The sequence below is a fragment of the Rhinopithecus roxellana genome, chromosome 15, assembly GCF_007565055.1.
Source record: "Rhinopithecus roxellana isolate Shanxi Qingling chromosome 15, ASM756505v1, whole genome shotgun sequence".
Lineage (NCBI taxonomy): Eukaryota > Metazoa > Chordata > Mammalia > Primates > Cercopithecidae > Rhinopithecus > Rhinopithecus roxellana.
The window spans coordinates 14,255,602-14,543,959 of record NC_044563.1 but is presented as its reverse complement, the minus strand read 5'-3'; the positions used below and the strand labels follow the sequence as shown (position 1 = coordinate 14,543,959).

The window sequence follows — 288,358 nt, the reverse complement described above, 5'->3', positions numbered from 1 at the left end:
TTACTGCAAACACTGCAAGAACTTGGGGGGAAAGTTGCCATATTTGTTCTTTGGCACCCTGGAATCGACGTGCGGGCGGGCGCGCGCGCGCACACATACTCCCACCCTTGCCCAGCACGCCCGGAGAAAACATCTCTAGACGGCGGAGGCACTGTCTTCAAGTCCCTGTCGACCCACCCCCTTCGCCCAACCATCACCCTCCTGCAGCTCCGCGACCCACTCACCCTCCCACGGCATCCCCTAGGCTCCGCGACGGACAGACGCAAGCACACACCCTCCGAGCGTCTGCGCGCCCGCCGCGCCGGAGGGGGCTCCTCCGTCTGCGCTGGCCGCTGCCGCGGCGCGGGGCAATTGGGAAAAAAAAGTTCTGCTCAGACTACCAGTGAGCCGACCGACCACCAGCCGACCCGGGCGCCGAGCCCCTGCTCCTTACCTCGGTCTGGGGGCCACGGGAGCGCGCCGGTCCCGTCCGCACTGCAGCCAGCTGGAAGGAGCGCCTCTCCTGCCGGCCAGCTCCCTCCGGCCCCTCCCCGCCCCCCACGGGTGTTTGTCCGGCGGCAAAGCGGGCTCTTCCAGGTAAGTATATAAGTTACTGTACTGTGTGGGAGGGTCACGATCTTGGTAATTGCGGCTTTCCGAGCTTAACCCCTGCGTTCCTGCCTTCCTCCAACTTGTTGAGGACTCGTCGGGTAGCGGGAGAGCGAGCAGGCGCGCCACTGCGAGCGCCGGCCGGGAGGGGGGAGCGAGGTGCGCGGGGCAGAGAGGGGACAGCGAGACAGCAAGCGGCGGAGTTCAAATGCCCCCCTGGCAGCGGTTTTCATTGGATAGGTCTTCCCCCCACCCCCGTCCCCACTGATTTGGTGGCCCCCCCGCCCCCCATCTCCCATGTAGGGGACGTCTCCAGGCGAAGTCACGATTCCTTCTCAGTTCGGAATGAACTGTGACTAGAGCCATGACGCAGCCAGCGCGCATTACTCACTTTTTGCAGTCACGACTTGGGAATCCGTGCTGGTTCCAACCAAAATTACACCGCTACCATTGAATTATTTAATAGGATCCAGTTCGGGGGGTAAACTTGTGCCTTGTGCCAAGCAATGGGAAGGGGTGGGGAAGAACGGGGGGGGGGAGAAATGAGGACAAGGGGTGTCCCTCCGCCCCCTTCTTGACTCTTGGACACCTCCCCCCAACCACCGCTCCACGTGTTGCAAGTGTTTTATTGCACTACCACCACTCCCGCCCCGACCGCTCCCCCAACCCCTATTTCCTTTGCAATTGTGGCAGAATTTGTAAACACAACCACGCAAACTTGCAGGGCTGAGAGGGGCGAGGCTTGGGAAAGGGAAGGAATAGGTCCCAGTGAATGACGAGGAGGCCGAGGGGTGGGCTGAGAGGCTGTGAGCAGCTTTGGTTTGAACTGAATTGTCAAGACAAAGTGTGGGTTGCAGCGTTATTTGTGTTATTCTGCACATCGGTAACAGCCCTTGTTACTATTACGAGTTGAATACTCAGTCTCAGCCAGGGAACCTTCCGAGAGAGGGACGGTTTCTGAGCTAAACATAACTCACCCACCCTCTCATCCCCCGACCCAGGCTGCACCCCGGTTACCCTGTGTGGAGGTCAGGTCACTAAAGCCAGAGGCTGTTGACAGAGGGGAAGGGGTGAATGAAGCAGACAGACCTGGTCTCCTCTCTCCTGAAGGCTAGCCACCACAAATACTTACCTCACCGTCCCAAGTTTATATTTTTAAATAAACATATAAAATATTCCTGCATGCTCACAAAGCTTACTGCAGACCTGCAAGAGTGCTTCATTTCTCCCACCGTCTACAGCCCATTCTCATGGGCCAGCTTGAGGATGTACTTTTATTCTCCCTCTCCTGGAGTTAATCAGCATGAATGTCTTTGTGTGCGCGTGATATTCATTCCCCCTCTGCCTCTGATAACCTTCCTCCCTCCTCACCTGTCTGGCCACAGATTCGGCCAAAGTGTCTGGAGCTGATTGCAGTGAACCTCAGTCTGGGTCCAGCCCACAACCCCAGAGAGTTGATGGTATTCCCAATAACATTTGGCAACTTAGAGAACACCTCCTCCCCAATTTCCCTTAAGGCTGATTTAGACTCCTTTGGCTTTTGACTTTAAGGCGCCCCGCGATGTTCCCTAGCTTGGATTCTCTGCGCATCGCACCAACAACTCCTGTGCTTTGGCTTCTAATTCACTCATTCCACCAACTCACTTGGGGCTTCTATGACTAGCATGCGAAAAGGGGGAATAATTAAGAAAAATGTCACACCACACTACCTTACACACCTCCCGGGAATTACAGAATACGGGGATATGGGGGGCATGAAGTGGGAGGGGACGAGGGTCCGAATAACGCAACCTATTAGCCTGTTATTTTGAGAGTCACCATCACCGAGGAGAAATCTTTCAAACCCACTGGCGGGAAGGTGCGGTATCCTGGGAATGGAGACCCGGATAGTGCCTGGCCTCTGCAGGGAAAGCCGGTGAGCCATTGGCCTTCCATTCCTGAAACGCCCGGCCTAGGCTCATCCTCGAGTCTAACACTTCGCTCCCCCTCCTTTAAATTTTTTTCCTTTCCTTCCCACTCACCCCTCCTTTCCCCCAAAGCTCTCACCGAAGTCACGACTATCCCCTTTGAACATCCTTAACCCCCTCGTCCCCGTATCCCTCTACTGCATCCAGGGCGGGGCTAACCGCAGCTGGCGCCAACCCCGCCCCCTGGCGCTCGGAACTGAACTCGCTGAGGACCAAGGCATTTTCAGCACCTATCTTCCGTGGACAGCAACCGAGTCTTGGGCCAGCCCGAACCAGGGTCGCGGTCCTCAGTTCCCGGACCGGAGCCAGTGGGGAGGTTTGTCAAAGAAGTAGAGATTTTTCCCTCTCTTTACCCAACCCTATCCATGCAATTTTGATCTATGCTGCACAGTCTCCATTGATCTCTCAGAGATATGGCCCATTAAGTCGTGTCTGGCCACCCTTTAAGACAGCGAAAATGGGGAGGTGAGGGGGCCATCGAGAAAACCAAGCTCAACAGCGCCGACCCATAACGAGAGAGAGAGTTGCAGCTGCTATTGATTCAGAGATTCATGAGGGTGATTCCCGGCTCTGCAAGAATTCCCTCTCTCGGTTTCTTTGCATGCAGCCCCAAATTCATTATATACATATACACGCACACAGCTACACCCCTTACCCCCTACTCAGTCCCACTATCCTCTTTAGAAGGGGCGAAAAAGGCAGCCAAAAAAGAACCCCGGAGCATGCACAAAGTAAGCGTCAGCTCATACTCACAGTCTGCGGCATGCACATGACATAATATTACTTACCCAAACGGGAACTCCTTAAGAGAGAGAAAGAGAAACATAGGGGGAGAAAAGAGAAAGTGGATGGAAAGAGGAGAGAGGAGAGGAAAAATCCAACAATTAATTTGCAGACATAGTTGTGGGGGGAGGAATGCGGTGATGTCCAGGTTTTCTTCCACCCGAGCTGGCTTTTTATCCCAGTACAGCCCTCGGTTTATTTCTGGAACAAGATCAAACCCTGATGCTATTTTTAGCAAGTACTGAAAAAACCTCCACACACAAAGGCATTTCGCTGGAACCTTACGTCCAAAACATTAAATGTGCATTAAGCACCCCCTCCTCACTTTTTTTCCCTGCACCACCAGACTCACTTGCATAACTGCAGAAAATGTTTTTCAAATCAGAAAAATACCCAAATATTTCTTATATTCTCCCTCCCTCGCGTTAACTCCCATCTGTCTCTGCCTGTTGCAAGCTCCTCGCAGTCTCCCCGAGCAGAAGGCGTCGGAGTGGTTGTATTCTTAGAGCTGCATGTCTCCATTGATCAGATTCCCTACATGCTGAGGAAAGTAGGGGGTGGGGGCCATAGCCCCTTCCCCAGAGGAGCTTCCCAGGAGAGCTCTAGAAGCTATTGCTATCCACGATGGAAATTCCCAGATGAGAAAAAAAAAAAAAACATCCATACCCTTCCCACGTTTCCCTCCCACGCTTTGCAAAATCGCGTTGTGTTTGCAACACACCGCCTTTGGAAATGTATATTTTGAAAGCTGCATATGTGTGTCTGTGTGTGTGTTTTGCGTTCTAGTAATTCACTACGAGGGGGCTGGAGAAAATAGACTCATGAAGGCAGCGCGGAGCAGCCGCCTTGAGTCTCCTTTGCCAGCCTGCGTCAGTCATCAGCTACTGACGTCACGTGCAGATTCTCCTCTTTGGTGGGTCTGGTTCAGCTGAGAAGACGCTTCTGCTCGGAGACAGCGCTTTGTGTTCGGCGCAGCCACTGAGCAGGCGAGGCGGCCGAGGCGGGCGCCACCCCAGGCTTGGGCTGGGCAGCTGCAGAGCAGGCTGCAGCCTAGTCTGCACGGGGCGAGCGGGGCCCCGAGGGGCGTGCCCAGCAGGACAGCCCCCTCCCCAAACTCTCCCAAGACGCCCAATGCAAACTCGACCGTGCACAGACTCCGGCGCGCGTCCTTTCCCCGCCCTTTCTCGTCTGGTCACTGTAGCATAGACAGCTATAGCTATAACTCGGATTAATTCCGTGTGTTTGTCGGGCAGATAGCCCCGGCTCTTCGAGTGACGCAAATAACAGATTCTAAGGCTCCCGCTCTCTCTCTCCTGCTCTCTTTTTCTCCCTCCTTTTCCCTCTTCTGTTTCCTGCGCCCACGCATCCTGCCTGGTCTCCCACGGAATCAGCCAGCTATACAGCTTCCCAGAGAGCAATGATCCGAGTTACAGAGAGACGGACAGACTCCCAGAGCAGAAACAAATAAGCCTGCAACTAAATACACACATGCACACAACCCTTTGCAAATGGCCAGCAGCCATTTAGGGGCTCCCCTGTGTGGGGGAAGGGGGAACTGATTCACAAATCCACCGCCCTCGAAGGCGTCAGTTCTGGCGGTGGGGAGCGTCCAGAGGGGAGTGTCCGGCTTGCTACTGCGGCTTTCCCTTCTGCTCTCCACCCGAAGAGGAAACTCACCTCTATAAATACCCAGATGGCACGGTATTCGGGAATAAACAAGTTTTGTTGAATGGTAGGAGGAGGAGAAAATTCAACAAAGACTGCAAATGCTTAGTCTCCAGCGACATTATCAGGACTTTTTAAGGCGAGATGACGTTTACCCTTTCTCCCTCTCAAAGACCAGGATATCTTTTTTCTACTTAAAATAACGTCCCTGAAAAATGAGCTCAATGGATTAGTGCTATTTTTAAACCAATTTGAATGGAGCTTGCTTCCCAAGGGTGAGGAAGGGTGTGCATGTGTGTGTGGATGTGTGTGTCTCAGGGTGTGTGGGGTGTGTCTGAATCTGAGGTTTTCAGCAGAAGAAATGCCACACCTCAGCATGACAAAGGGTTTCTTGATTGATGAGTGATGGAGGTAGGGAGAATTCTTACAGAGTGGAAGATGTGAAGAAAACCACATGCACAAAAATCATCCTCCTTAAATGCACACATATTCTAGATCCACTTGTATAACTTCTGCCCTGAAAGAGAGGAAACCAAAAGCAGAGAGCTATTTACAATCATGGATGGAGGAATGGCTGATCTTGTTTCTTAACCCTAATTATCAACCTTCCCTGCAACGGTTTCCTTTAATGCCAGTAAACACTTTTCCAGAGGTTATCCCTTGGATTTGGGGCACAAGGCCTGGGAGAGAATGATCATGGGCCTCAGCTGTCATCTCCCTTTTCAAGCTCTCCTACTCTTTGTAACTTGCCTGAGAGATTTGGGGTTAAGCTTATCCTGTCCAGTACCTTCAATTCCTGTCTGTGGCTTGAGCTGTGCCTACTAAAGGGAGACAGAGGACATCTGCTGTGTACGGAGGACACCCTCTGGCAGCCCATCAGCAGCTGTTTATTTTTAGCTCACTATTGCATGCATGTATGCATGTGAGAATGTTGCTGCAGTGGGGAGGTGTGCAGTCAGGAGAAATATCAATGAGAGGGAGGCGGCCCTGGTTCTTGCACTGAAGATGACTTATCACATGGGGTCATCAAATGTGGCCAGACGGACAGGAGACACTGGCAGTATTTCAATGAAGTCTCCTTGGATTAATGAAAATGTCAGGCTTAAACATGTTTTTAAAGGCACAGAGTAGGTATGTTTTTAGATATGAGATTAGGTATGTGTAAGCATAAATTCTTGTGTGTGGGCACATTCACAGAAGTCACATGGTTTCTGTATGGACTACCTAAACTACACAAAGCAGGGCACTTTAGAATGTAACCTGCTTTCTATGCTGTATATAGTGGCTGAGTGTTATTGTGTCTGATGTTGAGATCAAGACAGATTCATTTAAAATCACTAACAGCTTTTAAGCAAACCCAGAATCTAGTCCTAACAAATAAGGTAGCATTGGAAATGGAAGAAATGCACATCAGAACTTTAAGGGCAGCAGCCAAAATTATGCTAGTGTAACGCGGGCTTCCTGGTGGATTCAATGTCTCTGCTCCTCCCTCCCAGAAGAGGGCGCCTCTCTGCCTTGTTTCTGTCTCGATCCAGTAATCAAGACACAGTGAGAGAGGCTTGGAAGCTCCGCAGAAGCATCTGCAGAAAGTTAGACCTCCATAGCTAGCATCTCCATTTCCCCTACTCCTCAGTCAGGTCCTTTGGAGGATGTCTGTGCTAGAGCTGGTGACCTTGGCTTCCTGAGCTGTCTCATCATCCTATGCTAAGGGCTGTGGTGCCCAATTCCTGTCTGAGCAGTCAAGCTAAAGACCCTGCGAATGAATAGACTGATGTGGAACCTGTCCAAGGTGAAAACCGCCTTCTGCATTGCCAACTCATTACGGGGCATCCCAAGCATGAAGAGGACTCGTTCCCCCTAATGCTCCCCCAGAGGGCTTGTGGGAGTAGGCTGCTTGTCACGAAGCCCTTGAAAAGAACTGAGTCTCCTCTCTTTCAGGGTGAGCGAAGCCCAGAAACGTCCTGCCTGCATCGACTGTCTCCTCCCCAAGCACCACGAAAAATGCCAGTAGGTAAAGTACTGGATTTGGAGAAGGAAAAACAGTCCAGCTTCCAGGATATCAACCAAGGGAAGTCCCTCAGGGAGGAAGTCTAGGAAAGGGATTCCTCTTTTCCTAAAGGTATCTTCATCAGGGAGCAGAACTATTTTGGCCTAAGGAAAAGAGGGAGAGAGAAGAAACCAATAGTTTTTCAGCTTCAACTATATGCCAGACACTGTGCCGGACACTTTTACATAAGAAGGTTTATTTAATCCTTAAGGCAATTCTCTAGGTGTCATTATGATAATGGTACCTACCCCTTAGGCTTGTTGAGCATAGGAATCACTCCCAAAACAGTTGTTACTTTTCCATTTGAAAGCTAAGGAAATTGAGACCATAACATTTAAGCCACTTTTCCAAGTCTTAGAGCTTGAAATTACAAAACTAAGGATCAGATCAAATTCATATCTGTATGGCTTCAACACGCATGCCACACCACTCCATCATGTTGCCTCGATTCCAATCTCTGGTCTTTAATATTCCAGGTCTATCCCCCATCATGTGGAGTTGGAGGTGTCTGGGACTTTCTCAGACATTTTCTGAATAACGAGACTGATCTATTCCTCCTAAGGAGCCTGTTAGCCAATAGATGCCCCCTGAACAAGGCTATCTGTCTCTGAGAAGAGACCCCTCCATCCTATTTCAAGGAAAGCCCTAGCTGGTTCAGTCCCATCCAAAACTCAAGGAATTTGTCTGAAACCAACCAGTTTGTGGTGGAGATGCAGTGAACTTGAGATTCATTCAGGCTGCTGCATCCAAGCATGTTTCCACTCACACCAAGGATGCCCCTGAGATGGTGCTAGGGAAGAATTAGGAACTCCCTGGTCCAGTCTTCCAAGAAAGCTGTCCTAAAGTAAGAACAGCAGAAGGTCTACATGCACCTTGAGTTAGCTAGTTATCCTAGTCCTCCAACGCTCCTTTAGAAACTAGCATCTCTGATCATTTTTCTAATTCTGAAAACTTTATAGGCTGAGCCATTATCACAGTGGGGGTAGATAGGCCACAGCATGCATAATTCAGGCTATTTCAAGATTCCCTCCCCCTGTTAAATACACATTTTCATCACTTACCCTGATCAAGAGGTATATTCGGTCTTGGGAAGCACTTCTTAGAAGCCAGCATATTTGGAGATTTGAGGGTGAAAGTTTTAAGGGCCACTGGTTGCTGGAGGAAAGTGGCTGGAATTCCACCCCTTCCCCCACTTTTTTTTGGTTGCCATCAACAACTCAAAATAGTCTCAACAGTCTATTCACCTGAAAGTAGTTACATTGTTCAACTTCAGAACAGTTGAGACAACATCTGCTTTTCGCACAACCCCATTATCCATGGGCAAACTCAAATGCCCTTGTTCTCTCAGCCACTCTAACTGCTGGACACCTTGGAGAACCAGATGATAGATTTTTCCCATGCCTTGCTGATAAAAGGCACATTTGGGAAAGTGAGAACCTAGAGAGTCACTCAGGGATATCTAGAGTTGGTTTCATGGTGAGGATCTCAGCAAAGACAGGGGAGCCAAAGCAAGCACATGATAGGGGGCTGAGGCTGGGGCAGGTATCAGGATTCCAGTACACTTGAGCTTAACAGAGGCTAAATAGAAAGGTGTCAGGCGTTGGAAAGCATGGCCACAGAGAAAAAAAGAACAATCTGAAGCATGCTTAGAGATACCTGCATGCGTTCAGCCTTAACCTTGTGGTTGAAGGACAGTTGTTTATCTTCCTGAATTCAGCAGGTCGAGAGATAGCTCAATCACAAATTCATGGGTATTGGGTAGGTCTGAATTAGCAGAACTTTTTATTCATTTACTATTAAAGCAGCCTTGCAATTAGCTGCTGCTCTACTAAGCTTGGATCACTGTATCTGGTAGGCCAAGAGTAAAGAATGGGGATTATATTTCTTTAATTCCTAGTCCAATAAGTATAGGCTGTGAGACATAAAGAAATAATGGACTAACATATCTGCTGGATAGGCAAGTTTTTTTGTACTTATTGGAAAGGTTATTAGTTAAATAATGAATTGGATCTGAATCTTGTCATGAGAAGAGAGACCTTCAGCTCACATTTGAAAACCTGGTATCTTCCATCAGTGCTAGCTTACCTATAAAAGTAGAAAGAAAAGGGGAGGGGAGAAAATACACCTTCTACATATGGTGAGTTTTCAGAGAGCTATACTTTTTGTAGTAGTGATTGTCTTTGAGAAAGAGATTACTATGACGTCAACAAATTCTGGTTTGGTCAATCCTCAGGATCTGTTTTGGTTTTATAGAGGTCTAAATTAACATTGTGAGGCTGGACTAACATCTACGTCTGGGCTGGGATCCCTGATGAGCATTCGGGTAAAGAGGGACCAATAGAGGACAAATCTTAGGGCCTAACAGGGTGGATCTGACTCATCAGCACAGGGTTTATCAAAGCACTACAAATCACCTTAGACAGTGCAGGCAAATGCCACTTACCTCACCATCCAGGAACCTGTGGCTCAGGACCCATGAAGAAAAGCCTTGGGTCTCAAATGAAAATGCCCAGTATGAAGCCATTGCAATGTGGTTGAATGAAATGCAAATTTAATTGGAGAAAAAAATCTAGATGATTTCATCCTGTATTCAGAGACAATCCACTTCTGAGGATCTTTCTCTTTCTCCTCCCTAGATCCACTACATTCTAAATCTTAGTCCAGTCTTGAGTAAGCTCTTTCACTGTATCTGACTGGGAGCAAGGTATTTCTAGTCTTTCCATGTGGTTTCAATTACATCACACTCAGATATACCCTGGGTCCCTTCATTGAGTGTGACTGCTCTGGAAAAGTGTCTTGTAACTTCATTTTGGCAGAAAGTAGGATTTGCTATCATTTTCCTGACAGGGGGCTGAGTGTTGGACTAAGTCTAGCATGAGGGAGGAATAGGAGAAAGAGAAATTAATGTTAACCACCTGGACATAATTTGCCAAATAGAGGTCAAAGTCGCTGCCCATTAGAGGGCACCTCAGAGAAGGAGCTGAGTGGGTGGTGGATGGAGGAATGATGGTGGTCAATAAGGGGTTATTATGGCAAATGTTAATAGGAAGATGAACATGAACAGCAACATTGCAGAAAGCACGAGGCAAAGGATGAGGTGTGTCCTGGGTGTATGAGGACTGCTTTGAAAACTCATCTGGTCTCCTCTTGGTCGTTGACGCTCCTACAACAAGCAAGAGGAAAGGGACATGGTGTCAGCAATCCACATTCCATCACTCATAATTCCCTGTGAGTGTTCAATTCCAGGCTCTCCCCTCCCCTTCTTCGGTGGGACCATTTTGGCTTTCCTAGGGGTGAGGGCAACATGGGCGCAGATGCTCAAAGCTACAGTTGGACCAGGGGATGATCAGTCTTACCAGCAGGTGGCGAAATATGAATACACTCCAAAATGGCTGGTCTGAACAGACTATTCATTCAGAAGTCACTTTTCTGGCAAAGTGGAGTTTGTGGTATTAGGAGGTCAAACCAGAAAGTGTTGCTTCCACCCATAGCTGAGGTCCAGGAGGTTACATTATGGATAAATCTTTCTAACCTAGCTGTTCTGTTTAGGACAATGACAACCAATTGCTCACGAGGCACTGCAGAAAGTCTGCTCTTGTAATCTCTGTGTTGTTATCAGCAGGTGCCATTCTGATACCATTATAACATCACTCTTGAAGGGGCAGCTAGTGGAAGATCTTGAGTCGGGGTGGGGAGCTGAGTAATGTCTGGTGTAGCCACTGTCCCACTGTGTAGATTTAGAGACACACTGACAGTGAAATTGGAGACCCGAACCCCAGGCAAAGCAGGAACGGGACTCCTATTACTTACCCATATCTCAACTCCCCAGTAAGAACCAATGTGAAAATGCTTTGATTCTCCTGGGTGAGGTGAAATATTTACGGCTTCATGAGCTACTGGAGAACTGAAATAATATTTGGGATTCTCTCAGGGACCTAGATATCTCTAAAATGTGGACCTGGTGAGAGACCAACAGTAATAAGATGAGTGGCTTATGTCATTCCCAATTCCCAAATGGCTCAATATCAAGGAAGCTCAATTATGAACCAACCCAAAACAGAGAGACTCAGGAAAGGATCTGGATGTAAAACAGGAAGGTAGCTTCACAGTCTTTATTTTATGTAATTAAAAACCCCATGCTAGGCTCTGAGTTCCAACCAACACCAACCAAAAAGTCAGAACTTAAGCTGAGAGTGACAATTCTGGCCTTGATTCTGCCATATGTCCCTAAACAAAACCTGGAACTAGGCACTCAGTATCTTAAATTCCCAACCTGTAAAATGTATGGGCTACTATCTGCCCTACTCATCTCGTGGAATTTTATTTTAAAAGTAGGCGTGAACATGTTCCACAAATTTTAAAAGGCCTCACTTCTGTCATGGAAACTCTTCTCAGTCACTATGGTAGTTCCCTGCTTTCTTCAACCTGGGCCTCACAGTGATAGTGCAGATTGGACAAAGCTTTGCCATGTAATTAATCGCCTTGAGGGATGAATTAAAAAACAAAACAAAACAGGAGGCTGGGTGCAGTGGCTCATGCCTGTAATCCTAGCACCACTTTGGGAGGCTGAGGCGGGTGGATCACTTGAGGTCAGGAGATCAAGACCAGCCTGGCCAACATGGTGAAACCCGTTCTCTACTAAAAATACAGAAAAAATTAACCAGGTGTGATGGTGCACGCCTGTAATCCTAACTACTCGGGAGGCTGAAGTGGGAAGATTGCTTGAAACCAGGAGGCAGAGTTTGCAGTGAGCCAAGATCGCACCACTGCACACTCCAGCCTGGGCAACAGAGTGAGACTCCATCTTAAATAAATAAATAAAATAAAATAAAATAAAAGAATAAAAAAAAAACACGGCTGAAATTCTGTAGGACCTAGGAAGTTTATGGTGCAATCTCAGAGCCTCTTTATATTAGGTGACGAGAGCAAGTGCCACTTCCAACCTCACATTGTCCGTTGACTCTTGCTTCTCTTGAGTTGTCACTCAGGAGAGTAATAAGAATGATGAGGGTCACTAAGGAGGTCTACTAGTCTATGGTGATGCCAGGACCTTATTTAATCTCTTCAGGTCTCAGCCGCCTCATTTGTAAAATGCAGGTTTATGGTGAGTATTAAATGAAATAATGCACACAAAATGCTTAGCACTATCTTGGCACCCCCAAAACATTAGATGAAGTTGTAAAGGAGGCAGAAGAAGCCAGTATCTGCAGTTTCATCTTCCTTGGCACCTCAGGATACCTTTTCTCCTTGCTTCAAGGTGCCAGGATGCTCGGATGCTTTAAATTAATACCCAGAGGGCAGGGCAGAAAAACTGCGATGGATCTCTGTCAAAGAGCCAGAAGAGGGAGCTCCAGAGCAAAACTTCTCTATTGCACATTTCCTTCGTTTCTCTGTAGAACAAATCTCTGCCCAGAGGCCACAGGCTTTTTCTCCACTAGAAACCTTTTACTTAGAGAAAACTGGAGACCTCAGGACAGGACCTGGACCCAGTTCCGCTTTCAGATAATCCAGGTGTTTTTGAACTTTAGAGACATCTTGAGTCCCATGCCGAGGTTCAACTCTTGGGCTCCATTTGCAAGTTGGGCTAGAACGGATGGTTCTTATGGGACTGGTCCCCTGAGATCTGAGGCTGAAGCTGGAGCTTGAAATTTTTCTAGCCCTTGGATTTTGAATGTGTTCTAGCTTTCCAGTCATTCTCTTCCCACAAATATCTAGAGTCACAGCCATTAAATGACCTAAACTTTTTATAGAAGAGTCATGGAGCCTGGATAACCTTCCTCTCCCAAAAAAGATTTGCCTCAGAATGGTTGTATATCCCACTTAACAGCAACAGGATGAGGGAAATCGTTCTTGCCTGCTCTCAGGAGCCTTTAAAACCACATTCTCTGATAAACTAAGTGATGGACACGGAATCTTTCTCAGACAAAAGACCTAACATGACTGTCAAAAAGGGAGCAAAATGGATTCTACTGAAGCTCTGAACCAAGTTTTTCTGCAGCCCTTTCCCTGCTGAAATTTCTCAGGTTAACTGGTTGGCTGACGTGTCGGGGCACAGATATTATTATTTTAAATGTTCTGGGGGCTGGGCACTGTGGCTCACGCCTGTAATCCCAGCACTTTGGGAGGCCAAGGCAGGTGGATCATGAGGTCAGGAGTTCAAGACCAGCCTGACCAATATGGCGAAACCCCGTCTCTAATAAAAATACAAAAATTAGCCGGGTGTGGCGGTGTGCACCTGTAGTCACAGCTATTTGGGAGGCTGAGGCAGGAGAATGTCTTGAACCCGGAAGGAGGAGGTTGCAGTGAGCCAAGATTGCACCACTGCACTGCACTCCAGCCTGGGCGACAGAGTGAGAGTCCATCTCAAAAAAAAAAAAAAAAAAAAATGTCTGGCTCACAGTTAATCAGTGCAATAGTAAAAGCCCCAAGAGATGACGGGAGATCTTCCTGGTCTTTCTTACAATTAACATTTGCTCACTGCCTGATTTTGATTAGCAGTGGCCTGGCTTCTTGTTAGGTACCCAAGAGGCTCTGTGTTCACCTACTTACAGGATGATACATAGCTCAGAAGGAACCCAGAAAAAGACAAAGACTTGCCATTCAGGAAGTTTAAAAATATTTGATGAGAGCTCCTCACCCCTTTTCTGCTGGCAAGATATCAAGAGTAACAATAGCTAATATTTAATGAACCCTATATTTATTAATCTCAGGTACTGTGCAAAGACGTATGTATACATCATCCCACTCAACCCTAATGACAACTCAATGAAACAGTCCCTATTACAATTTCCACATTCAAGTTGAAAAACTGAGGCTTAGAGAGGTTAAATAACTTGTCCAAAGTCAAACATAGCTGTTAAGTGTAGAAGCTGGTATTCAGAAATTCAGGCTCTGGCTGGGTTCTCCAGAACAGACAGAAGTGGAGTTCCATTCAACATTGAGAGAAGTTTCAAAGGGTCAGGGAAACCTAAGCAGTGGGGCACACCTTGTTAAGTCCCAATCAGGACCGATGGAAGAAGCATCTGGTGTTCCTTCTCATTCATTGTCTCATTTCCACAGGGCAAGTGCAACCTGTCTGAGGAGGAAAAAATTACCTCTAGGATGAAGCATTTTACCTTTTTTCATTTTCTAAGATGATCTCAGATACCTTGTGAAGCCACGTAGAACAAAATGGAGTCATTACATATGTGGAAAATGCATTGGACTCTCATAATTTGGGAATTAGCTATAAGACTGACAGCTGGGACACCTAATTTAAGAGTAGAATTCTTTAGGTCCTATATCTTAAATGAAAAGAGAGTTTTCAGGAACTGCCATTAAGAATAATCTGAGGGTAAGTAATGGATTTTCTCAGTAGCTATAAGCCATCACTCCATCTACCCTTATTGTAACTGTGCTAGGTTTTGTTCACCTACCTCTGGTTAAGGGTCAGTGTTGACTCACTGGAGTTTGGACCAGCTAGGGGAGGCAGAGGCTGTATAGCTCACATCACAGGACTCACCTCTTCTTAATCACAGATGACAGAGACCCTGCCTTCAATCCCCTAATTAGCTTGGCTGCTCCTATTCATCTTCCACTTCCTGAGGTCAGTGGAGGGAAGCTGTTCAGTGAGAAGGTGGACTTCTGATTACATGTAGGAGAAAACATGAAGGTGCCACTTCCTCGAAGGGCCTTATGACCACTGACTATAAGAAGAAAGACTCGTCGGGTGCGGTGGCTCACGCCTGTAATCCCAGCACTTTGGGAGGCCAAGGCGGGCAGATCATCTGAGGTCAAGAGTTCAAGACCAGCCTGGCTAACATGGTCAAACCCCGTCCTCTACTAAAAATATAAAAACTAGCCATGCGTGGTGATGGGTGCCTGTAATCCCAGCTACTCAGGAGGCTAAGGCAGGAGAATTGCTTGAACCCAGGAGACAGAGGTTGCAGTGACCGACACAGTGCCACTGCACTGTAGCCTTGGTGACAGAGTAAGACTCTGTCTCAAAAAAAAAGGAAAAAAAAAAGAAGAAAGACAACCCATTCTGGCCTGTCCTCTGGCCTGTCCTCTCATCCTCATCCCTCATCTCTAGAGCTATTACCAAATGTTTTCATTCATGGAATAACTTGCTGCTCTGGGCCACCAGTATTAGCAAATATATGGGTTCCAACTGGTTTAAGATAGTATGTTAAATTACAAGTCAAACACAACTTTGATCTGGATTGTAACTCAAGAATTGTTAAGTTTTGATAGGATCTGGGGCTCATGCATATGAAAGGTTCATTCTGGTTAGGGATTTGGGGTCCAATTTGCTTCCAAGCCCTGGTGGGAATGCATCAACCCCTCAGCAGTGATCAGCCTTCATCATGCTGCAACTTGCACGATATAGATGATTAAGCTTTTAAAAATCTGAGAGCTTAGAAACTAGCAAGTTAATGTAGAGTAGGAAAAACTCTCTAGCTTTGGAGAAGTGGCTAAAGTAGGAGTTTCCAGGGAAGGAAGTGGCTATTTTGATCTTCCCTTGTCCCTTGTGTCATCTCCCCAAACTACTGTTGTTTTCTAAGTCTATGCAAATATAGAGAAGTATGTAGAAGCAAATAACCTTGTAGTGAATTGGGATCCTCACTCCTGCCCCAGACCTGAGGCTAGGATGAGGCTACTCCCTGCAGAGCAGGTCTTCTCTGGCTTTCTGGTTCTTAATACTCAAGATGTGGTGGTCAGGGTAAGTCCTATAGTTCTAGGGCCCATGCATTCTAACATAATCAGCCCATGGACTCCTAATGGAATGAATTGGGCCAGCCACAGTGGTGCACATTTGTAATCCCAGCACTTTGGGAGGCCAACGCAGGAGGATCACTTCAGTCTAGGAGCTTGAGAATAGCCTCGACAACATAGCAAAAAATAAAAATAGCCAGGCCTGGTGATGCTCACCTATCTTTCGAGGTTGTAGTGAGCGATGATTGTACCATTGCACGCTAGCCTGGGTGACAGAGCAAGACCCCGTCTCTAAAAAAAAAAAAAAAGAACAAATTGCAGTAAAACATAAAAGAAGGCTGTTCTTCTCACTAAATATTACTAATGACCACTGGGACGAAAACTCTGGATCTGTTTTTTTTTTTAAAGACAGGGTCTTGCTCTGTCACCCATGTTGGAGACCAGTGGCACGATCATAGCTCACTGCAAGCTTGAATTCCCAGGCTCAAGCCATCCTCCTGCCTCAACCTCCAGAGTAGTTGGGTCTACAGGCATGCACCACCACGCCTGGCTAATTAAAAAAAAAAAAATTAGTAGAGATGAGTTCTTGCCTTGTTGACCAGGCTGGTCTCGAACTCCTGGACTCAAGTGATCCTCCCACCTTGGCCTCCCAAGGTGCTAGGATTACAGTGATGAGCCACTGTGCCTGGCCAAAATCTGGATCTTAATAGACAGAAGTTGTTCTTTCCCAACTGGTACTTCCACACCAATTAACACACTCACATCAACTCATGGATGAAAGGATTCTTAACAGAATGGGACATCGGGCAGGTAAGTTTGGAACAGGAAACAGAAGCCTATGTTGGCTTATTGTTCAGGCAAGGGCTTTATCATTGCATAATAGCCCAGGATTGGTAAGGGTCCTACCAAAAGGAGAATGTGGACTGTTAAAAGCCTCTCTCACCTCTGGAGTGCGAGTGCTACAATGGCAAGCAGCATCCGTGTTTTAGTTATTGCTGGATCCTGAGAATCTAGTGTATGACCTTCCATAATGGGCCATACAGAAGTTTGTATTGAGTTCCCAATTTTAGTAAGTCCATAGGGACTAGGTAAGGGGTTACTTTCTTCTGTCTTCCACTATGAGATGAGGTCACTGCAACACAAGACCTGGGTGAGGAGTAGATAGTGATACCTGCCTCCAGAGAATCACTGAGGGGCTTTCACAGCATTCAAGGAAGACTTGGAACATCTACTTCAGCTGAGGGAACACTCGAGTCTTGCCTCTAGGCTTCTGTGAGTCAAATGCAGATGATCTTCTCCCACACACACTTGAGGTCCAGACCTGTGCTAAGCATTGACTGAGTCCCTTTCTCCTTACCTGAATGCCCTCTCTTTCAGGGTTGGGAACTTCTGGGACAAAAGAGTTGAGTTCCTAGTTGAAGTGAAAGCTCCAGGGAAGTTGCCTAGCCTGTCCCTTGCTTGGTAGGGCCAATGGCTTTCAGTAGAGTATAGGGAAGATAGACTTTACCCAGATCTCCCAAGGGAAGTCCTTGTGTATGTGGAAGAGTCTAAGAGGTCTCTGCTAACTTCAGAAAAGGAAGAACCTACCCAAGCAAGAAAAAGCATATGGTAGAAATGCCATCCCACACCATGCCTCATAAGAAGATGTTGCCAAGTCATTTTTCTGATGCTTCCCTGGGCCAAAGGTATAATAGCTAAAATAATAATAAAAAATAAAAGTGATAGACATTTGGTGTGTGCCAGGCACTGAGCCAAGCCTTGCAAATATCAACTCAATCACCACAATAACTTTTTGAGGTAGGTACCCATTTTAAGTGTCAAGAAACTGAGGCTAAGAGAGTTTAAATAACTTATCAAAAGTCACATAACCAACCAAATATAGGAGCTAAGATTTGAATGCAGGCCTTCTTGGATGCAAAGCCTGAACTATCCACAGTTATGCTGTACTCAGGATGCCATCCAGCCTATCGGAGACCTATGCCTACTTCTATTGCTGAGTGAGATGGGAAAGAGAGGAAGGCAGGATTTAAAAATAAATTTAATATCTGCCTTTGTGCACCCACATATACACAAACACATGTATCACTTACGTATCTAGAGTGCTTTAAAATGAGCCAACTCACTTCTGATTTCATTCTCAAAGTAACTGTGTGAGGTAGCTATTATAATGTGAATACTCCCATTGTTTAGGTATGATAAGCAGATTACAAAGAAGGTAAATAATTTGCCCAAGAGCATACAGCCACATGGTTGCTTGAACCTATGTGGTTTGATGCCAAATTCATAGCTCTTTCACTATCACATAGTGCCACGATAATGAGACACACTCTGAGTCAGCTAACATTTATTAAACACCCACCATGGGTCAAACACCATGCTAGGCTCATTTGTAAACAGTCAATAATTATTCATTGATTGGTCTTCCAGTCCACTAACTGGACTGTCACTGCAGCAGACTCCAAGTCTAGTAAAGGTTTTATAAAATAATAAACAAGAATAATAATTCTTCTTTTTCTTTTTTTTCCTAGGTACTCTCAGTAGCCTAGACCAAGCTAAATATTTCTCAAAAGGGTGTTGGTGTCACCTGAAGGACCAGGCTAGAAAGGAAAGCTATATTAAGCCTGAAAAACACAACTCTCAAAAACTCTCAAAGTCCCTGAACCAACGATGGAAGGTCAATAGTCTTCATTCTCTAGGTTGGATGTGTTTTTAATGCTATTTTATTTACAAACTAGTCCATCTCACATCTCTAAGATGCCCTCTAGCTTTGCTCCCTAGTAGGTGAGGAGCAAAAGGCAGTTGATGAAGGAAGGAAAAATATTCTTTTTATTGGGTCCATCAGGAATGTAGGCCCGTCTTCCCCTTGACCCTTTAAGCACCAAGCCCTGCTTCTTCCACAACATTAATTGAATTTATTGCCAAAGTAATTTCTGAGAACTTGTCTTCCTGGGCCAAGAGACCCCTGGGCAGACCTCAGAGCAGTTTTGAGATAAACAAGAAGAAGCACTAAATAATTAGCACAATTATTCATAAATCAAGACAAATATATTTTATTACGTTTAGGTGGTGAAACCTAAGTACAGATCAGTCAGGGTATCTGCTGGATGGAACCAAGCTTGAAAGTGGTGGGTGCAGATTGGAACCAATACTTCATCTGCAAGGCTTGGGCTCTAAGCCAAGGCTTCGACGAAGAGATCTGCAGATCATACATGCTCATTTTGTGCCGGGCCCCATGAATTTTATAACCGGCTCTGCCCCTGCCCCTAGGTTTCTTTTGAGAAACAGGGCGAGCGCCAGGGCTCATCCAAGGTGATGAAGATAAAAGTTGGACTTCATTCTTGCCATAAATGAGTAGACACCTGCTTGCTGAAACGCTCTCCAACGTCGCGTGAAGGGGCAACTGACACTCCTGAATGAATATGAGGAAACCCAAGGCAAATTCAGGTTCACCACATACACTCAGGGACATCAGGTCCACCCCTAAACTGGATGAGGCATGTCTCAACTGGCATCTTCAGACTTGACAGACAGGAAGAAGGTCTGTTTCCTTGTGTTTGTGGCTCATGAGCCGACATGGGCTCTCATGGGCTCCTATGTGGAGAGAACCCTGGGAATCCACATACATATTGTTGTGGTCTTTGCACGTATGTGTGCATGTACACTGCACATACATTTGTCTGGATGTGACAGGTGCCTGGGCACCTGCTAGAACCTGAGGGAGGTGGTCTTTCCATGGATCTCCGGGGGGAAGGCTGATGGACATGAAATACTTTTTAGGTGCTATCCTTCTGGAACTTGGTTCCCAGAAAACCACAGCTCAGAATAAAGAGAGATACTGACGGTCTTGGAGGACTATGGAGAGCAGATGGCTATAATTCCAGGACCAGATTTTTTTTTCTTGTAACCACTTCCCCACAACCTTTACATCAAAGGGAGACAAACACTTGTTGACTTAAGTGAAAAACAGAAACAATTTCCCTCTGAGAAGTGCAACACAAAGAAACCTGATGCCTTTTGGGCTGTGGAAGACTCTCCATCCCCCTTCTTGGAGCAGGACCTTCAGTGATGTGGACAGTGGGTGTCAGGCCAGCTGGCCTGGTTTTACTTCACACCAGCAGATCCAGGGAATGAGCCACCATCCTCTCTGCTTCATTTAGTGAGACAGCACTTCATACCAACAGTAGGCTTAACCACAGTCTATATACCCACATTTCACTTCCCATTTCTATGCCTACTCCTTGCCTTTTGGTTATTTGGGGTGGGGGGTGGCAATGGCATGCTGATTCTATCTTCCAAGCACCCTCCCCAAATCTCCTACTTCCCTGCTGGAAAGGATTCCCTTCTCATGTTAATTTGATGACCCAGCCAGCTGCACCCCCCCCCCTCCCCCCGCTCCACACCCCCAGCACAAAAGAAAAAGCCGCTACCTTACTCCTTCAGAATTACATTCCTGCTCAGGTGGTCTTCTTAACTACCAGCCCAGTCCAAAGAACCCTCGTATTTCCGGTTTCATCTGAACCAGACATTCAAGTAGTGCCCCCACATGGATATTTAAGGACCATGGAGGAGGGGGTATTCCCTCCTCCTCCTGTGTTCCACCTCCCAGAAGTGGCTGCTTTTCAGAGTGGAGGTGATTCAGCTTTCCTAGAAGATCATTTGCAGGGGAAAAAAATTTACAGTACTACAGCTGAGAGTGCTGCCTGCTTCCCTCGATGAAAAAAAATCCTGCTCTCAGACACATGGAATTCCCATTGATGAGGTTTGGCCAACACCAGGCACTGGATTTTCCCCATTAAACATAAAGCTCAGGGTGAAAGATGCAGGGGTGGGAGAAGGGATAACGATACCTTTTCAAGCTTTTCAGCCCTCTGGGGGATTTGAACTCTGGTCCCCAAGGTCTAATGGCTGATGTTCAAAAGCCCCCTCTCTCCATCCCTCCACCTCTCTTCCCCAAGCTCCTTCCTAACAAAGAATGATTCTCTTTGCTACACACAATAAAGCCCTGGTGGATTTACCCAGATTAAAAAACCCCTTGAAGTCCCTGTCAAAACTAATCTTCTCAGGAGAAACACTTGTTGATAACCACCTCGCTTTGTGCAGCAGCAGGGAGGAGCTGGGAGGACCAGAACCCAAAAGAAAAACTGGCTTGTGACCTCCCTATCGTCACATGGCCCCAGGCACGATACAATCCCTGACTTCATAGAACGCCCCTCCTCCCACGACACACAAATATTCTGCAAGCCCCCGCCCCATTTAGCTTCTCCACCTCAAGCTCCCTCTGTTACAACACCAGCCCCTCAAAGCAGGAAGGCCAACCCTGTAGGTCCCCAGACCGACAGACCCTGGCTGAGCTCCAGCCATTCCCTCCTTCTCTCCCTGAGCTTTAACTCTTCACCCTGCAGGGCCCAGCCTCTCTTGTTTTTCCTGCTGCAAACTTTGTCAGGAGCCTTTTCAGGCGGTTTTCCTCTATACAACCAGCCCTTAAGATATCATGCATAAAGATTTCCCTCTACAGGTGGTTGTGAGCTGTAGCAGTTTTTGCTCTTGCAATGGAAACATTTATTTTAAATTTCATTTTACCCACAAATAAGGTTTTAAACAAAAATTATTTTACTTACACCCACTAAAGACTTAGCATTTTCTCCAAATAGTGGGGAGAAGATTAAGTTCTCTATGCAAGACATGTTACCACTCCCATCACCACCACCATACCCTGATTCTTTATCTCCCCGACTCTCCCCACTTTGCTCTGACTTCATAAAGCCTTTTTGGAACTAAATTTTCATGTGCAAAATAATTACAAGAATTAAGACACTCAGTGAATGAGAATCAACCCAAGATACGGCCAAGTGGCAGACGCACATGCCCACTACAGAATACCCCTCCACCCTCCACCCCCAAACCACAGAACACTAGGGTGGGGGAAGCCAAGACAGCATCTCCTCCCCAGCTTAACAACAGAGGACTGTCTTCCAGCTGGCTTGCCTCCTGCAAAAACCACACACACAAGACCCCAGGAAAGCCTGCCCAAGAAGTCTAGGCAATTTGTACAAAGATAATTGTTCAATGAAAAAGACAGTAATCATGGTCAGTCATACAAATCTACTCCTCCAAACATTCACCAACTGACATCATAAACTTTGCAAAAGCCAAACACAAGACAGTGCATGGTATAACCTACCTTGGCGAGCTCCTTCACTTTTTGTGCAAATGTTTTCCCCTCCGCATGCTTTACATAGATTTCTAGGGAAATTTGGAAGGACTGGTGAGGGGGTGGGGGGTGGTGAGGGAATGAGGGTAATATAAATAAGGAAGCATTTTAAATGCACCACGCAAAAAGCTCGGGATTTCACGTTATGTGTCTGCACTCTTCCCGGAGCAAAGCAAAACAGTTCGCGTTCAGTGCCAGACTTGGAGGGAGAGAGAGAAGGGAGAGGGTGGGGGAGAGAGGGAGGGGGTGAGAAGGAGGAAAGAGAGGGAGGGGGAGAGAGAAAAAGAGGGTGGGGGGATGCTGAAGGAGAGAGGGAGAAGAAGAGAAAGAGGAAATGAGAGAGGAATAGAGGGAGAGGAGAGGGGAGGTGAGGGGAGAGGGAGGGAGGGAGAAGAAAGGAGGGGGAGAGCCAAAAGGAAGGAGGAGAAAGAGGAGGCAGCCCCCTCCCACGCTCCCACCCCCACACATTCAGGCACCTTCTGAGTAACTGATCAGAGCAAAGAACTCATCTCCCACGTTTAAAAACCCCGTTTGGGACTAAGTCCCGATGCACACGCGCTCGGGTCTATTTATAGACAGACCCTAATGATATGTATTGCATTCTGAACGTAAATGTGAAATGTGTGTGTGTGCGGATTACATACGGTTCCTTTGACAGGTATTTTTTTTTTTTTTTTTTTTTTTTTTTTTTTTTTTTTTTTTTTGCACTGCAGTGCGTCTGATTATATCTGTTTGGATTTTCTTCTTTCTTTTTCTGCATCTAAAAAGCATGCATCAAATTTGAAGGTGTTCAGGAAAAATGGTGGGGGTCTCAATGCTTACAAAACCCTGGCTTTTTTCCCCTGCAAAGCTGGGATATTTGCAGAGTTGGGGCTGTTTGAAAAGGCTCCAGCCCTGGCTCAGTGTAGCACGCCCAGTTCCAGCAGTGTGTGCTATTGACCTGCATTGACGTCAGTGCGTCATTAGGTCTCCCTTAGAAACACTGACTTTCAAAAATAGTATCAAATTAATTCAGTTGGAGCCTGGTGAAGAAAGGATACTAGCTGGAATCAGCCATAAAACTCCAGAATTTTCAGCCCTAGATCTCTTCTTCTTTTTCTAGGAGCCAAATAGAAATCAGATTGGAAAATGCCATTGATGGGATTTTTTTTTTTTTTCCCTTAAGAAAAGGGACCAAATTAGATTGCAAAACCCAGAACTGCCTCTGTTTTTTTTTCTTTCCCTTCTTTTTTTCTGATCTAAAAATAACCCCCTGCTTGAGCTGACTGCGGTATCTTTTGTGTTGCAGCTCTCTGTTTTTAGCAGTCCGGTCCCAGTGAAGGGTGGAACACAAGTACAGATATTGATCTATTGATATTTGCAAAACCAGGAATTAATTCTAATGAAACAGGTGGGCCCTATTGTGGTGGTGGTTAATAAAAAAGAGAAGGTGCTGTGGGCTCCATTTATGCCATTCACACATTCCCTTTCATTTTTTCCAATTCATTTTTTTAAAGACATAATTCCCCCACCCCCCATGTGTCTCACATGGCTTCTGACCAGCACATGCAACCCCATTCATACAAACATGAAGCACTGGTACATTCAAACTCAGCGGAGACAGGGCATTCATAAGCAAGGGTTCTGGGATGTTCCTTCCTTCTTGTAGCTGCTTGGCAGGAAAGGCACAGCAGCCCACCAAAACAGGCTTAGGTTTCATCTGGGGGACCTCAGTATGAAATCTGATAATGATATTGTATTATTAAAATCTGCATTTATTTAAACATCTGCCTTTTATGGGGGGGGGTAACTGCCCTCTTCACTTAGCTAACAATACAGTTTTCACTGGTCCATTTCACAATTATACATTTTTGTAAATGCCTATGGATTATATATGTGAATACAGAGTGCCTCCCCACGGAAGCAAAGCAGGTGAGATTTGCCACTTTCAAAGTATTTGTTGGAGAGGGGGTGGTTGGGGAATGTTGGAGTTTTCTATTTTCAGAGGAGGCAGTTTACAATAGTTTTGCAAAGTCTTCATTTCCCACATTTCTTGCTTCTCAGCCCTCCCTCCCTCACTTGCCCTCCTCAGATAGGTTCACTTGGGCCTCAGGATGATAGAAGAATTTGGTTTCTCTGACCTATTCAGTCTTTGGTCTCTGCTGAGACTGTTAATGAGCGGACTAATTGGGGCCATCGGGTATAGGGGCCCTCACAGAGGCCACTTGGATGGCAAAAGCTATGGGAGACCTTCAGTGGGGGAGAAGCAGAGCCCAAAATGGATTTAAATCATATGATTTCAAATTAAGTGGCCCTTAATTTTTTTTTTTTTTTTTTGATATGCTCATGAAATCAGGTTTTCAACTGGTAACTACCCAATCATTTTTGCTTATCACCACTTCCTAAACGAATGCGGCGCCTCCTTTCATTCCCTCAAATCTGGTTGGGAGACAGAAGGGAAGATGGTCTTATTAATCTCAACATTTCAGATAAGCACAGAATATGAATAATTCTGCCTGACCAGGCTAGTAGGTCAGGGGAGTAGAGGTCAGAGAAAATCTAACCTGAGCTACCACTCATCTGCCCCTTGTTCAGCCCCATGGGCTAGTCAGGAGGCTCTGTGACTAGAGTTTATCTAAGGACAATTCCTGGTGCCTGGAGGAGCCTTCAACTGACGACAGACTGACCACATGTTTTCGCTTGTCTTTCCCCCGACTTTCTTCTCTGGGGCTTCAGGGAGGACAAGGCAATTGCCAATGGTTCATGCTGCTACGCAGCAGTGGCAGCAGCAAAAGGGAGGTGCTGTGAGAAAACAGAGTATTCCCCTCCTCCCCCCTCAACCCAACACTCATAGACTTTGGTAAAGATACTGATCAGTAGATGCTTCCAGCCAGCCAGCCAGCCAGGCACCTGCAAACCACTACCCCAGCTTGCAAGGGCTCCCATGCACTCTTCATCACAAATACATTCATTCACAGAAACTTACAGTCATTCATGCACCTGCACACCACCACATTCATTCATATTTTAGCCACAACTGCAGTCACACATTCGCCTGTAAAGGCTGGGTAAGTATGAAGAGCAGGAACATGCCTTCAGAACATGCCTTCATTCTGCCCCCTCCCCTGACACACACACAAACGCGCGCGCGCGCGCACACACACACACACACACACACACACTCTGCCCTGCTTCCTTGCTCCAGGAGGTTTCAGCTTGGAAGCATGCAAAATCCTGGCAGGAAGAAATTTCTGCCATTCACAGTCAAATCCCTAGACTGTATAAAAACCCCCTGACCTCATCTATGATTAGATCACGGACAAGATGCCCAAGTGTTGGCAGAGCTGCAAATGCCTAGGTGGATGAGGGGGGCTGGTTTTTTCTGGCCTGGTTTTCCTCACTTGGCAGCCCAGTGAATAAAGACAGGGCCAAAGGAGGGGCTTGCAGTGTGGCCCAAGCCTGCACAATGCCCCACCTGGCCCGTTCAGATGTCCTCAAGGGAGAGGTGAGAGCTGTCGTGAGCTGTGAGGTACTGCGGCAGCCAAGGCTTGGCATTCAAAGGCCTTGGGAATTGGTGTTAATCTGCACTGGTGCTGAGGATGGTAAGCAGGGGCTGTGCATTTACCCTCGAGATCCACTCTGCACTCACTCCACTCTGTTCTGAGAGGTTGACCTCTAGGGACTGCATTAAGACTCTCCTGATCCCTGGTTCAGCCAATGGGGGCCCTGAGAGGGAAATCCAAAGATGGGAGGAAGGCATGGCGGGGTATTTATTCCCCACCTTCCTCCCTGCCAAGCAATGGGCTGTCTATGGCTGTGTCCTTCTGTGAAAACCACAGCTCCTGTCAGGTGGCCCCTGAGCAGCTGCAGTTCCAGGTCTCTCCAAGTGCTGGACTAGTGTGAATACATCGAGACCAGTGATTCCCAAACTCTCTAGGTCTGTGGAACTCTTAACAGGACAGTCACTTGCCTCAGTGTTGCCTACTGACAACCGAAACCAAAAACAAACAAACAAAACACTCCCATCAGAATGCTGGGTAAGTAGTGTTTATTGACATAAAACAAGGCTGGGGGGGGCTTTTTCAGTTCAGAACATGAAATTAAAGAATAGATGCTGCTGGAGAGATTGCTGACTAGCAGGTAAAGAAAGTGGGCCTTCCGCTTAGTTGTTTACCAGCTTTGTGATCATGGGCAAATTACTTAATTTCTCTAAGCCTCAGTTTCCTCCTCTGTAAAATGAAAATAAGAATTATAATAAGACCCTCCTCTTGGAACTGTAATGAGGACTGTATGAGATAATGTATGTGAAACAGTGTAACACAGGTACCCAGCACAAAAATAACCTGCAATAAGTGCTAGCTATTTAAATATTAACATTAAGAGTATTAGTATGTATTCTATAAAATGACTGTTTATGGGACATCTAGAACTTTCGAAGTTTTTAGACAATGGCCAAGATGTTCATTTTATTTTTTATTTTTATTATTATATTTTTTGAGAGGGAGTTTCTCTCTTGTCACCCAGGCTGGAGTGCAGTGGTGCGATCTTGGCTCACTGCAACCTCTGCCTCCCGGGTTCAAGTGGTTCTCCTGCCTCAGCCTACCAAGTAGCTGGGATTACAGGTACTTGCCACGATGCCTGGCTACTTTTTGTATTTTTAGTAGAGATGGGGTTTTGCCACGTTGGCCAGGCTGGTCTTGAACTCCTGACCTCAGGTGATCCACCCGCCTCAGCCTCGAAAAGCGCTGGGATTACAAGCGTGAGCCACCGCGCCTGGCCAGATGTTCATTTTATATCATGACCTGATGATACCCACAGTGGAAAAAAGTAACAGTTACCCTTAAAACCTGCAATGGGCCGGGCGCGGTGGCTCACGCCTGTAATCCCAGCTCTCAGGGAGGCAGAGGCGGGAGGATAGCTTGAGCCCAGGAGTTCGAGACCTGCCTGGGTAATACAGCGAGACCCCGTTCTCCACAAAAAGGAAAAAAAAAAAAAAAAAAAAAAAAAACAAAAAAAAAACCTGCAATGGATTCTGCTATTTCCTCATTTGTTCTGTGTCATCAAAAAATGTAGGTCACAACGCCTTAATGGCTTGAGATCCACAACTGGAGAAGCTGTGATCTGGTAGACTTGCCAGGGATCAATGTGTTGAAGACTGAGTCGTCTCTGGAGGTGACAGGATAGGTAAAGACTATTTCCTGATGTCTTTTAAACAGGTATAGTTACATTAATGGAGGAAAAGCAACTGGGGGTGTTCGCTGAAGAATCTGAAATTCAGACAAGCATTTGAGTGGACTTATGTGTAAGAAACTAGGACTTGGAGAAGGGGACTCAAATGTAAAAAACATGGTGCTTGCCCTCAAAGAACGTATAGTTTAGTAGCAGAGCTTAGATTCATTCACTCCTTTATAAAACTGAGTACCTACTATGTGTAAGGAAGGTTCTACATCAGTGAACAAGACAGGAGTTCCTGACATCACAAAGCTTAACTTCTTATGGTAGTGACAGGCAACCAAATTAGCATAATATGGTTCAGACAGTGGTAATGGCTCTAAAGAAAAAGGGAGTGGAGAGTGTCTGGTAGAAGACATATTGTAGATAAGGTAGTCAGGGAATGCTTCTCTGAGAAAATATTTGACCCGAGACAGGAAGAAAGTGAGGGAGTGAGCCGTGTAAATTCTAAAAGAAATGCACTCCAGCAAGTGCATAGACTCTGAGGAAGAAATAAGCTTGGAATAGTGGAAATAAGCAGAAACAGGAAGGACAGAGTGACTACAGCTTAGTGAGCAAAGCAGAGGGTGGTAGGTGTCTGAGCGGTAGACAGGGCCAGATAACGTAGGTCTTGACATTCGTACTAAGTCTTGAATAACATCTGAATGTGATGAGAAACCATTGTAGGGTTTTGAGCAGGAGAGTGACATGGTCTATATTTTAAAAGGGTCACTCTGCTGCTCTGGAGAGAAGTGACTAAAGAGGGTGAGAAGGAAGCAATGGGACTGATCAGGAGGCCATCCCAGCAGTCCAGACAAGAGATGATGGCGGCTTGGAACAGGCTGACAGCGATGGAGGTGGTGAGAAGTGGTCCAATTAGCAGTATCTACTTTGAAGGATGATGTCTCTGCATATCCATAATACAACGTGGAACGTGAGGTGCCAAGATAGAGTACACGATGTTGTGGAAACTCAGATGAAAATTACATCTGGCTGGGGGATGAGCTGGCACTTGAGCTGTGTTTTCAAGGATGAGTGGGCAGAAATGGTGAGGGAGGAGAGAACTTTCCAAAGAAAGGAAAAAGCATGCAATTGAAGGCAAAAAAAGAGGGAAAGTAGAGGGCACATTCAGGGCCCAGAGGTAATTCTGTGGATATGGTGGGCCTGAAAGCGTAGAACAGGAATAAAGCTGACCACCCACGTAGGTTTAGGATACATCATTATGGGCCTCGTGTGCCATGATAGCATTTGGGCAACAGAGAGCCACTGCATGTTTCTGAGGATGGTTTCACGTGATCAGCACTGAGCTTTACAAAGTTCTGGGCAAGTGGGGCTGAATGGGAACCTCAAAGCCTCTGCTTTGGGCCTCAGTAGACTCATTCGTCAAGCAGATCTTTGGCCTTCTCTGATCCTGCACCCTTTGTTCCAGCCAAACCAGCTTTCTTCCTGACCAGCAGGTTGGCCAGAAACACTCCCTCCTGCCTTTGCTCACGCAGTTCTCGGCACCCAAAGCTCCTCTCCATTTATCCAGATCTTCCCCCTTCTTTGGCTCCTTGGCCTCTATCGCTCTCTCCTTTCTATCAAAGCACTTGTCTACACTGCTCATGTCGGCCCTTAACCTCACAGACCCACTGACATTTTGTTAAGTATTTCCAGAACATAGGCCTTCTCCCATGAGACAGAAATTCCTGTCAGTCAGGCACATCACCTGGCACTCCCTTTGTTCTCTCCACAGTGTCAGGCACTCAATAGCCATTAAACTGACCATTCTCATTCCTCGTGAGTTTGGAAAGCCAAGGGTAGAAAGGCAGTTGTCCAGATACACTGAAATCCAGACACAAAGCCAAAGGGACCCACTTCCTGCCTCCAGCTCTCTTCCTATTACTCCACTTCCTGGCCATCCCAGCACTGAACACACTTAGGTTTTGCCTTCTTTAGAACTATTCTAAGGGCAAAAACCCTTGCCTTGGGAATACAATCCCTGTAAAAGCACCAACCCTCTGATTCCCCTCAGGGAGACAGGGAATGGCCTGGGTCAGATTCCATGGGATTCCACATCCTCCCCAGTCTGCCTCACACCTTGACCCTCCCCCCAGTGGTTGGCGGGTGGCTCCCCCAGCTCCCTGATCCAGGCTGTCTGCCACACCATATATGGCTTTTCATGGAGAGGGTTTACTTCAGGGGCTTCTACTCTGGAGTGCTTGTCCCAGGCAGCCCCCCACCCCCATTTTGTAACTGCCCAATAGGTTCATTTTACCCACTTCCCAGATAGAACAGATTTATCAACAGAGGAATTGCAATAGAGAAAGTTTAATTCCCACAGAGCTGGCTGATCGGGAGACTAGAGTTTTATTATTCCTCAAATCAGTCTCCCTGAAAATTCCAGACTAGGGTTTTTAAAGGATAATTTGATGGGTAGAGGGCCAGGGAGTGGGGAGTGCTGATTGGTTTGGTCAGAGACAAAAATCACAGGGCCTCGAAGTTGTCCTCTTGTGCTAAGCAGGTTCCTTGGTAAGGGCCACAGGACCAGACAGCCAGTTTATCAATCTGGGTGACGCCAGCTGATCCATCAACTGCAGGGTCTGAAAAATATCTTCAGCACCAATCTCAGATTTTCTAATAGTGATGTTATCCCCACGAGCAATTGGGGAGACTTAGAATCTTGTGACCTCCAGCTACATGACTCCTAAACCTTAATTTCTAATCCTATGGCTAATTTGTTATTACTACAAAGGCAGTCTGGTCCCCAGGCAAGATGGGGGTTTGCATGGTGAAAGGACTGTTATTATCTTTGTTACAAAGTGAAACTATAAATTCCTCCCAAAGTTAGTTCAGCCTACGCCCAGGAATGAACAAAGGGCAGCTTGGAGGTTACAAGCAAGATAAGAGTTGGTTAGGGTCAGATGCCCTTCACTGTAATAATTTTATTATAATTTCTGCAAAGGCGGTTTCAATTTCGCCAGCTATTGGAAATAACAACTAGCAGAGACACAGGTTTGCAGACAGCAACAGGCTTTGTGGACTACCTCACCACCTGACACCTTGCAGGCAAATGGGTCACTTAAGGACACATTGCACAGGCACAAATAATGGGTTTCCTTCTATTCTGTTGCTGGGGACACCCACTTTGGTGCTTGGCCTGTCTCGTGGTCTCCACCCCTCACTGCTGCTTTCCGAATGCTCTGCCTGCCATTTCTAGAAGGGGAAATGGGAGGCTGAGGGAATCAGTAAGGCACCCACCAAGGAACCATAAAAGACGCTGGATTCTTGCTCATGCCCTCAGCTGGGTGGTGGGCTGGGCCCAGGTTGCAGTAAAACAGGGCTCCTGATCCAAAGGTCACAGACATACTAATGGAGGCTGAACGGACGGCTGTGGGGACTCCACCCCCCAATTTCAAAAGCTCTTCCGCACCTCCTTCCCAAGCTTAGGGTTAAATTTGAACAAACTCATACCTTGGGGAAGAGCCCCCTTACCCTGCCTCCTCCTCCCATGCGTGGAATGCAGGGGCAGATGGGGTAGGGAAGGGAGACCTCCTTTTCTCAAATCCAGGCGGGCACAGAGCTCTGCACCCCCGCAACCCCGCTCAGCACCCCCAAGTCCCGAGCGGAGAAGGGCCAGGGTACCAAGGCCTAGGACAGGAACGCAGCCGCTGAGGAAGACTTTCCCGCAGCCTCCACAAGCCAGCCGCCCCCGGCGCCACGGCCTCCCTCCCACGGGTGGAAGTCGAGCAGAGGCGCAGGCGGCGGCAGCGACAGCGACGGACCCGCAGGTCACGCGGGCGGCACGAGGCCCTGCGCCCTAGGCACGTGAGGGGGCAGGGCCTGCGCCCAGGATCCCCTCTCGCGGCGGCTTACGTAGCAGCGCGGCCCCGCCCCACCCGCTCCTTCCCCGTGCCGCCCAGCCCCGCTCGGCGAGTCCACTGCCCCCGCGCTGCTGCGCGCCGCCTCCGCTGCGAGAGCTCCTGCGCGGGGGCGGAGCCTTGGAGCCTAGGGACCCGGAGCTGGGGAAAGAGAAGGGCGCGGGGGCGGGGGACAAGAAGGAAGGTGGGGAGGAAGCCGCCTTAGGCCGGAGTGGCGGGCGCCCGGGGCTGCGCAATGCCCCCTGCCCGGGGAAGCGCCCTCCCTAGTCTCTCCAGAGGCTGTCCCGGACGCCCCGGGTTTTTGTTCCCCTAGATTTAGGTTAAGGAGAAGCCAGGATGCGGGATGAAGGTTGGAGGTGGGGGGTGGGTGAGGCTGGCTGTGAGGACCCTCCCGCTATCCACCCACGCGCGCGTGTTCTCCCGGCGCTGGCGGTGTCCTGCCCGCTCGACTGCTCCGGCTGCGCTCGTGACTGTGCTTCGTGCTGGCAGAATTCCGCGGCGTGTGCTCGGGGGTGGGGCGGGGGTGGGGGGCGGGTGGCACCTGGCTGCCCCTTGAGCTCGTCCACCCGCGGGTCTGCCGGGTTGCTAGGCAACACACTTACCTGCCCCCCTCCCCCACCCTGCCCGGCTTCCCAGAGGCAGGTCGCTCCCGGCCCAGTCTCTGTGCCCTGCGATGCCCCTCTCCGCTCCGCGATTCAGTCCTGTGTCTCCATCCTGCACCTGGTTGTTCTGGAGGTGTGGAAAGCGCCCATGTCTTCCCCTGGGCCTCGACAGCTGCGCCTCCCGAGTCCACCTGGGTGCTGACATGGAGGGCCATAGTGGGGTTGCAGACAGACTGTCCACACAACCCCATCCTGTACCCCTTCTTGGAACAGGGCAGTGGAAAAACAAACAGGAACTGTGCAGGAGAAGATGGAGTCCAAACACCAGCTCATTTCCACCCTTTCCGTGTAGATCACCCAGCACGTGCCCGCCCCCGGGGTAAATATTGTGGTTTGGTTCCACTTAGCACCCAGAAGACGCACTTGCTGTCCCTGGTAACTGGGCAGCAAGGCTTGGCCTTGGGGCTCCCTCCCCTGGGATGTAGTGCTCCTGATGTAGGGTCCGAGATAAGGCAGGACACACGGAGAGAGAGGTAGGGTGAGAAAATAAACATTATGAAAAGCAAGACTACTCAGCCGCGTGCCCCGCGGTGATTCCACACTGCCCTAGAGGGTATCTGCTCACTCCTCTGATAGAGGGACTGTGTGAGAGGCGCTTCATCCCTCCTCCAGCCTGGGGTTGGGAGACAGACCTGTGGCCCTCTTCCAGGCAGCAGTCGCCTGGGCTGAGGTCTCACCAGGAGAGAGGCTGCAGGGCTGGACTCCTAAGCTCTGTGCTGAGAACTCTAGGCTCGGGCAGAACACGCTATGTAGGTGCATGACCTGGAGAAGCTTCAAAACTGCCTTGCAGACAAGATCCATCCGCCTCTAAGGAGAAGTCTGGGCAGATAGCTCAGTTGCCCAGGTCCCTCCTAATGGATATGTTGAATCTGGTTGCCTGCAACATTAGAAATTGCAGGACATCCTTCAGAAAGCCATGTAGTACCCTCCATGCCACACTGTCATCTCAGAATTCCTGTTAGGATAGCTGTTTCACACAAATTAACAACTTGTTTTTTGACTTGAGTTGATTTTGTAACCTAATGTCACCTTGAAGACAGGGATTTATGTGCAAAGAGCCTCAGGAGAGGGCTACACTCCTTGGGGAGGAAAGGACAGGGCAGAGTTTTAGGATTCTCTGGCTATTTATTCATTCCAGTTTTTGAGGGCCTGCTGTGTTCCATGCCTTGTGCAAAGCACTGGGGGAACATAGCAGAGATGACATGGATTCTGATATGGGGGAGAAAACAGTAAATGATTATATCACAGTGAGGTAATTGGTATAACTGGATTGCACATAAGGTGGAATGAGAACATAAGGGAAGAAGCTGCTGAAATCCACCCAGGTGAGTCTGTCAGTCAGCATGGGCTACAGGATGCTGCAGTAACAAATGACTGTAACATCTCAGTGACTAAAAACCAATAAAACTTTTATCTTTCTCACATTCATGTCCACCAGAGGTCTCCTGAGGTTCTACCTTAAACTCTCTTCATTCTGGAACTGAGGGGAAAGGTGTAGTTCCTCCATGATCTCTTGGCAGGGGGAAAATGAAAATGGCAGAGCCAAGCAATGGCTTCTGCTACAAAGTGGCATGTGTCACTCCTCTCAGGTTACATTGGCCAAGCAAGTCATGTGATTAGGTCTGCTGTAAATGGAGCAGGAAGTATAATCCTTCCACAGGGTCAGGCCAGTGGGGAGGGGTGGCAAATATCTTGGCCCATAATACAGCCTGCCACAGCATCCCAGAGGAAGTGATGCTTGGACTGATTGCAAAAGCGGATTAGAACTGGAGCAGAAAAGCAGACGAAGCAGGGAGGATATTCCTGCAGAGGGAACCTTTACATTCAAGACAAGTCAGTCATCCCCTGTAAGTCCATATAGTGTCGGGAAACGTTCTTTATCCACCCTCCCCTGCCATGTTTGAATCCCTTTTTAAGAACTTGCCCTTGGCCCTGTTTCGAGGGTTGTCACAGGGAGAGGATGCTGGTTGTTGTACTTCTTCCCAGAGAAAATGGACCCAAGTTACCCCAAAAGGCTTGTCCTCCATGAATACTGGAATATCTGTGGTGGAGATAATTTTTTTTTTTTTTTTTTTGAGACGGAGTCTCGCTCTGTGGCCCAGGCTGCAGTGCAGTGGCCGGATCTCAGCTCACTGCAAGCTCCGCCTCCCGGGTTTACACCATTCTCCTGCCTCAGCCTCCCGAGTAGCTGGGACTACAGGCGCCAGCCACCTCGCCCGGCTAGCTTTTTGTATTTTTTAGTAGAAACGGGGTCTCACCGTGTTAGCCAGGATGGTCTCGAACTCCTGACCTCGTGATCCGCCCGTCTCGGCCTCCCAAAGTGCTGGGATTACAGGCTTGAGCCACCACGCCCAGCCTGAGATAATTTTTTAAAGGACAAAATAAGTAACAGGTTCCCTTGATATTCTAATCCTTGAGGCCTTAGAGACTTGCCAGTGTTGGGTTTGGATGGCTACGTATGGGGACTGGGGAATATGGGAGTGACTGCAGCAGGTGTCAAGTGTTCTAAGATGTCAGCCCATCTTCATGGAGATCTTTGAGGGGATGTCTCCAGACGGTTCTGATGGCTGCCTGGGTCTCAGCAACCCAACCTGTCTTTCCCGGTGAGCCTTGTCAAGAAAGACCTAATTCCTACCCTCTTTCTTCACTTTTTGTCCTGCTTTAGGTATCAAAAGAGGGGCACCTCTTGGCCAAGATGTTGTATGAGTCCATTCTCATGCTGCTATGAAGAAATACCCAAGACTGGGTAATTTACAAAGAAAAGAGGTTAATTTGACTCACAGTTCTGCAGGGCCAGGGAGGATTCAAGAAGTTTACAACCATGGCCGAAGGGGAAGTAAACATGTCCTGCTTCGCATGGCAGCAACAAGAAGCTCAGAGCAAAGGCGGTAAAAGCCCCTTATAAAGCCATCAGATCTCGTGAGAACTCACTCACTGTCATGAGAACAACCTGGAGGTAATCACCCCCTTGATTCAATTACCTCGCATTGAGTCCCTCCCAAGACCATGGGGATTATGGGAACTACAATTCAAGATGAGATTTGGGTGGGGATACAGCCAAACCATATCAGAACCACGGTGGCAGACCATCCCCTCAAGTGCTACTAAGTGAGAACAGCTACGTGTTATTGATTCCTGGACTGTTAGTTAAGCCTTTTTATAGTTGTTAGGCTTTTCCTTTATTATATTTTAAGGGCCAGGCTCTGTATACCCTGGTTCTCTGAGTACCATAGTTGCGCCAGAAAGATTTCTTAATGGGTTGGTTAGTTGAAAGGCAAGCATTTTAAGAAAGTCGGGGATCTTTCAGCCTCAGGTGACTAAAAGTCCAGTCTAACTGGCTTAAGTTAAGGTAAGTTTTTTTTTCTTTAGGTCACACAACTGTGAAATTCATCGGGCAGAGTTAGCTTCAGGCATGGCTTCATATAGGGACTTAAAATCGGCACCTGGCTTTTCTCTTTCTCTCTATATCTAGGTTCTGCTTTCTTCTTGGCAGGCTCCCTTCCCAGGTAGATGCTTTCTGTCCGGTTGTAAGATAGTTGCAGAACTTCCAATCTTACACCCTCCTGGATTCAAGTCCACTAGGAGAGTCTATGCCTCTTCCAGCATCCCTGGCAACAATTTCGTTGGACATGGGTCTCTCCTGAACCAGCTGTGTTGGTCAGGGGACTGTGGTGCTCCATAAACTTAGTTCTAAGGCCTTGAGCCTGGAGTGAAGCCCTACCCAAAGTAAGGGACTGAGAGCTTGAGAGGAGGTGGTTTCCAGAGGGCATCCAGGGGTGGCAAAGAGAGGCAAGGTGCATGAAAGATGAGGGACAAAAACAGCAGATGTCCAATTCACGGACAAGTCTGTGCTAGTCAGCTGTTGCCACAGTAACGCTACATAACAAATTGCCCCAAGGCTCCGTGGCTTGCAATAATAAGCATCAATTATTTTCTCACTCATGTGTTTGTGGGGGTGGTTTGGGCATCTCTGCTTCAGGAGGCATGTTAGCTAAACTTGGTCCCAGGATGTGGGCTGGGTTCAGGTCTAGTCCATTTTCTCTCATCCTCTTTAAAAATGAGGCCACCTGGGGATGGCATGAATGGCAGGAGAACACAGGAGGGAGCGGAAACACACCAGATGTCTGAAAGCGTAGACTCAGAACTGTTGCACAGTTAGCTCTGGCCACATTCCTTTGGCCCAAACAAGTTACATGGGCAAGCCCGACACCCGTGGGGCTGAGAAATATACTGAAAAATAATCCAGTTTATCACAGGGTCACTAAAAGTGAGATCAGCAAATGATTGGAATGGGCTGATACAAATTTCTCAAACTCCACCTGCCTTTGGCTTTATTCACAGTTGTCCATGTAGACATGCATAAAAAGGCTCTGCTGAGTAAATCGCGTATCAACTTCTTTTGTCCGCCCTAATTTCCCCTTACACTGACCCCAGCCTTCAGGCTTCCTCCCTGTACCAGCTCTCTGTGATTCACTTCTCTTTGAAGCTGTGCAGGCTGGTTCAAGAGCTGTGGTTGGTGGGTGTTGGTAAGAAGTGAACATCTCCCTGTCTAGAATGTATTGGAAGGCATTCTTCCTGTATATGGGAGACTGGATGAGATGAGATTACTTCTTGAGCTCCTTCCCACTCTAAGATACTCTATGTCAAATTCTGACCATATGTAGGGTTTTTTTGTTTGTTTGTTTGTTTGTTTGGGTTTTTTTTGATACGGACTCTTTCTTTGTCATCCAGACTGCAGTGCAGTGGCATGATCACAGCTCACTGCAGCCTTCAACTCCTGGCCTCAAGCAATCCTCCCGCCTTGGTCTCCCAAAGTGCTGGGATTACAGACATGAGCCGGCATGCCCAGCCAATATGTAGTTATATTTTAGAATACAGGGTTTTACCTGTGAATCTAGTCTCTTTGCCCCCAATTACCTTGATCTGTGATACAACACAGCATGAGACCAGCAAGTCATATGCTCAGAAGACCGCTGTTCTAGGCTCCCTGGGGGAACCCATGAGGAGTAGGAATTAGGCGGCCAGCTTCTCAGCAGTCGCATTGCTTTCTTTTTCTTTTTTTCTTGGAGACAGGGTCTTGCTCTGTCACCCAGGCTGGAATGCAGTGATGTGATCATAGCTCGTTGTAGCCATGAACTCCTGGGCTGAAGCCATCCTCCCACCTCAGCCTTCTGAGTAGCTAGGCCTACAGGCGTGTGCCACCACAGCTGGCTAATTTTTATTTTTATTTTTATTTATTTATTTATTTTTTGTAGAGACAGGGGTCTTGCTATGTTACCTAGGCTGTTTTTGAACTTCTGGCCTCAAGTGATTTTCCTGTCTCTGCCATCCAAAGCTCTGGGATTACAAGTGGGAGCCACCATACCTGGCCCCACATTTCTTTGTAATGCGTGCCTCTGGACAGCTTCAGGTAAATGGATCTCCAAAGCAAGAAAGAACAACTTTATATTCTCTATTCCAGTGGCTCAAAGCCGTCAACATCAGGACACTCTCGTTAGTGTCTAACTTAATGCTTCATGACTACTGTTAAAGGCCATCCTTTCTCCTTTCTCATTTTTACATGTTTTTGTATGGTGGAATCCATCTCTAATGTTGGTGTTGTGAAAACCTGTTCATTTTGTGGTTCCAGAAGAAAGAACTGGTATTGTTTCCCTTAATTTTACGTCAACAGACAATGATTGAATGAGTGTGACAGTCCCCATAAGTACCACAGTGTTGTGAGCATCACCTTTGAGCCAGAGTGTCTGTGTTCCAATTCTGGCTCTGCTGCTTACTAGGTGTGTGACCTTGAACAATCTATTTAGCATCTCTTGTCCATTGTCCTCTTGTCTATGAAATAGGTTGTAATAGGACCTCTCTCATAGGGCTCTCATAAGGGGTAAATGAGTTAATGCTTGTAAAGTGCTTAGAATAGTGTCTGGCACATAGGTGCTCAATAAATGTTGGCTATTATTATCCTTACTTTGAGATGAAAGACTAACCACTGTCCTCAAATAACTCAGACTCCAGGGAGGAAAATGGCACTTACCACACAGGGATGTAACTGCTGTCTTGTTTAGGATGACAAGTGGATGTTGGGGGGTATAGGAACACAGTGAGAGGAAGTTGCAAGAAGATAGTTTTTTATTTATGACAAGATCTTCCTAAGAATTAATGTTTATTGGCCAGGTGTGGTGGCTAATGCCTGTAATCTCAGCCCTTTGGGAGGCTGAAGCCGGCAGATCATTTGAGCTCAGGAGTTTGAGACCAGCGTGGGCAACATGGTGAAACCTTGTCTCTACAAAAAACACAAAAATTAGCTGGGTGTGGTGTCACCTGCCTGTGGTCCCAGCTGTTTGGGAGGCTGAGGTGAGAGGATCGCTTGAGCCCAGCAGGAGGTCAAGGCTGCAGTGAGCTGTGATCACACCACTGCACTCCAGCCTGGGCGACAGAGTAAGACCCTATAAGACTTTGTCTCAAAAAAAAAAAAAAAGAATTAGCATTTATCAAAATATTAGTAATGAGCTCCTCTGTCATCAGAAGCATTCAGGCAAACCCTGGACATTCATATTACCTAGAAGAACAGAGTTTATAAAGAGGCAGTCTGTGTGTTGGTTCTCACCTGCAAAGGTGTTTGGTTTGGACTGCAATATATATATATACATTTTTTTTTTTTTTTTTTGAGACGGAGTCTTGTTCTGTTGCCCAGGCTGGAGTGCAGTGGCCCGATCTTAACTCACTGCAACCTCCACCTCCTGGGTTCAAATGATTCTCCTGCTTCAGCCTCCTGAGTAGCTGGGACTACAGGCACGTGCCACCATGTCCGGCTATTTTTTTTTTTTTTTTTGTATTTTTAGTAGAGATGGGGTTTCACCATGTTAGCCAGGATGGTCTCGATCTCCTGACCTCGTGATCCGCTCGCCTCGGCCTCCCAAAGTGCTGGGATTACAGGCGTGAGCCACTGCACCCGGCCGGTTGGACTGCAATGTATTTTTAAAAAGATTTTAATGAGTCGCCAACAGATTAGATTTTTTGCTTTAAAATTCTAGATTTTGGATTTGTTTGTTTTTGCAGAATTTGAAGATCTGGCAACACTGAACCTACATTATATCAATAATGGAGCTGAGCTGTGGCCACTCTTTGAACATAGAACTCATTTTTCATGTAGCTGTGTCTTATGCCCTCTTCTAGGGTCTCTTCTCTCTCTTATAGGACGCACCTGGCACCTCTGTGTTCTTAAATTTGTAGCACTGCCTAAGATTTGAACAGTGGCTGGGAGACTTGGTCAAATGACATCATTTCTAGGGTAATCTGATCCAATCTGATCCTTCCTTATTCTGAGAACCTGGACTTGTGTTCTGGGATAGAGATCTGACCCCTGGCACAGAGCCATTCACTAAACAGTCCCTGTACACCTACTCCTTGCTAAGCCTTGTTATTCATACTAGAAACTCTAGAATAGTAAGCTGGGCTTTAAGTGGTTATATATATGTATAGATGCATGCACGTAAATACAATGTGTGTGTAAAATATACATAACAGTATCATTTTAAAATGTACAATCCAGTGGTATTAAGCACATTCACAATATTGTACAGCCGTCACCACTATCATTTCCAGAACTCTTCATCCCAAACAAACTCTACCCATTAAACAATAACTCTCCATTTCCCCTTCCTCTCTGCTCCTGGTAACCCCCATTCTATTTTTTGTTTCTATGAATTTGCCTGTTCTAGGAACCTCATCTAGGAAGAATCATACAATATTTGTCCTTTCGTGTCTGACTTATTTTTATTTAGCATGATTTCTTCAAGATTCATCCATGTCCTAGTATATGTCAGAATTTCCTTCCTGTTTAATGATGACTAATATTTCATTGAATGGATATACCATATTTTAGCTTATCCATCCATTTCTCCATGAGCGCTTGAGTTGTTTCCACCATTTAGCTATTGTGAAAGATGCTGCTATGAGCATGAGTATACAAATATTTATTTGAGTCCTGCCTTCAATTATTTGGGGGTATATATCTCCTGTTATATTTTAATTCAAATTAAGCAATAAATTTCCATCTTTTTTTTTTCTTCTCAAAGCTCTAAAAGGCAATAAAGAGCACCTGTCACTTCCATTTTATAGATGTAGAAACTGAGTAGCAGCTCTGTGAAGGAAACTAGAGCTGAAAGCCTGGTCCTTGGTGCCTGGTCTTTCACACCGGGCTGTAACCTCCCTAAGGACAAGAGTTGTGTCTGTTGCTGTCATTGATGCATCTCCGAGAACAAGTGACTAGAATGCAGTTGATATGTTTTGAAAGCATAATGAATGTTGTTTGTGCTTTATGTTCTACCAGAGCCTTCTGAAGAAACTACTGGTGTCTGTATTCCTCTCCTTTTCCACATCTCCTTTCTCTATTTATGAGACACCCCCACCCATGGGACTTGGGCAGACAAGCTGATCCTGAACCATGTCTTCAGTGATAACAACTTCAGGCCTGAGAAAAGTCTCTTTTCAAAGTGCTTCTGTTCACAGTCCCAGGAGTAATGTCTTATTCCCCATCTAGTGTACGGTTTCATTCAGGCTTCACTCCAGAATTCACAGCAATTCAGGGATCACCTGGCTCCTGGCTGGTGTAAGAGATCTGTTGGGGGTGCCTCTGGCATGGGGGAGATTGGAGTGTCTTTAACCAGATTTTGTCCAGAAATGTCTAGTGTACTGCTTGATTGCTGCCCCCTTATCCCACGGTGCTGTGGTGTGGGGGAGTGGGAGCCTCAACCCAAATTCCCTTTTGTTTCAAATGGAGACAAATGGAATTTTAATGGAGTGGGGAAAATGCTGCCCTTGGTAAGCTGCACTCCTGCCTTAGCATCTGGTTTAGAAAATGGGGGCTCTAAAAGGAGTCCCTGTCCTCTTTTCCTTGGAGGAGCCTCGCTTCGGCTCTCAGAGGAGGTAAGGGGTGTGGCTTACATCATCTGGGGTCCTTTGTCCACTGCTTTGTGTCTACATAACAACAAAAGCTGTCAATAATGGCACAAAGATGGAACGCAGAAGACACTGTGACTGTCTCATGGGGAGAGTCTGTGTAAGAAAGAAGGCAAGTGGTGGTGAGAAACACACCCAAGGCATCCATCTCATTCTGCCCCCAGAGCAGTCTGGCTTGTGGTTCAGCTTCACCAGGGAAATGTCTTTGACTCTGGTTTAGGAAGGAAGCGCTGAGACAAAAGGTTTGAGGGTGGTGAGGTGGGGTGGAGGTGAGTGTATGCAGGTCTGGCAAAAATAGAGAACTAAATCCATCTATCTATAGCCCGATTGAAGGCAAACAACCATCCCTCTCTCCTCTGAAAGTGAGCAGGGGAAGAGGACGAGAGAGGCAGAGCGCAGGAGGTAGCTTCCCGCGGGCAGCAGAGGGTTAACCCCTCAGGCACCCAAGGACGTCAGAGCTGGTTCTTGTCTGTGGCTTGGATTGAGAGCTTTTATCCCTTGTTATTTTTCCTGATGTCTTTGCTTTTTATTGTGTTTGGATTTCAGGATTTAGCTTGTTATTTTTACTGTTTAATATATTTAGAGGGGAGAAAAAAAAATCCATCCTAGTGAAAGCACAGGAAACCAAGCAGGCCTGAAGGTAGCGTGTTGGGAAGGGGCCCTGGGCGTCCCTTGTTCAACTGAAGAGCAGGGCAGCCACACTTACCTGGCCCCCTCCCATCCTACATTCTCCTGAGCCCTGAACACTGCAGCCTGGGCAATGGGACTTCTTGCTTTGGAGACCTGTTCTCACCCACTAGTCTGTGATGGGGACCATCACCCATGGGTGCTCCTCTAAGATACACAGTTCTCCTGTACAGTAGTCTGAGCATCTGCTGGGCTGGGAAGCAAGGAGATTCCAGTCCCTGCATCCCTCCCTCCACTGCTGACCCACTGGGGCAGGGTATGAAGGAGGAGGACACAGTCTCTCTGAAAGTGAGAAAAAGGACGTGGAGCTGCTGCTGAGGAAGGCAGAGGAGATCGGGTTTGAGAAATGAGGGAAGAAATAGTATGGGGTATTCAGCAACAATTTAGAACTTCTTAGCTGTGTATAAGATATTTATAACAGGAAATTGTATATATTAGAACGTAGAGAGAGAGGGCACATTCAGCCTATGGCCATATGGGTCAGAATGTTCCATAGCCAGTAGGCTCCACATCAGAGTGGTTGGTTTGAAGCAAAAAGCACTGAGCACTAAGGTCATGTGAGAGAAAGGTGAGGTGGTGCCTGCATATGGTATCAGGGGGCCAGGTAAATGAGATGGAGATGAGGAGACAGAGCTAATTGAACCCCAGAATCCCAGAGATGGAGAAATGCATGAGGGTGTCTATTCCTGCATGAGGGGGCCTGCTCCTCAGAGCAGGAGCAAGAATTGTGTGAGCCTACTTCCCTGAGAGGCAGGATCCCGTGGGATTGCATAGTATGGGCCCTAGGGAGATGCCTGGGGAATGGAGAGTATTTACCTCCCAATGGAACCTTGTAACTAGGAAGCCCTGGGAAACTGCAGGAATTGCAGGGGGTGAGTTGGGGCTCGAAGGCAAGACCAAATAGCATTCGCTTCCTACTCTTGTGTGGAGTAACTATGACAGAGAAAGCAAACCACTGGGAATGGTCAGCTAGTGTTAAAGGTCAGAGCCAGTACACTTAGAAAAACCTGAAGACTCACCAAAAAATTGTTAGAACAAATAAATTCAGTAAAGTTACAAGATACAAAATCAACCTACAAAAATCAGTGGCATTTCTATATGCCAACAGTGAACAATCTGAAAAAGATATAAGGTAATTCCATTTACAACAGCTACAAATAAAATAAAATATCTAGGAATAAACTTAACCAGAGAAGTGAAAGATCTCTACAATGAAAACTATAAAACATTGATGAAATAAATTGAATAGGACACACAAAAAATGAAAGATATTCCATATTCATGGACTGGAAGAATCAATATTTTAAAAATATATATATTACCCAAAGCAACCTAAAGGTTCATTGCAATCCTATCAAAATATCAATGAAATTCTTCAAATAAATAGAAAAAATAATCCTAAAATGTGTATGGAACAACAAAAGACCCGAAATAGCCAAAGCCATCTTGAGCAAAAAGAACAAAACTAGAGGAATCACGTTACCTGACTTCAAAGTATACTACAAAGCTAAAGTAATCAAAACAGCATGATACTGGCATAAAAACAGGCACATAGGGCTGGATGTGGTAGCGCACACCTGTAATCCCAGCATTTTGGGAGACCAATGCAGGCAGATCACTGCCAGCCAGAATTTCAAGACCAGCCTGGCCAACATGGTGAAACTCTGTCTGTACTAAAAATCCAAAAAAATTACCTGGATGTGGTGGTACATGCCTGTAATCCTAGTTACTTGGGAGGTTGAGGCAGGAGAATGGCTTGAACCTGGGAGGGGGAGACTACAGTGAGCCGAGATTGTGCCACTGCACTCCAGCCTGAGCAACAGAGCAAGACTCTGTCTCAACAAAACAAAACAAAAACAACCAGACACATAGAACAATGGAACAGAATAGATAACCCAAAAATAATTCTGTACATTTACTATCAACTCATTTTTGACAAAGGTGCCAAGAACATACATTGAGGGAAAGACAGTCTCCTTAATAAATAGTGCTGGGAAAACTAGAGATCCACATTCAGAAGAAAGAAACTAGACCCCTAGCTTCCACTATAACAATCACATCAAAATGGATTAAAGACTTAAATATAAGACCTGAAACTGTGAAACTACTAGAAGAAAACATTGGGGAAACACTCCAGAACACTGGTCTTGGCAAATATTTCTTGAGTAGGAAAGCACAGGTAAGTGAAACAAAGATGGACAAATGAGATAACATCAAGCTAAAAAGCTTCTGCACAGCAATGGAAACAACAGCAACAATCAACAATCAGCAAAGGAGACAAACCACAGAGTGGGAGAAAATATTTGCAAAATACCCATCTGATAAGGGATTAATAACCAGAATATATAAGGAGCTCAAACAACTCAGTAGGAAAAAAACAAATAATCCAATTTTAAAAATGGACAAAAGTTTTGAATCGATATTTCTCAAAAAAAAGACATACAGATGGCCAACATACATGAAAAAAATACTCAAAATCACTAATTATTAGGGAATTACAAACCAAAACTACAATGATATATATATCATTTCACCCCAGTTAAAATGGCTTTTAACCAAAAGACAGGCAATAATGAATGTCAGTGAGGATGTAGAGGGAGGGAAATCCTTGTACACTGTTGGTTGGAATATAAATTGGTACAGCCACTATGGAGAACAGTATGGAGTTTCCTCAAAAAGCTAAAAATAGAGCTACCATATGAACCAGCAATTCAATTGCTGGGCACATATCCAAAAGATAGGGAGTCAGTATATGGAAGAGATATCTGCATTCCTGTGTTTATTGCAGCCACTATTCACAATAGCTATTGTGACATGGAAGCAACCTAAGTGTCCGTCAACAGATGAATGAAGAAAACAGGGAACATATAAACACTGAAATAGTACTCAGCCATAAAAGGAATGAAATCCTGTCATTTGCAACAATAGGGATGGAACTGGAACACGCTAAGTGAGAAGCCAGGAACAGAAAAACAAATATCACATGTTCTCACTCATATGTGGGAGATAAAAAAAAAAAAAATTGAACTCATGGAGATGGAGAGTGGAATGATGGCTGCCCAGAGGCTGCGAAGGGTAGTAGGGAATAGATGATAAAGTGGAGATGGCTTATGGGTACAAAAATACAGTTAGATAGAATGAATACGATCTAGTATTTGGAAGCACCATAGGGTAATTAAAGTCAACAATAATTTATTATATTTTAAAAATTATCTAACAGAGTGGAATTGGAATGTTCCTAACACAAAGAAGTAATACGGGCTTGGGGTGATGAATACCCTATTTACCCTAGTTTCATCATTAAATATTGTATGCCTGTATCACATATACCCCATAAATATATACAACTATTTTGTACTCACAATAATTTTTTAAAAATCAGAGCTGGGTCTTCTGAACAAAGACTTCCATGATAACAAATGAACTTTCTACCAGGAAAAGAGTACATCCTGAGGGTGAGGTAGGGATAGTTCATGGCTAACAAAAAAACTAGAAAGAATGAATAAGACTTACTATTTGATAGCACAATAGGGTGACTGCAGTCAATAATAACTTAATTGTGTATTTTAAAATAACTCAAAGAATGTAATTGGATTGTTTGTAACTCAAAGGAAAAATGTTTGAGGGGATGGATACCCCATTATCCATGACATGCTTATTTCACATTGCATCCCTGTATCAAAACATCTCATGAACCCTATTAATAAATACACCTACTATGTAACCAGAAAATAAAAATAAAAAGAATAATAATAAATATTTTTAAAAAGAGTACATCTGAAGGGGAACATGACGATGATGTTTGGCAGGAAAATCTTTCACCTGATCAGCATAACTAAAAACTGAAATTTGAGAGAAAGCGGAAAGGATGAATACCTGTCTTCCGTGATAATTGGATATTGTTGAAAACAAGCCCGGCATCCCAGAAAATTAGAAACAACAACGTTCCCAATTAATAACAATATTTCTGCTGGTCTTAGTGTGGGGCTGGACACCTTTACTTTCTCCTCTGGATCTTCGGGCCATCTACTCACTGGGTCTGCCCCAGACCCTGGAGGCTGATTTTTATGGATCCATCAAAGGGCTCTCAGGCCTTCTGGCTTCAATGGGGTTCAACCAATCAGAGTCAACCAGCAGGAGACTGAAAAGTGGGAGGAGAGTGAAGTCAGAATATTTATTTTCTGGCTCCCTCCCAGCTGGGTCTCCTTATGCTGGCTGCATCCCTCTTCTGAGACCACAGCTCCTGTCATGCTGAGCTCTGCTGTGGCAACCCTTCTCAGTCTGGTGTCTACCCCTCTTCTTCCACCTTCGGGTGTTGGCATAGTAACAGATACCACTGTTGCTAGCTCCATCCCTTGCTGATTTCCCTTAACCCTGACCACACAACTTAACCAGTTCCTTTATTAAACTCTCTGCAATTACCCATCTGAGAGTGCCATCTGCTTCCCCCCAGACCCTGACCAATACAATAATCTAGTAAATGATATAAAGTTGAAATTGTAACATAAGGCTGGTAGGAGTGCAAAGTCTTCACCAAGACTTGGTTGGATGAGACTTTTGACAAGAATTCTATGGCGGTAGGAATTCCCTTCATGCAAATAAATTGGTGTCATTGCAGTGGGTCAAAGAGTAAAACTCAGTTCATTCATTTTTTAAAATAAATATTTATTGAGTCTCTGCTATATGCCATGCACACTACAGTAGGGACTGGGGAGTCACTGGGAGGGCAAAACGGAAAAGGCTTCAACCCTTATGGTATTTTCAGGCTGGTGAGAGAGAAAAGCATTAATCACATGATCACGAATATAAATATATAGGTAGAAATTATGACAAATCCTTGGTGAGATAACAAGTTTCTCTGAGAGCATCTAATAAGAGGCTAACAAAGGGTCAGAGAAAGCTGCTTTGACAAACTGTCAGTTGAGCTTAGCCAGGCAGAGGGCAGGGGAGGCAGAGCAAAGATCTTGTAAGCAGAGGGATGAGCACATGCAAATTCTGAGGCTGGGAGGGTCTTACAGGCATCCAGTGAATCTAAGAGAGGCTTCTACAAGTTGAAATTTGGTTTTAAGTGCAATAGGGAGGCATTACTGAGTTTTGAGCAGGAGAGTAGCATGATTTAATGTAACAAAAGTTGGTGGAGGCACCATGGGGTATACTGGTGGGGAAGAAAAGAGAAACAAGGGATGTTGCTCTGGGAGGTCCCAACTCCTGGCCTGGCTTCCAGTGTTGTGCTGCTATCCTTTCCAGAAAATCCTGAATCTAGCTGAGGGGCAAGAGGCCAGCTGGGCTCATTGGCACAGCCATTGGGAGCCCAGGGAGAAACTGGTGAAGTGGAAATATCTGGAGGAAAAGGGGAAGTTCTAGGGAGAAAGGGACTTATGAGCTTGTGGTGCATTTGTGCATGCGTATTTGTGCATGTGTGCATGTGGTGTGTGTGTGTGTGAGAGAGAGAGAAAGAAAAGTAGAGAGAGACAGATGCAGAGAGAGAAACAGAGAGATATGCTAGAAAAGCAAAGCTTGTAGACTTCAAAAAGAAAATAGGAGTTACTAGCTTCTGGCTAGTGATTCAAAGAAAGAAAGTGACTTCCAGGCACAGGAATCATTACTGTATGAGTTTGCTAGGGCTGCCATAACAAGGTGCCATAAACTGAGTGTCTTAAACAATATACAGTTATTGACTCACAGTTCTGGAACCTACAAGTCTGAAATCAAGCTGTAGGCAGGGTTGGCTCTTTCTGAGGGCTAGCAGGGCAGGGTCTGTTGAACTCATCTCTCCTTGGTGTATAGGTGGCTGCCTTCTTGCCTTCTCACTGCCTTCTCGCTGTGTCTCCCTGTTGTCTTGCCTCTGTGCATGGGCTTGTGGGCACATGCATATCTGTCTCTGTGTCTACATTTTCCTTTTTTTAAAAAACTAAGGACACTAATCGTATTGGATTAGGGCCCATCCTAATGGTTTCACTTTAACTTGATTACCTCTGTAAAAATCCTATTTCCAAATAAGGTCACATTCTGAGTGAGGTCCTGGGGGCTAGGACTTGAACTTCTCTGTTTTTAGGAGGCACAGTCTCACCCATAACAGCTAGCAAATGAAATCCAAGTAGAACTTAACCTATTCCTCCGTCAGATGCGCACCAAGTGCCTATTCTGTACCAGGCACACTGTAAGTGTGGTTTTGGCCCTGAAGGAACACTGGACTTGTGGTAGAATACTGATATGCAAAAGCACATAATGCAGGTTAACAAGTGCTATGATAAGTCTTTCTACCTCTATGACACAGTAATATATGAAAGCTTAATGTAAAATTAGAGCTAAGTTCAAGTATACAAAACAGTGGTGGCACAAAGAAAGGGTGGTCAGCTCTACTCAAGGGAGTCATGTGCTGAATCTCCAAGATGACAAAGGAGCAACCCAGGCAAAGAAGTGGAAGAGAGTTCCATGAGGAGGAATATCCATGGGGTAGGCGAATGCATCATGTTCTTGTGAGTAAAGGTAGAACTTCAGGGTCAGTGCAGAGAGATGAGGTAAGAGAAGCCAGATCACGAAGCACCTTGTGTTTGGGACTAGGAATGTGAACTTCATCCTGGAAGCCTTGCCAGATGTGTATGGGGGTGGGTAGTGTAGATCATCTAGGTAGCAGGATTTAAGGAAGGGAGTGATGTGATCAGATTTGACTTCTGTGTGGAGAATGGATTGAGGGGGTTGTGAAGGGACTCAGAGAAGCTAGTGAGTGGGCAGAAGCAGAGTACAGAGAGAGAACAGAGGGCTGGACCAGGACAGTAGGGATAGAGAATAGAGAATCTATTGGAGAGTATTAGTGATATAACTGAAATCTGTTAGTGACAATGCAGTTATGAAGGACAAGGAAACGGGAAACTTAGGATGACTACTGGTTATCTGGTTTGAGGGCCTGTGTGGACAGTGGTGCCATTCACAAGAAAAGTGCTTATGGAGGAAGAGTAGATATTGGGGGAAGAGGAATTCTGATGTGGACATGTTGAGATTGAGATGTCTGTGGGACATCTAGGTAGAAACACATGTCAAAAGTTATTGGGCTTAGAGTTGTTAGATATACAGTCTGGAAGTCAGGGCAGAGATGTGTACCTGGGAGTTGTCAGTAGTTGAAGTCATGGAGTTGGATGAGGTTGCCTAGGGTGAACCATTAGAGTGGAAAAACCATGTAGGGCTCAGGAAGAAAGCCTTGAGGAAAAGTGCATTCCTTGAGGAAAAGTTCAAGTGGGATAAGGAGCCTCCAAAGGATATAGAGTCGGGTGTCCCATCTTTTGACTTCGTGGGCCATATTGGAAGAAGAATAATTGTCTCAGTTCACACATAAAATACACTAACACTAGTGACAGCTGATGACCTAAAAAAAAAAAAAAAAAAAAAAAAAAAACCCAAAATCTCATAATGTTTTAAGAAATGTTTTGGGACGCATTCAAAGCCATCCTGGGCTGCATGCAACCCATAGGCTATGGCCTGGACAGAGACCAACCAGATGATTCTGGAGAATGGCCTGGGGAATGTGTTGTCATGATGGTTATGGAGGAGAGAGGCAATGCTGTCCAGCGATCCAGAGAGATCAGGTAAGGAAAGAGATGAAAAGAATCCTTTGGATTTGGCCATAAGGTGGTCATTGGTTACTTCACTGAGGTCAATTTCAGTGGAAGGAGGGCAACAAAGATTAAATTGCAAGGACAGAGGAGTGAATGGAAGGGGAGGAAGTGGAGATGAATAGCATAGATGATTCTTGTAGAAAGGTTGGCAGTGACCCTAGCTAGAGGGAAACAAAAGATTTAGAGTTTTTTTGCTTTTGTTTTTGTTTTTCATGAGAAAGGCTTGGTGGTGTTCTATAAATCGATGAACAGAATAACTAGAGTGAGAAGTTCAAGAAATGGGAAAAGGGGAAGATTTGTGGCGTTGGAAAAAGATGGGATCCACAGCAGAGATGGATGGGTTACTCTTGTAAGAAACAGTTGGATGGGTTACTCTTGTAGGAAAGATATAGAAGAGGAGCTGGGAGTGAGTCCAGAGACCTTACTGGATAGGCAGAAAGTTGAGAAGTTTCTAAATAATCCTCTATGTTTTTGCCCATAAAATGCAAGTAGTGAGTTCATCTCTGGGAAGTAAGATGAGAAATGGTTGGATAGTAGAGAAGAAAATTGATGGAGAGAAAAAAAACTTGAAAGGGGGATATATTAGAGTTCAGTTGCAAATAAGAGTCCATTCTAGCTATTATATGCAGAAGAGGACTTAATACAGTGAATTGGGTGCTTACAAAATCATTGGAAGAGCTAGAGGGCCAAACTCTAAACTGAGACTCTAGGAATGAATCCAGGACATCTCATCCCTGACCTCCCGGAGGAGCTGCTGCCTCTACCACAGTCAAGACACTGAAGAGTCTGGAAGTCACTACTGCAACTGATGAATCTGGGAACATTCTCATTAGCTGTGTTATGGGAATCAGGAAGCTGTGACTGCAACTTTTGGGTACAGAGGGAGGGTTTCAAATTCAAGTCTCTCTAGGTGTTTCTCATTGGCAGACCTAAGTAACAATTTAAACTCTATCTGCAAAGAACTCTGGGAAGTTTTTAGATTTTTTAAATCTCTACAGTATAAGAATACACAGTTTTATTTCCATACTTAAATTCTAATAAAGCAACAACACCAGTAGCAACATGCTCCCACCTAATGTAACTATCCTTTGTTACAAACATCTTCCCTTCCATGCAAGTATGTGTTCATCCATTCATTAATAGTAGGTGCCAGAAGTGGTGTTTATATGGATAGTAAATAGACAAGATCTGGAATAGCAGCAAACATTGAAATTACAATCGAATTACTCTTACATAATCTTCCATCATTCTCCAAGTTCAAGATACATCTGGACAAGCCAAAGAGGTAAGTTAAATAAGAATATGATAGCTATCACTAGGGATTTTCTGGTAAACTGGCTCTTAGAAAAGGAAAAAAATATACCCTGACGTGTAGTACTGTTTGCCAATTGCCATGGTATAAATACTCCCACCATGGCTGATGCCAAACTACCAACATGACATCACTGAAAATGAAGTTGTGAGGCAGTGTTAAAAATCTCTTGGTAACTATTCTCATGAATAAGTGATAACAACGACAAAAATTCTCATGAGCCTGTACTAGCTGATTCCAGCCCACTGATGGGTCACCAACCTTGCATTTTTCAAGTCTTCTGTGGTGGCACTAATCTCTGTTATTCTCCTAGAAATGTGACATTGGTTTTGATTTACTGCTTTGTTGGGAAGAAGATTCACTAGGAGTTTTCGCTTGGTCCTTCCTATCTTGACAGTCTTTAATCAATAGGTCAGGAAGTCAGTATGGAGAACCTGCCTATTGCTGAGTATATATATTCCAACTCTACATTCAGGACCTGGAGAGATAACCACAGATGGGTAGAATCTATTTGGCCCACTGTGAAATGGTTTGGGCCAAAATGCCATTTGTTTCCTGACTCCCATTAATTCCCGCTCATCCCATGACCAGGGACTAGCATCAGCTCAAAGCCAGTAATAAGCCCTGAAAAGTGTAGTATTTCTCTTTTCTCAGTGCAAAGTCACTCTACTCAATGACCACAGTTCCCTTGGGGGAAAATTGGGAGGAAGATTTACAATATAAATTTGCACTGTCATATGCTACAGAGTACACAGTATTTCTAGTCACCTGATTTTAGTGTGAGAATTTAGTGAAAAGTTATGACCCCCTGATTCTACAATCAAATAGGACCTTAATGCCTACCCTGTATATTTTAGTCCTTGGTCTCCACAGTCAATTAGCCACCAGCACAGTTCTCTGTGTGTCAGGCTATTCTGACTACTGCTCTGGCCCTGCTGCCTTGAATGTCCACTTCACTTGTGGTCTCTGTGTGTTACTACACAGTCAATGCCGGGATCTCATTATCCCCACTAAGCTTCAGGAACACATGCAATGGCAGTATTTCCATCATCATCCCCAGCATACATGCTATTTTGCAACTTAGCACCTTTGAAGGAGGCTGGTACTCTCCTCATCAAAGTACTTGTCTCTGTCTAGATAAAGGGGGAGTCCTCTGGTCCCTCCCAGGAAATATACAGATGTAACTTGCTTTATTGTGCTTTGCTTTATTTCACTTTGCAGACACTGTGCTTTTACAAATGGAATGTTTGTGTCTACCCTGTGTCGAGTAAGTCTGTCAGCAACATTTTTCCAACAGCGTGTGCTCACTTCATGTCTCTGTGAGACATTTTGGTAATTCTCCCAATATTTCAAACTTTTCATTATTATTATGTCTGTTATGGTGATCTGTGATCAGTGAGCTTTCATAGTACTCTTGTCATTGTTTTGGGGCACCGTGAACTGTGCCCATATAAGATGAAGAACTTATTCAATAAGTGTTGTGTGTGTGCTGATTGCTTCATCAATTGGCCATATCTCTCCCTCTCTTCTGGTCTCCCTATTCCCTATTCCCTGAGACACAACACAATTGAAATTTGGCCAGGTAATAAACCTGCAATGGCCTCTAAGTATTCAAGTGAAGAACACTTGCATATCTCTTCCTTTAAATCAAAAGCTAGAAATAATTAAGCTTAGTGAGGAAGGCATGTTGAAGCCAAGATAGGCCAAAAACCAGGCTTCTTGTGCCAGTTAGCTGAGTTGTGAATGTAAAGGAAAAACTTTTGAAGGAAATTTAAAGTTCTACTCCAGTTAACACACAAACGATGGGAAAGTGAAACAGCCTTATTGCTGACATGGAGAAAGTTCTAGTGGCCTGCATAGACGATCAACCCAGCCACACAATTCCCTTAAGGCAAAACCTAATCCAGAGCAAGGCTGTCACTCTGTTCAACTGTCTGAAGGCAGAGAGAGGTGAGGAAGTTGCAGAAGAAATGTTGGAAGCTAGCAGTGGTTGGTTCATGAGGTTTAAGGAAAAAAGCTGTCTTCATAACATAAAAGTGAGGGGTTCGACAGCGAGTGGTGATGCCGAACCGCAGAAGCTCTGAAGCTCTGAAGCCAGGCATTGACTCCTTCTCTCTAGCTGTGAAACCCTGACATGGTTTGGATTTGTGTCCCTGCCCAAATCTCATGTCAAATTTTAATCCCCATTGTTGGAGGACGGACCTGGTGGAAGGTGATTGGATCATGGGGATGGTTTAGAAACTGTAGCAGGCTATCCAGAAGATCTAGCTAAGATCATGCATGAAAGTGGCTACACTAAACAACAGATTTTCAATGGGGATGAAGCAGCCTTCTATTGGAAGAAGATGCTATCTAGGGGCTCGTGTTAATCCAGTCTGGCACTGCTATAAAGACATATCTAAAACTGGATAATTCGTGAAGAAAATAAATTTGACTCATCGTCCCACAGACTGTGCAGGAAGCATGACTGAGGAAGCTTCAGGAAACTTACAATCATGGCGGAAGGCAAAGAGGAAGCAGGCACAACTTAAATGGTGGGAGCAGGAGGAAGAGAGAAAAGGGGGAGGTGCTACACACTTCTAAACAAGCAGATCTCTGGAGAATTCTGTCATGAGACAGCACTAGGGGGACGGTGCTAAACCATCAGAAACCATCCTGGACTATTACAGAGTCCAGGTTTCAGTTCATCTACTAAAGTAACAATAGAACTTGTATTAAATTATTGAGTGTGTACGTCAGCTCCAGCATCTCTGGTAAGCAAACCATACTGATAAATTTAGCCAGAATTAAAATTATGCTCTTCTCTCCCTACCCAAGCATGGTTAGGACATATTCCTATTCCTATTCTCCAGGTTTTTAATTGGGATATAAATTTGCATGTTTTGTCATGTAAGCATTGCCTGGGTACAACTTTACAATTGTCTCCCTGTGCACAGAGATTGTTTCTAGTCATGGGTCTGGAGGATGTGTGAAACAGTGGGTGTGGAGAATAGTCACAGAGTCTTCCACCAGGAAGCAGGACCATCCTCATCAGGTAGGATAAGAGGAATTGTTTCTACTGGTAAGAGAGCTTGGTAGAGTTAAGGGTTAAAGGTCTTCAAAATTAACTGAGTTCCCCTAAATGTCACCATTCTCATCTTTTGGAATGGTTTTTCCTAATCATTGCTCTAATTTTCACCTATGAAATCTGGTGAGACTATGAATTCAATCTATGTTGTAAATCAGCAACCTATAAGATAAGAATCTGTGTCTAATTTTCAGCTACATCAATTTACTAGCTCTAAGAGATAAGATTTTTTTTGGGACAATCATAAAATGTTCTTTTAGGACAATTATAGGAAACTCCTGCATCTCTGGCTGTATTTTGAGCCATGAATTTAGAACCCTGAGCTTTTTATTATATTACTTTAAACTCTCCTGGATGGTTAGAAGTAGCTAGGCTACCTCATAGACCTCATATTCTTCATGACTATTGAACTCTGCTATGGCCTTTGCCATTTGATCTGCCAAAGCCATTTCTCTCTTTTTTTAATTTTAATTACTTTTTATTGAAAACTGCACTGAACACTAAATGTCTGCCTTTACAGTAAAGAAATACAGTAATGGTAACTCACACTAAAGCAAAACATACTCCTGTTAGCCATTATTTTTCTGTTTGGGACAATTTTAAAGTTTTTCTTTTGTCACAAAAACAGAATTGTACCTGCACAAAGGCTCCAAATAGGCCATCTTTTTTTTTTTTTTTTTTGAGGCGGAGTCTCGCTCTGTCGCCCAGACTGGAGTGCAGTGGCGCAATCTCGGCTCACTGCAAGCTCCGCCTCCCTGGTTCACGCCATTCTCCTGAATAGGCCATCTTTTTAAACAGGCAATGATTCACAAAAGATTGTGAGTAGAACATATAACTAGTTGAAACAAATCTAATAGGATTTGTTAAAATAAGTCACATCTAATACATCTGAAGTGTTCTTGTATAACATATCACATGAAGAAAAGAATACTTTATCAAAGTTGAAAAAAGTGGGTTTGTTCATTATTATTCTTGAACTCTTTTAGTTCAAGACTTTCCACTCAATAAAATAGCAGAGGATCTGAAAATGAGAAAATACAAATGAGTACAAATAGCTTGTGAAACTTAATATTTTCTTTTCATCATCAGAGGGTTTTACTAAACTTACAACCAACTTGCCTGCTCAGTATGCAGTTCAGATGTGAGAGACTCTTCTCTGTACAGGAGCCTGTACTGTCTTCAGTCCTACGCATGCAGGAGTGTACCCCAGGCAAAGAGTTTTCTCCCCACTTTGTAGTAATGTGATCTTCCTATTAGCAAGAAGAGGTAACCAGCCCCTGTAGAATGAAAGAACTAGAGTCACAGAATGAGGATTTCCTCTTAATATTTTTTATTTTTTATTTTGATGTTTGAACTCCTGATGCAACATTCTAGAGCAGGGTATTCAGGACCTGCTCTACCCAAGGGACTGATAAAGGAAAACGCTCTACTTATTCTTTGTGATTTGATGCATAGATAAAAAACTTAACACACAATAACAGAAGTTGATCATTAATAAATCACATCCTCATCTTTCAGCGCTTCTGTAAGCAGAAGACGTCTTCAGCTTTCTAGCTCTTACAGTTTTAACACTGCAGCATCAACGATGCATATGTCCAGAATCAGTTAAAAAGACCATCAGATTCTTTTTCTCTTAGTTCATCTATGTTTCACTGTCTCTTGGTCGCATATGCATCTGAATGATTACTTTTCAGCATTGTCTGCTATTTCTCCTTGGGATGCTCTCGATTGTCCCCATGTTTTGTGGGCTGGTTGGGAGAGGGCGCTTGGGAAGGATGTGCCACTGTTGGGAAGTTGTGAGTCACTGGGATGCCTCCAGGGATGATCCCTTCCATGGCTGCAGGAAGTCCGCCTGGAGCCACACTCAGGATGCCTGGCGGATATCTGTATGTGGCACCATTTAGCTCAGGGTGAATTGTTTGCTGGTCTACTGACCAAGGAGCTGATGTGACAAATAATTCCTTGTTCACACAGTTTCTTAAGCTTTCTGGGATGCGAACTTTGATGGCTTGGTGGATCTCAGAGGCAGCCGCCTCCTTCATCTCCAGCGACGCCTGCTCGTTATACCAGGCAGTGTGAGGAATGCAGATGAGATTTAGGGTATCTTTCAATGGACCCTGAGCAAAGTTGTCCCTCGTATCTTGCCCTCCTTGAGGGTCTGTGCTAAGGCTTTCTCACCCACCAGGCCACCACGGGCTGCGTTCACAAGGAATGCTCCCTGCCTCATCTGCTTTATAGTAAAGTCGTTGATGAGGTGGTGGTTATATTCATTGAGATTGCAGTGCAAGGAGACGCAGTCACTCTGACACAGCAATTCCTGCAGGGTGTAGACCTTCTGAATGCCCAGGGACCATTCTATCTCATCCTGCAAGTAGGGGTCATAAAATATGACTCTGAATCCAAAGGCCTTGGCTTGAACTGCAACCGCCTGCCCCGTGCGACCAAAGCTCATGAGACCCACAGTGCCTACCCAGGGATGCGGACCGCTCCTGAGGCCACGTCGTGGATCTGCTCCATGCTTTGAACTCACGTGCCTTCCTGCAGTGCCTGGCACACCCACGTGTTCCTCCAGTACAGACTGAGGATGTGGCAGACGGTGGAGTCGGCCTTCTCTTCCACGGCTCCGGACGGGATGTTGCACACAGCAATTCCAAACTCGCAGCAGTCTTGATGTCCACATTGTCTTTGCCACTGCCTATCTGCACAATGACTCTCAGGGCCTTGAACTTTTCCAGGTTCTCCCTGGTGAGGGTGATGGTGTGGTACATCATGGTACCCACAGCTTCATTTAAAACTGTCTCGTGGATTTCCTGTAAGGACTGCACGTCACAGAAGACCATGGTTGTCAGGTTCTTAGGCCGCGGTGCAATGTCCGCCATGCAGCAGCACCACCAGGGGTGGGAGTGCCGGGGTCCATTCATGATACCTTCGCAAATTCTGTCCAATCTCTGTCTCTTGACTTTGTGCTTATCCACAAGGGCCATTCTTTATGAACTTTGCAATTATTAGATCAAAAGGCAAAACAGTCCTCTGAGAACTTAGGGGAACTCGCAGGAGTCTGAGTGCATGATACCACTATGAATCCATTCGCTTGCAAGGCAGTCTCCATCACGCAGTGAGTCAACGAACCTCACCACTACCCCAGGTCTGGAGTGCCGTAGTCCACAATACCAGGGGGTAGAGGCAGCTCCGGCCCGGGGGAGCCAGGTTCCTGCCCCTGCTCTGAGCCTGGGAAGCGAGCTGGGGGCCCACCCAGGGGGTCCGTGTGGTCTTGAGGCTCCTCCCCTGCTGGGGGCCCCACGGACCGGAGGGGTGCTGGGCACCCGCTGGCGTGAAGCGGCATCTGGCTGGACCTGCCACTCCAATCTTAGCTGGCCCGCCCAGCCCATTTCTTTAAAACACTGTTCTATGTGACCACGGATGATACATTAGGACAAAAACTGCTCTATGAAGAGAGAATAAGAAAAGAAGTCTAAGAAGAAGTATGGTGGCAAAGGAAATCAGAGAACTAGATGGCATAATTAACAAAGGACTTTGATATGGTTTGGCTGTGTCCCCACCTAAATCTCAACTTGAACTGTAGTTCCCATAATCTCCACGTGTGGTAGGAGGGACCCAGTGGGTGGTAATTTAATCATTACCCTCCATGCTGTTCCCCCTGATAGGAGTTCTCATGAGATCGGAGGGTTTTATTGAGGGGCTTTGATGCGTTTTGCTCAGCACTTCTCCCTCCTGCTGCCATGTGAAGAAGAACATGTTTGCTACCCCTTCCACCATGATTGTAAGTTTCCTGAGGCCTCTCCAGCCATGCTGAACTGTGAGTCAACTAAATCTCTTTTCTTTATGAGTTACCTAGTCTTGGATATTTCTTCATAGCAGCGTGAGAATGGACTAATACAGATTTTTATAATAGAGAACTTTGTAGGCTAAGAAGGCAGTCTAGTGGAATGGAAGAGCTAGGAGTTGTAAAGATGACTAGTAATGAGACAGGACGAACAAATTCTTAGAGGGGCTCTAACTTTAAACAGGAAGAAGGGTTCAAATGCAGTAATGATGCTGGGGAATGATCTGGGGACTGGATGGAAAAATATCATGAAATCAGAGAATGAGCTCCAATGACTGGATAGATGGGGAAAATGAAAGCTGGGTCACTGTATAGGATATTGGAATATCAGGAGTCTGAGATCTCAGGGTCAGAGCAGCCCTGAAGGATGACAAGTTCCAGGTGTGGCCTCACCTCTGGCTGGCTGAAGTGCTGAGGTGATCTGAGAACTGTAAGCTGATAAGATATCAGCCTGGATGCGGAAAGGTGAGAGCAAGGCAAAGTGTGGGGATGGACCTCATGAGTGATCTGATGTGCAGAGTCCGGAGGAAGGTTGGGGATGGAAGGAATCCTGTGGGCTGACAGACAACACAGAGGAATGAAGGTGGGTGGATGAGACATCAGAGGATGAACTGGTTTTCTGAGGAGGACATCCTGGTAGAGGGACCTGGAAGTAGCTATAGGAAGCCAAGAAGTACCCCAATCTTTCTAACCTTCTGCACTGGGGCAAAGGGTGACCTCTGTTAGTGAACTTTGTGTGCAAATGAGCTCAGTGAGGAACTAAACGAAAAACACTTAGTGCAGTGCCAGTCACACAGTCCGCACTCAGTGAATGTCAGCTCGGATGGTTGTTAAAGAAAGGGATCAGTGGAAGGACTAAAAGATGGACTGATGGGGTGACAGAGCAAGGGGCAGGTCTGCAGGTGATGAGGGGACAGGAAGGAGCAGCACCAGAAGTAGCGTCTTCCATCACAGGACTGATAAAGGCCTCTCTCCTCCCTTCCCTCCCCTCCCCTTCCTTCCCCTTCCCTTCCTAAGAGCTTTATCAAGACATAACGCACATACCATATAATTCACCCATTGAAACTGTACAACTCAATGGTTTTTAGTGTATTAACACAATTGTGCAACCATCACTACAATTGATTATAAAACATCATCACCTCAAAAAAACCCCATCCCAACAATCCTCCTGTATCATTCAGCCATCCCCCCTAATCCTAGGAAACCACAAACCTACTGTCTGTCTCTTTATTTTGGACATTTCACATAAATGGAATCCAAATGCGTGATAACCAAAAATTTTTTTCTTCCTTTCTCTCCTTCTTTCTTTCTCCTTTCTTTCTTTCCTTCTTTCTTTCTTTCTTTCTTTCTTTCTTTCTTTCTTTCTTTCTTTCTTTCTTTCTTTCTTTCTTTCTTTCTTTCTTTCTTTCTTTCTTTCTTTCTTTCTTTCTTTCTTTCTTTCTTTCTTTCTTTCTTTCTTTCTCTTTTTTCTTTCTTCTTTTTTTTTGAGTCTCGCTTTGTCACCCAAGCTGGAGTGCAGTGGCACCATCTCGGCTCACTGCAAAGTCCACCTCCCAGGTTCACACCATTCTCCTGCCTCAGTCTCCCAAGTAGCTGGAAGTACAGGCACCCGCAACCAGGTCTGGCTAATTTTTTGTATTTTTAGTAGAGATGGGGTTTCACCATGTTAGCCAGGATTGTCTCAATCTCCTGACCTCGTGATCGGCTCGCCTCAGCCTCCCAAAGTGCTGGGATTACAGGCGTGCGCCACAGCGCCCGGCCTTTTTTTTTTTTTTTTTTTTTTTTTTGAGACAGAGTTCACTCTTGTTGCCCAGGCTGGAATGCAATGGCGCAATCTCGGCTCACCGCAACTTCCACTTCCTGGGTTCAAGCGATTCTCCTGCCTCAGCCTCCCAAGAAGCTGGGATTACAGGCATGCACCACCATGTGTGGCTAATTTTGTATTTTTAGTAGATACAGGGCTTCTCCATGTTGGTCAGGCTGGTCTCGAACTCCCGACCTCAGGTGATCCGCCTGCCTCAGCCTCCCAAAGTGCTGGGATTACAGGTGTGAGCAACCACACTTGGCGCCAATTTTCTCTTAAATCACTTTTTAACTGGAAAAACACTTCAATGCAAAGGAATGAAACACTAATGGTGCACTCTCAGGCACTAGCAACGGGGATGTACATTGGGAATGGCAAGAAGGGGACAGGATTTGGAGACTCAAATGTTGCTTCCTCTATGCATAAGCTCTCTTGATTGTTTTTCCTCTTGAAATGTGCTTAGAAGGGAAAATGTCAAAAGTCAACCAGCCACAGAATCCAGGAGAAGGCCAGTGAGTCACTGCAGTGGCTGAGGCCTTGCTGAGCATTGCACAAAGGCAAGGCTGGGGAATCTCTGCCCTTAGGGCTTCCCTCTTGAGGGGGAGACCACTATGTGAAGGCATGTGGGTGGGGGAAGAGACCCAACAGGGCTGATGGGAAGCTGGCAAGCTGGGGTGGAGAGATCTTGATGGTGGAGCCCACAGCACCTTATTATTATTATTAAGGGAAAGGATCAGAGGGAGGGACAGAAAACTATGCAAGGGACTGCACAGAGGTCATCCCGAGGCCCTGACCTGTGCTTTAGTCTCCCCAGCCCCTCCATGGGACACAGTAACCTGTCCAGGGAGGGCTCAGGGCTCACTTGTGTTTCTCAAAGAGTGGGCGTAGAACGAGCAGCTCCTGAAATGACGTTGGGTGACTCACCCCATGACAGCCCCTAAATAACATTAAATCACCCACTAAAAATAGTTCCTTTCTTTTAAATTCTCTTTCAGACTTTTCAAATAAAAGAGAAATGATCAACTCGGTGCCTGTTTCTAATATCTCACTAACATTTGCTCATTTATTTTTTATTTTTGTTTTTGGGACAGGGTCTCACTTGTCATCCAGGCTGGAGTGCAGTGGCGTAGTCTTGGCTCACTGCAGTCACAACCTCCTGGGCTCAAGCCATCCTCTCACCTCAGCCTCCCAAGTAGACAGGACCACAGGACTGCACCACCATGCCTAGCTAATGTTTTGTAGAGATGGGATTTCACCATGTTGCCCTGGTTGATCTCGAACTCATAGGTTCAAGCAACTGGCCTGCCTTTGCCTCCCAAAGTGCTAGGACTACAGGTGTGAGCTACCATGCCTGGATCATTTCTTTTTTAAATGAAGAGAGTGGGTCTTGGAATCAGGGTCAGCCGCAGCAATGCTATTGCCCTAGAATTTAATAACACTGTTTTGTGAGTGTATTTTATGTGTGAAGTGAGTGTATTTTATACATAAGTTGGTCTTCCATCACTGGCAGTGATATAAAGTTTCCATCTTACGTACATATTTTTACACCTTAATCAGTGAGTCAGTGTAAAGGAAAATATGAGTTACATAACAGTGGGTGAGATGTATATATGGCAAAAATAGGGATGGTGGTCCATAAAAATGACCAAGGCAGGTGAAAACTGAACTAGAAGAATGGTCTGGTCTATGTCAGCTCAGCTGGTCTGTGATTCAGTGCTTCAGAATATGAGAAACACATTGCGGTCAGCCTGAGAGTCTTCTGACTTTGAGTCAGCCATGGACCCCAGGTTGAGGGATGGCTTCCCCAACGTCTGGACTTCCCTCCTTGTTGCTGTCACCTCACTGCACTGTAATGGGCAATTTACTTGTCTGTCTCTCTCACCAGACATGGAACCAGATAGCTGCCTTGTTTTCTTATGTCCCCAGCACCCAGTATGGTGCCTGGCACAGAGAATCCTCGGTAATTATTCACCGAGAGTAACAAATGAATGAACGGGTGTCTTCCAGGTTATTGCCCCTAATACACTGCATAGTTACCCTGAATATGCTTATTCATTCACTGCAATGCTTACTAAGCAGTTACTTTGTGCAAGATGACCTGCCCTTAATGGCTTTATTTTCAGTCAACAATCTAATTATTTTGCACAGGGATAGTCAAGATAATGTCAGTGGTGGGGAGACCTGAGGTTGGATCCTGCCTCTGACACTCAATATCTGGGGTGCCTTGGACCATTCACCTTCTTGAGTAAGAGTGTCCTCATGTGTAAAGTGATTTTGTAATATTAACTTGTAGGATGGGTCCTGAGTCACTTCGGTGAATGCTGTTGCATGAATCAGAGAGTCAAAGTGAGTGAATGAATGAAGGAATGAATGACAGACAATGGCCCAGATCAGGTGGGGCACAGCGTTGCTCCTCTCTCATGGCCAGTAAATCCAGGACAGGTGCAAGAAATCCTAAGCCTTGAGCTTTGGTTAACTAGGCAAAAATGGAGCAAACTGGTGAAAAAAGAGAAAGCTAGGAAAAAACTCTCTCCTACAGTGGACCCTGAGGCTGTGGCTGGACCCGAGCAGGGGCTTTTGAGCAGGTGAGCCACGAAACAGACTAGCTGCTCCCTAGACTACTGAACGTCCCACTGCTGTGAGTACCCCTCCTCCTCAGGGATGTGGACTATGTGATGTTGGCATGGTGACCAGTTAGCCAGTACCCCCACCCCCGTCCTCTGCATCCTGAGGTGACAAAGAGGCCCTGAGGAGTAGAAAGAGCCCCTCCCTGACGGTTCCCCAGGCTCACGAATGGTAGGGAGAGCCGGGTCCAAGAATGGAGGGGCCTGGCACTAGTCGTGTGAACAATGGAGCCGTTGCCCTGGCAACCAAGCAGGCCTCTCCCTGGGCCTCAAGGCTGAGTCTGGGAAGAGGTGTCCTAAGAAAGGGAGGTGGGAACGGAGGGGGGTGTGCCAGTTCTCAGAACTGTCTGCCCAGCATGCAAGGGCTGCAGGAGGCCCCTTTCTTGGGGAAGACGACCAGAGTCTCTGTTGGCCCATTCTCCAGAGCCACTGGGGCAGACCCGGGTGTGGACACCTCACTGCATCATCTGATGAGGACTTCCCCTCATGCCTACCCCTCCTCCCTGGCCTCCTGAGGGCTAGTTCAGGGGCGGGGGCTGTGAGATGAGGACATGGGGACTGACGGCAGGCATGACAGGTCTAACCTTGGGGTTGTCCCGGAAACTCTGCAATGTGTGTGGATCCTGTAGATGCAGGTGGGGCGTGTAGAGCTGGGGGTGGCCAGAGTAGGGCTGCATTCTCCAAGCCTGAGAGCAGACCCTTGCCCTGAGAGGCCCCAGAGGTTTTGTTAAAGTGCCAGCTTCTGGAGCAAGACAGTCCCGGCTTCAGCTCTTGACTCCATCACTCTGGCTGCATGACCCGGGGGAAGTCATTTCATTCCTCGAGGTCTCAGTTTCCTTGGCTGTAAAGGAGGAATAATACCAGTCATAGTATGGTGGCTTTGAATGAAGAGGACAGCCCCTGTCAACACAGTGTTGGGTAGGGTAGCTCAGTGTGCATTCACTTCCTCTCCTCACCCTCCCCAGATCTCTCGTTTCTCCCTCGAGGCACCTGTGGCTCATAACCCTGGAGGGATCGCCCTGGCCCCAGTTTTCACACAAACTGCCCAGATACCCCATCAACACAAACTTCCTCCATTCTCCCTGACAGTCTCCCCTGTTGCTTGTTAGCCTCCTGAGGAAGATGGCCTGTGAGGGCACCGGGCGGGACGTGAAGGCACCGGGTGGGACATACCCAGATGGTGGTGCTGGGGTTTGTCTTTGAGAAGTGGTGGTTACAGGTGTCCTTTGTCTGTCAGAATTTTCTCATTTTCCCCTTTGAACTTGGGTTGCTTTTGCCATAAACAAAAACAAACCAAAAAAAAAAAAAAAAAAAAAAAAAACAAAAAAAGAAAAAGAAAGAAAGAAAAGAAAAGAAACAGTTAAGAGGGGTTGCAGTACACCTTGAAAAAGGCCTGGGCACTCAGAGGCGTTGGGGTTGACCGTTCAGGGCCCCAAGGGTGTCCTGGTCTTATGCCTGGAAAGAAGCAGGTGGCTGGAGTAGAACTTGACTTAGCTGGTGGCCACCTGAGCCCTGCACTCCCATGCCTTGCCTCCTCCACAGTCAGCGCTCAACACCCTGGTCAGGGAGCCTGCGTGGGCATTAGGGGTATGAAGGCAGGGGACATCATCACAGCCAGACTCCTGGTCCTTTAGAACAAATGGGTCCCTCTTGTGGCTGCTCTCAGAGCAGACAGGCTGGCGGGGAGGCGTACATGGTGCCTGAAGGAAGAGGCACCAAGGACTCTGAAGCTGCTCCACCTGGCCCTTGTATGCCGAAAGGGAAGATCATTCCTGGCCTGACCCCCTGAGTCAAATTGGAACTGCAAGGCTCTTTCCTGCTTCTTCCCAACTGCAAGAACCTTGTTGAGGTTGAAATGCAGCCGTTCTGAGAAGCCATGCTACGTGCAGGCTGCACTGCCAAGCTGAGAAGGGACCCCTGGGGAGGAGCTGGCCGCAGGGATCTCCCCCACAAAGTAATAATCTCAGAGAGAAGAAGATCATACAAGTAGTTCACATACTATTTCTGGAGAATCTGTCAGGTCACAGCCCTGGGCTGGGCTCATTGTGGGGGTGTGTGGGCAGAAACTAAGAAAACCACACTTGTTGTTCTCGAGTGCCTTAAATCTAGTTTGTGTGCTCATTCCAAACAGAGATTCTTACCTTGGATCCTTGGATTGGCTTCACGGGGTTCATGGGCTTCCTCAAATTATATGCAAAATGTGAGCTCATATGCATTTTTCTGGGAAGAGGGTCAGTGCTTTCATCAGTTTATTAAAGGATTCAAAAGAATAAGAACCACAGCTGAAGTAAATGAGATCAGAATGTTCTCATCCAATGGCACATGGGCCCTTGCAAAACAGTCACCTTGGGAGGGGGTAGACGTGCTCACAAAACATCATCTTTCCTTCCATCGGGGCTCCTGTAGGCTGTCCTTGGGGACAGCTTTAAAACTATGAAAGAATTTCAGGCTTACTTCTTCCTGACCACATTTCATTTTGTCCCCAGAATGACCGAGCTTGATCACCCACCTTAGTTACCAGCTTTGGATCCAAATGACTGTTAGCTGTTTCCAAAAATTCCATCTACCTTAACAAGGCAAAGATTTGTCACCCTCAAGAGTATTCAAACGAACATGATGACATTACTGCAGGATTTCCCGAAACTGCCTTCGGAACACAGAGTGGGAAGAGAGTATATCCAAGCATGTGTACTCCATGTAGTCTTTTGAGAATGACTAGAGTCTGATAGGTCAGTAAAAAGATGGCTGGGCGCAGTGGCTCACGCCTGTAATCCCAGTGCTTTGGGAGACCGAGGCAGGTGGATCGCAAGATCAGGAGTTCGAGACCAGCCTGACCTACATGGTGAAACTCCATCTCTACTGAAAATACAAAAAATTAGTCAGGCATGGTGGCAGATGCCTGTAATCTCGGCAACTCGGGAGGCTGAGGCAAGAGAATCGCTTGAACTCTGGAGTCGGAAGTTACAGTGAGCTGAGACCACACCACAGCACTCCAGTCTGGCTAACAGAGTGAGACTATGTCTCAAAAAAAAAAAAAAAAAAAAAAAAAAAAAAAAAAAAAAAAAGTCTATGAGGTAACTTTATAAATGATGAATTGTAAACATAGCAAATTAACTAGCATACCCAGAAAATGAGATGAAGGGTCAAAAGAATGTGTAGAGGAAGACAGAGAACAGAGAGGTCATGGAGGCCAGGAATGTGCTGTCGTTTATACAGCATTCAAGAGATGTTTATTGATATCCACTTAGGACCGAAACAGGAGCTTCCAGTAGAATAGAGGAGACAGACACACAAATAACCAGCTATAGAACCATGCAGAATATGTTATAACAGAGGGAGGTGCAAGGCGCTAAGTTCACTGAGGAAGTGACACCCCAAAAGTTTACTCATGTGGCACAAAATTCACCCCAAAGTGACAAATCCTTGAAGAGTTGTAGAGTGAACAGAGAGCAAAAAGCAAATGTTCTCTTTATCTGGCCTACTGAAGGCAAAACTTGGAAGAAGGCTGTGGTAGGTTGTGTGAATGGTCCCATTTCTTTTCTCCTCCCTGTAGCCTTGTCCATTGCCAGGTAACTTTGCAGTGCTCTCCCACCCTGGGCAGGTTGGAATTCCCTGCTCCCGGGAAATGGGATATTAGCAGACATGTGAGATGAGCAGGATCTTTAAAAGCAGCTCACGTGATTCAGCCTGTTCTCTAGTACCCCTGCCATTGCCGTAAGAAGAATATTCTGGTGACTCAGGAGGCCAAGGCTTGAGTCAGGAGTTTGAGAATGGTCTGGACAACATAGCAATACCTTTTTCTAAAAAAAAAAAAAATTAACTAAAAAAGAATATTGAGGGCTACTTCACTGATCAAAGGAAGAGAATGAAAGATATGCAGAGCAGAGTTGTCCCAACCAAGGTGTCCTAGCCAAGCCCAGCCTAGAGAAGAAACTCCAAACAACCTCAAGATGCAGGAGTGACCCCAGTAAAATCAGCAGAACCCCTGACCCTCATTCAAGTCCAGCCTTGATCGGCATACTCCTTGTCAACCCAAAGAAAGGCAAAACATAATAATAAAAGACTGTTGATTTAAGTCACTGAGTTTTGGGGGTAGTTTGTTACACAGTGAAAGCTAACTGATACAAAGATCCCTTTAACAGAGTTTTCAGTAAATTTCCCACTGTTGAGTTATCTAAAAGACAAGGCACTTTGTGAATTTCATAAAACAGATTCTTTCATCATTCAGTGATTATTCCTGAGAATCTGCATCTATCGTGCTGAAGGTGCTATGGCAATTAAAATGGCCACAGAACCTTGAAGTCCAAATAAGGAGATGATATAGGATATAAATAAGGAGAAGGTAGAATGTGATTAAGGTGTCACAAAAGAGATAAGAGGAGGAACTAAGAGAGTTGAAACGATTTCTTTCAAGAGAGGAGTTGATCAGGAAAGCCAGGATTTAAATAGACAGTGGAGAAGAGAATGGCTATTTCCCACAGGGGACTTTGAAAGCCAGGACACAGGGATTGGGTCTTATTTCTTAGGCAGGTCACTCTCACTTGACTGGCTAGACAGCTTCTTCCAGAAGCAGTATACTCCCAGGCAGAAGAGTCTCCTTCCAAAAGGACGTGAAATATAGATTACATCACAAGCCTCAGAGAAAATGCTCCATCAGTTATTCACTCACCCCACAAACCTTTACTGAACACCGTGCCAGGCACCATGGACTCAATGATGTCTAGAAGCCAGCCCTGGCCTTGGAGGTACTGGGAGCTGAGGGAGAGGGGTAGAAACACACAAGCACATAGTTATAGTCATGTGACAGGTGCTACAGCCCAAGTGAAAGCAAGGCATTGTGGGAACCCACAGGAGAGAGTGCTCCACCCTGCTCCATGAAGGCAAAAAGGGCTTCCTAGAGAAGGTGATACAAAAGCCGAGGCTGTGAGTCTTGGTGAATGGGGAAACACTTCCCAGGCAGACACAGGGAGAGGGATCGGGGGAGAAGATACTGGTATTTTCTAGGGTTCCATCCTTGGCCATGTTTCTTTTCACCCTATTCACTCTTGTTCCACTATCTTCTTAGTCCCGTGGTTTCAAATGTCTTCTAGATGTGGATGACTCCTCAAGCTATGTCTCCTCAGAGGTTCAGAGCTACATCAGCTGCCTCCCAGACTTCACTGCATGGGAGTCCCACAACACCCCAAATTCAGCCGTCTGGAACGGAGGTCCTCATAGTTCACCCCCAAACCTGAATCTTCCTTTGAAATGATTTTCTCGGTGAATGACTCCATCTCCTGCCCAGTCACTCAAGCCAGTGGGTCAAAAGTTCTCTCAGTTCTTTCTCTCTTTCTCTCTCTCTCTTTCTTTGATAGCAGTAAAATACAGATAACATAAAATGTACTATCTTGACCATTTATCAGTGGACAATTCAGTGGCATTAAGTGCGTTTACACTGTTGAGCAACAAACCCCACCATCTGTCTTCAGAACTTTTTCTTCATCCCATACTGAAGCTAAGCACCAATTAAACAATAACTCCCCATTTCCCTCTTTCCCCAGCCCGTGGTCATCTCTATTCTACCTTCTGTCTCTATGATTTAGAATATTCTAGGTACCTCGTATAAGAGGAATCATACAATTCTTTTGTGTCTGGCTTATTTTACTCAGCATAATATCTTCAAGACTCATCCATGTTGTAGCACGTCTCAGAATTTCATTCCTTTTCAGGATTAAATAATATTTGATTGTATGAATACACTGCATCTGTTCAACCATTTATCTGTCAGTGGACACTTAGCTTGTTTCTACTTTTTGGCTATGGTGAATAATGGTGCCATGTACATGGTGTACAAATAGCTATTCAAGCCCCTGCTTTTAATTCTTTTGGAAACATAATTCTAGAAGTGGAATTGCTGTATCGGATGGTAATTTTATGTTTAATTTTTTGAGGACTTGCTAAATCGTTTTCCATAATGGCTCCACCATTTTTTATTCCGCCAGCCATGTACAGGGGCTCCAATTTCTCCATGTCCTTACCCAACACTTACTGTTTTCTGTTAGGATTCTGTTGTTGTTGTTTTATTTTATTTATTTATTTTTTGAGATGGAGTCTTACTCTGTCGCCCAGGCTGGAGTGCAGTGGTGCAATCTTGGCTCACTGCAAACTCTGCCTCCTGAATTCAAGCAATTCTCCTGCCTCAGCCTCCCAAGTAGCTGGGATTACAGTAGACAGCCACTATGCCTGGCTAATTTTTGTATTTTTAATAGAGGCGGGGTTTCATCGTGTTGGCCAGGCTGGTCTCAAACTCCTGATGTCAGGTGATCTGCCGGCCTCAGTCTCCCAAAGCACTGGGATTACAGGCATGAGCCCCCTTGCCTGGCTTGTTGTTTTTATAATAGCCATCCTAATGGGTGTGAAGTGCTATCTCGTTGTGGTTTTGATTAGCATTCCTCTGGTAGTTAGTTGATATGGAGCAATATTTTCATGTGTTTATGGGCCATTTGTATGTTTTCTTGGAGAAATATCTATTCATGTTCTTTGACAATTTATTAATCGGCCTGGTTTTTTGTTGTTGTTGAGTTTCAGGAGTTCCTTATATATTCTGGGTATTAATCTCTTATGAGATGTGTGATTTGCAAATATTTTCTCCCATTTTGTGTATTGTCTTTTTACTCTCCTGGTAGTGTCCTTTGATGCATGGAAGTTTTAAATTTTGATGAAGTCTGATTGTGTCTATTTTTTTTCTTTTTATTTATTTATTTATTTTGCTGTCTATACCTCAGTTCTTCTTACCACCTTAGTTTACAACCTTAGTCCAGGCTCTTATCTCCACATCTCCAAGCTCAACCTTTTTTAAAAAAAAAAAAAAAAGAAAGAAAAAGCATCAGTTAGCCACTCTCAAAGACAAATGGAATCATTTCACATCTTCACTTATTTATTTGGCTACATTTACAGAGCACCAGGCACTCTACTAGGTGAGGAAGATGGGATTGTAAATAAGATAGACCCCAGCCCTCAGGAAGTTTCTGTTCTAGTGATGCAGACAGACAATTAACAGATAAATGCAGCCAAGAAAATGAGTTTAAAGTATTTCTGATGGGCCAGGCGCAGTGGCTCACACCTGTAATCCCAACACTTTGGGAGGCCGTGGTGGGCAGATCACCTGAGGTCAGGAGTTCGAGACCAGCCTGGCCGACATGGTGAAACCCCATCTCTACTAGAAATACAAAAATTTGCCAGGCACAGTGGCAGGTGCCTGTAATCCCAGCTACTCGGGAAGCTGAGGCCGGAGAATCACTTGAACCCGGGAGGCGGAGGTTGCAGTGAGTCGAGATCTCGCCCCTCTACTCCAGCCTGGGCGACAGAGTGAGACTTCGTCTCAAAAACAAAACAAAACAAAACAAAACAAAATTCTGACGTGTCTTCCTTCTCAATAATTTACCTCTCCCCACCCTCTTTCCTTCTGAAGTATTTCACCATTAAGCCTGAACCATGAAGACGACATCGCAGGGAAAGAGAGAGAGACACTGCCCAGAACCAAGAAGTTCATTGGGAAAGGAAGATGTGCTATTTGGGGGATGCTTCGAGACAGGAGGAGGAAAGAGAAAGCACTTCAGGGAGAAGGAAGAGGCCAGGAGTCTGGAAAAAGGCCTCTTTGCCAAAGGCGGAGGCAAAGTGCACTGTTGTCAGCAGCAGCAGCAGCAGTGATCTTCCTGACGCAGCCAGACCCACCTCGCTGTAGATGAGGCCAGCGAAGACTGAAGGGTGGCATTGAGAAACTCCCCTCCGGCCCCTTCTCCCTCTCCAGTCCCGCTCCCAATCACTCAAATGTGTGTGCTTTGCCCTTGGGTCCAGATGCCAGTTGAAAAGAAAGTCAGGAACAGGAGAACGGAGAAGAAAATCCTAAAGAACTATTTTTCTTAAAGCAACCACAGTCTGAACTGAACAGTGAATGAGATAATATTTAACTTGAGCTGAAAAGACCCCTATTAAATTGAACCCAGTATCCTGGCCTAGGAAAGAGCCAGAAGAGGGCCTGGAGAACAAAGTTGAATTCAGTTATAGTTCAGTTACGGGAACTGAAACATAATGACTTTTTACCTCCGCCACAGAAACAATTAAGATCATTATCGCTAGGGGCTAGTGCTGTCTATAGCAAGGAGGTGGACGGGCTGCTGCGACAGGCAGGACCGAGGAAGCCTATTTCAATTCAGGTCATGGCCAGGGAGGGCCCCTTGGAGGAGGTGACCCTTGGCTGAGCCTCAAAGGATAAGAAGTGACCCAGAGGAGAGCCAAGGAGAGAGAGTTCCAGGAAGGTGAATTGTGGAATTGTGGCCCTAACAGCAGGGGTTGGGAGACGGCACCACATGTGTGAGAAACAGGAAATGACAGTGCCAATAAGATGCAATGATCCAGGAGAGGGCATTAGAACCTTTAGAATCTTCCAACATGATTATAACCCTCCACCGCTCCACATTTTTAAATGATTCCTCATATGTTCTAAAATAAAGTTCAGATTCATCAGCTCTGAGCCCAGGACCCTTCTCTCCTGGCTTCCTGGGCCTCACTTGCACCACTGGGCCTCGTTCCCCATCCATCAGTTCTCCCCAACAGGCCCCTGCAGACATCTCATTCTTCCCTCCACTCTGCCTTTCCTTTACCTGGGACGCTGGGCTCCCACTTCCCGACCTGCTTAATCCCCTCCCCTTTCTGTGTTTAAAGACCCAGTTCCTGCCGTTTCCTCCAAGAAGCTTCTCTGACCTTCCCAGGTTGAGGAGACCACCCTGTCCTTTGTGCCCCCACCGTTCTTCCTGGGTACAGCCACCATTCCCTCTGCTGTGACTGTTTGCCTGTCTTTCTCCCCACGTGACTGCATGCTCCTTGGGGGCAGGGACTAAGTCTTATTCATTTTGGCACACTCCATGTTTTTCTGGTAGGTGGTTGTATATACACTGACATCTCCAAAACCTTTTCTGCCTCCCAGTTCTCTCTCTTGAGCTTTAGACCCATACATCTTCCTGCCCCCCAGATACATTCGTGCAACTGGCCTAGAGCAGTGGTTCTGGCACAGGTGTGCATCGCAATCACCTGGAGGCCATTCATGCTGCTGCTGCAGGAGACAGTGTGTGCACGTCTTCCCAATTCCCCGTTTAGTGATGCACGTTTAGTGATGTCAGAGGTAGCTTGAAATCAGTCATGATGGGATTGGCACCCCAGGAACGGGAAAACACCACCCATCAGGGCTTCTCCCTGTCCCTGGAGGGCCTGTTGCTAAGCATTTGGCAGGATGCCTCTAGCTGGAGGGCTAGACAGTTTATTAAAACCCAGATTGCTGGGCCCACCCACAGAGCTCCTGATTTGGCAGGGCCTGAGAATGTGCATTTCTAACAAGTTCCCGGTGATGCTGATGCTGTTGGTCTGGGGACCACAGTTTGAGAACCATTGGCCTACAGGCACCTCAAAACCATGTCCAGACTTAAAGCCATCATCTTTCCCTCAAACCCACTCCTCCTCTTGTGCTTTATGTTGCAGGGAATGGCAGCACCATCTACCCTGCTTCTGAAGTCAGAAACCTGGGAATCTGCTTGAAGCCTTTGCCTCTCTCAGCCTCTGTGGCTCAGTGATCATCAGGTCCCGGCAACTGTCCTGCAGCAACCCTCCTCTCATCCTTCATCTTCTGCCCAGCCCCAGTGCCTGGGCCCTACCTACTTGTGCTTTATCTCTCTCCTTATCAGCAGTCCTGCACCAGTCTCCTTGGTGAACACTGAGCTTTCATCCTCGCCCCCCGTGGTCCCTTCTCTGCATCACTGCCAGGACGGTCTTTGTGAAGTATCTGTCCAATCATGTTATACCCAGGCTGAATGATGTCAGCAGCTCCCCATTCATTTTCTTTAGGAGTGCTTCTGTCCAGAGCTCCTATTCCTCCCTCAATCATCAACACTGGCTTCACTGTCCCCCTCCTAGAAACTGTTCTTTTTTTTTTTTCCCCGAGATGGAGTCTTGCTCTGTGGCCCAGGCTGGAGTGCAGTGGTGCGATCTTGGCTCACTGCGATGCCTGTCTCCCGAGTTCAAGTGATTCTCCTGCCTCAGTCACCTGAGTAGCTGGGACTACATATCACCATGCCTGGCTGTTTTTTGTATTATTCTTATTATTATTATTTTTTTTAGTAGAGACAGGGTTTCACCATGTTGACCAGACTGGTCTTGAACTCCTGACCTCAAGTAATCCACCCACCTTGGGTTCCCAAAGTGCTGGGATTACAGGTGTGAACCACTGCACCCAGCCCTAGAAACTGTTGTTAACCCTCTTCCCTTCCTAGGCTATGCTGGGGTCTTTCGTGGGGCAGAGCTGCTTACCCCACAGCCTCCGGATTGCGTCTCTTCCTGCCTGCTTTGTGCATTTCACTGCAAACTCATGAGGCATGAGGGAGGAACTGAGACTATTAGTTTTTTTTTTTTTTTTTTTTGACAGAGTCTTGCTTTGTTGCCCAGGCTGGAGTACAGTGGTGCTATCTCAGCTCACTGCAACTTCCGCCTCCTGGGTTCAAGCAATTCTCCTGCCTCAGCCTCCCAAGTAGCTGGGATTACAGGCGTGTGCCACCAAGCCTGGCTAATTTTTGTATTTTTAGTAGAGATGGGGTTTCACCATATTGGCCAGGCTGGTCTTGAACTCCTGACCTTGTGATCCATCCGCCTCGGCGTCTCAAAGTGCTAGGATTACAGGCCTGAGCCACCGCACCAGGCCCATTAGTTCTTTTTAAATCTCTTCTTCTTTTTTTTTTTTTAATGCTTACCACTGTGTCTGGCACACAGCAGGCCCTTGTCTTAGCTCGAATTACCCCAGAAGAAGACGAGGTATTCAAGTGCAGGCCATTTATTTGGGAGGTGACCTGAAGAGACACCAGTGGGGGAAGTGGAGAAAGCCAGTGAAAGATGTCTTATCAGGCCAGCTGCCCCCGGCGACTAACAGAAGCTCAATCTCCGGTTGGGGCGGGTAGGGGGGACGCTCTGGGAGAAGATAAAGAACACACTTCAGAATGATCTTCCTCAAGGTGGTACATATCCACTGTTAAAGCAAACTAACTATGGCCTGAGAAGGACTCCTTACTTCTATTTCTGAGTCCTTGTGGATGAGCTGTAACATAGCTTAATAGGCAGACAAGATTGAAATCCTAATTTAGGAGTATGCACCTATAACAATAGCTGAGTCTCGGCCAATCCCAGCAGCCGTACTTCAACCACTCATGGACTGGCGAGTGTTCAAACTGTGTTCAGATAAGGCAAACTCCGTAACCAATCCACCTGTTTCTGTACCTGACTTCTGATTTCTGTACATTGCTTCCTTTTTTTTGTCTATAAATTTGTTCTGACCATGAGGCACCGCTGGAGTCTCTCTGAATCTGCTGTGATTTTGGGGCCCGCCTGATTCGCGAATCGTTCATTGCTCCATTAAACTCCTTTAAATGTAATTTGGCCAAAGTTTTTGCTTTAACACCACCAATACCCATCTGTTGGTGACTAAGGGGTACTTCTGGGGGCACCAACTCTCCAGTACTACCCACCTGTGCAAAGGCCATTTGCACAACCAGAACCAAGCCCTCAGTCCCTTGTCTGCGTGGCCTGCAGTCTTGGGCTCATAGAAGTGGATGCCGAGGGATGTGGGCAGGCACCGCTGGCTCTGGCACGGCTCTCCCTGTTTGATAAGTAGATCTGAAGGAAAGTGCGTGCTGGGCCGAGCTGATAGCACATTCCAAAGCCCTGAGGCTGGAAGGATAAGCCTTGGGGAGCAGTAATTAGTTCTCAAAACGGCGGCGAGGAGAGGTCTGCTTTGGAGCCTCCTGGATGGGCATGTTCCACGGATGAGTCTGGGTGGTGGAGCTCATGGTTCAGAGTCATGCTATCCCATGGGACTTTCTGATGATGAAAATGTTTCATATCTGCACTGGCTAAAACAGGAGCCACTGTGGCTGCTAAGTGCTTGAAATGTAGCGAGTGCAAGTGAGGAAATGAATTTTACATTTTATTCAATGTTAATGAATTTAAGCGTAAATGTCCATAAGTAGATGTGATTAGTGGCAGATATGGTTGCTGTACTGGACAGGGCAGGGCTAGAGGCTCCATCCACCTCTCCTTTCGCTTCTCTGTCCTCTGCCACTAGAGCAATTATGAGCTCCTGTGACAGTGGGCATTACAGTGCCCAAAAACACATCACCTGGAATGCTACAGAGTCCTCCCCTTAGTGGCTGAGTTTGGTCCTCAGAGCCTTAGCCTTGTGTCTAGCTGCCACCTGCAGGATTTGGAGAGCAATGTGCACAAGGTATATTGATCCCTTGTCCTTGAGCTAGAGATGGCTGGTGCCTGGCAGCAGCCGAGCCCCCTCATCCTCACTGCCCTTGCTCTGTGGAAACCCGTCTCTACAGCATCTGGCTGTATAGAGGATGAGTGGGGAGCACAACTCAGGACACATTCTCAAAGCTCTTGGAGAGGGCTTAGTGGGGAACCCCTGGGCTCCCGGTAGCCATTTGTATGAAGTTAGCTTGTGGTAAGGGCCTTCATTTCAACAGGGGTTTGTGTCTCTGATGGTTAATTTGATATGTCAACTTGACTGGGACATGAGGTGCCCAGACATCTGGTTTGACATTATTTCTGGGTGTGCCTGTGAGGATGTTTCTGGGGGATATTAGCTGTGAGTCAGTACACTGTGTAAAGCAAGTGGCCCTCCTCATGAGAGTAGGCATCATCTCATCCACTGAGGGCCTGCGGAGAACAGAAAGGAGGAGGAAGGTTCTCTGTAGCCGATGGCTTGATCTGGAACACTGATCTTCCTCTGCCCTCTTCACTCCTGATTCTCAGGCTTTCAGACTTGGACTTTTTTTTTTTTTTTTAGATGGAGTCTCGCTCTGTTGCCCAGGCTACAGTGCAGTGGCCCAGTCTCGGCTCACTGCAACCTCCAACTCCTGGGTTCAAGCGATTCTCCTGCCTCAGCCTCCCGAGTAGCTAGGACTACAGGCGCCCGCCACTACGCCTGGCTAAATTTTATATTTTTAGTAGAGACGGGGTTTCACCATGTCGGTCAGGCTGGTCTCAAACTCCTGACCATGTGATCCACCTGCCTTGGCCTCCCGAAGTGCCAGGATTACAGGCGTGAGCCACCACACCCAGCCCAGACATGGAGTTTAATCTCTACTATCAGCTCCCTGGCTCTCAGGCCTTCGAAAGACACCACCATTTTTCCCAGGTCTCCAGCTTGCAGACAGCAGATCCTGGGACTTCTAAACTTCCATAATTGTATGAGCCAATTCCTTACAAGAAATCATGTATGTTTGTATAGACATATATGTATTATAATGACACACACACACACACACACACACACACCCTATTGGTTCTGCTTCTCTGGAGAACTCTCACTAATACAGGGCCCATTTTTAAATAATAAAAGGCAATTACCCAAAGGAGCTAGACATTTTCAGAGATGCTAGGCTTTCTGCAATAGGCCTCTACAGAAATTTTGGGATTGGAAGGCATGGCCTAACGCCAGACTCTAGGCCTAACTCATGGCCATGGAAGGACAGAAATTAAGCCTCATGGACAACTGAGAGATGGAACTAGGCTCTAGGTGTGGCCAGGCACCAAAGGCAAGTCACAGACCAGAAAACCCCTTTCCACCAGGGGCTTTATTAGCATGCTAAGCCTCCCACCTGTGGAAAAATGGAGTCCTAATTCATGTTCTCCATGCCGTGTAGAAACCCCAAGCTGAGAAACTAACATAAAAACATGTTTGGCTGGGTGCTGTGTCTCACGTCTGTAATCCCAGCACTTTGGGAGGCCAAGGCAGGTGGATCACCTGAGGTCAGGAGTTTGAGACCAGCCTGGCCAACATGGTGAAACCCTGTCTCTACTAAACAGAACAAAACAAAAATATTAGCCGGGCACGGTGGTGCGTGCCTGTAGTCCCAGGTACTCTACTTGGGAGGCTGAGGCAGGAGAGTCGCTTGAACTTGAGAGGCGGAGATTGCAGTGAGCTGAGATAGTGCCACTGCACTCCAGCCTGGACAAAGGAGTGAGACTTTGTCTCAAAAAAAAAAAAAAAAAGTTCGACTTCATAGGGGATGCAGCAAAGACAACCTCAGAAACTTCTGTATGGGGAAGTGTTCTCGACCCCACATAATGTATGAAAATACTTCAAGCATTAACTGCTGCTGAATAAGGACAAAAAAAAATAATAAAATACATGAGGAAGTTCAGCACTACTCATATATGGATTCATTCATTCATTCATTCAGCAGTTTTTTTCTGGACACCTACTATGTGCCCAGGGCTAGGGATATATTAGAGTATAAAACAGGTCCAAATCTTGCATTCTTATAGCTTATATTCCAGTTGGGGGTGGCAGACAATATATAAGTCACGTACAGAGCAGACTTGATAATGATAAGAACTACGAAGAGAAGTAAAGCACAAAAGGGGATTAGGAAATTGTGGAGGAGGATGTCACAATTTAAAATATCATGATTAGGGAAACCTCACAGAGAAGGTGGTGAGAAGGTGAGCAAAGTGGGTGTCTGGGGAAAGTATTTCAAGCTAAGGGAATGGCAAATGAAGATGACCTGAGGCAGAAGCATGACTGGAAGTTTCAAAACACAGCCAGGAGGTCAGTGCGACTGCAGGAGTGAACAAGAGGGAGATTAAAAGAGATGAAGCTAGAGAGGTGAGCCACATTGTGAATTTTTTTTATTTTTTAGGGTTTTATATGTTATTGCAAGCCAATAGTTTTAAGCAGAGGAATGCTCTGACTCATGTTTTAACAGGAGTCAATAGTTTCTCTGGGATTTTTTTTTTTTTTTTTTTTTTGAGACAGTCTTGCTCTGTCGCCCAGGCTGGAGTGTGGTCGTGTGATCTCAGCTCACTGCAACCTCTGTCTCCCTGGTTCAAGAGATTCTCCTGCCTTAGCCTCCTGAGTAGGTTGGACTACAGGCATGTGCCACCATGCCTGGCTCATTTTTGTACTTTTTTGTTTTTTTTTTTTTAGTAGAGATAGGGTTTCACTATGTTGGCCAGGCTATTCTCAAACTCCTGACCTCAAGTGATCTGCCTGCCTTGGTCTCCCAAAGTGCTGGGATTACAGGCGTGACCCATAGCGCCCGGCCTAGGATTTTTTTTCCTTTTTTTTTTTTTTTTGACTTGAATAACTAGATGGAGGGAATTGCTATTAACTCATATGGGAAGATCAGTGTTAGATAATAATTTTGTGAGAAGATATGGAATTCTGTTTTGTAAAGTTCATGTGAAGATACTGAGTAGAAAGTTGGATAAATGAAATGAATTTAGAGCTGATAGAGGACATCTATGCTGGACATATAAATTGGAAGGTCACAAGCATGGAGACAGTATGATAGTATGATATCACTAAGAACTTGAGAGAATATATTAGGCTGGTGCAAAAGTAATTGCGGTTTTTGGAGTAGTGATCCAAAGACTGAGAACTCAGAGGGTTACAAGGCTATAGGGTTAGACAGTCCAAATATCCAACAAACAGGAGAACTTATTCCTAATGAACAAAAAAAAAGACTAATTTGAAAAGTAAGTATACTGAAAGTGTTCAAGTAGTTAAAAGAGTAGCATTCATAACACACACAAAAAGATTATGAAACATGAGCAGATAGATATGATGAAAAAGAACCAGATAGAAATCATGCAAGTGAAAAATGTCAATTACTGAAGTAAAAATCTCAATGGATGAGTTGGACAGCAGGCTAGACACAACTGAAGAGAAAGCCAATGAATCAGAAGACAGAATGGAAGAAATCCATCAAACTGAGAAATAGGAAGATAAAAATTTCCTCAATTTTTAGGAAATAGGTGTTTGTATTAAGTGCTGTCTTTGGGTGAAAGCCACCCTTCTTAAAAGCTAGGGGTCACTGTCCTAACCAGTCAAGCTTTTGAGTCTGAATCCAGAAATGGAACAAAATCCATTTGTTTTTGTTTTTGTTTTGAGACAATGTCCCAATCCAAGGTTGGAGTTCTGTGGCATAATCAAAACTTAATGTAACCTTGAATTCCTGGGCTCAAGCAATTCAACCATCTCAGCCTCCCGAGCAGGTAGGATTACAAGTGTGTGCCACCACATTTGGCTTTTTCTTTTTCTTGTTCTTTTCTAACAGACAGGGTCCTGCTGTGTTGCCCACGACGATCTTGAGCTCCTGGTCTCAAGCTATCCTCCCATCTCAGCCCCCCAAAGTGCTGGGATAACAGGCATAAGCCACTGTGCCTAGCCTGGAACAACATTCTTAGCAGAAAGGAAAAGGTAATTTATTTCTAGAATTAAGGAGTCACTGGCAGGATTGAAGTCCTCTGCTAATAAGAAGAGCTAACATTTATTGGCTGCCTAGTGTGTGCCTGTCCCTGTTCAAAATACTTTACATGGGTCAGTAGCAGTTGGTGGCTTGGGGATGGGCTGAGGGAACAGGCAGTACCTCTGTAGATTAAGTAGAGCAGCTTCTCTCCATATCTGCTGGAGTTCTCCCTGATTTCATCTTCCCTCTCGGTTTCAATAGCTCCTATTTCCAATCTCTTGTCTTCAATGTTGCTGTAGTTTCTCTAAGGTATTGTTGGGTCAGTTAACCATCAATTCAATAGTCAAATAACTGTTTTTTTTTTTTTTTAATTAAGCAATTTCATTGTGCCAGGTTTTTATCTTGTAAAAGTAAGGGACATAGACATTGATTAGACATGGAGCTAAGCATCTGATTGGGGACCAGATACATAGCTCATTTCAATACCATGTGATGAGTGTTACCATGGGGATTACGGCAGGTGCCTTAGAAGCATGGCATCTTGAGAACAATGCCTCAGAAAACCAGTAGACCTAAATAAGTGAAAAAAAAAAAAAAGGGAAGATTGCAAGGATTTGGCATTCCAGGTAATGGGAATAGCATGATCACAGGCATGGGAATGTAGAATTTTGATGCATGTGGGAAATCCTAAATTGTAGCCTGAAGTGCAGTCTGGGGAATGGCTCTCCATTTCACTGAGGACAAAGTCCAAACTCCTTAGCCATGTGTATGATGTCTTTCATGATCTGGCCCTAGCTTCATTTCTTAGCACCTGTCCCACCCACCTTCTATTCTTGCACCATATTGAACTACCTGCAGTGACCAACTCAGTGCCTGGCACATAGTAGTTCTTCAATACATGTTCATTGAATGAATAAATGAGTGGCAGAAGACAAGCATGGAAAGGCAGGCAGTGGCCGAGCCATGGAGGACTCTGCTTGGAGTGTTGAAACCGAGATGGTTTATGCACCTAGGCAAGGTTGACTGTCTCAGAGGACCCTGTGTATTCATCAGATAATTCAGTTTCTGGGTCTTCAATATTCAGGCTTCTGCTGGAGTGGACTTTGTGTCCTCGAATTCTCTATCTTGTCTCTCCAACTAGATTGTGACTCTTTGAGGGCAGAGACCATGTCCAATGTCTCATCCAGTGTTGGACATCAGTACATGTTGAACTAAATCTGTTTGTAGAAAGAGCTGGAATTGCCTGTTTACATCTCCACAGAAAGGGGAAACATGAGATTTGATCTAGGGATGCCTGTCTGAGCATTAGAATAATCACAAACGCTGAATTTAGAAGCCAGTCCCCCCTGCTGCTGGCTCAACCATGACGGCAGGGTGGATCTCCTGAAGCTGGCCACATCAGAGTGGTCGCGTCTTCTCCCAGCAAGTGGTGCAAAGCTGTTGGGCAGTGAAGGGTAGAATAGGCCTTGTGAGGTTCATGGGCAGTGAGGCACTTTCCTCTACCAGCCAGACTGAGAGCAGTGAGCCTGAGGCAGAAGGATAGAGAGAGCTTTTTGTCTTCTTCAAGTTCCATGGCAGAGAAAGCAAGATACTTCACTTCCCTAAGACTGGTTCCCTAAAAGACTGTGAGATGTGGGTGGAAAGCCCTTAGAATGCCAAAAGCAGGAAGCAGAGGAACGTATCAGTTGCATTGTTTGTTAACCACTAGCATTGACTATTTACTATATATGAGCTCCGCCTTCAGTGCGATGAGACACAGACATGTGACATATGTACACAGATGGGAGAGAGAGCAACACACCTGAAAACAAATAGGAAACAGCTCAGAATGAAGAACTTCCTGGAAATAAGCACTACATAGAGGCAGAATAGTAGAGGAGTAAGAACACTAAGTTGGTGTTAGGCAAATCCGAGCTTGGTTTGAATCTGAACTCTACCACATACTGTGGGATTATGAGCTGGTTACTTTACCTTTGAGCCTTGGTTTTCTCATCTGTAAAACAGAGATAATGTTGCCAACCTATTTTGTAGTTGTGAAGACTCCATGAGATAATGGGTGGATAGCATGGTGGTTAGGAGTGCAGCCTCTAGAATTAGACTCCCTGGGCCCAGATCTTGACTCCCATCACTTCCTAGCTATGGTCTTGGACAAGTTACTTAAATCTCGGGCTCCAGTTTCCCATTCTCACAATCAGGATAACAATAGTACCTACAACATTGGTTTGACATGAGGCTTAAATGAATTTTATTTCATGTAAAGCTCTTAAAATAATCTCGGAACATAGTAAGAGCTCAACAAATCTTAGATGTTTCTGACTACACACAGCCTCCTGTCCAGCTCAATGAATTGAAGCCATTATAATAATCAGAGAAGATGTAGATCAATCAGTGTCATCACGAAAGCTTGGGTAAAACAGGCCTAGAAGAGGGGCAGAAACCAGAGAGAAGAGGGGACATGTTGGGGAACGGATTAAGCAAAAGCTTTGGAAATCAGAACAGCGAGGCTGGCCTGACCAGAAGATGTGCCAGGGTGGAGTTGAATGGCTGGGTCTTGTTTAAAATTAACTTAAGTAAATTTCTTTAAAATATTCAGTTTCCATAACGTGGTGCAAATAACAATAGCTACCCCTTCCTGGGTGTTTGCATTGTGCTGAATGCTTCATATTTTAAAAATCTCCTTTACTTCTCACAGCTATCCCGTGAAGAATAGTAGCTCTTATCATTCTCAGATTATTTTATTTCAGTGAGAAATTCAGCTCAGAGCTAAACACTTGTTCAAGATATCCTTGCTAGTGAGAGGCAGGACTGAGATTTGAACCCAGATTTGTTGAACCCATTCTGAGGTTCTCTGAGGCAGGAACAGTCCTACCACAGAGGAGGTGCTACAGAGCCAAAGTTCTCATGACGTCAAAGTTCTGGGGGAATCTGCCTTGGAAGCTCTCAGACTCTTGCTATATGTGGAACAGAAAGGCCACTAACAGTCACCCCTTGTGCTGGAGAGTTGGGCTCCAAGTTTCATTCTCAGCTAGTTGGTGCCAGTGTCTAAGTCTAGTGCGAGTCAGAGCTTTGACCTATCTAGTGAATAAGCCCCATAGAGTTCCAGGATGGCAGCCACAGGGCAGGGCTGCTCCCTGCCATTGCATGATCACTAGGCCCTCGCATCGCCAGCCCTGCAGGAGATACACATTCATGGTCTGTCAGCCGTCCTGCAGTACAGCTTCCCACCACACCTGATTTGAAGCAGCATCTGAAATGAGGCTGGGAACAATGCTGTGGAGGCAATTCCAAGTCATTTCAAAGAAAGGTCAAGCTCTTTCCTCTTCCTTTCAGATAAGCAGATTTGTAGCTGTCCCTGCCCCGTACTCCTTCTGTATAAAACCGACTTGAAGCTGCCTCCATTAAGTGTTGGCTGACCATTCCTGCTTTTAAGAGATCAAGGCTATCCTGGCCAACATGGTGAAACTCCATCTCTACTAAAAATACAAAACTTAGCTGGGTGTGGTGGCATGCACCTGTAGTCCCACTGCTTGGGAGGCTGAGGCAGGAGAATTGTTTGAAACCAGGAGGCGGAAGTTGCAGTGGGCGGAGATTGCACCACTGCACTCCAGCCTGGCAACAGAGAGAGACTCCGTCTCAAAAAAAAAAAAAAAAAAAGTAAACAGTCCAGAGTAGAAAAATACTTGCTGAATTATCAATGCAATAGAAACGAAAACCTATGTGCACACAAAAACCTATATGCTTTTTTTTTTTTTTTTTTTTTTTTTTTTTAGACAGAGTCTCACTGTCCCTCAGGCTGGAGTGCAGTGGTGCGATCTCAGCTCACTGCAACCTCTGCCTCCCAGGGTCAAGTGATTCTCGTGCCTCAGCCTCCTGAGTAGATGGGATTACAGGCGCCCACCACCACGCCTGTTAATGTTTTTGTATTTTTAGAAGAGACAGGGTTTCACTATGTTGGTCAGGCTGGTTTTGAACTCCTGACCTCAAGTGGTCCGCCCACCTCGGCCTCCCAAAGTGCTGGGATTACAGGCGTAAGCCGCTGTGCCCAGCCAAACCTACATGCAAATGCTTATTGCAGCTTTATTCACAATCTCTAGAAGCTGGAAGCATCCCAGTGTCCTCCAACAGGCCAACAATGGAATGCTACTCAGCAACAAAGTATCGAATTACTGATCCATACAACATGGGCAAACCCCAAGTGCATTCATTATGTTGAGGGAAAGAAGCTGGACTCAAAAGGCCATACATGAATTCCATTTACATGACATTATGGAAAAGGAAAAGCGATGGGGTGGGAGAGCAGACTCGTGGTTGCCCAGGGTTAAGGGTTGGGGAGGTTCGACTACAAAGGGACAGCACGAGGGAGTCTTTTGGGGATGATGAAAGTTTTGTATCTCGATTGTTGTGATGGTTGCATGATAGAACTGTATACCAGAGTGAATTTCATAGTATGTTAATTTTAAAAAGTCAAGCAACTAGGCTGGGCATGGTGGCTCAAGTCTGTAATCCCAGCACTTTGGGAGGCCAAGGTGGGTGGATCACCTGAAACCAGCCTGGCCAACATGGTGAAACCCTGTCTCTACTAAAAATACAAAAAATTAGCCAGGTGTGGTGGCACATGCCTGTAATCCCAGCTACTTGGGAGGCTGAGGCAGGAGAACTGCTTGAACCTGGGAGGCAGAGGTTGCAGTGAGCTGAGATCGTGCCATTGCACTCCAGCCTGGGCAACAAGAGTGAAACTGTCTTAAAAAAAAAAAAAAGTCAAGCAACCGTTGAAGTTTTCGGGAAAAAACTGTGGTGAGGTGGGGAAGCGGGGAACTACATTTACATACAAGTTAATTTCGATGGATCCCCAAGTGAATTAAAGGCTCACTGTATTCAGCAACAAACGAGCTTGCTGTTCTCAAAATATATCTGATACAACTGGAGTTTGCTGGACTTTAGCTGCATAAGGAACAGAGAGGTCACACGTATGTCTGGTGTAAGAAATTAGACTTGCTTCTAAGAAATTACACAGTCTGTGCTAGAACTAAACCCTTCAAGTTCCACGAGCCATTATCTGAGATGATCAGTGTCTGATTGCATCCTAGGAAAGTCCACAGAAATGCTGTCTTCAGTGGAATCTTGTCCCAAGGGGCATGCCCAACTTACACGATGCACCCCAATGCTGTCTGTGAAACTTACTTGGATGAATGTTAAGACCAGTGCTTTCCTGAGGGCCATGACTTTGTGGCTTAGATGATGCTTCCTTTGCCAGGAAGGTCAATTATATACTAAACTCTGAACATGTGCTGACTGTATGTCTTTCCTGGTGAAATGCATTGTTCTAATAAGTTCATCAAGTATAAAACCTAGTGATGATGGATTGTTTTGTTCTCCCCTCACCTTGCTGCTGGAAGAAAGATAAAGCCAATGTAGGGCTTGGGACGATCAGATCCAGAGTTCAAGTCGGGCTTCACAGCTGCCCAAATTAGCCAGGTTCTAAAGAAAAATCACGCGACTGACCTATTTTGCTCATAAACAATTTTATTTTTTTTTCTCAGTATGTGCCCTTGAAGATTCCAAAATGTTGGAGTTTCTGATTCTCCTGGGACCAAAGGTAAAAGCATTGCATGGAAACACTCAACCTTGGCTCATTACTCTCCTGAGGAGCGAAGTCGGGGGGCCTCAGAGAGAGGGAGCTGACACTCACACCTTATTCCAAGATGGGTAACACAGTGAACAAAGAATTAGTAAAACATAGACTCAGTCTGTAGAGGGCTTCAGATATACATATTCTATATATATAAACCTGTTATATAGGATTTCAACTTATTGGTTTCCTTGTGATTTGTAATTAAAGTACAAATGATAAAGATGTTGCACACTGCTGATTTCCCCTTCTCAGCCCCCCTCCCTCCCCAACATAAATAACATTACAAAGGTCAGCTGATCCTAAGAATTTTTGTTGTTGTAAATATTTTGTTTTAAAATTCGTATTCCCCTTCCTCCCCTGCAAACTACCTCTGAGAGTTTGTAAAATAGCAGCATGGAACGTACGAGACTGGGGACAGCATGGAGGTCTAACGGAGAGAGCGCAGAACGTTGCTTCTCACCAACGGGCACCAGATGGGCTTCTGCATTTCCACTGACAACAGAGGGCTACGACAGGAAGCAGAGAATGAGCAATGCAGCTTTGTCCTCCTCCAAAGAGGAGGCTAGCTGGACCACTGAGAAAAGCCCTAAAGGCAGTGAGGTTTTTGGAGACAGAGCACAGCTCCAGAAATGTCTTGGCTCAGTATTTACACAGTATCTTGAAGCTGCACTTTCCTTTTAAGAAATGTGTTGTTTCTGAAGGTGCCTCTTCTGAGGCTGGTTGGGGGAAAGGAGAAACTTAAACCAATTTCCGCATATGTAAAAGTCCTGTTATAAGTCTTAGTTATTTTCACACACATCATTAATAGTAGATACTGACAATGATTGGTTTCTTTTTTTTGTTTTTTGTTTTTTTGAGAGCATGAGTAAAGAGAAAGAGAGAAAGAAGAAGTGCACTAAGGAGAGCGCCGTCCCTTCTTCAGCATTAAGTGACACTGGATGGTCTGGATTCGGTTCTTGGCCGGGACAAACTCGGGCTGAAGCTTCAATGTGGATTCATACCACACCAGTGCTTTTTCAAATTCTTCCTGTGAGGGTCAAGGAGACAAACGTGAGGGGATGGCATCACCAGGCTAAATATATACTGTGACCTCTTTTTTCTCAAGAAGCACCTCTGTGCTAGGGACAACCCTTGCAGCGTTTGCTCAATGGATCTAAGTCTCTGTGGAAAAGTCTGAGGTTCCTCTGGGAGGAAACAGCTGCCTTCATCCCCGAGATATAACATCACAAAGGAAACTACGGCAGAGCCCAAGAACAAAAGGAAAAGGGGTAGAGCAGCTTTTACAAACCCAACAACAGTCATAATTGTGGTAATAATAAGACCTAACAGTCCTGAGTGCCTGAAATGTGTCAGACACTGTGCTAGGTGCTTCATGAAATCCTTCCATTTAATCCTCACAGAAACCTCTAGAACCATGCCGGACAAATGCCCATTATGCATCTGCCTAAATTTTCTAATGTAGCTAGAAAGACGGAAACTAAGTCAGGTATCTCAATTGGACTCGTACATTTTGAAGAGTTTTAAAATTCTCTTTAACATTTAAAAACACCAACAAAGATTGGGAAATGATCCCTGCCATACTGAAGGTTAATCTTTTACTTAGAGTTACACTCTTTTTTTTTTTTTTTTTTTTTGAGACAGAGTCTCGCTCTGTCGCCCAGGCTGGAGTGCAGTGGCCGGATCTCAGCTCACTGCAGGCTCCACCTCCCGGGTTTACGCCATTCTCCTGCCTCAGTCTCCCGAGTAGCTGGGACTACAGGCGCCCGCCACCTCGCCTGGCTAGTTTTTTGTATTTTTTAATAGAGACAGGGTTTCACCTTGTTAGCCAGGATGGTCTCGATCTCCTGACCTCATGATTCACCCGTCTCGGCCTCCCAAAGTCCTGGGATTACAGGCTTGAGCAACCGCACCCAGCCTAGAGTTACACTCTTAAAGAAGAGCCCAAATCAACTGGTTTAATGACTTCTAGCCAAATGAGAGACACAAGTCCTCGTTCATAGTAGCAAACTTCACATTTACTGGGGGGAACAACAGATTCTTCAATTTAAGAAGCAGAGGGAAATCTGCATATTCGGCAATACCTCCCTGGCAAAATACTTCTCGCCTCTGAAGTCAAGGAAGCTGGCAGCCCAGGGCTGCTCACTCTGTAAGTCATTACTGAGAGCATCTTGGGAACAGCCCTATGTGTGATGCCACATTTTAGATGAAAGTGAACGGCATGATTCTCATGCTAAACTGGGTTATGACAACTTTTAGGGCGTCCCCCTGGGATTTTCAGTTCTGAAATCAGTTCTTGTTTCTGATCAGAATGAGGGATCTGGATGACTTTGCCATTTTCTCTCTAAATGATATTCCATGAAACTAGTGGAATTTCATCATTCATTAACTACTTGGTGAGCACCTACCACGTGCCAAAAACACTGTGAGGCACTGGGAACAGGGAGGTGAAGAGGAGTCTTGTCCCCAACGAGCCCATAGGCTAGAGGGAAAGACAAATCCTTAAACAAAAAATTATAAAACAAGGTGAAAATCCAGCAAGAAAAATAGGCACAGGGTGTCATGAGTGTGATGACAGGTACCTTAGCCCAACCTGGAAGCCACAGAGCATGTGTGTGTCTCCACGGCGTGTTAGGAGAGGTTTTCTGGAACAGGTGGTGTCTCCAGGAAATTGTAGGTAAATCTGACTCTGCTGTTGGTGTTCAACTCATGTTGAGGAACTATGTAGTTGCAAATACTTAGAAGAATTTCATGTATTATTTTTTTAAACACCTCTCAAACCCTTATCCATAAAATATAACATTTTTTTTTTGGAGCTAGCAATTTTAGACAAATTTACAGGAAACTGGTGGGCAATGACATATTCAAAGAGGTTTTGAAATCAAAGATGTGCTACTGTTTGGCAGACTTGGTACATTCTGCTCACACCCCCATCTCACCATTGCCACGTAGACATTGCCCAGAGTGAAGTGGTTCACAGCAAAGTGTGGTGCGATCTCTACTGCCATGGTGGCTACTATGACGGCGTCATTCCAGAGCTTGGCGTTGTGCAAGATGTTGGCCAGGCTAATCAGGGGGACATCCTGGGAGAAGAAGGAGAATGGTGAGAAGGGAAAATTGGGTTTTGAGCTTTCATTCTTGTTTTTGGTGATCATAAAGAACATAGTTGGTGCTTCCTGGTGAATGATTAGAATAGTGCCACTCAAAGCGTTTTTCTGCTGTTTGCTACTGGTCTGTGATAGTGATAGATAAAGTGCTTGTACCAGAATATCAATCAATTCCATCTTTCATTGGCGGAGTCTTGCTTCAAAAACCAAACACAACAAAATGTCAGCTGAAGTAAACGATCTGCTGAATAATGTAGTTGGTTTCTTCTGGTGAAGCTCCTTGTCTCATTGCAGACTGCTAATAAAAAGTCTGTGTACTGTCCACAGACCACACTTGGAGTCATGCTGTCAGAAAGTCAAAATAATTTCTGCAAGAACCATCATATCATTAGGGGTTGGCAAACTGAGGCCTAATGTAGTCTGCTGCCTATTTTTAAAAAAGTTTTATTGGGACACAATCATTCCCAGTCCTCTACGTATTTCTGTGGCAGTTTTCATACTATAATGCTAGAATTAAGTAGGTGCACCAGAGGCTGTCTGGCCTCCAGAGCCTAAGTGTTTTATTCTCTTGCCCTTTTCAGGAAGTTTGCTGACTCTTAGAGGTAGAGCCTCAGCCCTTCCCTATTGCCTAACAGTAGAGAGTACAAAATGATAGATGGAACAAGTAGCAATACTGTTATCATCACGAATATCATTCCCTTTAAGTGCCTTACCTGAGCAATGCTACCTGTATCACGCCATATTGGGTTCTATAGCAGACACAGAAGAAACAGAAAAAAGGACCCATCTTTGTGACAGCCATAGAATGCATGACCCTAGATGAGCTCACTGAAGTTCAATAAGGTGCCCAAATTCACAAAGCTAGTAAGAGGTAGAGCTGTGTTTAAAACTCAGCAATGCCTGGCAGTGAATCCTGTGTTCCTTCCATCATTCCATACACTGCCTTGATGAGCAAAGAAGACACCAGCCACGTCTTTAAAAAGTGTAAGATCTGGATTAATGATTAATGCAGACCTCAGAACACATGGATACAAATCTGCTGATAAAAACCGTACTTTTTCGCCCATCATAACAACAACTGGTCTTCTGGAAAAGTTTGGTGTCACACAGGGTTAGCTGGTTTGTTTTTTGTTTTGTTTTGTTTTTGTGGAAACAGTAGAAGTCAGACAAGGATCAGGGACAGACCAATGCATGTGAGGAAATGGAAATTCACTTCTATCTCTGTGCTTGGAAGCAAGCTCAAGCCAAGAGGATAAGCAAAACAAGTCTAAGAGGTCACCCGGCCCCTGAGGACAAGCTAAACTCAGATTGACTTCTATGTGTCAGCCCACTTAGGCCAGGGCATTTGCTGTATGTTGGGTGGCTCTGAACACAGCAGAAAGGGGACTCAATGCAGTAGCGTCTTACAGTGATCTGGAAGGCCTTCCCCACGTTCCAACCTGCTGAGGCTGGGGAGGCACGCAGCAGGGATAGTTCACAGGCTTGCTGGGGCACATGCCCAGTCAGAAGGTCTCCTGCCCCATTCTCTCCTTGTAACACGTCCTCACTGGCTGAGCATGAGGGAGGCTGGTTGAAAGGGCAGAATAAACCATGGGGAATGGAAAGGACCTAAGGGGCAGAAATTCCCACCTTCTGAGTCCCACTCACCTTCATCTGGTGTGGGGCATAGTGCAGAGCCTGGCGCAGGCAGTCGATTGCCTTCTTTCCTTGGCCTTTCACCCTCCAGTAGAGGGCTGCCATGCTGGAGAGGACCCAGGACGTCTGGTTCTGCAAAGGAATGTTAGCTAAGGCTGGTGTCCTTTCAGGAACATACTCTTTTATTACCAAGATTAAGTTCAGTAACACAGGTCATGACCATTCAACTGAGTATTTACTACTCTGCTGAGCACTTTCTGTTCCTCCCGTCCTTCATTAACCCTTAGAACAATCCTGTGAGCTTGATGCTACTATTACAGCCCTTCTATAAATGAGAAAACTATGACTCAGAGACGTTAAGTGTCTTGCCCAAGTTCACTCAACTACTGAATGGCAGAACTATATCTCCTATCTATGTTCTATTTTATTTAACTTTCTGAATAGGTAACACATTCCCATGTTTTAAAAACCACAAAGTATACAAAGTTATACCGTGAAGTCTACCTCCCATCCTTGTCTCCACAGTAGACAAGTAAACACTATTTTTAGTTTCTTACGTTTCCTTCTAGAATTTCCTCCCCTCCCCTCCCCCCTCGCCCCTCCCCTCCTCTCCCTTCCTTTCTTTTTTTTTTTTTTTTTTCTGAGGCTGAGTCTCTCTGTCGCCCAGGCTGGAGTGCAGTGGCATGATCTCAGCTCACTGCAACCCTCATGTCCCGGGTTCAAGCGATTCTTCTGTCTCAGCCTCCCGAGTAGCTGGGATTACAGGTGTGCACCATCGCGCCTGTCTAATTTTTGTATTTTTAGTAGAGACAGAGTTTCGCCATGTTGGCCAGGCTGGTCTCGAACTCACGACCTCAAGTGATCCACATGCTTTGGCCTCCCAAAGTGCTGGGATTACATGAGCCACCACGCCTGGCTGGATTATAACAATTTAATCTCCGGCCAGAAATATGTAAGTATCACCATTTCCTTATAGCCCCATCACAGAGTTTGTTACTATACTCTTAGGCCTCTGCCAATCTGATGGGTGAGAAATGTGGTTTTAATCTGCGTTTCCCTTCTTATGAGTGGAGCTGACCATTCTTTCATATTTGTTAGCCTTTTGTACGTCTTTTCTGTAAACTATCTGCTTTTATATTTTAATTGTCCGGTGAGGCTTTTGTTTCGTCTGTTGGTAAAAAGTTCTTTATATTTTAGGGAGATCATCCTTGCCTATGATTTACAGATATGTTTCCTGAGTTGGAAGTCTGTCTTTCGACTTACGGTATTTTGTGTGATGCAGATTTTGGTTGCTACAGAATTTGTTTTTTTCATGATCTTCAATGACTTCTGGATTTTCCAGTTGTAGTTAGGAAGCCCTATCTCATTCCAAGGATATCAAGAAATTTTACTGGGCCAGGCTTGGTGGCTCACAGCTGTAATCTTAGTGCACTGGGAGGCCAAGGCAAGAGGAGATCAGCCTGGGCACCACAGCAAGATCCTGTCTCTACAAAAAATAAAAAATTTAGCTGGGCATGATGCTGTGCATCTGTAGTCTCAACTACTCAGGAAGCTGAGGCAGGAGGATCACTTGAGCCCAGGAGTTTGAGGTTACAGTGAGCTATGATCACACCACTCAATGCACTTTAGCCTGGGGGAGACAGAGTGAGACTCTGTCTCTTAAAAAGCAAAAGAAATAAATATTTTACCATTTCCCCTATAGAATTTTTATAATTTCATTTTCTACATTTAAATATTTGATCCATTTGAAATTTAATCTGCTATAAGGTAAAAGATATGGCTCCAACTTAATTTTTCTCCAGATAGCTACTAATTTGTCTCAAAATTTAATTAATAATTCACCCCTCTCTCCTCAGTGAGATACTACCTTTACTATAGATAAAACTACAGTATTTAATTTAGGCGGAATTTTGAATTTAGGTCTAACTTTGGAGTTTTAAAATCTATTTCATTTGCAATTTTTGGTTGATGATCTCTGACTCCCAGCCATTACAGAAGAGGCGCTCAGAAGACATAACTGCTTGTCTGATTTCTGTTTTCAATAACATTTTTGTTAATTTTAGAATTCTACATTGTCAGGGCGTATTTACCTTCTGACCTATCACCCTATGTCTCACCTTTGTTTTAGTATTGGTTTTATAGCTGAATATAATCAGTGATCACTGACATTACTTTTGTGTGTTTTTCCCAATCATCTCCTGGTTGGCTAAAGCTCATCTTCTAACAGTTTCCTCAAGAAGGGCTCATGGGAACAATATTCTTTGAGATCACTGCTATGGGTTGAACTATGTTCCCCCAAATTTCATATTTTTAAGTCCCAATCCTCTGTACCTCAGAATGTAACTGTATTTGGAGGTCTTTAATGCAGTGATTAAGTTACAATAAGTCTATTAGAGTGGGGCCCTAACTCTAAATGACTGGATTTGTATGAAGGAGTTAGAAGAGGAGAGACACACCAGGGTCCTATGTGCACAGAGAGACAACCATGTGAAGAGGCAGCATGAGGCCAACTGCAAGCCAAAGAGAGAGGTCTCAGGGGAAACCAACCCTGCCAGCACTTTGATCTCAGGCTTCCAGCCTCCAGACCCGTGAAATAAATTTCTGCTGTTGAAGCCACCCTGTCTGTGATATTGTATTCTAATGGCCCTAGCAAACTCATACACTCATATATGTTGAAAACTTTCTGTCTGGTGCTTTCAGAGCTAAAAGACAGCTTGGTTGGATTTAAAACCACAGCTTATTCTTTCCTCAAATAATGTATCGGCATTTCTCTATTGCCTCTTGGTGTGGAATGCTGCTGAGAGAAATCTGAAGCTAGCCCGACTTGTTTCTCCTTGTTAAGTGACTTGTTCCTCCTTAAGTGACTTGTTCTTTTTGACTGGTATTCTAAAAGGATTTTAAATAAAATGATCTTAGGCCGGGTGTGGTGGCTCACACCTGTAATCTCAGCACTTTGGGAGGCCGAGGCAGGCGGATCACTTGAGGTCAGGAGTTCGAAACCAGCCTGGCCAACATGGTGAAAACCCATCTCTACTCAAAATACAAAATTAGCCGGGCGTGGTGGCAGCTGCCTGTAATCCCAGCTACTCAGGAAGCTGAGGCAGGAGAATCACTTGAACCTGGGAGGAGGAGTTTGCAGTGAACCAAGATTGCACCACTACACTCCAGCCTGGGTGACACAGCGAGATTCTGTCTCAAAAACAAAACAAAACAAAAAAAGATACTTATTTAATGGTAATATTTGGCACACAAAAGAACATAAATCATTAAGTACACGTATAATATATAATTTCTTCTTTTTTCTGAGGCAGCTCTTGCTCTGTCCCCCAGGCTGGAGTGCAGTGGTGTGATCATAGCTCACTGCAGCCTTGAACTCCTGGGTTCAAATGATCTTCCTGTCTCAGCCTCCTGCCTCACCCTCGTGAGCAGCTGGGACTACAGGCATGCACCACCATGCTTGGCTAATTTTTAGATTTTTTGTAGAGATGTGATCTTGCCATGTTGCCCAGGCTGGTCTTGAACTCCTGGGCTAAAGTGATCCCCCTGCCTCAGTCTGCCAAAGTGTTAGGATTATCGGAATGCACCACCGTGCCAAGTAAATATAAAATTATATAACATAGTTAAATAGTAAGTATATAACTATGCAAAACATATTCATGCTATAAAACATACAATAATGAATATTCCAGAAATGACCACCTTACTGAAAAATGAACTTGTATTTACCGATGTGTTCTTACACCATTCCATCCTCACCCACTATTCTAAATGTTATCTTTAGTATTCCATTTCACCTTTTAAACATAGTTCTATCTCTGACATACATGTATACTTGATTCAACAATATACCTTAGTTTACTTCTTCCTGCACTTTATGAAAATGGTACAGTAGTTCCTCCTACTTTATATTCCAAGACCCACAGTGGATGCCTGAAACCATGGATAGCATCCAGTTTTATATCTACTATGTTTTTTTCAATCTGATAACTGAGAGGCAGGGAGCATCTACAGTGTGGATACACTGGGTAAAGGGATGATTCACATCCCGTGTGGACCGAGCCCAAAAGCAGGTGGTTTCATCATGCTACTCAGAATGGTGGGCAACTTAAAAACTTATAAATTATTTTTTTTGGAATTTTCCATTTAATATTTTTGGACCATGATCGACTGTGGATAACTGAAACCGTGGAAAATGAAGCCGCAAATAAGGGGGGGACTATGGCATACTGTATGTAGACTTGTCGAACTTGGGGCTTTTTATTCAACATTATATTTCTAAGATTCATTCATGTTGTATTTATTCAATTCCCTGCTACACAATTAAATGCTCATTAAGTTGAATACACTACATAGTATTTATTCATTTTCTGTAGATGGGCATTTAGATTGCTTCCTGTTTGTCTCCTGTTATAGTCTAGACTAGATACTGAAGAGTAGAATTTCTGGGCCACAGGATATGCATATGTTAAAAAAAAAAAAAAAAAACCCAAGAGATTGCCAAATCGTTTTCCAGAGGCGCTATGCCAACTTACAACCCCATTAGCATTGTTTAAAAGGACCTCTTGATCCATATCCTTCTTAACCCTAGGTATTATTGGTGAGGGGAACACGGCATCTTCCTGTGGTATTACTTTGCATTTCCTGATTACTAGTCAGATTGAGAATTGTTTCTCATGTTTATTCATCACACAGATCACTTCTGTGAAATGCCTGTTAATATCTTAAATGCATTTTTCTATTTTATTACTTTTCATCAATTTATATGTTTCGTATATTAATCTTTTGTAGATTAAATGTGTTACACATGTTTTCTCTCTGGCCTGCCTCTCTTTAATTTAAAAAATTAAACTTTAATATACTTGAATTCATTAACATTTTCTTTTATAGTTATTTTGTGTCTTCTTTAAGAAGAAAACTTTCCTTACTCCATAGCCAGAAAGGTCATCTCCTACATTTTACTCTAATTTTTAACATTTTGTTTTTGATACTTGAGTCCTTAATTCATGTGGAATTGAATTTTTGTGTCAGATATGAAGATTGAAATTAACTTAAGCAATTGCCCCAGTACTATTTCTTGAATAGTCCCTTCTCTTCCCACCAATTTTCAATATTACTTTTTTAATATATCACAGTTCTGATGTCAGAGCAGAGAACCCTAACCTTTTTGGCACCAGGGACGACTGGTTTCATGGAAGACAAATTTTCCGTGGATGGGGTAGGGGGTGGTTTCTGGATGATTTGAGTACATAACATTTATTGTGTCCTTTATTTCTATTATTATTACATTGTGAAATAATTATATAACTCACCATAATGTAGAATCAGTGGGAGCCCTAAGCTTGTTTTCCTGCAACTAGATGGTCCCATCTGGGAGTGATAGGAGACAGCGACAGATCATCAGGCATTAGATTCTCATAAGGAACTTGTGTGCAACCTAGATCCCTCGCATGTGCAGTTCACAATAGGGTTTGCATTCCTATGAGAATCTAATGCAGAGGAGGCAGAGCTCAGGCAGTAATGCGAACGATGGGGAGTGGCTGTAAATACAGACGAAGTTCACCTGCCACACACCTCCTGCTGTGTAGCCCGATTCCTAACAGGCTACAGACCAGTATCCATCCGTGGGGAGCTGGACCCCTGTATTAGAGTCTATCTCTGGGCTTTCTATTTAGTCTTCCTAGCCATTTTTATTTATGCTTGTGCAAATAGCATAACGTCTTGTTTTATTAAAAAAGTAAGGCAACTCTCCCTTTATTTTTCTTTTCAAGAGTGTCAGGTCTATTCTTCATGCTTTACCTTTCCATATAAAGACCTGCTTTTCAAGTGCCATAAAAAAAACCTGCTGATATTTTGATTATAATAGCATTGACTCTATAAATCAAATTGGAAAAAACTGACATGTTTATAACATGTGTCTTCTTATCCATGAACATTATATATCTGTTTATTTAGGTTGTTTAAAATACTTTTTGATAAAGTTATATCTCTTGCTGCACACAAGTCTTGATAATTTTTGTAAGATTTATTGACAACTTTATATTTTTATAATGAGGTATATTTTAAAAAATTACACTTTTAAGTTTTGTGCTGCTGTACAGAAATGCAACTTTTTACTTACTGAGTTTACAGGAAGCCACTTTGAGAAATATGTTATTTCTAAGAAACTATCTGTGGAGTCTTTGGGGTTTACTATACAGATAATCATATCATCTCTGAACGTTATTTTGTTTTTCCTTCTTTATACTTATGCCATTTCTTTCTTTCTTTTTTTGAGATGGAATCTCGCTCTGTTGACCAGCCAGGGTACACTGACGCAATCTCGGCTCACTGCAACCTCTGCCTCCCGGGTTCAAGTGATTCTTCCGCCTCAGCCTCCTGAATAGCTGGAATTACAGGCCTGCACCACCACACCGGCTAATTTTTGCACTTCTAGTAGGGAGGGGGTTTCCCCATGTTGACCAGGCTGGTCTCGAACTCAAGTGATCTGCCCACTTCAGCCTCCCAAAATGCTGGGATTACAGGCGTGAGCCACTGCACCCAGCCTAATTTATTTTTATTGATTTACTATACTTGCTAGGAGTTTCAGTGCAAGGTTGAAAAGAAGTGGTGATTCTTTTTCCTGATTTCACGGAATTATTTTTCATATTTCCTTATTAAGAATCATCTTTGAAGTAGATGTGTTGTTGATTATTTTCACCACATTAAGGAAGCTACTAAGTTTTACACCATAAATGGGTATTAATTATATCAAATGCAATCTACTGAAATGATTTCATAGTTTTTTTCCTTTAATGTGGTGACTCCAATTTTATGTTTTCCTGGAGTTAGACCATTTTCAGTATTTCTGGGATAAACCCAACTTGGTCAAGGTATATCTTTTTTTAAAGAAATGTGCTGCTGGATTCAGTCTGTGAACATTTTGCTTATGATTTTGATACCTAAGTTCACGAGTGAGATTAGTGCTAACTTAAAAATTATATATGACAACATATATAAATATATATAATTTTTCTTTCTCATAATGTCTGATTTTGTTGTAAAGGTTATACCTGTCTCAAGGAATTAAGTGGTATGTCATTCCTTATTCTAATGTCTGGAAATCTGTTTATATTAGGATGAGGTATTTCTCAAAAGTTTGTAGAATTCACACTTGCAAAATCAACAGACCTTGTTGTATTCTTTGTGAGAGTTTTAAAAAACTTACTACTTAAATTTATTTGAGAATTATAAGATCCTTCAGGTTTTCTTTTTGTCCTTGAATCAGTTAAGTCCATTACATTTTTCTAAGAAACTATCTACTTTTTTTTCAAATTTATTGGCATAAAGTTGCAATTATATGCTTTTCTTATCTCTTAATTTGATATAAACATAGTTCTGTTTCACCCTTTTCCTTGACATTGAGTATTTGTACTTTCTTTTTATCTTAATTTTGCCAAAAGTTTATTTTACTACTTGTTTCAAAGAAACAACTTTTGGATTGTTCATCTTCTCTACTGTATCTTTGTTTTCTATTTCATTGATTTCTACATCTAGTAACAGAACTTAGGAATACACAAATTGAAAGCTTACAGCACTAAAATAAGATCTAAACAAATTCATAATTATTAATATAGTTGAATATTTTAGCCTCTCAATAACTTATAGAAGACCAAAAAATCATTAAAACATAAACAATACTATCATGAACTTGACCTAACTGATACTTCTAAAATGCTCTACCTAACAAAAGCAGAAGACAATATTCCTTTCTAGTGCACATGAAACATTAACCAAGATAGGCCATATTCTGGCCCATAAAACAAGCCTGAATTAAGCTGAAAAGAATTCAGATCATACGAAGTATGTTCATTTACTACAATAGAATTAAACTACCTATCAATTAAAGAAAGATATCTAGAAAACACCCAAATAGTTGGAAACTAAATATCATACTCCTAAATAACTCATGGGTCAAAAAAATCACAAGGAAAATTATAAAGTACTTTGAATTGAATGAAAATGAAAATATGACAATTAAATTTGTCATAAATTTACAGGAAACTTTTAGCACTGAACATCTACATTAGAAAAGAAGACAGGGATCAAGTCAATAATACAAGCTTACATTAAAACCCTAAAAAAAAAAAAACTATTAAAAACCTAAAAAATGCAAAGCAAATTAAATCCTAAGCAAACAGAAGACAAGGAAATTACAAAGATAAGAGCAGACATAAATGAAAGAGAAAACAAAAGGATGGTGAGAAGTCAGTGGATTCTCAAACTGATTATTTAAGAGTAAAATTGGCCAAGCATGGTGGCTGTAATCCCAGCACTTTGGGAGGTCACGGTGGGCGGATGGCTGGAGCTCAGGAGTTTTGAGATCGGCCTGGGCAACATTGTGAAACCTCGTCTCTACTAAAAATACCAAAAAAGTAGCCAGGCGTGGGGGTACATGCCTGTAATCCCAGCTACTCAGAAGGTCGAGGCATGAGAATCGCTTGAATCCAGGAGGCAGAGGCTGCACTGAGCTGAGATCACACCGCTGCACTCCAGCCTGGGCGACAGAGTGAGACTCTGTCCCCCCATCCCCCAACAAAAAAAGTCAATAAAATTCATAAACTTCTTTTTTTTTTTTTTTTTGAGACGGAGTCTCGCTCTGTCGCCCAGGCTGGAGTCTGGAGTGCAGTGGCCGAATCTCAGCTCACTGCAAGCTCCGCCTCCCGGGTTCCCGCCATTCTCCTGCCTCAGCCTCCCGAGTAGCTGGGACTATAGGCGCCCGCCACCGCGCCCGGCTAGTTTTTTGTATTTTTTTAGTAGAGACGGGGTTTCACCGTATTAGCCAGGATGGTCTCGATCTCCTGACCTCGTGATCCGCCCGTCTCGGCCTCCCAAAGTGCTGGGATTACAGGCTTGAGCCACCGCGCCCGGCCAAAATTCATAAACTTCTATGAGTCTGATCAGAAAAAAAAGAGAGAAGATACAAAGCACCAATATCAGGATTAAGAGAGGGCCCATTACCACAGATCCTACAGATAGTAAAAGGATAAGAAAATAATATGAAGAACTTTATGCCAATAAAGTAAACAATTTAAATGAAATGAACAAGTCCCTTGAAAGACGCAATTGCCAAAGATCACCAGAGAAGAAAGAGATAATTTGAATAGCCCTATATCTATTAAAGATGTTAGAGCTATAATTAAAAACCTCCCACAAAGAGAACTCTAGGACCAGATGGCTTCACTGGCCAATTCTACCAAATATTTAAGGAATTCTCTACAGACTTTTTCAGAAAACTGAAGTGAAGGAAACACCTCCAACTCATTAAACAAGGTCATTATTATCCCGATACCAAAACTTCACAAAAACATTGTAATAAAAAAAACCACAGACCAATATCCCTCATGAACATAAACACAGGTACAAACTGACTGACTTATCCATAATGGAGGGTGTTTATATCGACAGATTTGCAATTTCTAACTGTAGATCTATCTTTCGTTTGCTTTACATATTTTGAGGGTATTTTATTGAATATGTATAAGTTTAGAACTGGTATATCTTTCTGGTGAATTAAACATTTTATCATTATGTAGTCATTCTCTCTACTCCTAATAATTTTTGTTTTGAAATATATCTTGTTCATATAACTATGCCTACCTCCTTTTTATAAATTTGTACCTGGTATTTCTTTTCCAACTTTTTAACATTTCTATTATGTTTTAGGTGTAGTCATAAAAATATGCAGTTCCTTTAAAAGTTTTCCAATTTGACATTATTGTCAATGCTATATTATAGATCATTTTTTATTTGTCCAGATTCTTGAATCTTTTTTTTTGCATTTTCTTGTATTGATTTTTTTTGGCTCATCCTCTTCTTACTTCATTATCTTATCCTCATAGGTTTTAGAGTTGTGCATTCTTTTAATGATACCCTTACATTTTACCGTAAAAATTTAACAAAGTCTAAACAAACTATTTGCTATTTTGTAGTTCTACTATAATGTATGTAGGTATGGATTTCTTTTTATTTTTCCAGCTTGGAATACATGGTACTTCCTAAGTCTGTTGATTCATTTGTCTCCTTGTCTCTATAATATTCCAGGTAAATTTTTTACAAAGCTTGCAATTCACTATTTAATTATGTCTAATTCATGTAACCCATCAACTGAATATCTTACACAATTTATTTTAGTTTAAGATGTGCTAATTTGCCTTTTAAATTTACCTACTCATTTCTGATGCTATTTGTTTTCTCATCTTTGTAATCACATCATTTAAATGTTTTATAATGAAAAATTTCAAGTATATACAAAAATAAAGGAACTACTTTTTTTTTTTTTTTTTTTTTTTTGAGGTGGAGTCTCGCTCTGTCACCTAGGCTGGAGTGTAGTGGTGCAATCTTGGCTCATTGTAACCTATGCCTCCCGGGTTCAAGCTATTCTCCTGCCTCAGCCTCCAGAGTAGCTGGGATTACAGGCGTGAGCCATCACACCTTGCTAATTTTTTGTATTCTTAGTAGAGACGGGGTTTCATGATGTTGACTAGGCTAGTCTCCAACTCCTGACCTTGTGATCCACCCACTTCAGCCTCCCAAAGCCCTGGTATTACAGGCATGAGCCACCACGCCAGGCCTGGAACTACTCTTTTTAAAGTTGCACTTCTGGCTGGGTGCAGTGGCTCACACCTGTAATCTCAGTAATTTGGGAAGCCAAGGTGGGATGACTGCTTGAGGCCAGGACTTTGAGACCAATCTGGGCAACATAGCGAGACTACATGTTCACGAAAAAAATTTAAAAATTGGCTTGGTATGGTCCATGCCTGTCATCCTAACTACTTGGGGGGTTGGAGGATGGGGCGGGGAGGATGTGGCAGGAGAATCACTTGAGCACAGGAGTTTGAGGCTGCAGGGAGCTATGACTGTGTCACTGTACTCTCGCCTGAGTGACAGATGGAGACCCTGTCTCTTTAAATTACATACATAAATAAACAAAACAATATAATGAACCCTCACGTGCCCATCATTCAGCTTCAACACTTATCAACTCATGGCCAATGTTGTTTCATCTATACCCTCGTCCATGTTAATGTGAAGCAAATTCTAGATTTCATATAATTTCACCAGTAAATTCTTTAATGTGTGCCTCTAAAAGATAAAAACTCACGTTTAGAACATAAGCTTATCTACATTATGCCTAAAGAAGTGAAAATGGGTTGGGCGCGGTGGCTCAAGCCTGTAATCCCAGCACTTTGGTAGGCCGAGACGGGCAGATTACGAGGTCAGGAGATCGACACCATCCTGGCTAACATGGTGAAACCCCATCTCTACTAAAAAATACAAAATTCTAGCTGGGCGAGGTGGCGGGCACCTGTAGTCCCAGCTACTCGGGAGGCTGAGGTAGTCCCAGCTACCCGGGAGGCAGAGCTTGCAGTGAGCTGAGATCCGGCCACTGCACTCCAGCCTGGGCGACAGAGTGAGACTCCGTCTCAAAAAAAAAAAAAAAAAAAAAAAAAAAGAAGTGAAAATGATTCTTTAATATTATCAAGTATTCAGTTGGTGTTCCTATGTCCCCCAAGTGTCTTACAAAAGCTTTGTTTTGCTTTTACAATTTGAATCACAATCTAAATGAGCTCCATACATTGTAACTGGCTGGTTTCTCCTTAAATCTGTTGTGATCTCTGGAGTCCATCTTCATTAGTTTTTTTATTTACAAATTTATTTTTGTAGAAGAAATAGGGTTATCTGTACTGTACGTTTCCAGCATTAGACTCTGCTACTGCATCCTCATGGTACCATTTAACATGCTCCTTTGTTCCCTGTTATTTCTTGTAAATTGTAATTAGAGAAGTGACTGGTTTAGATTTAACTTTTGGGGGAAGAGTAGGGACAAAACTATTTTATAGGTAGTGATGTGTACTTCTAATGACACGTACTTACTGTCTGGGTGTCTCTATTTGAGATGTTAGTAGCCAGTGATGATCACTGCCAAAATTCATTAAGGGTTACAAAACTGTAATATTCTAATGTTATCACTTTCAGTTTATTAATTGGAATATTCCTAGAGAGACTTTTCCTCATCAGTTACCCCCTCAAAAAAAAACTAATTTAGAAAAGGAAGGATACATGCTTTTTACTTTTAATTATATCGACATTGAAAAAAAAAACTATTCCCATTTGATATGGTTTGGCTGTGTCCCCACCCACATCTCAACTTGAATTGTATTTCCCAGAATTCCCATGTGTTGTAGGAAGGATCCAGGAGGAAGCAACTGAATCATAGGGGCTGGTCTTTCCCTTGCTATTCTTGTGATAGTGAGTAAGTCTCATGAGATCTGATGGGTTTATCAGGGGTTTCCGCTTTTGCTTCTTCCTCATTTTTCTCTTGCCACCGCCTTGTAAGAAGTGTCTTTTGCCTCCTGCCATGATTCTGAGGCCTCCCCAGCCATGTGGAACTGTAAGACCAATTAAACTTCTTCTTGTCCCCGGTTTCGGGTATGTCTTTATCAGTAGCATGAAAACAAGATAATACAGTAAATTGGTACCAGTAGAGTGGGGCACTGCTGAAAAGATACCTGAAAATGTGGAAGCGACTTTCAAACTGGGTAACAGGCAGAGATTAGAACAGTTTGAAGGGCTCAGAAGAAGACAGGAAAATGTGGGAAAGTTTGGAACTTCCTAGAGACTTGTGGTGTAGCTTTGCCGAAAATGCTGATAGCAATAAGGACAATAAAATTCAGGCTGAGGTGGTCTCAGATGCAGATGAGGAACTTGTTGGGAACTGGAGCAAAGGTGACTCTTATGTTTTAGAAAAGAGACTGGTGGTATTTTACCCCTGCCTAGAGATTTGTGGAACTTTGAACTTGAGAGAGGTGGTTTAGGATATCCGGTGGAAGAAATTTCTAAGCAGCAAAGCATTCAAGAGGTGACTTGGGTGCTGTTAAACGCATTCAGTTTTATAAGGGAAACAGAACATAAAAGTTTAGAAAATTTGCAGCCTGACTATGCGATAGAAAATAAAAACCCATTTTCTGGGGAGAAATTCAAGCCAGCTGCAGAAATCTGCATAAGTAGCAAGTAGCCTAATGTTAATCCCTGAGACCATGGGGAAGATGTCTCCAGGCAGTGTCAGGGAACTTCACGGCAGCCCCTCCCATCACAGGCCCAGAGGCCCAGGAGGAAAAAGTGGTTTTGTGGTCTGGATCCAGGGTCCCCGTGCTGTGTGCAGCCTAGGGACTTGGTGCCTTCTGTCCCAGCCACACCAGCCGTGGCTGAAAGGGGGCTGACATATAGCTTGGGTTGTGGCTTCAGAGGGTGGAAGCCCCAAGCCTTGGCAGCTTCCATGTGGTGTTGAGCCTGCAGGTGCACAGAAGTCAAGAATTGAAGTTTGGGAACCCTCACCTAGATTTCAGAAGATGTATGGAAAGTCCAATTAAACCTTTTTTTGCTCCCGGTTTCAGGTATGTCTTTATCAGCAGCAAGAAAATGAATTAATACACCATGCATTCTCCAAGGTACAATTATCATTGCAAATTCAGTAGTTTAATTGTACGTGATGCATTTCATTCACTGCAGTTATTATCCTCCTGTTGCTCAAACTGTCTTATGTTTGGCCAACGGGAGCTTATTCAAGTTCATTCCAAATTCTTTTGATACAACTTTTGTTGTCATTGCCAGCTTCCTTGCTTTCCCAGACTTGGTAGAAGCTTTTTCTCCAAAGAATACTGGCTCAAATACATGGTAGAAGCTATTTCTCCAAGGAATACTGGTTCACCTAGATTGTGACCTTTAGGTACCATTTTCCACCAAAATGGAAGCTAAAGTCCACAATCTAGAGACTAAAGGTGCTTATTAATACTGGACCTGTCATTACCTCTAGTTTTTTCAGCAAATAAAGCTAGGACGTTTGTATTTTAAAAATGATAAACACATCAGAATTTGTACCAATATTCCCAATTGAGGACCACAGGTGTTAACATCATCATTCTCACATCTGTATTTCCTTTCATCTCTACCGAAAATTCCAGTTCTCAACACCAAAAAAGAACTCATTCATTTAACAATACATACACTTAGAATCTCAGAAGAATACCACCAATATCATTAACAACATTATTGAAAATAGTACAGGTTGAGTATATATAATCTGGAAATCCCAAATTTGATATGCTCCAAAATCCGAAACTTTTTGAGCAACAACATGATAACTGAAATGCCCACTGGAACATTTTGGACTTTCACATTTGGAATGCTCAAGCAGAATAATGCAAATATTCAAACATCCAAAAATATCTGAAATTGAGGCCGGGTGTGGTGGCTCACACCTGTAATCCCAGCACTTTTGGAAGCAGAGGTGGGTGGACTGCTTGAGTCCAGGAGTCTGGGCAACATAGGAAAGACCTTGTCTCTATTAAAAAAAACTTAAAAATTAGCCAGGCATGGTGGCACATACCTATAGTCCCAGCTGCTTGGGAGGCTGAGGAGGAAGAACTGCTTGAATCTGGGAGTCGCGGCTGTAGTGAGTGATGATCACTCACACCTTTAGCCTGGGCGACTGCTTTCCTTATAAAACTGAATGCCTTTAACAGCACCCACGACACCTCTTGAATGCTTTGCTGCTTAGAAATTTCTTCCACCAGATACCCTAAATCATCTCTCTTAAGTTAAAAAAAAAATCTGAAATTCAAAACACTTCTGGTCCCAAGCATCTTGGATAAAGGATAATCAATCTGTAGAAGGTTTTCTTTGGTTCTTAGGGTAAATCTCATTAGGGATGTATAGTCAAATACAGTTGACCCTTGAACAACACAGGTTTGAACTGTGCAGGTTCACTTATACATGGACTTTTTAAAAAAAAAGTTACACCAAGCGTGCTTGCCTCTCTTGCCTCCCCTTCCATCTCCTTCACGTCTTGTGCCTCTAATACCCCAGAAACAGCAAGACCAACCCCTCCTCTTCCCTTCCTACTCCTCAGCCTACTTAACATGAAGATGGTGAGAATGAAGACCTTCAAGATGATCCACTTCCACTTAATGAATAGTAAATATATTTTCTCTTCCTTATGATTTTCTTAATTTTATTTTCTATAGATTATAAGAATACAATATAAAATACATATATAAAATACGTATTAAACAACTTTTATGTTATCATAAGGCTGTCAGTCAATAGTGGGCTATTAGTTAAGTTTTTGAGGAGTCAAAAGTTATATGTGGATTTTAAACTGTGTAGGGAGTTGGCACCCCTACTTCCATGTTGTTCAAGGGTCAACTGTAATTGTGTTTTAAAGTCACTTGGAATAATTCCTCTTGATAATTCCCCTTGGAATGGTTATACTACCAACTGAATACATGGGCTCATTTAATTTTAAGTAGAAACTGCTCTATTAAAAATTTTCTGTAATTGTGCAAAATATTTACTTAGTTTCAAAGTCAAATTGAAAAAAATAAGGTAGATTCAAGGAACCTAGCTTCATTCCTTGTCCCCTCTACCCTATTTTCTTTCCTCTATGGAAAACCATTTAAAAATATTTTTAAGATTTAGTCTTCCATTTTAAAATATCTTTTTCTCTACATATATTCACTCTTCCCTTGCCATTTTTTAAAAAAGCTAAATAGTATCCTAAGATATTATTTTTTTCCACTTTTTCTCCTCCACTTGATATCCTGGAGATTTTATTTCATTGAAATGGTCCTTGTTCTTTCTGACAGCTGTAGAAGCCTCCACTGTGTGGAAGCCTCCACTGTGTGGATGTTCACACATAATGTACATCCATGGGGAACTTTCATTTAATCACTCCACTACTGCTGGGCATTTGGGTTGTTCCAATTTGGTACAATTCAGGTTACAATAAACAGCCTCATTCATAAGTAGTTTTGTTTTAATGTTTTTGCCAATGTATTTTTGGGAACAGTTACTAAAAGCAGAATTGCTGGCTAAAATGGTAAATAAATGTATAATTTTGCTAGATATAGTCAATTTCTTCCCTGTAATATCATCCATTTCACTTTTTTTTTTTTTTTTTTTGAGACAACAGTCTCATTCTGTTGCCCAGGCTGAAGTGCAGTGGCGCAATATTGGCTCACTGAAACCTCCGCCTCCCGGTTCAAGTGATTCTCCTGCCTCAGCCTCTCAAGTAGCTGAGGTTACAGGTGCCCACCACCACACCCGGCTAATTATTTTTTTTTTTATTTTTAGTGAAGACAGGGTTTCACCATATTAGCAAGGCTGATTTTGAACTCCTGACCTCAAGTGATCGGCCTGCCTCGGCCTTCCAAAGTGCTAAGATTACAGGCGTGAGCCACCGCACCTGGCCCATTTCACACTTTCATTAGCAATGTATGGCAGCGTGTTTCCCCACAGTCTAAGAGGTTTTGTCTTATCAAACTTCTGAATTTTTTCCAGTATGATGGGTGAAAAATATCTCAATGCAGTGTGGTTTTGATTTGTTCTTTTTCCAGCTTTTTGAGATAGAAGCATAGATCACTGACTTTCATCTCTTCTCCTCTTTCTGTTTTAAACTAATATATCAATTTAGGATATAAACTTTCCTCAAGTATTGCTCTAACTGCATCCCACATGTGCTGATATACCGTATCTTTTATACTGTATCATACATTTCAAAATATTTTCTAATTCCCTTTGTGTTTTCACTGACCCATGGATTATTTAGAGGTGTACTGCTTAATGTTACCAAAATAGCTAAAGATTTTTTTTTTCTTTTTTTTTTTTTTAGATGGAGTCTCGCTCTGTTGCTCAGGCTGGAGTGCAGTGGAGCGATCACAGCTCACTGCAACCTCTGCTTCCCAGGTTCAAGCGATTCTCCTGCCTCAGCCTCCCAAATAGCTGCGATTACAGGCAAACACCACTACACCTAGCTAATTTTTGTATTTTTAGTAGAGAAGGGGTTTCACCATGTTGGTCAGGCTAGTCTTGATCTCCTGACCTCAGGTGATCCACAGGCCTTGGCCTCCCAAAGTGCTGGGATTACAGGCTTGAGCCACTGCGCCCAGCCTGGAGATTTTCTATCTATTCTTTAGTTTCTGATCTTTTTTTTTTTAGCTTAATTCCACTATGGTCAGAAAACATACTGTAAATGTTTTAAATGTGTTAAAATTTAACTGAGGCTTAATTTATGACTCAGGTCATCATCAAGATGGTAAATGATACGCCTTTTTAAAAATGAGTAGTTTGTCATAGTTGAAATCAACTTACAGAAATGTCAGTTAGGTCAAGTTTGTTTTTTAGTAAGATGATTTATATTTTTACTGATTTTTTGTCTGCTTAATTCTATTACCTGTTGAGAGGTATGCTAAATTCCACTAAGACTGCAGAGTCATGTTTAATACTTGTTATATAACTTAAAATTATGCTATTAGTTACATATAAATTTACAATTTTCTATATCCCTAGTGGACTAATCATTTTATCATTATGAAATGTCTGTCTTTAACCGTAGTAATGCTTCTTACCTTAAATTCCACATTGTCTGATATTAGTATAGCTACACCAACTTTGTTTTTACTAGTATTTGCATGATATATCTTTTTTCTTTTCTGAAACAGGGCCTCACTTTGACACCCAGGCTGGAGGGAAATGGTACAATCATAGCTCACTGCAGCCTCAAACTCCTAGGCTCAGGATTCTCCTGCCTCAGCCTCTGAAGTAGGTATGCTACTATGCTTGGCTAGGTTGGTTGGTTTGCTTTTTATAGTAGAGATGGTCTCACTGTGTTGTTCAGGCTGGTCCCAAACTCCTGGTCTCAAGCAATCCTCCTGTCTTGGCTTCCCAAAATGCTGGGATTATAGGCATGATCCACTGTGCCTGGCTGATATTCTTTTTAAAATTTGTTTAATTTCAACTGTTGCATATTTATATTAAAAAGCACATAATTTGGTTCATATCTGAAAACCCAGTTGATAATGTCAGTACTCTACGTGGAATACTTAGTTCTTTTATATTTATTCTAATCACTGATATATTAGGTTTATCTGTCATTTTACTATTTGCCTTCTGTTTCACACATTCCTTTTGTCCTCCTTTGTCTCTTTTTAAAAATTAATCAAATGTTTATTCCTTTTCCTTTAATTATACACGTTTTGCTATTCTTTAAGTGGTTAGCCTAAAGATTGCAACTTGCATCTTCAACCTATTACACACTGAAAATATGTATTATTACTTTAATTTCATTACTTTCTTGATAATGCTAAAACCTAGCACTTTATCCATGAATACTCATGGGAAGTTGATCTCATGTTAACCTTTTGGCTATGTTCCCTGGGAAATCTTCCCCTTGTGGAAAGGGATGAAAGCTGGAGACAAACTTATGCTGAGAAGCGGTCCACTCCTCTCCACTGTCCATAAAATGGACTTGACCAGAAACCAAGCTGCAGCTGGGCTGGTTGGCAAGAATGATTTTGCCTTGGTGCAGCTGATGCATTAGGCCAAACTAAGCATTGATGACTGGCTGGGGGCGGGAAGGAGACAAGCACAGGACTTGAGAGTTTATGTCTGTGACTTGGTCTGTGATAGGACAAAGCGGGTGGAGCAGCCAGCTGGCTCTGACCAAGCTGAGTTGCCTGCTCATCCAATGAGCACAGAGTAATGTCTACGAGCCTCTACCTGAGGCAGCGGGGGACAAAAGTAGGGGAATTACTCTGCAGTAGCCCACACGATTACATAGGACTATGTGGTAACCTGGCATACAAGCTGGCGCAGTGGCAATGGCAGCAGCTTGGTGCAAGTCTAGGGCCACTGGTGGAGCCCTCTGAGCTGCAGCCTGAGTCGCGTCCTGAAGGTTCTGATAGCGTAGATGGATCAGATGGATTTAACCCTAAAATAGAGTCTGGTCAATGCCATCTGCTGACAGTTAGTGACAATTAATGTCAATGTGAACTCAAAAACTCCCTAAAGAGACAATTAAGAGATGGGCTTTTGAAGCAATAATAAATAATGACTAGTATTTTAAAGGTTGAAGCTAAGAGAACATACCTTTTGTGAACAGTAAACAGGAAAGGGGCACTTTTACTTTGTTATCACTGCCATTGAATAAGGCATTGGTTTCAACTGTGGTCCTTGGGTCAGCAGTATCACCTGGGAATTTATCAGATATGTAAATTCTCAAGCCTCGCCCTAGAGCTACTGAGCTAGGAAGTAAGTCATAGGGCACCAACAATCTGTAGTTTAACAAGGCCTCCAGGTAATTCTTATCTACCCTAAAGTTTTAACTCAAGGTCCTGGAAGTCAGTCCATGAGCCTAAAATGGAAAACAATGTTGGATTAAACTTCTAGCTTTATTTCACTAAATATCTAATATCTGTTACAGGTAACATATGGTAAAAAATAACACTGGTTGGTAAACCTATCTGGACTGAGATGATTGTGAATAAACTACAAATTTTCAAATTACAAAGCTGAAGAAAAGCCGCAGCTTTGAGCTTCTGAGTGTCAAGGGTTCTTGTAGCCAAGCCATGTCCCTCTCCAGGACTCTATGCTCATGGGGCTATTATAAAAGATATTGATTCTTTTTTTGGAACTTAGGGTATCTAAGCTAGGGTAGTTCCCACAATTAATACTTTGATGTGTTCCCTTCTACCTGAACTGACACTTGGCAGAAAATGCGGGTGGGCAGAGAATGGTCCCTGGACTAAGGTGCGAGCTATGTGAGGCGGCTCACTCTGGAGGTGTACCTGATGCTGCTGCAGTGCCATGAATGTGAAATGTCTAACTGGTCCTAGGACTATCGAATGTGGTCTGTACAGTTCCCTTCTGCCTTTTATTGTTTTATTATTATTGTTATTTCATTTTTATTTCAGTTCCCATCTGCCTTTTATTGTTTTATTATTGTTGTTACACATTTTTACTTTGGAAGATGTTACTGTCCTCGTTTTGTAGAGTCATTCTCATTTCTGTCTCCTCGAACATTTACCCATTCTGTGGCTTTGTGCTCTTTCCTATACTTCTGAGCCTCCATGTGGGATAGTTTTCCTTCTGCCTAAAAAAACCCTTTAGTGAGTTTCTAGTACAATCTGTTGGTAACACACATCTTCCAGCCTTTAGTGGTCTAAAATCTTTATTTAACTTTCATTTTTAAGAAGTGAGGTATAACTTATATAAACAAATGCTCAGATCCTAAGTGTAACATTCCCTTTTGACAATTAAGAAACAGTTAAAGACATAGAAATATCCGACACTCCAGAAAGTTCTTTCATGCTGTATCCAAGTCGTGTTGTAATTACTTCATGATTACCCCATGGAGTAATCACTGATCTAATGTCTATCCCTATGTTATCTTCCCCTATTCTAGAATTTCATGTAGTTAGAATCATTATGCATTTTTTTGTGACCAACTTCTTTTGTGAGAATAATATGAGATTCATCATTGTTGTGGATGTTGGTTCTTTTTTGCTGAATAGCATCCACTGTCTCAATAGAACACTGTTTACCTGTTCTTCTATTGATGGGCACCTCACTGTTATCAGTTTTCTTGGCTGCTGTAAATATTTTTTCCCATGTATTTTGTGGACATACGTTTTCATGCCTCTTTGATAAATTTCTAGCAACAAAATTACTGGGTCATGTATATATAACTCTTTAATAAACCGACAAACTGTTTTCCAAAATAATCATATTATGTTCTACTCCCACTAGCAACATATGAAGGTTCCAGTTGCTCCACGTCCTCTCCAACATTTGTCATTGTCAGTCTTTTTTACTGTAGCCCTTCTAGAAGGTATGAAGTGGTATTTCACTGGGATTTTACTTTTCACTTCTAGATGACTAATACATTGGGTACTTTAAAAATGTAATTACTACACATATATCGTGTTTTGTGAAATGCCTATTCACAAAACTCACCTTTAAAAAACTGTATTGTCTTTTTAAAAACTACTAAATTGTAGTTCTTTATATATTTTGAACTCAAGTCCATCAGATATATGTATTGTGAATTTTTTCTTTAAGTCTGTGTCTATTTTCTTAAGCATCTGTTGAAGATAAATTTTATTTAAATTTTTTTTTTAAGCTGGAGTGCAGTGACACAATCATGGCTCATTACATCCTCAAAGTCCTGGGCTCAAGCAATCCTCCCACCTCAGCCTCCTCTGTAGCTAGGACTACAGGCATTGCTGGTTAATTTTTAAATTTTTTGTAGAGACGGGGTCTTGCTATGTTCCCCTGGTTGGTCTTGAACTCCTGGCTTCAAGTAATCCTTCTGTCTTGGCCTCCCAAAGTGCTGGGATTGGAGGTGTGGGCCACCATGCCCAGCTGAGAAACTGTAATGAAGTCCAACTTATCAATTTTTTTTTTTCTTGTATAGTTCATGCTTTCTAAGAAGTCTCTGCCTACACCAAGAACTTAAAGAGAATATCTTATGTTTTGCTCTGGTAGCTTTATTGCTTTAGATTTACTTTTATGTCTATAATTTATCTCAAGTTGATTTTTGTGGATGACGTGAGGTATGGGTTAGGTTTTTTCTTCTATATGCATATCCATGAGTTCCAGACATATTTATTAAAGAGATTTTACTTCCTTCATTCAAATGCTCTAGTGACCTTTGAGGAAATCATTTGACCATATTTGAGAAAATCATTTGACCATATATGTAAGGGTGTATTCTTGGCCTCTCTCTTCTGTTCCACTGTTCTATTGGTCTATCATTTTGCCAATAACACACATAATGATTACTTTATTTGCTTCATTTTTAAAGGATATTTGCAGGGTACAGAGGTCTAGGTTGGTGCTGTTTTCTTCCAGCAATTGAAATGTCACCCTGTTGTCTTCTGGTTCCACTGCTCCTGCTGAGAAGTCAGCTGTTGGTCTTGGACATTTGAAAGTGAGTTCTTTTCTCTATCTTTTAAGATTCTATTCTCTGTCTTTTGTTTTTGGCAATTTGTTATGATGTTCTAGTAAGGCTTCTTTGTATTTATATCTGTGGATCACACACTTTCTTGATTCTGTGAAATAATGTCTTTCATAATTTTTAGGAAATTCTGAGCCATTACCTCTTCAAACATTGTTCCTGCCTTGTTCTCTCTCCTCTTCTCCTGGGATTCTGTATGTTGGATATTTTTTTGGATGTGACCCACATGTCCTTTATTCCCTTATCTCCCCTCTGCCTCCACAAATTCCTTTATGTCTTTATAAATCAGTTTGGATATTTTCTAATAACCTGTTTTGACCTATCTTTCATCTTTTCTGCTGTGACTAATCATCTGGTTTACTGTTCTACTTGTTATTGTAGTGAAAACTCATAAAATTTATCTTAACCATTCTAAGTATATGGTTCAGTAGTGTTTAGTATGTTCACATCACCAACCTTCAGAACTTCTCCATTTGGGAAAACTGAAGCTCAATATCCATTAAATAACTTCTCACAGCCCCTTCCTCCCAGTTGCTGGCAACAATCATTCTATTTTCTGTCTCTATGAATATGACTACTCTAGATACCTCACATAAGTGGAATCATTCAGTATTTGCCTTTTTGTGACTGGCTTATTTCACTTACCATAATTCCTCAAGATTCCTCCATGTTGTAGCATGCGTTGGAATTTCCTTCCTTTTTAAGGCTGTATTCATAGTATATATATCCCATATTTTGTTTATCCATTCATCTGTGGATGGGCACACAGATGGCTTCCACCTCTTGGCTACTGTGAATAGTACGGCTATGAACATGGATGTGCAAATATTTCTTTGGAATCTTGCTTTCAGTTCTTTTGGATATATATCCAGGAGTGGAACTGCTGAATCATATGGTAATTCAATGTTTAACTGAGAAACTGTGATACTGTTTTCCATAGTGGCTGCATTTTTTTTTTTTTGTTAGTTTTTATTTCATAATCATAAACTTAACTCTGTAATCCAGCTATATGTGGAGGGATATAATGAAAATGTAGAAGTCAAAGAACTGCAGTGAGAATACAAATACTATAGGATACTGTGAGCAAATGGGGTTGAACGGTGCTCTCCTGAGCTACAAAAGGAAAGGTCTGGTGGTTAAGATAAAACAGAAGTGAAATTTATTAGAGTTGTCTGCAGTTGGCAATGGCGATCTTCTTGCTTGTCTTGCCATTCCTGGACCCAAAGCATTCCATGACTTCCACAATATGCATGCCCTCTTTCATCTTGCCAAAGATCACATGTTTGCCATCCAACCACTTGGCCATGGCAGTGCAGACGAAAAACTGGGAACCATTTGTTTTGGGTCCAGCATTTGCCACGGACAAGATGCCAAGACCTGTATGCTTCACAATAAAGTTCTTATCAAATTTATCCCCATAGATGGACTTGCCTTCAATGCCATTATGGTGTGTGAAGTCATCACCCTGGCATATAAACTCTGGAATAATTCTGTGAAAGCAGGAATCTTTATAACCAAATCCTTTGTTTTTATTGTTCAGAGTGTGAAAGTTTTCTCCTGTCTTCGGAAAGGTGTCTGCAAATAGCTGAAAGGAGATGTCTCCCAAGGCCTTGCTGTTGATGGTGATGTTGAAGGGCACAGTGGGGATGACCATGGCCTAGTGACAGGGGCTGTTTGGGGGCAGCAGTGTCTGCAAAGCCAGCTGCATCATTTTATATTTCCACCAACAGTGCATAGGCGTTCCAATTTCTAGATCCTTGCCAATGCTTATTAATTTTATTTTTTTAATAGTGGCCATCCTAATTGGTGTGATGTGATATCTCGTTGTGGTTTGATTTGCATTTTCCTGATGATTTGTGGTATTAAGCATATTTGCATATGCTTGTTGGCTGTTTGCATATCATCTCTGGAGAAATGAGTATTCAAGTCCTTTGTATATTTTTTAATTGGGTTATTTTGTTTTTAAGTTGTATAAGTTGTTTATATAATTTGGATATTAACCCTTTATTAGATGTGTGACCTGCAAATATTTTCTCATAGTCTGTAGGCTGTCTTTTCACTCTATTAATTGTGTCCTCTGATGCCCAGAAGTTTTAAATTTTAATATAGTCCAATTTGTCTATTTTTACATTTGTTGCCTGTGCTTTTGTTGTCATATCCAAGAAATACATTCAATGTCTTAATGCTTTTTTCCTATATTTTCTTCCAAGAGTTGTACAGTTTTAGGTCCTACGCTTAGGTCTTTGGACCATTTTGAGTTAACTTTTGCATATGATATAAAGTAAGGGTCCAACTTCATTCTTTTGCATACGAATATACAGTTTTCCTAACACCCCTTGTTGAAGAGACCATCTTTTCCCCATTGAATGGTCTTGGCATCCTTGTGGAAAATCATTTGACTATATATATGAGGGTTTATTTTTGGGCTCGCCATTGTCTAATTTGATTTTATACCCATTGACTGAGTTCTTAATTTCAGTTATTGCAATTCTCAGCTCTAGAATATCCATTTGATTCTTTTTATCTCCCACAAGTTCCAATTATCTGGGGGGAAATTTCCCTTTTATTTATTTTCTCCTGGTCTTCTACTTTCTTGAACATATTATCATTGTTATTTCAAGTCCTGGTCTTAACTCCACTGCCTGAATCATCTGTGGGCATATTTCTATTGTGTGCTCTTTCTCTTGGTTTTCAGTCCCATCTCTTGAATATCTAGTATAATTTTACTAAAGGCTTGACATTGTGTCTAAGAAGGTGTCGAGGCTCCATATGATGTTATCTTCTAAAGAGAGCATTCATACATTCTTTAGCTTGGCAAGTAGACAATAAACTTAATCCAATAGCTGACTGAATTTGGGTTGCTATGCCATTGTGTAAAGGCTACAGTTGGCAATGGTGATCTTCTTGCTGGCCTTGCCGTTCCTAGACCCAAATTTCACTTACCCTTAGTTTTGTCCCTTCATAAAAGGCACAAATCTCCAGACTTTCCAAATGAAATCCCGGGATAGTCATCAAAAGCCTCTTGTCCTCAATGCTGGGTCTTGAACTCTAATACTAGCCTCCTAAAAACTGGTTTTTCACAGCTTTCTACTTGGCTTTCTGGTCTCCTGTGTTTTGTAGCTTCAGAATTTGCCAATGTATTGTGAAGAGTACTAGGCTCAGATCTGTCTTTCCCTTCTCAGCAGGATCTTAGCCCTTCTAGTATTCAATCTTATTTCTCTAGCCCTGCATGACTTCTAAAGGCTGTTTTTTTTCTCTGCCTAGATCAGCCTCCTGTATTGTAGCAGATCATTCTCTCTTTTAAAAAAAAGCTTGCATTTCCATCTTTTTCCTCTTTATGATTCCGTTTGGCTATTTTCCATAATTTTCTGCTTTCATTTTCTCTTCCGCTGCGTCTAGTCCATTTTTCTAAGATTGTTGACCTTCTTCCTTCCTTGTAAAAAACTCCTTAGAAATTAGGTTTAAAATCCCTTTATCTCTAATATAATTTGAAAATACTGTTCCTGGCTTTTCATTTTGTTCATTGTGTTTGTTTGAAATGCAAGTTTTTTAAAAAAATTAAGTTTATTCATCTTTTTCCTTAGTGTGTATGAATTTTGAGTCAATTAGGAATTTTTCCCTATATCCAAGTTACAGAGAAATTCCTATGCATTCTATTTGTCCTTGTATGAAGTCATTTTGTTACATTTATTTGAATCTCTGATCCATTTAAAATTTATCTTGGTGTGTAGTGAAGGAATGGATGTTTTTTTTTTTTTTTTTTTTTGAGACGGAGTCTCACTCTTGCCCAGGCTGGAGTGCAGCAGCACGATTTCGGCTCACTGCAACCTCCGCCACCCAGGTTCAAGTGATTCTTCTGCCCCACCCTCCTGAGTAACTGGGATTACAGGTGTGTACCAGCTAATTTTTTTTGTATTTTTAGTACAGACAGAGTTTCACCATGTTGGCCAGGCTGGTCTCGAACTCCTGACCTCAGGTGATCCACCTGCCTCCGCCTCCCAAAGTGCTGGGATTATAGGCGTGAGCCATCACGCCTGGTGGAATGGATACAATTTTATCTTTTCCTCTATTTAGCATTAAAACATACATTTCCTTTCACTGATGAGATGCTGCCTTTACAGTATTCAAAATTGCCATATGCAATTAGTTTTCTATTCTTTCCCATTGGTTTGTGCATTCATGCAGCAATATCAAACTACATTAATTAAAGGCTTCATGTACATTGAATGTCTTCTAGGTTAAATCCTCCTCTTCTCCCACTGTTCTTTTTTTCAGTTTCTCTAATTATTCTTAATTGTTTCTTCTTTGAGATGAACTTAAACAATTATTAATAGCTTGCCTGGCACCAAAAAGAAACATGGCATTTTTGTTATTGCATTAAAATGACAAATTAACTTAAGAGAACTGACATTATATGATGCTGAGACTTCACATGCAAGAACATGGTTAAGTCTTTCCATTTGTTCAAGCCTAGTTTGCATTTTTCAGAAGAGTTTTAAATTTTGGAGATTTCAGAAAAACTTGCCCAAGGTATTTTAAAATTCTCTTACAACTTCTGTTTTTTTTTTTTTTCAATTGTATATATGAAAAGTATTTTTTTTGTACGATAACTGTACTGATTTCTGGCTTAATCTGTTTTGGTCAATATCCATTTCCATGCTAAGTGATTTAAATCTTTGGAAATTTGTTGAGTCCTTTTTTATGGCTAAGTCATATGTTAAGTGTTCACATATGATAAACGTTCCTTCCTTGTGCACGTAAAAGAATAAATTTTGGGCTGAGCATGGTGGCTCACACCTGTAATCCCAGCACTTTGGGAGGCCGAGGCGGGAGGATCATGAGGTCAGGAGTTCGAGATCAACCTGGCCAATATGGTGAAACCCCATCTCTACTAAAACATACAAAAATTAGCTGGGCATGGTGGTGCACACCTGTAGTCCCAGCTACTTGGGAGGCTGAGGCAGGAGAATCACTTGAACCAGGGAGGCGGAGGTTGCAGTGAGCCAAGATAGCACCACTGTACTCCAGCCTGGGCAATAGAGCGAGACTCTGCCTCAAAAAAAAAAAAAAAAAAAAAGCTTATATGTCAACTAGGTCCAGTTTGTAATTGTGGTTTTTTTGGTCTGCTATAATAATAACTGCTATCAGTTATTATAATTTTATTCAAAACTACTTCGATTAGGAATATGTCTATTTATTCTGCCAGTTATGTCACCAATGCTTACCTTATATATTTTAGACTATATTCTTAGGTTCAGACTGTTTACAGAACATACCTACCTGTGAATTAAATCTATATTACTTTCCTATAGCTACTGTGACAAATTAACACATACTTTGTGGTTTAAAACAATAAAAATGTATTCTTTCACAGCTGTTAAGGCAGGAGGTCCAAAATCAGTATCATTGGGTCAAAGTCAATGTGTCAGCAGGGTTGTGCTCCCTTCAGAGGATCAAGAAAATCTGTTACTTCCCTCTTCTGGTTTCTTCTGGCTGCTGGCATTCCTTTGCTTGTGGCTACATAACTCTGCCTCTATTGTCACACAACCTTCTCTTCTGGATTAAGTCTCTCTCTGTCTCCTTCTTTATAAGAATACATGTGACTGGCTTAAGGACCTGGATAATCCAGGATAAACTGGATAATCCAGGATAATCGGTCCATCTCCAGATCCTCAATTTTATCTGCAAAGTCCTCTTCTTTCCATACTGTGTATGTACATAGTTTTCACAGGTTCCAGGGATTAGAACATGGATATCTTTGTGGGGGACACTATTCAGCCTGCCACAGATCCCTTTATTGTTATAAAATATTCCACTTTAACTCTAGTAATGCTTCTTATTATAAAGTTTACTTTCTCTGACAAGGGTATAGTTATATAGCTGTTATTTTTTTTATTTTATTTTATTTTTAATCTAGCCCACATTTAATTCTTAAGTTACACAGTCTTTCTCCATTTAACTACTGATGTACTTGGGTCTATATTTGCCATTGTACTATTTGTGCTCTACTTTTATGTACCTTTATCTTCCTTGACTTCCTTTGGATTAATCAAATGTTCTACATGATTCCATTTTCCTTCTATTAAGTTACAATTTAAAATAATTTTTAGTTGTTAGTCTAGAGCTTAAAACATGCTTTTTTACTTATTAAAGCCAATGCAAATTATTACTTTTACTACTTGGCTGATATCAATTAAGCCTTAGGACTTTTAAACTCCATTTGCTTCCCTCTCATCATTAATGTTACTGTTACCATGAATTTCAGATACACAGTACATAAAATTGAAACTCCTCAGGGTGTACAATTATTATTTTGTACAGTTACTATTCATTTACATATGTTTCCCAGTGTTCTTCATTCTTTCTTCCAAGTCCATATTTCTATCTGGGATTATTTTCTTGATGAACTTCCTTTAATTTTTCAATGCAGGCCTACTGGTGCCAAATTCTCTCTGTTTTTGTTTGTTTGAACACATATTTGTCTTGCCTTAATCTTTTAAGAAGATTTTGGCTAGTTTAGAATTCTAAGCTTGCAGTTTTCTTATTCTTGCACTTTAAACATGTTGTTACAATGGCTTCCTAGTTTCTATCATTTCTGTTCAGAAGCTAACAGTCTCATTGTTGCAACTGTGAAGGCAACTGGTAAATTAAAGATGGGCTACATATTCTTTGTCACTACCATCAGGTAGAGGATATTTTCCCTGTCTGTAATTCTGAGCAGGCCCCAGGACTTGCTTTGAAAGGCAGCATGGATGAAGTAGTGCTGCTTCAGTTTTATGCACAGGCTCTAAGAGGCCTGGCCCAGATGCTTCTGCTTTCACCCTCTTGGAGCCCTCAGCCATCATGTGAAATGGCCCAGGACCCTGCTGGAGAGGGAACTGCAGCTCTGCCCCAGCTAATGCAGCCACCCCAGTTGAGGCACCAGACATTTGAGTAAAGCCATCTTTGGTGGCCAGCCCCAGGGGAGTCCCCACATGTCTGCAGTTGTGTAAGTGACTCCAGGTGAGACCAGAAGAAATGCCCAGCTGAGTTCAGTTCAGCCTGTAGAATCTCAAGCAAAGAATAGTTTTGTTTTAAGGTAGTAAATTTTGGGGTGATTTGTTAGGCAGAAAAAGAAAACTGAAATAGTATTTCGTATTTAAATAGAGCATTGCCATGGTAAAAACTTAAGACATGTAGCACTAGTTTGAGGACTGAGTTACAGACATTTGGTGGAAAAGCAGCAGAGACTACTAAATGGAAGCTGGAAAACCACTGAGGAAATAGGTATTTCAGGCTGGACAGAAGCCATGTAATCTACTGACAGAGTAAGTGAGACTGTATCTTGGAAGATGCAAAAAGTACCTAGTGAAGTTATATATCTGGCTAAGGTTTCCAGGAAGAATGCTGAAAGTGATAAGCAATTTTTCAAAAAACACCTGTAGAAAGGTATTAAAAGAGAGAAGAACTAAACAAGGAACTGCTCAATTTCAAGCAGAATTTAGAGGAACATACTTTCAACCTGGGACTTGCAGCGTTACAAAATAAAACTTTCTCGTTACCAGCTTCTCCAGCAAAAGGTTCTGAAGTTAAAAAAAAAAAAAAATCCAGAGAGTTAACAGTAGGACTATGGTCTCAGGGTCAAGATAAAATAAAGGACATGCAATACAACCTTGTTACTACTACAGATGCTCCCTGACTTACAATGGGGCTACGTCTTAATAAACCCATCGTAAGCTGAAAATATTAAGTTGAAATGCATTCAGTACACCTAACCTACCATACATCATAGCTTAACCTGTTATTGCTTAAATGTGCTCAGAACACTTACATTATGCTACAGTTGAACAAAATCATCTAACACAAAGCCTATTTTATAATGAAGTGATGAACATCTCATGATTTACTGAATAGTGTACTGAACATAAAAAATAGAATGGTTGTATGGGTAGTTGAAATATGGTTGCTACTGAATGCATATTGCTTTCATACCATCCTAAAGTAAAACAGTTCTAAGCTGAACCATCATAAGTTGACGACCACCTGTATTTTAGAAAGATTTAAGCCAGTGCCTAGTGGATGCTCTCAGTTAGACAAAAGGCATCTAAGACTCTAAAGGGTATCATCCCTGATTCACATTCAAAGTATATGGAGGACTTCTTGAAGAAATTTGTGGGTGTGGCTTCTCTCTGGTGGGGTGAGTGATTTATAATTTGAAAGTCCACAAAGCTTTTTAAAGAAGTTGTGCCAGTGTGGATAACTGTGCCAGTTGGGACAGAGCCTAGAAGCAGGCTGAGAAAGCTATTCAGCTACAAAAATAGGACATTTCTCGTGGACAAGGAAAGACAGCTCAAAGAAAAAGTCAAGAACTGAGAAACAGAAAAGGGAGTCAACTTCAGAGAACCAAAATAGACTAATCAAATGTTCCCTACCCCTGGAATTGGGGGAATTGGTGACATACAGCCACATGGATTTCACAACTGCCATGGGATTGCTATATGCCTTCAATTTCCTCTCGTAAATTTAGTCAATTGATGTGACATCATATCCTTGCCATAACAATGTAGGTTATATGTGCAGGGGTGGATTAAGACCAATAACTTTTTTTTTTAATTCATAGGTTTACAGGTGAAGAGAAGCTGTATCTGAGGAGTCTCTTCCATACACAGGAATCCTCTCTTATCTGAGGGGAATATGTTCCAAGACCCGCAGTGTATGCCTGAAACTGTGGATAGTACCGAACCTTATACACACTATTATTTTTTCCTATATACATACTTATGATAAAGTTTGATTTATAAATTAGATACAGTAAGAGATTAATAATAAAACAATTAAAATAATACACTGCAATAGAAGTTGTGTGGATGTGGTCTGCATCTTTCTCTACCTCAAAATGTCTTATTTTACTGTACTCATCTATTTTTGAACCTCAGTTGACTGTGGGTAACTGAAAACCATGTAAAGCGAAACCCACGGTTGAGGGGGAACTACTGTACACAAGTAGACTCTGAGCCTAATGTCATAATTGGATGGGACTGTGGGGTTCCTGGGGTGGGTGTCATTTTGCATGTAGGAGGAATTTAAACAATTTGAGCCAGTAGGAAGACTCGGGCAAATGAGAGATGCCCTAAAATTCTATTTGCCCTCCTCTTCACCCATGTCTTATCAAGAAGTGAAGTCCTGTTTCCTTGAATCTCAGCTGGTTTTGTGATGACTGGCTCTGACCAACAAGAATGCAGTTGAAATGATGCTGTATCAGTTTCTAGGCTTTGAGAAGCTGGGCAGATTCTGTTTTTTACCCTTCTGAAGCCCTGACCCATCACGTGATTATTACTGTGCCAGAGAGACCATGTGGAGCTGGAGAGACCAGATGGACTTGGAGGGATCACATGGTACTTAAGAGACCATGTAGAGACAGAGCCTGGACAGCTCCCACTCTTCCAGGCTTCCCCAGAGGCACCAAACATGGGAGTCAAGAGCTCTTGGGTGTGCAGCCCCAGCAATGTAAGTGACTTCAGGTGACATCAGCAGAAGTGTCAAGCTGAGCCCAGCGCAGACAGCAGAATTACAAAGAAATAAATGGCTGCTAAGTTCTGTAATTGTAAACAGCCATTTGTTTGTTTGTAATGATAGGTAACTGATACAGAAATAGTATTTTTCCTCCTGCCTCTTAAGCTTTTAATTTTCCTAGGTGTGCTTTTCATTGTACCTATTCTGCTTGGGGTCTGCTGAGCCTCTAGAATCTGTAGGCTACCTTTCATCCATTTTGGAACATTCTAGCCCATTTCTTCAAATATCACTTCTGCCCGATTCTGTTACTTCTCTATCTCCCAGACCCTAATTATATGTATGTTAGATCTTTGGAGTTTTTCCATCAACGTTTCTTTATGCTCTTATCAATCCCCATATTCCCTTATTTTCTCTGTGGTTCTGTCTGCATATTTTTCTAGTTCACCAATTCTGGTCTGTGCTCTGTTCAATCTGTTATTAAACCCATTCAAAGAGTTTTCATTACTCTATTTTTAAATTCTAGAACGCTTATCTGATTTTTAAAATAGTTTCTAGTTGTCTGGTGAAAAGGTACTTCTTTTCATCTACTTTCTTCATCTTTTCCCTTATTTTTGTGAATATATTAATTGTAGTTACCTTAAAGTCCTTGTCTACTGAGTATAATATCTCTATTATCTGTAAATCTGTTCCTGTTGTCTACACTTTGCCTTGTTATCAACCATACCTTCTTGCTTCTTTGCATATCTAGTATTTTTTTCTAAAAATTGTATTCTGGTCTTTCTGTACAAAAGAACCACAGCAGCTCCAGATATTAAAATATTTCATCAGGGCAGTTTTTCCCTTCATTCTATGAGGCAAAGAGGTTGTAAGACTCATCAACTCATTCCTGCCTGATAATGAGTTAGGTTGGGGCATGCAGTTTGGCAAGACTCAGTCTGTCTGGGTCATTCTTGTTCCTTAGTTGTGGCACACCAGGGATTCTGATTATTAACTAAGCTAGACCTAATTAGACCTAATGCTAGATTAGGAAATAATTTAGACCTAATCAGAATCCCCAGAGTGCCACAACTGAGGGACAGGAATGACCTCAGGTGTCTGAGTAGGTAGGTTAGGTGTCTGTCTCTTCAGCCCTAAAGACTTCTTCCTGTTAAGAGGTCCCCAGCTCACTTCAGTCTCACATCCAAGTAGTATCTAGATGAAAATCCTGAGGGGAAAAAGCCATATGATTATGGCTGGCTCTGTCATTCGGCATCTCCTTATTTCCTAAGCAGTGCGAGATGGAGATATTTCACTCTACCTTTCCTAAGTTTTGGGCCTAATCCCCCAGACTCCTGTGTGGCCTTAGATCTAATCAAAATGCTCTTTGGAAAACAACTGGTCATGTGTTTGATTTCCAATCTGTTAATTCCACCTTGAACAACTGCTAAAAGCTTTACTACTTTGTCTTTTTTTCTCAGTAATGGCTTTCTCCCTAGGCTAAGGCCAGTTCTTAGCTCATACCCTGAATCAACAAGCGCTGGCGGCACAGGCAGGAAGACACAGCTGGCAATCACCACTCACTTTGGAAAGGTTCTTCTGTCACTAGTAATTTAGTTCTTTCATATCTTGTTGCTGGCCTAGTTCTATGATAGCTTTAAAAACATGATTTTAGAAGTTTATCTGGTTCATTCAAGTTATTGTAAGGCAGTGACCTGCCCTGACCTACTACATCCTAACTGGAATATTACTTTTACATGTGTATTAACTTTTAATGTTATTTGACTAAATTCTTATATTCTTTGTAGTTGGTTTTCCATGGATTCTTTTGGGTTTTCCAGACATATGGTTTTTATCAGATACAGTAGGCAGTCTGAATGCCTTTGTCTATATTAATATATTCAAACTCATGTTGAGTAGTAGTAGATAGAGGGGACATTCTTGTCTGGTTCTTGACTTCAGTGGAAAAGCATTTAGAAGGCACCTAGTAAGGTCCTGGCTTTTCTGCTAAGTGTGTGTGTGTGTGTGTGTGTGTGTGTGTGTGTGTGTGTTATTGTGCCAAGAAAAGTATCAATTCTTAGAGTTCTTAACCTAAGTTGGTATTGAATATACCCAATGTTTGCACAAGTCTGGATATATGATTTTTCCCCTCTATCAATATGAAGGATGATATTAATGGTTTCCAAATAGTAAATCAATTCCGTATTCCTAGAGCAGCCTTTTAGTCATGAAGTGTTTTTCAAAATATGCTGTTAGATTGTTTGCTACTATTTTATCACTTTTGAATTGATAACAAGTGAAATAGGTTAGTAGTTTTTTTTTTTATGCCAAGTTTTTCAGATTCGGGGAACAATGATACGTTTTCTTTGTAAAATACATTTTCTTTTTTTGATACTCTGAAATATAGCAGCATTGGAAATTTTTGGTCTTTAAAGGTTTGTAAAAGTCCTCTGTGAAGTCATCTGGGTCTAGTGTGCTTTTTGGTTGGCGTTAACGATTTTTTTCCATTTCTTCCAGGGCAATCTTTCTAATTTAGATGCTGTTTCTACTGAGGTCATTTTTTCTGCATTGTAGGTTTCTAAAAAATATTATTTCACCTAGGTATTCAAACATATTTGAATAAATTATATGTTTTGGTCAAACTAGTGTGATTCTCTAAATGTCCTATTTTTATGGTCATGCCCCCTGTCTTTCGAATTTTACTTTGGCAATCTCATTTTCCTTTATTAGGTTAGCTAATGATGTATCTATTTTACTGATACACACCTCAAACTCAACTTTTGGATTCATTATTTCTTCTGATTTTCTGTATAACTAATGCATCTTTTTTCTTTCTTAATTCTTTTGCTTTTAGTTTGGTTTATCTTTTCATCCCAGTTTTGGGTGTTTAATTCATATCTTTTCTTATTTTTCATTTTTACTGCTACAGGTACTTAACGCTACGAAAATTTCTCTGAAAACTGTTTTAGTCTGTTCTACAGACTGTTATTTTATTTTCATTTATCTTCAAGAAATTCCACATTTTTTAGTTTCCCTTTGACTCAGGAGCTGTTTAAGTGACATGTTTTAGAATTTCCAGGTAGGAGGGCTTTTATATTGTTATTTATTATTATTATCATTATTTTGCATTCTGGCCAGAAAATGCTACTTTTATTTTTATCCTTGGAATTTGTTCACTGCTCTGATACAATTTTCATGAATGAATATTCTATGTTCAAATGACAAAAAGATGTATTTCCTATTATCAAAGTTCAGAGTTTGATATATCTAATAAGATCTACCTTACTGATTATGCTATTTAGGTGTTTTATATCCTTATTAATTTTTTGTTTGGTATTATGTGGTATATTTTAATGTTTCTGTGAATCTCCCTTAGTCTCTGCTTTATGACATTTGTTTCTGTGTTACTGGATATATAAATACTAATAATTATTACAAGTTTATTGTAAACTGTAGTCTTTAGCATTATAAAGTATATTTCTTTGTCATTTCAAGCTTTTTGATCTAAGTTTTTCCTTGTTAGGTATGGAGATCATAAACTTTGAACTCTTATTTGTATTTGCCTTGTACCCTTTATCCATTCTTTTATTTTTACCTTAAATCTTGTTAAATTCTATTTGGATGTTTCTTGAATATAGGATGTTTGGTTATGCTTTGTTAAAAAATTTGAACATCTTGTTCTTTTAATAGTTAAGGTAAGAACATTTGCAATTATGGATATAATTGTTTGTCCTTGGTCCCCTGAATACATCTGTTTAATGTGTATACATGTGTATTATTTTACTATATTGTCTATCTTATTTGTATACTGTGTCTTTTCAGGTTATCTTTTGGTATTTAGGAAGGCTTGTATTGTATCTATACAGTAAGGCCTTTATATAATACCATTACTCTCCCTTCCTTCACACTTTTTTTGGGCTATATTCTATTGGTCCCCTACTACAAACGGTATGGAAATTACCTGTAACCTTTTCTTACATTTCTACCTTTCCTCCCCACCAGCATTTAATTTGAAGTATCATTTTTTAATTCCCAACCAGTACCTATTAAGTAATCAGTGAGCTTATTTCATCTCTCATATATTCTCCTATTCTCTCACCATTTTTTGATAATTGTACCATAACTAAATTTTCAGAGCTCAAACAATCCCCAACTTAGGATTTTTCAACTCTGACAGTGTGAAAGCAACAGGCATACAGTAGAAAACAGTACAACACTCTTGTGAGCTGTAGCTTCCAGTCAGCCACATGATCATAAGGGTAAACAGCTGATACTCTATAATATACTGTGCTGCCAGATGATTTTACCCAACTGCAGGCTAATGTAAGTGTTCTGAACACATTTAAGAAAGGCTAGACTAAGCTATAATGTTTGGTATGTTAGGTGTACTAAATACATTTCAACCTATGGTATTTTCAACTTAACTATAGGTTTATCAGGATGTAACCCCACGGTAAGCTGAAGAGCTTCCATAACATACGATACTGTCTTGCCTCTCTTAGAGTCATTATTCACTCTTGGCTCTATAGACAATTATATAATGCTTGCTAATAGTCCCTTATACCAATGCTGCTCTGGTCATTTTCGCTGTCTGAAGCTTATCTCTACACAGTCTTCTCAAGAAGGGGCTCATGGAAACAGTATTTGTTGCATGTTAATGGCAATTTGTCTGTGGACTCTATATTGATGGTCAGTTTGGTAGCACATAAAATCCATGGCTCATCTTTTTTTATTCTTTAAGTATCCTAAATATGTTACTCCATTGTCTTCTAGAATCAAGAGTTGCTGTTGAAAAATCTGATTATATTTGTCTTCTTCCTTCCTTTCTTTCTTGCTTTTTTATTTTTTAAATTTTTCTTCCAAGATGGAATAATTTTGCTTCAATAAGCATTGCTGTTGACTGTTCTGGATCACTTTTCTATGGCACACAGTGCACCCTTTTAACAAAATCAGAAATAGAAAAGACTCAAATCTTATTTGAATATAGAGCTTAAAATATGTTCCTAACATAGTATCTTCAATTTTTCTTTAACTCTCTATTTTATTTTAGTCACTTGTCACTTCTGTCCTCTATGTCCCTTTCTGTGTTTGTGCTGTATTTCTCTTGCTGCTTCTTCCAATTTTGTCATCAGTTCTGTGACAAAATTTTTCTACTACTGACCTGTTTGTCCTGGCACTCAAGTTTAATATATTTCAGTTTTCTATCTCCTGTTTTTGTATCCATTGCTAATCTTTCTCCTGTTTTTTTATATTTTTGCTTTGTGTTCTTTATTTATGCAGATGAGTTTATTTTTATTTTATTTTATTTTATTTTTTAAAATGAGACAGGGTCTCACTCTGTTACCCAGGCTGGAGTACAGTGGCATGATCATGGCTTACTGCAACCTCAATTTCCTGGGCTTAAGCTGATCCTCCCACCTCAATCTGTCAAGTAGCTGAGACTACAGGTGTGTGCAAATATTTTAATTTTTTTGTAGAGACAGGGTCTTGCCATGTTGCCTAGGCTGGCCCAAACTCCTGGGCTCCAATGATCCTCCTGCCTTGTCCACCAAAGTGCTGGGATTACAGGCATGAGCCACTCTGCCTGGCCTAATATTTTAATCCACGGAGAAAAGTTTAGTCTGAATTATAATGTGTTCCATGACAACAGTTTCCTGCTGTGTGTTCTTTGGTAAGTTTTGCTGCTTTTTCCTATGGTATTCATTCATTCATTCATTCATTCATTCATTCATTCATTCATTCATTCATTCTTGAGACAGAGTCTCACTCTGTCACCCAGGCTGGAGTACAGTGGCGTGATCTCGGCTCACTGCAACCTCCGCCTCCTGGGTTAGCACTGATTCTCTTGCCTCAGCCTCCCAAGTAGCTGGGATTACAGGCACGTGCCACCACACCCAGCTGATTTTTGTATTTTTAGTAGAGATGAGGTTTCACCATGTTGGCCAGGCTGGTCTTGTATTCCTGACCTCAAGTGATCCACCTGCCTCAGCCTTCCAAAGTGCTGGGATTACAGGTGTGAGCCACTGGGCCCAGCCGGTTTTCTTTTATTTTTGTATCAGTGCTGTGTCTGCTCTGTTTTTATTACTCAGGATTTTCCTGGTTGGGCTACTTGTAGAAAGTTCCTTCAGGTAGTAGAATTTTGCTGATGTTTTCTGAAATTGCTAACCCTGCCTAACTTCTGCTACAATTCATCCTGTATGGTTTTTGTGTGGATCATAAACACTTTTGGCAATCCTTACATTTTTTTGAAGCCTGGGGATCATGTGCTTGCTCTAGTTTCATTATAATTGGGGTCTGCTGATGATTTTTCCATGTGCGATATCCAGAAGATGAAGGAAGTTGCTATCTCACTATCTCACAATGTCACATTCATATTTGAAGTTGGGTTAATTCTTTAAATGACTATGCTAAATTAGCTATTTAATATTATACAGTAGTAGAGAGATTCTTAGTCATAAAGTAATAAAATTAAATTTAAAAACCCCTCCTCTTTACACAAATATCACACAGAAGAAGAAGAGGAGTCTTACAATCTCTCAATGATATTTTCTGTAGGTTCTATGAAAATGCAATTTGGTAAATATTTTGTTTCATGATTTCAAGAGAAAAGACATTTCAAAGTGTGTTTCCCATCCATCATCCAAAATACCAATTATTCTTCACCATCAGAGTAATATCTGACTTATTTCATATACCTAGATTCCATGGTTTCCAACACTAACACCTCCATACACACATACTGGGGTAAAAAAAGAGAAAAATGACTAGGTAAGTTTCACCACAGAAGGTAGGCAAAGAGATAGAAAAGAATATTACCCAAGTGATGGAAAAAGCGACTGAAACATTCTGAGGGGAGTTATTTCACATTATCCTTTTAGCCAGCAAGTGCTAAGTAACTAACAGAAGAGGTTAGAGACACTTAGGAGCAAATAACCTAGAAAAGAAGTTAGAAGGAGGGCAATTGTTCCAGCTTTTCTGTGGGGTGACTTACCTTTTCTAAAACTTTGGCAATTCGGGTGCCAATTTGTTCAAGAGACTGTTGTGGATATTGGTCTTTGCCGAGATTTTGTAATACCTGGAAGGAAGGAAGATGGCAGATTAATAGAAAGCAGGATCTAGATGATACTGCTAATGCTGAGTTGGGCACCATACAGCACAGAGGCAAACTGTTTTTCTGGGATACATGCTGTGGTCCTACTGGTAAGGTAATCTATGGAAGATACATTTAAGGCTGTTTTAGCATCCCCTCAGCTCTCCCACATTTAACAAAAATTACAGAATATAAAACACATTCATTATAGCAACATTAGACCACAGAGTAAATGAAATAAACTGTGTAATCTTGTCATTCAGACATGTAAAGACATATAGAGAGGTATCAACCACTTTTAACACCTTTATATGTCTTTCAGATATTTTTCTATGTACATTTTCTCACAAAATATTGAATTATACTATATACTGTTACCTATGTTTTCACATTATATATTGTGAAAATTTATTCATGTCAATAAGAATATTTCTATATATTTTCTAATGGTGCCACTGTATACTATATTACTTCTGTACCAAAATTTATTTAACCAATGCTCTACTGTTGGATACTTGTGACACGTATTTCCAATTCTTCTAGGTAGACGCTTTGCTAGGTATATATTGGGTCTGCCTTCCTTACCTTCCTTCTTAAAAATGTCAACAGGAGAATTAACTGCCCCAAACATTTTTCTCAAGAGTCTGTATTTGGTGGCAAGGCAGAACTACTCCCCTTGAGGGGTAAATCAGGATTAAAATTCCATGGTCATAAATAAAAAAGGACTAATAAGCTCAGTCCAAGGGCCTGAAAGAAATCAGGCTTGGCCCAAATTCACCTAGGTGATGTCTAACTGAAAAAAAACCCTATTTTTTTTTTAAAGGCCTGGTCACCTGTGCTTTCCACTATCAATGTGCATCCTAATTGTGAGGCTAAAAACCAGCTTGAACAAAGTTGAGCACTCACCTCTGTTAGCTGACTCTCCCCTGTGTAGTGCAGGCTGGCTCGGTTGGAAACCCCATGCAAGTGGTCCAGGGTATGCATACTCGTGGGGAGATTGCCATTGCAAAGAGGCTCCATTGCTGGCTGCTGTATAGGGGTGGCAAAGTCTATGTGTTCTGTGATGCTGAAAAATGGGGATTACCACATTAGGAAATTTTTGAGTGGGTGCCAAGAGAAGAGAGATAGCATTAACAATCAGCTCATCGCCGGGCGCGGTGGCTCAAGCCTGTAATCCCAGCACTTTGGGAGGCCGAGACGGGCGGATCACGAGGTCAGGAGATCGAGACCATCCTGGCTAACACGGTGAAACCCCGTCTCTACTAAAAATACAAAAAACTAGCCGGGCGAGGTGGCGGGCGCCTGTAGTCCCAGCTACTCGGGAGGCTGAGGCAGGAGAATGGCGTAAACCCGGGAGGCAGAGTTTGCAGTGAGCTGAGATCCGGCCACTGTACTCCAGCCTGGGTGACAGCGAGACTCCGTCTCAAAAAAAAAAAAAAAAAAAAAAAAACAAAAAAAACAAACAAAAAAAAAAAAACAATCAGCTCATCATAGCTTCAACATGCTATCCCCTGATTTTAAACGAGGTAAGTTTTCTTCTAGGATTTCTTCTTCCAAGATATAAGTGGTGATAAATACCCACAACTGGTTATTATCTTTTAGTTTTCTTTTATGCACAGCAGCACATTCCTCCCCACAGAAAAAGTTACCTAAAGCTTAGACAGTAAATTTTATAGAGATAAACAGCCGTACATTGTATTTAGGTGTAAGACTAAGTACTTCCTTTCATTTTCCCACCATATACAAACTATTATAGACTATCATATGCACTAATATGACAAATTGGCACTGCCATGTTTTACTTGCAGCTATTTAAAAAGTCTAACAATTATTAGGCAAACATTCACTCATTATTTATTTACAGCCTATTACATGTCAGATACAAGGACTATAATAATGAGTAAAACATAGTCAGTCCCTGCTGTTATCATGTTCATTTTCTTGTGAGTGGTTCATTTATTACATGTGATAAGTTATAAAAGATAAAGTATGGTGCAATGACAGTACACTCCAGGAGGGTATATGTTGCCTCTACACTGGTGGAGGAGGGAGGTAGCTAGTAAAGGATTCTGTGGAGGTAAGATTAAGTTGAGGCCAGAAGGTTTAGTATGAATTAACCAGCTGAGAACCCACAGTGAGAACAATGCCACAGACAAAGGAGACACCACGTGTGACAGTCCTGGCAGGAGAGAGGGCAAAAGAGAGGATGAAAAAACAGGCAGGGAGCAGATCAAGAAAAGCAGATCAAGTCCACTTTAAATAGCAGTAAGAATTTCCTAGAGTGCTTTAAGAATGATTTGACTTATATTTGAAGAATTCTGAGTACTGTGGAGAGAATAGGTTGAACAGAGGCAAGAGTGAATAGAGCAAGAGGACCAGCTAGGAGGTACTGGATGAACCGATGTAGGGATGGTTATGCTCTGGTTTGAGGCAGCAATGGAGACGGAGAAAAGTAGGTGGTTTTGAAAAATACTCAGGGAGTAAAAGTGCTACAAATTAGTAAAAGACTGAATTTGAAGAGCAAGGGAGGAAAATTGTTAAGGATAACTCCCAGGTTTTTGGCCTAAGCATTGCTGGAGCTATTTACTAAAAATAGGAAAAGAAAAAACAAATGAAACAATAATTTTTTAATATGGAGAGTGGGCAAGAAAATTATGACTTTAGTTTTCCTGAGCATGGGATGCCTGAGTGCAATCTAGACAAGACAGGTCAGGGAGACAGACAAATGAGTTGAAGGCATTGTAGAAAGGTCTGGTATGGAGATTCAAGTTTGGGAGCTGTTAGTACATCTGTGTTGATTAGAATTTTGGGAGTAGATCAGTCTGACTAGACGTGATTACAAAATAGGAAGGCTTAGTGGTAAATCCTGAGGAACTCCAACACTTAAAGGGTAGAAAAGGGGTCAGCAAAAGAGAGTGAGTGTCCAGTGAGGAGAAAGCAGTTATTAGAGGCACCTAGTATGTCTTGGTAGGTGTTTGCAGATCTGGATTTGCTCTGGCTCCCTTACAACTGCATGATACTCATGAGAAACCATGGGTTTTGTGCTTCTATAAAGAGGATCCAGTCTTCAATACAAACTAAGCAGGTTATACATGGCTGCTACATAGCTTACGAAGGACAGGTGAAGGCACCGGGAAGGGAGGCACACTCACTGCTTTGCTACATTGGGTTGGGTCCACCTGGGGGCCATGGTCAGCATGGTCATCCTTTGAAAATTCAGCTCTAGAAAGGATAACTTTTCTACTATCTGCTAAGAGGGCATCCTTAAAGTCAGCTGGGTTCAGTGGAACTCAAATGCCATAAAGGAGGGAGAGGCTTAACATACTTACTCAATATTTTTTGAAGAAACTGCAAGCCAGGTACTCACGATGGCAGTCAGCTCTACCCAGCGGAGTTTGAGGCATTCGTCTGGGCTGGGCCATCCCAGACGCTGGTAGTCACGTTTTTTTCCTGGAAGGAAAGTATGCCATGAATCCATGCGATTGCGAAGGAACAGAACCCAAAGGGCCTTATACCCTGATGATTACTTCACCCAGATTGGTGTATTTGGAGGTGCTAGTCATTCTTGTAGTCTTTAGCATTAGCCCCCATCTATGGTCTAATTAAAATCTTGTCATTATGCAGTGGGACTAAAGATCATCTCTGAGTAAAGACAGGTGGAGAAGTAAGAATAAATGAGTCCTTTGGTGGATTTAAGACTGAGCAACATGAAATAAGGGTTAAGGTATTCTTCAATGTTAACATTCTTACCAAACTTAATTTTTGCCCCTCTGTATTTTGATTTTATAAAGACAACTCCAACTTAGTAGAAACATATATCCCTAAAGGAGGGTTTCTCAACCTGGTATTATTGACATTTTGGGCTGGATAATTTTTTGAGGACCTGTCCTGTGCATTGGAGGGTGTTTAGCATCATCTTCGGCCTCTACCCACTGGATGTTGGTAGCACCGTTCCCCAGATAAAACAACAAAAATGTCTCCAGATATTGCCAAATGTCCCCTGGGGGGCAACATCACACCCAGTAGAGAGAACCACTGCTATAAAGAAGAGCAGCAGGGAATAATGATGTTAATGAAAGATGATCATCTCCCCCCCAACCCCCGCCACACCACCACACTCCAAGAACCAGCCTGGTTATCATCTATTTGAAGAGCACGTCCTGTGTATTCAGATCCCGTGCTAAGTGCTTTACATCCTTAACCTCATAAGTTTTTTTCCATTTTTCTTTTTTTTAATTAGAGACAGCACCTTGCTTTCTTGCCCAGGCTGGAGTGCCATAGCATGATACTAGCTTTCTGTAGCCTTAACCTCCTGGGTTCAAGTGATCCTCCCACCCTGGCCTCCCAAAGTGCTGGGATTATAGATGTGAGCCACTGCATCTGGCCTGAAGTAGGTTTTAACCCTCATTTCTCAGATGAGAAAACAAGAGACTCAGAGAGACTAGGTGACTTGCCCAGGTCACTTGGCTAGCAAATGGCAGAGTTGGGATCCTGATCCAAGTCTGTTTTGATTCTAACGTGTATGTTCCCAATCAACAAGCTATTTAAAGCTACAAAAAATTTTAAAGCTCTGTTTATTAATATCCTTCGTAGGTACTACTTTTTGGGTCTGGGCGCTTTACTTACATCAAATCCCCAAGAAAAGAGCAGAACTGTCTTGTCTGGGAAGGGTTTTCTGAAGGAATTATAATGGAATAGGCAGGAAGGAGAACTTTAGTTCTGTATAGCACTTTTTATATTATAGGAATTTACCAACAGTAGAAAACTGTTTGAGGTACAGTCAGGGGTTTAGATTGAGATTTTAACAAAACAGAAAGGAATAGTTTTGAAAGAGTTTCAAATTAACTCTCTTTAAATTAATAACTTAAATAAGCCATAATTTTCACAAAAAATCTTATTTTTCTTTTACATTTAATAATTTCATTTGAAAAATATTTATTGAGCACCTGTTATAAGGGGCTGAGAACCATAAAAGACACTAGGGGTACAGACAGGAATAATAAGACGGCCTGCTCTTGAGCTCACAGTCTAGTAAGGAAGGTAAACATAAACAAATCATTACAATACAATAAGAAAAGAGCTAGAGCAAAGATATAGAACAATTGCACAGAGGAAAGAGTAACTAATTCTGCCTGAAGGTAACAAGGAAGAGATGGCACTTGATTTTGAAGTTTAAGGATGAGGGATATTTTAGCACAGCAGAGGGCAGAGGGGGCATAGGGCATTCCAGGCAGAGGGAACAGCATGTGCAAAGGCACTGAGGTAAAAACATGAGCATGGTTGGTTCAGAGAATGGTGTTGAAGAGTACACAGAGGCGGGTTGTAAAGGGTCTTGTACACCACACTAGGAAGTTTGAATTTTATCCTGTAGGCAATGGGAAGGCTTCAAGCCCACATCTCTCCATCTGGTTCACAAGGATATCATAAGAGGCTCTGTTAAATGCCTTGCTGAAATCCAGTTACATTATGTCTATGGCACTTTCCTGGTCTTCCAGTCTAGTAGCCCTAACCAAAAAAGGAAATGAAATTAGTTCAGCATTATTATTAGTTCTTAGAAAATCTACAATGGCTCTTAATGATCTCCATTTTTCCCCCATGGGCTCACAAACTATTTAATACTTTGCTTTATAACTTGGTCAGGATTTATCATGAAGCTGATTAGTTAGCAGTGAATAGAATCCATACTTAACTGAAAATTGGGATTTTGAATCTCTCTAGTATTTCTGTCCTCTATGCTTTAGAGCTTTTCACTTTAATGCCAGTAAGTGGTTCCATGATCCCATTTACAAGTACATTCAATGCCCTACTTGGGCCCACCAATTTGAATACGTTTAAAACTGCTTAAGTGCTCTCATATCATCTCAACCATATTCAGCTTTAGTTTTCACTTTTATAATAAATTTTTAGTTTTTTGTTTATAAAAGTAATATAGGCTTATTGTAAAATATTTAAAAAATGGAAAAGTCATACAGAAGAAAATAAAAATCACCTATAGCTCTGTTAGCACCCAGAGATGACCATTTATAACATTTTGATGTATTTCCTCCTACTTTTGTTTCTATGTGCTTGTTTATTATACATATTTCATCAAATCTAAGATGCTGCCAACTGTAAACATACATTATTTTAAAGGATTTAAGAAAGAAAAACAGTGCCAATTATTATATAAGATACTATCAACTCTAAGATGTATTCCAATTTCAGAGATATTGAGATGTGAAAAAAATGTAGTTGATGAAATACAGCATAATGATTAAGGTATTCTCTACATTTACTACTTTATAAATTGCTTTTCTTAGTATATTACCAATATCTTGGCTGCATATTATGCAGCATGGACGTGTTATGATTTACTTAGGCAATTACAACATTCAGGTTGTTTACAAATTTTTATTATAGGCAACCCCATGATCAATATCTTTCTACTCACATCTATGGCACTTGTAAGATGATTTACTTAGGGTAAATTACTATAAGTAGAATAACTGGTATATTTTTAAATTTTCTGATGCGTCTAGTCAGACTACCCCAAAATTCACTTCATTTAAATAAAATGTGTGTTACACATTTAAAAACAATTTGATAATCAAAACTTGTATCTTACTGTTTATGCCTGCACTCCTTTGATTGCTGATGAGGTTGAACATCTTCTCAAGTTTAGTGGCCATCTGTATGTGTGTGTGTGTGTGTGTGTGTGTGTGTGTGTGTGTGTGTGTTTGCCTATGTACTGCCTATGTACGCTGCATATATTTTATTGAAATACTGTATGCTGCATATTGATTTGTAAGTGCTCTTTAAATGATATTGATACCCTCTACTTATCATATATTCTGTAAATATATACAAAAATAATCTACAAAAAATACCCTGCTTCAGTCCTTTATCTTATTTTGTGGTGCTTTCCAGTGTCAGAATTATTATTTTCTTTCCCTCTCTCTGCCTTAGAAAGTTCTTTCCACATGGAAAGAACATGTAAATATTCACCTAGTTTTTCTTCCTTTATGATTTATTACACATAATGTTAAATCCACTGGAATTTTCATTTCCATAATGTTTTAGCGTTTGAACACTTTTTTCATTGATACAGAAGACAGACTGGTTTCTTGATCACTTTGCCCCTTTATCATCTCATCTGAACTATTTCAAGTTACAAATACAGCGTCTGTGAGAAATGAGACAGTGACATCTAAAACAAGAAATTGGCATATTAAATATTCAAATTTACCTTGTGGCCCAGGAGATGCCACCTTGGGGCCAGTGATCTCCAGGTTTGCTTGGTAACGATGTCCATTTTCTATCTGACTTGTTTCTACTTTTTTCCCAGGAGTTTTCTTATGATCTCCTTTGGGTTTCTTTACACGTTTGACCTGGAATGTAATCTGGGAAACAGAAACATGTTAGGGACAAATGAGACCAGTGATCAAATCTGTAAACGACTTCTGAATACTAGTTAAGAATAACCAAGTCCTGTGCTCAGGTTCTCTCCTTAAATTTAACTCTTAAAGACCTAAATAAAAAATGGTTAGTGAAATGAACAAAATAACCTAGTCTTGAAGAATGTATAGGAGAAACTGAAAAGAAAGATGTCTGAACTGGACAGTTACAAGTCTGCAGGCTCTGACTGTGGCTTCACCCATCCCATTTCCTCCTGCCTCCCAGAGGAGCCAGCAATACATAAGTAACATGAAATGCTTCCTCCCAGTAAAATTCCAATGTGAAGGCTGTCCTGGAGTGTGCAGCCAAGTAGTGCCACATATCCAACAGAAACTTCCACTTTGCATACTAGGATCCCCTGAAGGACATGGGCTACAATTTTGTGAGAATTAAGTTGGCAAACTTACCCATTCTGTTGCTTCATCATCTTCACTTCTGCAGTCTCCGTAGCAAGAGCTTCTGGCCACTCCATCCTGGGGACCTTTCTTCAGCACCCGTATTCCTTGTAAGTCTAGACGACGCCCTTTCATCTCCAGTGCACCCCCAAAGCCTTCCAAAGGCCATGCCTGTTGAAATTCATCCACTAAAGCCAGTATTTCTTCTGACATTTTGGTTTCATCTGAATTCTCCATCTCGTCAGAACCATTGCTCTCCTCAACCACCGTACCTGAAATTCAAGGGCCACCATGTTAGTAAAAGGTACACAGTACTCATTCAAGTCCTTGGGTGACTCCAACCCTGCTTTTGGAGAAACGTTTTGGCTCTGCTTAGAGGCATTTCTATAGCCCAATGTGATAAAAATACCATTCAGCATCTTCAAAATACATAATAAAATACCAACTTTGTCATCTAGTGTTTGCCAAAAGCCTGGCTGAGAACAGTGGCAGCTACACAGCAGGCAGGCAGAGATTCTGTTATTAGTGAGTATGAGGACAGGTATGTGATATACTATTTTTTAAAAAAGATCCACTTGCTCTACATTCAAAACATAGACGGCAAGGATGAAGCTTATTATGTTATTTAATATATGGGATTCTTCAAGGTTTATTCAAATATCTGGACATAGCTGTGTGTCCAGACCATACAGCTGGCTTAATTGACTTAACTGAAAAATGATTTGTTTAATGGAAAACTATCCTAATTCTACACGAAGGCTCCCATTTTTCACTAATGGCTGATATAAGAAATAGCAATACACTACAATAATTTCTTTCTAAAATGATTACCAAGATATTATTTAGGTGGCTCAAGTCTCTTACATAAGACCTCAATGGAAGACTCTCAGCATAATGGCCTAGCAAAAATTCTCTCTCTTGAGAACTCAGTATGTTTCCTTTATTATCCAATGAAGGCTACACAACCCTCTTGAGTTTTCCTCTATGCTTGAATAACAAGGAAGTTCAGGCAAAATCAGCCCAAGTTTCTTAATAGAAGGCTTTCTTTTAAAAAATTCTGCACTACTTAACTTTTCCTGTTTATTTTGTATTAATGGCTGGATGTTACATTGTGCATTCCATGAAAGTTATCCCTAGTCCCTTTAGAAAGTAGACAGGGTACAAGAACAAATAACAAAACGTCTCCTTTTGTACCATGTACCCACAGGAAAACCTGAGAGCTCTGGGTTGATACCTCACAAAACGCCAGTTTCATTATTCTAGTGCCGTAATCTTCAGTTGGTAATTCTGGCTTGTTCAGGGATTTAGAACATGGTATCACAGCCATGCACCACATAATGAAGTTCTGGTCAATGATGAACTGCATATACCACAGTGGTGCCATAAAATTATAATACTGTATTTCCCCTGTACCTTTTCTGCATTTAAATACGTTTAGAGACGCAAATATTTACCATTGTGTTACGCTTGCCTACAGTGTTTCAGCACATAAATGCGCTGTAGAGGTTTGTAGCCTAGGAGCAAGAGGCTACACAATATAACACGGGAGCACAGTAGGCTATACCACCTAGCTTTGTGTAAGTAAGTACTGTACACTCTATGATGCTCCCACGATGGCAAAATCACCCAAGGACGCATTTCCTAGAACATATCCCTGTCGTTAAGCAACACACTGGAAAAAAATCATGCTGCTTAGCTACAAAGAGTTCTGCAAACCCAGTAACCCAAGGTTACTGCTTCCCTGTGCTCCTAACATACGGTAATATTTATCATTATTTAAAAATTCTGAGAGAGAGGGGCTTTCATCAATGGAAACTGATATTCAAATGAAGAGAGAATACGGAGCTTGCTGCAGGCTTCTGTTGCTGGTAGCCATTAGGCTTTTCTAAAGGCTGCTGGGGTTGGGGCGAAAGCAATTCCTAAAAAACAACACTAAATATGTACATATTTTAATATTTTCTCCTCAGAGGTGAGGAATAAGTAGATTATAAGTGTGCTCTGAGTTAGCAAAAAATAAGCCAAACTTTATTGATAGACTACTATGTGTCTATCTCTGTAAGCTGTAGGTGGGAACAAAAAAAAAAAAATAGAAAGTTTCTAACCTTAAGAAATTAAATATAATGAATTTATAATCAAGTTGGAGACAGAAAACTACATACATGAAATAATAAGAGAACAATTAACTTTTTTTTTAAGAGGAAAAAATATTTTCATGTAATCACAAAATGCTTCTTAGAGAAAGGCGGACTACCTGAGGCAGGATTTAGACAGAGAGAGTAGAGTAGAGGGCCAGGGAGGTCACTCCCCAGAGTGACTTTTTTTTTTTTTTTTTTTGAGACAGAGTCTCGTTCTGTCACCCAGGCTGGAGTGCAGTGCAGTGGCGCTATCTCAGCTCACTGAAACCTCTGTCTCCTGGGCTCAAGTGATCCTCCTGCCACAGCCTCCCAAATAGCTGGGATTATAGGTGCAGGCCACCACACCCAGCTATTTTTTTTTGTATTTTTGTAGAGATGGGGTTTCGCTATGTTGGCCAGGCTGGTCTTGAACTCCTGACCTCAGGTGATCTGCCTGCCTCAGCCTCTCAAAGTGCTTGGATTCCAGTGTGAGCTACTGCACCCAGCCTTCCAGAATGACTTTTTTTTTTAAAAAAGCATGTATGCATAGACTCATTTGTCCATACACATACATACAGGGATAGTAAAGGCACATGGAAGGCATGACCAATTTCAAATTAATTACAACCAAGAATGTATACAGGGGATAGTAACAAATAAGATACTTAGGAAAGGTAGGTGATGTTACAAATGTGTGTGAAAGTCATGAAGAGGATTCGTTGTAAAGGGAGCCTCTTGTTTCTTAAGCAGAAGAATAACAGGATGAGGGCCATAATAATTACGAAGGTTACTTAGAGTAGTAAATCAGTTTGTGTATTGGAACAAGAGTGTTGGACAAGGAAAGAGAAGACAGAAGACAAAGAGACCAATTAGAAAGGTATTTAAGAATCTTTATAAGAGTTATAGAAGTGTCCCAAAGGATTATTAATCATGCTGCTATAAAGACACATGCACACGTATGTTTATTGCAGCACTATTCACAATAGCAAAGACTTGGAATCAACCCAAATGTCCATCTGTGACAGACTGGATTAAGAAAATGTGGCACATATACACCATGGAATACTATGTAGCCATAAAAAAGGATGAGCTCGTGTCCTTTGTAGGGACATGGATGCAGCTGGAAACCACCATTCTCAGCAAACTATTGCAAGAACAGAAAACCAAACACTGCATGTTCTCACTCATAGGTGGGAATTGAACATTGAGATCACTCGGACACAGGAAGGGGAACATCACACACCGGGGCCTATTGTGGGGACGGGGGAGAGGGAAGGGGGAGGGATAGCATTAGGAGATATACCTAATGTAAATGACGAGTTAATGGGTGCGGCACACCAATATGGCACATGTATACATATGTAACAAACCTGCACGTTGTGCACATGTACCCTAGAACTTAACGTATTAAAAAAAAAAAGTTATAGAAGTGGGTTGTCTTAAGGTAAAGGGAAAAGGAAGTTTTTAAAAAGGGAGGGTAAAGAGGTATACAAGGAAATGTTAATGGAGAAAAATTAGTAATAGGATAGGCTCAAAGATGATTTCAAGATTTTTAAGTCTAATGTGAAAAACTGGGATTTTTAATATGACTATAGGTTTAGAATCTGTGAATATGTAAACAGAATGATATTTATAAAGACAATGGAGTTAGGAAAGGGCAACAGGATAAAGACTTGGAATTGTAGACACTTGTCATTAATTCATGAAAATATTTGTTGCTGTATCTAGCAATGTGCTGAGGGCTGGGTGGTAACAACCCATGGAACTTACAGTCTAGACAAGAATGGATGGAGGAATGTATCTTCAGATATTGTCCTATATAGAACATTGCCCTCCACAACTGTCCTATACAGCTGAAAATACAGAATTCTGGTTTGGTGAAAGGTCTGGATTGTAGAGAGATCTCGAAAGGTTTTAAATTATGCTTGAAGCAAGAGGAATAAGTAAATCTTGCTGCTTGTAGGACAGATGGTATGATATAAACTGAAAACGATTTTCGTTACCATGCACCATTTTCACACTGGGAAAAAGAAGAATAAATATTGTGAAGTTGGAGAGAATGTGAGCATCCACAGTGAGGTTTATGTGAGTTCACATCCTTTACGGAGATGAAGCCTATTCCAGGGTAGTGGGAAGGTTTATGGTTGTATCTGAGCCATATTAGGTACTATCAAGAATCACAGGGACTAGGAGAAGTGTTAACAGATGAAGCTATGGGCCAGGCATGGTGGCTCACATCTGTAATACCAGCACTTTGGTAGGTCGAGGTGGGCGGATCACCTGAGGTCAGGAGTTTGAGAACAGCCTGGCCAACATGGTAAAATCTTGTTTTGTAAAAATACGAAAATTAGCCATGCATGGTGGCAGGCGCCTATAGTCCCAGCTACCTCGGGAGGCTGAGGCAGGAGAATGGCATGAACCCGGGAGGCAGAGCTTGCAGGGAGCCAAGACTGTGCCACTGCACTCCAGCCTGGGCAACAGAGCAAGATGCCATCTCAAAAAAAAAAAAAGAAAGAAAGAAAGAAACGTAGCTAGGCATATGTAGTTCTGTTGAAAACAAAAAGAAGCTTGAAATGTTCCACACACACCTGGAGATTCATGTTTAAGTCTGGGTACCTCACTTTAGGAGATGTGCAAAGCAGAGCACATTCACAGAAAATATACTTGGCAAAAAGTACTCAAAACTTCAGAAGAGGGACTGAAGAAATCTAGGGGGATCCAGTGGCAGGAAGAGTAGCTGATATATTACACCAATAATTTGGGCTTGAAAAGATTTTGAAAAATTCCAAGGAGATTACTTCAAAGACAGTGAAGAGACTAGATGCCATAACATTAAGTTATTCAAGGAAGTGAGGACATTTAACTGAAGAGAAGCAAAGACACAGGAAAGGAAGGTAGGCAGGAACAATAACCATCTTCAATACCTAAGGGAATGTGCTATTAATGAGAAACAAGACTGACGTTGCTGGCCTCATAAGACAAAACTAGAAATGAGAGGTCATGTTTTAGCTCAATATTAGGAAAGACTTTTGGATCAGATGACAATGGTTATCCAGGAAGAAACTGGGATCACCATACCTGGAGTAGAAACAGAAGCCAGTTAACAGCTACAGAGAACACTACTGAGAGGGAGTGAAATATCAGAAGCCGATTAACAGAAGGTGACTATATTTGATAAGAAACAGCATTAACAATCTTGGAAGAGAAGTTTCAAGGAGTTTTAGGGAGCAGAGGATGGAAAAATGAGTGCTAGATTCAAAACAAGACAGAAGTGCTCGCTTTGGCAGCACATATACTAAAATTGGAACAAAACAAGACAGAAGTAAACATAGCCATAGAAAGAGGTAAAGAACACAAATTCAAAGAGATGACCAGGAAAATCTGACCGAAAACATCTTCCTCCAGAAATCTTGCATGAGTAATATCAATGGGTGCTAGAGTACTTAAGATTGTGGCTTCTGAAGGCAAGTAAGGCACATAATATCTTTAATAACAATACTGTAGAGGGAATATGTCCCTTTGTCTCACAAAAAAGAAAGCGTATTCTAAGGAATTAGACAAACTTGGTTCCAAATTAAGATTACCACCACAGGGCCGGGCGCTGTGGCTCATGCTTGTAATCCCAGCACTTTGGGAGGCTGAGGCAGGTGGATTGCCTAAGCTCAGGAGTTGGAGACCAGCCTGGGCAACACAGTGAAACCCCGTCTGTACTAAAATACAAAAAAATTAGCTGGGTGTGGTGGCATGTGCCTGTAATCGCAGTTACTTGGGAGGCTGAGGCAGGAGAACTGCTTGAACCCGGGAGGTGGAGGTTGCAGTGAGCCGAGACCGCGCCATTGCACTCCAGCCTGGGTGACAGAGCAAGACTCCTCAAAAATATAAAAAAAGATTACCACCATAGGGCCTTGGGCAATTCTGTTTTGAGTCCTAGGGTTCTCTTGAAAAACCAGTCATCTGGTTTGAAGTCAGACTGGAAAGCTGCAGATATGCTTATGATTTAACATATAAGCAATGACATAAAATTTCAAGCCAATAATCAGAAAGCACAAAAGACTTAGAGTAAATCACTCAGATTAAGGTAGGTAGGGAAATCATTCTCTTCTGAGCAGAAAACAATAATCATAAGCATTCGTTGCCACCAGTGGTGTTCTTCCTTTTTTTTAGCTGGGTCAGTATAGCAAGAGAAAACTGGGAACTCTGAGTAGATAACCTAGAAAAGCAAACAGGGAACCTTTCCTGTAACAATTCTTGTGCAAATATATTATGGCTCCCTTGAACTGAACAGATGTTTACTTATCATATACTATGTGCATGTGCTTGTCAAGACTTTGACCCCTGAAGCTGCAGTTATACCTATGTTTGTAGAACATTTACTGGGTTCTGAGTACCAGACACTAAAATAAATGCTTCACCAAGTTATTTCCTTTAAATACTCAAAACCACTCTATAAAGCATTTTTGTTGGTTTGTTTTTAAATAAACGAGGCAAGAAAGGCTCAGGAAGATTAAGTAACTTGCAAATCTGATCAGATCTACATTTTAGAAACAACTCTTTGGACGCACAAAAAATTAGTAACATTGGTTGTTTCCACTTTTAAAATTCTGTATTGATTACGTGTATTCTCTTTCTTCACATACAGACTAAAATAAAAGACCAGATTTAGAGAGCCAAATTGAGACGCTACTGCAATAATGCAGGCAGAAATGAAGAAAGTCTGAATTCAAGCAGTGGCAGAGGGAATGAATGAAGAGATATAGATGCAACAGGTCTGAGAGATTGACTGGATACAGTGGTGTCTGGGTGAGTTGTGATGTTGTTAACAGAGATCAGGAATGTAGAAATTAGAAGCATTTCAGAAAATAGGGCCAATATGAGGAGAAGTTCAATTTTGGATATGTTACATTTAAGTGCCTATGGCACATTCAGATGAAGAGTACACTTAAAAAAAAAAAAAAGTAGAAATAAGATCTGGAGTTGTAGAGAATGTCTTAGCTGAAATATAGGTCTGGTGTCATTGGTGTAGTCAAGGGTATTTGAATCACCAAGAGATAATACATAGAAGGATGAGAATAGAAGGTCAAAGTCAGGATCCTGGATAACCCAACAAATAAAGGGCAGAATAAAGAGTAAGTGAAAGAAATTTTAAAAGATGGTGTGTGGACAGAAGAAAGCCAAGAGAAAGTGATATTCCAGAAGCCAAGAGGAAAGAAGAGTTTCAAGAAGTGGGGAGGAGTTATGCATAGTTCCAGGTACAGTAAAGTGGTCAAGTGGGTGAATACTAAAAAGAAGTCATGCATTTTGGCAATTCTGATAATCTAAGCAAGAACTGTTTAGTACAATATAGCTCAAAATGTGGTCATAAAATGGGAATCTTGGGAGAGGGCATAATAGGTAAGCCCATTATTCCAAATCTTCATATTTTATTGGGTTAGTGTAAAAGCAACTTACGTTACTTTTACAATGATTTACTCAATATAGTAGTAACATTAAGAAGACTGATACATAAACAAATCAGATTTGTTCTAGCAACAGAAGACACTGAAGTAGAGAACAAAGAAAGTGTGAAGAACACTTTCACACTATAGTTTGTCTTCTGCCTCACCACCTAGGGGTCACCCTCGTGATGCTACAATATAATGATTGTTAAAAGAAGAAAACAAATTCTTAAAAGTAGAGAAAAGCCTAAGCTTAAAGCTTGAGAGTTGATTTTTCCCCAGAAGCACAGCTTAGGTCAAATCAACTTACTTTCAAGTCTAAGGGCATCTGAGTCCCTCCCTGAATTCTCAACAGAGAATACAGGGTCCTCCTCTGTTCCTCTCTCAGAGGGCTCTTCTTCAGCAGCATCCAGTGACTGTGAGTTGTCAAAATATTTCTGTTTGTCATGGCTGTTGTCCAGGGTTTTCTCATGACAATTACCTCAATGACAAGAGACACAGATATAGCACATTAGAAATATCTCTCTTGTGTAGTACTACAGTACAAGGTCCTAAAATATCAAGAAGAGCAAAAATGTGACAATGCTGGTTTTTCTTCAGCAGAACATACAAAAATCAGTGAGCTGCAGCACCCAAAGCCAGATCATTACTGTGATTCAAGATTTTGCAATGAAGTTCAAGATTCAGCTGTAGGCTATTGTCAAGTATTTGGGAGGATAAAAACAACTGTACCAACAAAGATTAAGCCCCAAGACCTTGTTCCATTCATAATGGCCATGAAATATTTTCTTGAAGTTAGAAATATCATCAAAAAGTTTTCCTTCTATTTGTGAGAAATGACAGGTTAATACCTGGATAAGTCTGAGATAAATTATAGCAGAGAAAAATACTATTTTTGCATCATGGCTTAAAATGAGATATATCAAAAGGTGACAAATTAAATTAAAAGCCAATGAATTAAGGGGATGATGGCAGAAAGTCAACAATTAAGACTGCAATGTAACTTTTGGAAATGTTTTGCAATGTTTCTTTTGGAAAACAAGTTCTGGTCATGTCAATAAAAATAACTTTTCGCAAGTATAGTGGGAATGACCTCTATGATGACTTTTACCTATGAGTCAAAGGATTTTTATCCTATTACGAGTTTTGTGTTAGTATGAACCAAAACCCCCACTATTCAGCTCTACCTGATGGTCATTCTCTGGGTAGGGGAGTATGTTACCAGATAGTTGTATCTAATATGGCAGCAATCTGGCTGACATCTGTCCCTCCTTTGACTACCCTTGGTTAGTTCTAGCTGATCTGGCAAGCTGAATAGCTATCCTCTTTCCCCGCTGTGTTCCATGGACATTGTCAATAAAAATGCATTTCCAATGGAGAATCACAGCTTTCCTGTTAGAGGACAATTCTTTGGTTAAGAGTGTACAAGTAGCTGCTCTCCTTTACCAGAACATTCAAACACACTCTAAGTTTACTCTTTAGAGAATGTTGTCTCAAAGATAGACCGATCTATCTATCTATCTATCTATCTATCTATCTATCTATCTATCTATCTATCTATCTATCTATCTATCATCTTATCTGTATGTACAGATTCACCAAATCAAGCTCTCTCTACATGAATGGAAACACAAGATGTCTCTTTCTTGACTGATGGCTCTCTTAGATTTCACAATTTACGGAAGTACTTCTAATGCCATCTCCCTTACTGTGCCAAGAAAATGTAATGGACTCAAAACCTCCAACTTAATGACTTTAGAGTAAGGGTACCACATGCTTAGAGAGTCACTTTCCATTTTCCACTTTTAAACTATTATACATTGGAGGCTACCATATTTAACAAGACTATGTCAGAAATTGAGGATTCTTTTAAGAGTTTCAGCTCTCAAGAAATTGACAAACAACTTGGGGAGACAGTAAATACAAGCAAAGAATACTTGTTCCAAATAAGTGCTTCAGAGAATAAGCTTTGAGTAGTTAGAACTCGAATTTTAAAGAACAGGCAGGACTTATAGAAGGGGAACTACAGGAAATAGAAGAAATATTTTTTGAGTGCTTTATATTTTTTCATCCACTTTACCCTCATAAAAACCGTGTGCATCTTCATTTCACGAATGAGGAAACTGATTCTCAGTGAAATAAAGTAACTTGCCTAAAGTCAAAAGTAGTAGCTGAGATCTGGATCAGGTTTATCTTATTACAAGGCTTCTAAGCTTCCCCCTGGTCAGTAGGGAAGGCAGCATTCTAGGCAAGGAAGAATAAAGTGTTGGGCAAAGCAACAGGGACAGAAATTCTCATTTGTGTTTGGGAGCAGTGAAAAGTACAGCTTGATAAAGACTGAGTGTGGTGTATGTGTGTGTGCACCCGCCCATGGAGGGTTAATGGGAAAGAAGCCATGAGCAAGGCGGGTGTGTGTGTGTGTGTGTGCGTGTCGGCCCATGGAGGGCTAATGGGAAAGAAGTCATGAGCAATGGTAGTTGCTTTCTTTCTCCAGATTCTCCTATGACAGGACAGAGGTTGTTAATTTGCCCTCACTTCTGTTTTCACCATGTGGTATATGTAGTTAAGTCAGGGGAGCTAAACACAAGAGCATTAAAATAAAACAGAATAATGACATCAACCAACTCTGCACACCCAATTGAGTATAATTTATTATGAAGAACATCACACTTCTCAGAGACAATTCTTAATTGGGATATAAATAAGCATGACTATTAAAAGCAACGAGGAAATAATTATGACAATGATGCTGATTAAAGCATTCTTCACATTGACTGACACAGGTTGTATAAAACATTATAAAAGCAAAGGACAAACCTTTAACACTGGAACCCAGTGAAATTCTGTGTTTTCTGAAGCTGATTTCCTCCCTCAACATTTGATTCTCTTCTGTTTCTCTCCCACCCTCTGCCCACAGTAAAAATTTAATTGGTCTCATCTTTTTAAACTTATGCAATACAAAAAAATACCTTGTAGGTAATTTATAAAATATTATGTGCACAAGAGACCCTGAAGCTAAATTACTCCTTCTGCATGACCTCAAACTCAGACATCTTGTGCAAGCCATGTGCATTCTAAGAATGTGTTGTCCTCAAATTCAGGAAATTGGGGCCAACATCTCTCAGAGGGAGACGAGAAGAATCAGGGAGAACAGGAGGAATAAAAAAAGAATAAGAGGTTTATGTGAGGGCATTTCTTGGAAGTAGGCATCAAAATGATCACATAAAAGCTACATGCTTTAAGATTAGAATTGTGAATACTAACTTTCTTACAATAAACTATTAAAAACAGACCAGTTTGGCCAGGTGTGGTAGCTCACGCCTGTAATTCCAGCACTTTGGGAGGCCGAGGCAGGAGGATCATGAGATCAAGAGATCGAGACCATCCTGGCCAACATGGTGAAACTCCGTCTCCACTAAAAATATAAAAATTAGCTGGGCATGGTGGCGCATGCCTGTAGTCCCAGCTACTCAGGAGGCTGAGGCAGGAGAATCACTTGAACCTGGGAGGCGGAGGTTGTGGTGAGCCGAGACTGCGCCACTGCACTCCAACCTGGTGACAGAGCGAGATTCCTTCTCAAAACAAAACAAAACACCCAAAAAACCACCACCACCAACAACAAAAAACCAGACCAGTTTAGGATTCTGATATGATTTGCATACATAGCTTGGCGATAGTTGCATTGCCTAATTTTTAAAATTACTCCTTCCAGTTTCTAAGGGTAAATGAAGTATTTCAGAAGAACTTAAAATTTCTCTTCTTTAGACTCCAGTATAGGTCTGCTCCAGCTCAAAGGGGAACTAAAAAAAGTTGCCTTTGTGGAAAAATATTGTCTGTTTCCCTGGCAGAGGTCGGAATGATATTCTCATTAAAGAAACACAGGAAAATATTGGAGAAGGAAAAATGGAAAGATACCTGGAAAGTAGCAAGTCATCTTCTATGCATAAGACTTATTTTTTGCTGACACAAAATGGGGAGATTCTATGACTTACACTAACCTTGAGAGGTATGATTTTTCTTTAAAGGAACAACAACACTATTTAAATCAAATGCTTTAGGTAACAAGGTCCCAGGTGAAAATGGAAAACACTTTTCTGTGTAATGCTGTTACTTGCTTGCAAAACATTTAGCATCTAATTCAAATCCTGACAGTTTGGTTTTTCTTAGAAGTAAGAGACTACAAGACTATCAACTAAGTGTAAAACTCCAAAAAAGGTATTTCTGATTCTGGAACTACTATGAGATCCTAGTATATTAACATTCTTTTCTACACTAAGAGTATCTCCTGCATAAATAGGGTTATTAATAGTAACCTATCCTATAAGGGTGTTTGGAAAAACAACTACATATTTAATATACCTTGTCAAAGTAAAGTCTCCTGAGGGGTAAAGGCACAATTTATCATGTGGCTAAACAGTTTTTCAAAGTATACGAAGTTCTCAGGATCTCCTATCTTCTCATCTTAATTGTTTACAAATTGCTAGAAGAGTATTTTCCACTTTCCAATTAGAGTTGGGTAAACACATATTTGTTAAAAATAATTCTTACCTTCTAAATCTCATATATTGGTAGAGATTCCTGGTTGGGTAACTTAGGATGCTTTTTGGTTAGTTATAATAAAGAAATGCCACAAATGAATTGAGCGGCATCAAAACTTGGTAAGAGCCAAGTAACTAAAGCCAGCACCAATGATAAAATCATGTGGTTCTTTTAGCATTAGAGCAGTGGTTATAGGTACAGACTGGGGCAAGACAAGTTACTTTTACCTTTTTGTGAATCAGTTTCCTCATCTACAAACTGAGTTTTTTGTTTTTGCTTTTTAAGAGGTGGGGGTCTCACTATGTTGCCCGGGCTAGACTTGAACTCCTGGGCTCAAGTGATCCTCTTACCAGTCTCCCGGTGTGTGCCACTGCAGCCGGCTGCAAATTAAGCTTAATAATAACATCCATTTCATTAGGTTGTTGAGAATTACATGCAAAGAGCTAGACCATTGCCCAGCACATGGTAAGATGCTAATATTATTAGCCCTGACTCCCTGAAAAGCTGCACTGGAATAGTAAGTTATCCCAATGTAATCTTTTTAAAGTAAGGCCTTTTAGTTATAGCCAACTCAGAATCTCTATATATGATCAATTAACCAGCTATTAGAAATTATCAGGGTATTCATCTCATGCCAGTTAGAACGGTGATCATTAAAAAGTCAGGAAACAACAGACGTTGGAGAGGATGTGGAGAAATAGGAACGCTTTTACACTGTTGGTGGGAGTGTAAATTAGTTCAACCGAAGACAGTGTGGCGATTCCTCAAGGATCTAGAACCAGAAATACCATTTGACCCAGCAATCCCATTACTGGGTATATACCCCCAAGGATTATAAATCATGCTACTATAAAGACACATGCACACGTATGTTTACTGCAGCACTATTCACAACAGTAAAGACTTGGAACCAACCCAAATGCCCATCAATGATAGACTGGATAAAGAAAATATGGCACATATACACCATAGAATACTATGCAGCCATAAGAAAGGATGAGTTCATAATCTTTGCAGGGACATGGATGAAGCTGGAAGTCATCATTCTCCACAAACTAACACAGAAAGGGAAAACCAAACACTGCAGGTTCTCACTCATAAGTGGGAGCTGAACAATGAGAACATATGGACACAGGGAGAGGACCATCACATGTCAGGGGGTGGGGGGCTAGGGGAGGGGTAGCCATTAAGAGAAATACCTAATGTAGATGACAGGTTGATGAGTGCAGCAAACCACCGTGGCACATATATACCTACGTAACAAACCTGCATGTTCTGCACATGTATTCCAGAACTTAAAGTATAATAATAATAATTTAAAAAAGAAGTTATCAGGGTATCTGTGTAATTTCAACTTTCTGTGTGTGTACGTTTGTGTGCATGTATGTAGGGGATACTGGAGGCAGTGTAGAGTCCATTTCTACCAATCTTTTAGAAGAAAGCAGCAATTAATTCAGATCAAACTCCTCAGCATATCTAAGCCTCAAATTATTTAGTACACTTAGAAATTAGTCTCACACTCGGCTCTGTGCTCTCTAAAGGACATTTTAATAGACAGACTGCCTTACAATATGAGAAAAGGCTACAGGTACCATGCTACCTATAGTCATTTACCTCTTTGCTGTTCAATAACTCCCTCCCTCTAGGTTTTTTGTTTTTTGTTTTGAGACAGAATTGCTCTGTCACCCAGGCTGGAGTGCAGTGGCATGATCTGGGCTCACTGCAACCTCTGCCTTCCAGGCTCAAGCCATCCTCCCACCTCAGCCTCTCGAGTAGAGACAGGGTTTCAGCATGCTGCCCAGGCTGGTCTCAAACTGCAGAGCTCAAGTAATCTGCCCTCTTTGGCCTCTCAAAGTGCTGGGATTACAGGCATGAGCCACTGTGCCCAGCCCCCTCTAGTCTGTTAATCTTATTTCAGTCCTTCCCCAAACATACTTTTTGCTTTCATACAGTAAATATAAGTTATATTCTTATGCAATTTATTATATAAATAATTTCTAAGACATAAATAATAAACTGATTTGTAATACGAGCTGTAATTCAAAATTTAAGGCAAAGATGTTATAAAAGTGGTCTTTGTGAAACAGTGGAATATTCTGTTTTCCTACCATCCCTGCTTGAACAGGCTTATACTATACTCTACGGTCTCCTTTCTTCTGCCTTTCAGAAAAGTTACCCTACAGGAAGCATTCTGATATATTCAATTAAAGTACCTAGGTGGAAAATACAGACATCATCATCCTTTTAACAGGTATGAGTGACTTTTTATATAGTATTTTCTCCTTACCTTTCTACCCAACTGCACTCAAAATTATGCAGTTAAAAATGATTTCTTTTGGAAATAGGTAGCTTAAAAACACATGGTGACTGTTTCCTTTTATTATAATTTAAGTGACCTAATAACACTATTTTGTATTTATCTCTAGTAAAATATAATCTATCTTTTAGAAGAGATAGCAAAATGCCATGAAGTGAACAAAAATATATCTTTCAGTTGTTCACCACTGTCATACAAAATTACTTAAAAATATTACCAGGAAGGTTTTACTACAGGTGACATGTGGGACTTTGGTACCACACAGAGTAACAGGTATAGCTGAGGAAGAAGGAGACCTTACTGGGAATAGATACCTTTATGATTTTCACCTCCAGAGGTTATAACAGAGTCTAACAGACCTTTTACCAAGAGGAACACTTCCATGGTATAAATTCAAATCCTGCCTCAGTTGCAGCCTTACCGTACAAACTTGGGCAAATCAATTTACATCTCTGTGTCTAGGATGTTTTACTCTGAAAGGGAGAGACAAACTACTGTCCTACTGTCAGAGGATTCTTGGGAAACATCGTTAATGAAACCACTGCTAATATAAGCATACAGAACCTGAATCTGGGTGAAACCTAGGTTGCCGATGACTACACCTGAGAGACAAATGAAGATGCCTCACCTCCTCTGCCCTGTTTTATCCTCTATTTGGAAAAGAAAAAAGAAATTATTTGAAAAGAAATAATGGCTCCTTAGACCTGTTCTCATTCAGTAATTACTGCTGAATGAAATTCTTTGCAGAATGTTTTAAAATAATGGTTATGTACTGACTGACCTCAAAAGTATAATGGCAGAGAGAAAACAGACCATATTAAAGACTTGAAATCAGCACTCTCTCCTGGTGAGGTGATTAAGTCAGAAGAGTTTACAGGAAAAAGAAAGAAAGAAAGAAAGAAAAGTATGTGATTCCGAAATATGAACGTGTGTGTGTGTGTGTTTCCCTTTTACTACATATCCTGGAGTTGAATTCTATCCTGGGAAATACTCTGTTCACACATGGTCATACCTGGAACTTGCTTTGCCCAAGAACTTAGAGCTGAATTGATTTCTGCAGACCTATATGCCCCTGCATCCCACATGCCCTGCCTCCTTTTAGAATAGAGAAAGGAGAACTGGCTATAAATCTGGCCCCTTGGTCTTGCCATGTAGCCTTCTCTTAAATGACTAAAGCACAGGAAGCAACGTCAGCACCAGTTGAGACACAGATACCATGACATGTAGGCTGTGTCAGAAACTATTTTAATGAAGAATCCAGGCTTTCAGCAGTTATAAGTGCTTCTAGAAAGGTAAATGATCAGAGTACATATCTAAAGCAAATTTAAAATTCATTGTAAGTTTACTATGAGACTTTTCCATGCAGAAATTATATTGAAAAATAAAATTAACTGACATGGCTATTTTTTTTTTTCATTTAAATCTCTGGCTTACTTCAGCCTAGGGAACTTTTCTTTAAGCAAGATTACCAGGGAAACAAATTCAACAGACTTCCTGAGACTGACCCATAGTGTTAGTTTTCAATGAGGGTCAAGAGAGACATTAGTTTATAACTTTCATTAAAAACAGGAGGGACTGAAGGTGGGACAATACGGGCCACTTGTTAGATGTGTTAGCTCCTAGTGGACCAGCAAGACAATACAATTCCATTTTTCTTCTCCCTCTTACAGTGGGAACTGTAGACTTTAAAGGAGATTTGTATCTACTTATGTATATTGAGGGGGGTTTCCTAGGAAAGCACTCTGGGCAAACTTTGGGTAGGTACAAGTTAATTACTCTTTATTACATTTAATACTTAGTTACCTGAGTAGTTCAGACTTGAAATATCATCAGCTACTTTGCCATTAAAGAATATTCTATGTGCTAAATGTTGAGGGGAGAGTATGGAATGCTTGGTGAGCTGGGGTATGCAGGTGAAAAAAGGATAGGTTTCTGTACTCAAGGAGCTAGGAGAGTCTTGTTAGAGAGTTGTGTGATGTACACAGATAACATGGCAAGTCAAAGGAGCCAAAGGAGAGTCACAGTTAAATTGTCTGATTACACGTTACTTGTAATTAGGAGATCAAGTAAGGCCTATGGTGGAAGTGGGTCTTGAAAGATGGGTAAAAATAGTACTTTTGTGTGGATGTGCTGTGGGAAAGAGCTGGAGAGTTATGGGATAGAGCTGCAGAAAGCAATGTGTGCTAACTCATCAAACTAGCAAAGCAGGATGTATGTAGTCAAGAAAACTACCCGCAATAGCATCATTATTTGGTACCAAGATTTGGTACGATTTCCATGGATTCTGCAAAAGGCAGATGTCATAAAGTTCTTATAGTCAGTGACTTTAAAATACAACCTATCTTTCTGATTCCATCACACACTCTTACAGTGAGTCTGCTTCACTCAGTTCTTAAACTTAGAACAAGCCTACACAGTTGGAGGGGGCTTAGATTTCCTAGCTACCCACAACCGGTAGTGTTTACTATCTGCCTCTCCTTTTTCCTGCTATGAGTGGTCACCTGCTGACGCAGAGGAAAGTGATCTAGTAGGAAAACCAACAGACTTGGTTTACATAACAAGTATGATATTTAGGCCAACCAAATGTCCTTTGCATTGGTATAGGTAATAAGTATATTTAAACCAAAGCTTTAAATATGGTATTGATGTTTAAAACTTACTAGCAAACTAGACTTGGTTTAGGTAGTAAGTATGATATTTAAACTTACCATTGGTATAGGTAATAAATTTGATATTTAAACCAACAGACCTTGCACATCGAACAACTCTCTAACAAGACTCTCCTAGCTCCTTGAGAACAGAAACCAATCCTTAATTATGCCCAGCACTTTTGGGGCTTATCAGGTTTGCCTTTTTCCCCTAAAGCAAGGATACAGAGCAAGGCTGAGGCTAATGAAGTTACAAACGCTATTTTGTCTTTTTTTTCTCCTCAAATTAAATGAATTACAAGGACAGTATCTTCAAATGAGAACTCAAGATCCTAGTTATTCCATAATTGATCAAAATTTGAGTCTAGTAATACCTCATAGGTCCTAGATAGAAGGAAAAAGATCAAGCACTAGGAAATGTCCTTTGCATTGGTAGAGGTAGCAAGTATGATATTCAAATCAAAGTTTTAAAAATCCCACTGAAGTCCCTCTATCAAACAATGTTATGAGCAGAGACTTGTGGATGGATCTCGGTAATAAAGCTTTCTAATTGCCTGATTGCAGATCCTGCCTCAAGGGTATGGAATTAAGATAGGCACTTTAATTTGAACGCATCTACTTACACCTAAGTAAATATGGCCAAAGCATGATCAAGGGGAAAGTGAAAAACACATGATGATATCATGTATTTTTGTTACATATTGTTTCCTCTTGCTTTATGCCACCAAATGAAAGTCACCTGGGAGCACTCACCTCAGTGGCCACTTTGCAGGTAATAACATGGTTTCGAGGATCTTACTCAGTCTCTCCCAACTTTCAACATTTATGGCTTTTAGCCAGTGTACTGTGAGAGGGGTGGTGAACTGATTATTAATTTGTTCATATTAGGTTTTTCTCTAGCTGTATTTCTCATCATCAAGCAAAATAGGGCTTTATTATTAGAGAGGTGCAGCAGGAATCAGAAAACTTGCTTGACAGCAGTACCCCCTCAGCTGCCATGGACCTCTAGCTCTTTTTCCTGAAATGTACTTAGGCAAATTGTGCTTATTACTTTCTATAGTCATCTCCCTGTATATTTGTGACCTGACTGGGTTATTAACAAAGCCTGACAGCTAAAGAGGATTAAAGGATGGCAAAATTTGAATGACAAATTTAGGTTTGTTCCTATAAAAGGCAACTAAACGGGAAGACAAATCCAAAGCTATGGTCTTTTCAGTATCTGTGAAACGTGATTTAAATTTCTCCTGCATCTTTAAAATAATAATTAAATAAACTTTGCTGGTTAGGGAAAAGTAACAGATTACTGAGATTTTCCTGGCCAAAGAGTGGCTCAGTATGAAATAAATTCAACCATTAGTAATAAATACTAGTGATGCAAGAGAAAAGGGGGAGAAAAACTCAAACAGCATACACATGTACACTTACATATGGCAGGCATCCTCAGTCTTACATATTTTAAAATCTCACAAATGCTCTTTTCTAATGATTATCAGACTCACAGCTTTATATCCATCAGGTCATGGAACTGAGTAGAGATCACCCAATGATTAAATTTGAAAAGGGGTTTACATAGTTGGTGCTGTTTTAAAAAAAATAGTCTAAAACTAGGAACCCATTTCAACTATCTCAAAGCAAATGTAATTTTCTGAGGCACAAACCACTTAGAAATTTTAAAAAGAACCCGCTCTACCAACGTAGAATAAGTTGTCTGTGTATTTTGCCAATTAGAATAATTTTTTCTTATTTTTTTTTTAGGAGACAGGTGTCCCATTATGTTTCCCAGGTTGGGGGGCAGTGGTGTGATCAGTGCTTCGTAGTCCTGGTCTCCAGTGATCCTCCCACCTCAGCTTTCTAAGTAGCTGGGACTACTGTGCATGCCCCCCAAGCCCAGGTAGAATCACCTTTCTGAATGGAGAAGAGTTGTATAAATGCTTGCTACCTAAGATGGCAAAGCTTAACATTATGTAAACTGAAATGTCTCCAAAACATCTAGAATGATGAAGGAAAAACTCAAGATTTAGACAACGTCCAATGAACTTGCCTAACTCACTACACACAAGTGTACATAACAAGAAGTCAGTCCCCTTCAGTTCCTGTCAGGAGAATGAAATACAACTGCAGCAACAAACCATATTAAAAATACCTTGTTCAATGAGTAGCGGGCTATAAAAAACAGATCCCCTCTTGCTTATAGAGCTTAGACTATCTTTCTGAGAAATGCCCTATTTCTTCAATCACCCATCAAGGTTTTCTACTATTTTATTAAAAATACACAATTAACTTTTTGTGTTTCTTTTTTTTTTTCTTTTTTTTTTTTTAGACGGAGTCTCTTGCCCAGGCTGGAGTACAGTGATGCAATCTCAGTTCATTGCAACCTCCACCTCCCGGGTTCAAGCAATTCTCCTGCCTCAGCCTCCCCAGTAGCTGGGATTACAGGCATGCATCACCACACCCGGCTGATTTTTGTATTTTTAGTAGAGAGGGGGTTCTGCTATGTTGGCCAGGCTGGTCTTGAACTCCTGACCTTAGGTGATCTGCCCGTCTCGGCCTCCCAAAGTGCTGGGGTTAGAGGTGTGAAGCCATCATGCCCAGCCACCTTTTCATGTTTCTAACAAATAAAGTTTTTTCAGAAAGCTTTCCTCATTTGTGTTCTATTATTATTACATGTTTTTTAAAGAATGATTCTTGGCCAGGTGCAGTGGCTCACACCTATAATCCCAGCACTTTGGAAGGCTGAGGCGGGTGGATCACCTGAGGTCAGGAGTTCAAGAGCAGTCTGACCAGCATGGCGAAACCCTGTCTCTACTAAAAATATAAAAAATTAGCCAGGCATGGTGGTGGGCGCCTGTATTCCCAGCTACTGGAGTGGCTGAGGCAAGATAATTGCTTGAACCGGGGAGGCGGAGGTTGCAGTGAGCTGATATCTAGCCACTGCACTCTAGACTGGGCTACAAAAGTGAGACTCCGCCTCAGAAGAAAAAAAAAAAAAGAAAAAAGAATGATTCTTGGTATCATCTCCTATTTGCTTTAAAGTTATTTTAGTCACTAAGTAATAGGATAAAATATGAGCTATATTTTAGAAACTATGCTAACAGCTCTAAAAGTAATTCAATTACATATAGAGAGCTCACTTTAATACTTCCATTATTCTAAAATTTATTAATGTTGCTTTGGTGTAGATATTTCCCCATTTAAAAAAATGCTTTTGATAAAATGAAGTCACCAATAATTTCTAAACTGTTAAACCCAGAGCTTCCCACAGTTTATTCATTTACCAATGACTATCATGACTTTTCCCTAGCTAGCAGTATCATTACTTACATAATTTTTTTGAATCAATCTAGAGTTTAATCTTACACTTATTTAGGTTAAAAGGGAAAATCATTACCATTTTTCATAAATCACAGGTTTTACGTACCAGTTAAACATTTTTCTAATGCCCATCAAAATAAATCATAAATATTAAAAGTAAAATACCAACTAAAAGCTTGCAAATGAACCAATACAGGACACACTACTATTGTCCTCTTTGTCCTTCTCCAACCCTCTGTTCTTCTAAACCTCATGACCCTGCTCTTCCAGTGCCTCTATTTAGTCACTCTTTCACTGACTCTGTTCCTTAAATGTTAGTATTTTCTAAGATTCCATTCTTGGCATTTTCTTCACATCCGGCACATTCTGAGGGAATCAGAGGCATCTCCAAATGAACATGTCTATCACTGAACTTGCTATTCCCAGCACAACATCAATGCATAGATGATTTCTCCTCTGTATTCCCATTCTTTTTTTTTTTTTTTTTTTTTTTTTTTTGAGACGGAGTCTCGCTCTGTCGCCCGGGCTGGAGTGCAGTAGCCGGATCTCAGCTCACTGCAAGCTCTGCCTCCCGGGTTTATGCCATTCTCCTGCCTCAGCCTCCCGAGTAGCTGGGACTACAGGCGCCCGCCACCTCGCCCGGCTAGTTTTTTGTATTTTTTAGTAGAGACGGGGTTTCACCGTGTTCGCCAGGATGGTCTCGATCTCCTGACCTCGTGATCCACCCGTCTCGGCCTCCCAAAGTGCTGGGATTACAGGCTTGAGCCACCGCGCCCGGCCTGTATTCCCATTCTTAACAACACTGACATCTATCCAGTTACCAAAGTTAGAAACCTCTCTAGTTAATTCGCATTCTGAGACAACTGTTTTCAGCCTTTCCTCTCTCATCAAATCTCCAACATTCTCAGTACCTCTTCATTCTCATCTGACAAGTCACCTCATATTTTGCTGAGAAGCAATCAGAAGTCCCACCATGAAATCTTTCAACATACCTATAACTTTACTTATATATCATCCTTGTTCCTAAGGACCACTCCTACATTTGTGCCTTAGATTTCATCCCCTCCTGTCTACTCAAGAATTCTGCTTCTACAGTTAGCCCTTTGCTGCATCTTCAATTTTTCCCACTTTGCTGGATCATTCCTACTGAAACATGCTGCAGTGCTTTCTACTGTTAGAATAACAAAAACAAATACCTTCAATCCCACAGGCCCCTCCAGCTATATCCCATTTTCCTGCTCTTCACTATAGCAAAACTTAAGAGTTGCTTGCCATCCTCACTTCCTCACCTCCTTCAAAACCGATTTCACACAAGCTTTTACAAGATTACCAACAATCTCCACATTACCAAATCCAGTGGTTCATTCTCTGCCCACATCCAGCTCAATCTCTCAGGATATAGCATGCTGGTACAATAATAATGATATGCTTGATAACCCCTTAAAACATTTTCTTCACTTGGCTTGTTGGATAAAATACTTGAATGGTTTTTCTACTAGCTTACTGGCTAATTATTGCTCTTTTCCTTCCTGACCTTTAAATGTTGGCTAGAATACCCTAGTAACTGATTTTTGACCCATTTTCCTTTTTATAGTAATTACTGCTGTAATTTAATCCAAGCTAATGACTTAAAAAATGCATATGTCCATGACTCGTAAATTACGATCCTGGTCTCTTCCCTATCATAAAACTCATATATCCAACTACCTATTCAACATCTCTACTTGAACACTTAAATTTCAACTCAAATTTCAACTCAAATTTCACATGTCCAAAACCAAACTTGTTTTTCTCCCCAAATCTGCTCCTTTCTCAGATGTGACTATCTCATTAAATAGCACCACTATTTACCTGATTGGTCAGGTTCCAAATTTAAGAGTCACCCTTGACCTCTGTTTCTTGCATTTCCCATATCCCTTTCTAGTAGTGTCGTGTTGGTTCTACTTTCAAAATATATCCCAAATATGATCATTTCTCACTTTCTCCCTGTCCACCCCAGTGGTACAGGCTGATATCATCTCTCACTGATATTTTTGTAATAGCATCCTAACAGATCTTCATGCTTCTGCTCTTATCCCACTAGTCTATTCTCAACAGAGTAACCAGAGGAATTATGTTAAGATGTAAATCGGTTCATTTCAGTCTTGCGTTCAAAATCTTCCAAGTCAGCAGTCCCCAACCTTTTTGGCACCAGGGGCTGCTTTCGTGGAAGACAATTTTTCCAAAGACTGGGGGCTGGGTGGGGATGGGGTTTGGGGATAATTCAAGCACATTACATGTTTTGTGCACTCTGTTATTACATTATAATATATAATGAAATAATTATACAACTCACCATAATGTAGAATCAGTGGGAGCCCTGAGCTTGTTTTCCTGCAACTAGATGGTCCCATCTGGGTGTGATGGGAGACAGAGACAGATAATCAGGCTTTAGATTCTCATAAGGATCATGTAATCTAGATCCTGCACATGCATAGTTTACAATAGGTTCATGCTCCTATGAGAATCTAATGCCACCACTGAGAAGGCGGAGCTCAGGCAGTAATGCAAGTGATGGGGACTGGCTGTAAATGCAGGTGAAGCTTTGCTTGCTGGCCCACCACTCACCTCCTGCTGTGCCGTCCAGTTCCTAGTCATACTAGGAACTGTATGACTAGGTTTCTCTTAGAAGAAAAGCCCAAATTATTAAAATGTTCTGCAAGGCAGTAAAAAAAGTGGCTCTATGCTCCACCATATTTATCTCCGTTTTCATCTCCTACACCTCCACCACAGCTGGAGAGCCCTCCTTGCTATTTCTTGCATGAACCTTTGCAATGCTATTCTCTCTGCCTCCACAATGCTATTCTCTCTGCCTCCACAATGCTATTCTCTCTGCCTGAAATGCTTTTATGCTGTATGTCTGCATGGCTTAGAACCTCTATCCTCCCTCAAGTCTATGTTCAAATGTCACTTTCTCAGTGGGGTCTTCCTTAATGACCCCAACCCCCTGAGCACTCACTTTCTAGTTAAATGATTATGTTTATTATCTACTGTCCGTTTCCCTCTACTAGAATGTAGCTCTGTAAGAGCTGGAGGTATTTTCTGTTTGGTTTCCAATTCCTAGAATAGTGACTGGCATATAGTAGATAAGTGTTCATTGAATGAATGAATGAATAAACCACACCCAGCTTCCTTTCATTGAAAGAAAACAAATTGTTGCTTTAGAAGATTATATCCTCTATCAAATTTCATATTTCTTAAATATTATTTGGCCAGGCTAACAACCTATAATGACTGGATGAATAGCTGTGAAAAGATCTCAGGCAAGGGCCAACAGGCTCATTCTTTAAAATAAAACAGGTTTTTTTTTTTGGTATGCAGGACAAAAAATTCACATTAAAAACCAACAAATATATATAATGTCTTTCAGGGGCTGAAGTATAAAACCATTGGTCATCAGAATCTGATAATACTGTCTCTAAGTTGTTATAAAAACCAAAATATCCCTTTTGTTCATAAAAGCTAAATGCTGGAAATCCCAAAAGAAAAATACTGTCTACTAAGCTAATACTACAAAAGTACAGCCATAAGATCTTCCATGTAAAATAGAAGGCTATGTGGCAATCTAATGATGCAAGATTCAGAAAAGATCAGGGTGATATGTTAAACTGAGAGATCATTTTAGGTATGCTCTTGGGGTTCATTATGACTGCCTCCCATAATCTAGTTTACATCCATGTTTCATGTAGGAATGTATCTCTTTTGAGAGATGACATAAAAAGTGTAGTGATTATACTGCTTTCATAAAATGTACCAGGCATCTACAAATATGAATTCTTTCAATCTTTCAGTCATGGCAGTGGAATAATTTATGACTGGCTAAAGGTAGAAGAATTATGCATAGGAACCACACTGGCCCTGGAAGACAGAGGACTCACATTTTAGTTTCAGCTCCACCAATGATTGACTGTAATTTGAGTAAATCACAACCTTTGCTTGTAGGTTCATAAATACAAAAATTATTTTTCCTATTCTCTCCTCTATCACAGGTTAAATACATGTTAAAGATATAAGTTAAAAAATTGTTAACCAAATAACTATAGCCCTTTTAAGTAAAGAAATAACACATTTAGACACATTACATACACAGAAGTACATTTGGTTTTGTTGTAGCATATACCTGCATCTCAGGATTTTAAAATCTGCAATACATTAACCAAAGTTTTAATTCTTTTTACAGAAATAAATGGAGGCGACCTAACTAGTAGCATATTTAACATGCTGTAAGAGTCAGATGCAGTGGTACACATTTGTAGTCCCAACTGTCTGGGAGCCTGAGACGGGAGGACTGCCTGAGCCAGGAGTTAGAAGCTATGGTGTACTATGATAGAGCCTGTGAATAGCCACTGCACTCCAGCCTGGGCAACACAGTGAGACTCTGCCTCTAAAAGAAGTGCTATTAAAACTGGGTCTATAAGAATATCTTTTTTAAAAAAGCAGATACCTTCACTAATTCTTATAAAAGAATGTAAAAAAAAGTGTGATAAAGCAAAGATCCTTAATTGCAGGCAGTATATATGCTGGATAATCCACTGGAGGGCAGCAAAATGCAGGATTTCTTTTCCTTCGACATCTGAACTCTGTAAAATTGTTTTAAGCTGCAAGTTATAAATCTATAAAAATTTAGGTTGAAGAACACAGACTAAAACTACAGACAATGAATGAAGTTATAAAAGGAGATATGATTTACATAAATAGATGCTATAAATACAGAAACACTGTGAAGAGAAGACAAGATAATCCATCTGCACATTGGAATAGATATTAAACCTCATGTACATGATTTGAAAATTCTACTTTTTTCTCCAGAGACAAAAGCTATCAAATACGTATGAGAGAGAGAAACTTGCAGACAATTACAGGAACACCTAAACATTAAAGTCTGAGTTCTTCTGCATAACATTTATTCATACTTTCTAAGGATCTGGGCCAATTTTTTTAAGTGGGCATGTGCCTCAATTAATTAAGAAATGACCAGAGCTCAGAAATCTTGGGTTTAACGCTTAATTATATGCTGTAAAGATCAATGTTGCTGTTTGTGGCATAAAAGTCTAATAAATAGAACCTACCATTGGTTTTATGCTAATATAAGAAAAATAATAAATATAGATTATTAAAAATAAAGTAAAATCACATGTATCAAAGATATAGTAAGACGGTGTAGATTACTTTAGTAGTAGAAAATATCTTTGCTAAATGTAACTTTTTAATTTGCAGATTAGTATTTCAAAAATATTTTACAGTAATAAATGCTTGGAAAATCCACTATCATGCTGTAATGCCACATCAATGTATTTGTGGACTTTTCTACAGATTCAATATTTAATCATTTTGCTCATGTTATTATTAAAAGTTATTTTCCATTTTTTAGAGAAGATAACCTTTACTGTTTCATAAAGTTTCATTCTCTGTGACACTTTTATTTTTTCCAATTAAAAAAAAGCTGTTTTTTTAGTGTTGAGCACTTCAGACTTTGCTTATATTCAAAAGCATTTTAAGTTTATTTAACAGATTCTATTTTACTTTTAAAAGGACGAAGTTGTTATTGAAGAATGAGTTTGCTACAGTAACCAATTCAGTTCTGCTTAAGTTAAATAAAATTGTAAAACGACAAGCCTATAAATGTGGAAAACAGTAGGTATTTTTAAACTGCCCAAACAAGATGTTTAATTGAAACTGAAAGCACTAACTTTTACAGTCAATTCAAGAGTGGGCAAGTAAAAAAAAATCAATCTATTAAGTTCTCCTTCACAGCATCCTTGAAATGGTAGTGATATAAAACTACCTATAAAAGACCAGGATTTATGAAATTGTTTTCAAAAGAGGGAGAGATGGAGATGATAAACAGTGGCTATAAGAACACATGCATCTAACAAATGGCAGCCAATACATTGATTTCCAGGTTAATAAAAGTTTGAAAACACTGTCAGATAAATAATGCTTCACTGATCAATAGTTAAGTCTTTATAAGTACAAAAAATTTTTTTAGCATAGTGATTGTGTATTTTTAAGTTGAACAAAACAGTATTTAAAAGTAATAGAATAAATTACCTGCATAGGCATTCCAAGAAACACAAACTAAAAATCTGCATGAAAAAATTCCATGATTATATATGAAATAACAAAATTCTTGCTAATGTTAAACTGCCCATCCATTTACCACTAGGTCATACTATTTAAGACATTATTACTATAGTTGCTGTAAAAATAATTATTTATTCATTTTTCTTTTTTGAGACGGAGTCTCGCTCTGTCACTCAAGCTGGATCGTGCAGTGGCACGATCTCGGCTCACTGCAACCTCCGCCTCCTGGGTTCAAGCCTGAACTTCAAGGCTGATGCTCCAGTCTCAGCCTCCTGAGTAGCTGGGATTACAGGCATCTGCTACCACACCTGGCTAACTTTTGTATTTTTAGTAGGGACGGGGTTTCACCATGTTGGCCAGGTTGGTCTTGAATTCCCGACCTCAGGTGATCTGCCCACCTTGGCCCCCCAAAGTGCTGGGATTACAGGCGTGAGCCACCATGCCTGGCCAAAAATTATGAATTCCGTGACCTGGCCAACAATTATCATGAATTCTGTGACTATTACATGGAAAAAGAATCATAAGCCTTGTCACTCTCTTGACTGTATTGTCATAATAAAAACTTAAAACAGATTATGTCAGACAAGATAACTTATAAAACTTACTTTAATATTGCAAAAATGAAAAGGGAAATGGCAAACAGAATCATCTGATTTCACAAAAGGTAAAGAAATCCTAATCATCCATCAGAGGGTTTTTTCCTGTTTTTTTTTGTTGTTGTTGTTTTGTTTTAATCAATTATTTAGCAAAGCTCAGAGATAACTAGAATAGATGCAACTGTTTAGATTTCAAACATAAGTTCCTGGTTTCCATCAAGGTGTTTGGCTTCTTTCAAATTTTAGCTTTTCAAAGCTGCAACTCAGCAAAGTAACTATGAATGAATGAGATTACTTTGGAAATAAGCAACTCAAAATCATTGTCAAAGAAAAACACAACATTGAAATTGTTTCGCTGCTACTAATGAATTTTTAAACCTAGAAAATGTTATAACATACATATCCATTAGGAGGTAACAGTATTTATTTAGGTGTTAGCAAATGTTGGATTCTTCTCTAATTCATATCAGAAGGATTTTAAGTCTACCAGCAGTAATAGACTATTAGCTGTTCTTAGGTAACCTACGACATTTGAAAGATCACAGCATTCTGAGAATATGCAGAAGAATTTAAAAAAAAAGAAGACTGCAGAGTATTTTCCAGGATTAAGTAACTTCTTCTGGTGGCCTTAGTAAGTTTGAGCAGACTTTCTAGCTAAATTTCGTAAATTCATTAATTACAATGTAAAAGGCGCTAAGTATTTTTTATGGATGAGCTCCCTCTGAAAGAACTATTATAAAAAAGTTGTTTCCATGTCAAATTATTTTCTTTTATTGTTATTATATTTGACCCAATAATATTCTTTGAATACTCTGGACTATCAGATACCACAGCTCTGAGAAATATCTGCTCCAAGTTATTAGTTTCCTGGACCAGTTGAGGTTACATTCTGGGGAAAAAGTTCAAGACAACTATATTCCCTCTCTTGACATGAGTGACATGAACTAAGAATACATTTCAAGAAACTGAAATACTAAATAAGAACATGTGAAATTAATGCCAAGGAGAAGACTTTTTAGAAAAGGGTCACTACATGTATATAGTGACAAAACCCTTCTCAAAAACAGAAATAAATTCCAAAAGAGTTGAGGGAGATGATAGTAAATAAAGAAAATACGAGATTCTATTAATATAAAAAGCTCATTGAAAAAGTAAAATCCTTTTTATAAGGCTGTTCTTAGGTAACCCACAACATTTAAAAAACCACAGTGTTGCAAGAAGATGCAGTAGAATTAAAACAAACAAACAAAAAGACTACAGCATATCTTCCAGGATTAAAAAGATAAAAATTCACAATTTATACCTTTAAAGTTCTGAGCACCTTGTATTCACTATGAATTTCTAATGGCTTACTTTTAGCCAGTATCTACTATATGGTAAGAACAATGCAACTATTATGTATCCATAAATATAAAAAATTTAAAAATAAAAAAGAAAGTAATGGCAGAGCTACAGCTCAAACATGAATCTGTAAGATTCTAGTGCTAGCCACTCCACTCTACCGCCTTGCTGTACTGTTTTGGGACTTTGGCATTCATAAAAGAACTTTAATACAGATTGTGCTCAACACTGATTCACAACTGAGCTACAGAGTTATATTGCTGGGAGATTCTTGGTTTCTTCAGTAAATAATTGGGCTTTGATATTTAAAAGGCAAGCACTACTTACTGTCTGTCATTCTATTAAAATTGTAAGGCAGTCTGGTATAGTGAATCAACAAAACCACTTCTGGTCCCAAATCTACTAATAATTATTGATGTCTTTTAGACAAGTCACATAAATAAGTGGATGTTGGTGACTTCTTCGGCCCCCACATTCGTGGACCAGAGAACCTCACCCGAGAGCTCCCGCGTGACGTCCCTGGCCCCCCACACCTGAGGACCAGAGAACCTTGGCCGAGAGTGTGTGCATATTTGCAATAAAGGGCTGCCATTTTCTTATGTACTTTGGCCTCATGTTTAATTACTTAGCTCTACTAAATTAAGTTACATTAAATTAAATTAAGACAGGTGGTGCCGAGACCCGGGAGGAGACCCCTCCTCAGGGTCCCCCAAGGTCCGAGGAGCCTCCTCCTTCCACGCCGCGTATGGACCAGGACCTAGATATCACTTTCCACACCTCCAAGTCTACTAGGGGTTAGTACCTCTTGCCTCCCTCTCATACTCCTTGGTCAGAAGTCCTGCGCAGACCCAAGGCTTTTTGGTCACCAGGTGACCCATAGGAGAGTTCCCAAAAGTAGAGACGTCTGCCCAAAGGAACTCCATTCCAGTCCGCGTGAGACCCGTCCAGGATGGAGATGTCCGCCTGGAGGTAATCTCCATTCCGGCTCCAGGAGCCATCCGGTCTCTAGTGGCTCCAAAGGATGCTTTGTAGCCAGATAGAGTTCGGTTTCCGCCTTCTGCGAGAGAGAGGCAATGGGAAATCCCCAATCCAAAATACCTAGAGACACCCCTTTAAGGTGTCTTCTAGCTAATCTCAAAACTTTACAATTAGAGCAAGATCTTAAACGAAAGCAACTAATTTTCCTCTCCACGGTGGCATGGCCGCAATACAAGTTAGATAATCAGTCTCAATGGCCACCAGAAGGAACCCTTGACTATAATATTTTACTTGATTTGTCTAATTTCTGCCAAAGGCTAGGAAAGTGGTCAGAAATCAATTATGTCCAAGGCTTTTAGGACTTGTGCTCTCGCCCGGACCTGTGCGCCCAGTGTTCAATGGCCCAGGTGTTGTTAGCAAAAACCCGGCCCTCGGCCCCCACCTCAGCAACTGAGGAGGACTCCACCTCCATTTCAGATGGGGCCGAAGGCAGGCGACCTCCCTCCTGACCTTCCAACCCCCCCCATGGACCTCCCACCGCCCCTCCCGACGCCCCTCCCTCAGCCACTCCCCTTACCCCTCCCTATGCACTTCCCACCGCCCCTCTCGACACTCCTCCCTCAGCAGCCACTCCTCTCACCTCTCCCATTGCAGCCCATACCCGTTCAAAGACTACTATACCAAACCTTACAAATCAGCCTTCCACTAACCAACCTAACCCTGCCTCCCCTGCTGATCTACTGGCCCCCCTCTGAGAGGTCGCTAGAGCCGAAGGGCTAGTTAGAGTCCATGTCCCTTTTTCCTTGGCTGATCTCTCCAAAATTGAACAATGACTTGGTGATTTCTCAGCCAACCCCACGCAACATTCCAAAAAATTTAAGTACCTTTGTCAGGCATATGATCTAACCTGGCATGACTTACAGGTCATTTTGTCCTCCTCCCTTAACCAAGAGGAAAGAGAGTGCATTCTCGCAGCCGCCAGGCAACATGCAGATCAATGGCATTTAACCGACGCCACCGTCCCGTTAGGAGAGATGGCTGTCCCGTCCATAGAACCAGATTAGGACTACCAACCACAGCAGCCCGGCCACTGTAGGAGGGACATTATGATTCAATGTCTCTTGGCCAGTATGCAGGCAGCCTCTAACAAAGTGGTTAATTTTGATAAATTAAGGGAAATTATCCAACACCCAGATGAGAACCCGGCTTCCTTTCTAAATCGCCTTACAGAAGCACTGGCCCAATTTACCCGGCTAGACCCCACTTCCCCAGCCGGGGCAGCTATCCTAGCCTCCTATTTTATTTCCCTGTCAGCCTCAGATATTCGAAAAAAGCTAAAAAAGGTTGAAGATGGGCCTCAGACTCCCATACAGGACCTAGTAAAAATTAGCCTTCAAAGTTTTTAACTCCAGAGAAGCAGCAGCTGAGGCCGCAGAGCTAGACAAGGAGAAAAGAAGGGCTGCGCTTCAGGCGCAAGCTTTAGTGGCTGCCCTCCAACCAGCGTTGCCCACTCTGCCGGCAGGGAAGACACAGGGCAAGTCTCCTCAGGGCTCCTGCTATAAATGCGGAGACCCAGGACACTATGCAAACCAGTGTCCCCAGGCCAAGCCGGCCACTCCATCTCGTCCATGCTTTAAGTGTGGCACAACCGGGCATTAGGCAAAACAGTGTCCAAATCCTCGCCTGCCTACCACGCTGTGCCCAACCTGCCAACAGGAAGGACACTGGAAGTCTGATTGCCCCACCAGCAGGGCAGGCATTGCGCCTCAACGTGGTGCCTCTCCTCGAGGGTCGGAAGGCTCCTTCCAGCTCCTACACCTGGACAACGACTGACGGTACCCACACTCGGAGACCCCGGTCACCCTCGCCGAGCCTAGGGTAACTCTACAGGTAGTGGGTAAGCCAATTTCTTTTCTCATCAATACAGAGGCTACCTATTCTGTTTTGTCAACCTATGGAGGTCCTAGCCAGCCATCCACTATCTCAGTAGTTGAGGTAGACGGTAAACCGTCTAACCCTCGCCAGAACTCAATGTTAAACTGTTGCCTGGACTATGCATGTTTTGCCCACTCTTTCCTCATCATGCCCTCATGTCCCACCCCCCTCTTAGGATGAGACAGCTTAACCAAACTCTCCATAGAGACACGTCAATCGTGGGTAACCCTACTTCCCCTTGCCCTTACCAGACTACGGGCGACACCTAGAAGCCCTACAGGCCTTAGCCCATTTGAACTAGTTTACGGGCGCCCTCTTGCATTACGAGAACTTCCTATTCTTCCCACACCGTTGGCACCCTACTTGTCCTATCTCTCTCTCTTAAGACAATTACTTAGAGAACACGCCAAAAGGTCACTTCCCCCACCTACATAAGGAAATCCAGACACCTCCTCGGCCCTTTCTCCAGGTGGCCAGGTTCTACTCAAGGATCTACATGCAAAGGGCCTTATTCCTAAGTGGAAGAGCCCATATACAGTAACTCTTACCACTTCCACAGTGGCCAAGCTTTTAGGTCACAGTTCCTGGGTCCATTTTACCCAGTCGAAGAGAGCCTAGCCCCCTCAGGCTAAGTGGCAGTCCACCCAACTGTTGCCCACCCGTCTAAAAAAAACCAAGATAGAAACAAGCTGGATGAGCCACACCCTCCTCAAATTTTCCTGTTTCCTCACTATATATATTCTTCATCTTAACTGACTTTTCCCTCACAAACCCCATAGATACCCTCCTCCCCAACCCATCCCCCAACCAGTGGGTCTCCCAACTTTTTACTCTCATAGAAGACCTAGCTTGGCAGGGTGCCCTTTGTGATTTCCGCAATGTTGAACTTACTCTCTACACTTTTGCCACCATTATTATGGTTCACTCTAATCTCCCTAGTTACTCCTACTAATCCTAACTTTGTATGGAAATTTTCTATAACTGAAACCTGGTCTACAGACAACCAGGTACACTCAGTCATGCAGGGCACTGCAGAACATCCCCCCCAGGGCTGTCAATCTGCCCTCTCCCTAAACTTTTCCCTAAGTTCCATCACTGGAGGCCTCCCGGCCATATGTTTCTTATATGACCAAACAGAATATAATTGTAAGAACTACTGGCAAAAACCAACCTCGGGTGTCTATACAATTACCGCAAAATCCATCCTTTGTATGACTTCTTTACACAATCCCAACATAAAAATATGTTTCAAAGCCCTTCTCCAGGAACATATAGTCTTATTATTAATGATCCCTGGGACCCTTGGTAGGCCCAGGGAGTAAAAGGTGGACTATATGCATCATCTTCTTCCTCATATCCCACTGCAACCATCCAGGTAAGGAGAATATACGTTCAGCAAGTACAACTCCCTGACGGTGTACAGACCCTATAAAATTTAACCTCAGCCGTAAAATCTCATGAACAAAAAAGTACAGAAGCTGTTAAGCCCCCCAAGCCCCTCTAACAATGAGGACCCATTCTCATGGCTAACACTATTCGCCAAGGACTTGACTTAACCCAAGCTGCCGGAGTAAGAAACCTCTCCCAATGCTTCCTTTGCACTGCACTCGGAAAAGCTCCCTCTACCAGCCGCTTTCAGTATCACCACCAACTCTACCAGCTCCTCTCAAGCAACATCCTTGCCTCAAGTCCTACTATATCATAATCCACAGAGTCAAACCCTTCCTTTTTGCTACTCTACTCTCAACTCTTCATGGTGTAATCACACCCAAGCTCCCAAGGGAATCCAGACGCGCCCCCCCCCCCCCATTCGCAGCTACTTCTGGTGTAACCAAACTTTATCTAAAATTCTTAACCCCACCTGCATCACCCAATCCCTTTGTGTTCCGGTGTCTTTAGTGCCTAGCTTAACCCTATACAGCGAAGGGGAATTGTCCGAACTAGCTTCCCAGCTTACCACTCCCAGCAATAAAATCCAAAAGTAGGCCGTTTTTCTTCCCTTAGTCATCGGGGTTTCTCTAGCATCGTCCCTAATAGTCTCAGGACTTAGGACAGGGGCACTCGCCCACTCAATTCAGTCCACACGGGCTCTCTCCACTCAGGTCCAGGAAACCATAGAGGCTTCAGCTGAAAGCCTGGCCTCTTTACAGCATCAGATTACCTCAGTGGCCCAGGTAGCAGCACAAAATAGGGGAGCATTAGATCTTCTTACTGCCGAAAAAGGAAGAACATGCCTCTTCCTAGGAGAAGAGTGTTGCTATTATATAAACGAATCAGGCCTGGTTGACACCAACGTCCAAACATTAAACAAAATCAAAAGGGAGTTTCAACAACTTAATGCCCCCTTAACCCCCCGACCACCGGTATGGCTGCTGCCGGAAGTACAGCAGCTACTTCCATTCCTAATTCCCATACTAATCCTCTGCCTTGCCTTATGTTTTGCTCCCATTTTTATAAAATTTCTTTGAGCCAGGGTCCAAGAGATCACCCGAGTCACCTTCAACCAAATGCTCCTGCATCCCTACACCCAACTCCCAACCTCAGACCCTAAGTACGCCCCCTAACAGCAGGAAGCAGCCAGCCAGACAAGGGCGCCCCAAATTCTTTTTTATTTTGAGACGGAGTCTCGCTCTATCGCCCAGGCTGGAGTGCAGTGGCCGGATCTCAGCTCACTGCAAGCTCCGCCTCCCGGGTTTACGCCATTCTCCTGCCTGAGCCTCCCAAGTAGCTGGGACTACAGGCGCCCACCACCGCGCCCGGCTAGTTTTTTGTATTTTTTTAGTAGAGACGGGGTTTGACCGTGCTAGCCAGGATGGTCTCGACCTCCTGACCTCGTGATCCGCCCGCCTCGGCCTCCCACAGTGCTGGGGTTACAGGCTTCAGCCACCGTGCCTGGCCCCAAATTCTTATAATCAATAAGAGGTTGGACTGTTTGGGTGAGGGAGAAGGGACAAGATGGAGGAAGGTGAACAAGATGGAGCAGTACCTGTTGTTTCCGGGTTCATCACCAACTTACCCTCCCCGGGAAAATGCAGCCCACGCCTGGGAAAATGCAGATCAACTGAGCATGCGCCGGTGACCTCAATCTGAGGAAACTGAAACTTACCCGGCCACACCTATGGAGACGCCCCATCACGCCCTTATCCCGCCCACTGCCCTCCCCCTTCCAGTACCAATGCATAAAAGTCGGCAGCCGGCAGGAGCTCACCTGACTTCTTCAGCCCCGGCATTTGTGGACCGGAGAACCTCACCCAAGAGCACCTGCGCGACTTCCCTGGCCCCTCACACCTGAGGACCAGAGAACCTCGCGGGAGAGTGTGTGCATATTTGCAATAAAGGGCTGCCGCTTTCTTACAAAAAAAAAAAAAAAAATAAGTGGATGTCAGGTTGTTCTTTGTTTTTAAATATCAAAAGTGAAGGAGTTGAACTAATATCCATGTGATTAAATATTATAATCTAATTTGAATATTAACAAAGCACCCACTGTGTACTCTACAATGGCTACATACTGAGGATCCACACATACGTAAACTGCACCCATCCCAATCGAAGGCAGAGAGTTAAAATTCATTTTATTTTTTCTTATAGTGAAGGTTAAACAAATAGAGAACCAAATATCATGTGATTCTTAGAAAGAAAGTTCTAATAATGAAAGTGTAACAGCTTTAGACATTAGCTTTACCCAGGTGGATATACTTATACACAGGCATATATGCCCATATGTACACTGTGGGAGAGAGTGGAAGAAGGGAAAAATATGCCATTGAATGTCGGGTCACTATTTTAAAGGTAGAGTAAAGGTCTGAATCACCTTCAATGAAAGACAAGGAGCTGTATTTCAGTGACTGAGTATATAGAACTGCTTCGATTCAAATTGTATACTTTGACTTCATGGATAGGAAAAATGTACTTTACTAGGAATGTCAGTTATTATAAAACACCAGAGATTTTAGAGAGAGGGAAAAAAATCCCAAAGCCTATCCATCCCAGTTGAATATACCACGTATTTCAGTCAGCCTTTCTTAACCAGAGTTCTAAGAGAGAATTAAGCCTTAATACCCTAAGGCATCTATAGTAAGTAAGGAATTAACATCTTTTCCTATGCGTCTGGAATTATACTAGTTATCTAAAATCCTTGGGTAAAATACAAAAAATCACTTTCTGTGTTCTTTTGATCAGAACAGGAACTCTGGCTGAGCTCATTAGTTTGTCAGCATTTAACAGCTGCTTACCACTGCAAACAGAAGAAGTGATGTTGTACAGAAAAGGGTAAAACTGCATACAGCGGATCAGCTTCAGGCTGTTTTCACACTCTGGACATTTGGTGGTTAATTTCAAGGCCTGTCTAAAGGCCTCAAGTGCTCCACTGATATTCTTCAGAGCAAGGTAAGCATTTCCCAGGCTCAAAAAGGTCAGAGGCTGAAAAGAAAAAAAAAAAAAAAAAAAAAATTGACAAAATGTTAATGAACTACTATTTTCTGGGAGTTACAAAACGTTTACAGTATATGGCTTTTGGCTCTTTTTAGGTTACCCCATAAACTTTATTGCTAACTGTCCATTTTATTTATACCAGCCAATTCTAAACTGTACAATACATGTAAATGTGTTTTTACTTTTTTTGCTAAGATAAAAAATATATAAAGTATGTAATATAAACTATGTATGTATATATCCCTGTAACCACCACACTGCTCAAGATACAAAATATTTTCAGTACTCCACTCCTGGAGGTTGCCTTGGGCAATCCAACCCCAGAAGTAACCACTGTTTGTGACGTTGTGACTTCTGTCATCATAGTTCTTGAACTTCAGATAAATGAAATCAAACTGCATGCTCTCCTATGATTACAAGTAATATGTGTCCTTTGTAGCTTCTTCCACTCAACCTAAAATTCATTCATGCTTTTGTGTACATCAGTAGCTCATTGTTTTTTAAGCTGATGTGTAATGTTCCAACATAACACAGCTTGTTCATCTGATTGGCAGTTGGGCTATTTCCACTTTGTCTATTATGAATAAAGTTACTATGAATATTCTTGTAAATGTCTTTTGATAGGCATATTGTCCTCATTTTTTTTGAGTATATACTTAGTACGAGTTGTAAGGTAGATGTATATTTAGTTTTAGTAGATACAATCAAAGTTTTCCAAAATGGATGCACAAATTTACACTCCTACCAGCAAGTGTGAGAATTCAGAGACTCTGTAGACTCTGTATTGTCAGTCTTTTTAATTTTAGCTATTTCAGTGAGCTGCAGTGGTTGGTGTCTAACTGTGGTTTTAATTTGCATTTCCATGATGAGTAATAATGCTAAGGGTTTTTTTTTTGGGAGCTCATTGGCCATTTGGATATCCTCATTTCTGAAGTGCCTGCTCTTTTCTCTATCTAAAAGAATTAGATTGCCCTTAATGCCTTGAAGGAGTTTTCTGTCTATATATTAGTCCTTTGTTGAAAATACTTATTGCAAAAATCTTCTCTATGGTTTGATTTTTTACTCTCTGAATAAGTATCTTTTGATAAACAGAATTTCTTAACTTCAATGAAGTTCAGCTTATTTTTTTCTTTCATAGTGCTTTTTGACATCTTTGCCTATTGCAAGGCCATAAAGTCTTTCTCCTATGTCTTCATAAAGAAGCTTTATTGTTTTATCATTCATATTTTGGTACATGATCCACTTCAAATTAATTGTGTATGGTGTGAGGTAGAAGTCAAAGTTCTTACCTTTCTCCATAGGGATATCATCCAATTACTCCAGCACTAATTTGCTGAAAAACCAAAATGTTTTTTCTTCATTGAACTACAGGTACACCTTTGTCATAAATCAGTGGCCATATTCACGGTGGTCTACTTCTAAATTCCCTATTATGTTTCATTGATATGTTTTGAGTATCTTTGTACCAATACCATACTCATTTAATTATAGTAAATCTCAAAATCTGGTAATAAAAGCCTTCCAACCCTGTTCCTCCCCATCACCCTGCCCCCATTTGTGTGTACGTGTGTGTGTGTGTGTGTGTGTGTGTGTGTGTGCGTGTAGCTATTCTAGGTCCAGTTCTATGTAGATTTTAGAATCAACTTATTAACACACAAACACATATATGCAATTACTAGGTGTCTGAGATTGAATTGAATCTATAAATTGATTTGCAGAGATCTTATATCTGAGCAATATTGACTCTCTCAATGTGTGAACACGATGTGTATCTCCATTTACAGGTTGAGTATCCCTTATTCAAAATGCCTGGAACCAGAAATATTTTGGATTTCAGATTTTTTACTATCTTGGAATTTTTTTTATATTTATTGGCTGTACATGCCACATCTGAAAATCCAAAATCCAAAATGCTCCAATGAGCATTTCCTTTGAGTGTCAGGTTGGTGCTCAAAAAGTTTTGGATTTTGGAACGTTTGGGATTTCAGAGTTTTGAATTTAGGATGCTCAACCTGTATTTATGTCTTCTTTCTCTTAGTGGTATCTTGTAATCAGTATATAAATCTTGCACATCTTCTTTTAGGTTTATTCTTAGAAATCTGATGTTTTCTTTCTTTCCTTTTTTTTGAGACAAGGTCTCATTCTGTTGCTCAGGCTGGTCTGGAACTCCTGGGCTCAAGATATCCTGCCACCTCAGCCTCCCAAGTAGATAGGACGACAGGTGCACACTACCACACTTGGCTAATTTTTTTTTCCTTTTTTGTAGAGATTGGATCTCATTGTGTTGCCTAGGCTGGTACTGAGTTTCTGGGCTCAAGCGATCCTCCCCACTTGGCCTCTCAAAGTCCTGAGATCACAGGTGTGAGCCACCATACCAGATCTGATGTTATCTTGATGCTATTGTAAATAGCGTACTTTGTATGCTATTTTCCAACTGTTTGCTGAGACTGTTTTTATAAGCAGCCCAAAGTATTCAGTTTAGGCCATTTTAACTGAAATATATCTACAGTGTTTTTATATTTGCTTGTGTGCAAACTATATGTTTTATTTTATCATTAAAAATAGTTTAAAAAGGCCGGGTGCGGTGGCTCAAGCCTGTAATCCCAGCACTTTGGGAGGCCGAGACGGGCGGATCATGAGGTCAGGAGTTCGAGACCATCATGGCTAACACGGTCAAACCCTGTCTCTACTAAAAAATACAAAAAAAGCTAGCCGGGCGAGGTGGCGGGCGCCTGTAGTCCCAGCTACTCCGGAGGCTGAGGCAGGAGAATGGCTTAAACCCGGGAGGCGGAGCTTGCCGTGAGCTGAGATCCGGCCACTGCACTCCAGCCTGGGCGACAGAGCGAGACTCCGTCTCAAAAAAAAAAAAAAAAAAAAAAAAAAAAAAAAAACAGTTAAAAAGATCTAAGAATGTTTTATTTTCAAAATGTACAGTATATCCCTATGAAAAACAATGCTTATGATTTATCCAATTACCTGTTTTTGATTTGGGCTGTTAGATCATCAGAAATGTCTCACTGTAACCAAGGCAGGGGATAAAAAATATTCTAGATTAAGGAAGTCTAACCTAAGTAGCTCAGATTACATTCAAACTATTACTTAGTAGTTCACACCCAGATACAAAATTAAATCTCATACTTAGACTTCAAATGTATCTTTATATTTTGCATCAGGAAACAAAGTGTTATAATTATCTCTATGACAAAATGATGGCTGTTAAAATGTCTTGCATTGAGATAAACTGGTTAGCATTTTGGAAAAAAAGTTGAACTTTCATCCCTTGATCTAAAAAATAAGTACTGAGTATTTACTGTGTTGCAGGCATAGTTTTGAGCATTGAGGTTACAGCAGAAAATAAGAAAGATAATTGCTGCCTTCATAGACCTTACAGTCTTGTGTAGGGGTGTCAGTGAGTAAAATGGCACAGGGAAAAATACAGAAGGAAGAAATAGAGGTAGTACTAGGTGGGGGGGTGCATCATTTAAAATAGAGTAGTGTTAGAGGGACTTACTGAGAAGCTGGTATTCATAAGACTTTAAGGAGGTGGAGCAAGCAATGAAGAATCTTGGTGGGATGAAGTACTGCAAGCAGAGAGGATAGAAAATGCAAAAGCCCTGAGGTAGGGGCATGCTTAGTATGGAGGCAAGTGAGGCTAGAACAGAATGTGCTAAGGAATGACTTGACAGAGACAAGGTCAGAAAGGACCTTCTACACCATTACAAACTCGTATTTCCCGTGAGTTCTATAGAGAGCCACCACAGGGATCTGAGCCAACAAATAACAACATTTGACTTTTTGTAAGGATTTCACTGCTTGCTGTATGAGAACAGACTGGGGAACAATGGCATAAGCAGAGAGACCAGTTTAGAGGCTACTAAATTAATCCAGACAAAAATAATTATGGTTTGGATGGGATAGCAGTGGAAGCAATGATAAGTAGTAAAATCTGAGGTATATTTTGAAAACAGAATCAACAAGGTTAGCTAGTGCATTGAATTTTCCCTGAGACTAGGAGAAAGGTATGAAGGAAATCCCTAAGTGTTTGGTCTGAGCTACTGGACAGATAGCTTTATTATTTCCTGAAATGAAGAAGACTGGGAAAAAGAAATTTGGAAAGGTGTTAAGGAGCTTGGTTTTGGCCTTTAGTTCTAGAGCGCCCTTTAGACATCTAAGTGGAAGTGTCAAGTAAGCCGTTGAATAAAGGAGCCTGGCGTTCAGGGCAAAGGTGACAGGTAATTCAACAGGAAATGGGCAGTCTTCTCAAGATACGAAGCTGAACAACTGGATATCCAGGTAAATATGAACTCTGATCCCTACCTCACACTACAAAGAAAATTTAACTTGAAATGAATCATAGATCTAACTGTAAAGCCTAACACTATAAAATATCCAGGAGACAACACAGGAAAAGATCTTTATATATCTGAGAATCAACTATTCAACGATTAAGCCACAGAAAACAAAAACAAACAGTTTTGTGAGAACACTTGAAAATCTAACAATAGAAATCAACATTGAAAAGACTGGCAAACTTAAGGGCAATTTTTAAATGCTAAGATAAAAAGGCAAAGAGGGAAAATATTTTTAACACATGAGAGATGGAATTAAAGAGTTTATCATACAAAGGGTTTGCACAAAGTTTAAAAAATAACATTCCAAAATGAACAAAATGTATACACAAACTTTTACTTTAAAAATACCATTACAAGCCTGGGCGCAAGGGCTCATGCCTGTAATCCTAGCACTTTGGGAAGTCAAGGTGAGCAGGTCACTTGAGGTCAGGAGTTTGAGACCAGTCTGGCCAACATGTTTCTACTAAAATACAACCTTGTTTCGACTAAAAATACAAAAATTAGCCAGGTATAGTGGTGTACAGCTGAAATCCCAGCTACTCCAGAGTCTGAGGCACGAGAATAGCTTGAACCTGGGTGGCGAAGGTTGCAGTGAGCTGAGATCATGTCACTGCACTCCAGCCTGGGTGACAGAGCGAGACTTTGTCTCAAAAACAAAAAACAAGCACAAGATAAAACTTTACGTTACAAAAGAGAAGTGGTATTTTTAAGCAAGCAAACTTGTTTTATAAATGTTAATTCAGAGGTAGCATAACACGACTAGAGTATTTGCTCTGTGGCCAATCTCCCTGAGTTCAAAACCAAGCTCCGTGACTTTCCACAAATCCCTTATTCTATACATTTAACTCTTAAAAGTTTCCTCATCTATCAAAGGGGAAATTCAATCTCACAGGGTTGTTGTGAGGATTAAATTAGTTATTACATGTAAGATGCTTAGCATCGTGCCTGGCTCTAGTAAATAATCAAAAAAACTAGCAGTTATTTCAGTTGTTCAATTCGAATAAAGACACAGGTGGAATTAATATTTTTAGACCTTGTTCATGGCAATATATATTGGCCCAAACATTTTAGTGGGTTGTTTCATATTTTGTTCCAGAGCCATCAAAATATTCATTCTCTTATTGATTTAGTAATTCCACGGTTAACAATCTTTTAAGGCCTTTGCAGAAAACCATCAATGATAACAGCTAATTACTGTTAGCAACCTAAATATGCAACAACAGAAAAGCAGGTTGTGGCATATCAATTCATTGGTCCTTTACACAACCATTTAAATTGACGGCTTTAAAATTAGGTAGGAATAAATTTTTTAGAGATCACCTGTACAGTAGAGTTGAAACATTATGAAATATTTGCATAGAAGACATGCTTATAAGGAAGAATTTCCAAATGTTGATAGTTGGGAAGAGGGTGCTGATTAAGGTACATTTTTGGGGCAGGGTGCGGTGGCGCATGCCTGTAATCCCATCACTTTTGGAGGCCGGGATGGGAGGATTGTTTGAGCTCGGGTGTTCAAGACCAGCCTTGTAGAGATGGGGTGAAACCCCATCTCTACAAAAAAATACAAAAATCAGCCATACGTGGTGGTGCACGCCTGTAGTCCCAGCTACTAGGGAGGCTGAGGTGGGTGCACTACTTGAGCCTCGGAGGTGGAGGCTGCAGTGAGTCATGATCACGCCACTGCACTCCAGCCTGGGCAACAGAGCAAGTCCCTGTCTCAAAGCAAAAAAAAAGGTATATTTTTGGGGTACCCACCCTGATCCATTAATTTATCTTTTTATTCTTATTGTAGCACCATGGTATTTAACAACTAAAATTTTAGTATTTTAAAATATCAAAAGGTAACCGATCACTAAAGGAGGTCTTTTTTCTTCAGAAGACTACCTATGTCCCTTGGCTGAAAACAGTAAAAAGGGAACCATGAAAAGTTTCAAGGGAATACCGCTGTATTGCGCTTTCCACTGCCTACTTTGTTACATCTGTTCCCACTGTACCAGCACCTGGTACACAGTAAGCATTAGATAAATATTTGATGTACTTCTCTGCCAATGTGACCTATTACATAGTATCGAGATTGTAAACTTTTGCTTAAAATCCAGTTGTGAATTTGTGTATTTCAAAGGAAAACAGGCAACATTTTCTTCTCATCCTTAAAAAATCAGTTTTCAGATACCGTAAATAAACCTAAACCATTCATGCACATCCCTTCTGAAGGTTTCTTTGGATATAAAACCTACAAACATTTAGACATTAGGTATAAAATCAATTTAATTGTATATTTATTGTAACTGAATTTCATGAAACCTAAAATGACAGGAATTGTAACATCCATCCTGATTTCAGAGATGTTAAAATATGAAAAACAAAAGTTATATCTTCAAAACCATGAACTACAAAGCACCGATGTAACTCCATAAGCTGCATGTGAGAGGTTTGGGGCACAAAAATCAATGTACCCATTTACTCTTATCAAAACCACCTTTGAATTGTCCTCTGGCTTGACTGGCATAAATATTTCTATAAATTAAAGTTGTAAAACAGTGTAATATTAAGCAGTGCGCATGCTGTGATGAGTAGGATAAAATACAAACCAGATGTTTCAGACTGACATAAAAAAGTGGCAGTATATTTTTACAGCTATGTTATTGTTATTTAAATGTAAGTTTCCAAAAAACCTTAACTGTATCATTATAAATTTCACTCAAAATTTAAAGAACACATCAAAATAAAACAAAACAAAAGCTTTTTCACACTCTCTTGAAATAATGCAAATTCTACTGTGAAAGACAAAATATGACTTTTTTTTGTTTTCCCTAGAAAAATACAAATTGTAATCTAAATTTGAGTTACCCTTCACAGTATACGGAGCTATGAAAACCCCTAAAACCTCACCTCAGAGCTATTGATGGCCAAAGCTTGAAGTAGCAGCTTAGTGGCATCAAGATGAAGGCCGTAATGAATCAAAAGGTTGGCCAAGTTGACAAGAGGAACATCTTGGTATTGAAGTGGAGCTAAATTCAAAGCCCTCTGAAGACAGGCAATAGCAAAAGTGCTATTTCCTACTGCTCTCCAGTATAGTCCAGCTTCATTGAGTATGAGCCAGACAGGAGCATTTGGCTGCAAAATCCAAAAATACTTCAGTTAGTACAAGAATACAGTACTTGTTCTAAATAAGATTTTTAATAAGTGCATTTTAACTTTCAGTTATAATTCAGAAGCATTTAAGTTTTAGATGTCTAAAGTAAATGACTCACCTTATTAATAGCATGAAATAAGAAAGACCCAATTTCTTCTTCTGGGATAGTATAGTTATTAATACGGGAAAGCAAAATCTGAAACATCAAAAGGAAGACTGACTCAATTGAAAATAACAGGGAAGACATTTGAAAGAATTTCTATAGATGGCAGTCTTTTCTTGAGCTCCTCAGGAACAGCTAATCTGAACAAATATTTATAATCATATATATAACATACATTCATTGACATACCAACAGGTGTTGACTTGCTCACATGTATGTAACCGTTTGTTTAGCTAAAAAGTTAAAAAGACATATATACCCACACACATTAAAGTAACCTACCATACCCCATTAAAGTCAGCCTAAGTGTTCAGAACCCAAGAAGAAATTATTCAACAGACAACAGCATGCAATATCTGATGTAATAAAAATCTACTATCTTTCCTTCCTGGAAAATACCAGGTCCTCATTATTCTACTGCATTGTTCCTGCAGCATTTATATAACCGTAAGCAACTCTAAGGCACAGATCATGGTCTGTTTATCTTTGTATTCCTAGCATCCACAACAATGTCTGGCATATAATGTTCTTGCCTAAGGAAATGTCTGTCGAATGTAAGTAGTAATAAGTGCCTATAGTTTTGAAATTAACTTAAAAAAAAAAAGAAAAGGTGGTTGTGATGGTCTGTGATTGCTAACAAGGTAATTTTTTTCATTTATATCTATGGAATGATATCTAATATGGTAATCTATAGTAATAAAACATTCGTAGTTACATATAACTAATAGGAATTTAGGAAAAGAGCATAACCGAACTTCTAATGTTTGCAGAGTCGTTATCAAATTAATATAAATTTATCAAATTAATACAAATTCCTAGGGACCTCATATAAGGTCACAGCAGGGTTGATAAGGCCAGAGAAAGAGATTCTTCAAGCTTTCAATTTATACAAACTTCTGGGGGCCTGGAGGATGCAAAGCTAACTTTTAGTGGTTGCAATGGCCTGTATTACATCGACTCCATTAGATAATTGAGAGTTCTGTGCTACTCATCTTTGAAGTGCTCTGAGTTAGAGGAATAGTGTTTAGGTGATCTATGTATAGCAGCCCCGAGGAACTCTCTGGCACTCTTTTAAGAGCATGACTGACTTCGCCATCATTTCACCAAGTCTTTAACTCTATCCTTCCATTTTATATACTTAAAGCTCAACAGCTACCTTCTATCAATTTTTTGTTCCATTTAAGAGGCTTCTGAAGTCACCCAGAATGGACGGCAATAAATACCAGCCTAAGTGAGCCTTACTTTTCGTGCATGGTCATCTGGCATTTTGGCTTTCAGATCCATGCGAACCTCTAATTCTTTGACTAAGTAGGACAGAGTGTGGCTTTTTCTGAAGTCAGTTATGGAACAGTCAGGGGTTTGGGCCTCTTCTTCTGTAGAATAATCATCACTGCTGAGTTCGTGGATCCTGGCACAAGAAAAAGGAACAAGATTCATATTTTCAAAGTTTGGGTGACTTCAAGATAAAGACTTAACCTTTCAAGTCCAAGGCTGGTGCTCTCAAAGAACCGCCAGATGACAATCATGCAGAATCAAGTGCTTTGCCAAATCCATCAGCACTTGCCTGAGTCCTTTGTTTTCCGGAGGCAGAAAATACGTTGGCAATTCCCCACCAACAGGGACTCTAGGGTAGCTTTCTGTACAATCTGCTCTTTTAGGCCACAGAACATGCTGTTTGTCCTGATAAAGAAACAACATTTCTCATAAATTTCTTTGGATTCAGTATTTCAATATGCCAAAGAAACTTTTAAAATGATATAAATATACTACAATAACTGAACAAAACTATAATACTTTAAGATTATGGTAGACTCTACAATATTCCTGCTACTGCAGATTATTAATCTAAGTCAGTAATTCTACCTGCTTTACCACAGACTGGTTCAGGGTTGGGCGGGTATAAGCCAGCTGAACCACTGAGACACAAGAAGAGGCTTGCTTGGGGTTTTTGGGAAAGAGAAGCAAGTCTTAGGCTCTTATGTTACTTATGAACAAAAAATCATGTTGTTCCAATTGCTGCTGGCTGTCATCTCATGACCATGAAAAAAACCAAGCTTTTGGATGAAACCAATACTGTGGATGGCAGAATGAAGAAAAAAAAAAAAAGAAAGAAAGAAAAAGAAGAAATGGGTCACTGATGACATCACTGGGCCACTGAATCAACCAAACCTGAAGTTTATCCTATTTCTGGACTTCCTGTAATAACAGGCACGTTTTGTGTTTAAGTTAATTTGAGGTGGAGCTTATGACTTGTACCTGAAAGCACACATAAGCCTATAAAATCTGGCATTGAACACTATTTTTCCCTAAACTAAGGTCTTTTTTTGCCAATGCCAAAGTTTAACAATTGTTTTATGATTTGTAAAATGTTCACTTTCTCTAAATATAAGATGTACCAGAGGCTTACTAAACTTAAATCTTGAAGCCATCAAACTTTGGGGGATTTATATTACATACAATTAAATCTAAGTGGCTGTTTAATTCTGTTAAACCCTTGATTAAATTCTGAAAATTTAATGGTGAATAAAAAACACATAGTCTCTGTCCTCATACCTTGGTATCTGCCTCAGCTAACCTACAATTCTTTCTTAGCTAGTCTAGAAATGCACATGTACTAACTTGTTTATTGTCTATGTCGTCTACTAGATAGAATAGGCTCCAGAAGAGCAAGGGGGCTTATCTATCACACCGCTAGCATTAGCCTAGCACACAGATGGGAGCCCAATAAAAGAATGCTGATCAAGCGAAGTATATAAAAACATACTCTCGGGTCAAGTTTAGAAACTTGTTAAGGTTGGTAATAATACTCAGAGGATACAGCTTTAAATTGAAATCAGGGTGTCTATCTGCTCTACTTGATTGGGAAAAACTCAAGGCAGAAATTGCATCTTACTCATTCACTACCTAGCAAAATGGCTTCCATTTAATAGAAATGTAACACACATTTGCTGAACTAATCTGAACAGTCATAGAGGCCACCTTAATCAGTGAGGTTGAGGGCACTGCTTTAATGCATCTTGTCAGTTTGAGAAAACTGCTTCATCATCCTCTATTAACTTACCCTATATGCATCAGAGTCCCTGCCCCAAATCCAGAGAATAGAATGGGCTACGGGAGAAGACTTGACCGAATCATTGATATCACTCTGATTTGATTGAACATCAAAGTTCACAGACATCATACTGGAGGTTGATGAATCCTCACCAAACTAGAAAATGAAACAAAAAGTTCAATCAAATTGAAAGTGGAAAAGGAGTTGTGACTATAATTTAATTCACACCAAAAAAGCGAGTGAATACTCAAAATTAGTAGAAAATCAGAAAGTAGCTCAGTAATAAAGCAATTGGATCTTTTAATTTTAAGAGCTATGCCCCAATGATATTCTTTCATGGATAATACATAGTTAGCAACTTTCAATAACTTTGCCATTGGAGTACGAGAAAAATGGCATAGGTCGTTTTCCTGTCCCTTTGCTTCATTTTTATGATTTAGTCTCTTTAGGTTAATAATTAGCTAATTTAGAAATCTGGTTCATTATTCCCCTTTTCTTCCTACACTAAAATGCTCACCACTCTAAAATTAGTGTGCTGTGTGTGGGTAGAAGCGAGGGAACTTAAGAAAGTGTTCTTAAGGGTTCTATCACTATCACTTAAGGATTAGACTGCATTCAATCAATTACAAATAAAAGTTTTAGGGGTGAAAGGGTAACCTAGAAGATGAGAGAACACAAACATATACAGCCTTCTTTCAAAGCAAGGTGGAACAATGTTGGATATACTTACAAGATGCTTGTGTATTTCTGAAACCTTGCTAGAGAATGAGAATGGGACTGGGGATGGGATGGGGTAGGAAAGACATAAGAAAAAGGAATGAATATGATGAATTTGTAGCTCTAGGTGTTTATGAATAGGAATGGATTCTTTCACTGTATAGTGGTGATACAATTTTATGAGTATAGTCTATTGGAAGCTACACTCCTTCAAATGGTCTTGAGACCATCAAAAAGTCCAAAAGGTACACTGGGTTTCAATCTATTTCGTTTTTAAACATCCCCGTTTTTCCCTTTAAAATGCTTGGTTTTAAGACAGGGAGCTATAATGCCAGAGGGTGTGAATCTGGTCTTTCTTTATTCTTTCCCTTGGAAACCAAACACGAGATATTGCTGGGAGCTGGTTTACAGTACTCACAGGAAGCTTTTGGTCCCTATCACTATTTACCCTTTCAAACGGCTTCTTAATTTTTGTCTCTTATTTTTTCCCAATGCAGTCTGGATTTTTCCAGATTAAAGAGTTCTAAGTTTTTATGGTTTGTCCTGCTATAGATGGTCTCCTAATTTCTTAGTTATCTTAATTAGTTATTGCTGAAAATTTCTATATCTACAATTAGAGACATTACGAGTTTTCTCTAAGACAGAATAAACGTTGTTTTATTTCTAATACAGGTTGAGTATCAGTTTTCTGAAATGCTTGACCAGCAGTATTTTAGATTTGAGATTTTTTTGGATTTTGGAATATTTTATTACACTTACCTGTTAAGCATCTCAATAAAAACGTGAAATCCAAAATGCTCCAATGAACATTTATTTGAGCATCATGTCAGTGCTCAAAAAGTTTCAGTGTTTGAATCCTTTTTTTTGATACTCAGAATTCTGGCTGTACTTGCTGTCTGTATCACTTATTCAACATCAATTATATACTATTTGGTATCATTATATTTTCGTGTTAGTTCTTCCCAACTAGATAGATTAGGATTGTATATGTGTGCATGTGAGTGTACACATGTGTGTATATAGAGACAGAAAGTGAGAGAAAGTACACACCTAGCAGTGCGCTTAATAAAGATTTTCTGGGCCAGGTGCGGTGGTGCACGCTTGTAATCCCAGCACTTTGGGAGGCCGAGGCGGGCAGATCACCTGAGGTCGGGAGTTCAAGACCAGCCTGGCCAACATGGAGAAACCCTGTCTCTACTAAAAAATACAAAATTAGCTAGGCGCAGTGGCACATGCCTGTAATCCCAGCTACTTGGGAGGCTGAGGCAGGAGACTCGCTTAAACTGGGAGGTGGAGGTTGCGGTGAGCCGAGATCAGGCAACTGCACTCCAGACTGGGCAAAAAGAGCAGAACTCCATCTCAAAAAAAAAAAAAAAAAGATTTTCTGTCGATAATGAGCATTTTGTTGGTGGTACTGGTTGAGGCAATATAATTGGACTGATTACTTCAGGAAACAAATAGCATGGTTGCTCTCAAATTTTAAATAGGTCTTACTCTAACAGGTAAAGTGGGGAGATGAAAGCTTTGAGTTCAATAATAATAATAGCCCAATTCCAGCTTCCATGGTAAACGAGAAAAGAATCAAATGCATGTGCATATAAATAGGTAGATGGTACTTTGAGAAAGAGAAAGCATCCATGGAGTTACTGAGTACTCCCTAAGAAATCTGACTTCGTAAACAAAACAGATCATCAAAATCTCTCTCTCTCTCTTTTTTTGAGACAGTCTTGCTCTGTTACCCAGGCTGGAGTGCAATGGCGTGATCTGGGCTCACTACAGCCTTGACCTCCAGAGCTCAGGTGATTCTCCTGCCTCAGCCTCCCGAGTATCTGGGACTACAGTGCAAGCCACCATGCCTGGCCAATTCATATATGTTTTTGTAGAGATGGGGTTGCACCATGTTACCCAGGCTGGTCTTGAACTCCTGGGCTAAAGTGATCCTTCTGCCTCTGCCTCCCTAAGGGCTGGGATTACAGGCATAAGCCACTGTGCCCAGCCTCAAAATCTTAAAGATCTAAATGATAACCACAAATTTTAGAGATCAAACATATAAAGAATCACGGGAAAAAACAAAAGTTTTTAAAAATCTTTATAAAGCAAAAGTTTATAAGAACTAGATTGGACCAAGAAAAAGACCTGAACATAGTCCACATTTTCAAAGATATCTCCACGATGATAGCGTACAGGCTGGTCCCACTGGCAATGTAAACTATGCTGCTGGTTTACCAGTCGGCATATCTGATGATTTCCTGGAAGAAGAAAGGAAATTACACAAATGATGAGCAAGGTCAACAATGCCAATGTGATTTTCTTAGACTAAGTCATTTAGTATCAACCCTGTATCCCTCAAGAGCCTAGCAGGCTACTTATATAGGATGTACTTATATAGAGAAGTATTCATTAATGGTTAATCAAATTAAATCATTTTAAGAAGTCTCAGTTTTTCCACCTATAAAAACAAAGGGACTCCACTAGATGATTACTGAGGTATCTTTCAGCAATTATAGTCTTATGATTGTAAAATCTATTTATTACATCGCTTTAAGAGACTTTGGCTATCTTTCTGGAGAGAATTTGCTTTATATACTTCATAATTTTGTTTCAAATGCATATGTAAGAGCTCTAGTTGCATTTCAGTAGACTGGGCAGTAAGTAATTCCAAAGACTAAGCATACTCTTTACACTCATAATAGCAAAGAAAATGTGTTAAGGGAATTGTAAAATAAACTATAAATGGTCACAGCTAAGCATCAAAGGTTAAGAGGCTTTCTTGACGAACATACTTATCAAGGGAGAAAGGTATAATTAAGAGATTCTATTAATTTATTCTCTGCTGTTCAGTTGTCAGATCTGCTCCCTCGTAATTACAAACAAAACATTCTAGATATAACCAAATCATTGCTCTCATGCCAATCCAAGTTCCTATAAACCAGTGGTTCTATTTTTATGGATCACAGATACTTAAGAGATTTTAATAAAAGCTATATACCCTCTTCCCAGGAAAATAAAATTGGACACATACACAATTCTACATATAATTTTTGAGAGGATTTCAGAACCCCCTGAAACTAATCCATCGATCCAGGTTAAAAATTCCAGTCTAAAATTTTACTTCTAAAATGTTGCTTGTAAGAGAGCAAGAAAAAAAGGAGTATGGATGGGTTGTTTCTAGGTGGGTCTGGCTTATATTCCCTTAGTGTAAGGCCTTGTTACACAACAGTGCAGAGTTTTCAGACCCACGGCAACAGCCATCATCTGGGAGCTTATTAGGAAGGCAGGCTCTCAGGCCTCAATTCAGACTTACTGAATCATAATCTGCATTTCAACAAGATCTCCAGGAGACTAATATGCATACTAAAGTCGGGAAAAAAAACAAACTGATGTTGAGCACAGAAGGCAAATAACTTAAGATTTCTAGGATCTGCAAGACTTGTTTTTTATTTCAAAATGTAAATTTGAAAAAAGCAAGGCGGACCACACCAGCTCCCCAAGCCTCCTGGTATACCCACAGTGATGAATCATGCTTTCAAGATGTAGGGAAGTCATAAACACAACTTCACACTGCTTTAAGGCTATAAGAAAGTTATGATAGTGAAGCATGCTAGAAGCGAATTTCCTAACCTGTCTTCAATTACTTGGAGTCACTACTTACCTAACTGTGCCTCTTTTGCCATCTGAGTCTCATGAATGATATTTCTTAAGATTTGCTCCTCCTGAATCAGTTTATGTTTTTCTAGGATTTCCTGCTGTCTCAGGTAGTGGTCATGCTGCTTTTGATACTCTTTTAACTCATTCAGTGTTCGCTGGAGAGATCTTAACATTTTTTAATACCAGGAAAAAGTTAGAGCTATAAAATCATAAAATTTTAAACCCACTTAAATGCATAGATTTTTCTGGTTCTCAGCAACAATTACTGCGTGTTTTCCTTTTATTTAACACACAACCCTGTACCACCAGTTCAATAATAACAGGGCAAAAAGATAAATGTGAAATTCTTCCTTTAAATACCACTTTTTAAAAAAAGAAATGGGGTCTCGCTCTGTTGCTGAGGCTGGATGCGGAGGCCTGATGGTAGCTCACTGCAGCCTTGTACTCCTGGGCTCAACTCCTGGGCTTAAGGGGTCCTCTTGCCTCAGCCTCCTGAGGAGTAGCTGGGACTACAGGCACATGCCACCATGCCTGGCTAATTTAGTTTTAGAAACTGGGTCTTGCTATGTTACCCAGGATAGATTTGAACTCTGGCCTCAAGTGATTCCTCCCCTCCACCCTGTCTCAGTCTCCAGAATAACTGGGATTACACGCATCAGCCATGACACCTGGCAATACAACTATCATGACATCAAATGGTATGTTGCATTCTTCAGGTGCCATAAAAAAATACATGACAATATACAAGTTTACGTATTTAATAACTCTATTACTCTCTGCAAAATCTGCATTAGTTCCATCAACATTCAAAGTCTTTTCTAGAATCCTTCCCTCCTTTTCACTTTTTCCCTAGATTCTGCTTAAAGACAAAGTTAAGAGTTAGGGGCCACAGTACTTTGCTTTCATACTCTAACTTATTGGTTACAGGCCAGGAAAAACTACAGAAACTATGCTTAGAAAGGAATATGTTTCATCACCTGATTTCAGTAAATCAGTTGCCTGATTACATTTAATCACAAAACCCATACTGCCTATTACACACTGTAACATATAGAGATTTTAGGAGCTATACAGATTGTGTAAAGATAGAGCCAGCTCAGTTAAGAGCATGATACCGGGAAAGCTCAGCCAGGTATAACAGAAACCAGTTATGAATAAGCAAGCTGTCATCCTTTTTACTTCCTACCATGTTATGCCTTAAACAGATGGGAAAATAAGCAAATACAAAAGCTTAATGAGTTCTAAATCTCTATTTAATTCTCTGCTAACCAAAGTAAACTCAACTATTACAGCTAATTCTGAGATACGAAAAATTCACTTCGGAGTTAACATGAAGTTTCTTAACTAGCCCTATTGATTGAAGGAAATGTTTTTTAATTTATTATACCTCAAGGATCAAATACAATAGAATTCCATTACTGTACAACGTAACACACAATCATGATTAAAACGGGGGCCAAATAATGTCTCTTGATCCCATTTAACTACCTTAACAAGAGCCCAACCCTAGAAGCCACCACCTCTCTCCAAGAGGAGAAATATCAACTATTGCACGTGTAAGTGATTTTACTGAAACTTAGTATATTCTATGGAAATAAAAATGTAGTCAACAAAGTTACTAAGTATCCCAGTCTCCCCATCCCAACTGACTTCATAAAAGTAATCAATGGTCAATAAAGATTTAAATGACAGCTTTTACTACAAATATTCTCTAGTTGCAGGAATCCATACAATTAAAGATATTCCTCTACACAACCACTGAATTGTGCTAAATCACCAGGACTAACAGAAAAAGCATAGGACTTGCAGTAGTGAAGAGGTTTCTTTCTTAATTCCAATTACCAAATAAACACTGATATCCCCTACACAGATTTAACCTAAGGTTCTATAGTGCTAGTGCTTCAGTGAAATTTTTCCTCTCAATTACCTATGTTGAGCCTCCAATTTCTGCTCCAGTTTTTGCTGACATAGGACAGCATGCTTCCTCTTTATAGCTTGCTCAAACCCAGGTTTGGCCTGCAAAGCGTGGTCATAACAGAGCACTGAGTGGTTATATTCCCCAAGCATCTGAAGAGACAAAAACACACACACACACACGTACAAGGGAAAAAAATGTTAGCCATGGCCTGGTTGCATCTGTCCAAATCCTCTAATGATTTATGAGATCACACCTACACCTTACTCTACAGTGACCATTATTGTGATCAGTGACCAGATCCCTACAATATTAAGGCATACTATAGGATGGTTTAGTTGGAAGGTATTGCTAACCTTAAAAGGTGTACCCTGGAGAAGTTTAAAATTCCAATTTAATTATTATTATTTTTTTTTCGGCAACTGGCTAGAACAATTACATTCTTGTGTTGAGGATTTTTCTTCCTCCTAATTTCATTTCCATTGTTCAGACCAAAAAATAAATGGAAAAAAGTAACATTCTACTGAGTGGGGAGAAAAAAAAAAAAGAAAGTGGCAACTACTAGCATGACTCATGAAACAAACAGTTATACTTACTGCATATATATTCCCCAAAGTGTAATAGCTGGTGAAGAAGTCACTGTCATCCAGAGCTGCATGGACCACGACAGCAGCATCAGCAGAGAAGTGTGCTCTGTGTAGAACGTTTGCCAGGTTGACCAGGGCAATGTCTTTATTGTGCCTAAGGGAAGCAGCACATATTTCACGATTATGTAGAACCACTTGACAAGGAAAAATGACATTCAAAGTTACTTGTGCTTAGGAAACTAAGATATAGGTGGAGCAAATAAGATAATCATAGTGTTTCATTTTTAAATTATTGATGGTTCTTAACCTGATAGCTACAAATTTTATCTTGCAGACACTGTATGATTTTACAATTTATTTAGGACTTATATTTGCTTTATGAAAAGTTAAACTTAGTTTATGATAATTCCATTCAAGTCCTATGTGAATCATAGGGCATCTACATAACATATTTTTTCCTTAATGGAAATGGGAAGTATATTACACAATTATCACTTTGAACTTTTTGACATCTGTGATTTTTCTGTTGTTGTTGTTGTTGTGGGACTCATTTCTTTGAAGAGGGATGGAGAAAAGTATATAATGCAATGCTGCTTCTTATTGCTTTCTTATGTATTGTTTCTTTAACAGTCCTGAGGAATGTGGAAAATCAAGTCCAGAAGAGGAGGAATCTTACCTGGAAGAGAAGTGAAGTGCTCGCATGGCACATTCTACTACCTGATATGGCTCATTCTTAATTCTCCAGTAAAATGAAGCCATGTTATACAGTACCCATGAAGAAGAGTTCTAGAGATTAAAAAAGTGAAATTACAAACATGACCCAAGACAGTTTAACTTAGAACAGTCAAAAGGACTTTTAATATTCTGGCTCTTCTGAAATTCAAGATGAAGAGCCAGACTAATGATAAGCAATGATAAAGAAGAGGACACAGTGCAAAGAAACTATACCTGTCAAAAGGGTATTCTAATCATCAGCTGAGCACGTGCATTAGTGTGTGGTCTTCATATAGCGACCATCCGACTCCAGCTTATTCCAAGAGGGAAATAAAGCTGAAAATCCCACCAACTGACCACAACTTGTTGAGCTCTATTTCAGGACTTCAGAAGTTAAGTCAGAAGACCTCATCTACTTAGAAATAGCTCTAACATGAAATTCCTGAAATTAACATTGTACATATTTTTCTATTTATGTAATAGCTGAGTGAAGGCACAAACCTAAACAGGTTTACTCTAAACATAAAGACAAAAAAAAAAAAAAAAAAAAAAGAGGAAAAAGGGCCAAAAGCATGAACAAACAGCTAAGAAGTATGTAAAATGTGTAACTTCACAAAGAAATAGAAATTTAAAAGATACAGGTTTTCCTTTTACAAAGTGGCAAAGACTAAAAAGAATGCCAATACTTACTGAATATTATTTACTTTAGATATTAAACTACAGAAATGCTAAGTTACTATAGCATTTCTGGGGGACAACTTGACATGTATGTAAAAAGCTTTAAAAATGTAATGTATATTACATTAACATACATATTAATGTATATAACATTTACCCTTTGACTCCCACAATTCTATTATTAAAAATGTATACTATGAGGAATAATTACGTTTTAACTATAAAGCTGTGTAAAAATCAAACTCCAAAAGAATATATTACAAACCAGTTTTGAAATTATTCACTTTACTTTCTTTTATAGATTTTTATAGTATGAATCTTTCACAAGGGCCCAATTATTTTTAAAAGAGCTATTTTAATGTAGTTAAAAAGTTTAAATTTAGTTAAATGTAGTTTTTGAAGACTACAATAAGTACAATCCTGCATTATTCATCCTTAAGTATTCTATCTTCAAGAAAAGTACGTGATTTTTGAGTGATGTAATTTCAGATTTTTGCACTATAAGCAGATCGACTATGAACTTCTACTACTTGAAGTTGGTTAAAGGACAATACATTCTTCACAACTGACTTGTGGCCGAGGTTTCAGTTTTCTTTTTCATGGCCTTTTGAGAGTGTTGTTTTTCAAATCAACAAATGCTTTGATTTTGATTTTCTTCTTTCATTTTCACGTCAGAGTGTAAACTGGGACAAAAAGTTCAATTAAAAGTTCTACATGAACTACTGAAAAGAACATAAGTTAAATATATATCATAGCATACTGGCGGTAATACAAAAATATATATTTAAAGAAATATCTTTCTGTAGTTCTCATAAAATCTCCCCCAAATCTATAAATGTTCTAATGTTACTGTGAATTACTCCCTCCTTCCTTTGACCACTTTCTGCCATTGACTCTTAGGACATTGCATTCTGCAAGATACCCTTTCTGGTCTTTTTTGCTGGCTTTCCCCCCTCTGCTTGATAACTACATGTGGGAGGCACCCAGGAGTCAACTGGCTTCTTCTCAAACTTCACTCTTCCCCAGATGACTTCATCCAGTTCCATGGCTTCAGATATTCATTATTTAATAATTACTCTCTATGTGCTCAACTCTAACTTTCCCTGAAATTCCAAACTCATATAGGTGTTTCAAATTTAACATGGCCCAAACAGAACTCTTATTTTCTCTTCTCCCACCCCAACACTCTCCTCCTTCAAGTTGTTCGAGTCAAAAATTTAAGAGTTTTCCTTGATTCCTCTTTTGCCCTCAATCCCCATATCTAAACCGTCAGCTTCTAAACTCCTAAATATCTCCTAAATAGTTCAAGTCCTCTCATTTCCACTACTAACAACCACTAGTCCAAACCACCTTCATCTCTCTCTTGAACTACTGCAACAGCTTTCTAACAGGTCTATTTCCAGTTGTGGCCCTTTCAATAACTTCTTCATATAGCAATCAAAGTAATCTTTTAAACCATTAATTGCAATACATTGCTTCTCTGCTCCAACTTCTCAGCACACTTAGAATAAGATCCAAAATCCTTACCCTGGATTTCAGACCCTTACATAATCTGGCACTGGCCTACTTCTCTGGCTTCATTCCTTATCATCCATCCTCTTGCTCACCAGGCTCCAGCAATATTGGCCTGAATTTGGCTGCACGCCACCTGTTATGGACTGAATGTCTATCTATGTCTCCTCAAAGTTCATATGTTCAAGTGTTATCAGACCTGTGAGGAGTGGATAAAGGCTAAATGAGGTCATACGGGTTGGGGCCCAAATTTGGTTTCTTCCTATAAGTGTCCTTATAAGAAATGGAAGACAGATCTCTCTCTGTCTGTCTTCAAGCATGCACACAGATGAGGCCATGTGAGGACACAAAGAGAAGGTGGCCATATGCAAGGCAAGAAGAGAGCCCTCACCAGGAACCAAATCACTGGCACCTTGATCTTAGACTTCCCAGCCTCCAGACTATGAGAAATAAATTTGTTAGGTCACCTAGTGTGTGGTGTGAACAAATATATTTGGTCTTTGTCCCCAGTTCCTGACACATCAACCTAAAACTTGAAGAATCACAGCAGTAATGTGTGTCTTTCATATGCTAATGGAATGACTGGAGGCAGGTGGCCCCCAGATAGCTTCAGGACAGATGCTAGTCCCAGAAAAGCCAAGGCATGATTAGAGGGTTAAATCTTTCAGAATCCCATTCTCCCCCTGTCCTTCGGGGATGGGAGAGAAAGTAGAGATTGAGTTCATCACTCATGGCCAATACTTTAGTCAATCATGCTTACATAGTGAAACCTCCATAGAAACTCTTAAACAACAGAGTTTTGAGAGCTTCTGGGTTGGTGAACACATTGAGATTCTAGGAGGGAGGAGGGTGGTGTTCTGGAGAGGACATGGAAGCTCTGTGCATCCCTTCCCCCTTTTCCCTGGCTTATGCCTTTGGCTGTTTCTGAGTTGCATCCTTTACAATAAACCAATAATAGTTGGTAAAGCACTTTCCTGACTTCTGTGAGCTGTTCTAACTTGGGGAGGCAGTTGTGGGAACACTATGACTTTATAGCTGATTTGTCTGGTGGCCTTGACATGCGACTGGCATCTGAAGTGCAGGTAGCCTTGTGGGACTGAGTCCTTGACCTGTGGGGTCTGTGCTAACTCCAGGTAGTTAGTGTCAGAATTGTACTGAGTTGGAGAACACCTAGTTGGTGTCGGGAGAACTGGAGAATTAGTAGTGTGAGAAAAAACTCCATACATTTGGTGTCAGAAGTGTTTTGAGCAGAAACGGTCCAAAGTGGTACTTTGTTATGGAAGCCCGAGCAGACAAATACAACCACCTAACCTCAATCAGGATTCAGAGCCTTTGCTGTGGCCCAGCATGCTCTTCCATGGTCTTTGAATTTTGGTTTCTTCTTATGATTCAGGTGTCAGCTTAAATTTCACCTTTCCGGAGAGATAACCCCAACTGCTAGATCTAAAGTAGCCACCCAGTTACTTTCTGTTTTAATTTTCTATAGAACACTTACCACTATGGTCTACTCTCAACTAACCATTCTCTGAAGGATACTGTAAAATCCTGGGCCAGTTTTCTCTTATTACTCATCAAGTTCTGGGAACGTAAAAGTTTTATATTACCTTCAGAAAAATAAGATGAAGATGGTAACACAGCTACAAAAATAATCATATAAAGCATTTGAAAGTCGTTATTATTGTACTTTTATCTGAAAATTCCTCTCAATATACAGAGCTATGTATTTGAATAAACTGTATACAAAGGTGGCAATTATACATCTTATTTTATACCACTACAATACTGCTTAGAAACTAAACTGCATTTTATGATACTCCTTAGGCACAAAGAACAAAAACATTTTCTAAATGCCCACGTTAATCCTGAATGACACATTTAAATTCTTGGGTCCTGTTACATAATTCCCTATTTCATTTTTTTTTAAAGTAGATGTTCCCTTAAAAGAAAGTTACAGAAGATTTTGTTGCTGGTGGTGATTCCTTTTCTGTCTCAGAAAACAGTAGTAATATATGTATTGTGTATAGATAATGAAAGGCACTAAAACATTAACTTTCTTACACACACAATGTATCTAATCTAGCCTATAAACCCTGTTGCTAATGTCAGTTTGTACTTCGTTTTTCATCAATTAGTTTAGATAAAACTTTCCAGCATCTCTTCCTGGGAAAGGAGACCATATTTCTCCCTAGCACTGAACTATGCAATTTGCATCAATGTAAGTGTAATTTCAAATCATCTTCTAGACAAAAACGAGTTACTCAGGTATTTTCCAAGAGAAAAATACCTTCTGTTTACACAGAGCCTGCTGGCTCTTTAAGTGACTGCTGACTTACCTTCTGTAGGCCTTCATGAATGAGGTGGCCTATGTCATCTATACTCCTTCCTAACCGTTTAGATAAATATGTGAAGATTGGGTCTTCTTTAGGTAGTAGAGGTGCAGAAAGATTAACTCTCTCTTGTACACCCTGAAGAGAAGAAAACGATTCAAAAGACATATCAAAGGATACAAAAGATGACAAATAATTCAGTATCTTACAGTATTTATTTTGAAATACTAATATTTTGGAGTTTTAAGAAATAAGAGATGCCTGTAAAATTATAAAGCTGTTTGGAAGGAGAGAAGAAAGAGAAATAGTCTTTATAAGTGAGAGATCAACAGAAAGAAGAATGCAAAAAAAAAAAAAAAAATCCTAAAGTTCTCTACTTACTCTCAAGTGCTGAAAAGCATGTATACTATATGGAAGTTCTAGAATTTTAGTACAATCAGGTTGCTCAGGGTCTGGAGGGACAGGAGATTCTGTGTCTATATAATCTTCAGGACTAAAATCAAAAAGAAGCAATGAGTGAATAAAAGGTGAGATAAACAATACTTTATTTATTTAGAGAAAGGGTCTCATTCTGTTGCCCAGGCTGGAGTGCAGAGGCATGATCACAGCTCACTGCAGCCTTGATCTCCTAGTCTCACGCGATCCTCTCACCTCAGCCTTCCAAATAGCTGGGACAACAGGCATGCACCACCACAACCAGCTATATATTTTTTTTATTTTTTGTAGACAGGTCTCACTGTGTTGCCCAGGGTGGTCCTGAACTCCTGGCCTCAAGTGATCCTCCCATCTTGGCCTCCCAAAGTGCTGGGATTACAGGTGTAAACCACTGCCCTCAGTCAATAGTACTTTAAGAAATGTCAAATTTTCCTCATATTCTCATAGCATCTCAACTTTACAACCAATTATTAGTCAATATTCATAACTTATCATATACCTGCCATGAAAAGTCAAACATTTTGGGAGTTCAAATTAAAGTCAACAATCACATAGAAAATAGTAGATAGGTCACAGAATAAGATCACAGACTTTTTAATAACTAATATAACTGCTCAATTGTTTCTAGAAATGTTAAACTAATTTATACTTCCACTGACAGTCTCTCTACATTTTCACAAGTTACTATTTTTTTGATATGCTTTCCATTTTGGTAGATGAAAACTATCTAAATATTGCAACTTATACTTATTTGATCATTTCTGAGACTTTTTTTCCATGTTTATTGGCCATAAGTAACGTTTTATTAATTTTTTTTAAACTACAAATTGTTCAAATTTCTTTCTTTTTCTCTTTCTTTTTTTTTTTAAGAGACAGGGTCTCACTCTGTCACCCAGCCTAGAGTCTGGGCTTTGGTACAGTGGCACCATCATAGCTCACTGTAACCTTGAATTCTTGGGTCAAGTGATCCTCTCAGTTTAGCCTCCTGAGCAGCTACAACTACAAGTGCACACCACCACGCCTGGCTAATTTTTACATTTTTTTTGGTAGAGACAGGGTCTTGCTATATTGCCCAGCCTGGTCTCAAACTCCTGGCCGTTGGCAATCCTCCCGCCTTGACCTCACAAAGTACTGGGATTACAGGTGTGAGGTACCATGCCCAGCCAAGTTGTTTCATTTTCTACTGTGGTGTTAAATATTTTAAATTAATTTATAAGAATTTTACATGTAGTATGTATTTTGAACTTTCAAATTCTAAAACTCATCTGTGATTGAAGCTTACTCTTATTACAGAAATAATTTCTTATTAACTTGAGAAAAGAATGTTTGAAAAAGCAATTTTATTTTTGGAAAGAGAACTTCTTTACCTGATGTCTTTGCTCTCCAAAGTTATGTATGTGCCATCATATAGATCCAGGTCCCCTAAGGGCACCTTGGCTTTGATGCAATCTGGGTCTTCTTTATTATGTCTCTGTTCCAGTCCTGTGTCTCTGTCCTCATTCTCTTCTATGTGAATTTTTTGAGCAACTAATTGTTTCTGTTGAGAAGAAAGTAAGAACAGAATGGATTCTTCTAATATTTTAGTCTAACTACCATTGAAGAGAAAGGGGAATTTGAGCTGAAGAAGTCAGAATCCTCTATGCAGGAAGACAAGAATTCTGAAAATGCCCTTAGTTAACTTAGGCAACACACACAAGCTTCTCAAAAAAGATGTCCACATACAGAAAGTAACAGAACACGACATGTATCATAGTGGCACACATGTGCCTTTATAATACGATTTCTGACTACCCAGGAAGCACATCTACTAACTTAACTTTCCTGGCACAGAATGGCTCTGCAATGAAAATAAACCTGTCAGGTTGTTTCAATCCTTCAAGATATAGAGCATGCTGCTATTGGTATCTGGGTATTCCAGTTAATTCCTGTCACTCATAAAATATCTATTTTTTAAAATGTACAGACAAATAACACAAATATCCATATTTTCAATACTCCATATCTATCATATGCCAATATTTTATCTTCCCCCACCCCACTTTTTTTTTTTTTTTGAGACAGTGTCTTGCTGTCACCCAGGTTGGAGTGCTGCGGTGGTGCGATCACAGCTCACTGCAGCCTTGACCTCCTGGGCTCAAGTGATTCTCTCACCTCAGCCTCCCAAGTAGCTGGGACTATAGATGCACACCACCATGCCTGGCTAATTCTTTGGGTTTTTTTTTGTACAGATGGGGTTTTGCCATGTTGCCCAGGCTGGTCTCAAACTCCTGAGTGCAGGCAATCCACTTGCCCTGGCCTCACAAAGTACTGGGATTACAGGCATGAGCCACCACGCCTGGCCAACTTTTCTATTTTTTATAGAAATAGGGTCTCACTATGTTGCCCAGGCTGGTCTCAAACTCCTGGGCTCAAGCAATCTTCCTACCCTGGCCTCCCAAAGTGTTGGGACTACTAGCATGAGACACCGTGCCTAGCTCAGATTTTTTTTTTTAAAGAAAAAAAAAAGGGAGGGAGTTCAAGGTCTTCTTTAATGTTGTCTAAATCTCTAACTTCTTATAATTAATCTGAGTTTATGTGTCATTTCCACATATATTTTTATAAAATACTATATTACCCATACTCTCCTAAAATATTACTTTCATTATATATGTATCCCAAATCAACATACAGCATTGCTTTGCAAGTTTTAAAATTTTACATAAATGGTATCATACTCAATGTATCTACAACTTAAAAAAAAAAAGTATGTATGTTTTTGATATTTATCTACATCAGTCAGAATAGCTCTAAATTTTTCATTTAGATGGATGTATAAATATGTATTTATCCATTTTCCTGTAAACATTTATGTTGTTTCTTTAAAAAAAACTTTCTTTGCAATTAAAAATGCTACAATATTCTTATGTCTCCTTGTACACATGTGAAAAATTCTAGCAAGGGCAGAAATATGGTATCATATGGATGCACATTTTCAGTTTTATACAGACGTGTCAATCTGCTTTTCACAGTGGTTATAACTATTAGAATTCTCCCAGTAGATCATAACACCTATATCCCCAGAATCCTACCAATGTTTGGTTTTGTCATACTTTTTAACTTATGCCAATCTAATAGGTATGAAACATTATTTTGTTATGTTTATTATGGTAGTAGATTATGTTATTGTGATAGACTGTATTACTATTCACTAAAATCCTGCCCCTCCTTACAAGGTGACACATCACTGTTTTGCCAGACTCAGGCCTGGGCAATACGACTTGCTTTGGCCAATGTAACATAAGTCCCATGTGACCCTTTTACAGGAAAGCTTTTATAGAGTTAGTGTATGCTTCACCAAGTTCGTTCTTTCTCCCTCAGCTACTGAGAATGCCAATATTACAGACAGTGGCTGCTCTGTTGGCCTAGGTCCTGGCTTATGGATCACAGTGACATGGTACAGATCCCCAACAGAGCCCCAAATGATCATTTAGTATGGCCTTATTGTTTTAAGAGTTTGGGGTTATTAATGGGGATAGAGCCTATGCCTATGATCTGTTTCCAATTATTCCCTCCACACTTTTCATGGAGATGTGCTATCCTGCCCTACTGACTTCAAGGCATGACCACATGACTTGCTTTGGCCAATGGAATGTGAGTGTATATGGTGTATATCACTTCTCAGTAGAAACTTTAACCAGGCTTATATTATTTGGTTGTTCTTCCTTGAGCCTTCACTTTCCTTCATGAGAACAGCACTGAGGTTCTGCGGCTATTTGTTGCCAATGCACAAGTTGATGAATACACTATAAAATATGGACTATATCAACTAATAGAATAATATTTAATAAGATTGAACATATTTTCATATGTTTATGAGATATTTTGTGAATTAGCTGTTCAAGTTTGCTCATTTTTTTCCCCAATAGGTTTTCTTTTTTAAAAAACTGATGTGTAGGAATGGTGTGATGGCTTGTGCCTATAATCTTAGCATTTTGGGAGTCCAAGGCTAGAGGATCACTTGAGTTCAGGAGTTTGAAACCAGCCAGGCAATACTGCGAGACCCCATCTCTACGAAACAAATAAAAAGTTAGCCAAGCGTAGTGGTGGTGCTCGCCTGTAGTCCTAGCTACTGGAGAAGCTGAGGTAGGAGGACTGCTTGAGCCCATGCAATGAGGTTACAGTGAGCAATGATCATCCTACCTGCATTCCAGCTGGGGCAAGAATGAGACCCTGTCTCACAATCAATCAATCAATCAATCAATCAATAAGAAATTAATCTGTAGAAATTTATGGAAAAAGTAATTCTATAAACTCATCCTCTATGAGTTATATGCATGGCAAGTATCGGCTTTTAGTTTGTAGCTTATCTTTTATCATTTGAAGAAAAACTTTTAATTTTAAGGTGAGCAACTTTATCAACTGTTTTCTTAATGGTTTGTACTCTGTTTTATTTAAGAAATCCTTCCCAAACCTGAGATCGTAATTACATCAATCAATTACAGTCAAATACCACATAAAGATGTTTTTGGTTAACAACAAACCCCAGTGGTGGTCTCATTAGATTACAATACCACATTTTTACTGTACCTTTTTTATGCTTAGGAATACAAATACCACTATGTTACAACTGCCTACAGTATTCAGTACAGTAACATGTTATACAGTTCTGTATACATGTTATACAGTTCTGTAGACTAGGAGTCTATACAATATAGCATAGGTGACTGTATAGTAGGCTATATCACCTAGGTTTGTGTAAGTACACTCTATGATGTTCCCACAATGGTGAAATCCCCTAACAACACATTTCTCAGAGCATATTCCTGTCATTAAGCAATATATGACTATCAATTTTTTTTTTTTTAGTAAAAAGTTTCACTTTTCATACTTAGATTTTTAAACTGTATAGGAAATTTTTTTTTTTTTGTACATTGAAAGGTATTTTTTTCCCACATGGACAGTTTCCTAATATCATTTATAAAGAGTCTATCCTGTACCCATTTATTCAATCAGTTTTTAAATTTCATCGTTTTCTAAAACCTTACATTATACCTAAGCTTTCAAATTTATTGATCTAGAGTTTTTATAGTATTAATAATTATGTCTTTAGTTTAAAAAATCTTTATATCTGCTTTTACATCACTAATGTTTCTTTTTTCCTGTCATTTCTCTTTTTTTCTGATAAGTCTTGCTGCTAGAGTTTGGTCTATTTTATTTTTTAAGTAAACAATACTGTTTTCTTGAGACTGTTTAATTTCTTATGTTATTATTTCCATATTTATATTATTTTAGTTAATTGGTTTATTATGTTTTCTAACTTGTGTTGAATATTTAACTCATTTTCAGTCTCTCTCTCTCTTTTTTTTTTTTTTTTTTTTAAAGACAAGCTCTCACTATGGCTGTCCTGTCTGGACTCAAACTCCTGGGCTCAAGCAATCTTCCCGTTTCAGCCTCCCAAGTAGCTGGGATTACAAATGTGAGTCACTGTGCCATTTATTTTAATAAATGCATTTTTCTATAAATTCATCTCTAAATATATCTAAGTTTCATTTCAGGATTTTTGAAATGAAGTGTTCTCACCATAGTCTAAAGTTTTGTGATTTTTCTCTTTAAACCATGGGTGATTTAAGAATGCCTTCAAGGGGCCGGGCGCGGTGGCTCAAGCCTGTAATCCCAGCACTTTGGGAGGCCGAGACGGGAGGATCACGAGGTCAGGAGATCGAGACCATCCTGGCTAACACCGTGAAACCCCGTCTCTACTAAAAAATACAAAAAAAAAACTAGCCGGGCGAGGTGGCGGGCGCCTGTAGTCCCAGCTACTCTGGAGGTTGAGGCAGGAGAAGAGCGTGAACCCGGGAGGCGGAGCTTGCAGTGAGCTGAGATCCGGCCACTGCAATCCAGCCTGGGCAACAGAGCAAGACTCCGTCTCACAAAAAAAAAAAAAAAAAAAAAAAAAAAAAATGCCTTCAAGATTTTCAAAATTTGTGTTTTCTCTCCTTTTTCCTGGGCATGTGTATTTTATTTCTTTTAACTTAATTGCACTGTGATCAGAGAACATATTATGCATGATAACAAAACTTTGTAAATCACTTCCTTTATATCCTGGTAGTGGTCAATTCTGGTAAATATTCTACATTGAAAACACTGTATGTTCTCTTTGTTCAATTTAGGGCATACTCACTCCCTCTATATCTTTTTCTATGTCTCGCTGTATACATCTACATGTAGATTTATATAGAGATCCAAAGGTATTACTTCCTGTATCTTATTTTTGTTGGACTTACCAGTTTCTGATTAAAAATCTGCTACAGTTGCTTCCTCTGGCTGACTTTTCATGTAATTCTGTCAGTTTCTGCTGTCTTGATATAAACATACTCACATCCATAAGGCCGAGTTGTTAGGTACATACAAGTATATGATATTATATTTTGTGGTAGGTTGTTAATATGTAGTATCTGTCTATTAATTATTTTAGGCTCTTACTTTGTCTGAGATAGGCCCACTGTTCTTTATCATTGTAAATCTAAAATTCTGAAAACCTAAAGCTTTAAAAAAACTTTTGCATTAAAATTCACATGGCAACAAAACCTGATGGAAACCCATTTTACAGTCTTTATACTCTTAACACGCATGGTCATACATGTCACTAAAGAAATATTAATGTATCTGATTATAGACTTTGAAACAGCCCTGAGAGAAGCAGAATGTAATATAAAATATTTGTGCCTATCACATTTCTTTTTTTTTTTTGAGACCTGGTTTTGGTATGTGACCCAGGCTGCTGGAGTACAGTGGTGTGGTGCAATCTCAGCTCACTCCAACCTCCATGTCCTGGGCTCAGGTGATCCTCCCACCTCAGCCTCCCAAGTAGCTGGGACTATAGGCGCACACCACCATGCTGGCTAATTTTTCTATTTTTGGTAGAAACAGCATTTCTCCATGCTGCCCAGGTTGGTCTCGAACTCCAGGGCTCAAGCAATCTGCCCGCCTCGGCCTCCCAGAGTGCTGGGATTACAGGCGTGTGCCATTGTGCCTGGCCTAACATTTCTAAAATTAAACAACCAAAACAAAAAACCATATTCTTAAACACATATAGCCTCAATGATTTCAAATAAGGAACTGTGAACTTGTATAAATACATCCATATCAGCTTTCTTTTGCTTAGCATTTGCATAGCAGATACTTCTACGTTCTCTCCTCTCCTCCTATATCTTTTTTTTTTTTTTTTTTTTTTTGAGACGGAGTCTCGCTCTATCGCCCAGGCTGGAGTGCAGTGGCCGGATCTCAGCTCACTGCAAGCTCCGCCTCCCGGGTTTACGCCATTCTCCTGCCTCAGCCTCCCAAGTAGCTGGGACTACAGGCGCCTGCCGCCTCGCCCGGCTAGTTTTTCGTATTTTTTAGTAGAGACGGGGTTTCACGGTGTTAGCCAGGATGGTCTCGATCTCCTGACCTCGTGATCCACCCGTCTCGGCCTCCCAAAGTGCTGGGATTACAGGCTTGAGCCACTGCGCCCAGCCTATATCCTCTTTTTTATTTGTAAGTTTGGTAACTATAGATTTCTTTTACTTTTTTTTTTTTTGAGACAGGGTCTCATTCTGTCACTCATGCTGGAGTGCGGTGGTACTATCATAGCTCACTGTAAGCTCAAACTCCTGGACTCATGCAATTCTCCTGCCTCAGCCTCCCCAGTAGCTAGGACTCCAGGTGCCTGCCACCATGCCTAGCTAATTTAAAAATTATTTTGTAGAGACAGGGTCTTAAATTCCTAGTCTCAAGTGATCCTCCTGCCTTAGCCTCCCAAACTGCTAGGATTACAGGTGTGGCCCACCACACCTGGCCTGAATTTTAGTGCTTGCCCCCTACTTTTTTTGTTTTTGGTTTTCATCAGTAACTATTTCAGTATGTTTTGAAAAGAAAAGCCTCTTTTGTAAAAAATAAAACCACCACACCACGATCACATGTAAAAAATAGTAATTCCTTAATATCAAATATCCAGTCTGCATTCAAATTCCCAGTTGTTTCTTCTCTTTTAAAAATATAGTTTGTGGCCGGGCATGGTGGCTGCCACCTGTAATCCCAGCACTTTGGGAGGCCAAAGCAGGCAGATCATCTCAGGTCAGGAGTTCAAGACCATCCTGTCAACATGGTGAGACCCCGTCTCTACTAAAAATATAAAAAAATTAGCTGGGCGTGGTGGCAGGTGCTTGTAGTCCCAGCTACTCGGGAGGCTGAGGCAGGAGAATGGTGTGAACCCGGGAGGTGGAGCTTGCAGTGAGCCGAGATTGTGCCACTGCACTTTAGCCTGGGCGACAGAGCGAGACTCTGTCTCAAAAATAAAAAATAAAAAATAAATAAAAATATAGTTTGTTTGAATCAGAATTCAATATAGTCCATATACACTGCAATTGGGTGATTTGTCTCTTACATCTCTTTTAAGCTACTGGATACTTTCTCTCCCCACTCCCTTGTAATTTATGTGTTAAAGAAACTGGGGCCAGACATGGTGGCTCATGCCTATAATCCCAGCACTTTGGGAGCCTAAGTTGGGAGGACTGCTTGAGCCCAGGAGTTTGAAACCAGCCTAGGCAACAAAGTGAGACCCTGTCTCTACAAAAAAATAAAAAAAATAGCTGGGCATTATGCACACCTGTGGTCCCAGCTACACAGGAGGCTGAGGTAGGAAGACAGCATGAGGAAGACAACCAGGAAGTTGAGGCTGCAGTGAGCTGTGTTCACGCCACTGCGCTCCAGCGTATGTGACAGAGCAAGACCCTGTCTCAAAAAAAAAAAAAAAAAAAAAGGAAAACAAAAAAGGAAATTGGATTGTTTGTTCTGTAGAGTTTGCCATTCTAGGGGAATTTGCTGACTAGGTCCTCAAGGTTCACTGAACATGTTCCTCTATTTTCTGTATTTCCTGAATATTGACAGCAGGATCTAGAGTAATAATCTTTTTGTGTCATGGACTTCCTTGGCAGTCTGATGAAGCCTATAAATCTCTTCTCAGAATAATCTTTTAAATATATTAAATGTAAGAGATAGAATGACAAAGGAAACCAATTACACTGAATAACAAATTATATTGTGGTTTATTTTTTGGTAAGACTACTTACAAAGCAGCAAGCAACATTCTTAAGTTTTTAATATATTTGCCAATAAATTTTCCCATAGCATTTTAATTTATTCAGTTATTTTTATCTTTTGAACATGACAAAACAGTCTAACATGCTTTAATCACTGAATATGCTCCAACCCAACTGCATATTATTATCTAGTTTGACCTCAGAGAGCACAATAAGTAAATTTAGCAACTTTTTCATCAATGTTTTTAACTTATTATCATACATTATATGAACTTCCAATAGGTTTATTTTTCTTCTTGCAGAAAACATCCTTAATATTTTTTCAACTGAAGTGAGAGTCTGTGGTTAGTACTGCCTTTGTACGTCAGAAATTATCTTTACTTTGCCTGCATTTTTAAATGATAGTTTAAAATAATATAAAATTTCAGTAGAATTGATTTTCCCTTATCCTTCACTGTCTTCTGTTACCTAAGATGTTCATATAGTTGTCACTACTTGGTAGATAAACTGTTTTACCTAGTCTCATGGCTTTAAGTCTATCTGTCAATGACTAACAATTTTCTATCTTCAGCCTGAATCTTTCCCCTTGAGTTTGCACTAGAAGAACCAACTGCCCACGTGATGTCCATTCTTGAATGCCTGACAGGCAATTCAAACGTTAACATTTCAAAGCCAAACTCCTCCCCAATCTTGTACCTCCTTCAGTCTTCTTTATCTCAGCTAACATCAACTTCAATCTTGCAATCACTCAGGTCAGACACCCTGGAGTATTTCTTCACACCCTCTGTCTCATCCCCTTCTTTCCAATCACTCCATGACCATCATCTAGGTCTCATAGTCTTGTGGCTGTTTCCAGGTTCTATCCAGTTACCAAGTTCAGAATCAGACCTTTCAATTTTGGTTTCAAGATCCTATCACAAATATTCCACCCTAAAATGATATTCAGGAAATTGAAGATGTAATTATTGAACTATTGGATGATTCAGTTCCTTTTTTTGGTCATCAGCATTAGTCTTTCTGTTTTTGATATGTTTTCTTTTGTTGTTGTTGTTGTTTTTTTGCCAGGCTCTTTCTATGAGCAGAATGGCTTCATCCCAGTCTTCAGGCAGTAAGCCTCGTTCTGTTCCTACATCTTGCATGGAATATTGTTAGCTCCCTTAACCCCACAGTGCTGAATATCAGATACTATAGCCTGCTCCTGGCCTTGGAGCCCAACAGGTCGGTAGCTTTGGCCACATTCCCAATTTAGTGCTTCTCCTCATTTCTGGTTTATGGAGATGCTGATACTACTTTCAAGCCTGCCCACATTTTATTTTGGTTTCTATTTATATATTTTACCTGTCATTGCTATGCATACGAAGCAGAAGCTTCATAGTATAAGTATAAACAAAAATAGAAGTTTACTAAGTATAAACTTCTACACTACCTTAACCAAAAATTGGTGGAGTCAGTATTTTTCATTTCATTTTCACTGACTTAAGAAATGGCACTTTCTTCCTATATATCCTCTAATTTAAATCTCTTTCTCTTTATATAATACTGCCTCCCAAAATAGCAATAAACATATATAATGTGCCTATATACCTGAAAACAAAAAAAAACCCCACAGATTTTCTGCACCATTGCATCTTTCTGAACACTGGGTTTAAATAAAAATAGATCATGCTTCCAAGCATGAAGCACTATAAGGATACCTACTGTCTAATTCCTAGTATTGACAAAAATCAACATTTCCAAATTTACAAGTGATAAAACCAGTGTATACAAGGTGAGAAACTATTTTTACAACGTTGAGGTATTCAAGTTCTAGAAATACTCAAAATATACTCTAAATATACTTCTACCTAGGCAGAGCTGGTTAACATGTGCTACTTTTCTCTCTCAATTCACAGATTTTTTAAAAGTACATATTTATAACTATTTGTAGACACATGTATATTGATAAATACACTAGTCTAAATGTATGTAAATGAAATTCAGGATTTTTACATAACAAGAAAATACAAGCCAACTTAGTTTACCAGGTATGCAAGCTTTTGGCTGGGTGCAGTGACTCACGCCTGTAATCTCAGCACTTTGGGAGGCCGAGGCAGGTGGATCACCTGAGGTCAGGACTTTGAGACCAGCCTGGCCAACATGGCGAAACTCGTCTCTACTAAAAGTACAAATATTAGCTGGGTGTGGTGGCAGGTGCCTGTAATTCCAGCTACTCAGGAGGCTGAGGCAGGAGAATCGCTTGAACCTGGGAGGTAGAGGTTGCAGTGAGCCAAGATTGTGCCACTGCACTCCAGCCTGGGTGACAAGAGTGAGACTTCGTCTCAAAAAACAACAACAACAAAAAACCACATATGCCAGCTTTTAAAGTCAAGAGATACAGTTTTTGTTTCTGGTTCTGCCATATCTTGCTTTGTGAAGTCAGACAATTCAGTGTCTTTAGGTCTAATTGAAAGTTTCCTTGCCTCTAAAATTAGGATCTTATGATTCCTTCTAGTTGTGAAATACTCTGATTCTACTCTTACTACTTTTATTATTCTCAAGTTTTTTTTTCTCATTTTGCAATTTGATTTAATGTTTCTACAACTTATAGTTTCTTTACAATTTAGATTCAATTTACACTGTAACTTTTAAGCAAAGATTTCATGAGGGAAAAAACCTAGATTTTCAAATAACAAATACTCTTTGCTATTAAGCAAAAATCAATTTATGGAAACATGTTAGAGAAAAAGAAAACTGATGTTTAATTTATTTTTAAAAAGAGGTCAGATTTTATTAGCACTAGTAAGGTTTGAGCTTTCAAGGTACAAGGTGATTAATATTTTTCACGTCAACCATAAGAAGATATAATAGGAAGACACTGGTTTTGACTACCTGGGAATAAACAATAATTACATTTTTAGGCTATTAAAATGTTTCTTTCTTTCTTTCAGATTTTACCCAAATTATTATAGGAATATCTTCAGAGATTATATCATTTTCATATTTGATGAAAAAACTTTAAAATATGGAAACTCTGTTCAAAGATAAATGAGTTTTAAGAGTCAGGCACATACCCAAGCTAGAGTAGTCTGTTTTTCTTACTATTGCTCAAATATCACTTTGATAAAATGATTTTTAAAAAATTGCAGGTAGTATATTCCTGCCAAAGGCAGAAGAATCAGACTTAAAAAATAATATGCTTTAGCTTTTCTTTGAACACAACAGCTCCTGTGAAATGCAGCAAGCTTCAGCTGCATCGCATGTGCCCAGTTGCCTCACCTCTAATTCTTTGAGGTAGTTAACTGTTGTTTCTTGTCTCATTAATATGACTAGGTCATGAGGATGCTTCAAGTTCATTGGTGAATCCACCTGCAAGCAAGCAATAAACAAACAAAGCTCAGATTCATTAATGCTTGTTTGGATTAACAACGTCTCCTTTAATATGCTTTAAATTACTGTTCATTCACCACTGTAATCAGTGTTATTCCTCAGCAAAACTCAAGGAGTATTTCAAAGTGATCACATGTAAATGTTAGCAAAGGAAATGACAAGTTCAACAGTTTTCCTGTGAACTCCAACTTGGAAGAAAAAGCATTCAAAGTACATATCCTGACTTGACAGGTGATGTAATAGTAAAGAAGTATTTGGCAATGATTGATAAAGTAACTTCCTTAAATGATATTTCATGCCTGTAACAATAAAAAATGAATTGTCTTGTTTTGATAGCACATTTCATATCTGAATAGGCTTGGAAGTGATAAAAGGAAAATATTAAATGCACCTCTTTTTGAAAGCTATTTGTAGAAGTCATAAATCAAAGATAATATAAAATAACCTTGAGATTTATTACTTATTGCTCATGTTCTCTGGATCAACAAATCAAACAATTATGTTGAAGCTGTATAAAAAATGAACACTCATATACTGGTAGCTGGCTTATAAATGTGTTCTCATTGTTTGGAGTGTCATTTGACAACATATATCAAAATGTTACAAGTGCATAACCTTTGAGCAAAGCAAAGTCTAGGAAACTATCCTACAGACATTGTTCAATAAGTAGGCAAGGATATACATAAGGATGCTCACTACAATATTTGTAGCTGCAAAAGTAAAATTAGAAACAACCTAAGTCAATCAATAAAGTGACAGAGAGACCCACTGTCCAAAGGAATGGGATACAGAATAAACGTTAAAGCTACTGCCAGTGACCAGAGTGTAAGAGCTTTACATAAGGAAGCAGGAGAAGGTGCTTAATTTACAACTCTGTCCAGACATCAAGAGATAGCTATTTAGTACATGACTCTACAGGTATTTTTAAATGAGATTTTTAGGAAAAATAAAATTGGGGGAGGGAAGGACCTGTGGAAGTGTGACAGTCCCATTCCAAAATGCCTAACCCAGGCTGAGCGTGGTGGCTCATGCCTGTAATCCCAGCACTTTGGGAGGTCAAGGCAGGTGGATCACCTGAGGTCGAAAGTTTGAGACTCAAAAGTTTGAGACCAGCCTGGCCAACATGGTGAAACCTCGTCTCTATTAAAAATATAAAAATTAGCTGGCATGGTGGCGCAGGACTGTAGTCCCAGCTATTCGGGAGACTGAGATAGGAGAATTGCTTGAACCTGGGAGGTGGAGGCTGCAGTAAGCTGAGATTGCGCCAATGCACTTCAGCCTGGACAACAGAGCGAGACTGTTTCAAAAGAACAAAAAACAAAACAAAACAAAACAAAAAAACAAAATGCCTAACTAGTCTGTTTACCTGATATGTGAAGAACTGCAAGAAAGAAAAAAATGAGATAAATGAAGATTGAAAGAACTATTTAAAGCATAACTTAGCTTTAGATTAAAAAGTTACTAGATAACAAAGTTTTATACTATTTCAATAGCATGGGTCTGGTCAACATTCAATTGTGAGGAAGTACTTATAATTTCCTTGAAGCTTTTAGTTCAGCAAAGATACAGAGGAGGCATAAAGATAAAAGTATTACCAGAAGGAAGGGAGTTCACTGACAGCTGTGTTTCTCTTTTTGAGGTAACACAAAATGGCAAAGATCTTTGCCAGATAAAGGTTGACTGCAGAAGACTTATAGCCTGACATACATGTTTTCTGAGGTACTTTCAAGTTCTTAAATTTTAAGATGTATGATAACTGTCTTTGGAAAATGTTAATGTGAATTTCTCACCTCTCAAATACTTCTCCTCCTTAGAAGATTATCAGAGTATGTTTCACAACTTTGTAACTACAGTTATATGCCAAAAAACATTTCAGTCAATGGCAAACTGCATATGTGATGGTGGTCCCATGAGATCATGAGATTATAATACTTTTTTTTTTTTTTTTTTTGAGATGGAGTCTCACTCTGTCTCCTGGACTGGAGTGCAGTGGTGTGATCTCGACTCACTGCAACCTCTGCCTCCCCCGTTCAAGCGATTCTCCTGCCTTAGCCTCCCGAGTAGCTGGGATTACAGGCGTCCACCACTACGTCCAGCTAAATTTTTGTATTTTTAGTAGAGATGGAGTTTCACCATGTTGGCCAGCCTGGTCTCGAACTCCTGACCTTGCGATTCGCCTGCCTCGGCCCCCAAAGTGTTGGGATTATAGGCATGAGCCATGGTGTCCAACCTAATACTGTATTTTTACTGTGCCTTTTCTATGTTTAGATAAACAAATACTTACCATTGTGTTACAACTGCCTACAGTACCATAACATGCTGTATAAGTTTGTAGCCTAGGTGTGTAGTAGGCTGTACCATCTAGGTGTGTGTAAGTATACTCTATGATGTTTGCACAAGGCTGAAATCACCTGATAACATTTCTCAGAACACATCCCCATTTTTAAGCAATGCATGACCATGTTATAATATCCATTCAACCAATAAATGTTTATAAGCCAGGCCCACTATGAGTCAATGTTTAGAGTCTATGTACTCCTGTGTTATATACAACCTGTAAAAGAATGGTAATATGCCATTCAAAGTCTTTAGCATTGAAAAGAGGCGCTATAAGCCCAGAAGCAAAAAAGAGACAGGAATTAGAGAGAGGCAGGTTAAAAAGGACATAATGAACACACAAGATCTCAAAGCACTTTATGGCTTTTTCACAAAGGATAAACAACCCTACAAACTTCCATTGCTGCACAGCACAATAAATGATGCAAACAATAACCTAACTGTAAAGAAAAATTAGAATAGTTTTCACTTAACTTTAAGGAGGTGAAGAAATCATGAAAAGTATTTTAGAGAAAAATTTAAACTACAGGGAAAACCTGATCAAGTACCTGGAAATTAGAGTCCATGGAATTCCATTATTCAGAATGATTCATTCTCTAAGAGTTCCAAGTAAACAAAATTTGACTGTTACTGTAGCAATTTATTATAATAAAGAAAATGACAAGCCATATAAAGCAATTCAATTTCATTTTCCTTTTAATACATTATATAAGTACAAGCTGAATATTCCTTATCTGAAAATCCGAAATCCGAAATGCTCCAAAATCCGATATTTTTTGAGTTCACTGGAGCATTTTGGATTTTGCATTTGCAGATTAGGAATACTCAACCTGTACATGTATCCAATTATATATAACATGAGTAAATATTTTACTCCATCAAATTATTTTCATGTTTTGTATTAATTAACCAAGATATTGTTAATATCTATACCTCCAATCTGGAGCCCTATCTCAACGAATTCAGTAAGTTCACATGGAAACATGGAAATATCACTCACTATATGAGGGTAATTATTTCACTGCCAAATCAGATTAAAGGTGAACATTTTAACCAATCTAAGAGTATAAACATTTTTGATATCCTACAAAAACAAATTTGAGTCAATCACTTTTTAATTATTCTTTATGGCAGAAAACTGAACATTTCTGTTGTAACATTAATTCAAGCTCTCATGTGCAACTTATTCTTCATATACACTGCACACTTTTACTGTTTTTAAATGGTATTCACTTGAGTACATGAAAGCAACATGGGAAACTCACTTTAGCGGTTGGAAAGTGATGAATACAATCTTAAATTACGCCATTCTCATTTAAAAGTTTTCCCCTTAAGTTAGAAACTAGGGACAAAATAATTTTAAAATTTTAATTCAGAATTAAAGTTATTTAAATATTAAGATAATATGAAGGAAAACATAAATCAAAATCTCCAAAGCTGCCAACATTTTGCCTCTATGTAAAATCTGAAATGCTTCTGTTGAGTATTTGTAGTGTCTGCTATGCAATATCCGTAAGTCCCTCCTTGTGGCAAAAGCACCCCACTTGCTTCCTTCCCCACATGGGACGCTCTTGTCAGAGAATTCCTTTCCCTTGGTCATGGTGATTATTTCTAAGATACTACTCCAGTAAGGTCAGTTGGTCCTAAAGAGACTCTAATCCAGAACTTTGAGCTATTGGTAACTAGCCATCTTGTATCTACATGGGGCCTGAGAATGGGGATGAAGAAGCAAAGAAACAGAAACAGAAAAAGCGATCCTTGTTATACTATTTGAGTCCTAAATCAAACTGTATCTGCAGCCCTTAGAATCTGCCCAAACAGTCCAATGAAAACTTTACAATACAGAAAGTATTGGTGTGTTATTTCTAAACTTCCACCTAATTTTCACCAACGTCCCTCTGCCTAGGTCATCTTATTACTACTGTGGCTCTTCTAAGAGCCTCTGTGCCTTTGCACATACTGCTTCCTCTACCTGGAATGCACTTCTATCCTTGTGCTGTACATGAAGGCCAAATGACATTTCTTTTGTGAAGACATCCTTGAGTTCCCATAGCACTTTATACACACTTCTGTAATAGCGTTTATTATATTTAATTACTATATGTCTGTCTCTCCAAAACATTTTTGACCATAATCACAGCTGGTTTAAATTTAAATACATATAAATCATTCAAAATCCAGGTACCAATTTTTGCTACATATAGGTATCTATTTTTTTCAACTTTTATTTTAGGTTTGGGGGAGTACATGTACATGTATGTTAAATGGGTAAATTGTGTCACTGACGTTTGGTGTATAAATGATCCCACTACCTACGTAGTGAGCATAATACCTTACAGTTTTTCAACCCTTCACCTTCTAGTAGTCCCCAGCGTCTACTGTTCCCATCTTTATGACCATGAGTACTCAATATTTAGCTCCGACTTATAAGAACATGCAGTATTTGCTTTTCTGTTTATGCATTAATTTGCTTAGGTCAATGGCCTCTAGCTACATCCATGTTATTGCAAAAGACGTAATTTCATTCTTTTTCCCCACTGCGTAGTACTCCATGATCTATATGTACCACATTTTCTTTATTCAGTCCACGGTTAACGGGCACCTAGGTTGATTCCATGTGTTTGTTATTGTGAACAGCACTGTGATGAACATAGGAGTACACATGTCTTTATGGTAGAAAGATTTATTTTTCTTTGGGTATATAATCAGTACAGGAACTGCTGGATCAAATGGTAGTTCTGTTTTAAGTTCTTTGAGAAATCTCCACAGGGGCTGAACTAATTTACATTCCCATCAACTGTGTATAAGCCTTCCATTTTCTCTATAGCCTTGCCAACATCTTTTTTTTTTTTTTTTTTTTGGTCTTTTTAATAATAGTCATTCTGACTGGTGTGAGATGGTATCTTATTGTGGTTTTGATTTGCATTTCTCCAGTGATTAGTGATGTTGAGCATTTTTTCGTATTTGTTGGCTGCATGTATGTCTTCTTTTGAGAAGTGGCTTGTTCATGTCATCTGCCCATTTTTTAATGGAGTTGTTTTTTGCTTGTTGAACTAAGTTCCTTACAGATTCTGGATATCAGATCTTTGTTGGATGCACAGTTTGATAATATTTTCTCCCATTCTATAGTTTTACTCTGTTGATGTTTTGCTGTGCAGAAGCTTTTTAGTTTAATTAGGTCCCGCTGTCCATTTCTGGTTTGTTGCAATTGCTTTTGGGGTCTTAGTCATAAATTCTTTGCCCAGGCCTATGTCCAGAATGACATTTCCTGGGTTTTCTGCTAGGATTTTTGTAGTTTTATTTCTTACATTTAAGTCTTTAATCCATCTTGAGTTAATTTCTGTATATGGTGAAAGGTAGGGATACAGTTTCATACTTCTGCATATGGCTAGTCAGTCATCCCAGCACCATTTATTGAATAGGGAGTCCTTTCCCACAAAGATTTTTTATGTATTTCTTTTTCTACCCTCAGTATGTAACTTGCTTTCAGGTATATGTTAGGCATTTAATATACTGCTGATTGTTTGAGGACAGTGTCTGTTAGATACTCTGCCACATTTATTAGATACACCAACTCCATCTGCTAAAGCATTATCATTCGCTGATGACTATTTGGAAAACAAGGTAAAGTGGCTAAGCTACCAGAGATCAGAAACAAAATATGCATCTGACCAGTCTATGACTAGCTGTGTGGATTTAAACAGATCATCTTCCCTGCCTGGGCTTCTGTTTCTTCATCTATAAACTGAAGGGACGCAAGCAAATTATTTCTAAAATTCCTTTTAATTTTCAAATCCTACTTCTATAAAAGATTTAACGTTACCATAAAAGTATCACATTTTTACTAGCCAGACCTATACCCCCAAAATAGTCTGATATTCATATGAATGAAATTATCATTCTTTCAATTTGCCCATATAAATTCATACTCACTCTGGGCAGGAATATTTTCCAAAGCTGTAGTTAAAAGCTTCTTTCAGGGCCGGGCACGGTGGCTCATGCCTGTAATCCCAGCACTTTGGGAGGCCAAGGAGGGCAGATCATGAGGTCAGGAGATCGAGACCATCCTGGCTAACACAGTGAAACCCCAACTCTACTAAAAATACAAAAAATTAGCCAGGCGTGCTGGCGGGTGCCTGTAGTTCCAGCTACTTGGGAGGCTGAGGCAGGAGAATGGCGTGAACCTGGGAGGCGGAGTGTGCAGTGAGCAGAGATCGCGCCACTGAACTCCAGCCTGGGCAATAGAGCAAGACTCTGCCTCAAAAAAAAAAAAAAAAAGCTTCTTTTAAACTGTCAATTTGTCAAATTAAACCAAGGCTCCAATTAGCAGTGGCTATTTCTGAGTAGTTAGGTTGTTCATTTTATTACAGGCAAAATCAGCCCTCTTTATCCTTAAGCTACTTAATACTAACAAAATCTTTTCTAGAATTATAAGCTAAATATATTTTACTGTAAAAACAAACACAGTACCATATAGACAATATGAAGGAGAAAATAAAAATTACTTGAAATTTCACTTTCAGAGATACCTGCTGTGAGATATATATCATGTCAGGATAACTTCTACATACATACACAAACACACAGAGCTTTGTAGATAAATATTTTCACAAAAGTAGGATAATCATGTATCTACTATATTATTTCCTTCCTCTCTCTATTCCTCTCTACACTTTGTCAGACTTCCCAGTAAATACAGACCTATGTCAATATTTTTAGTGGTTAATATTATTTTCCCAGGTTCCTAACTAAAATTCAGGTTTTTGGTTATTCTCCCTTTTTAACAATACTACAATGAACATCCTATACTAAAACATTTGGCTGGACGCAGTGGCTCACACCTGTAATCTCAGCACTTTGGCAGGCTGAGGTGGGTGGATCACCTAAGGTCAGGAGTTCAAGACTAGCCTGACCAACATGGTGAAACCCCATCCCTACTAAAAATATAAAAATTAGCCAGGCGTAGTGGCACATGCTTGCAATCCCAGCTACTTGGGAGGCTGAGGCAGGAGAATCACTTGAATCCGGGAGGTGGAGGTCGCAGTGAGCTAAGATCATGCCATTGCACTTCGGCCCGGTCAACAGAGTGAAACTCTATCTCATAAATAAATAAATATAAAAATAAATTAGCTGGGCGTGGTGGCAGCTCCCTGTAATCCCAGCTACTCGGGAGGCTGAGGCAGGAGAATCACTTGAACCCAGGAAGTGGAGGTTGCAGTGAAAGGAGATCATGCCACTGCACTCCAGCCTGGGTAACAAGAGTGGCTCCTTCTCAAAAAAAAAAAAAAAACAAAAAAAAACCCACAAACCTTTTTAGACAGCTATCAGATCATTTCTTTCTTGCAATAGAAAGAAAGCTATTAGGTTAAAGGAACTGCACTTTTTTTGGCATTTTAAAATTTACAGTTTTTGCTAGCTTTTCTCCAGAACAGTTGAATCAACTTAAATCCCTAACAACGACCGAGTTCCTACACATCCTTAGGAATGCAGAAATAAGGGTGAATATATATATATATACCTTTTTTTTTTCTTTTTTGTTTAAAGAGATAGGATCTTACTCTGTCACCAAGGCTAAAGTGGAGTGGTGTGATCATAGTTCACCGTAACCTTGAATGCCTGTGCTCAAGCAATCCTCCCACCTCAGCCTCCGGAGTAGCTGGGACTGCAGGTGAGCTGCTGCGTCAGGCCATGAATACATTTTAGTTTCTTCCTTGGCCATATGTATTTCTTTTGTGTATGTGATATTGTAAAATATATATTTGGACTTCCACCCCACCCACTTTTTCTTGGCGTACAACTCCTAAAATCCTTAGAATCTCCAAAGTGCTGTCTTTTTGTATAGTAGTGAGTTGACTTACGGCTAGTAGCCCCTAGGCAGTTTCAGGATGGGGGCAGGTCCTTGGAGAGACTAAGGCATGATTAGGACTTTCAGCCCTAACCCTCAACCTCTGGTGAGAGAAGAGGGGCTGAAGGTTAAGTTGATCACCAGTGGCCAATGGTTTACACAATCATGCCCATGTAATAAAGCCTCCATAAAACCCCAAAAGGACTGAGTTCAGGAGATTCCAGAGAACCGAACACGTGGAAGTTCCTGGAGAAGGCATGTAAGTTCTATACCCTTTGCCCCATATGTCGCCCTGTACAGCTCTTCATTTGTATCTTTTCTAACATAATAAACCAGTAAATATAAACAAGTTTCCTTGAGTTCTGTGAGCCACTCTGGCAAATTAACTGAACTCAAAGAGGCAGCTGTGGGAGCCCCAACTTGAAGCTGGTTGGTCAGAAGAGGCTGGGACTGAATGGGGTGGGCGGAGTCTTGTGGGACTGAACTCTCAACCTGTAGGATCTGATGCCACTGCCAGGTAGACGTGTCAGAACTGAACTGGAAGCCACCTAGCCGGTGTCAGCTGCAGAACTGATTGGTTGCTTGGTGGTGGTGTCAGAAACATGTTGTAAGAGAACAGTGGGAGAAACTGAGATGTTTTTCCATTCACAGTGTACTTATAAAACAATCTCACCTGACTGTGATGGTTCACACCTGTAATCTTAGCACTCTGGGAGGCCAAAGAAGGAAGATCACCTGAGATCAGGAGTTCAAGACCTCCCCTCCTCCCCGAACAATACAGCAAAACCCCAACTCTACGAAACAATTTTAAAAAGTAGCTGGGTGTGGTGGCATGTGCCTGTCTTAGCTACTTGGGGGACTGATGTGGGAGAACCACTTGAGGAGTGTGAGGCTGCAGTGAGCCATGATCGTGCCACTGCACTTCAGCCTGGACAACAGAGACCCCATCTTTTTTTTTTTTTTTTTTTTTTTTTTTTTTTGTTGAGACGGAGTCTTGCTCTGTCACCCAGGCTGGAGTTCAGTGGCGCAATCTCGGCTCACTGCAAGCTCCGCCTCCCGGGTTCACGCCATTCTCCTGCCTCAGCCTCCCAAGTAGCTGGGACTACAGGCGCCCGCCACCATGCCTGGCTAATTTTTTTGTATTTTTAGTAGAGACAGGGTTTCACCATGTTAGCCAGGATGGTCTCGATCTCCTGATCTTGTGATCCGCCCATCTCGGCCTCCCAAAGTGCTGGGGGATTACAGGTATGAGCCACCGCGCCTGGCCAGAGACCCCATCTTAAATAAAACAAAACAAAACCTTGCTGCCTCTCTTTAACTATCTGACAGTTTATATATCATATTTTAAGAATGTGGTTTCTAGTTGATATGACCCTAGGTGATTCTCTTCTTGTCTGTGCTTTCTGACTTTTTCTACAGTGAACATGTATTATTTAAATTTGTAAAGTGCTTATTTTTTCTAATGTGCTATCCATAGGTCATCTTGTTAACACTGAAACTTTAGAACACTATGTAATACGTTTTATCGTTTTTTTTTCTTTTTCTTCTTAAACTGTAATGACAACTATAAGCTCAGGTCTGAGGAAAAATCTTGTCTTTTTCCCTCATATATTCATTTATAGAAAAAAAAATCCTCTCACAGATAAAGGGCTAGGTAGAACACCTCAAAAATGTAACACCTTTTGTATTTTCTTGCTCCTTACCTTTCTTCCCTCAGATTTTTACCCTTATTACAAATCTAGGTCAAAACTATTTTCAAATGATTGCCTAAGGGACCCTTCTGTATGCGATCCCTGCCAGGCTACTATGGTGGCAAGCAAGATGAGTTTCACAGGGACGGAACGATGCAGGCAGAAAGTCTGTTGCTCCACTTCTCATGGAATTATCTCTTCAGGATTCAAGTCTAACCATCATCGGCTTGCATCTTCTTTGAGGTTTAGAGAAGTACAAGTTCACAAAATAGTAGCCCAGCTTCCACTCTTCAGAGAGATACACATGAGCTCCTGGCTATAATTGTCAAAACAAATGTGTAATATAAACAGATCTTTTACTAGAAACAGTTCATTGTATGAGATTGAGAAAACTATTATAATGAACTGCCAAGACTTGGAAATATATTTGTTAATTAGGACTTTCTGAAGCTAGAGTACTTATACAGTATTTTTGAAAAATCAGAGGCCAGGTATGGTGGCTCAAGCCTGTAATCCCAGCACTTTGGGAGGCCAAAGCGGGAGAACTCCTGAGGTCAGGAGTCTGAGACCAGCCTGGCCAACATGGTGAAACCCCGTCTCCACTAAAAATACAACAATTAGTTGGGCGTGGTGGCGCGCGCTTGTAGTCCCAGCTACTCGGGAGGCTAAGGCAGGAGAATCACTTGAACCTGGGAGGCAGAGGTTGCAGTGAACTGATATTGCACCGCTGTACTCCAGCCTGGGTGACAAAGCGAGACTCTGTCTCAAAAAAACCAAAAAAAAAACCCCCAAAACAAAAGCAATTAGAAACCAATTTTAATCTTATAGGATATCAAGTCATCAAAGTAAAAAACAAATTTTAAATAAATGAAAATGCTAAATCTTGACTATCATCTGAATTTCCATGGCCTTATATCCCTGTTTTCTAAAGTTTTACCCTCCACTGGATTTTACCTTCTCATTTTCAGTTCCTGAAATATACAAATGTATCTTTACAAGTGCAAATTTACATAAAATAACCCAGGTATGGGACAGGTGTATTGCAGTTATCTATATTTGAACATCTACAGTGTTGCAGTCCATTTTATGAGAATATTCAGGTCTGTAAACAATCACCATTCTCCTAATTGGTAAGCAAGTTAGTAACCATTTTCAACATGAACCAAAAATGAATAACTTCTTACAATAGTGCTACCAGTCCACATTTTCTAATTCATGTCACCAGGACACATACAAATAACATAATTAATAAAGTAGAACATTTGCAACTATAAAAGGAAGGTAAGTGGAAAGCTGGATCAAGACAAAACAGTCATGGGTTTTCTCCTTTGCATACTTGACTATATTCTTATAAACACAGACACAATGTAGTTTTGTTGTTAGAGCTGTTTTATATGTAACTCAGAAGGGACTCAAATTCCAGCAGCAAATATTTATCGAGCACAGTGGTAGGCAGAATGATGGCCCATGTCTTAATCCCTACAACCTTTGAATATATTACATTATGTGGCAAAAGGGAATTAAGGTGTTAATCAGACTAAGGTTGCTAATCAGATTACCTTAATTAAAATAGTATCACCTGGATTATAAGGAGGCTCTAATCTAATCACAAGGAACTTCAAAGTGGAATGGGGCAGTCAAAGAGAGGGATGCGACTAAGACAGAATGGTCAAAGGACTGCAACACAGCTATCTCTGAAGATGCAGCAAAAGGGGGCCAAGAGCCAAAAAATGTGAGCAGCCTCTGGCAGCTGTATAAAGCAAGGCAATGGATTCGCCCCTACAGCCTCCAGAAACGTATGCGGCACTGCTGTCTCCTTGATTTTAGCCCAGCGAGACGTGGGTTGGACTTTTAACCTACATAACTGTAAGATTATAAATAAGTGTTGTTTTAAACCAATAAGTTTGTAGTAATTTTTAATAGCAGCAATAGGATGCACCCACTAAGTACCAGACATAATACTAGACATGAAGAAAGTGAGCATGAGCCTAAAAATTATTAGTCAGATAGGTTAGTCAAATATTTGAAAGGGGACACTAAAACCAGTGCCAGAAATTGAACCTTATTAGCTAGATCATTACTCAGGTGATGGTAAACTCAACAGCCAGGGAATTACTTTGATATTTCGTGCTAGAAATCACTGCTCTACAAAAAAGAGACAATCAAGTATAGTTAAACTTGATTATGCATCAAAATAGTAGTATCAAACATTGGGGGAAGGTATCAGCATAACTAATTTATTTTACTGCAATCCCATCCCAACAAGAGTGAAACACGCATTAATAACAAAGGTTTAATTTGTCTATGAAGGCAACAAAACCAAACCGAAGGTTCCTTTTTGTTCATACGTCTACTGATAGCCACAACACTGCTAAGCTATGGGCAATGGAAGGAATAAGTAGTCTTTCATTAGAATCAAATTATAAACAAAGGTTTTACATATCCCAAATACTGTTGGGCATTTTCAAACACTACTGATGCAGTCTTTTAGGACAATTTTGGCATTATCTAAGAAAATAAAATATAATGCATTATTTGAACCAGATAATGCCATTTCTTTTTTTTTTTGAGACGGAGTCTTGCTGTGTCACCTAGGCTGGAGTGCAGTGGCGCGATCTCGGCTCAATGTAAGCTCCGCCTCCCAGGTTCATGCCATTCTCCTGCCTCAGCCTCCAGAGTAGCTGGGACTACAGGCACCTGCCACCACGTCTGGTAATTTTTTACATTTTTAGTAGAGATGGGGTTTCACCATGTTACAGGCCAGGATGGTCTCGATCTCCTGATGTCGTGATCCGCCCACCTCGGCCTCCCAAAGTGCTGGGACTACAGGCATGAGCCACCGCACCCCAACCCAGATAATTCCATTTCTAAGAATTCGTCTTACAGATACAAGCATAGAAACATGCAAAGATACACAAATGAGCACCTTCACTTACTACAGTATTGTATATGATAGAAAAAACCTAGAAACAATCTAAATGTCTGTCACTAGGGCACTGATTAAATACATTACAGAATATCCATTCAACAGAACACTAAACAGTCTTAAGGAAAGAGGAGGTAGCTTTTTATTTTTGACATTGACAGATGTCTAAGTCTTGTTATTAAGTAACTAAAAGTTAGTCATGAGGGCCAGGCACAGTGGCTCACGCCTGTAATCCCAGCACTTTGGAAGGCCAAGGAGGGCGGATCACTTGAGGTCAGGAGTTCAAGACCAGCCTGGCCAACAGAGTGAAACCCATCTCTACTAAAAATACAAAAATTAGCCCAGCGTGGTGGTACACACATGTAATCCTGGCTACTTAGGAGGCTGAGGTGGGAGAATCGCTTGAACCCAGCCGGTAGGGGTTGCAGGGAGCCGAGATCACACCACTGCACTCCAGCCTGGGCAACAGAGTGAGACTCCGTCTTGCGGGGGTGGTGGGGGAAGGCATGGAATAAAATGTTTCTGGCTCTGTGTTAAAAAAAAAAACAAAAAACTATGTGTTTGCAAACACACAGAAATATTTAAGAATACGCAAGAAAGGCCAGGCACGGTGGATCATGCCTGTAATCCCAGCACTTTGGGAGGCCAAGGCGGGTGGATTACCTGAGGTCAGGAGTTCAAGACCAGCCTGGCCAACATGGTGAAACCCCATCTCTACAAAAATACAAAAATTAGCTGGGCATGGTGGTGCACGCCTGTAATCCCAGCTATTTGGGAGGCTGAGGCAGGAGAATTGCTTGAATCTGGGAGGTGGAGACTTCAGTGAGCCCAGATCATGCCATTGCACTCCAGCCTGGGCGATAGAGCGAAACTCCGTCTCGAGAAATAAATAAATAAACAAACACAATAAAATAAAATAAGTGCTGCCAGGCATAGTGGTTCACCCCTGTAATCTCAGCACTTTAGAAAGCCAAAGTAGGAGGATCACTTGTGCCCGGGGGTTCCAGATCAGCCTGGGCAACATAGTGAAACCCCATCTCCACACACACACAAAATAAATTAACCAGGCCTGGGAGTGAACATCTGTAGTCTCAACTACTTGGGAGGCTGAGGTGGGAGGATTGTTTGAGTCCAAGAGTTCAAGGCTGCAGTGAGCTATGACTGTACCACTGCACTCCAGCCTAGGAGACAGAGCAAGACTGTCTGAAAAAAAGAAAACAAACAAAAAACCTGAAGTGGGCAGGGCATGGTGGCTCATGCCTGTAATCATAGCACTTTGGGAGGCTGAGGAGGGCTGATTGTTTGAGCCCATAAGTTTAAGACCAGCCTGGGCAACATTACAAAACCCCATCTCTACAAAAAAATATGAAAATTAGCCAGACGTGGTAGCAAGTACGTGTAGTCTCAGCTACTTGGGAGGCTGAGGTGGGAGAATCGCTTAAGCCTGGGAGGCTGAAGTTGCAGTGAGTGCAGTGGCTCATGCCTATAATCCCAGCACTTTGGGAGGCCAAGGCGGGCAAGAGTTCAAGACCACCCTGGCCATCCTGGTGAAACCCTATCTCTACTAAAAATGCAAAAATTAGCTGGGCATGGTGGCAGGCACCTGTAATCCCAGCTACTTGGGAGGCTGAGGCAGGAGAATTACTTGAACCCGGGAGATGGAGGTTGCAGTTAGCCGAGATTGCGCCACTGCACTCCAACATGGGCGACAGTGCGAGACTCTGTTAAAAAACAAACAAACAAACAAAAAACCCAATAAAATAAACAATAAAATACCTGAAGTGAATATGGAAAATGTAAGCATAAAAGAGACAGATAAAAGACATGTTGGAGAGATAACATCTCCAAATAACCAACAAGAAAGTAGATGATCTTGCACCACTGCACTCCAGCCATGATCTAAGGCACCATTTTACATCTCTGGTTCAGAGTGTTCTTAGAGAAGACTTAGGTTGCCTAGGACTTTTATTTGTAAGAGAGAGAAGGAATAAACTGGCTTGTCACCTTTAAAGCAAATGCACTGTCCCTGCTCCAGACTACTAAAATAATGGCGGCCCTTCTGTATTTACATTAGCTATTACAGGTGTAAATAACTCCTTGCTTGTACACATTCTTTCTCAGTATTTCCTGAGTGTAAACCATACATCAGCCACAGTTTTAGGCACTGGGGTTGCTTCAATGAACAAAGGTTTTGCCTTCACAGAGCTTGTGTTCTTGTCGAAAGACAGGCAATACATATAATACAGTGCCAGCAATAAGTGCTATGAAGAAAAATAAGGCACAGTGGGCTGGGCATGGTGGCTCACGCCTGTAATCCTAGCACTTTGGGAGGCCAAGGAGGGTGGATCACCTGCAGTAAGGAGTTCAAGACCATCCTGGCCAACATGGTGAAACCCCGTCTCTACTAAATACAAAAAATTAGCCAGGCATGGTGGCGGGCACCTGTAATCCCAGTTACTTGGGAGGCTGGGGCAGGAGCATCATCTGAACCCAGGGGATGGTGGCTGGAGAGAGCCGAGACTGCACCATTGCACTCCAGCCTGGGCAACAGAGTGAATGGTGGTTGGAGAGAGCCGAGACGGCACCATTGCACTCCAGCCTGGGCAACAGAGTGAAACTCCATCTCAAAAAAAAAAAAGGAAAATAAGGCACAGTAAGAATACAGAATAGTAGAAATAGATGCTGTTTTATTTTTCATTTTATTTTATTTTTGAGACAGAGTCTTGCTCTGTCACCCAGGCTGGAGTACAGTGGCACAATCTCAGCTCACTGCAAGCTCCGCCTCCCGGGTTCATGCATTCTCCTGCCTCAGCCTCCCAAGTAGCTGGGACTACAGGCGCCCGCCACCACACCCTGCTAATTTTTAGCATTTTTAGTAGAGACGGGGTTTCACGGTGTTAGCCAGATGGTCTCGATCTCCTGACCTCGTGATCCGCCCACCTCGGTCTCCCAAAGTGCTGGGATTACAGGCGTGAGCCACCGCGCCCAGCTCAAATAGATGCTGTTTTAGATAAAAGTAGTCAGAAGAGATGACATGTGAAGAGAGACCTGCAAGCAGAGAGAGGCTGAGCCATGATGCCATCTGCAGAGGAAGAAGCAAGGACAAAGGTCCAAAGGCAGAATCAAGCTCGGTGGTTTGAAGAACATCCCGAGGGCTGGTATGGCTGAGGCAGAGCACACCACTCCATACGAGGAGGAGAGTGGTGTATGAGGCTGCAGGAGTAGACAGGGGCCAGGTTCTAGACCTTACAGGACCTAGTAGGCCATAAGGAAAACTCCAGATCTTAATCTAAGTATGATGGAAAACTGCCGAAGATTTTCTGGTGTTCTTTGTTTCCCTTCTATCCCAAAGGGAGTGACATGATCAGCTGTGCTTTTTAAGAGATTACTTTGGCTGCTCTGGAGATAACAGATCTAGGGGACAAAAGTAGAAGCAAGGAGACCAGGTAGGAAGCCACTGCATAGATTCTGTAAAGAGATGAAGACAACATTGACTAGAGTTACAGAAATGCAGGTGGAAAGACATGGCTGGATTCAGGAAACATTCTGGAGGTAGGACTGACAAGTTATTGCTAGGTTATGATATATGAGAGAAAGAGTCAAGAAGATACCAAAATTTTGGACCTGGGCAATTTTGTGAATGGGGGAAGATCAGGTGTGGTGGGGTAGAAAATCAAGAGTTTAGTTTAGGACATGATGTATTTGTGCTGACAGCTAAATGGTGATGTTCAGTAGGCAGTTGGATATATGAGTCTGAAGTTCAGGGAGAAGTTGAAACTTCACATAAGATTTGAAGAGTCTTTAGAATATAGAAGGTATTTTAGGCCCCGAGACTTCATAAGATCATCTGGTGAACATACGTACAGAGGGAAGAAAAGGGGCACACCAACATCTAAGACTCATCAAGAAAAGGCGAATTCAGAAGAAGAGAATCAGAAGTCAGGGCAAGGGATTGAGAAGAAAAACCAGGAATGTGTGGTGGCTCTTCTGTATGCTAACGTATGTAAGAGCTATTACAGGTGTAAAAAGTTGCTGGTTGCACACATTCTCTCCCCCTTATTCAGTATTTCCTCAGTGTATACTATGTGTCAGCCACTCTTTTAGGTAAGCATGTAAGAAAATAGCTGAGTAAGATATGAAGACAAATGCTGGGCTGCTAAGAACTCAAGATTAGTGAGAAATGAGCATAGGCTCCGGGTATCTTGACAAGAGTTGTAGGGATGAAGGATGAATTGGAGGGGGCTTAAAAGAAAAGGATGAGAGAGGAGACTCCATGAGCACAAATAACTCTTTTGGGGTGTCTGTCTGTAAAAGAGCCACACATACACACACAGACATTCCCCTTGTTTTCACTTCTGCTATCAAGGAGTACAGCTGAGATGCAAGTTTTACCTTACACCCTGCTCCTTAACATTTTGGAAAGCAAAGTTGTTCTAATTTGTGAAGAGAGCAACTCGCGAGCCCTCTTATTTATTCTTCACTATCAGAGCGCCTTCTGTTTACTTTCACCAGTGCGGCTTCTCAACTGCAACAACTGCTGAACCCCACAGCTGGTTCTAATCCCTCCTCAACAGTGCAGCTGCCATTTCTCATCTATCTCGCCTCTGTTTTTTCGATTCTTTTCTCCTGCTTTTTTTTTTCTTGTCTCTTGTTGCCCCGTACATTTTGCTTTTTGATGCCTGCGCATTAAAGCTGACCTTTTAGATATATCTAAACCAGTACAAAGACAGCGAGGATGATTTCCCCTTGCGTAACGCAGCATGACTACAGTAGATAAGCAGGAATGATCTCTGAAATTATGACTCTTCTCATCTACTGTGCACCTTTTCTGAGGGCCTAAGGGCTGATTCACTAATGCGTTAGTCAAAGTTTTACAGACATGAAAGTCTGAGGCTTCCTTTAGGCTTAGTCCCCAGATGACTAACATATTATTGAATACTATAAGGATTCATTGAGAAATGTCTAGTGTGGCATTTACCTAAGTAGGCAAGCCCAACATAGTATGGTAGATGCTTTCATAAAGGAATTCAGGAATGCTATGGAAGCACATAGAACAGTTTATTCAAATTTGGGCATCCCAGAAGCTTCACTGAGAAAATGATGTTTATATTATGATGAGTATGACTCAGCTAGACTCGAGTGTTGGGGGAAGAACAGCATGTGCAAAGGACCAGAAGAAGTGAGAACATGGCATATTTGGGGACGCTCACAAAAGCTAAGTCAGTACGGCTGTGTGTGTTATTCTAGGGTGAGGGTGGGGTATTCAAGGATGACCAGAGATAAGGCTAGAGAGGAAGGGCCAGGTCACATACGATATGTTCAAGAATCTGTCTCCCTTCCCCAACTAAAACCTTGTCAGTATAAAGAGGCTGGACCATATCCTGGGATATGCACCAAACTATTAAAGGTAGCTTTCTCTGGGGAGTGAGAGTGCACAGAGGTGGAGGGATTTCACTTTATTACTTTAAATACTCCCATGCTGCCACGGTGCATGTTTATTTTTACAATGCCATGCATTATTTCTGAATTCAATTTTTTTTTTTTTTTTTTTTTTTGAGGCAGAGTCTCACTCTGTCACGCAAGCTGGAGTACAGTGGCACGATCTTGGGTCACCAGAACCTCCACCTCCCGGTCTCAAGCGATTCTTCCGCCTCAGACTCCCAAGTAGCTTGGATTACAGGTGCATACCACCATGCCCGGCTAATTTTTTGGTATTTTAGTAGAGATGGGGTTTTACCATGTTGCCCAGGATGGTTTCAAAATTTTTAATTACATAAAACAAAGGACGAGAACAGGAAGCTGTGGCAATAATAAGGTGGCCTGAATTAGAGTAATGATAGTAGCTACGGGAAAAAGTAAAATATAATTAGTAAAACAAAGATCTTGGTAAGGGCTAAGGGAGACAAAGGAATTAAAGACAACTAGATTTCTGACATGAACACATAGATAGTTCTATTAGTCTGTTTTCACGCTGTTGATAAAGACATGCCTGAGACTGGGCAATTTACAAAGGAAAGAGGTTTAATGGAGAACTCACAGGTCCACGTGGCTGGGGAAGCCTCACAATTATGGTGGAGGAGATTTGGGTGGGGACACAGTCAAACCATATCAACAGTGGTTGGTAGTATCTTTCATTACATTAGCAATAATACGGTTTGATGCAATTTAGGGGTAAAAATGAGTTTCAACTTGGTCATTTTAGCTTGAAGTACTCAGGAGACATTCACATGGAATTAAAAGTTACAGGCTTGGTGTGGTGGCTCATGCCTGTAATCCCAACACTTTGGGAGGTCGAGGCTGGTGGATCACCAGGTCAGGAGTTTGAGACCATCCTGGCCAATACAGTGAAACCCCATCTCTACTAAAAATACAAAAATTAGCCGGGCAAGGTGGCATGTGGTTGTAGTACCAGCTACTCAGGAGGCTGAGGCAGAAGAATTGTTTGAACTCGGGAGGCGGAGGTTGCAGTGAGCCGAGATTACACCACTGCACTACAGCCTGGCGACAAAGCGAGACTCCAATTCAGAAAAAAAAAAAAAAAGGTCTTAAATCTACAACTCTGGAGGAAAAAAAAATACATTACAAAAGGAATGCAGATCCTCTCAGCATATATATGGTAACTGATGTCCTGAGACAAGATGAGGGTGCTCAGGTGTATGCAGAGAGTTTAAAAAAACTGGAACAGAAGGTGGAATTCTAAAACTGAATTTCTTAGACTGATGTGTGGTCTACCTACATTATACTCTCCTAAGGAGTCTGATAAAAACGTAGAATCCCTGGCTTTACCACCAACCTACTGAATCAGATACACTGGGTGTCCTGGAAATCCGCATTTTAAGCAAGCAACTCCCAACTACCCAATTATTTCTGTGCAAGGTATACCAAGTCTGAGACCTACTGATTTAGAGGGTGAGTATGAAAAAGAGCAAGGGCAAAAAAACAAAAACAACAAAGTTGAGAAGGAGATGAGCTGGCCAGGCGTGGTGGCTTACGCCCGTAATCCCAGTACTTTGGGAGGCCAAGGCAGGTGATTGCTTTAGCTCAGGAGATCAAGATCAGCCTGGGTGACACGGTGAAACCTTGTCTCTTCAAAAAAATACAAAAATTAGCTGGGTGTGGTGGCACATGCCTGTAGTCCCAGCTACATGGGAGGCTGAGGTGGGAGGATCACTTGAGCCCAGGAGTTCAAGGTTACAATGAGCCATAATCATGCCACTGAACTCTAGCCTGAGCAACACGATATAACTCCATCTCTATAAAAAATAAAAAATAAAAAAACTAGCCAGGTGTGGTGGTATGCACTTGTAGTTCCAGGTACTAGGGAGGCTGTGGTGGGAAGATCACTTGAGCCCAGGAGTTCAAGGTCACGGTGAGCTATGATGGTGCCACTGCACTCTAGCATGGGTGACAGAGTGACCTTTAAAAAATAAAAAACATTATGGCGGGGCGTGGTGGCTCATGCCTGTAATCCCAGCACTTTGGGAGGCTGAGGCAGGCAGATCACCTGAGGTCAGGAGTTTGAGACCAGCCTGACCAGGAGAAACCCCATCTCTACTAAAAATACAAAATTAGCCGGGCGTGGGGGCGCATGCCTATAATCCCAGTTACTCAGGAGGCTGAGGCAGGAGAATCACTTGAACCCAGGAGGCAGAGGTTGAGGGGAGCCGAGATCATGCCATTGTACTCCAGCCTGGGCAACAAGAGCAAAACTCTGTCTCAAATAAATAAATAAATAAATAATAAAAAATAAAATTGAAAAATTGAAAAAGTAACTGGGAAAACTATTTAACGTTCCAATTTATCTCTGTATATTTCCAAGCTCCTTTCACTGCCCTACAGTATAAACAAAGTCCGAATCTGGATAATTTATAAGACGAAAAATAATAGTGGACGATATCTGAAAAAATGGATTGAATGAGAATCACTTTGAAGTGAAGGTCTTGGACAAACTGCAAAGGTTTGCCAGATGCCTAACAAATTAGTGAATAACCACCATGACCTGTCCAGGTGTAACTAAATTCTGGAAGTGTACAAACATAGAAAGTCTTCTATGACAAAAAAAGATGAGTTACTTTTGAAAAGCGCAGAAATAAAGCTGTCAGCTTCACAGTGCCATATGGATGCTCTCTCCCAGATTAACCAAATTACTTAACATCAGACCAAAATTAAACCAGGCCTTCACTTACAAGCTATTAATGGCTGGGCACAATGGCTCGCACCTATAATCCCTGCACTTTGGGAGGCCAAGGTAGGAGGATTGCTTGAAGCCTGAAGTTTGAGACCAGCCTGGCTGACAAGAAACCCTGTCCCTACTAAAAATACAAAAATTAGCCGGGTGTGGTGGTGCGCACCTGTAGTCCCAGATATTTGGGAGGCTGAGGCAAGAGAATCGCTTAAACCCAGGAGGCCGAAGTTGCAGTGAGCCGGAATCACACCATTGCACTCCAGCCTGCGTGATAAAGTCAGACTCTGTCTCTCAAAAGAAAAAAAAAAAAAAAAAAAAAAAGAGGATCTGTACTCTGAAGATGTTGGCCTGACTAAAAGGCAAAATGATTAAGTAAATGCCAAATGAACTCACGCTTATTTAGGACCCTTTCACACCCACTTACCCTGAATTTTACATTATCACAAAACATTCTATGGAGATAAAGCAAACTGGAAAAGAAGATATCTTTACTTCATTCTTTCCATTTTTGCTTTTATGTTTCTTTGTAGTCCTTCATTTGTAGGTATTATGAGAGGAAAAAATGTACTTGAAACTTACTGAGTACAAAGTGCTCACCTGCATGCTACTGCAGACTAATCCATTTTTACTTACTATTGCTACCAAATGCCACACATTAGTTACATGACTTTGAGTGACTTTCTCTCTTAGGAGTTGTACTATATAATCTTTAAGAATGTTTTCCAAATCTGAAAGTCTACAGTTCTAAGTAAGATTGGAGAAGAGGGAAATGGTGACAAAGAATACAAATATTCAAATGTATAAGACAGTTGATACAGATGATACTCTTTATTTACTTAAATTTTTAGCCCTCCACTTATGAAGAAAAAGAATATCCAGAGGCAGAGAACTCAGTACTAGCAATACAACTTCTTGATTCAATAAGGCTACAGCTAACAAACTGGTAACATTTCAAGAGTTTCTCTGTTAGCTGCTACCTAGAACATGGAACATACATTTTTTCTCAACGAAATGATGTGCTATAGAGTGGTTAGGCTGTTAGGCAAATTCACAAAAGTTTAACCTTTGATGCAAGTAAATTGCCAGACACTTGATAAAAAATAGAAAATAGAAAGTAGATATTGCCAAACTAGCGATTAAGCAAAAACAACATCAAAATGAAACAACACAAAATTTATCCTGAAACCTATTTTTCACAAAGTCAACCAAAAGATCCACTGGCCTGATGACGCTAGTGATCCTTTTAGTAACTAGATTATAACAGCTCACTTCTTAAGTCCATGGGGTCCAAGTTAAGGACCCTTGCTTAAATAAAGTGAGATGGCCTTACTAGGTTCCAGGTACCAGCGACAGAGACTAGGGCATCAGAGGTATGTCAAAGCCCAAAGCTAGGAAAACAGCACAGAACCAAAGAGGAGAAGAGGGGGTTTCTCTTTCCCCTGACACCAGTGGAAAAGGAGCTTAGTGACTGGAATGTTCTCCCCACATTCCAGCTCCAGGATTCCCTGGACCGTATTTGGGAATTCAGTGGCAGCTCAGTAAACATAACCTAAAAATTGGGGAAGGTATGCTTCCTAGCTGAGGCAAGGATTGTGAAATGCAACAACTTGCTGGGCATGGTGGCACAAGCCTGTAGTCCCCGCTACTCAGGAGGCTGAGGTGGGAAGATCTATTGAGGCTGCAATGCATGGGAATAACCATGCACTTCAGCCTGGGCAATAAAGACCCCCATCTCTAAAAGAGAAAGAAATAATTCCTTTAACCGCCATGCCAAGTAATGGACACCAGCCAGCAGCCCCAGCTCTGATTGTGAAGAGGTTGCCTGCAGGAATGTATGCTCCTGGCTCTTACTTAAGCCCCCTTTTAAACCCACCAAAGGATGTACCATTTCCAATACATATGCATGTTGACAAGTCTGCAGTGGGTGCCTATCTTTACTATCTGCTAAACCTTGAAATATAAAAAAAAAATGAATTTTCATCTCTCCTGGTAAAGACTCCTTGCTGTGCTTAAAAAGTTATAATGGCCAGGCACAGTGGCTCACACCTATAATCCCAGCACTTTGGGAGGCAGAGGCGGGTGGATCACAAGGTTAGGAGTTCAAGACCAGCCTGTCCTGTATGGTGAAACTCTGTCTCTACTAAAAATACACACACACACAAATTAGCCGGGCGTGGTGGCGCGCGCCTGTAATCCCAGCTACTGGGGAGGCTGATGCAGGAGAACCGCTTGAACCTGCGAGGCGGAGGTTGTAGTGAGCCAGGATCGCACCATTGCACCCCAGCCTGGGCAACAAGAGCGAAACTCCGTCTCAAAAAAAAAAAAGAAAGTTATAATGATGGAAAATGTCCGTTTAAATCTGTATTTTGGGCAATTCAGATTTGTAAGTCATAAGTATTTCTTTATGATCACTGTGGAAAACAATGACCCATGTATCTACTTTGGATAGGTTTAATATCAAAGGTTCTCAAAAGGTATGTACCACTCTAATTTTCTAAAAGCTGTTAAACCAGTTAGCCCTTAGCCCTTTCCCTGGTAGTAGGTCACTTTAAAACTGAAATCACACTTTTGCTTTCATTCAAATATTGTAACCAAGAATAAGTAGCAAGAATTTGGTTTGTCAGTTAGGACAAAGGAGACAGATGGTCCCCAACTTTCCATGGTTCAACTTACAATTTCTTGACTTTACAATGTTGCAAAAGTGATACTCACTTGGTAGCAACTGTACTGACTGTCCATACAACCATTCTGTTTTTCACTTTCAGTGAAGTATTCATGAATTACATGAGGTATTTTGACACTTTATTGTAAAAGAGGCTGTTAGATGATTTTGCCCAAATTTTGGCTAATGTAAGTGTTGTGAGCAGTTTAAGGTAGGTTAGGCTAAGCTACAATGCTTGCTAGATGCATTAAATGCATTTTTGACTTACAGTATTTTTGACTTACAATGGGTTTATCAGTACATAACCCCTTCATAAGCTGAGAAGCATCTGTATATACTAAGCTTTTAATTATGTTTCTAAATGTACAAACAAATCTGCAATATATATGGATTTCATATACTAAAAGGATATTTCAAGTCCTTAAGTACAGTATACCCAAATGTGATAATTAATCACGACCTAAATTGAGAGTTTGGATTCTACCTACATACAAATTATTGCCAGGAAGGGAAGCATGGGTCATGCACAATCAGCTATCAGAGTGGAACTCAGCAGCTCACCACAGCACCCAACTCCTTTACTTTATTTAGATGTGGCACCTTTTCTTCAGAGTAAATCCAACTTTCCTCCCCTGGTCTCTTATTGTTACACTGTAGACACCAACCTTATTTCTTCTGGCATAAAATATTGTGGCTGCCTGAACATAACACTGCAAATGTTATGTATAGCAAATAATTGGAAAATTCAATGAAAAGGATCACTTAAAAAGTCATGTAATAAAGAAATCTTACTTTTTAAAATTTAAGCCTAATTACTGAGTGCAGGAGTGACTTGGCAGAGATCCAAAAGATTCTTCAGATCTCCCCCTCTTCTCTGAGGCAAGTTTCCAGTAACCCCTGCTTTCGCCCATTAATACATATGTATCCAAAGTGCAAAAGAAGGAATTTGTTAAAAAAAAAAAGACTCTACTTTCCCATTGCAATGTTAAGCATATACATAAAACATTGCCACCAGCTTTCACTTTTTAGATGGGCTACTTTTTCAGCTGGGTGGTAGGACACCAAAATGGGAAGGAGAAGTCAATGTCATAGAGTATAAATAGCTGTGGCCAAAAACAATATTGCAGAAGAGCCAACAGGAGAAAGGCTCCCCAAATTGCAGCAGGAGTGACTTAATTCCACGTCTCCCTTCATAAAGACCTCAGGGAAAACCACAATCAGGAAACAAAGAAGGGTGGAAGCAACCAGCACTCATATATGGACTTACAGTGTTTTCTTGGGTTTCTGAAACACATACACATATATTCAAACTCTCAGCTAGTACGGCAATGAAAAGGAAACTGTTCTTTATGTATGTCACATAGAAAATGTTACCCAATAGGAAGACGGTCTTTTCTCAGATATGCTGAAAAACACTCATGAATACCTAGGGGGATTTTTAATTATATTTAATTTACTTATTACATTTGAGATAGGATTTGCCATTACATTACACGGCAAATCTAAAGGTAAACCTCACCTTAAACGTTGCAATGTGCTCCTATCATGATTCATTACACACAACCCAAAGGACCAGTAATTTCCCACCACACTAGTTAAAACGTTTTAGATCAGTGGGCCAAACTGCATGGGGCACACACTTCACTTTCTATATGTTTGCTAGACACTTCAAGATTGTTCTCCAGTGTTCGAAGTCAGTAAGTTTACCAAGATTCTGTAGCGGAATACACACGTACACACTCCTTAGGCATCAGCAGTATTTACAAAATGCAGGCAATCATAAAGTTATATAAGAAAAGCAGTCTCGCCTCTGAGGAATTAGTTCAGGCATACAAGAATCCAGGAAATCGCATATCCTCCATGCGAGGCTGGGTCACAGGAACTAGGTAAAGAAACAAAGCAAAGTACACTGGGAAACGAGGGCAGTAACAGCTGAAAAGATGCAGGCAACGCCACCAGCGGCATCTTCAAGCATTCCTTCGGAAGGGGAGTGTTTCTATACTGTTTCTAATGAGCCACTGCTGACCTAAGTAAGGTACAAGCTGAAATCAACACAGCCAGAAACGAAATCCACCATGTGGTAGACGAGACTAGGGGAGCAGCATGAATGGTCCACAGGCTAGGGGTGCAGAAGCTGTCACACACCCTGGGACTCGCGCACACCCTGGCGCTGCCACCTGCTTTCTATTTCCTCGGGGAGGGCCGGTGACGCGTGAGCCCGAGAAGCACCAAAGGCAGGAATCCTGAAATCTGTGATTTCTAAACCCCGAGCCAAAAAACGGTCCGTAGGGCCCGTCCCCCGCAGCTGGGCGACTCTTCCCCACGCGGCGCGCGACCCGCGAGGTGGAAGGGTGAGAACTTCCAGGCGGCCAAACGAGGACCAGGAGAGAAGTGGGGAGTGAGAAGTGCCTGGTCCGAATGCAGGGAGGCCGGGGTCGCGGTGCCACCACAGTGTGAAGGTAGGCTGGGGGCGGGGCCGCGCGGAGCCCAACAGCCAGGGGCCAAGCAGGGGAATCCCCCCGGGGCGAGGGCGGGCACGGGCGAAGAGGGACGCCCCGGCCGCTACCTGCTGCTGGATCTTCCCGTCCTCCGTGACGACCCAGTGCGTGGTGGCGAAGGCCCCTCGTGCCGCCACACTCAGCAAGGTTGAAAGGCTGAGGAGCCAGCCTGGGCCGGAGCAAGGCGGCAGCTCGTACCGGCCACGGACCCCTATTGCCACCGCCATCTTGCCCCCCCGGCCGGGCCACTCACACCGGAAGCGGAAGCTAGTCTCCGACGCCTGCCATCTTGGAGAGGTCGGCGCTGGAGGAGGAGCAGGAGGAGGAGTCGAGAGGCGTCGCTCGCTGACTATCAGGTTTCCTCCTCCTGGGTTTGGGCGGCCAGGAATCGCGACATTCGGCTCTTCTCCCAACCTGGCTTCAGGGATGGAGACCGCTTTTTAGTTATTGTTTTTCTGTGGGTGGTTCGATCTCGGAGCGTGGGAACCGGAAGGAGAGAAAAGCAGTGGCTTAGGTGGAGCTTAAGCAGAAGTGAGAGGAGTCAGTTTTGTTGTTTTTTAAATCTTTGATTTTTCGTTTTATTTCTGGTAAATAGTTGGGGACCAAAAGGTGTGCTTTCGAACCACCTATGGGAAGAGAGGTGTTGCTTTTATTCTTAAAGTCTCACAATACTGGAAGCTTCAGAATAGAGACGGTTATTAGTCTAGCGCACCGCTGTCCGGTAATGCGAGCCACGTGTGCAATGTAAAAATAGAGGGAAGTAATCCTACTAGTACCTTTTATTTAACTCAAAATACACAGAATATTAATTCAGTGTGGTCGGTACACATCATTGAGGTAGTTTTCTTTCTTTCTTTCTTTCTTTTTTTTGAGACGGAGTCTGGCTCTGTCTCCCAGGCTGAAGTGCAGTGGCCGGATCTCAGCTCACTGCACGCTCCGCCTCCCGGGTTTACGCCATTCTCCTGCCTCAGCCTCCGGAGTAGCTGGGGCTACAGGCGCCTGCCACCTCACCCGGCTAGTTTTTTGTATCTTTTAGTAGAGACGGGGTTTCACCGTGTTAGCCAGGATGGTCTCGATCTCCTGACCTTGTGATCCGCCCGTCTCGGCCTCCCAAAGTGCTGGGATTACAGGCTTGAGTCACCGCGCCCGGCCTCTTTTTTTTTTATTTTTTTTTTACTAAGTCTTGGAAATCGGTATTTTACACTGACAGCTTATCTAGTCATATTTCAGGGGCTTAATAGCCGCATGTGCCTACAGTACTGGTCAGCACAGGTCTAAGCTAGAGGTCTAGGTCTGGAGACCAGAAGCATTGTCATCACCCGGGAGCTTTTAGACATGCACATTCTCGGCTCTTCTCCGTCTCCCCAGCAACCTGCCGAATCAGACTACATTTTAGCAGCAGCCTCAGGTGACTGGTATATATATTAAAGTTTGAGACCCACTTCCCTCTAGTGAACCAGCAAGCAGGCAGGTGACAAGCTTGGCTGCCAGCTTCTTGCTAGATACGTCATTTTAGGTCTTTCAAGATTGTCCTCTGTGTTTGTTATTTAAGGTTGGTATGCTTTTGGTTTTCTCCTTGGGAAAAGAAGGATGAAAATATTGTTTAACCACTTCCCTACACAAGTGTATGCGGGAGAGCAATCGCTAAGTGTTGAAACACCACGCTATAGAAATATGGAAACAACCACAGCATTGGTTTTTTTATGTTGTTGTTGTTTTTTCTTCATTCCAGGAACAGCTTTTCTTAAAGGCCTGAAGACTGAACATTCATTTCATTAAAAACATATGGCTTATTTGCTTTTTGCCTGGTCCTCTGATAGTCTCTGGGTTTGGAAATGTCACCATTGAGCAGTGTGCAATATAGTGAGATATTATGGGCAGGTTAACAATTAAAATACAGGATAATGGGGGTGTATGAAGGCATATGTACAGGAGAGAGCAACCAACCAGGTGAAAAAAGGCTTGGAGCTCAGGTACTGGTTCAGGCAGAATAAGTGAAAAGGTGAAGTCAGCCGGGCACGGTGGCTCACGCCTGTAATCCCAGCACTTTGGGAGGCCGAGGTGGGTGGATCACGAGTCAGGAGTTCGACCTGGCCAAGATGGTGAAACCCCGTCTCTACTAAAAATATAAAAATTAGCCGGGCGTGGTGGCGGGCGCCTGTAATCCCAGCTACTCAGGAGGCTGAGGCAGAGAATTGCTTGAACACAGGAGGAGGGGATTGCAGTGAGCCGAGATCACACCACTGCACTCCAGCCTGGGAGACAGAGCGAGAATCCGTCTCAAGAAAAGAAAAGGTGAAGTCAGTGGCATGTTGTAAGAGTTTCTTTCTTAGAGTTTAGACATAGGCAACAGGGAGTGTTTCAGAATTTTATTTGTTTGTTTATTTTTTTGAGACGGAGTCTCGCTCTGTCGCCCAGGCTGGAGTGTTGTAGTGCAGTGGCACGATCTTGGTTCACTGCAAGCTCCGCCTCCCGGGTTCATGCCGTTCGCCTGCCTCAGCCTCCCGAGTAGCTTGGACTACAGGCGCCCGCCACTACGCCTGGCTAATTTTTTGTATTTTTTAGTAGAGACGGGGTTTCACTGTGTTAGCCAGGATGGTCTCGATCTTCTGACCTTGTGATCCGCCCTCCTTGGCCTCCTAGAGTGCTGGGATTACAGGCGTGAGCCACCACGCCCAGCCTCAGAATTTTAAAATAGAGAAGTGGCAAATGATGGAATCCCTTTGGTCTCAGCAACTTACTTTGGGGGCATAGAGGTCAACCCTCTTTCTTGTGTATAAAGCTGACATCATCATAATCACCTAACATTTCTTGAGTGTTTAATACATCCTGGGTCCTGTACATGCATAGTTCCTATTAATAATCACAACTTACCAAGCTCTGGCTAGTTAAGTAAGTTGGCCAAGATCATATTGCTAAGTGGTAGAGCTCAGGTTTGGACTCAGATCCACCTGACTCTAGATCTGAGAACCTGAAAATGAATGAAGGATAGTGAGGAATTTGAGAAAGTCCCCAGCATCACATATTTTGCTATCAGTAATTTCTTCGACCTTCACAAGTTAACCTCTAAAGGGGTGGAATTATAGCTTCTATAGCTTTATTATACCACTTACCTATTTTCTGTAGATAACTCTTATCTTTTGAGATTCTGTATTAGTTTTCTAATGCTGTGTAACAATTGCCACAAACTTAGCTTAACACATTATCTGACAGTTTCCTTGGGGCAAGAGTCTTCTGGTGTGGTGTGACTGAGTTCTCTGCTCATTGTCACAAGGCTCGTATCAAGGCTTCAATCTCATCTAAGGCTTGGGGGTCCTCAGTCAAGCTCATTCTTCAAGTCCTTGGCAGAATTCAGTGAATTGCCATTGTAGGACTGAGGGCTCTATTTTCTTACTGGCTGCTGATTGTGGCCATTAACACTGAGGCTACCCACAATTTTCTGCCATGTGGCTCTCACAATGGCAGTTATTCCTTGAAGGCAAGCAGGAGAATATTTCCACTGCTGAAATCTCTTGAATTCCTCTATTTATAAGCCCAGACTTAAAGGGCTCATGTGAGTTGATAAGGTCTATCTGAATAATATCCCTTTTTATTAACAGATCAACTGGTTAGTAACTTTAATGCCGTCTGCAAAAATTTTGTTTGCCATATAACATTATCTTAGTCCATTTTGCATTGTTATAACAATACCTAAAGCTGGGCAATTTATAAAGAAAAGAGGTTTAATTGGCTTATGATTCTGGTGGCTGAAAAGTCCAAGATTGGGCAGCTGCATCTGGTAAGGGCCTCACATTGCTTCCACTTAGGGAGGAAAGCAGAAGGGGAGTGGGTGTGCATAGAGATCACATGTTGAGAGAAGCAGCAAGAGAGAGAAATCAAGAAAGCCAAACTCTTTAACAACCCACGCTCATGAGAACTAATTCATTCCTGAGAGAGCAAGAACTCACCCCTGCCCCCTGCCCCACCATGAGGGCATTGATCTGTTCATGACAGATCCACCCCCAGTACCCAGAAACCTCCCCATCTCCCAACAGTGCCACATTGGGTACCAAATTTCAACATGAGTTTTGGTGGGCCCTAAGCACATCCAAACCTATAATCACAGGAGTGATATCATATTCATGTTTTCCCCACACAGTCAAGTTAGGAAATTCCCCCTTTTCTGCTCTATTAAAGTGAAATAGACAAAAACTGTATATATTTAGTGTACAACATGATGTTTTAATATATGTAGGGGAGATTTTATGAGGGCAAGGACCATTGGGGGTCATCTTAGAATTTTGCCTACCACAGATCCTGACTGCCAAGTACCATTCTTCTAGTCTTTCACTGAACTGTTTTAAGTATCACAGACTAATTTAGACATACTTTTGCTCCTGTTCCCTGCCTAAAATCCTTTCCTCATGCTGCTTTCTCAAATCTATTTGATTCAGTTGAAACCCTAGCCTGCAAAAATGTCTGTCAACTTGTTTGCCGCCTCTGAATTCTGTAGCAGTAACATGACAATACTATGCTGCTGTGTGACATTATTTTATAAACTTTGAACAGCCAAACTTGAGTGGTTCTTGCCAAAGTTCTTAGTTCTAATATGGTGAGACCGAATGCTCAAACAGTAAGTCAGGCAAAGCAAATTTTTTACGAATAGGCAGCAAAGATACACAGAAATGGAGGATCCATGGTTAGCTGATCCCATGGCTCAGGAAAGCTGCCCTGGGCAGATAGATAGAGCCTCATCTGCATATACCCCATGTTGCAGCACAGATGAGGGACTCCAAAAACACTTTGGGTTTTATACCCTGGATATGACTGAGATTGCTGAGTACAAGTGTTGCAGAACATCCTGTTTTAGGAAAAATGAAGATATGGCCCAGGTTGTTCTGGAAGCTTCCTCCTTATCTCAGGATGTTGCATTCTCAGTACATTCTGCCTGAAAATAGCAAGCAAGTGGGGGAAGAGTTGGCATGGCCAAGGCCATCCAGGGACCTGTCATCTTGCAATTCTTTAATAACCTACGCTAGCAACTGAGGGCAGGAAGCATTTCCTATACTAACATTTTTATCTTCCTTGGAGCTTCCGTACAAAATAGTTACAGGTTTTTAGCTCCCCCAAATGTAGCATTCCCATTTTGCGTGAATAAAACAGTTAAACATCTTAACCTAAATAAAATTGTTCCTACTAATTTTCTACATCCAGATCACTTGTCCCTGTTATTTTATTCTGTTGTTCTAAAATCTGATGTTTCTTTTTTCATTATACTTTTCCTTAGATGAAACTTACAGAAATACAGGATGGCAGTTGACAGAATTGCTGATATCTCAAATTGTGATTCAATTCTTAGTTCAACAAATGATAGGCAAGCCCCTAACTGCATGTAATTTAGTCTTTGAACATATTTTAGCAAATAGGTCTTTTATTTACTATCACTATAAATCATAGAATTCTTGAAGTTACGAATTAGAATTCATTCTGTTGATAGAATGAATGATCTTTCTGGATTAACTTCCTCCCTTGGGCCACCTTACCTGAAAACTGCAAAGGATTTACATACTGCCTATTCCTTAGATAAAATATTTAAGATATAAATACCCCTAGGGAGGAGGGTAACACTCTTTACGTTCTGTTATCTTTTGCTTTGTAATGAAACCAACATAAGTCTTAGAGATTTAAATTTTAATTCTTAAAACATGATTTATTATTTTTCAGTTTGTTGGACTCAGCTGGGTGTTTCTTCTGCTACTCCTGGTGTTGGCTGGGGTCACTCTTAAGGCTACATTCAGCTAGGAGCTCAGCTGAGGCTGAAATGTTCCAAACTGGCTCCAACACGTCTGGTGCTTTAGTTGGAGTGATCGAAATGACTGGGGGTAGCTGGGCCTCTCCCAGACAAGGTAGTTACACAGGCTTCTTACAGGGTGGCTCAGGGTGCTGAAAGAATAAAAGGAAGCTGCCAGGCTGTCAGAGGGTCAAGGCCCCAGAAGTGTGGCAAAGCATCACTTATGCATTCTCCTCATTAAGGAAAGTAACAAGCTTAGCCCAAATTCAAGTGTGGATGGAAACAGACTCATCTTGATAGGAGAAGCAGCATGTTTGAGTAGGAATGGAATTACTGGCATCCTACTACATATAATTAAGAGCAATTTTGAATTGATGGGAAGCAGGGTCGGGGGGAACAGGTTGGAAAGGAGCCTGGTTATAGCAAGAAGGGCTTTACTTGTGTAACTCCTCAACATCAATATGCACAGTGAGTGAAGAGGATTTTTTAAAGGGAGGTAGAGGATACCTAATATAGTAATTTCATTTAGAAATCATTTGTCAAATAGATCAGGGAATCTGAAGTATGAGGGCTACCATGGATGAGACCAAGGATTCAAACTCACAGTGACACTAGGGCTGCTCTGAGGATAGCAAGATAGTCATGTTAGGTTTTTATTGATACGTTAGACTTTGTATTAGTTTAAGCTTTAGTTTCCATCACACTGATTACAATGATCTCTCTCCTGCTGTCTTTTACCCACCTACTGAGGAAGCACATAATAGGTGGTCCTGTAACCAACTTGAGAGGAAAGGCATCCCAAGGAGGGTCACATTTTTTCAGACCTGAATCAGCCAGATAAATGGGCAGAATCAAGGAGCCATGATTTTCCAGAGGAAAAATGCCCTAATGTTAGAAGGAGCATGGTGTTAACTGTCAGTTACTGAAAGCAGCTCACTATTGTAGTAGTGGATGAATTTAGGACTTCTGAGGTCAAAGTTAGGAATCTTAAAACTTGGAGATAGCCCATTCTCTAGCACAGCTTGGCACATTCTTAAAAGCTAAGTGTCCTGCAGATTTTGTTGCCTTGATCTCAAATGCTTTTCCTTGAGGTCTTCATGAGGCTGGCTTGGTATCATTATCCAGGTCTCAGCTCAAATCAATCACTCAGACGCTTTTTTCTGACCATTCTTTCTATACTAGCTGAAACACAATAGAATGCTTCAGTATCCTTATAGCACTTACTACTCTGGTACAGGCTTAAGTTTGTCAGGATCTGCATAAGAGTATGTAAACTCCATGAGTTTGCCTGTTTTGTTCACTACTATATCCTCTAGGCTTAAAACAGTGTCTTCAACTTACTATGAGTTGAAAGCTTACTATGTACAAAACACTGTTCTGGATGTTTGGGATTATGAATCAACAACATGCAAAAATCTTTACTTTTGTTGCATTTTAGCCACATTATATTCTAGCAGTAGGGGACAGATAGGATTAAGGTTAGCTTCAAGGATGTGAAAAAGGAGTTAGATGTGTGGATATAAGGAACAGTGACTAGAGGGGACAGCTAGCTAATGCAAGGGCTGTAAGGCAGGAGGATGTCTTTGGCCTGCATGAAGCTAACTGGCTGCGGCAGAGTGAACAAGGGGAAGAATAGCAGCTGAGGTCAGAATTAAAAGCCATGGTAATGTTTTTGATTATTATTTTGAAATGGGGAGCCAGTGAACAATGTCTGGCAGAAAATTAGATCTCTTTGCTGCTGTGTTTCGAGCAGATTGTAGAGAGTTAAGTGTAACAGCAGGGAGATCAATTAGGAGGTTATTATGAAACTCCAGGCAAGAAATAATGGGGATACAAATTTGGCATTCCTTAGCTATAGGCCTGGAAGTAATCCCAGCACTTTGGGAGGCCGAGGCTGGTGGATCACCTGATGTCGGGAGTTCGAGACCAGCCTCGCCAACACGGTGAAACCCCATCTCTACTAAAAATACAAAAAACTAGCTGGGCTTGGTGGCGGGCACCTATAATCCCAGCTACTTGGGAGGCTGAGGCAGGAGAATCACTTGAACCTATGAGGCGGTGGTTGCTGTGAGCTGAGATCACGCCACTGCACTCCAGCCTGGGCGACAAGAGCAAAACTCCATCTCAAAAAAAAAAAAAGCTGTAGGCCTGGATGTGATCACCTTATCCTGATCTACTTAAAATCCGACTTTCAAACACTCACAACCATCCTGGTTGCTACTTCAGGAATACTTTCATAAAGCCTGGCAGTTAAGTTACTAAGTTCCAACTTGCTTTGCACATTATCTGAAGATAGAAATGATTTATTTAATGATGATGTGGCAATGATCTGATGTTTTGCTTTGGTTAAAAAAAAAACACACATACACAAATCCTTTTTTTCCAGAAGATTATATTAGCTCCTAAAAATAAATTCAAATCAGAACTTTGAGGGATCAAAATTAAAGATAATTTACCAAATTATATCAAGACTGAACTCTTTATGGGCCAAGCATGGTGGCTCACGCCTATAATCCCAGCACTTTGGGAGGCCGAGGTGGGCGGATCATGTGGTCAGGAGATTGAGACCATCCTGGCTAACACAGTGAAATCCCGTCTCTACTAAAAATACAAAAAATTAGCCAGGCGTGGTGGTGGGCACCTGTAGTCCCAGCTACTTGGGAGGCTGAGGCAGGAGAATGGTGCGAACCCGGGAGGTGGAGCTTGCAGTGAGCCAAGACCGTGCCACTGCACTCCAGCCTGGGCGACAAAGCAAGGCTCTGTCTCAAAAAAAAAAAAAAAAAAAAAAAAAAAGACTGAACTCCTTGAAGGTAGAGAGCAGTTCTTGTCCGTCTTTATATTTTCAGCCTATTGGCACAGTAGAAGCAATCAATCAATGTTAATGAATATCCAAGAATCTGAAGTTACCATAATTATAACACATCAAGACACAAAACAAAATTACAAAAGGAAATTTATTTCAAAAGCATAAGGGGACATTTACATTTAAACAAGGTGATAAACAGGTGTCTTGCAAAAGAAAAAAAAAATCCATGGCATTAAGTTTTTCATTCAAATTTGGAAGCAAAAATAACCTAAGTTGTGCACTATTGCCTTAGGAAAGGGAAGGGGAAGGGTGAGGGATAAGTGAACAGTCAACTCAGTATCAAACTTGAGAAAGTAAAGTCACTTCTGTGTAGTTTTGAGTTTACAAATATGCTTATAAAGAGGAAAAGTGGTAAAATTATACTTAATGTTCAAATTTATTTAGTTGTAGTCTCAATACAATTTCTGTACTTGAAATGGCTTTGGGCCACTGGCTGATCTATCTCTGAGGTCCAGACTAGCTGGTCGTTTTCAAATGGCAATTTTATATTCCTTTGTTCAGATTCCAAGGGAGTTTAGGTTCAGCTCATGGTCTTTAGGAATGTTTCGAGATTATTGCCACCACTCCATAGCCAAGCTGACCAACTTTTGCTCACTTGTATCATTCTAGTCTTTCAAAACTATTTTCCCCATACACATGTGCAGTAATTCTAATAAAGGAGTTTTGCCTCCTCTGCAGTGTAGAGGTAATGGTAATGAAGACACCTGCATTGGAATCACAAACTATTCCTCAAAAAAATACATCAGACTACTAGAAATGTCATTCAGGCAGTTGTTTTGAATAGCAAACTTGGGGAGGGAAGATTAACTGTGAAACAAAAATATACAAAACATTCAAATGCAGAATAAAGGGTCTATGCTACTAAAAATGCCCATGACATTAAACACTCCACAAACCCCCCATCTGTTGTTTTAACCTAAAAATTCTATTGGCTAACTTATACAATAATTTTGATTAATAACCTGAGAAGTTAAAATCTTGAAAGTGGCAAAAGCAAACCGAGAGAGCATCCCTTACTTATTGGTACCATGTTATCAAGTCACTTTTTCTGGGTAGCCCTGGTTATTAAATCTCCAAATTCTAAATTATACTATCTCTTCTTGTAGAAACCTGTATGTACATCAAATTCAATATTTTGGTTGTATTTCACCAATAGCAACTCCAATTTATCTTTGAAAATGCAGTCTTTATTTTTAGTTTTAAATAACAATAATCATGTAAGTGCAACTGACTTAGAATCCCTTGCTAGTGAGAGTAAAAACCTAAATAACAAGTTAACGGATTCAGCCTCAAACGGATAATCACCGTGTCAGACTACCCGTTCCTGGAATTTAAAAAGTGATTTATGTTGTGTAGTCAAGTTTCACAGCATGCATATATATATATACACACACACACACACACATATATGCTTATGTATGTATGTATATTATACATACACATTTCTATTCAAATAGTAAGATTCCATATTCAAAAGTTTGTATCACAATATATGGAAAAGAATTAAGTAAGCAGTGCAAAGCAACTTACTTTCTCCTAAAAATGTAATGTCATTCCTATATTTTAAGAAAGCTATGTAAGTATTTTGCTTTTATGACATTAGGTAGGAATGCTGCACCACTGCCCAGCAGCTTTATTAAACAATTAAAACAAAATGTTAAGATTGACCATTACTCTTCTCCATATATTGGGCAAAAAACTAAGAGGGAAGAGGAAAATCAGTGACCTTTCAAAACTGATGATCTTTATCAGCAGAACTAGACTGAATTTCATTACATTTTAGAATGAACAGCTCTCAACAACAAATTATCAAGATGTTTAAAAGTAAAAGATTCACAAGTTGAAGTCTGAATAATGATACTGCAAAAACAAGTCAAGATTGCAGACAAAGCATCCAAAAATATCACTGTGGTTTTACCTTGGACACAACCATGGTCTGTTACAAAAGTAGATCATACATACAAAGGTATAAAGAACATTAAGTTTTTAGCTGAAGGCAGCAGTCTGTTTAAAGGGATATCCCCGGCAATCCAATGAGTAGTAGAATTTAAGTATATTAAGCTCATGACAATGCTGAAGAATGCTGATGTCTTATTCAGTAGAGTCTTCCCCGACTACGATTTCCTCGTGTGCCCCAACCTCGGCCACCTCTACTTCCCCTGAAGGCTCCTCTCTGCTCTACGAAAAAGCGAACAAGGGTTTAGGTCTTGTTTAGGATTTCATGGTACAGCAAACACAGAAGAAATGTAGCTCATAACTCTGAATACAGCAGTAGGCCCCATAAGAACAGAACTAATATTCTGCTATTCCATCTACAAATTTAGCCTGTACATAAAACAAGAGCAACGTATATACTGAAGTACATAAGGCAAGGTACCAACTACATTTGTGATAGTTGCTTAATTAAATGTATCCCAGTAACAAAGTTGTTTCAAGGTGATGTTACGGTAACTACACTTTTTTTTGGAGGGTCTTGCTATGTTGTTCAGGCTTGAGTGCAGTGGTGCGTTCACAGTTCAGTTCACCATAACACTGAACTGGACTAGAGTGATCTTTCTGCCTCAGACTCCCCAGTAGCTAGGTCTACAGATGCACACCACGTTTTTTTTTTTTTTTTTTTCTTTTTCTTTTTGTAGCGACGGGGTCTCATTATGTTGCCAGGTGGATCTCAAACTGCGGGCTTCAAGGGATCGTCCTGCCTCAATGCTGGGACTACAGGTGTGAGCCACTGTGCCCTGCCTGTACACTTTTTTAAAAACTTAATTATTCAAATTCACAAATAATAATTCTACATATTCATGGGGTAGCATATTTTGATACAAAGAATGTATAGTTATCAGCTCAGGGTAACAAGCATATCTAACATCTCAAACACCTATAATTTCTTTGTGTTGGGAATATTCACTATCCTCCTATTTGAAAGTATATATTAACTATAGTCATGCTATAGTGGTACAGAACACTAGGACTTATTCCTATGTTATTTTGCATTCTCCCTCATATCTGTCCCTATCCTTTCCTTCCCCCTATCTTCTCAGCCTATAGTGTGTGCTATCCTACTTTTTAATTCTATAGGATTAACTTTTTAACACTTCCACGAGGGAGAACATGCATTAATTTTCCATTGCTGGCTTATTTCACCTACTATAAAGTCCTCCAGTTCCTTCCCTGTTGCTGCAAATGACATTTTTTTTTTTTTTAATGGCTGAATAGTAAGTATCCCATTGTGTATAATACCACATCTTGTTTATCCATTCATCTGCTGATGCACCTGTTGATTCTGGGTTGATTCCATGTCTTGGCCAATGAATAGTGCTACAATAAACATGGGGGTACAAATGTCTGACTTTTAATCACATTTACATATGATTTACATATGATTAAATATGTAAATGAGAAATATCTTCACTGAACTTCCAAACTTCCTCATTGTGGTTTTGATATGCGTCACCCTGATGCTTAGTAATGTTTAGAATTTTTTCATACATTGGCCATTTGTATGTCTTCTTTTGAGAAATGTCTGTTCAGATCCTTTGCCCATTTTTAATCTACATTTGTTTTGCTATTAAGATGTCTGAATATCTTCTATATTCTGAATATTAATCCTCTGTTGGATGAGGAGGTTACAAATATTTTCTCCCATTCTGTAAGTTGTCTTTTCACTGCTGATGGTTTCCTTTGCTGCACAGAAGCTTTTTAATTTGATATGATCCCACTGGTTTATGTTTTTGTTGCCTGTGGTTTTAGGTCTTAGTCATAAAATCTTTTCCCAGACCAATGTCCTGAAGTGCTTCTCCTGTTTTCTCTTATGGTAGTTTTATTGTTTTAGGTCTTACATTTAGGTCTTTGATCCATTTTGAGTTGATTTTTGTACAGGGTGGGAGGTGGGGATCTAGTTTCATTCTTCTGCATATGGATACCCAGTTTTCTCAGCACGATTTATTGAAGAGACTATCCCTTTATTTTGTCCTTCCAATAAGTGCTCTTGCTACCTTTGTAAAAAATCAGTTGGCTGTAGATACGTGGATTAATTTCTGGTTCTCTGTTCTGTTCCACTGGTCTGTATCTATTTTTATGCCAGTATCATGCCGTTTTGGTTACTACATCTTTGATTTATATTTTGAGATCTGGTAGTGTGATAAATACAGCTCTGTTCTTTTTGCTCAGGATTGCTTTGGCTATTTGGGGTCTTGTGGGTCCAAATACATTTTCAGAATTTTTTTTGGTGGCAATTTCTCTGAAGAATGTCATTGTTATTTTGATAGAAGTTGTATTGAATCTGGAGATCACTTTGGGTAGCATGGTCATTTAAAATATATTAATTCCTCTAATCGATGAGTGTGGAGTGTCTTTCAATTTGTTTGTATCCCCTTCAATTTATTTCATCAGTGTTTTGTAGTTTTCCTTGTATAGAAACCTTTTCCAGGCCGAGCGCGGTGGCTCACACCTGTAATGCCAGCACTTTGGGAGGCCAAGGCGGGTGGATCATGAGATCAGGAGACTATTCTGGCTAACACAGTGAAACCCTGTCTCTACTAAAAATACAAAAAATTAGCCGGGCGTGGTGGCGGGCACCTGTAGTCCCAGCTACTCAGAAGGCTGAAGCAGGTGAATGGCATGAACCCGGGAGGCGGAATTTGCAGTGCGCCGAGATGGCGCCACTGCACTCCAGCCTGGGCAACAGAGTGAGACTCTGTCTGAAAAAAAAAAAAAAGAAACCTTTTCCATTCTTGGCTAATTTATTCCTAGATTTTTTTTCATAGCTATTATAAATGGGATTACCTTGATTTCTTTTTCGGCTATTTCACTGATCATGCATAGAAATGCTACTGATTTTTGTATACTAATTTTGTATTTTCTAACTTTTCTAAATTTATCAGTTGTATGAGTTTTTTGGTAGAGTCTTTAGTTTTTTTTTTTTTAAATATATATATATAACATCATGTCATCTGCAAAGAGAAACAATTTGACTTCTTTCCAGTTTGGATGGCCTTTATTTCTTTCTCTTGTCTACTTGCTCTGGCTATGACTTCAGTAACAACTTCTTAGTTCTTTATTTTATTGTCTATCATTACTAAAGATAACTCATATAACTATGAAAAATAAATTATCAATTTCGAAAATCAGGTTAGACTAAAAAATGTCCCTCTGAATGCAATAAATATGCAATTTTTGTTTTGATCACAGTATTTCACGCAACTGGACTCTCACAAATGTAGATCTAAGTGCTGAGTTTTTTTCACTGCTTTACCAGCTACATAAGCTTCTCAGAGTACTGCCAAAAAGGTGCTATGTGTGTATGTGCGTCTGAGTGTGTTTCAGCTACTGATACAAACTAAGCATATCTTTTGCTGAAACATCAAGTCACTTGTGTTATACAGTAGAACAAGTCTCTCTGATCCATTGGTCAGTCAGTCACTTTTATAGCCACAAAGGTGTCGTCCCCGTGAAGAAAACTGATTGAAGCTATCAACAAGGCTGGACTTTTAATCATATGTAAATGAGATCAAATCTCTTCATTAACTTCTAAACTTCCTCATTATAGCAATCTTGTTAGCAGCAATAGAGAGAGCTTGGTTTTGCTGTTTTTGATCCACAATCTTGGAGGCTTGAAAAATACCTTTTCAGTCAATATTGCAATAAATTATTTTGCCATTATGTCTTATTAGGGCGATGTCTTGATTTCTTTTTTTACCCCCCTTTCTGCAGAAAGAAAAGTAATTCAGTTCTAAGACAGGAAACTCAATGGACCTTTCCCCGATTTGGCTAATATTTATCTGTATAATAGAATGGGTCTGATTCAAAGTCACCTTCTTATGCCATGACACATTTTTACAAGTTGATTAGTATGCAAACCATTTGAAAATGAAATCATTATATTTATTATCCTAGTGAACACATTCAGAAAATCAGAGGTGGTTTCTCCAAGGGCAAGAAGCTCCCAGAGACAGATCCAGTAACTATGGGGGCATTAAGGTAGGGCAGTAGCCTTTTGTGGGCCATGACTTCTACATTTTTGACGGTTCAGACTTAGAGCCACCTGTGCAGATGCCTGCACATTTCACCCTACCATACTCATTATTCACACCAACACACTTACTGTCATAGATACCATTATTAGCTTTAAGCCAAAAGACTACTACAGTCCACTCTTTCAATTTTAGTATGAATTTGGATTACCCTCTATTCAGCTGTACCTAATGAGGAAATTAAATACACTGTATGAAGGTACTATTTGATTGATGTAGTTATCTTTTCTATATTGGCTAATGCTTTTTTACCTCCAATTGATACAGCCATTTCTATAGTACAGAGATTCACCAAATTTTCTTCTTTTCGAAGAGTTTCATCCTAAAAATACTTCTGCATTTTCATGATTTTTTCAATGGTTTCAAGCTTACATTTTTTTTAACTCACTGCTCCCAGTTTAAATTAAACTTTAAGGATTATTTTTATATTCCAAAAAGTAAAGAACACAAGTCACAAAATGTAGAACATTTAGTACTTTTAGGTTACTGGGGGAACTTTGTGCACTGGAAGGAAAACTAAACGTGGGTATATGTTTATGAATGCACTGGGAAGTTGAACTAATTTGTGAGAACCAATACCATGTTTGTAAAGCAAAAAACAGAGATACTGGTTAGTAAAGCAATAAACTTGGATACTGAGAACTGCTTTCATTTCAATAGGTGAAATAAAGTCAAGCAAATGCTTCAAATTTTGTTGTGAGAATACCTATGACCTGATAACATTAAATTCTCAAATGTAAAATAATTGCAGAAATTCATTGTTCTTTCCAATAAGAAGAGTCAGATTTTAGTTTGCTTTTGCATGTTTGCTTTGCCCTTCTGTTATTTTGAAGACTGGGAATAACTGAAGTAGTGACTCCTGGATTTTTGTCTTGAGTAAAACTTAGATTATGTTTTTCACATTGACAGTTTTTTTTTTGTTTCTTTTTAAAAAACATTGTATACAATCTAAAGTGTCAGATTTTTCACATTCTTTTTCCACAAGCATTGTATCACCTGATTCTCACTATTGAGTAGGCAATGAGTTTCACACAATAGAATCCTCATGTAAAATCAAATTGACTTGCCCAATAAAAAGGAGTACAATTCTTGTATTGCCACAGCTCTTGATTACTTTCATTAAAGCCACATTCTCCCAGTATGTGAGATAACTGTTGATTTTAAGAACGGTACTGTTAGACACATTAAATCATACAAGTGACAGAGAACGTGATTCAACCAAGTAACAGAGAATCCTTTCCCCTTACAAAATACTTTCACAAATATTGTTATTAGAAGGCTGTAAGAGCTGTTACCTCATTTTCAGATAAGAGGCAAGGAGATGCACATTTACATACTGTTATGTAAGTAAAAGAGTTCAGTGATCATCCTTAAAGATGTGTCAGAGTCTGGAGGGGAAGGGTTCATGTTTCAGTGTAAAATTGGCTTTCTATAATCTGTTTGCTCAAACATTAGAATAATGCAACTGTTACAGAAGTAATTTACTGTTAAAATTATCTCACCTTGGAAACAAAATTACAGGTATGGTTCAGAATCTACTTTTTTTTTTTTTAATTTTAAGAGACAGGGTCTTGCTTGGTCCTGCAGGCTGGAGTGCAGTGGCACCATCATAGCTTACAGCAGCTTTGGCCTCCTGGGCTTCAGCGATCCTCCTGCCTCTCGCCTCCTAAGTAGCTGGGACTACAAGTGCGTGCCACCATACCCAGCTAATTTTTAAATTTTTTTGTAGAAATGGGGTCTTGCTTTGTTTCCCCAGACTGGCCTCAAACTCTTGGGCTCAAGTGATCCTCCCACCTCGGCCTCCCCAAAGTGTTGAGTTTACAGGTGTGAGCTACCACGCCTGCCTAAACTTTGTCTTCTTAAGCAAGGTAAGGAACTGACCTGATATTTCTCTCCATTCTTTTAAAAAAAAAGATCCATGAGGAAATAAGCTAATGAGAGATAAACTTTACTTTTGATTCAATAGCCGTAGGAGAGGATGGACTGGTATGAAGCTCTCCTGGCTCTAATGACTAAAGGGTTTTAGGAAGCACTGATAGGAGGATTGCATTCTGGGTAGAGGGAGAGACTGCAATAGAACACATCTTCCTTGCTAGATGATGGCTGAACATCTGACTCCACTTCTGTGACTTCTTTTCAACTAGCTACAGAAGATGGGAGTATAGGCAGCAAGCTGACAACGTCCAAGAAAGAGCATTCATACTAATATCTCTCAGAAGCTATACCCATCCCTGAGGGAGAATGCACAGAATGCCTTGCCTTGAAGCTGCAACTGGGAAAGCATGGAAAGAATGGTTTGGTCAACTTCTTTTGTTTCTGTTGGTTCCTCTGAATACAAGAGGCATATTTTTCTTTAAGTGCTTACTGTTTAATGTTGCATGCTCAATACAGTGAGCCCACAAGGGTGAATGAGAGAGGAATGGGATAAATCGTTTCCTCAACAGCCCTAGTTCTCCAAGCTAATTCAGAAAAGTCATCGGATAGAACCATGACACTGTATATAATTACTAATTAAAATAAAGTACAACACAATTTCTGCCTAATCTCCCATATTGCTTGTACCCAAACGGAAACGCTCACCATAATTAAAGTTGCCCAAATTGCTGCTATATTTCCCACTGGGAGGGTTATAAATCTGCCTGGCATCTCTTTTTGGTCCTGCTGAAGATTTCTTGGGTGGTGAACCTGAAGTCGTATCTTCACTGGCTCTCTTTTGCCTGAAACAATAGGAAGAACAGCAATTAAAAAACATTCTATTATGCCAAAATCTATCAATACATTTATAATTTAGCATATCAGTTATGAAAGACATCCTAAAGAGGATAATCTCAACAGAAAAAAGGAATTAACATTTGATGTCATCAAATTAACCATAGTTTGGTTATGCAGACAATGTCAGAAGGCATTTACAAGGCTTTAAAATAATCTGAAATATGTAGCTTCATAGACTTACATGCAAGTGACTCACTTTATAAAACGTGTCAGAAAAAAATCGTTTTGTTACAGGAATACAAGTAAGGCCGAAAGTTCCAGGGTTGCCTCCCACCAGTTTATTTTACAAATACTGAAATCAGATTTTTATATGAATCATTTAACACTGCACCCTTTTGAACAGTAAATGTAACTACTGAATTAAGTTTTGGTAATACTCAAATCTCTTTTAAATATATTTCTTACCCAATCTCAACCTTTTGTACAGGTTTCCAGGATAGTGTTACTGTGCTCTTATAAGAAGGAGGAATGTGGAAGAGATCCTGGAGAGACAAAAATCAGACAAGAATTCTAATGTATTTGTTGGTGGCAGGGAGTGGTGGTGAGGGTAGGAAACGAAGACAGATCTTAAAGATTAAATTTAGGAGACAGAGCTTACTGCAACAGAAAATTAAACAGGAACAATTTTGTTTACAAATCATGTCTATTACCTCATTAACATAACTTTGTGCACATAACAAACTGTAGTGTAGCTAATTTTTTTCTAAATGTCAGTATACACTTCAGGATAAAATATATCAATATTTATCCACTTTAATAAACAAAGTCAGCAAATAAATTTTGTTTTGGTTTGTTTTTGCACAGATGCAGTCACCATGGTGCTTTAAGGAAAATACAATGGTGCAATCTGCACGTGCTTTTGCAAATTTTTAAGTCGTTCAAAATTAGAAAAAAATCTAAAGCTTTACTGCCAGCACCATAGGTAAAGTAAAAACAAACACAAAACCACTAAAGCTCTGGCTAATCATGTTTCCCCCTGCCCTAGGAAATATCTGTAAATTATTAATAAGGCAAAAAAAACCCTGTAAGATTTAAATACCAAAGGATCAATGTGCTAGGAATGCAAATGTTTGCTGAATGTGTTAAAATAACCTGGAATTCAAATAATCTAACCTCATAATATCCTCACAACTGAATAAACTGCTAAACACATTTATTCTTAGTAATACATCTTACCAGCTTTACCTTGATTTTTGTATATAGGTAAAATTAAATAAAAGTAAACTTTTCTCCCAGTTAAAACTAATAAAAAAATCATCCCTGGTATATAAACTTAAGTCCAGTGTACTATATAAATGTAGGGAATTGGCCAATGCAACATGCTTTGAATAAAAAATGCTTGAGATTTCTAACTGGAGTGATTTTGCATATTATAATGTTAACTGAAAAAGGGACCACATGAAGAGGAAAGGACAAATCTTCACTTATAAACATGTTAAATCCCAGATGGCAACAGGAAAATGGTGTATAGTTTGGGGATTCATTAAAATCAAAATGAAGTTACGAAATTAGATGAGTCTGCCTGGTAGGTAAAGACTGCAATGTCAAGGATGGATTAAAACATACCTATGTTCTCCCTAAAACCAAAAATTTATGATGTCACGTATTTCTACCCTACTTAAAAACATTTCAAGATTTTCAGGTAAGGCACTTGTGATATTATGTGATATATACAGTTTGCCCACTGTGTCCATGGTTCCTGCATCTGTGGATTCAAGCAACTGTAGATGGAAAATACTCAGAAAAAAATTGCATAAAATTATAAAAAAGCAAAACTTGAATTTACTATGCTGAATCCTTGAGAATGAAGTGATGTGTAGGTACTGTATCAGGTATGTAAAAATAAAATTTAAGGTTCTCCTAAATTTATTATACCAAGGGGAGAAGTTAACTCTTGGAAACTGACTCATAACATAGCTGTTTTCTTCTCTGATGCATGACCGTTGCCTTCCTGACCTCCGTGTTGAGATTGCATGAACCAGAGTCTGCTCTTTACTTAAACCTAGACTAAATGAGGGAGATAGAGACCACTGTGACTATTACCTCTTTAAAATAAAATGTTAATACCCTTAGAGTGTAATCAATAGTAGCCAATCATATATCTATCTGTTAGCCTTTGTATGGAAAATGTCATTCTTTTTAGCACCTCAGTTTATGCCTGTATCAGTTTTTGCCCATATAAACAATCCTCATTTTCTTCCCCATACCAGGAGCACTGAGCATTCTTTGGTGCAATTCTGCTCGCAGATGGCCAATCTCACACTTTGTACTTGAATAAACTCTTTTAATTGGACCCTGGGACTTTTAATTATTTTAGGTTGCTAAGTATGATAAGTAATCTGGAGATGCTTTAAAGTATAGGGGAGGGTTTGTGTAGGTTATATGCAAATACTATGCCATTTAATAAGGGTTAATCTGAGGGTTTTGGTATCCAGGGGGGCCTGCAACCAATCCCCCTTGGATACAGAAGGACTGTATTGACTGCATTTTGGTTTCTGTCCATGATTCCTGGCTTATAGCTCCAATAATTCTTGAAATTTCCTAAGTGACTAGAGCAATATGATTATCTTTTGCTAAAACATTTGGCCCTTTGTTACTGTTTCCTGAAAAGCTCCAGAGCAATAAAGGTGAAAGACAATCTTTTATTTTTAACAAGCATCTTTCAACCACATCTGAGTTTATTTTAATAAGGTGATTTTTGGAAAGTCCCTAGATAACCACAGGATGAGGGAGGTAACTGCCTGGGGAACCTACCACATACTTGTAGGGTTGGAACTCAGTCCAGCCCCACCTCCACGGAGGAGAGAGGGGCTGATTTAACACCAATAAAGGTCTATCTATCACTGATGGCCAATGATTTAATCAATCATGCCTATGTAATGGAGCTTCCATAAAAACAGAAAAGGACTGTGTGTGTGTGTGTGTATGTGTGCGTGTATGAGAGTGAGGGGGGTTGGGTGTTCCAGGACGGAATATGAACAAGAACACATCCACGTGCTGGGAGAGTAGATGCCCCAACTCCACGGGGATGGAAACTCCTGCACTCAGGACCCTTCAAGACCTCTCCCTATGTATCTCTTCATCTGGTTGTTCATATGTATCCTTTATAATAAACCAGTAAACATAAGTAAGTGTTCCCCTGAGTTCTGTAAGCTGCTCTAGCAGCTTAAGTTTGGTTAAATTGTGGGAACCCCTATTTATAGCCAGCCAATCAGAAGCATGGGTAAAACAACTTGTAGCTTGCAACTGTCATCAGAAGTGGTCTTGTGGGACTGGGCCCTCAACATGTGGAATCTGATGCTACCTCTAGGTAGATAGTGTCAGGACTGAATTGGAGGACACACAGCTAGTATCCACTGCACAACTATTTACTTACTTGATGTAGGGGAATAACCTCCACCCATCTGGTGTTAGATGTGCATTGTGAGTATAGCAGGAGAAACTGACTTTCTTCCTACATTCACAGAGCACTCTACACACAGGTTGCTGACCCTATTCATCTCTCTTTCCCCATATCTTCCTTTAGATAACTTACAGATTCCTGAAAAGAACATTTTCTCATCTGCATGCAGGTAATAAGCATTTGCTAAGTTTAAAATGTTCTTAACACATTGTATCTTCAACATAGACTTGTATCAGCAGTTCAAATACAGTCAAATCTCACATTTTTATATATGAATTTACTATGCAAAATAATGACTTATATTTAAGATTTGTAGTAAATGGCAGCTAGTGGAAACATTTCCTTAGGAGATTAGTATAATATTCTTACCTCTTCTGTGTTTAATGCCTTTTCACTTTTCTACTTGGCACTATGATACTCCTTCCTCAACATCTAATCAGAGCTGCTTTTTCTCAAATGCTTCCCTCTCTCTCCTGACACAAACTGCAGTTGACCCTTGCACAACTTGAATTTGAACTACATGGTCTCACTTATACGCAGATTCTTTCCAATAAAAGTTACACCTAGTGTGCCTGCCTCTCCTTCTACCTCTTTTGCCTGCTACCCTGAGACAAGACCAACCCCTCCTCTTTCTCCACCTATTAAATGTGAAGATAACAAGGATGAAGACCTTTGTGATAATACACTTCCACATATTTTCTCTTCTTTATAATAAAACTTTTTTTCTGCAGCTTTATTGTAATACAGTATATACTACATATACAAAATGTGTTAATTAACTGTTTATGTTATTGGTAAGGCTTCTTGTCCACAGCAGGCTATTAGTTTTTTAAAATGATTTTTTATAAAGCCAGTCAAATTTAGCAGTGGGGTGGGGGTTGTATACCAATTTTGGTGATGATAATGTTAATAAGTTCTGATAACCCACTACCATTGTACCAGCCAATGGTTAAGTTTTGGGGGAGTCAAAAGGAATGCATGGGGTCGGTATCCCTAAGCCCTTCATTGTTCAAGGGTCAACTATAATTATTCCGTATCATTTTTACATTGGCTTTAAGGCATACTAGTCCCAATTTTTGTTACTGGCAGGTTACGTGCCGTAGGTGTTACAAATACCGTTTCTTTTTCCCATCTGGCACAATACAATTAAGCTGTAATTGTATTCTATAATACAAGTGATGGCTACTGTTTGATTTTTTCTGGTTCTCTCAGGTTATTATTTTATTTAGGCTAGCAGATACTTGGGAAGGGTAAAGAGAATCGAAAAGTAATTATGGCTTAATGGAAAGGTATACCCTAGCCTACAGTACAGAAAGCTCTCAATTTATTACGTAGTTAAGTTTATAAAAAAACAAACATAGGAAAACATTTCATTGTGCTATACACCACATGTCCATTCTTAAGAGTAAGCAAAACAGGGATTTACTGGCCACTCAAAGGAACCCAATAGCATTAAGACCATTAGAACTTAAGTCACTGAAATTTCTTAAGACTGTATCTATCTGTTTCAATGCTTTGAGATAGAAGTTTGCAAGCCTCCCTTTGTTGGAAGTATCTTATGTAAAACTTTAAAATAAATAAATGTATGATTTTGTGGTAACTGCAGAAATGTCACTTGCTATTACAGACTTACCTTGATTAAAACATTGATATTGTTTGTTATTTTCAATGCAACGACTTTAATCTTGTTCTGCAAAGGGAAAGGAAAATTAAGACAAACTGCCAATAATTTCTATGAGGCGTAATCCATTCTGACACAGAACTAGAGCAATTACACTTCTCTATCAGAATCACTTGTACAGTCTTTACATAATTCCTTGGTTTAAATCTGTAGATAATGTGTATTCCTATTGCTTGACTCTAAATAAATCTAGATGTGGCAAAGAAAGTAAATAATCTGTGTTCCCTGACAGGTTAGAATGTACCTAAAAAATGAGTAAGGTCACATACACATAGAAGTTGTTTTAAAATAAATCAGGTTAAGTTATAGGAACACAACGAAAATCTAAAATATTTCATTAGGACTGGGATGAAGACTGTTAAATTAGGTGAGATAAGGGAAAATGAAAAACTCCCAACACAAGTCTATATAGTTTTGTATGGAGCTAGCAGTTTATGAAATGTGAGCCAGTATTCTTACCTCTTCTGTTTTTAAGGCCTCACCCGTTTTACCCTGGAGAGCTAAGCGAAGTTGTCTGATATAAACTTGCAGGCCCCGTGCAAAGTACTGCAGCCTAAATGAAAACGTATTTGTTAATTAGCAATTCATCACTTCAATTTTGTTTTTAAACTCAATCTTATACTATAGCAAAATGATCCTAAGTGCAGAAATGGCTACATGACCAATAAAGAACAAAATTTTAAGTTGCTTCTGATCAAGAGCTTCATCAAGTATCAAACTTCTGCCTTACCACATGGTAGAGGATAGTAACAGGTAACACAATGGCTCAAGCATTTCAAAATTTAAGATGTGAATCTGTTAATGGAACAATTCAATAAGCAGTCTCTTTGTGAAAACTACTTATATTGACTTCTCCAGGGCTGCTGCTCCAGATATTATTAATAACAGCAGCTACAGTTTACTAATACCTACTACTTGCCAGGCACTGTGCTAAAAGCTGTACATTCATTGTCTTATTGAATTCCCACAACTCTATGAGGTAGGTACTATTATCATTTAACAACTGAGAAAAATTCGGGGGGAATAAGAGATGTTAGGGTACCTGCTCAAGATCATAAAACAAGTAGGAAGAGCTAGAGTCCTTTATCCCCCATGGATTTGTTAAGTCATTTCTGTCTTTTTTTTTTTTAAGGTTGCTTTTACTGTTCCTTTTTTTAGAGATATGATCTCATCGCCCAGACAGGAGTGCAGACGCATGACTGCAGCTCACCATAACCTCGAGCTCCTGGGCTCAAGTGAGCCTCCCATCTCAGTGTTGCAAGTAGCTGGGACTACTGGTGTGTCACCATGCTCTGCTAATTTTTTTAAGTTATTTTTTATAGAGATAGGATCTTACTATGTTGCCCAGCTGGTCTCAAACTCCTGGTGTCAAGCAGCCCTCCTGACTTGGCCTCCCAAAATGCTGAGACTACAGACGTGAGCCACCGTGCCTGGCTCACTTCTGTCAAATGTTTACAAACATGTAATCTGAACCCTCCATTCTGTACCACTGGGGTAAGGCAGGATACAGAGAAAGCTCTCATAGAACAAAAGCAAAACCCAAGGAACTTCAAGATAGCTACCACCTTTGCCAAGGATTGAGCCACCTCAATCATATATCACCTGATTTTGAAATCTTTGAGCTTTTCTGCATTCAGTTTGGCTGTTAAGAAATCTGGAAGTTTTCGGCCCAACTGGTGAAAACTGTACAACAAACATTCCACATAACTGAACTGTAGCTTGGGTTCCTCATTACCAGCATTCTCTCCATTTTCTGCTTCTTCTGGAGGGAGGGGCATGTATTCCTAAGAGAGAAAAATATACAGATGTTTGCAATCTGCTCTACATATTCGAATTATAAACAGATGTTCAGGGAATTATAGTGCATGTTTTTAAGACATAGAGCATTAAAAACTACCAAAACCAGACACTTGGATTTCTTTTTAACTTACTGGATCAACTCTCTAGCCTGTCAATGCTCCATATTAACCTGTTACAGCTGCTATTATTAATAATGAAAATTAATGTAGCTATCATTTATTAGGCACTTACAGATAAAGGCACTGATGCCCTGAGAGTTAGAGTAACCTTCCCATGGTAACAAAGTTTTTTAATAAACTAAAGAGCCAGAATTCAATCTAGGTTTGACATCAAATGTTGATGCTCTTAACGACTATACTATGCTTACTACAAATATCTTTTCTGAACATTAGTCCATATTAAGTACTGACTCATTACAAGCAAAGTGCTGCCAATGGCATTCAGTATCAGTGCTGTAACAACCCAGTAAGTTACATCTGGACGAGCATCATATGTTGATGACTCAATTCATGCTAAGGACCTAATGCTTATCACTGTGTTAATTATACAAATACATCAAATAAGAAAATCACTCAGTGATGCTGCTAATGATTTTATCAGACAGCCTATTTTCTCCCTAATTATAAGAAACACCAAGATTAAAATAAAGTAGACAACAACATGTGGCCTAAGAAGCTAACAATACTTGTTAGGATTACTGTTTAACTGAAATTTCAAAAACTGGTTCTTGTAATCTAGAAATTAATACTAAATTAGACTTTGAGCTATATACTGACTATCCCATAAGGAAAGGAAAAAGTTCTTACCAATAACTTATCAAATAGTTTCCTTAAATTTGTTTCTAGTTTTTCCATGTCACCACAAAATGAACTCATCTCCGCCAACAATTTCAATACCTAAAACACACAATTCACTATTACTGTTTTTTTGAATAAGCAAGGGTTATAAAATGAGAGTAATTCTAGATAACGATTTAAGACTTTACTTATTTTCAATTATGCTTTTACAGAATTGTTATAACGTTTGAAATGGAAGAAAACCTTAGAGATGCAGCCCAACATTTTACTGTGAAGGAAAGTAAAGGTCAGAGATTATGTGGCTCGACAAAGTCACAGGGAGTAAGTGGCTGGGCAGACCCTAAAACCCAGATCTCATGATTTCCAATATATCTGTGAGAAGAAGTATGGAAAATAATACATATGACACTTTCTGCTACAGGTTAACAATAGTGCTAATTACAAGGCAAAAAGATAAATATATTAACTATAAAGACACACTAGTAAGAACTCTCAACAGCTAAGAACTAATTACTCATGGTTAAGGTGGGCCTCATTTCCTATTAAATTTAGTCTCTGGATATTTACTCAAACTATTAGTAATGACCACTATTCTCAAGGTTCATTCCCGCATTTCCCAATCCCAGTCTGATAGGCCTAGCCTAGCACATTTGAAGCAAACTACCTTGCCAGTGCACAGTGAGATTCTTCTCTATCCCAAAGACCTATGAGGGAAATGGCACACGCATTTCCGTATTTCAGTCCAATTCAGTAATCACTAATGGGTGCTTGATTCAAAATCAAGTTTTGTGCCAGATTCTGGGGATACAGAGGTGAATCAGGTTAAACGTAGGGAGAGATTATAAACAAATGTAAAGTATTACAGATGCTGTGAAAAAATGTTTATATACATTACGGTTGAGATACAAAGGTGGGAGGAGTAGTGAATTCTATTGGAGAAGGAATAAAGGATATTTTGTGTTAATCCAGTTTAAAATTGGCTCTATCAGTTATGGATACAAATGGATGAATTAAACACCTTATTTAAAAATATTAAGGCTACAAAGGTAGAGACCGACTATAAAAACTACAGGCAGTGCTTCCCCACTGCAGCAAACCTTAATTGAATCCACGAAGCAGTCCTAATGCAATTAATTCTGGTCTAGGGAGATTACTGGCTGGCCATTAGCAGACATTTAAATTGCTCCCTCTGAAATCAGATCTAAGTTAGTGGTTTACATTTTTGTTAAAATATAAGAATGCCTTATCAGTGCTAAAGCTGAAATTTTTGCTTACCTCCAACTGTATATCAAGACCTTCCACTGGGGTAGTCAAGGTACTGAGGTTAGGGAGAACCTGCTCACAGAAATATGTCACAAACCTTGTGGAATGGACATTTTTCTGTAAGAAATCAAAGAAAATGCATTGTCAAAAAATAAATATTTGCTCAAATATTATAGGAGAATTTCATTCAATAAATGCTGAGTGCTACAGCATCAAGTATTCTGACTATAAATACAATATAGTGCACACCCCAGCATGCCCCAGATATAACCTCAATAGGCGAGCTACGAAGGGGCTTCAGTAAGTTCATGGAAAAATGTAATTAAAAGACAAAGAATAAAAAATATAAACTTTATCAATCAACATAAGCTCCATCAAGGTTAAGACACTTTTGCAGGCAATGATATCAGTCATCCCAGAGAACTGAGGGTCCTAGGAACTTAACTATGTCAATGCAGTCTTTTTATACGACTAACTAAAGAAATGTGGGTGCCCTTTAACGATGTGTTTAAGATTAGGCAACAAAAAGAAATCAGAAGGGCCCAAATAAGGACTTTAAGGTGGATGCCTAATGATTTCTCATCAAAACTCTTAAAAAACTGTCCCTGTTTGATAAGAGGAATGAGCAGGAGCACTATGGTGGTGGAGGACTCTGGTGAAGCTTTCCCAGGCGTTTTCCTGCTCAATCTTTGGCCAGCTTTCTCCAAACAAGCTCATAAAAAGCAGACGTTATTCTTTAGCCCTCCAGAATGTCAACTAGCAAAATGTCTTCAGCATCCCAAAAAACTGCTGCCATAACCCTTCCTCTTAAGTGGTCTCTTTTTGCTTGGACTGGGCCATTTTCACCTCCTGGTAGCCATTGCTTTGACTGTGCTTTATCTTCAGAATTGCACTGTGAAAGCCATGTTTCAACTCCTGTTCCCATTCTTCAAAGACATGCTTCAGGATCTTGATCCCACTTGTTTACAATTTCCATTGAAAGCTCTGTTCTTGTCTGCAGCTAATCTGAGCGTGGTGGTTTTGACACTCATTGAGTAGGAAGTTTGTTAAACTTTAATTTTTCAGTCAGAATTGTGTAAGCTGAACCAACGGAGATGTCTATGATGTTGGCTGTTATTTCTGCTATTAATCGTCAGTCCTTTTCATTTAGGGCATAAACAAATTAAATTTTTTGTTGCAAATTGATCTGCTGCGATGGGCTTCGACGTTGTCTTGTCCTTTCTAAAAATGAGTGATCCATTTGTAAACTGTTGATTTCTTTGGGGACACTGTCTCCATAAACTTTTCATAAAGCATCAATGATTTCACCATTCTTCCACCACGCTTTACCATAAATTTGATGTTTGTTCTTGCTTCAACTTTAGCAGAATTCATGTTGCTCTGACAGGTGCTCTTTTTTCAAACTGATGTCTTACCCTTCTTAGCTCCCCAAACTATATCCTGTTCAGACATGTTATAAATACAAGTTTATTTTGGTGAAAAATGTTTTGAAATCCATGCATAGATTTTTTTTTCATAATATGCATTTTCCAGGAACTTTCTGAAGACCCCTTATATACTTTACTGCAAAGCTATCTGGAGCATTGGGACATCTATACATTTTGATCTCTTCCTTGATTCTCAGGTCAAATTTGGGACATGGCCAGGCATGGTGGCTCATGCCTGTAATCCTAGCACTTTGGGAGGCTGAGGCGGATGGACTGCCTGAGCTCAGGAGTTCGAGACCAGCCTGGGCAACATGGCGAAACCCCATCCCTACTAAAAATACAAAAAAATCAGCTGGGCGTGGTGGTGTGTGCCTGTAATCCCAGCTACCTGGTAAGCCGAGGCACGAAAATTGCTTGAACCTGGGAGGTGGAGGTTGCAGTGAGCCAAGATCACGCCACTGCACTCCAGCCTGGGGGACAAAGTGAGACTCTGTCTCAAATAAATAAATAAATAAATAGATAAATACATTGTGAGAACCTTTTAGTGTTGGATTTTCAGACTGCACATTTCTGAAAAGGGATAGTTCTATTATTTAATTTTCTTTGTAGAGACAAGGTCTTGCTATGTTGCCCAGGCTGGTCTTGAACTCAGCCTCAAGCGTTCTCCCACCTTGGCTCACAGAGTGCTGGGATTGGGATTATAGGCACAGGCCACCACACCTGATCTAGGATAGTTCCTTTAAAAAATTGTGTTTTTCAAATGAATGTATGCACATCCCAGAAGATGCATGGCCAGAGGAAACACAAAGCCTGAGACAGAATACAGAATCCTCATGACTTTTAAAAAGTCTCTAGGAAGACTAAAAATTTTTATTGGCCAGTCGTGGTGGCTCACACCTGTAATCCCAGCACTTTGGGAGGCCAAGGTGGGCAGATTGGTTGAGCTCAGGAGTTCAAGACCAGTCTGGGCAACACGGGGAAGCCCTGGCTCTACAAAAAATACAACAATTAGCCAAGTGTGATAGTCCATGCTTGTAGAAGCAGCTACTTGGGAAGCTGCTTGAGCCTGGCAGGTGGAAGCTGCAGTAAGCCAAGATCATGCCACTGCACTTCAGCATAGGTGACAGGGCAAGACTGTCTCAAAGAAAAAAAAAAATTCTTTCAAAAACATTTCTTGCTGCTTTGGGTTCTCACCAATTCCACTGTGGCCTTTATAAACACAGACCAAGCATCCCTCATCTGAAAATCCCAAATCTGAAATGCTTCAAAATCCAAAACTTTTTGAGCACCAATATGATGCTCAAACGTCATGCTCAAGGGAAATGCTCATTGAAACATTTTAGGTTTTTGGATTTTTGAATTAGGGATGCTCAACCAGGCACAATGCAAATATTCAAAAATCTGAAAACACTTCTGGTTCCAAGCAAGCATTTCAGATAAGGGACACTACTGGAAAGGTTTAAGGGGAATGTTAAAGTGAGTATTTATGGAAATATATACAGCTAATACAGTAATCCAAATACCAGGTGTGTAAAAATAAAGAGCTTACAGAGAAGAGGGGTACTGCCTGCCGAGTGCACTGTAAGAGCCTGTCCACACAGTCAGGATCCGAGGGATTAAAGGTCTGTTCTAGGTCGGCCTGTTCAGCCACCAACTCTACAAGTTGCTGTCTTCCACTCACTGTCTGTAAGCTTTTTAACCCAGACAGTATCTTCATAAATAGAACAAATTCTTCACCAGTCACATCTTCTAGGACCTGGAAAAGAGACAATTCAGAATAACAGTATACTCATCATTTGAATGGGACAGATCAACATTGAAAGAAAACAGCTAATTTATTTCAGTTACTAAAGTCAGTTTGATATTAATGCTTCCGAAATACTGAAGAAAAGGCAACTTCTAGCTTCAGTCAATTGAACTTCAGAGTAAAACAGGCATTCTCCAAAGGGGCAAAAATTGATTCTTAGAAAATGTCACATTTTTATGTACAAAGCGCAGATATACATATAGTACCATAAACAGATATACAGTATGTATGTGGCATTAAAATTTCAAGGAAGAGCAGTTAAGAAAAAAAAAATTTTTTTTAATTCTTAAATTGGCTATTCAGGGGAGTGACTTTAAAAAATGGCTGGAAAAATTCTGTAGCAAACTGTTGAATCAGATTGTTTCCTATATTTAAAAGCAGTCTAATTCATATTAATATGGTAATTGTTGTACACAAAATAGGACACCTTGCAAGTCTCATGTTAAATCTTCCATATCAGTGGGTCTAAATTTTTCTATTCATGGACCAAAGGAGCTCACAATCATGACATGCTCTACCAGATTACTAGCTGGGGCATAGGTAAAATAGTCTGATACTCCCAGCTAAAGATCTATCTCTTTCTCACTGAAAAATAATCTTATCAATAAGGAAGTGGGTAGTAGTAGTCTGAAATTTCTATAGCCTGAACCATAAGAGTGATCACATTCTTTAGAGAAAACACTGAATCTTCTTGAACATATTGCTCAAGCCTGTAATCCCAGCACTTGTGGGAGGCCGAGGTGGGCGGATCATGATGTCAGGAGATCGAGACCATTCTGGCTAACACGGTGAAACCCCGTCTCTACTAAAAATACAAAAAATTAACCAGCCGTGGTGGCAGGCGCCTGCAGTTCCAGATGCTCGGGAGGCTGAGGCAGGAGAATGGCGTGAACCTGGGAGGTGGAGCTTGCAGTGAGCCAAGATCACACCACTGCACTCCAGCTTGGGTGACAGAGCAAGACTCTGTCTCAAAAACAGAAGTAAACGATTCCCAAACTTTGGCACATTAAGATGAGTGAAAAGTTAATTGTGACACACCTTGCCAATCCTAGCGTCTACAATTATGCTAGATGCTGGGAGCAAAGACAAGCATGGTTTCACCCTTGAAGAGCGGATAGTGTCAAGGGCTAAGGTGAAAAGAGGTCACTTTGATGTGATAATATGTTTCATTTTGAAATAATTCAGAATACTATGAGAGAGTATCCTAAAATGGAAGAGAGGGGTAGGACTTAGAGAAAGTTTCCTGAAGGAGGTGATTTGCAGAGGTTGCACACATTTTAAGGACACTACCACAAAAAGTTTAAATGTAATAAGATTCCTTTAAATTACCAAATTGATTCATCATTACCACTGACAAAAGTGCTAAATACAATCTAAGAAAAACTCAGAAGTTCTATGGTGGTTCTAATGGGATATATGATATACCACTTTATACACAAGCCACACATAACATTGAGGAATACTGCCAATGTCATGTATGCTCTTTTGCTTTAGAGAATTTCCACCAAATGAAGACCAAAGCTCACCTTTTTGGATTCAGTTAGTATAAGCTCTTCCACTTCCTTTGTTAAGACTTCATCTGGTAAAGTCTTAAGTTTTGTAGAAAGGAATTTAATTGCTCGTTCTCTAACAATGTCCTCTCCTTGAAGTATTTGGCTGAACAACCCACCTAAAGTCCCTGCAAAATAAAATAGTTGCCTGTAGCAAGTCAATTCTATAGTGTAATGGTGTTTTCCCATTTAACTCAACTTATAGTATTTCTTCTCAAATAAGTTAATGAACTTCCCAAATATCATCCTCATTACTAGTTAAAAGTAGTCTGAAATTTCTACAGCCTGAATCATGAGAGTACTTTCTTCATGAAGACATAGTCAGCTTGAGCATAACTTTCCTTTTTTTTTATCATTACTAATAGTAAAACCCAAGTATTTTGTAAGAATTTCTTTAAAGTGTCAAAGGGAGTTCTTCCAACAGATTTCTAATGGAAAAATTTGATCTGTTTTTGCAGTTATTTCTGCTGGTTTTTCTAGTTATAAACATCTTGACCTAAGGAGACTTTTTTCACAATACTTAAAATTTTTATGAAATAGAACTCTGGGTAAACCCTAGAGTTTATTCTTAATGAGTAACACCTAACTTTGTGATTCTGTAAGACATCAAACACAATTCAGAATAAGAACTGGCCTTACCTTTTGCATCCATTTTAAATATACTTAACAGGGCATTGTTCACTAGGTTAAATTCTGCAGAGTCATCTGGATAAAGAAAAAGTGGCATAATGAATATGAAACATCATCTGCTTCAGTTTCAAACTTGATTCAACATAGTTTCTCAAGGTTACATTGACAGGAAACTTATAACTTAAGGCGTTTCCTCAAGTACCAAAAAGATACATGTTCCTTATAAGGGTACAGAACCCCATCTGGCATGCCTGAAAAACTTTTATTAAGATGCTACAATTACGAAACGACAGGAAATTGGGGGGAAAATTATGATACATCAAAATGCTCAAAAGAATCTAGTCATTACACCTTAATAACAGAATTAAAAACAAAACAATACTAGGAATTAGATAACCAGAAATCATTACACTTTAACCTACTGAAGGAAAGTAGGAAATTTAATCTCTATCAGATGTAGGACCTCCAGCTCTCCTGCACCCCATTCAAAACCTAAAAAGAGTCAACATTTCAGAAAGAAGATATATATTTAGAGAAAAAGGTAGTAAAATCCCTTACCTGTCTGCAAAAGTTGCGTTAGTATATCTGCCACTCGAGGAAGATTTTCTCCAGTGGCAAATTGAGGCAGTTCTTTAATTGCTTGACGTCGAATCTGGGCATGATTTCAAACAAAAATTAACCAAATACTATCACCTTTAAAATAACACACACAGCTTTTTTTTTTTTTTTTTTTTTTTAAAAGACAAGGTCTTTCCCTGTTGCCCAGGGTGGAGTGCAGTGGTGCAATCATGGCTCACTGTAGCCTTGACCTTCTAGGCTCAAGAGATCCTCTTGCCTCAGCCTCCTTAGTAGCTGGAAGTAGAGATGCAAGCCTCCACGCCTGGCTAATTTTAGAGGCAAGTCTCCCTATGTTGCCCAGGCTGTTCTCATACTTTGGAGTCCGAGGCGGGCGGATCACAAGGTCAGGAGTTTGAGACCAGCCTGGCCAACAGAGTGAGACTCTGTCTCAAAAAAAAAGAATTTGCTCCAATTTAATATTCAAGTTACACAGAAAAAAATTTAAAAAGTGATGTTAACAATGTCTGGCTGAAGGAGAGACTTCAGATTATAAACAACTGTTTACAGGCTAATTAATGCAACTGTTAGGTTTTTACTACCTATGGGCTTATAATATAGTATTCCTTAAAAATGGCTACTGTGGCAATGTTATATCTAGTTAACTGTTTACTTTAGAATTTTCAGTATTGACTACTAAATACAACATTTGTGCCTATATCCTGCATGTTTAATTCCAAATACTGATCTTGGCTTATTCGATTTTTACATAAAAAATGTACAGCAGGCTAGGTGAGGTGGCTCACGCCTGTAATCCCAATGCTTCAGAAGACCAAGGTGGGAGGACAGCTTGAGGCCAGGAGTTTGAGAACAGCTTGGACAACATAGCAAGACCCTACAAAAAAATTAAAAATCACCCGGGAACGGTAGCCTGTGCTACTTGGGAGGCTAAGGTGGAAAAAATGCACGAACCCAGGAGTTCAAGGCTTCAGTGAGCTATGGATGTGCAACTGCACTCCAGTCTAGGCAACAGAGTGAGACCCTGTCTCTATTAAAAACACAAAAGAAAGTATATCCAGCAAATTCTGCATGAAATGTTGGCAATTCGCTGTTTCATCTGAAAAGACAAGAGCTAACAGTTGAATATTCTTAGGAACCTGTGTCAGCAGCCAGAAATATTACCAGTTAATTCTGTTCAAAAAAAAAAAAAAAAAAAAAACCCAAAAAACAAAAACTATTTCTTTTAATCTAGTAATCCTATTCACTTATTACACAGACCATTTTTCTGCCATGCAAAATATATAAGGGTAGTGAAAGTACATTTTATTTTATAACACTTCAATTTAAATATCTAAGTAAGCACAAATTGATTAAAAAGTCTAATTTCATATGCACAATGAATAACAATCTATGAAACAAGATGTGAGCCACAATCCATTTTTAACAGTGGACAAATAAGCAAAACTAAGTATTTTGAGATTCTATGCATTTTTCGTAATTTAAAGGTGGTGAAAAAGGCTAATACATTTTATCATATGTAAATTTAAGCCTGGGTATGATGCCATGCCAGACCATACTGTAGTATTTTATTGTGTACTCTGATGTATCAGATTGCTACTCCAATTGTATTAGCCACACACAGAAACATCTGAAAGACTGCTATAAAGTGTCACTCATATACTTACAGATACATCTTCATCCTCACAGAGGTCTAACTGTGCATTGATAGCAGAATCAGCCAATTCTGGAAAATGCTTAAAGAATTTTGGAATAAATTGAGCTGCTAATCGTTTTTCCTTAGTACCACCTTTCACACCATCCAGTATCACTTGATAGGCATCTTTATGCTGAAATAAAGAAAGACACATGATTTTGAAAGATGGGAAGCTAAGTAAAAGACCATAAAACATGTTAGTGTGTGCTTTAAATTTTTACACAGGCTAAGAAATAAAGTTGATTTTCGGAGGTTTACTACTTAAACGGGACACTTATCTTCCCAATTCTGTTCTTCCTCCATCTTTGGTTAATTTTTGAGTTGGGGGAGATGGACGAGTCTAATTTTAAGTGGAAAAAGCATACGTGTGTTTTTTAATATACTAGCGCTTCTTCATTCTAGTGATTACTGACTCTAGCCTTGTGACTGTGTCATGCTTAAAAAATTTGTAATGGGCTAGGTGTGGTGGCTCACGCCTGTAATCCCAGCACTTTGGGAGGCCGAGGTGGGTGGATCACCTGAGGTCAGGAGTTCAAGACCAGCGTGGTCAACATGGTTAAACCCCGTCTCTATGAAACACAAAAATTAGCCAGGCGTGGTGGCATGCGCCTATAATCCCAGCTACTTGGGAGGCTGAGGCAGGAGAATTGCTTGAGTCTGGGAAATGGAGGTTGCAGTGAGCCGAGATCGCACTACTGCACTCCATCCTGGATGACACAGTGAGACTCCGTCTCCAAAAAAAAAAAAAAAAAAATTGTAATGATGGCCAGGTGTGGTGGCTCACGCCTGTAATCTCAACACTTTGGGAGGCCGAGGTGGGCAATCACTTGAGGTCAGGAGTTCCAAACCAGCCTGCTAAACATGGTGAAACCGCCCCTCTCTAAAAATACAAAAATTAGCTGGGCGTGGTGGCAGACATCTCTAATCCCAGCTACTCAGGAGGCTGAGGCAGGAGAATCGCTTGAACCCAGGAGGCAGAGGCTGCAGTGAGCTGAGATCGTACCATGGCATTCCAGATTGGGTGACAGAGCGAGACTCCATCTTAAACAAGTAAATAAATCATAATGAATACCATAGACTTCATAAAGAATTGCACCATATTTACTTAAAAAAAAAATTTACCTGTTTCCAATTAGCACCATGAAGAAGGTAAAGGGAATACATTCCAGAAATTTAGCAATTCCAGCAATGTTAGGAAGTGCAGCTTAATTTTACCTCACAGCAGTATATGAAAGCCGTGACCATTCCATAGAGCCAGACAATTTTGGATTAAGACAGACTCTAATGTCACATGTTTAAACTTTTTATTGGAACAATACACTCAAAGCTCATTTGTTTCCTTAAAAAAAATCACAAGTGCTCTCCTTCAAATACTCATAATGGGAGGAATCAATAAGTTCCCAATCCTCCTTAAGTGCTTGCCTCTAAACCAGTTGTTTTATGAAATGATGCTGATAAAGATGGTCAATAACAGTAACAAATACAGAAAGACTACACATATATCTTCTGTTTGGACATATTAATAAAAGTAACTGGAAAAAAAACTTAAAAATTATAATCTTGACCAAACGTATACACAGTATAGCGTTTATTATGTATAAGGAGTGTTCTAAGTGCTTCAGACACATGAGCTTACTTCACACCATTTAGCGGGGAATGACCAATAAATATCCAATGAACTACAGAATTCCCAGATTTATTTTACAGTGATTCTTTTTGTGGATAATGCTAAGTGAAAAAATAAAGCAGCATGCAAAGTTACAGAACAACTCCCAAATAACAGAAATTTCTGTGAATAAGGTTAGCTTCTTCATGAAAGGCAGATGTATCAGGCTTCAGGAGTCATCACTGAAAAATGTACTATAAACACATCAAGACCCCGTCTCTCCAAAAAGTATAAAATTAGCCAGGCATGGTGGTGTGTGCTTGCAGTCCCAGCTACTCGAGAGGCTGAGGCAGGAGAATCACTCGAGCCCAGGAGATAGAGGCTGTGGTACACCGTGACTGCGCCACTGCATTCTAGCCTGACAGAGCAAGACCCTGTGTCAAATAAAGAAAGGTGTATGATATACTTTTCACCGCAAACATTAAAAAAAGAAATCATGCTGACTTCTCTACCACTTTACATTCCTGTAGTTTGCCTCAGACTTCTAGGCAGGCTTCATAAAATCAAAGTTTGTTCTGACATCCTTACTTTTTGCAGGGTATCACAAATCTAATTCCCTGTAACTCAAACTTACTTATAAAGCCATTTGAAGAAACTCCTTACGCTGTCCAAAATTAAATGAAAAAAAAAAAAAAAAACCTACTTAAAACAAAACTTCCTTTTGCCAAGAAAAAAATATTAAATCTGGAATCAAATAAAAAGGAATCATTAGCAATATTTATTGAAAGTCTACCAGGGACTGAGTGATTCCTTGTCTATATCACAACAGGTGTTACTACTACTCCTATCTTCTAGATGAGGAAACTAGGGCTCAGAGAAGCGAAATAAATACTTCCACGTATTTCTGAGGGATTACGAACTTGGTTAGTCAGTGGTTTTAGCTTAATCATACAAAAAACGCTACTACAAGAGTGGTATTTCAAGAAATAAAAGTCCAAGAAGCCTACACGCCAACCCTGCAAAGCTAGTGTACTCAATGATTGACAGAACAGGAGGAATCAGGGTTTCAGCATTATAGACATCTAATCAGCCAGACTGCCGTGGTCCTTTAACAGGTGTCTGATACATTTTTTAACTTTTAAGATTTTGACTACATCATATAAAATTAAGTATATTTTAAGTAAATTCATAATAATTTGAAACAATTTAAAATAATGGTGGGCCCACAACTTGCTCTATTATGGCTAGTCAGGAGCCCTGGGCAGAGTGCAGCGGAAAAGGAGATTAGAAAGGTAAAGGAGCACACAAGAGTGACACCTGAAGGAGTGGCAGAGGCAGAGTGGAGGAAAGGCAGGATGAACGCATAGGCAGAACATGGGGGTTACATGAGAAGATGATAAGACTGGAAGATTTGAGGTATTAAATAATTCTGCACTTAGAATTTTTCATCTGCAGTTTGCTTATTAGAATATACATGCTCATAGATGTACGTATGTGTGTATGATAAAGTTCCCTTTATCCATTAGAGATAATCTGTGTAAATGGTTTTTCTTTTATTTTGTAAATGGTTTCTCTGTTCCTTCTTTGAATACATTTCTTCAACTATGAAAAAGAAATGCTTACTGAAGGGCAAGATACAGTGCAAGAAGAGAATCAATCAATCAATCAATCAATCAATCAATCAATGGATTTAACCCTTGAGACGTTATAATGTAAATACAGGAATAAGAAATAAAATAAAATACAAGTCTGAAGTATTGTTAATAAGTACATCGTGCCAAGGGGTTCAAAAAGAGAAGGATTTGATCTGCTTTGGGGAAATTAGCTGATAAAACCTCAGAGGGCTTGTGTTTACCCTTATATATTTAGAAGGCACTACTCTGAAAGGAGTATTGACAATAACGGGGAGGGACTAGTCTGTAGTGGCAGCAATCAGAAAAACTGTTGTGCTCACCTCTCTAGTAAAAGTTGATAATCAAAATAAAAGTTAGAAGGAAGTCAAGACTGACAAACTCGAATGCAGTCTCAGAAGTATCCAGACACGTGTTTGCCAGGAAACTTAGTACTGATCATAAATCTCGTAAGTTGACCTGAAAATCAGGCTTTGCTACATCAGGAACATGAACACGGTTTTCTCTCCTTAAAAACAAGTGAAATGGTGTCCTCTCTACTAAGTTGGCTTTTGCATTTGTTAGTTAAAATTACACGCAATATCCTAAAACCTACTGTCTTTTAGTAAGTGATTTTAGGCATTTTATCTAAAAGGGAGAACTATAACCCAATAGAGCAGAATTAGTAGGCATTATCTTCGGTTCTCCTAAAATCCACCATGTTTGAGCAGCCTGAGCTAATCTCTGCATCTCATTATGCAGAGATAGTTTAGATAGTTGCTTGACAGCTGTCAATACAGAACGCGTTGATGACCCATAATCTACCGGGAACTGTGTTAAATTCCAGTGTCCAGCCGGGTGCGTGGTACACGGTAGGTGAAACCTACCGAATAAAGCATGAGTTCTCATTAAAGTGTAGACAAAGTTATCCTTTTTTATTTTTTCACAAACTTGTCTCTTAAGTACCCTTACTAAATAAAGAGTACATTTTTGCTGCAAGTACATTTTTGCTCCAAGAAAGACATTTTGACTCCTTGGGGGAGAACTCTCAATTCAATCTGGTTTTTATAAAGAATGACATGAGAAGGAAATGTAAGCAAGTCTCAAAATTAAAGTGGGGTAATGGGACAGCATTATGTATACGGTTTCAAAGGCTTCTTAGAAAGATCCCTGACAGAGCCACAGTTCTAGCTTTCATCCTATCCCCTCTACTGATGTGCAACAAAGTCAAACACAGGTAGAACAATTTGTTACAAAGTTACCCAACTAAGTCCCAGATAAATTATACGATTGAGAATATCTTCACTACTAGTTCTTTTTAGGAATAACAAATTCAAACTGATTGATCCTACATAGTTTTTATCTTTTTTTTTTTTTTTTAATTTTTTGTTTGAGATGGAGTCTCACTCTGTTGCCCAGGCTGAACTGGAGTGGCCTGGTATCAGCTCACAGGAACCTCTGCCCCCCGGGTTCAAGTGATTCTCCTGCCTCAGCCCCCCCACATAGCTGGGACTTCGGGCGCACGCCACCACGCCTGGCTATTTTTTGTATTTTTAGTAGAGATGGGGGTTCACCATGTTTGCCAGGCTGGTCTCGAACTCCTGACCTCAAGTGATCTGCCCACCCAGGCCTCTTAAAGAACTGGGATTACAGGAGTGAGCCACCGTGCCCGGCAGTTTTTATCTTCTTAATGAACAGAATATTCCTCCTTCACAACCGACCTACACACTCTATCCACATGTACAACAGAATATCCGTATACATTTCTCACTGATAAAAGTGAAATTCCCTACTGACAGGGAATGAAGGAAAAAAAAAAATCATTTGCTATTTCAAACTGGTATATTCACAATTCTAGATTAAGCTACAATAAAGCTCCAACATGAATTTTTTTTTCTTTCAGCTCAGAAAGGTCTTATTTGAATTATGTTCAGAAAAGGGGACGGGAAAGGTACTCCCACGACTGTTAATAGACTAGAATCTTCCACTTTCTCCAAGAAGGGATGCGTAAGCAGAAAAATCACAAAGTTCTAAGCACTGAAAAGCTATGGTGTGGGATTTCTAAAACAATTATCAAAGTTGCCTCCAGGACAGCCTGGTTCTTTTCCCAGCCACTTATCAAGTTCAATGTACTCCGGTACTAGAAACCTCATACAGGGAACTGGCTCGTACGGATAATTTAACACTGCTGAGAAACTGTGTATCGGCTGCAAGCATGGCAAGAGCACTCTTACACAGAACTCCATTCAGAGCTGCACTCTCACACACTCCTTCGCCCAGCCCTGTTTTATTTTCTTCAAACACGTTTCATTAAAAACAAAAACAAAAAAAAACCAACCCCCCCCCTTTTTTTTTTTCTGACGGGGTCTCGCTCTGTCGCCCAGGCTGGAGAGCAGTGAAGCGATCTCGGCTCACTGCAACCTCCGCCTCCCAGGTTCAAGCAATCCTCCCACCTCAGCCTCCTGAGTAGCTGGGATTACAGGCCCACGCCACCACGCCCGGCTAATTTTTGTATTGTTAGCAGAGATGGGATTTCACCATGTTGGTCAGGCTAGTCTCGAACTCCTAACCTCGTGATCCGCCCGCCTGGGCCTCCCAAAGTGCTGGGATTACAGGCGTGAGCCACCGCGCCGGGCCTCACGATGCCTTTCTTATTTATCACTCACTACACTCCCTCCTAACTGTACATTCTGAGAGCGCGCGGACCTTTCCATCTGTATCTCTAGCGCTCCGCGCTCAAAAAATGTACTGAATAAATGAAACCGTGAGCCCTCATCAAAGTCTGGACCAAAGAGTCCCTCTTCTGTTTCTCACAAACTTCTGTCTCTTAAACACTCTTCTTCAACTAGTAGCAGAATTTTGCCTCCAAAAAAAAAAACAAAAACAAAAAAAAAACACATCTTGACCTCTTGAAGAAAACTCCACATCTAATCTTGGAAGGACTGAGCTCCACCGAAAAGGAAAAAGGCTTAAGAGAATCCTAAAGAGGAAAGCTCGGGAGGAGAATTAACGTGAGCCTGAACGGGCTGAGTTAGGTTACGCCACGGTGGGAAAAGGCTGGGCGAGAGAGGCAGGGAAGCCTGGAACCCTGGGGACCGCGGTCTCCCTGGGGAAGCCGGAGTCTACACTCCCAGAGAGGCCCACCCCGATGAGACGGCCTGGGGTGGCTAGGAGCTCCCCCGGGAGGATGAAGCCGCAGCCCCCGCCCGGCCCGGGAGAGCGCGGCGGGCAGCGCTTTGGAAAGGCCGCGGAGCGCCGGGCCCTGCAGGCCGCCGGGGGACTCACTCACCTGGCCCACTTGCTCCGTGGCATCGGCCAGGATGCCATAATTGCGGTAAAGCTCCTCTACCGTCGGCATGGTGAGCGACAAGCCCAGGGCCCGCTTCCGCTATCGTTGTCCTCACCGGCGCCACCGCCGCCTCGGAACTTCTCCAAACCCACTACCTGCACTATTACACCTCCAGCTGCCGCCAGTGCCGCCGCCAGTCACCGCTCACAGCGCGGCTCCGCCCCCGACGTCTACGTAAAGACGCGCACGTCGGGAGCGGCCTTCAGTAGAATCCAATGCGCCTCCGCGATTTTTGTCGCCCTCTAGAGCTTGGAGGAGCAAAAAGCGGCAAGGATGATTGGATTATCTCACGCCTTTTTGAAAGCTTGAGCCTGGCTGGCGGCTCTCGATGGGAGGGGTGGGGGTGGGCGGGGAGATTAATACAGAGATAATTGCGTTTCTGCCCTTAGAAGATCTTACATATGAGAAGTCACAAACGGTTTCCTCCTGATTCAAGGAAGGTAATATTAATCAGTGGCAATAGAGGGTAGTGGGTCCGGTGGGAAGCAAAAAGCATTCCTATGCCATTAAAAAACCCTCTGTGTCCACCACGCTCATCAAGTGTGGGGTCAAATTCGGCCTGCTGGAAGAATTTGCTTATCTTTGCTGCCAGGGTAAAGAATTGGGGCCACCTGATTATGTATAGTGTCCAAGAGAGTAATAAATAAATGAAATCACGTACGCTTACTGATAAGAATTTCTAAGATACAAGTTTAGATGAAAATTTATATATATATTATATAATTATCGTATCTATATATAGCTGGGTGCTGTGGTTCACACCTGTAATCCCAGCACTTTGGAAGACTGAGGTGGGTGGATCACTTGAGGTCAGGAGTTCAAGATCAGCCTGGCCAACATGGTGAAACCTGGTGTCTACTAAAAATACAAAAATTAGCCAGGCATGGTGGCACGCACCTGTAGTCCCAGCTACTTGGGAGACTGAGGCAGGATAATTATTTGAACCTAGGAGGCAGAGGTTGCAGTGAGCCCAGATCATGCCACTGCACTCCAGCCTGGGCCACAGAGCAAAACTCTTATCTCAGAAAAAGAAAAAAAAAGTTAAAAAGCAGGTATAAGATGATCCCATTAGGTAAAACATACAAAGCATACAAAACAAAGTTATGTGTGTATGTGTAAAAGGATGTTAAAGGATGTTAAAATTTCAAGATTGAAACATCAAACTCTAATACACTGTAAATTTCAAAGCCAGATCCACTTGTACAGAATATACACAGGAAATGATTACAAAAGAACTCACTGGCTCTTGTACTTCTCAGTTAGATTGAGGATAAATTTCAAACCCTAAAAAGGATTAGAGCTGAGTGTGATAGCCAACAGTCCCAGCTATTTGGGAAGCTAAGTGAGGAGAATCACTTGGGCCCAGGAGTTCAAGTCCAGCCTGGGCAACATAACAAGACCCCTGTCTAAAAATAAAAAATCAAGTGTAAAATTCAATATTAAAACAATTACAATTTGGACTTTCATGGAGAAACAAAAAGAATTAGGGAATGAAATGAGAGCAATTTGTGATAAGATTTTTTTATTTTTATGTTTTAGAGAAAGATGTTCTTGTGAGTACGTTGAGGGCAATTTCTATCCCCTTCCCTCAAGCTTGGGGCCATTTTGAGGAGCCTGAAATATGGTCCCAGGTGGTTGAGAGATACAAAGGACTGGACATGCCTGATAAGCTCAGGTTACCCGTGGCTGCAGAGTGGAGGTGGCCATGTTGGGATCTACTGTGTTCCCAGATTTTGCTGGAGCGAGGGGATGGGAGTGATTCCCTTAGAGCACAGATGAGCCCCATAAAAGAGAAAGAGAATCTGGATTCATTTTGAGTCCTTCTGCCTGAGAGTAAGAAAGCCCCCACGGCAAGAGTCGATGGCGGCAGAAAGAGAATGGTGACTGCGAGCAGCACATCAACACCTCACGGGGTCACCGTTGGGAGTGGCCTCTAAAGGCCCTTGGAGTGGCCACAGGACAGACCTGGTCTCTATCACACCAGAGAGCCTGTGGTACTGCACCGTCCAGACCTTTCCGAGGTTCTACTGTTCCTTTCTTCTCATGTTCCCCTCTCAGTGCATTTGGGCAGGAGGGGTCAGAAGCTGCCCACCAAACTGAGTGGAGGATATAGAGAAGAAAGGCAAAATGGGGAGCGACCTCAGCTGGAGAAGAGAACAAGATCTGGTTGGAAATTAAGTTGGGATTCACATGTTGAAATGGATGTTTTAATTTCTGAAGCAGAAAAGGCCTGATTCTGCCAGAATTTCTCTCTAGGGCTGGAATGAGATGACCCTACCTGCTATGGTCTGAATGATTGTGTCCCCTCAAATTCATATGTTGAAACCTACCCCCCAAGATGATACTATTAAAAGGTGGGGCCTTTGACAGATGATTATGTCCTGAAGGCTCTGCTCCCACTAATGAGATTAGTGCCCTTATACAAGAGGCTTGAGAGAGCATGTTTGCCCCTTCTATCCTGTGAGGACACACAGAAGGCACAATCCATAAAGAACAGGCCTTCATCAGACACCAGATCCTGCTGGTGACTTGATCTTGGACTTCCCAACTTCCAGAACTGAGGCAATAAATTTCTGTTGTTTATAGATTATCCTTTCTAAGGTATTTGGTTATAGTAGCATGAATGGACTAAGACACCACCTGAATAAATTTTAAAGAGGTGGTGGAAGACAATAAGAAAGCTATATATATATATATATGTGTGTGTGTGTGTATATTTTTATAACGACAATAAGAAAGCTATATATATGTATATTTTTATATATAGACATATATAGCTATATACAGCTTTATTATTCTTGTATGTTTTTATATATTATAGTTTAATATATAATATATAATATATGTATATATATTTTTAGACATAGTCTGGCTCTGTTGCCCAGGCAGGAATGCAGTGGTGTGATCTTGGCTCACTTCACCCTCAACCTCCTGAGCTCAAACCATCCTTCCACCTCAGCCTCCCAAGTAGCTGAGACTGCAGGCGCATGCACCACACCTGGCTAATATTTGTAGTTTTAGTAGAGACAGGGTTTTGCTATGTTGCCCAGGCTGGTCTCAAACTCCCGAACTCAAGTGATCCACCTGCCTTGGCCTCCCAAAGTGCTAGGATTACAGGCATGAGCCACTGTGCCCAGCCAATAAAGCTGTATTTTGATCACATCCTTCAAGTTAGGTATTTGATGTAGTAATACATATATGTTTAAATGTAGAAAAAGCAATCTGGGGCAGGAAATAAAGCTGTGTTTGCTTGGGGGACCTTTGCTTTGGCTTAATGTTTTAATTCATTACAATAAGTATGCCAATATATACACATAATATATTTTATGTATCCATTTTTAAAAACAAATTTAAGAAGAGGAAAAAACTTGTGTTTCTATGTTCTAAAATATAGCTATTCATACAAACTCCTTTAAAACTGACCCTTGATGACCAGGCGTGGTGGCTCACACCTGTAATCCCAGCACTTTGGGAGGCCAAGGTGGGAGGATCACTTGAGGTCAGGAGTTTGAAACCAGCCTGGTCAACATGGCAAAACCATCTCTACTAAAAATACAAAAATTAACTGGGCATGGTGGCAGGCGCCTGTAATCCCAGCTACTTGGGAGGCTGAAGCAGGAGAATCGCTTGAACCTGGGAGACAGAGGTTGCAGTGAGCCGAGGTGGTGCCACTGCACTCCAGTCTGGCTCAAAAAACAAAAACAAAAACAACCACCAAACAAACAGAAAAAAACCCTCACCCTTGTCTAAGTTGCCAGGCAGTTTCATTCAACACCGCTCTTCCTGATGCAGTCTATTACTTAGCCATGTTTGTCAGGTTTATGAATGCTTCTTTGTCTTCTTTTTCCTCTGTAACAGACCTGGGATTTGCTTTAAATCGTTTCCTATTTTTCTCTATTTCTAGCTGGTCACTTAAGCTAAGGGGTTTTGATTGGTCCTAATGATAATAATGATGACAACATCGATGATGATGCTAATGGTAATGATATTGGGAGTCATCCCAATAATAACCAGCATATATTAAGTGATGGCAGAGTTCTGAGCACTTCATGTGAATCAATTCTCAAAAACTCTATGGGCTAGGACATACTATTATCATCTCCACTTTACAAATGAGAAAATAGACAGACGTCAACTAACTGGTACCATGTTCCTTAACTGAGATGAGTTTTGAGTCCTGGTGTGTCCAGAATTGGTTCCTTCTGTTGGGTTCTTGGTCTCGCTGACTTCAAGAATGAAGCCGCAGACCCTCACAGTGAGTGTTACAGTTCTTAAAGATGGTGTGTCTGGAGTTTGTTCCTTCACATGTTCAGATATGTTTGGAGTTTCTTCCTTCTGGTGGGTGCGTGGTCTCGCTGACTTCAGGAGTGAAGCCACAGAGCTTCACAGTGGGTGTTACAGCTCATAAAGGTAGTGTGGACCCAAAAAGTGAGCAGCAGCAAGATTTATTGTCAAGAGCGAAAGAACAAAGCTTCCACAGCCTGGAAGGTGACCCAAGCAGTTTGCTGCTGCTGGCTCAGGTGGCCAGCTTTTATTCCCCTATTTTAGCCCCACCCACATCCTGCTGATTGGTCCATTTTACAGAGTGCTGATTGGTCCGTTTTTACAGAGTGCATTTACAAACTTTTAGCTAGACACAGAGTGCTGATTGGTGTGTTTTTACAGAGTGCTGATTGGTCCATTTACAAACCCTTAGCTAGACACAGAGCACTGATTGGTGTGTTTTCATGGAATGCTGATTGGTGTGTTTATAATCCTTTAGCTAGACACAGAGTGCTGGTGGGTGCGTTTACAAACCTTTAGCTAGACACAGAGCACTGATTGGTGCATTTTTACAGAGTGCTGATTGGTGCGTTTACAAACTTTTAGCTAGACACAGAGTGCTGATTGGTGAGTTTACAATCCTTTAGCTAGACAGAAAAGTTCTCCAAGTCCCCACCCAACCCAGAAGCCCAGCCAGCTTCACCTCTCAATCCCCCCTCTAAACAGGACACCCCAACTGCTGTTGGGAATTGGGCAGTGACCACTCTAGCTTCTTTCTGCTGGGTAGGGGCAAAGAAGGGGCCCTGCAGTTGTAGTGTCCTCCAGAGGGGAACTCTTTAGGCCAGTGAAAGGGCCAGCAGGTTGGTCCAGGGGTCCTCCGTAGAAGTTGTTAGTTGAGCTCATTTGGGGTTCTGTTTGTAAGACCATCTATAGCTTGATGGCCTTGATTCTAGAGGAAACAAATTTGTCGAGGAGATTAAAAATACAGGGCCCTAAGGCAAGTAATAGCAAGATGGCTGTCACAGGACCTAGAAAGGGGAGAAGCCATGTTGCCCAACTCCAGAGGTTGGTATGAGTTTGAAAGGCATTGTCTGATTTCAGAAGCCTTTTCCTGTAAATGCTGGTTGGCATCTCGTACTATCCCTGACTGGTTAGTGTGAAAACAACACTTCCCCTAAGAAGGTGCAGAGTCCTTCTTTCTCAGCAGTGAGGAGGTCTAGGCCTCAGAGGTTTTGGAGAGTCACTGCTGCCAAAGAGTCTATTTGGGATTATAGAGTAAGGATAGATTTCATTATTTCTTGCAAACTATTTGAGAAATCCTTGAAGAGTATGTGGCAGTAGGATAATGAATAGATAAACTGGCTATTCTGGTTCCTGTAGCAGTAGCCATTCCTAACCCTATAAATAGGGGTATTACTTGTGTGGCTCTGCGCTGATGGACTTGAGCTTTGAGGGGTACTGATAGGGTCTGATTTCCTGGGGCAATGTTAATGTTGGGACTTAGAAAGACTAAGGTGCAGGTGCCTGTCCAGTTAGTGGGGAGGCAGATATAGGTCGACGTTCCACATAAGAAGAGTATACCTTGGCTGGATAGACAGAACTGGTTGTGTATGTTAAAAAGATGCGTGAGTTTGTTGTTTTCATTTTCCCATACTCCTAGACTACTTGCCAAGGTAGCTCCGGTGAGTAGCTGGAAAGGGGTGTTGGGAGCAAACTGAGTGGCTCCCTGTGTTCTATTTTCCCATTGGAAGAAAAAACCTTTTTGTATCTACTAGGAACCATTTGAGAGAGTGATTAAAAGAGGGGATGAGAAGGCTTTCACTAGTGATGGGGACGCTGCTGCAGGGAGTCCAGGGGTAGATGGTCATGCAGGGAGTATGTTTGCCATTACAAAACCTGGACTGTTTGTTAAGCAGGGAGGAGGTGATGATTTTTTGGGGCCCTGAGAAGTGGACAAGACATCTGAATGGAGCTGTTTGGGTGACTCGGAAGTTACCATGATCAGTTGGGGCTTGAAGTTGTAGGGTGTAATTACATTGATGGGTAGTAGATGCCCCAGGGGCAGGCCTGATAACAGATTGCGTTGGATGCCTAAAGGGGCTTGGAAAGTTAAGATGGTATTTGTAGTTACAGGGCTGTGTGTGGGCTTTTCATTGCTTGTGTAATAGGTGAGGTTGGAAATGTAAGAACGCAAAAGTTGGATTGCACGTCCTGTTACGGTATTCTTGGTCCTATCAGAGATGGGGAAGTCAGCTAATGATTGCAGATTTAGAAGTCGGAAAGGGTCTTTTCCTTCATAATGAGGGTGGTAGGTTAAGTTGGTAAGGACCCAGTATTTTTTGCGGGAATGGGAGTGGCAACGTAAGCAGAAGTTGCTAGAGAGATACAAAGCCAACAGTCATTTGTCAGGGAAGGATTGGACTGGTTTAACAGAGAGTTGGTTAAGTTGAGAGTCTTGTAGAGGTAATTAGGAGCTAGTAGAAGGAGAAGGGTAATTGTATGAGGTATCCAAGGAAGCAGGAGGAATAGATAGGCAAAGAGTAAATAGGAAGGTAAAGAGTGTGCTCTGGAAGACGAGATCATCTTATCTAGTCTGAGTTAAAGGTAGGAGTAAATTGCTGTCAGAAGGAAGGGAGATAGAAAGAAGGTTGATGTGATTAGGATTTTCATCCCGACAGGAGCTACAGTATATAGTCCTATCGCAAAGAGTATGGTTAGTATGCTGCTTAATAATAAGATGAAATAGTAAAAAGATTCCATTGAAGGGGCAAGGAGAGGTGTTAAAGATAAAGATTATGTAGGTTTTCACTTATCTTTTTTAAGGAGGACGGGTTTTTCTTCCGGATCAGTGGTTGGAGTCTTTTTAGTCTGGAATGTTTCCTTCTGAAATAGGAGATGCAAGTCCTCCAATGGTTCGCAGGTGTATCGAGGCTGGTCTGCCTGATCTTGGGACTCCTGAGCTGACAGTCCTGCAGGTTCCTCAGGGGGTGTCCAAAATTTAACTTGGGTGTGGTGAATCCAAGATTCCACTCCTGCCACCTTAACTGCAGTGGGGATAGAGGATTACTGAGTACAGTACTTCCCACAAAGAGTCCGTACATGGGGAGGTAGAACCAATTCTTTTTTAACTATTCCAAAAAATTAAAGATGGAATGCTCCCTAACTCATTCTATAAAGCCAGCATTAACCTGATATCAAAACCAGAAAAGAACACACACACACACAAAAAGAACACTACCAGCCCCAATATCCCTGATGAATATAAATGCAAAAATCCTCAGCAAAATACTAGGAAACGAAATCCAACATGTCAAAAAGATCATATCCCGTGATCAAGAGGGATTTATATAATGGTTGCAAGGATGGTTCAAAATACACAAATCAATAAACATAATTCATTGCATCAACAAAATAAAGGACAAAAAACACATGATAATCTCAATAAATGCAGAAAAGCATTTGACAAAATTCAACACCTCTTCATGATAAAAACTCTAAGCAAACTAGGCATAGAAGGACCATACCTTAAAATAGTAAAGGACATATATGACAAACCCACAGCTAACATACTTAATGGGAATTTGTTGAAAGCCTTTTCCATAAGAACTGGAACAAGACAAGGATGCCTACTTTGACCACTCATATTTCACATAGTACTGGAAATCCTAGCCAGAGCAATCAGGCAAGAAAAAAAATAAAAGGCATCCAAATTGGAATAGAGGGAGTCAAATTGTTCCCTTTTGGCCGGGCACAGTGGCTCACGCCTGTAATCCCAGCACTTTGGGAGGCCGACGCTGGTGGATCACAAGGTCAGGAGATAGAGACCATCCTGGCTAACATGGTGAAACCCCGTCTCCACTAAAAATACAAAAAATTAGCCAGGCATGGTGGTGGGCGCCTGTAGTCCCAGCTACTCAGGAGGCTGAGGCAGGAGGATGGTGTAAACCTGGGAGGCGGAGCTTGCAGTGAGCCGAGATGGTGCCACTGCATTCCAGCCTGGGTGACTGAGCAAGACTCTGTCTCAAAAAAAAAAAAAAAAAAAAATTGTTCCTTTTTGTAGATGACATGATCTTCTATCTAGAAAAATATAAAAGACTTCACCAGAAAACTTTTAGAAGTGATAAATTCAATAAATTTGCAGTATACAAAATGAACATACAAAAATCGTAAGCATTTTATATACCAGTAATGAAAAGACAAAAAAATCAAGAAGGCAATCCCATTTGCCATAGCTAACAACAACAATACCTAGGAATATACTTAACCAAGGAGATGAAAGATGTCTACTAGAAAAACCACAAGACTCTGATGAAGGGAATTGAAAACAATACAAACAAGTGGGAAAACATCCCATGCTCATGGAAGGGGAGGATTAATATTGTTACAATGACCATATTGACCAAAGCAACCTACAGATTCAATGCAATCCCTATCAAAATGGCAAGATCATTTTTCACAGAAATATTTTACAAATCCTAAAATTCATATGGAACCAAAAAAGAGCCTGAATAGCCAAAGCAATCCTTAGCAAAAAGAATGAAGCTGCAGGCATCACGCTACCTGACCTCAGAATGTATTACAAGGCTGCAGTAACCGAAACAGCATGATATTGGTATACAAATAGACAGATAGACCAACAGAACAGAATACAGAAGCCACAAACGAATCCACATATTTGCAGCGAACTCATCTTCAACAAAGCTGCCAATAACAGTCACTGGGGAAAGGACACCCTTTTCCATAAATGGTGCTGAAAATGTTGGCTAACCATAGGCAGCAGAATGAAACTTGATCCCTATCTTTCACCATACACAAAAGTCAACTCAAGATGGATTAAGGACTTAAACCTAAAACCCAAACCTATAAAACAAATGGAAGAAAATATTTTAAAAACTCCTCAAGACATGGTCTAGGTAGAGATTTTATAGCTAAGACCTTAAAAGGCAACAAAAATAGACAAATTGGACTATATTAAACTAAAAAGCTTCTACACAGCCAAACAGACAACCATCAGAGTGAAGAGACAACCTTTTGAATGGGAGAAAGTATTTACAAATTACTCATCCAACAGGAGACTAATATCCAGAATATACAAGGAATTCAACCATCTCAACAGTTAAAAAAAAACACACAATTCCATAAAGAAGGAGGCAAAGGGCATGAATAGACATTTCCCAAAAGAAGACATACAAATGGACAACAGGTCTATGAAAAAGTTCAACATCATTTGAGAAATGAAAGTCAAAACCATAATGAGCTATCATCTCGCCTCAGTTATAATAGCTACTATTAAAAAGGCAAAAAAAAACAAATGCTCGCAAGGATGTGAAGAAAAGGGACTTCTTATGCACTGTTGGTGGGAATGTAAATTATTATAACCCCTATGAAAAACGGTATGAGTTCTCAAAAAACTAAAATTAGAACTACCATATGACCCAGCAATCCCACTACTGGGTATCTATCCAAAAGAAAAGAAATCAGTATATCAAAGAAACACCAGCACTTGTATATTTATTGCAGCACTATTACAATAGCAAAGATATGGGATTGACCTAAGTGCCCATCAATGAATGAATGGATTTTTTAAAATGTGGTACATATGCACAAGTGAATACTATTTAGGCATTAAAAATAGAATGAAATCATATCACTTGCAGCAATACGGATGGAACTGGAGGTCATTATGTTAAGTGAAATAAGGCAGGCACAGAAAGACAAATACCACATGTTCTCACTCATATGTGGGAGTTAAAAAACTTGATCTAATAGAGGTCTAATAGAGATAAAGAATAGAACAAAAAATGCCAGAGACTGGGAATGGTGTGTGGGTGGGAGGAGGGAGAGAAGAGTAGTTGGTTATGGGAGCAAACATATAGTTGGACAGAAGAAATAAGTTCTAATATTTAATAACAGACTAGGGTGACTATACTTAGCAACCATATTATGTATATTTCAAAGTAACTAGAAGAGAGGTCTTGAAATGATACCAACATATAAAAATGATAAACACTCAAAGTGATGGATAACTCAATTACTCTAACTTGATCATTACACATTCTGTGCATGTAACAAACACATGTACATCATCAATATGTAAATTAATGTACACCATCAATATGTATATTAATGTACACCATCAATATGTAAATTAATGTACACCATCAATATGTAAATTATGATATATCAATAAAAGGAAAAAACATTTAAAAAATATTTAACAATATAGGAAAAAGTTTCTGACTCAAGTGAAAAACAAGTTACAACATGATATACCCCAATAAAAATTTTAAATGTTTTCTGTAAGTTAGAATTTATATTTTTATGTATAAATAGGAAAAACTACTCCAACCTGGGTAACAGAGTAAGACCCTGTCTCAAAGAAAAAAAAAGAAACAGGAAGAGCATTTTCACTTCTTTCAGCAAACATACTGGAGTGTTAACAGAAGTTGTTGTCTCTGAGCATAGGATAGTAGGTCATTTTTATTTCCTTCTTTGTACTTTTCCTTGGGGTTCAAATTTTCTTCAGTGAATAAGAACTACATTTTTAGTTTTAAAATGTAAAAATTACCCATACTTTTAAAAATATCTTTTTTTTTTTTTTTTTTTTTTTGAGACAGAGTCACTCTATAGCCCAGGCTGGAGGGCAGTGGCCCAATCTCCACTCACTGCAACCTCTGCCTCCCGGGTTCAAGTGATTCTCCAGCCTCAGCCTCCCGAGTAGCTGGGACAACGGGTGCCCACCACCATGCCTGGCTAATTTTCGTATTATTAGTAGAGACAGAGTTTTACCATGTTGGCCATGCTTGTCTCGAACTCCTGACCTCAGGTGATCTGCCTGCCTAGGCCTCCCAAAGTGCTGGGATTACAGGAACGAGCCACCGCAGCCAGCCACAATATCTTTTCCATTTCATATTTGGGAATTGATTCTGGGACCATTCTGCCTTGCTGAACAAAATTGATATCAACTTGCGTCCCTTTGCATGCAGCAGGTACTTGCTATCTGTATTGATTAATGAAGGAAGAACATGGAAGGAATAAAGATGTACAAAATCTGCTCATTCTCCAGGAAGGGAAAACAAAGAGAGCAAAGAATTTTCTCCAGTTCCAGTTAGTTGCTACAGTGCAGGATAGTGGGAAAAGATGTAAAGCTGTGGAATCTAAGAGCTAGACTGGGCAAGGCGGCTCACACCTATAATACAAGCACTTTGGGAGGCCAAGGGGAGAGGATCCCTTGAACTCAGGAGTTTGAGACTAGCCTGGGCAACAAAGAAAGACCTTACCTCTAGAGAAAACTTTTAAAAAAAATTAGCCGGGAGTGGTGGTGCATGCCTGTGGTCCCAGCTACATGGGAGACTGAGGCAAGAGAATCACTGGAACCCAGGAGGTTGAGGTTGCAGTGAGCCAAGATGGTGCCATGCACTCCAGCCTGGGTGAGCGAGACTCTGTCTCTAAAAACAAAAAAACAAAAAAGAAGTTCGGGCGTGGTGGCTCATGCCTGCAATCCCAGCAACCTGGGAGGTTGAGGAGGGTGGATCACCTGAGGTCAGGAGTTCGAGACCAGCCTGGCCAACATGGTGAAACCCCATCTCTACTAAAAATACAAAAATTAGCCAGGCGTGGTGGCAGGTGCCTGTAATCCCAGCTACTTGGGAGGCTGAAGCTGGAGAATCACTTGAACCTGGGAGGCAGAGGTTGCAGTGAGCCGAGATCAGGCCTCTGCACTGCAGCCTGGGCAACAGAGAAAGACTCCATCTCAAAAAAAAAGGAAAGAAAAGGAAAAAAAGAAGAAGAATCTAAGAGCTTACGCTTTGAAGTCAAAAGGATCTGAGTTCAAATCTTGCCTCTATCACCAATTAATAAACCTAAATAAACTCTGGCAACTTATGTGACCTCATGATCTCTCTGCTATAGTGCAGAATTAAATCTATACTTCCCAAACCTGGAGAGAGGGGCAGATCCCACAAGGAAAGCACTTAGCATGGAGCTGCACAGCATACGAAAAGCACTCGATATATGCTGGCTGTCGTTTTTGTTACTGTTGTTACCATTGGTATCAGTAGTAGCTGCTGCATCATCTCAGCTGCTCTCCCTTCCTCCTTCAGGTTCTCTCCATCCCCGAGACCCTAAAGGTTGGTAATCAATCCATACTAGGAAGGTGAGACCAGCCCCAGCCTCCACTGCACTTTTTTTTACTGGTAATTCCCAAACAGTTAAATGTCCCGATGATCAATAGTGGACTATATGAAACACTTTGCACTATATAAAATGCCTTTTGAAGAAGATGCCATAACTCAGACAAAGTGGACTTTCTTCAGCTCAAGGAGAAATTCTCAATTATTCCCTTCCTGCCTTCCAAACTCCCTAGCTATTTAAGAAATCCAGAGCAAATTTCCTGAGCTTTAAGCATTTTGCAAAACAAAGTGGCCCTACACATGTAAGGCTTTTTCAAAAGCATGAAATGAGTGATGCCAGCTGTTAATACGTTTAAGTAAATGTGAGCCAAAATTGTTAAAAATAAAACAAGCTGATCACCCTCGAAGTACTTTTGTCCTTTAAATCTTCATAGTACACTCATGTAGGAATTACTCTTCTCTGCAGATAGAGAAAGAAGGCTAAAAAAGTAAATTTAACTGAGTGGCCCAAAAAGCATTAATAATAATAATTTCTGCCACTGTTCTCACTTATTTGTGGGATCTAAAAATCAAAACAATTGAACTCACAAAGATAGAGGGTAGAAGGATAGTTAGCAGAGGTTGGGAAGGGTAGCGGGGAGGGGGAGAGAAGATGGGGGTGGTTAATGCATACCAAAAAAATAGTAAGAAAAAATGAATAAGTCCCACTATTTGATGGTACAACAGGGTGACTATAGTCAATAATAATTCAATTATACATTTTAAAATAAGTAAAAGAGTATACTTGGGATTGTTTGTAACACAAAGGATAAATGCTTGAGGGGATGGATATACTCCATTCTTCCTGATATGACTATTATGCATCACATGCCTGCATCAGAACATCTCATGTACCCCATAAATATATATACCTACTATGTACCCACAAAAATTAAAAATTTAAAATAATATAATTTGGCAAGTCATGATCGTTCACGCCTGTAATCCCAGCACTTCAAGAGGCCAAGGTAGGTGGATCACTTGAGGAGTGAGACCAGCCTGCCCAACAGAGGGAAACCCCGTCTCTACTAAAAATACAAAAATTAGCAGGGCGTGGTGGTGCGTGTCTGTAGTCCCAGCTACTCGGGAGGCTGGGGCAGGAGAATTGCTCGAACCCAGGAGGTGGAGGTTTCAGTGAGCCGAGATTGTGCCACTGTACTCCTACCTGGGCAGCAGAGTGAAACTCCGTCTCAAATAATAATTATTATTACTTCTGCCACTAATAATCTCTCTTCTCTTGATTTTTTTTTTTTTTCTTTTTTGAGGCAGGGGGCAGGGTCTTACTCCTGTCACCCAGGCTGTAGTGCAGTGGCGTGATCATGGCTCACTGCAGCCTCAATCTTCCTGGCTCAGGTGGTTCTCTCACCTCAGCCTCCAGAGTAGCTAGGACTACAGGTGCATATGGGGGTTTCACCACGTTACCCAGGCTGGTCTCAAACTCCTGGGCTCCAACAATCTGCCGCCTTGGCCTTCCAATGTGTTGAGACTACAGGCATGAGCCACCACACCTGGTCGTCTCTCTTGGTCTTCCTTAGCCTTACCTGTTTCATCTGTAAAGTGGGGATACCCAGGGGCACATCAGAGAAAACATTCAAAACATGATACTTACTATCATTATTATTAGGCAGACTCTATGTGACAGGCTCTGCACAGTGAGCTCTCATTTTAACCTCACAACAGCCCTATGACATGGCACTGTTATTATTCCCATTTTAAAATGGGAACACTGAGGTTTGGAGTACTTTATTAACTTGCTCAAAGTCCCAAGGATAATATTTCATTGGTCCCCTCTGTCACCCTTCTAATCCAGTGCTCTTAACTGCTAAGTCTCTCTCTCTCTCTGCTCTCTCCTCTCTTCTCTCTCCTCTCCCCACTACGCTCCGTCCTCGGTAGCTAAAACAATAATGGCAACATCTGGGGCTCCTGCATTGCAATGGGCAGCAGACCAGCAGGAGGTGAGCTGTTCTTCAGTAGGTGATACGTCTAGAGCTTGTTTTCAGGCCAACAATTCAACTTTTCCAGTGAGTTGTTTACCCTACTACTAGTTAGTGCTTAGGAACCCAGGTCAGGTTCCCAGATGTTGTGACCAAGGAGCCCCTCAATTGGTAGACACAGGAGAAGGCCGTGTAAAGACAGATGCAGAGATTACAGTGATGCTACCAGAAGCCCAGGAATGCTGACAGCCACCAGAACCTGGAAGAGGCAAGAAACGGAATCTCCCCGAGAGCCTCTGGAAGCAACGTGGTCTTGCCAGCAACACCTGCATTTCAGACTTCTGGCCCCCAGAACTGTGACAGCACTGTGAGAACACTAAATGGTTTAAAGACACCACATGTATGATCATTTGTTATGGCAGCCACAGAAAATAATACACCCTAGTTTCCCATATTTGAGATGCAATCAGAGGGAGCAAATTTATCTCCAAAGAGTAACTGACAGTGACCAAAGATCATTCATTCTTGAAATATAAGTTAATAAGATCTAAAATGGTATGAGGGAAGGAAGTGAACATTGAGCACTTACCATGAGGGAGGCATTGTCCTAAGCACTAGCCTGTATTATTTCATTTAATCCCCACAACAACTCTAGAGGTAGATACTATTCATAATCACGTGAAGCTTCCCTGGCCAGACCCAAATTGGATTAGAGGTTGGAAGTGTCTTGATAAGGAACTGGGAGGCTCCACACCTGACTTAGAAATAAACGTATTTAAATAAGAGGCAGTTTAGTAGATAGAGGTGCAGCCATCAGAGCCAGACTACCTGGATATTAACCCAAGAACTTCTAGTCACCAGCTGTGTGGCCCTGGAGACAGGGTCACATAAAGTTACATAACCTTACATTAAGTTATTGTGAATATCATTTGAGCTGGAACATCGAAAGCACTTCGCACAAAGCTTGACAGATAGCAGTCACTCCACAAGGTTTAGCTATTACTGTAACACACATGCTATCATGCACACGGTCAACACTTAATGTATATCTGCTATGATCATCATCATTAGTTGAATTACGACCTAGTTAGACCTTAATTTGGAAATCTTTCTTGGTTTCTTCCAGAGAGCCATGATCTCTTTTCTGTTAGAATTAAAAAGACCTCCTTGGAAGATGGAAATTTAAAATAAAAGCTCTCAGAATGTAGGCAAAAGATGGATCCAAAATATAAGGCATAAAAAGTACTGGCAGGGGCCAGGCACAGTGGCTCATACCTATAATCCCAGAACTTTGGGAGGTCAAGGCGGGCATATCACCTGAGGTCAGAGTTCGAGACCAAGCAA

The 288,358-nt window shown here is 41.1% G+C and overlaps 3 protein-coding genes, 1 long non-coding RNA gene and 1 pseudogene across 6 annotated transcripts; all 5 read right to left on the bottom strand.

The window, feature by feature from the left end:
- Positions 1-9,584: 9,584 nt before the first annotated feature.
- LOC104673892 lies at positions 9,585-10,674 on the bottom strand. Its single transcript, XR_749572.1, has 2 exons — positions 10,407-10,674; positions 9,585-10,213 (listed from the first exon to the last, which is right to left on the bottom strand). It is a non-coding gene; the product is annotated as an uncharacterized LOC104673892 (long non-coding RNA).
- Positions 10,675-55,004: 44,330 nt separating this feature from the next.
- LOC104673894 lies at positions 55,005-56,285 on the bottom strand (annotated as a pseudogene).
- A 27,073-nt stretch (positions 56,286-83,358) lies between these two features.
- TTC17 (tetratricopeptide repeat domain 17) lies at positions 83,359-232,308 on the bottom strand. 2 transcript variants are annotated; one of them, XM_010378062.2, is made up of 25 exons: positions 232,086-232,308; positions 205,763-205,852; positions 194,816-194,985; positions 193,395-193,506; positions 193,020-193,151; positions 188,459-188,568; positions 187,792-187,936; positions 187,208-187,347; positions 185,285-185,445; positions 183,769-183,881; positions 180,925-181,071; positions 179,428-179,543; positions 179,106-179,271; positions 177,819-177,896; positions 177,457-177,681; positions 170,014-170,200; positions 142,303-142,473; positions 134,456-134,715; positions 133,840-133,993; positions 129,944-130,064; positions 127,521-127,680; positions 126,516-126,599; positions 88,237-88,356; positions 86,422-86,565; positions 83,359-84,512 (listed from the first exon to the last, which is right to left on the bottom strand). In XM_010378062.2, the coding sequence occupies exons 1-25, from the start codon at positions 232,242-232,244 to the stop codon at positions 84,381-84,383; spliced, it is 3,597 nt and encodes a 1,198-aa protein (XP_010376364.1). In that variant the 5' UTR covers positions 232,245-232,308; the 3' UTR covers positions 83,359-84,380. The 2 variants fall into 2 exon arrangements, with proteins under 2 accessions (XP_010376364.1, XP_010376366.1); XM_010378064.1 differs by lacking the exons at positions 83,359-84,512; positions 86,422-86,565; positions 88,237-88,356; ... (1 more) ...; positions 127,521-127,680; positions 129,944-130,064 and adding an exon at positions 131,513-132,119.
- LOC104673896 (peptidyl-prolyl cis-trans isomerase A) lies at positions 111,064-113,787 on the bottom strand. The gene has a single exon (XM_030918488.1). It carries the CDS (start codon positions 111,708-111,710, stop codon positions 111,219-111,221), a length of 492 nt encoding a protein of 163 aa, XP_030774348.1. The 5' UTR covers positions 111,711-113,787; the 3' UTR covers positions 111,064-111,218.
- Positions 232,309-240,723: 8,415 nt separating the features above from the next.
- On the bottom strand, positions 240,724-272,828 carry API5 (apoptosis inhibitor 5). Of its 2 annotated transcripts, none has more exons than XM_010378067.2 (14): positions 272,587-272,828; positions 266,053-266,214; positions 264,371-264,464; positions 263,822-263,887; positions 263,159-263,310; positions 261,375-261,581; positions 258,411-258,515; positions 257,145-257,234; positions 256,141-256,322; positions 254,998-255,091; positions 254,491-254,547; positions 249,860-249,936; positions 249,263-249,399; positions 240,724-242,831 (listed from the first exon to the last, which is right to left on the bottom strand). In XM_010378067.2, exons 1-14 carry the CDS (start codon positions 272,653-272,655, stop codon positions 242,749-242,751), a joined length of 1,575 nt encoding a protein of 524 aa, XP_010376369.1. In that variant the 5' UTR covers positions 272,656-272,828; the 3' UTR covers positions 240,724-242,748. The 2 variants fall into 2 exon arrangements, with proteins under 2 accessions (XP_010376369.1, XP_010376370.1); XM_010378068.2 differs by having other exon boundaries at positions 240,724-242,826.
- Between the last annotated feature and the right edge of the window lie 15,530 nt (positions 272,829-288,358).

Excerpts from the sequence above, each read along its gene's own strand:
- LOC104673896 (XM_030918488.1), bottom strand. The coding sequence starts at position 111,710 with ATGGTCATCCCCACTGTGCCCTTCAACATCACCATCAACAGCAAGGCC.
- TTC17 (XM_010378062.2), bottom strand. The coding sequence starts at position 232,244 with ATGGCGGTGGCAATAGGGGTCCGTGGCCGGTACGAGCTGCCGCCTTGC. Across the intron at positions 177,682-177,818 it reads TATTTCATGCTATTAATAAG|CCAAATGCTCCTGTCTGGCT; the intron begins GTGAGTCATTTA and ends TGGATTTTGCAG. Across the intron at positions 130,065-133,839 it reads GGCATCTCCTGGGCCACAAG|GAAAAAAACGTGACTACCAG; the intron begins GTAAATTTGAAT and ends CTTTCCTTCCAG.
- API5 (XM_010378067.2), bottom strand. The coding sequence starts at position 272,655 with ATGCCGACGGTAGAGGAGCTTTACCGCAATTATGGCATCCTGGCCGAT. Across the intron at positions 263,311-263,821 it reads ATTTAAAATGGATGCAAAAG|GGACTTTAGGTGGGTTGTTC; the intron begins GTAAGGCCAGTT and ends TTTATTTTGCAG. Across the intron at positions 257,235-258,410 it reads GTCTTGATATACAGTTGGAG|GTATTGAAATTGTTGGCGGA; the intron begins GTAAGCAAAAAT and ends TGTGTGTTTTAG.